General features: G+C 38.4%; 3 protein-coding genes and 1 long non-coding RNA gene across 4 annotated transcripts; 1 reads left to right on the top strand and 3 right to left on the bottom strand.

Moving 5' to 3' along the window:
• Positions 1 to 32,497: 32,497 nt before the first annotated feature.
• LOC135709534 (uncharacterized) lies at positions 32,498 to 37,995 on the bottom strand. The gene is made up of 2 exons (XR_010518353.1): positions 37,837 to 37,995; positions 32,498 to 33,221 (listed from the first exon to the last, which is right to left on the bottom strand). It is a non-coding gene; the product is annotated as an uncharacterized LOC135709534 (long non-coding RNA).
• A 19,656-nt stretch (positions 37,996 to 57,651) lies between these two features.
• Positions 57,652 to 58,701, top strand: LOC135709601 (trypsin-4-like). The gene is made up of 4 exons (XM_065232016.1): positions 57,652 to 57,710; positions 57,824 to 58,000; positions 58,083 to 58,479; positions 58,555 to 58,701. Exons 1-4 carry the CDS (start codon positions 57,652 to 57,654, stop codon positions 58,699 to 58,701), a joined length of 780 nt encoding a protein of 259 aa, XP_065088088.1.
• Positions 58,702 to 100,936: 42,235 nt separating this feature from the next.
• On the bottom strand, positions 100,937 to 220,907 carry LOC135712115 (somatomedin-B and thrombospondin type-1 domain-containing protein-like). Its single transcript, XM_065235118.1, has 5 exons — positions 220,191 to 220,907; positions 166,251 to 166,914; positions 115,722 to 115,916; positions 102,796 to 102,916; positions 100,937 to 102,311 (listed from the first exon to the last, which is right to left on the bottom strand). Exons 2-5 carry the CDS (start codon positions 166,519 to 166,521, stop codon positions 101,960 to 101,962), a joined length of 939 nt encoding a protein of 312 aa, XP_065091190.1. The 5' UTR covers positions 166,522 to 166,914; positions 220,191 to 220,907; the 3' UTR covers positions 100,937 to 101,959.
• Positions 220,908 to 221,974: 1,067 nt separating this feature from the next.
• On the bottom strand, positions 221,975 to 223,540 carry LOC135713033 (uncharacterized). The gene is made up of 2 exons (XM_065236145.1): positions 223,355 to 223,540; positions 221,975 to 222,316 (listed from the first exon to the last, which is right to left on the bottom strand). The coding sequence occupies exons 1-2, from the start codon at positions 223,538 to 223,540 to the stop codon at positions 221,975 to 221,977; spliced, it is 528 nt and encodes a 175-aa protein (XP_065092217.1).
• Between the last annotated feature and the right edge of the window lie 455 nt (positions 223,541 to 223,995).

Here is a 223,995-nt window from a genome sequence, read left to right on the forward strand (position 1 = left end):
AACAAGTCCGCCAAAACCCGTGCCAGGAAGTTGTACCTCAACATGCTGACGAAAGTTGAATGCTGCATCATGGACGACGAAACATATGTGAAGGCCGACTTCAAACAGATCCCCGGCAACCTGTTTTTCACGGCCAAGGATAAGTTCAGCGTTCCGGAGCATGTCCCCACTCAGAAGATGTCCAAATTTGCGAAGAAATTCCTGGTTTGGCAAGCCATCTGCACGTGCGGGAAGCGGAGTGCACCTTTCGTGACCCAGGACACGATGAACGGACAGGTGTACATAAAAGAGTGCCTCCAGAAGCGGCTGCTTCCTCTCCTGAAGGCCCACAACGTCCCAACAATCTTCTGGTCGGATTTGGCCTCATGCCACTACTCCAAGGACGTGCTGAAGTGGTATACGGACAATAAGGTCAATTTCGTGCCGAAAATGTTCAACCCTCCCAACACTCCGGAGCTCCGCCCTATCGAGAAGTACTGGGCGATTATGAAGCAGCACCTTCTTAAACGACCTAAGGTAGTGAAGACAGTCGAGGAACTGAAGAAAGTATGGGTTTACATGCAAAAAACAGTTGATTCACAGGTTGTGCAGAATATTATGGCCGGGGTTAAGGCCAAGGTGCGGGCATTTACGTATGGACTGTAAATAAAATACGAGTAAAATGGTAAAATGAAGTTTAATAGTTATTTCTCAATCCCTGAAAATTTTATGGCAATCGGATGAAAACTCGAATTTTGCGAATCAATTTTGTGTGTGGCAATTTCATCGTGGACACCCTTTAAGGTTCAATTTACTTTGATGCATTTTTTAAAAATTCTAAAGCAGTTTTTTTCGACGCATTATTTTAGATTGCAAAAAGCTCGCGTCATTTTGTGTAAAATATCAAAAGGAATCGAATAGTGCGAGCTTTTTGCAATCTGAAATAATGCGTCGGAAAAAACTGCTTTTGAAATTTTCCAAAAAGCATCAAAGTAAATTGAACCTTAAGAAGGGTAAAAACATTTAAAATTAAAAAAAATGTTCTCCTTAAGATGAAAACAAATAGCATAATATTCTTTTATATACTTTTATGATCTTAGATTTTGCTCCTCCAAAACGTATAAGACAGTGTGACAAAACATATTTTGGCACTTTTTGTACCCATCGTACAATATTGTGTTAAGTTCTTTAATGATCTTAACAGCCCTTAGCATCGATGGAAAAGGTTGTGGAGAAAAAAAAAATCAATTGTATTTGCCTAATTTGACATCCATTCTGTACGTTATTCTAGCTGAAAATGGAAGAAATTAGATATTTGAATTTTGAAACAACCCAATTCTATTTGTTCGAAACTACAACCTATTGAAAGCCGATTGCTGATGCTGAATTACAATTGTAAAGAGCATCTTTAAGAGGATATTAAGACTTCTCAAACCTTGATATAATCAAACATATACTGGAACGATGCGTTGAAAAAAAAACGAAAATGCACTCTCCGAAATTCTATAAGAGGAACTAAATCTAAGATGATACCAGTTCCTTAAAGAATATGGGCCTTATTACGGGTGTCACACGGTGATCAGGAAGTGATACTCAAAATAAGAGCCGTGATTGCCGTACAAATGAAATGGGAATCACTTCACCGTGACGACAAGTGACAAGTTTTCACCGTGAAGTGACATCCGTAATAAGCTCCGATGAGTAGGAAGAGGTAGAAAAGTGCGAACAAACACACACCCGTAATAAGGCCCAGATTCTTTCGGTTTTCGGCGAAAAGTTTCTCATCAAGTGGGTGATGACCATAGTCACTTCCCTGATCATAGGAGGTTGTGAACACGACATTGAAGAAGCGTAAGGTAGGAAAATCTTTTGCTTTTCCCTTATTTTACCCTTACTTTTTGGTATATTTTCAACGTTCGCGGTACACAAAAGCGAGAAAGTGGTACAGTAGGGTTGGTGGAACATGACGGCCGCTAGTAGCGGCGACCCGGGAGGGTCTGGAGAACAATGGCCAAGATTAGGAGACATGTCGTCAAACGATTTTGGAGCGCTGACGTACCTGCAATTGGTGAGCAAGGATATCGGATCCCTTCATTGTAAGAAAATCTGTGGAGAATGCTGCCAGGTCGGAAAGCTATTGAAGTTGTCATCTCTTAGCTACCCGAATCTGAACGTGAGTCGTTGCGTCATCTCATGTTTTGAGGCGATCCGTATGGAGTAGAAGGATGTCCTGCGTGGTCTTATCAACCAGGGGGTCATCCGGGTTCAGCGGATTACTCGCCAGGAGCACGGTTAACCGGTGAATACGTCTGCCCTAATTCTGACATTTAACAGGTGCAATTATCCGTCGCAAGTCAAAATTGGTGTTCTTCGCGTTGCTACTCGTCCATATTATCCGAAAATTTCTCGTACCCCGAAGCCCGCAAGCGTGTCGAAGCAGGATTGGAAAATTACGCCGCAGCCGCCGCCCAGACGACTGTAGACCGTAAGGATGAGAAGGATTCTCAAATCGCTCAACTCCTGGACGCGATGAAAAAGAAAGATGAGAAGATTAACAAGCTGGTGGCCCAAGTTAAGATGATGCAAACCCGACAAGTTCAGCAGTCCCAGCAAGCCAAGTTCAGCGTACCGATTCACCCATCCTCGCCTCAAAGGAGCCAGTCAGCCGGCCAGAAACCCGTAGACTCTCAGGTAGCCGGAACATCGATGCAGGTTAGAACCAGATCGCCAGTGACGGAATCACGAGACAACAACAAGATCAAGAATAAGAAAATACACATCAGGAGCAAAAATACATCGCGCGGACGATAAAGTCCATCGCTGAAGAAACCCGCCGAAGCAGAAGACACGTCTGGTCAGGAAGCCATAGAGATCGATGAATAGTTTGAGATCGATGAAACGTCCTATAGACAGCATCATCGTTAAAAACGATCCCTCAAAGCAGCCACCGACCAACAACGCCATCCTGACAAGTGAACCGGACAACGAGAACAATAGACTCGAAGGAAGGGAAAATGTAGTACCCCCTTCACACTCATAGGAGAGAGCGCAGCAGGCTGGAGGATCCGTCCGGGACGTCTTACCCTTATTAAAAAAATACCTTACCTGAACGATAACCCATATGATAGAACTATTCCACAAATGGTTTGCATGGTCGTCGTTAAGCAAAATAACCATACACTTTTTGTTAGGGTACCCCAACCCGTTCATGGTGAATCCCCATTTGTGGTCGATTTTGAAGCAGCAGAACGAAACACACCGTACACACAAAACTCATCTACCACAAGCACACCCATAGCCCAAAATTCATCGTCACACATCATCATCGCCACAGCAACGCACGATCGAATCGAACCGAACCGGTATCTCGTAATCGGCGTGGGGAGGGAGATCGTGGTGTAGGCTCCCTGCTTCCCAGAAGGGGAGTGGATGTCCAGGGGGATGAGAGTGGAACCAGTCACGAGTGTCTTGCACCCTCTATTTCCTCCTGGACATCAACGCACAGGTCGTCATCATCATCTTTGTCGTCAGAAGTCAGTAACAGTCCACCCACGAAATGTTTTGCCCTCCAGTGGAACATACGTGGTCTACAAGGCAACATCAGCGAGCTTCAAACCGGTAATCGTCGATACTGGCAGTAGGGAGTGGGCCTTGCTATCCGTGAAGAAGTTCCATTCGAGCCCACGTCATCGACTGTGACGTACAGGCCATCGCAGTGCGTATCCACCTTCCGTCCCCTATGACGGTGGTGTCGATATACATCTCTCCGAACTCCCAGCAACAATGCCAAACCGAACTGAATGACCTTTTCGAGCGACTGCCAGTGCCACTGCTGCTACTTGGCGACTTCAGTGCGCACCATCCCACCATCCCGATGTCAAATGCACTCGGCTGCTACATCGCAGAGAAAACGCTAACTAAGAAGCGACGGATCGCACACACGAATGGACCCAGTAACTGGTTCATCTTCAGCTATAGATATCTCGATCTGTTCGGAGGTGCTAGCTTCCAGATTTATCTGTCGAACTCTTCCGGACACCCACAGCAGCGACCAGTTTCACCTGAATGCTCACAGGTCACAACGAAGCGGAGAAGATGGCTCTACGACCAAGCGGATTGGGCATCGTTCGAACGGCTGACTTCCCGCAGAATCAAACCAGACGACGAGCTTGGCGTTGATAAGCTCGTCGATCGGGTATTATCAGCAGCATCCCTCGAACATCAGGACGAGTTGATCCCAAATCGGTACCATGGTGGTGCCTTGAAGTGAAAACGGCGATTAAGCGGCGAAAACTTCTGAGAGCACTGAAGCGCAGCAGAGAAGCGGGATTTGACACGGTGGATGTTTTGGATCACCTCTAGGAAGCAAAGACAGTGAAGAAAGCTAAGGAACATTCATGGGAGGACTTTGTCGCAAAAATATCTCCGAGCAGCACAACGGCAGAAATGTGGCGGACGATGAACACCCTGAGAGGTAAGCGGCAGCACAACAACGACCCGACCCGACGGTTACACGGATAAGGCAGAAGAAGTAGTAGAAGAACTGGCGAAACACTACTGCGAGAGATCGGCGACCTCTAGCTATCCCCCACTGTTCCAGGCAGCGAAGGAAAGAGCGGAACGGGATCGCGTGGACTCTCTTCCAAACATCAACGACATATATAATTCGATGGACGAAAACCAAAAATAAATTGTCGCGGTACAAAAACCATCATTTCCATACATCCTTCGTCATTGACGAAGAGAAGCCGACAGTAACCCCTTTGAACAAATCCTATCGCATCTTTTACCTTCACCTCTCTTTTTTGTATCATGCATGGACAAAAAAAAAGCAAATACCGTCGAACGTGCATGTGAGCAGACTAGTAACCACACTGTAAGCGCTTCTTGTTTTCCTTTAGCTTTTTCATTCTCGTAAGCGTTGATAGACCAGTTGTAAAGACACAAGTCTATTAATCTCAACGTTGGTGGTTCGAATCCGTTTTGTACCCATTTTAAGTTTTTTGTGTTGCTTCCAACGATCATCATTTTTTTGTCAAACAATACGGAACGGCTGACTGAAACGTGCAGTTTTTAATCCTCTCCGAGTAACCGACAGATCTAAGAGAGAGAGAAAGAGAGAGAACATACTGAGCTAGTTTTTTCACGACGTAAATGAAAGACGACTGTACAGAATTTGTCATGCGCTGCTTGGAGTGCGACGAAGATAGTAATACAATATTTTTCATCACTAACTTTGCTCTCTCTACGTTGATGCAAGACAGCCCTTCTCTAGAGATCCTGACTCGGTAGCGTATCCGATGCTCCGACGTCTGCCTGTATGCGTCAAGATAGCGTTACTGAAGTTTCTAAACAGAGTCTGGTGTAGTGGCGTGTACCCTTATCAGCTGGCGAACCGGAATAATAGCGCCGATTCCGAAGCCGCATTCATCTGAATCTGATCCTGCAGCTTTCCGGCCTATCACTCTGACCAACTGTATCGCGAAGGTGTTCGAGTGCATGGTGAATCGTAGATTGACGACGGAGTTGGAGTCAAAAGGAAAATTAGACAAAAAGCAGCACGCTTTTAGAGCTGGGTGCGGGGTTGAAACGTATTTGGCGGAGTTTGATAGGTCGCTGTCCAATCGTGATGAACACTGCTTGATAGCAAAACTCGACCTATCGAAGGCATATGATACCACCTGGAGGTATGGCATTTTACGCACTCTGCGGAAGTGGCATATAGGTGGGCGGATGTTTAATGTTTTGAACAGTTTCCTCGCCGTCAGAACATTCCGAGTGAACGTGGAAGAACATTTATCGGCTGAAATGCCATTGGAAAACGGAGTTCCCCAAGGGTCAGTGCGGTCGGTCACGTTGATCCTCGTCGCGATGCAGCCAATTTTCAGAGCGGTGCCACATGCTGTCACCGTGTTCTTATATGCGGACGATATTTTGCTTGTGGTACGCAGAAATAAGGAGCGACCGCTCTATCGCGATCTGCAAGCTGCGGTGAAAGCTGTCGATAAATGGACGAAGAGGGTTGGGTTCAAAATATCAGCTACGAAATCGAACAAATTCTACGGCAGTCTCAACGCCAGTCGAAAACCTAGCACCAATATCTGCATCGATCGTGACAAATGAACTAGCCTACGGCTAAAAATCACAAAAAAAAAGATCGTGACAAATCGTCATCGGTGTCACCCTCGACCGGCCACTGACTTTCAAGCAGCATTGTAAGACTGTGAAAACTACATGCGACTCAAGGCTGCGAATTCTTAAAATGATTGGGGCTAAACTTCCACGAGGGCAAGCGAGTCTATTCTGTGCATCGGATCGGCAATCGTTACATCACGTGTTCTTTACGGCATCGGACTTGTCAGCAGAGCGAAGGATTCGGTTGTGCAAACTCTCGCACCCATCTACAACTGCATGGGCCGGTCATGGCTGAAGCGGGTACATTACCGTTCGATCTCCTGGTTTTTCAAGCTACAGCTAATGTCGACCTTCCAGTCCAACGTGTATTCGATCGTCTGGCGGCGGTAGATATAAAGTTTTCGACCATCGCTGTACGAACACGTTTCGCCAATCGAGTTTGGGACGTGAAACGACAGGTGAAAGTGGGAGATCCCTCAGATACAGTGCGTCCTATCATTCAGGAGTTGCTGGCAAACCGGTTTCATTGTGCTACGGCTATCTATACCGACGGTTCTAGGTGTCAAGACAGAGTAGGAGCAGGAGTATTCAGCGGCAGCGTGCAGAGAGCAATAGGCCTTCCGTCACAATGTAGCATTTTTTTTTCGGCGGAGGCCTATGCGATCAAATCGGCTGTCAACGGGGTGAGTACAATAAATGACCTGATCATTTAGAATCAATAATAGAAGCTGATGAAGAAAGCAGAAGAAGATGGTTATGCAGAGGAAGAAGTAGAGCGCGTAGCAAAACAAAAAGGGGTGCAAGAATACGGAAAGGTAAATATAGGTGCAAACACGGATGAAGAAGATGGCGATAAAGAAGGTGAAACCGGGTATCAAAAGAAGATTGTAGCGGATGGAAATTAAAAAGCAGGAAATGAAAAGATGATGGAGGGAAAGCAGAAGCTGTCGGACAGCAAAAGAATATGGAAGCGGATGGGAATACAAGATGCAGGAAATATGAGATTACGAAGGGAATTAGCAGCAGGCGGAGATGAAGAATATTGAAGATAAAATGATGATGAAGAAATTAATGAAATAGAGAAGAAAACAAAAAGTGCAAAGAATTGAATGTGAAGTAATGAATATGTACTATGAATATGAAGCAAGGAAAAGAAGATATAGCAGTAGCAGAAGCGAGGAAATCTGGACCGCGGAGCAGTAAATAATAAACTTACCAATTAACACTAACATCACATCATAAAACATACTGTACATTAACATTTTTAAAGACACGAATACATCAGCAGATGTATAGTGTCGGTAATAAAAAAAAACAACAACAACAAATGAATAATAGAAGAACTTTTTGCGGATTTAGAGGCCATTTTTTTTAAATTTATTTTCGATATAGTCTTTACAGGGTAGGTGTGCATTGCTCCTTAGGGGCTGTTCATAAACTACGTAGACAGATTTTTGGGATTTTTGACCCCCCCCCCCTCCCCCTGCGTAGACAATTGTCTATACAATGTCAATTGGATTTAACGGAAGAATTCTATATTAAAAAGAAATGAAAACGTCCCAAAAGAGCGCTCCATCCCTGGTTTGTTTCAACGTGCTCTGATATAATAGATCATTGCACATTGACGACAGCAGCACAATAAACTGCCATTACATCGAACTTCTTGCCGCTGCTGTGTACAAGCACGCTTCTCGGAAACAGTATCAGAGCATCGACAAGCATTTGGAAGGTTCGTTATTATGACTGTTAACAGGTCACGGAGCTCACTTAAGACGAATCTTCACTTCTGAGGATGCATTTATTTACAAAAAAGATTTGCCACTCGTGCGAAGACATCCATACGGAATTAAATGATTAACAGAAAAGTTATCAGAAATGTTGTGAGTTTTTTTAATTCTTTTTTTTTAGTAGGCGTGTCTAGTTCACACCGGGCTTAATTTTGAATAAACCTTTAACTTGGATTGAAAATACTAAGCAGAACAATTTTGCCGAAGTCCGCAAACAGTTCTGTTTTAAAAAAGAAGTTATTTTACTTTTACTTTAGTTAGCCGTTAATGAAATTCTTTTTGTCTGACCCATGATTTTTTTTTTATGTAGGCTGGGGTGACAAAATGTCAATTAAAAATTTGTATCGGCCTAAATCAACATTCAGTGACTTTAAAGCGAATTTAAAAAGTCCCGAAAATTCGATTTACGAAGAAAAACAACAATTTCGAGTTAACATTAGATCTTGACATTTCATGCATTTTTAAGTAATTTAAGAAATTAACACAAGGATAGTACGTCATTTTCTCGGAAAACTATTTCCAGGGATGACATTTCCTGGAACGTACTTCCGGGAAAATAAATATTCTAATTTTTTTTACAAATCATAAATTGACATAATAAAAGTTGTGCTACACTGCCTATAATCGTATATCAGTCCCATGTGGACTTTCGTCAAATTTAAGATAACAACGCTATCCACTATAAATTGGCATCTACTTTCATATTACGTGATAACACTACGGGCTTTGATCATGAAAAATGTTAAAACAACATCAAGTCAGTTTGTCTCATTAAGCAAAGTAATCGCATTGTGTGGCAAGTCCAATCATACTCTATGCCCAGGGAAGTCGAGACATTTTCCAACCCGAAAAATTCCTAGACCGGACCGGGAATTGAACCCAGCCACCTCCAGCATGGTCTTGCTTTGTAGCTGCGCCTTAACCGACTGAGCTAAGGGAGGCCACAACGTCGACTCCCGACTACTCTTTTAAAAGACCGTGTGTGATTTTCTATGTACATTAACCTTTACGTGCCTAACGTCCAAATGTGCATAGATTTGAAAGATCAATTAGCTCTAAAAACATAATTTCTCATTCTTTTTCTGCAAATGCATTTTCTCTGGAAATTTTTCTGCAAATGCATTTTGTCTGGAGTTTTCGAGTCCGTCAGGGAAAATTGGGATCAGTACATGGTTCCTGAGTTGTTCCGGTTTCCGTTGGGGTCACTCTGGGTATTTGGCTTTACTGTTCTGTAATAGTTATGCACACGGTGAACATGGCATTTTCTCACTCAAACGATGCAATTTTGGACCATTTACGGCTATACCGATGAACCACAATCACATTGACGTGACCAATTCTCAACAAGAACCAAAACCTTCGTGCGACATATCAAACATCATGATTTATCAAAGCATGTCCGGTAATGGCCTTATTGACAGCCCACACTAGTCCTCCTGGGCATGTTCTGGTGCTCCTCGAGGATGTGGCCAATTTTCGACAAGAAGCAAGAACCATCGTATGACATATTAAACTCAACAATTTCACAAAGCTAGGCTTGTAATGACTTTATTGAGATGCCATGGTCACATTGCCAATCCCGTAAATGTTCTGGTATACTGGGGGAAGTGGCCAATTCTCAACAAAGACACATCAAACTTCACGATTTTGCAAACAACTCGAATGAAGTCAAATTTCATGTATATCGAAACATGCCCGGGAGGGCTAGTGTGATCGTGGACTGTCAATAAGGCCATGACCGGCCATGTTTTGTGAAATCATGAAGTTTGATATGTCGCACGACGAGTTTTAATACTAGTTGAGAATTGACCACCTCCCCGAGGGCACCGGTACATGTCCGGGAGGGTTGATCATGGACCCGAGAGGTGATCATGGATCATCGGTATAGCAGTGAATGGTCCAATTCTCGATTGCTTTTCCGAAGGGACGTGGCAGCTTTTGTAAACAATGCATTTGATCTTCGATTTGGCGTAACTGGTGACTCACCCACGCATTCTAACACCACTATCAGGTAGGGAAAAATGTACCCTATCCGATGGTAGTGTCAGCATGCGTGGGTGAGCTACCAGTGACGCCAAATCGACGATCAAATGTATTGTTTACAAAAGCTGATACGTCCCTTCGAAAAAGTAATCGAGAATTACATCATTTGAGTGAGAGGATGATATGTTCGCCGTGTGCGTGATTGTTGCAGAACATTAAAGCCGAATGCTGACCCAGAGTGACCCCAGAGGAAGCCGAAATAGCTCCGAAACCATGTATTGATACAGATTTTTCCTGACGGATTCAAAAACTTCTACGTAGTTTATGGACAGCCCCTTGGGTCATTTATGACTTGTGCGGGGATGAGATTTGAACTCGTGAGCTTGGCGTACGAGATATGGACGATAACCAGTACACCGGGGCAAAGTGGGGCAGTGAACCGCTAGCATGGCCAAAACCTCTAGTGCCGTGGGCAGTGATGGATAGCTCTTGTTGGAACTTTTTCATTGCTTTTTTTATAGAGTGCTAACGTGGAATCCAGTCGAATTTTCGGTTTACCCATTGTAAAATAGATGGTTTGATGCTATTAATCTCCCTATCAAAATGCAAAGTTTCTGCCTCGTAAAGCCACACTCTGTGTTTTCATGAGAACACATGTGGTTATTTGTACTACGCTTAATACTTGTATTAAATAAAAAAAAATATTAAAAATGTATGGTTAGATCGCTTGTTTATCGTGTATTTCGTAAAACTTTTCGTTGTCGTCGGTGCCCGGTCTGAATAGTCATAAAAACTTGAGTAACGCTATAATGTGATATGAGGGGCTCGGTGGCCTTAGAGCAACCGGTTTTGCTTACTGAGCAGAACATCATGAGTCTAATCTCAAGCCCATCCACATTCAAGATTCGTCAATCGTTTTATATGTTAACATTACTACATGGTAACAACAGCAACTCGATGATAAAAAAGGAGCTCGTCTGCCTAGTGGCAAACGTTTTTGCTTACTGAGCAGAAGACCGTGGGTTCAATCCCAAGCTCCTTCGCGTTATATGATTGTTAGGACATCAATTCAGCTTATCGTTTACCAAAACGAACCCTGCTGCAAACCCAACCCTATTACCCAATATCCCAGTGATTCCTCGTGGAAGTGCAGAGGTGTTCTCGGCTCCCATCAAAGCGAGTGTCACGTCAACACATTCCTACCCCTTCCTTTCTTGACCTGTGTTCGGGCGCGGCCGGCGCTGGTATTGCCTAGTTTGAGATCACCAGTTTTTACACATTGAGGATGATTGCTAGTCCCAAGCATCGTCTATTGGTTCTCTGTGTAATTACAGCTGGTCTGGCAATAACAGAGTAGCAACCGTGGGCGGTCAATCATGCTCATGCTCATGCTCATGCTTAAGCAAAGTAATCGCATATAAGTCCCATCCTTTAATTCAATCGTCCAGAGGTCAAGTTACAGTTCTGCTTTTTGGATCGCTATATTTGTCTCTGATAAAACAAAACAAGCTATCTTCATTATAACTGATTTCAATTTGAAAAAAAAAATCAATTAATTTACTATGATTTTTCAAACATTTACATGGGAATTGTACTTCGTAACTTCAACTGCCATTTTCTCAATGCCTCCTTTTTGCATATGGAACTGATATGGGATTATATGCAGTACATTACCCCGAATGCCACTTCACCGAACGTGCGTCGAATGATATTCTGCCTTCTTTTGATTACTGCTCGTTCTTTTAACATTGTAGGTAGCGACGTTCGAGGATATGGCAGTCGGGCAATGTAGCTCAATTTAAAATGACTCTGTGACATTACCCTGTAATTAAAACAGGCATGTGAAAACAACAGCACGTGATCTAAAGAAGGAGATATTTTAGAAGATGAAAACTTCTTAATAGATCAATGGATTGTACAAAACCAAGGGGTTTACATTGTTGGGGGGAGAGTCGTTGTATGATGGTGGACTGTATGGTTTGGTATCGTTTCACTCCCCAACACGAGCCGGCTGGTTGAGATTTAGATGAGTCGCCCCCCTCGGTTTTAAGAGGGTTCTGTAGAACATGATTTAGGCTTGTAGAATGCTATAAACCCTCTATAAAGCTTGCATTGCTCATTGGCCGACACCCGTTTGGAGCAGAGACGTGACTCCTGCTACTACTGCTATCTAATATAGTTGCCTCCTGCATCATTACTCAACTTACACGAAATTCCCTAACTTCGGTTTCTACCGACATATTGAGAGTGAGAGTGGATCTACAATCGGCGAATTACAATCTCTTTTTATTGTTGAAAACCGTGGATCCAAGTATAGGAGATAGTGATCTAAACCTTACTGGTGGTAATAGGAGTGATTGGTGTTATTACACAGTTCGAAAAAATAGTGTAAATTTCTGTTAAATATGATGCACATAAATGGAGCGTCACATATCATGTAAGTTTACATTATAAGTCGTGTAATGTTCTGAGACATTTCATGAAATGATGCAATAATTGTATACACATGCCCATCTTTGTAAACAACATTGCTTACAAGTTGCTCGTTTGCATGAAATGAAATACAAGTTTACGTGAACGTATCTTTATATCACAATTAAAATTCAGAATTTTTTGCTGTGTACCTACGGTACCTGTGATGGTGATGCTGGGGTAATACAATATTTCTTCTTACTGCCAGGGTTGTAGCTCTAGGTGTGCTGCTACTTTCGAACAACCATTGTGTGGTCTGTACCATTTCGTTATATTCATCCATATTCTTGTTTTAGTTAATCTTGAATCTTGACTTTAAACGATCTTTATTTCTTGTATTTGTGTGGTAGGGGAAATGGCTCTAATGTTGGCCTATGGATCTAACATTCGGCCCATCGCTAAAAATCTGCTATTTATCAATCGTATATAGATGAACGCGTCATTTGGGACGGTACTACGGGATATTTTTGGTCGTTATTGAAAATTTAGTCAATTGCTGAATTTATGTATGGGCCCTATTTCAATTTCAAGTGACACAGATCCTACGTATCGAGCCATCAACTTGTGAACCGGGGACCAACGGCTTTTCCATAGAGGTAACTCTAAGACCAGAAGGTCCCGAAGAAACGTGCTCAAATTTTTGGCTCAGCTCTGGTACTCTCTTCGGTCTCAAGCTAATCGATGCACCCCTCGAAACATAGGAAAATCCACGTACCCCTCATTTTATCTGTCAAACTTTCATAGCGAATCAAAACAAACATAGTGTAATACTAGAATTTTGACTAGAATGGGGTACGTTAATCAATTTGCTTGGGACCAATAGGCTAGTCAAGTAGTGAGCCAATTTTAAATCGTTAGTTTACAACCGGTGGCTTTACCTTCCCTCCCGAAGGAAGGCGTGATCAGAGATTGTATGCCTCGGAAAATCCCGGCGTCGCCGACTGGGATTGAACTTAGGCCTTTTGAGGTGAAAAGCAATCACGCTTACCACTACACCACCGGCGCCGCTGTTCTGAAAAGTTGTTAAAATGCACATTTTTGCTCAACGAAACAAATCGTTATCTCTTCGTTTTAAGGTTTACGTTAATTTTTATAATTTTTAACACTATCTTTAAGGGGTGTGTCTTGCAGGTTAGCTGGTATTAGCTAATCTCAACGTTATTTTGTTCAGCAACTTATACCCTACTGTTACATATACAATTCATAGGGGGATCCAAGGGGATGCCTAATGATTTTTTTTTTAAATTATGTACCTCAAAATATGAAAAAATGAAACTATAATGTGTAGAATTGGAACCTACCTAACTAATAATAACCAAAGATTTAAGTAAAGTAAATGAGAAAAATCTATTCATATCTCTAATAAGGAAAAATTCCCAAAAGCTTGGTACACACTTAGAAAAAATCACCGACTTCGGTAATTCATTAACCGAATTCTCAACAGCTGAACGATCGGTAATGTTTTCGGTAATCGAGAACATTACCGAAAAATCTGTAAACTGGATCAGCAAAATTAGCTGTCAAATTTACTGAACGATCGGTAACGTTTACCGATCTGCATTGCTTGATTTGTAGTCAACTTTACCGGAGAACTGTAATTTTGAGGACGATATGCAAATCGAAAATTACCGAGAGATCTGTAATTTTTTTAAACGGTAACTGACTCAACTGTAATTTGCTTTAATATTGTTTCAAGGTGGCAGTCACTGCAACCCATGCAGAAATTTGGCTGCAGGCGTGATCAATATGTTAGTGTTGCAAATTGCTCCACCAATGAACAAAAACAAGTTTTTGTCGGAAGGATTTTGGCGCTACACTGAAAACAGGGAAGCATTGGATGAATGTTGTTGTTTTCAGATCGTCGCCAACGGGAATGGAACTTGGACCGACAGAAAAAAAAACAAGCAACAACATCGGCCATCTGTACAAGGTGATTCAGAATAACTGTCACCGATTCACAGAACAGATAGGTAACTCAGAGCAAACGGTTTCATCTGAAACTGAGCTCATGCTTTTCATGTAATTTTTGCTATTCCTTTCTATTTTCATTTCGCAGTGCACATGATGATTTCAAATCTTGTATAAATTGGTATAATTACCGTTAAAACATTTTGCTTACAGTACGCTCCTAATTGTTTGAACATGCAAAAATTAAATTTTCTTTTTTTCAATGCTTGGCAAAAATAATCATTATGGACGCAATTCTAGCGGTTTTGTTGGAATACGTGAATAGGGTATTACATTCCTTTGCATAAAATTACTATTTGTATCACAATTTGTTTGAACCAATTAAAAACATATTGGATGGGATGTTGGTGAAATGTCTCGTTTTTAATTAAGGTGATTGCAAATGTGTTTGTGTAACAACTATGTATGCATGTACAACTATGCTACTTACTGTTCAGACTCTGTATGATAATAATAATAAGGTTCGGTCAAGGTATGGTCAAGCAATTGGTGTATTATTTGTTCAATTCAACTACACAACAACGAAAACGCAACGTAAAAGTTTAAAGTCTGTGCGCGGACAAAATGATATTGTTCAAAAGATCTGTTTGCAGGTTTGTGCCAAAGAGGAGTCTCAGATTTTTTTTTTTTAGAAACTTTGCCCACAAGTTTACGGATTTTTACATTCGTCACTTGCTTTGCAATTTTGCATTGTTTATATTCAAATTTTCAATTAGTTAGATTTTTGATCTTAACACAAAAAAATAAGAGAATCCATCCTGAAGTTTTCACCAGTGAAAGATAAGAAATCTTCGAGTAGGGTAAGTGTGTCAGTTTTAAAACTAATGCTCCAGTTTTGTGCTCTAACATTGTAGCTAAATAAATAATATAATGAATGAAAAAATCTGAAATTCAAAATAGGGCCAGTTAGATGACAACTAGGGTTAAAAACTGTCACACTTATCCTTCGAAAAAATATTGAAAAAAATTGATTACTTAGAAAATGGTTCTTTCGGTTTTTCTTTGCAACTTTTCTCAATTTTCATGGAAAATATTTTTCAAATTATATTTTTATGAATTTCTGAGATAATTTTCACCCCTAGATTTTGACCATAACACATTCCCATTACAAGTGCAAAATAGTACATTTTACTATGTTTTATTAATTCGGTATGTTCTTTGTTCAAGTTACAGATTATAAAACTATAAAACATAAAAGAAACTGCACAATATTTTGAATTACATCTCATTCACCTGCAAAAATAGGTAAGACCCAAATCAAAAGCATCAATGATCCACTAATTTTCTTGCAACCGCTGATTTTATATATTAGACCGGTAGAATTTTACTGAATTTTTGAACATCTAAATAAGTCGATAAAATATTCAAATTTCCGTTACAGGTGAGTAATCAGTCAAATTGACAAATTTTATTTTTATTTTTTATTATTAAATGGGGTTAACTAAACGAAGTCTGTATATATGTATATGTTCCGTATAAGTTTATTATTTTTTGAATTTTTCACTGATTTTTAAACTTTTATTAAACAAACCATAGTTCAAAAATTTACCGAACAGCGGAGGCCTGGAATAGTGTGCACATTTTTTTCTGAGAGAAGTGTGTTCACTCCATTGTAATTTGATATAAAACCTTCTAGATCGTCAAAAAATTGCAATATGTACACAATAATCTTCTCTGAAAACGATGATTAAAAAGTTACAACTGTTATTGTGTGTGCACTTTTTTCGGAAACAATTCTAAACGGTTCATTTTGCTTCAACCACAAACTCAAAAAATTAAATAACTTTCTTATTTTGCAACCAAAATTTCTGAAAGTTTCATAGCACATTAAAAAAATGCAATATTTGTCTAAGAAATAAGCAAAGCTCCACGAATCAATAGCAACAAAACTAAACCAATTTCCTAACATAACCACTGATTTCAATGTTAAAAGTGTAAAGATTTGTTTAGAGAGCCGTTGTTCTGTTGCGTGTAATAAGGGTGCGTTCCATTAATTTCGCATGAAAAAAATGTTTTATGTCCACTAATAAGCTAAAGCTATACAAATATGCTAATAAAGATCATGTGTCAAATAAGCTGTCCATGCATAATATAATTATAATCCGTTGCGTTTGACTTTTCAATACTAGCAATCTTTAGTAAAAAAATAATTAAACGTACTTTAATAAAACGGTACAGTTTTCATTTGATTCACACGATCAAAATATTAGGATAGTACTGTACGATTCTTGTTGTCCATTATACCAGTACCAGCAATGCCAGATTGAAAGAAAAATATTAAATCCTAGTACACAACTAACCTTGGATTAAAAAATGCTAAAGCCACTATGAACTGATGAGCATTCAAGTGTTACATGTAAAAGAAACATGACAACATTTATTTAATTATTTCATTGAATTATTCGATCAAAACATCAAAGGCGTTAAAGGAATGCAAAAAATATTATTACACACGCAACGAATCGAAAAGTCTGGGAAAACTAGCAACAAGGCGCCACTGAGTTGCCTATATCGAGTGTAGTGTCCCACTAACTGCTGCCAGGAGGACTGAAAGAACAAAAGAGACGGCATGTTACTATATGCTACATGACGACTGATAAGCTCGTATTCGCTTTCCCTCTCATAAATCGTAAACAATGGGTCATCCGTCGTGAATGGAACGATTTTTTTCTACGACGAAATGCATTATGATTTCACTTTTTCTGGACGACGGTTTTTACGCATAAAAAGTGAAAGACGGAAGATGTTTTGCTTTTTAACACAAACACACACGGCCATGAGAAATGCCATTGGAGTAAAGAGAGTTTCCCTGCCATTCCTTCGACATATCCTCTCACAACCCAAGATATTTTCTAATCCTATAGGTAGAGCGATCTGCATGTGTATTGAATATAGTTTTGAGAATTCAGGATGAATGAAAGATTGGATATTTTTTAATTAGGGGGAATGTCGGCTTCGGCACTTCTTTCCTTTTTATCGCAACGGGGGTAAATGAAGTCTTAGAGTGTTAATTGTTTGCAGAACAATATATTGGAACATGATGCAAATAAATACCCGCTGATGATAATATTTCCTATCGTTAAACTTTGGATATGTCTTATTCTAATTGTGTTTTTGAATATCAAAGTGTACGGAATTATGATAATCGTACTAGAATTAGCAAAACAATCATAAATACAGTTTTTCTTTTATGTGATCGTCTCACTCCACAATTAGCATTTTACTTACCCTTTGCTTTTGCAGGAAGAATTGATGAAATCTGTGGGTAGGAAGTGATCTGAGCTGTCAAAGACTCGTGCTTATTCCTGCTTACACTACACCAGTGCTACACCGCAAAAACGAAAACGACATAAGCTCAGAGCATGCAATAAGCTTATATGCAATAAGCAATAAGTTTAAATTCAAAGAAGAAGAAGAAAAAGAAGAAGAATTCAAAACAAGCATATAATCTAAAAAATAAATAAGATTTTCTCATCTTTCCTAAAGACACTCTATACATAAGCACCAACAGAAGTGTACACACCTTTCAATATATGAATCTTGGGTATGTTTGGTATAAATGGTAAAAGGTGGTATAAGTGTAAATAAATTTTGAGTGTAAAAAGCGTTCTCTCCACCGCTAGGTGTCACTACCAATTGAAATTTAAATGGCTCCGTTTCTGATTCCCATGTTACCTATCTGTTCTGTGACCGATTTCACAAATATGCAATTCTCAATGGGTATAATGGGTATATGTTCAAGTATTTTTGTTTTAAGTGTGTACAAATAAGCTTGTATTGATAGTAGGATTTGAAATTTCATTCGTTTGTGATTTCAAGCAGCCATTGACGTCAAAATGGAGAATGGCATAAATCTTTAAAAAAATCGTGTGTTATCTTTTAGAAACTGAAATCTTCGAAAGAATGTAACATTTATTTTTGCATCATTATAGAGGTACAAAGGAACCAAAGGAAAATCCGTTCAATATCAGAGCTTAAACGCATCACCAGGACACAAAAAGTGCTGGAACTAAAGCGTGCGTGCCAGCTGTGGTTAATTTTCATGACAAATATGGCTGATAATTAAGGTAAAGGGAGAGAGATTTGAAATAAACTATCCTTAGTTGAAGATTATATATGTAGAATATCTGGAATATAATGATATCAAAAATTCATGCAAGCGTTCAATCGTTATGACCATTTTAAAAAGGGACAGTTATTCCGAATCACCCTGTAATCGGAATTTATTTAGATAACAAAAATTAATTACTTACGGAAAATATCAACGATTCGCTCATCTTGGTGTTGCATAACAGCCTCCACAATTTCACTTTTTTATTTTTCACAAACACGAACGTTTTCAAAGTCGATCGAAAATCACAATATGGTGGATTTGACGTTTAGCAAGACCGTTACCGAACTCAGTAATGGAACGCTTTGTTTACCGAAACTAAGACGGTATTTTTTTTACCGAACTCAGGGTCTCTGTTTAAGTGTGTACACACTACACACTAACTTTAGATTACTGGAGTCAGTAAAATTTTACTGGATTTTTGAATTGCGGATCGCCCAGTAGTCATCACAGAAATAATTTGCATTACCGAACTGTCCGTAAAGTCAATCTGTCAAAAATAACTGTTCATTCAGTAATTGGTTCGAGTTGCGTATACTGGAAAACCCAGTATTTTCTTTTTGTTTATTTTGCTGCAATTTAACTGAAAAGACAGTTATTTGGTTCATTATTATACCGTGTTACCCAGTTATATTAAAAGTAGTGAATTTGCAGTCATAAAAGCATGAATCCTGGTGCAATTCACCGTTTATAATATGCCAATTAATATGACGACTTAATCCCTTGACGTACCCCGGAATAGCGCGTCGACAGTGAAAGCAAACAATGCAAACATCCATTTTGTTAATCAAAATTTGTTGGAGATCAAGGAACTGCAAAAAGAGTAAATAATAATTGTTTGTACTAACGAAATAGTACTTCAATTTCGCTGTCGAGCTTTCTCAGTTCCGTCATGATGTAATTGAAATTTTAACAAAACCGCGCGATTAAACACTTGCTCCCGGATTTTACTGAAGCTAAAATGGCGGCGGGAATAAAATTGACAGGTTAGAGTTTTACAATTCGTGGTCGGTAAAACAAGGTGGCTATTTTGCTGACCAGACGGTAAAAAAATAAAGACTACTTTGGGTACAGTAATTATTTTTGCTGACTTTTCGTGAAATCATGAAAATTTGGAAATTAACGACTTTCTCAGTAAATAAATATTCTGTATTCAGTATTTTGCATCAAACGATACCGAAGTTCAGTTTGTGTTTTGCAGAACGTCGGTTATTCACCTGATTTAAACTGAATGTTCATTAAATCTTTCGTTTTACCAACAATCAATACGAAACTAACGATTTTAAATTGGCTCACCACTTTAGTAGCCTATTGGTCCCAAGCAAACGATTAACGTACTCTATTCTAGTTGAAATTCTATTACTACACTATATTTGTTTTGATTCGCTATGAAAGTTTGACAGATAACATCAGGGGTGTGTGGATTCATGCAGAACATGCAGGGGTGAGTGAAATAGCTTGGGACTGCTTGGGACCGTTGTTCTGGTACTGAGTGAGCCAAAAATAATAATGATTTTCTTCGGGACCCAGTGGTCTTAGAGTTACCTCTATGGTTTTACCAACAATCAATACGAAACTAACGATTTTAAATTGACTCACTACTTGATTAGCCTATTGGTCCCAAGCAAATCAATTAACGTACCCCATTCTAGTGAAAATTCTATTACTACACAATGTTTATTTGATTCGCTATGAAAGTTTGACAGATTAAATGAGGGGTTAGTGGATTTTCCTATGTTTCGAGGGGTGAATCGATTAGCTTGGGACCGAAGAGAGTACCAGAGCTGAGCCAAAAAGTTGAGCACGTTTCTTCGGGACCTACTAGTCTTAGAGTTACCTCTATGGTTTAACCGTGTAAGCCCAGTACAAAAAAAAAACCGAACAACTAAATGCTGGATTAGTGTGTAAGATTTTGTTTCCGTGTTCGGTAAATTTTACCGAAATCAGAACAGCTGAACGTTCGGTAAAACCATAGAAGTAACTCTAAGACCACTGGGTCACGAAGAAAATCATTTTTTTTGGCTCACTCAGTACCAGAACAACGGTCCCAAGCAGTCCCAAGCTATTTCACTCACCCCTGCATGTTCTGCATGAATCCACACACCCCTGATGTTATCTGTCAAACTTTCATAGCGAATCAAAACAAACATAGTGTAGTAATAGAATTTCAACTAGAATAGGGTACGTTAATCGTTTGCTTGGGACCAATAGGCTACTAAAGTGGTGAGCCAATTTAAAATCGTTAGTTTCGTATTGATTGTTGGTAAAACTTTGACCTTCATTTTAAAGGCTATTGAACTTGAAAATAATATCAAAACATTTTCAACCTTAGTTAAATGATCAAATATTGTCATTTTTAGTGAAGATTTTGTTTCAAAGTAGCTGAAAAGCAATTGAATTGAATTGCATAAATTTTACCGAAAAGTTCAGCTCTTCAGATTTCGGTAAAAATTACCGAAGTCGGCGATAATTTCTAAGTGTGAAGTCATCATATTGAAGCAATGAAATTATGTTGTTAGCGGAATGCTTAAATACTTGTGATCTTGACATTTTTACCTAGGGGATGAGTACTTAAGGGGGTTAGGTTTTAATAAGTCTTTAGTGGGTATGACAATGCATTGTAGTCGAAATACATATCTGTAATAGATACCAAAATTATTGAAGTGGAATTAAATGGAAGATAACCTTTTTTTGCTGTTTTATTTAAGCATTCCGTTAGCAACCCAATTTAATTACTTCATTATTTTCTTAGTTTTTTCAATGTCTTGAGGTCAATATAACCCGAAATGATCTTCCATAACGGCGAGCATCTACATATTTGAACAATGGATGATTCTATGACACGTGTTAGCAATATTGCTCAAGGAATTGACATGAGATCATTCTCAAGACAATTCCTTGAGCAATGTTGCTAAAACGTGTAATCTTTAAAAAAAACAAGTTAATTTTTAACAGCTCGATCAATTTAACCCGATGATAAATTTTCCCCCGGTTGACGGTAAATACATTGTCGCTGCTTCGTTTTTTTTTTGCGAACCATGCTTATTTTCTCATAACCTTTACCGCGTGAAAGATCAAGGGCAATTCTTCATTTACTGGCTTTAGGAACGTCGTCAGCGTAAAAACTTCAATACTATAACGAGCCGCCTAGGTTAGCATCACAGTTGCATAAAAATAAATATAGTAAACAAACTTTTCAACGTGCTCTTAACCACGGTGCACAGTGGGACGACTGTTGTTTTAAATCTTTTCCAACATAGTGATTTGAGGCACCTTATTATGTGTTCAAAATATTGTTTAAAAAAAATTCATGTGCTTGGATGAACCAAACATTTTTATTAAGAAATGTTTATTGCAAATACTATCATGTAGAGTTCAAAACAATAATAGCATCATTTACTGGGTCGTTGTCTAGGTTTGTTTCAATATCCATAATCTGTTTCAGCGCTCTAGATCAAGCAAAAATCGATAGACCGATGGGCTGCTTAATATAACAAAAAAAAGGTTTTCCGTTCAAAATAATCAGAAAATAAACAGAAGCACAAACTTGAGCAAAGAGTGGTCCAAATATTTTAGAAGTCATTTAATAATATAGCATTAACAATGAATACTTGCCACGGGTTTTGAGTATAAAGTGTTAGTTGTCATCGTTAAGATGAGAAACAATGTTTGAATTGAAATTATCTATTCAATTACAGTTTTTCCTCAAATTTTCATCTTTACCGCTATGCACATAATTGTATGCTTGTCGGATTAAATATTGTATTCGAAAAAATGCACTTTTGTGTAAACTTTTTATTAATTTAGCGTGTAATGTTTACATGTGCACAATCTCGTCTCAATCTGTCAAGTGAGGGATTCCATCCAGAATGAGCTGAAAAAACCTGAAATCGTGCTCGACCATCTTCGATTTGGATGATACTTTGCCCATATTGTCAGTATGATAGACCAAGTATTTTCCGCAGGAGAGGAGACCCTTTTGACTCAAGGGTAATTTTTGAAAAGGGCCTATGTGTTTTTGCACACATACTTTTAAAAAAAATGTAGTTCAAAAACAGTTGGTTGTAGAAAAAATTTTACTAAGAAGGAGTTGTAGGAAACTAATAAGGTTTTATAAAAAAAATATTGGGCTACAAAATGGTGAGTTGACAACCTGGAAGGAGCGGAATACCTAGCCCTGGTCCTCACAAGTTCCTACTTCACGCCTCCTCGAGTCATATGATAACAAAAGACTACCAGCTGAAACATGGACACAGCTGGTTGGCGTAGCCTGGGCAATGTTGCCAGTCCGGCAATAGCAAAGTGAAGAGGTGCGACGCGAACAGTGGCGCGGTAACCATAGTACGGTGATAGAGGAAATGCTTCACCAAACCTGAGCGTCTGCTCACCATGGAGGTGCGGCTCAAAACGGCGTCTGTTCTCCATGTTAGGAGCGGCTGATCACCGTCCTAGTGCCAGCGTGGGACTCTAAACAGAGCTGTGCACGATGGTCCCCGGCGAGACAAAGGGTTGGGGCAGGCCCAACAAGCCGCCCTGAAAAAAAAAAACAAAGTTGCAAATACCGAAGAAAGAAATACGGATCGGAACAATCGGCACAGACCTACGCGACGAAATAAGGACTACGATTGGAAACTCGGAACATGGAACTGCAAATCGCTCGGCATCCCGGGTTGCGATAGGTTAATCTATGACGAACTTCAACCACGCAACTTCGAAGTCGTAACACTGCAGGAACTTTGCTGGACGGGACAAAAGGTATGGAAAAGCGGGCATCGAGCGGCTACTTTCTACCAGAGCTGTGGCACCACCAACGAGCTGGGAACCGGCTTTGTAGTGCTGGTAAGATGCGCCAACGCGTGATTGGTTGGCAGCCGATCAACGCGAGGATGTGCAAGTTGAGGATTAAGGGCCGTTTCTTCAACTACAGCATCATCAACGTGCACTGCCCACACGAAGGGAGACCCGACGACGAGAAAGAAGCGTTTTATGCGCAGCTGGAGCAGGTGTACGACGGCTGTTCGCAACGGGACGTCAAAATCGTCATCGGCGACATGAACGCTCAGGTAGGACGGGAGGCAATGTATAGACCGGCAATCGGGCCAAACAGCCTGCATGCCGTATCGAACGACAACGGCCAACGATGCGTGAACTTTGCAGCCTCCCGGGGTATGGTAGTTCGAAGTACCTTTTTCCCCCGCAAGGATATCCACAAAGCCACCTGGAGATCATCTGACCAACACACAGAAAACCAAATCGATTACGTTCTAATCGACGGGAAATTCTTCTCCGACATTATCAACGTCCGCACGTACCGCAGTGCGAACATAGATTCGGACCACTACCTAGTTGCAGTATGCATGCGCTCAAAACTCTCGACGGTGCATAACACACGTCGAAGTCGAACGCCACGACCCAACATTGAGCAACTACGGGACACCGGAGTTGCCCAGGACTACGCGCAGCAGCTGGAAGTTGCACTACCCACGGAAGAGCAGCTTGGTGCAGCTTCTCTTGAAGATGGCTGGAGGGACATCCGTTCAGCCATAGGTAGTACTGCTGCAGCGGCACTAGGTACTGCAATCCCGGACCGAAGAAATGACTGGTTTGACGGCGAATGCAAACTGTTAGTAGAGGAGAAGAATGCAGCACGGGCGAGAATGCTGCAACACCGCACGAGATTGAATGTGGAGCGATACAGACAAGCGCGGAACAGACAAAACTCGGTTTTCCGAAGGAAGAAGCGTCAGCAGGAAGACCGAGATCGCGAGGCGATGGAAAATCTGTACCGCGTAAACGACACACGGAAGTTCTACGAGAAGCTAAATAGTTCGCGCAAAGGCTACGTGCCGCAAGCCGATACGTGCAAGGACTTGGACGGTAACCTTCTCACGAACGAGTGTGAGGTGATTGAGAGGTGGAAGCAGTACTATGACGAGCACCTCAACGGTGAAGCAGCAGAAAACGAAGGTGGCACGGCAACAGACCTTGGAGCACGCACAGAAGACGACAGGCTACCGGCCCCTGATCTTCAAGAAGTTGAGGAGGAGATCGGTCGGCTGAAGAACAACAAAGCAACTGGTGTAGATCAACTACCAAGTGAGCTATTGAAATACGGTGGTGAAGCACTGGCTAGAGCGCTGCACTGGGTAATTGCCAAGATTTGGGAGGAGGAGATATTACCGGAGGAGTGGATGGAAGGTGTCGTATGCCCAATCTACAAAAAGGGCGACAAATTGGATTGCTGCAACTACCGCGCGATCACACTGCTGAGCGCCGCCTACAAGGTACTCTCCCAAATTCTATGCCGCCGTCTGTCACCATATGCAAGAGAGTTCGTGGGGCAATACCAGGCGGGATTCATGGGTGCCCGCGCTACCACGGACCAAATTTTCGCGATTCGGCAGGTTCTGCAGAAATGCCGCGAATACAACGTGCCCACACATCATTTGTTCATCGATTTCAAATCCGCATACGACACAATCGATCGAAATCAGCTATGGCAGATTATGCACGAGTACGGATTTCCGGATAAACTGACGCGATTGGTCAAGGCGACGATGGATCGAGTGATGTGCGTTGTTCGAGTATCGGGGACACTCTCGAGTCCCTTTGAATCTCGAAGGGGGTTACGGCAGGGTGATGGACTTTCGTGTCTGTTGTTCAACATCGCGTTAGAAGGTGTGATCAGACGAGCTGGGATAGACACAAGTGGCACGATATTCAGGAAGTCCATCCAGCTCCTTGGTTTCGCCGATGACATTGACATTATGGCACGGAACTTTGAGATGATGGCGGAAACGTACATCAGACTGAAGGCTGAAGCTAGACGGATTGGACTTGCCATCAACGCATCAAAGACAAAATACATGAAAGCAAGAGGTTCTAGGGAAGACAATGTTAGCCTCCCACCCCGAGTTCAGATTGACGGTGACGAAATCGAGGTGGTCGATGAGTTCGTGTATTTGGGCTCACTGGTGACCGCCGAAAATGATACCAGCAGAGAAATTCAAAGACGCATTATGGCAGGGAATCGTGCCTACTTTGGACTCCGGAGGACGCTCCGGTCGAATAAAATTCGCCGCCGCACGAAGATGACTGTCTACAAGACGCTGATTAGACCGGTGGTCCTTTACGGCCACGAGACCTGGACTATGCTCGTGGAGGACCAACGCGCCCTTGGTGTTTTCGAACGGAAGGTGTTGCGTAGCATCTACGGTGGAGTGCAGATGGATGACGGAACGTGGAGGAGGCGAATGAACCACGAATTGCACCAGCTGCTGGGAGAACCATCCATCGTCCACATTGCAAAAATTGACTGGGCACGTCGTAAGAATGCCGCACGACGACCCAGTGAAAATGGTTCTAGAAAGCGACCCAACAGGAACAAGAAGAAGAGGCGCGCAGCGGCAAGGTGGATCGACCAAGTAGAAGGTGACCTGCGGACCCTTCGCAGACTACAAGGCTGGCGAACTGTGGCCATGGATCGAGTAGAGTGGAGACGACTTCTTCGGACAGCAGAGGACAACAAGGCCTTAGCCTGATTGGTAGTAAGGTAAGTAAAAAAAATATACACGGATTTTTTTTTCGTTTTTTAACAAAAAAAAAATTAAAAATAAACCTCAAAATTTAAATAACAAAAAAAAACGTATTTTTGATTTTTTTTTATATTTTTTTTATAAAAACTTGAATAGAAAGCAGAAGTTTTGAAAACAACTCCAGGATGGACAAACTTTCAATAAAAAAGTTTTTCTAATAGCAACTTTTGAGGCATTTTTGAAAATTTCCTTAATTAACTGCAAAATTTTCAATTTGATGTTAGTATATGATTATAAAAATCATTTCAAACGATAGTGCTCATATCAATAAACTTTCTAAATATAACCGTTTTCGAGATATTTCAAATTTACTTTCATCAAAATCATTTTTTTGTAGAAAATAAGCCATTTTCATAAGTTAATCGTGATTCTCCATCAGCATTGATAAGTTTAGCAAGATACACATATATTTAGCTTCAATTTGTCTTGTGACGATTGAACGATCAGACAACCCGTTTAGAATTTACAGGGGAAATGAAAACACTATTATTTTAAATATAGAAACCAACACAAGTTAAGTTGCACTTATTTTCATTATCAAGCGTAGTTTCATCCTATTTAAGTTGTTAATATTGATGTACCTATCCATCTTATTATTTTAGGTACATTATAATGTCTTCCATGGTATTTTTCATGAAAAAAAGAGCTTCTCTGTTAGAGTAGCTTCAATACCAAAACAATATTTATACCTGAATATCCAAATGGTACCTACGTTTGTATATAAGCATGACCATCCTTTTGAAAACAGATCTTTTTGAGTGAACAAGTATAATTTGAATATGGAATTCAAGAAGGTCGAGTGTTGCAAGCCGTTTCCTAATAAATGAATGGTGTTCGTCAAAGCTTCGTAAATTATCCGAAAATTTGATTGAAAAACATAAGTTCCTAGAGTGGAAATTTAATCTCTATCAATCTGTGATACGTGTCGCTTGAATTTAAATAGAATCGAACCATGTGCTGAAAATCTGGAACTAGAAGTGTAACCGTCAGTCATGGACATCGCGGAGCCGCAGCCATCTACATCTCGACATGGCCTCGAAGAAATACCATCAACTACGTCAATAACAACAGCATCATCTCAGGATAGTGGAGAGCAACAATTTTCCAGGACGCATAATATTGAGCTATTCAACAAGGGCATAGCTGGTATCAACGTATCGCCAATATCGACAAAAAAAATTCCAGAATGTTTACTATCCCCGGAGAAAGTATATGGACATTACCAATGGCATTAAGAAACGCATCTTCGGTTTTCAAGCGGAAGAAGATGACCTGGAGCAACTAAAATTTAAAGCTGCGGAACACAATGAGATGATCGGACAACTGAAGGAGAGATTTGCTGATCCAGGTTCATCGAGAGACGATCAAATAAGGATTCTGACGATTTTGCCGAAATCTTGGGATTGCAAACGGTAATGGATGAGTTTGAAACAAATAAATACATTGTATTGCAAGCTCGATGCTTGGCAAACGGGAAAGGAGTATTGGCCACCCCCCAAGGAAAGGTTAGGACACGGTTTGGATCCCGACATTAAAAACGAGGTATTGCAGTTCTTCGAAAGCGACCAGATAAGCAGAGCCACGCCAGGACTAAACGATTTCGTTTCAGTGAAGAAGGAAGGTAAGAAGATTCCTATTCAAAAGCGACTTTTAGTTTGTCCATTGCGAGAAGCTTTTATTAAATTTCAAGAAGTTAGTAAAAATAGCTTTGGATTTAGTTCATTTGCAGCACTAAAACCAAAGCATTGCAAATTACTTGGTAGTTGAGGTTCTCACAATATTTGTGTTTGTACCATCCATGAAAATATTAATTTGTCTTAGAAAATATTCATTCGAAAAAGATTTCAACCATTATTTTGAAGAAATATTATGCAGCTCATCATCCAGAACTAAACATTGTTATCTCCGCGAATGCGAACGTTGTCCAGGTCTCTCAGATTTTAAAAGAAGTTTTTCAGAAAAATTCGAGGAACAGAAATATGTTTTGAACAATGGGTTTCAACTGATCGATGTAGTTAAGAGAAATTTGTAAAACCAGTAGATGGATTTGTTCCTTATTTTTGCGAAAAGTTGGAAAAACTGGTATCCCATGATTATATTAAAACTCAGCAGTCTAGTTTCTTGAGAAATACAAAAAATACTCTTAAAAATGGAGAAGTTGTCATAATTTGTGATTTTTCCGAAAATTATGCATTTGTTCTTCAAGATGCTGCCCAAAGTAGTTACTGGAATAATCAACAAGCTACTATTCATACTTTTTGCATTTATTATTCAGAATCAGGTATAATTAAAAATTTAAGTTTGATCGTAATCTCTGAAGTTTTAAAACACGATACAATTGCGGTGCAAGTATTTATTTCAAAATTACTGACCTTTTTGCAAACAAAAATACAAGTAAAAAAAGCGATGTTTATGTCTGATGGAGCTGCATCCCAATATAAAAATTGCAAAAATTTTGCAAGTCTTTGTAAATTTAAAACGAAGTACAATATTGATGTTGAATGGCACTTTTTTGCAACTTCGCATGGCAAGGGACCATGTGACGCGATGGGTGGCACATTAAAACGAATGGCAAGGAACGCAAGTGTGGCTGTAGAACACGAACATCCAATCACAAGTGCAGCAGAGTTATACGCATGGGCTAACCAGAAGAGTAATGATTATTTAGCAAAAATGTCATTTTGTTTTGTGTCACAAAAGGAATACCGTTCCGATTCAAATTTCGGACGATTCAAATTTCGGACACTTTCATTTTTAATTAAATATTACATCCAGTTAGAAACAAAGTAATAATGTTAGATGATCGTGGAGGGCACTAGTCAAAAAAATTTAAAATTTACAAGACATGTGGATCATATTCGACCGAGATAATCAACTTTTAAAAGTGTCCGAAATTCGAGTTTAAGTGTCCGAAATTTGAATCGGCACGGTACGAACAGGGGGCTGCAGAATGGAAAAGCAGTTTTGAAAAGGCCAAAACGATCCCAGGTACAAGAAAATATCACTGTATTGTTCCGATTATATCAGCGAAAATATCAGCGAAACTATTTTCGAATGACGAAGAACGCACCATTCATAACATATAAAAACCCGAATTTATCCACCTATGGTGTGATCAGACCCTTCTTACTTATTCAAGTTTATTTATTTTATTGTCATTATCAGTGACCAAGCCCCCCACCCCCGTGTCATCCAGTGACGCTACGCCACTGCCTGGGGGTACCCGGAATATATCCGGGTGTAGTCTATTTGGTGAGGCTACCAATCAGCTTATCATCGTATTTTAATGTGATTTAATGGGTTTTAATTCAATTCATATTCAAGCAACTTCCCCGGGGTACCCGGAACATGTCCAAGTGTGTCCAATGTGGTCTGGAACACTTAACACGACTTGCATTGATCTTATTTTTGAATTCTGTAGTAATTTGATGCGTCGCATGATGGTTTTGATACGTTTTCCGTTAAATCCAGCGTGAAGGCCCATATTCACCGGATCTTATTCCGGCCATATCTCCGGAACCGGTTCAGCGATTCCAAAACCGTTCAATAGCGTTCAATGGGACTCCAAGACCTATCATTTGGCGCCGAGTTTGTCCAAATTGGTTGAGCGGTTGCTGAGAAACGTGAGCGCATTCATTTCGTTACATACACACACACATACACACATACACACATACACACACACACACACACACACACACACAGACATGTTCCGATCTCGTCGAATCCGATCTGAGTCGAATGGTATATGACACTCGGCCCTCCGGGCCTCGGATCGATAGTCGGTTTTTCAAGTGATATCTATACCGTTCTTTGTAAGAAGGGTAAAACATGCCAATCAAAAGTTCATCAAATAAAAATATATCCAACGAAAAGGTTTATGTACATATTATTAAAGACGATCGAAAGTAAAAAATGTAAGATGCAAATAAAAACGCATGGGTATTTAATTTATTTATCTTATTTATCTTATAAGTTTAATACCAATTTTCCAATAGTCTATTGGTTGAACGGTAAGTTGAAGGTAAGTACATGCATATCTTGCAAAACTTATCATATTTGATGGACAATTACGTATAACTTACGAAAGGGCATATTTTCTACAAAAAAATGATTATGATGAAAGTAAATTTGAAATATCTCGAAAACGGTTACATTTAGGAAGTTTATCGATCTATCGACTATCGTTTGAAATGATTTTTATAATCATATACTGACATCAAACTGAACATTTTGCCGTAAATAATGAAAGTTTCAAAAATGCCTTAAAAGTTGCTCTTAGAAAAACTTTTTTATTAAAAGTTTGTCCATCCTGGAGTTGTTTTCAAAACTTCTGCTTTCTATTCAAGTTTTTATAAAAAAAAATATAAAAATAAATCAAAAATACGTTGTTTTGTTATTTGAATTTTGAGGTTTATTTGTTTTTTTTTTTTTTTTATAAAGCCCTATTAGTTTCCTACAACTCCATGTTAGTAATTTTTTTTCTACAACCAACTGTTTTCGAACTACTTTTTTTTTAAAGTATGTGTGCAAAAACACATAGGCCCTTTTCAAAAATTACCCTTGAGTCAAAAGGGTCTCCTCTCCTGCGGAAAATACTTGGTCTATCATACTGAAAATATGTGCCAAGTATCATCCAGATCGAAGATAGTCAAGTTTGGTGACTGACCGATTTGGCGTGGAATTGGTCAAGTGGTTATCGAGATGACTTCCAAGCAAGAAGTGCTTCGACAAAAAATTATGGGAGCGGAGACAATTTGACCATAGACTAGCAGGTCCCGAAGAAACGTGCTCAACTTTTTGGCTCAGCTCTGGTACTTTCTTCAGTCCCAAGCTAATCGATTCACCCCTCGAAACATAGGAAAATCCACTAACCCCTCATTTTATCTGTCAAACTTTCATAGCGAATCTAAACAAACCTTGTAGTACTAGAATTTTGTCTAGAATGGGGTACGTTAATCGATTGCTTGGGACCAATAGGCTAGTCAAGTAGAGAGCCAATTTGAAATCGTTAGTTTCGTATTTATTGTTGATTCGCCCGTGCCCCGTGTGGTAAAATCGTTCAAGGAGACCCAGACGACCCATCGACGATCTGGCAGCGGAAGAAAAGCGAAGAAGACCGACCCCGTGAACGCAAGGAAGGGCAGGGATTACTTCAAGCATAATCTAAACCTTTCGATTCGGGACATGGCCAAGAAGGTAAAGGTTCTTGGTTTGTCCAGCACACAATGAAGCAGGCCGGACTTCATGTCTTCAAGGTAAAGAAGGTGCCTAACCGATCCGATAAACAGAATACGGTGGCCAAATCCCGCGCCAGGAAGCTGTACCGCGAGTGGTTGGTGCAGCCGAAATGCATCGTAATGGACGACGAGACGTACATTAAAGCGGACACCAAGCAGACCCCCGGCTTGGAGTTTTTCGTCGGCAAGTTCCGGAGAATTTCTTTAGAAAAAGGTCGACACATTTGCCAAGAAGTACTTAGTATGGCAGGTGATCTGTGGGTGTGGCAATTTCAGCAAGCCGTACATAACAACTGGCACTATCAACGGCAAAATATATAAAGAAGAATGCCTCCAGATGCGTTTGCTGCCCTTTTCTCCGGTCCCACGTAGGTGACACTCTGTTTTGGCCGGATCTGGCATCGTGCTATTAAGCAAAACCGGTGATGGAGTGGTACGAAGCCAACGATGTTGTTTTTGTGCCGAACGAGGCAAATCCGCCAAACTAGCCTGAACTTCGCCCAATAGAAAAATTCAAGGGATTATGAAGGGCAAGCTCTGGAAAACATGAAAGGTCTTCAAAAACGACAAGGATTTGAAGAAAGAGTGGATGAAAGTGTGTAAGAACGATAGCGGAAGTGTTGCACAGGATTTGATGGGTAGCGTTAAGCCCAAGGTGCGGGCATTTAGAGGAGGTTGAATAAACCAACTTTGCAAAAACATAGCTCATATGTGTTTATTTATTCCCTGAGAGTTTCATAAATATCCAACTTAAAATGAATTTTTGATGATCATTTTTGGATTTTTTCGAGTACAGTTTTTATCCTGATTTTTTTGCAGTTGAGGCTAAAATCTATCTGAACATCTGAAAGAAAAATGATATAAATAGTATTTTTGTTTTCCTTGATTTGTTTTCCGTCGATCTAGTTTTCCGTGCTGAGCACCAATGCTACCGACGCCAGGGAGGCAGCTCCCACACCTGGACCCTACCTATTGAACCGGGGACCAACGGCTTTACTTCCCTTCTGAAGGAAGGCGTGATCAGAGATGTTATGCCTCAGAACATCCCGGCGGCGCCGACTGGGATTGAACCCAGGCCTGCTGGGGTGAGAGGTAATCACGCTTACCACTACACCACCGGCGCCGCTTATAAAAATAGTAATTCATGAAAAAAAAAATCAATTGCGACCGGCTTCGCCCCACTGTGTGGAGTGCTTGTGGGTGCAAAAGAAGAATTGCAAACAACAGTTTGATACATGGGGTTCAATAAATTTATTCACAAGGTACTTAAAAATGCGATGTTACACAGTATTGATCATTCGCACTTGCAGTACTTTTTTCGCATGTAACAATCATAAAGCATTTACAATTGTTATGAGTACGGCTATGATTGCATCCGAGTAGTGCTCTGTTGGCTAGACGATATAGTAAGTCAGTAGTTACAATTTATTGTTTTACAGTTCACGAGCAGCAAATCGGAATAGATGAATCCTACTCAATAAGCTTCATCCAGAAAATCTATTCAAACCGAAAACCAGTTCACGATTTTTTTTTCCGTTAACAACCATCTCCGAGAGATTTTTACACCAGCACTATCGAACACTACATAAAAGGGTTTCTATTTCACTAACAAAATATCAGCTCACACGCTGTTCACTCATTCATGGATTTTTTGGTTTGCTTAGCTAACGCGCCGGTCTCGACTCGACCGCCGACCTTCGCTTCCTGCACGTGGATGTGCAGCGATGCTATGAAGCTGCTGCAGAGGGTCCGGTTTTCGGTTAAATATTTAAATTGTACGAGATGTGGATCGTTTCTTCATCGCCGTCTGCCACCGGGCGCCCTCCTCGCCTACGAAACAGAGGCGGAATATTGTGTAAAACAGCTTACAGCAAAAGCTGGCTGACAGTGATTCTTCGCCGGTGATGAAATTCACCAGAAAATCACAGTCTTCGTTGGTCGGTGTAGGATTCTGCGAATAAAGGAAGGTGTAATTAGTGCTGGAATTTTATGTTAGGTTTTTGGATTAATGCTTCAGTTCTGAAGCTAGAAGAGTGGAAAGCACAAAGGTTAGTACAGTAAAAAGTCGAGAATTTAATAGGCGTAGGCACCCAAAGAACCTATTCCAAACAGGTCGCTAAACAATAACTCTCAACACTCGTTTTGTGGACCACATGTTAGAGCATATATTGGTTGGGTTAATTTTCCGGAGAAAATCCCATGCGTGGAATATAGGTCGGTAATGGAGTCCGTGAGCTCCCGGAATCGAAGCAAATCGGATTCAATTGCGATATTTCACTTTATTTATTCAGTTTAAATCACATTTTGATGCTTAAGACTTTTTAAATTGCCAGTACCGAAAGGTTCAACTCTTAAAAAAATTTCATTCAAGCGTACATCGAGCACTTCGGGAACCGTCCGGAAGAAGGGGATATTTTTAGGGAACGATTGAGCGTCCAGCTGATCGAAATGCGGAATGCTGTAAAACAGTATCGCACACTTTCTGAGTAACTGCTTCGAATCCATCGGGAGAAAATCGCCTGGAAGAACGCTGGATCGCACAGCGCAACTTTTGAATGCTAAACAAACTTTGACGTTTAACTTTTTGCAGGAAAATTTGTCCCCATAAATGCTGCCATAAATCTGAACGGGTTAGGATTAAGCAATTCAGTCTGCAAGTTTTCTTCATAAAAGCCATTTTAAAACCTTATGAATTTGTTAGGGATTTCTTGAAAGCAAAACAACTTTTTAACAAATGGCCCATGAAAAACAACTTTTATGCTTCCACCATATTACAATCATTTTTTTAGTTTTTTTTTTACTATAGTCCATTTTCAATCTATGTTTCCTTGGATATAACTTTATTTTGGTCAATTTAGCTCTGAACAAATATTTCAAATGCGAAAATCATAACTTAACAAAACTTAACATAACATAACATAACATAACTTAAAACTAGGCCACTTTATGAAAACTACTTTGGAAATTCAACAGGAATTTTATACGATTAGTTTTCATTTTAATTGTTTTGAGGTCGGATGGTATTTATGAATCATTTTCTATCTTGATTGATGCTTTTCTAGTGGATTTAGCAAGCGGCTAGGGAAAATGACTCAAGGCTTTTATTGTAGCCAAATAGCCTTTATTGTAGCTTAGATTCGGTTTTCAAATGGTTCTCAATGCGTTCGTCATACAACTTTTTTGCAGTCAATCAATCTTGAAGAGATTTGAGAAAACATCATTCAGAACGTTCTTCAGGGTGGGCCAACTCGACAGATTCTACACACTTAGAAAAAATCATGTAAATTTAGTTGCTCTGAGAGTGACATATACGAGTGTCAATTTTGACATAATGTTGAGTCATAAAAGACGCAAAATATAGCTCAATCAAACGTACTCTTCGTCGAGCAACGAATTTTTCAGTCTCGGAGCACTTAATATTACATGACATGTTTGTTTACGTCTCATCTTTTATGTCAAAGATGGATTCCGTCCCGTGTAAAATTAGCTATTTCTAAGTGTGTAGTCCTAATGAGGTTTTGGTGGATGCATCAATGGCAAAGCAGCCTTGACCAGGATTTTATGAATGTTGTTTTATAGTAGCTTTGTAGTACTTCATAAAACTTAAAATGCTACTTGGAAGACAATTATGGAGGGCACTCCGTTAGCTACGCCAATGCTTATCATTGATTTTTTTTTCTTTGATTTCTTTTCCATCGATCTTGTTTTCCGTACTGAGTACCAATGCTACCGGCGCCAGGGAGGCAGCTCCCATACCTGGACTCTACCTATCGACCCATCAACTCATAGACCGGGAACCAACGGCTTTACTTTCCTTCCGAAGGAAGACGTGATCAGAGATTTTGTGCCTCAGAAAATCCCGGCGGCGCCGACTGGGATTGAACCCAGTCCTTTTGGGATGAGAGGCAATCACGCTTACCTCTACACCACCAGCGCTGCTACTTATCATTGATGTACATCTATATATATATATATATATAGATGTATATATATATATATATATAAATGAATGTCTGTATGTCTGTCTGTGTGACCCTTATAGACTCAACAACAACTGAACCGATCGGCGTGAAAATTTGTATGCAGGAGTTTTTGGGACCAGGAAAGGTTCTTATGATGGTTTGAGACCCCACCCCTCTCTGTAAGGGGTGGGGGGTCTCGCATAAAAATGAAACAGAAAAATATAGCATGCTTTTTTGAATCGGCGCATAAACTCAAGCTAATATTGAATCCCGAACAAGGCCGTGCGCACTCAGCTAGTATTAAATAAAAGAAACCCTAATACACTTCCCTGAAGTATACCAAAGTTATTCCATGCGGGTTGAGGAATAAAAACACTAAAAACCGACCTTTGAGTTTTCCCACTCAAATAGCTCTCAAACCAGTTCTATGTAACATTCGAAATTTCAAAGCGCTTTATTGGCAAATCAAAGTTGGCACTAGTTGAGAATAGAAGAACTATGAGAGTGATGATTTCAAAATTTTCCTCCGGGAGGCAAACGAGTGCAATCTTAAAATGCTTTTAATTTGCTATTGGAGCATTTTGTTTAAATCTGGTTGCTGCTACAGTTGTAGAAAAGCTAAAATCTATGTATACATCTAAAAATCTGAAAATAATTTTTTTTTCTATATTTTATGTCTATTGAGTAGTCCTTAACGTACTAACGTAGCATTAACCAGATTTAAATAAAATGCTCCATTTGCAAAATAAAAGCATTTTAAGATTGCACTCGTATACCTCACCGTGTAAAATTTTAAAAACCATCATCACTCTCATAGCTTTTCTATTCTCCACTAGTGCCAACTTTGATTTGCCAATTGTGTTTAATACCAATTAATGATCCTGAATTTTCGCTAAAAAAATGTATTGGTAATATATTTTTTTAATTTCCATATGTGGTTTGAAAAATCAATGATAAATATATGTTTTCATTTTAATGATTTTGAAGGCGAACCAGCCTAAGGCTGAAAGCCTCCTAAATAAAGCTAAATTAATTAATTTTAATGATTCAATTCTGAAAAAAAAAACGTGATAATATATATGCGAAACACTTTTTTTTTTCGATAAAACCGAGAGTGATACAAACGGAATGTGAAAAACCATGATAAAACCGAAACGCAACTGCATTTGTACTAATGGCCAAAACATGTCTCGATGTTCTAGATTAAAAAAATCAAACTGCGAGTGACAGTAAATGAAATTTTAAACTGATTGACAGAGTGGTTCATTGATCAAAAAACCACAACGTGAACGGTTTCATAATGTCGCATATTCAAAGCACTGTAGTTTATCATAGATTTGTTCAAAAACAAGGAGTGCAATTAACATTTCCTTTTTCCTTTTCCTTTTTCACATCACTTTTTGGTACGCGCTACTTCCCAAAATGACACATGCATTGTTTTGTCAATTTGACATCGAAAAATATTAATGATATAATGATAATGATGATAGAATAGCTAAAATCAGACTCAATAAACTTCATCATCATAAAAAAAAACATTGCCTTGTATGTTGCTTCAAGAAAAGAGTTATTTATTTACTTTTGTAATTTTCAACAAATGTCGCGGCATTTCGCGGCCAAAGCCGGCCATTGTTCCTAAATATCTCTCATGTTTTCATATATTTTACTTCAAGTTGTGTCCTTTCAAATGCTAACTTGAAAATGTGTGTGTATTTGCCCCGTGCTGAGTAATTAACATTTGAAAAGGGCTGATTTTATGGAAAATTCGTTGATATTGCGTGATATTTAGAAGATATTGATTTACATTAATCGGTAAAAGAGACCATAAAAAGAATCAAAAGAGCATTGGGGAGCAGGGAGTTTTAAAATTGACGCACCCAATTAAAGAAAAACATTTTCCAACCGCTTTGGCAATATAAATGGGACAATGTGGGTTCTTCATTAAACCATTAATCAAAACGATCAACACATATTGGCAGCTAGGTTGATAGCTCTTAGGTTTTTTAGATCGTTCCAATTGTCTTCTAGCGTTCAAGGATTCCGTCTGCTTCACAGAATAGCACAAAATCCGGTGACACACTCATTTATTTTGAATATCTTTTTTTTGCCATATGAATATTCATTCAAACCACCATTCACAATACAGAAACACACGACCAGGAAGCCGGAAACAACCAAACAGAACCGAACGCAAGTTTATACCACGAGTTGATTTTCAAGTTCATTCGAAAGGGTATTTTCCATTCTGCCATGGATTATGACGCACATCAAACATGCACATACAAATATTAACCAACAGCAATTCACACGTTACCGATACTTCATAGCACGAAACCACTAGGTTGACAGTTGCAAGTGATGTGAAATCTTAATCAAGATATCCTTCAAAATGATCATGAGCTTGCGAAAATGCATCGCTTCTACATCGCAAACGGCTCATCAGTTCGATTTAATTTCAGCTTCTCGATCACGTTTTTCTGCTTTCAGTAAGTAAACTACGATATAATGTCTCGTTCAATTAGGTACAGGCATGGTATAAATCCAGTGTGCAAATGGATAAAACAATCGATCCAGAACAATTTGACAAACACGAGATATTCGAACCTTTTCCTCCTGGATATCTTCGACACCACTTTCGATACTGATGATGAAACTTGTGTCGGTAATATTCCTCTTCAGCAGCGGCATGCTGAGGCTTCTCTCTCTACACTGGACCGCTCCAAGGTGCTAACAGAGACTGAAACCATCAGCTGCGGCTTAAGCCTCACCGAACGTGTGTTGACTCTTGGGCTGTTATTATTATTATTTTTTTTATTATAGAGGTTTTAAAAACTCTTGGGCTGTGTTTTGGAGCTTTTCGAGCGGCTCCCAATATGATGGCAATGTAGTTGAAGGTTCAGCTCGCTCTCGCCTAAGATCCGCTCTCAGAAAATGTGGCTTGACTCTAAGTAAAGATCGCAATGATTTTACTGTATGTATAGTTGGGTAGTTATGTATAGACAAGTGCGGAAAGGTAGAGTGCTGCGCGTATACCCCACAATGCAATGCAAACGCCAAGACTAGGTACGTACCTTGCTGGCTTATTTGGTTTCAATTATACGACTATTGCACAATCTCGCGGGTTGATGCATTGGCCCTGCGCGAGAGACTGCAACCTCAGTTATAAGCGAGCTGCACACTCACCTTCTAGGTCTTTTGCTATGCAGCGTACAATAAGCTCAAGGGTATAGTACCCTACTGTTGATCACTAATGGGGTGGACACAACGTGCAAGTTCCTGTAGTACAATTAAGGATTTTTTATACCGGATATAAGTACGACGGTATTCATTTATTTATGCCGGCAATTATTGGGCATTTACCTTGCTAGTCGCTACCAACTAGTTTCCACTCATTATTTCTTCGTCGTTCTTCAAGGTCGCTCTCTCGTGTAGAGTTGACGCGCACAAGCTCTAGCTAGCATCAATGGGATGTAAAGTGGTAAGAATAAAGGCTCGGTCATGGATGAAGTAACAGCACCGTTAGCATTTCAGTTGTTTTTTATTTTGAATATATTTTTAATTATAATGCTGAGTTCTACAAGTGTAATGTTTCAACAACAAATAAGCCTATCATGGGCACGGGAATAACGACACATTTAAAGCAGTTAGATTAATGTTGGTTCCCATTCTAGGCTTATATGTTTAGAGATGCTAAAGGGTGTCCACGATGAAATTGCCACACACAAAATTGATTCGCAAAATTCGAGTTTTCATCCGATTGCCATCAAATTTTCAGGGATTGAGAAATAACGATTAAACTTCATTTTACCATTTTACTCGTATTTTATTTACAGTCCATACGCAAATGCCCGCACCTTGGCCTTAACCCCGGCCATAAGATTGTGCACAACCTGTGAATCAACCGTTTTTTGCATGTAAACCCATACTTTCTTCAGTTCCTCGACTGTCTTCACTACCTTAGGTCGTTTAAGAAGGTGCTGCTTCATAATCGCCCAGTACTTCTCGATAGGGCGGAGCTCCGGAGTGTTGGGAGGGTTGAACATTTTCGGCACGAAATTGACCTTATTGTCCGTATACCACTTCAGCACGTCCTTGGAGTAGTGGCATGAGGCCAAATCCGGCCAGAAGATTGTTGGGACGTTGTGGGCCTTCAGGAGAGGAAGCAGCCGCTTCTGGAGGCACTCTTTTATGTACACCTGTCCGTTCATCGTGTCCTGGGTCACGAAAGGTGCACTCCGCTTCCCGCACGTGCAGATGGCTTGCCAAACCAGGAATTTCTTCGCAAATTTGGACATCTTCTGAGTGCGGACATGCTCCGGAACGCTGAACTTATCCTTGGCCGTGAAAAACAGGTTGCCGGGGATCTGTTTGAAGTCGGCCTTCACATATGTTTCGTCGTCCATGATGCAGTATTCAACTTTCGTCAGCATGTTGAGGTACAACTTCCTGGCACGGGTTTTGGCGGACTTGTTCTGCTTCTCGTCGCGATTAGGGGCCTTTTGTACCTTGAACGTTCGAAGCCCAGCCTTAGTTTTGGCCTTTTGGACAAAACTTCGGCTTAGGTGCAGCTTTTTAGCCACATCCCTAACGGAGGCGTTCGGATTTCGGTTGAAGGCCCCAACTACGCGGTTGTGATTTTTGGTGTTGTACGGAATACTTTTTCCTTCACTTCTGGGCTTCCGATCGGTGGTCAACCGTTCCTCGAACCGCTTAATCACTCGCGACACCGTGGAATTCGCGATTCCCAACGTTTTAGCGATGGAACGATGCGAGAGATCCTTGTTCTCGTGATGAATGCGCAAAATTTTATCACGCACGAGCTGTTCTTTCGACTCCATTTCCGCGAGTTTTGATCACAGGACTTTAAATAATGCTCTATGAACTAAATCCACCCAAATTTTCATTAAATTCTACCCAACGGTTAAAAAGTTAGAGCAATTTCATAGTGTGGCAATTTCATCGTGGACACCCTTTAGAGCAACCCTTTGGTGTGTAAGGTGGTGTATGTGCAACATATAGACAGAATAAGCGGAAAATGTGTAAATACATACATAGGAGGATTAATTGTTAATGCCTTGTAAAAAAAAGTCATAACTAAATTCAAAAGGTAAATCTATCAGGTGAACAGTATAACGGTATAACCATATCTGGATACCTAGAACCAGTTTCGAAAAATGTTTAAGAATTTCGATTGAGATACATTACATTTTTTTTTGATTTTTTTTTTTTATTTGTTCTCCGTCGATCTTGTTTTCCGTACTGAGTACCAATGCTACCGACGCCAGGGAGCCAGCTCCCACACCTGGACCCTACCCCTATCGACCCATCAACTCATGGACCGGGGACCAATGGTTTCCGAAGGAAGGCATGATCAAAGGTTGTATGTATCAGAAAATCCCGGTGGCACCGACTGGGACTGAACCCAGGCCTTTTGGGGTGAGATGTTATCACGCTTACCACTACACCACTGGCACCGCTACAGAAACATGCGTTGAATTCAAACCTATGATTGCGACTACATCTTTTATGGCAGCGATTACACTAGTTTACAAAAAAAGTAAACATAAAATTGAACTTAAATCTTTTACCCGTGATTCTCATGTAAAATCATGCACTGAATCCAAAAATGTAGTCAAAATCAGTAGAATAGTTTTCGAGATACAGCTAAAAATGAAAATTCACTTTAAAAAAGTGTGTATACTAGAATACAAATATCTCCGCTTTTAATGAAACTACATCAATTATCTTAACGCAAAAATTAATGGTAAGAAATTTTTTTTTTGATCAATTGTCAAAGAGATTGATGGTATTGTTGTTAATTAATAGTTTGTTTATTTTTTTATATATTGTATTTTTCTAAGAAAATTGAATTTCTTTTTAAACAGTGTAAATAAAAATGTTTGTTGTGGTTTTACCATTAATCTTACTGAAAAATGGGTTTAAACGATCGAAAGCGAATTTTATCATCTTTAATTTGGCGTTAAAATAAATAATACAACTTCATTACATTTGCAGGGCTGTTACAACAGGTGCGGATTTTGCGAATTTCGCGGATTTCGCGATTGTTGCGGATTTGAACTTTCAGTCGCGAAAATCGCGGAAACATTAAAAGATGTCGCGAAAATCGCAAATGGACTGATGTGCTGTCACAAAAATTGTGGAATTCAATGTAATCTTTCCATCCCAGATTGTTTTGTTGTTCATTTGGCTCTTAAATTTTTACCGGTTCAAACCAAACACTGCAAATAATCGAGAAATGATCTCAATTCCATAAGTCACACCGGATTTACACGGAAATTCCTATCAAATTTGAGACATTATCCTTTTTTCCAATATGAACATTTTTTTTTCGTTGTCATAAACGAATCGTTTCTATGCGAGTAATTGCCATGTATACCGGATATTTAGGTTACCCGTTAAAATTAATCATCTGAACTGCAGGACGATTTGGATTACCTAGATCATCTGGTATACGTGGAAATAATTAAACATGATCCACATAGACACTGTGCATCTGTCTGGAAATATTTCGATACTAAAGACATTGTCCCAATCTCGGTTGATCTAGTAAATCAAATTATCTGAACTCCTGGACGATTTGAAGAACCTTGAACATCTGGATTACTCGGAAATAGATCATGCATGATCAATATAGACACTTTGAATCTGATTGGACATTTTTCGATACTACAGACATTATTGCAGTCTTGGTTGATCTAGTAAAACAAATCAACAGATGTCCTGGTCGATTTGGAAAACCTATAATTTCCGGTATACATAGTAATAAGTCGTGCATGATCCACAAAGTAACATATATACGATTCGGTTATGATTTGACAACGAAAAGTGCTAGGTTCATATTTAAGATAAAAAAAAAATATCATGAAAATGTTTCACCATTGGACAGAACCCAAGGAATATCCGTGTAAATTCACAACCGCGACGTGACCAACAAGTATGACCTATGAAACTCTGGTAATTTCTCGATTATAGAGCTAAATTAACTGCAACATTTAGGACAGAAAAATACGTCAGAGACGCAAAGGTTAATTTTCAAGAAAATTTGCATTCAAATGAAAATGCATTAATTTTATTATAATAATGTTTCATCAAATGTAGGCCGGTATTATTCAATAGAATCTCATAATGGGTGATTTATTATGTTCACTATTTACTCAGAAGTTATACTATACATAAATAGCTGAAGATGATACTTTAGCTCAGTCGGTAAAGATGCAGCTACAAAGCAAGTCCATGCTGGAGGCGACTGAGTTCGATTCCCGTCCGGTCTATTAATTTTTCGGGTTGGAAAATTTCTCTACTTCCTTGGGCATAGGATGGTACAGGCATATAAAGCTCTCAATTAAAATGTGAAAGTACTTCAAAGGACACTAAGTTGGGAGCAGGCAAAATCTAATATGCTATAAGCAATAAGCTTGAAATGCCATGTAGTAGTATACAAATGCCCTGCATTTGGAGATATTTGTATTTTAATAAACAAATTTTTTTGAAATTTCATTTCATTTTTTAGCTATATTTCAAAAACTATTCTACTGAGATTTTTTAGACTACATGTTTGGATTCAGCGCACGATTTTACATGGAAAATGACCATCAGCGTACAAAGTTCAAATAGATTGTAAACTAGTGTTATCAAAGGCCACGTTTCATTTTGGCCAAACAACTTAATAGTATGGGCTCTATTATACATACAAAATTATGAAATGTTTTATTTGTCACTCGATCGGTTTCTAACGCAAAAGGAAGTTGACCATTTCCAACGCCCGTTCCAGATCATCAAAAACCAGAGACCGTTCTGTTGTTTCCGGATGACTAGTGTCAAACTCGAAGATTAAGTCTATTTACTTCAGGATGACATGAGGATTAGGAAGTTTCCCTTTTGGGCTCTTCCAGAACCGGTTCCGGCTATCCGGATGCGCCCAGATCCACCTTTTGGTCCATGGTGTGATGTCTATTTACTTCTGGATGAAAAATCATCAATGTTGAGCCGTTGGACGGTACCAGTACATGAGGTTTAGAAAGTATACTTTTTGAGCCCTACCGGAACCGGTGGTTCCGGGTATTGGGATGTGGCCAGCTTCACATTACGATCCATGACATGATGTCTATTTACTTCTGGGTGAAAAATCATAAATTTTGAGCCGTCGGACGGTACCAGTACATGAGACTTTGGGAGTGTCCTTCTATGCCCTATCGAAACCGTTGCCAGTTAGCCTAAATAGCCAAATTGGAGAGTTCATGGGCAGGGTGCCATTCTAGGAACCTTCATCTTTCATTTTAAGCCAATAGATCAACAATCGGTTCAAAAAAGGATTTTTGGGAGCGAGTTACAGTTTGGGTCTTTTTTGACCCGGTAATGCAGCACAGTGTGAAACGTTTTCCTAATGCATTAAGATGGCTAAGGTCGAACCCCCTTGGAGCTTTTGATCAATGGAAAATTTCGTGTAATTCAAGTTCATTTTAGAACTGATATCATGTTTGCGTGTACTACTCAAAAAAGCTGACGCATTTCGCGCCAAATCGTATTCGGAGCTGGCAGCACCCTCTCACATTTCAATGAAACTTTCTGGATGTGTGGACCTTGACTAAATAAGCCCTTTTTGCATATACTTAGTTTTTCCAAAATTTATCTAGACTAACCTTTGAGAAGGGCCAAACTTTTTTTGCCGATTTTTTTCAAAAAAATATTATGAAAAAATGAAAACTCCTACAGAAATGTGTTGCATGGATAACTTTTAGGAAATTGTCCAAATTATAAAAAAAAAACTGAAAAAAATTCCATTAGAGATCTACATTGAAAAAAATATCGATTTTTTTAAATTTGAAGTCGATTAAAAAAAAAAATGGCCATGTTTGATTTTGATGAAACTTTGTCTCAAGATAGGTAATTATGTTTAATACCAACCGTCCATACATCGCGAGATGGGCACTTTTAAGGAAAAAAACTTTTCTAGAAAAAGCTTTTTCATGTCTGAATTTTTTTTTTTAATTTGCCATTTTCACACAAAACTAAACCAGTGATGTTCAAAATCATTTCAGAATCTAATCAAGCTCAATGTTGTCTAATCAACACTTAAGTTCACTTTGATTAATCGAGAATTTCATATGAAAAGGGCGCATGATGAATTTCTCGCCAAATCGTATTCGGAATTCGCAGCACTCTCTCAGAGTTCAATAAAACTTTCTGGACATGTAGACCTTATCAAAAAAAAAAATATCATTCCCTAATTCTGTTGTCTACTAGTGAAGTAAAATCTGATAATATGTGAGAGAAAAACGACAAGATTTCTCATATATCATTTATTTGTATATTTTCAATGTTTTAAACCTATTTTCATACATGCTATTTTTTCCTTTTTCCAATCAAGTTATATTTTTTTTGGTTCATCTTCTAAATTAGAATACTTTTTTGCCGCTACTTTGTCACCAGTTATAGGCACAAAACTGTGGAATTTCTGTGTGCCAGATATTGTCTTTGTGCTGTTATATAGTTCTTCGAGTTCTTCTGACATTTCGATGTACTGTTCAGTGGATATGTACTCGAAACGTAGTTTTGTGATATTTTTATCTGTTTGTTCAACTGCCCAGTTATATAATTCTCGTGGAGTTGTTATGGTGTTTCCATAATCTCGAGCAAGACTAGCTCTCTTTGCCATTCGCTTGAGAACGCCACCAATGGCATCACAGGGACCTTTCCCATGAGACGTTGCAAAAAAAAATGCCATTCTGCTTCTAATCCATGCTTTGACTGAAATCTACACATCTACTACAATATCAACAATAATAAATACGACAGAAGTCAACTTAAGATCAACAAAACTTTTTCTTTATTAGAATAAAGAAACATTAGAACATTAAAAACTCCCTAGAACACTCCAAAGCATTAAAAAACGTCAATTGCTTGTGCTGAGATGGTTCCTATCTTGTGCTGTGGAAATAGAAGGATTTTTTTTGGAAAACTCGTGCGTCCTACTTTCCCCTGCACTTGCTCTACTTCGGCTTTGGCTTACTGGTGCACATCGGCTTGAAATCCGGCAACATTATCTCGTAAATCTTTCCAGGGGTGACACATTAGGATGGGGGCCCTCAAAGCTTTAAATGAACCGTACTGGAATATGATTGCCTGGAACGATCACAGAGCATTCAAAAACAGGACAAGCGAATTCTGTCAAATATCGTATACGAATAAATTTTAACGAAAAATATTCTTCCAGTTTTTTGGATTAAATGTTGCACTTCCGCACTTCTCGCTTCTGCGCTTTTGAAAATGGCGTAACTTTTGCATTGAATCACTAATGATTATTTCTAACCTATTTTAACTACAAGAAGCCAATTTTAAAAATGAATCAAAATTAACCGCTTTCCATTTTTTGAAAATACCCTTTTTTGACAGTTTGGAATGAAGTCAAGAAATGAGTACAAAATACTCATTTAATGGGTACTCTCAAGTTAGCGTGCACTTCTTTTGTTGGGTGTGCTTAGAATACCCTGCTCATTAACAAGGCACTTCACTTGCCTCACCATGTACGTTGGTGCGTTGAATTCTGCTACAACTTTATTCACGGACCAAGACTTTGGCAATACTGATAATACTCGATTTAGGTTAGCGACTGAAAGTCAATTTTTATTTGTTATATGCGACAGTTAGAAGATACTGAGAGGTTAGCACATATCATCGGCAAGAGACGTGCGTGTGAGAAAATTTGCGAAAAAATCTAAGGGCACCGGTGGGATTCGAACCCACAATTCCCATTTGCGAGAGCATTAGGCAAAAATGTGCGTCGATCTTAAAACTGTCGCATTAATGGCCCTTCGCTCATTTTCAACTTCTATTCAATTTTCATACTGCCGTACTCTAAAGGAACTATCCACCTACCCTCTTCTAAAAATCATTCTGTAGCTAATAAATCATCACACTAAAGCTTCATGTTACCATTTCCAACCAACTCTGAAAATCGTTAACTTCGCGTATGAAGTAACATAAAAACACTTTGAATGGGGTATCTTTGATAATGCGTGTAACTTTGATAGTATAATATAAAGAATAAATGTACTCGCTGTGCTTTTTCCATATAAGAAACATTGGTTCCATATTGTAGCTTAGGGTATTTCCGTTGATATGGTATATAGTTTTATAAAGTCTGTGTTACATATTTTACAAAAATAGTAAAAAACCATTTTCGAGTTTTTCGTTTTGAAAAAGCACTCAAACTATCACTTTTGAAATGTATTTCCGATACCGCCATCACAAATTCAATGTTGTATTCTTATTGCTTATGAAGTTTTCTGATTATATACTGATTCAAAGTTTCATATTTAAAGAACTAAATTGTTTGAGTTTCACTATTTTTTTTCTACATGCATCGAGCATTATCAAAGTAACCCCAAATCAAAATACCGAAGTTCGGTTACAAAACTTAAAAAAATAGAGCAAATGCTTTAATTTTCGTTCAACATATTACTTGCGAATTAACGCTTGAATCCTCAGTACTTGTTTTAAAAATATAAAATTTTGAAAAACAGTCATTGCTGCATTGGCCATTGACCACTCATTGATGGACCTGGATCATCACTATGCTGCTGCCCACTAGTTGACGATTGGATATTTACTTCATTTCCTACCGATCGGCGTTTTTTCATAACTGGACTTCTATTATGAGATATCACGCTACGGCATAACTCACAAATGCTCATCGTTTCATCAATTTCGTGGTTATATCCCATAGAATGTATTTTTTCTATCATCGTTGACGATATGGCCCGCAACTTATTTCGGTTGCATCTCGGATTATTTATATTTGCACAACATGTCAATCCTTTGAGCCTTAATTTACTACTTTGGTCCATGATAATAATTTTACTACAACTTGTCTTCACAACTTATCAGATTGACTGCTGCTTGTATGAAATCAACCTTTGTTTTATAGTGCTCATAGGTAGAATGAAGTGGTAGGTATATAATGTTAATGGTTTAGGTATAAATAACAGAAGGGCATATAGAATTATGATGCGATACGTTGACTTCCCAAATCGTTGTTGATTCGAAAGAAGATCTCAATTTAAATTTTATTCATGCCTAATTCTTTATGGATAATTTGAGCTAAGAATTCTAAGTTGCTATAGGAGTATCGGATTTTGCCTCAGTAGTAGACAATATAATCAATTATATTATTTTCTAATGATATAAACTCGATTAATCCATGTGATTAGTTGCTGATTAGATAAAATTGAATCAAAAATTAAGCTTCATTGGGTTCTGAGATTATTTTGAGCTTCACTGGTTTAGTTTTGTGTAAAAATAGCAAATTAAAAAAAAATCAATTCAGACATGAAAAAGTTTTTGCTAGAAATATTTTTTTTCCTTTAAAGTGCCCATCGCGCGATGTATGGACTGTTGGTAGTAAACATAATTACCTATCTTGAGACAAAGTTTCATCCAAATCAAACATGGCCATTTTTTTTAAATCGACTTCAAATTTTAAAAATTGATATTTTTTTTCAATGTTGGTCTCTAGTGGAAATTTTTTTCAGTATTTTTTTTTTCGATTATTTGGACAATCTCCTAAAAGTTATCCATGCAACACATTTCTGTAGGAGTTGTCATTTTTCCATAATATTTTTTTTTTTTAAATCGGTATAAAAAGTTTGGCCCTTCTCAAAGGTTAGTCTAGATAAATTTTGGAAAAACTAAGTATATGCAAAGTGGCTTGTTTAGTTAAGGTACACACATCCAGAAAGTTTCATTGAAATGTGAGAGGGTGCTGCCAGATTCGATTCGATTTGGCGCGAAATGAGTCATATCAAAAGCGATCGTGTCCGTGGTTGCCTCCGAATCATGGGGCAACTGTCCAGAAAAGGCTTTAGAAAACCGCCAAACGTGATACCATTTGGAGTCGAGGGAGAGTTGCCAGCACCGCTGATTCGGTGGATTGGGCTAAGTGATTTTGTTATTTTGCAAAATTAATACCGTTCCCTTTGTATCAATAGGAATCACCTTTGGCGTTAGCTGTCCAATTGGGGAAATATGTAGCGTACGCGGTTCAGCATGATGCGCAGGGGTCTCCCCACATTAACCAGGCAAACTTCTTCATGATTTTTATTCAGGGCCATATTATTTCTTTGGGTACTAGCTCAGTCAAAGTTATACCAACAATCAATACGAAACTAACGATTTTAAATTGACTCACTACTTGACTAGCCTATTGGTCCCAAGCAAACGATTAACGTACCCTATTTTAGTCGAAATTCTAGTACTACGCAATGTTTGTTTTGATTCGCTATGAATGTTTGACAGATAAAATGAGGGGTTATTGGTTTTCCCTATGTTTCGAGGGGTGAATCGATTAGCTTGGGACCGAAGAGAGTACCAGAGCTGAGCCAAAAAGTTGAGCACGTTATTTCGGGACCTTCTGGTCTTAGAGTTACCTCTATGGTTGTACACGGCAACCAGCGTAAACACATTAAGGAGTGAAAAAAAAAATACAAATTTCTATGCAGCTGTCAAAAAATTTTGAGATCTTAAAATGTGTACCAATTTTAAGAATGTATTTTAAGAAGAAACCTTGCTGCATCCTGCTTTGTTGACGCACGCCATTTGTATAGCCAAGCGTAAAATTTTCAGTGATTAATAGCAGAAAAAATGAGGAACTACGGTCCACTGGACAGTTCAACCATAGAAGTAACTCTAAGACCAGAAGGTCCCGAAGAAACGAGCTCAACTTTTTGGCTCAGCTCTGGTACTATCTTCGGTCCCAAGCTAATCAATTCACCCCTCGAAACATAGGAAAATCCACTAACCCCTAATTTTATCTGTCAAACTTTCATAGTGAATCAAAACAAACATAGTGTATTACTAGAATTTTGACTAGAATGGGGTTCGTTAATCGATTTGCTTGGGACCAATAGGCTAGTCAAGTAGTGAGCCAATTTAAAATCGTTAGTTTCGAATTGATTGTTGGTTCAACGATGGACAATCTAAAGGGTAAGTGATTTAAAATATTTTCATAGTTAAGTTCTAGAAAAAAAAAATCATAATTAAGATTTTCCGGTGTGCGGTGCCTGGCTGTAGAATCACGCAACTGCACTTGCAGAGCATCTTGTTCAAATGGTTGAGCCTCACATAATCACTAACAATGAAAATTACTACTTGTATCTAAACGGCGAAAGAGAACGACCCAAATTTGAGTTTAGTTAACTTATGCATCACATAAAGTGCAGGAACTCAGCGATGAGTAAATTTGCCAGGCCAGTGACAAGGCCTATACCAACAGCAGCGTTTGACAGTAGGCAGCATGTCCCGGGCTCAAATCGTTTATTTTGCTGTGCTGGGCCCGCTGTCACTGTATAACATGTTGCCTACGCGCCTGCCACTGGGCTGAAATTTGCGGATTAGTAAAAATCCAACATGGCTGAATCATGAATTTGACACATTAGAACACCTATATGTAGTCACCTTGGTTTAAAGTATTTTCGGTTTTTGGATTGAAAGTTCCTTCTTCTTTGAAGAAGTTGATTGATTTTTTTTTTAAATCCTTTTGTATAGAACAAAGTCCAACAGCACTGCAGTGTGACAGCAATTCATTGTTGCGGTGCTTGCTAGAAAGCAAACAACTAGTGGAAATGTCGGTAGAAGTAAAACTGACTATGAGATTCAGCTTCCCACATGGATCAGGGAAACCATCAATGAAAAACATTGCGAATTTTGTGAAATCGTTGGATGCGGATTCCACTCAGATGATCGCTACATACCGCATAGCGGAGGAAAAATCTGTGTTCATCAAGTTCAAGTCAGAGGATTGGATGCTTTATTGTTTACTAAATAACGTTGAACAATTAATTTTCCATTATGCCAATGGGAAGTCAGTCGAGGTACGCATGCCGCCTGCTGGGGGTACCGTTCAGTACGTGAGAGTGTTCGACCTCGCACCAGAAGTCCCGGATAGCGATCTAGCATTGGTGCTATAGGGAAATACGGTGATGTAAAGCGTGTAGTACGGGAGAAATTTCCAACTATCTTGCTTGCAGGTGTGCGACATCGATATATGGATGCAAAAAAAAAGAAGATTCCTAGTTCACTGCATTTTCTCAATCGGAAAAGGAACATATTCTCCCAAGGGAACAATTTTTTTTTATTCGTTTGTAAGGCGGAGGGGCATCGGATGAATTCCTGCCCCAAGCAGCCAGTACAACAACGAACGGAAGAAGAAAACCAACAATGGAATGAGGAAGAGACTAGTATGTACACTGGTGTACTGACAGGAGGTGCACACATCTATGACACAAACGTCATTCCCATATACTTTGCGTGAAGCCGAAAAATCCTGGTTCTCTGGTTCGATCGAACCAGAGAACCAGGATTTTTCGGCTTCACGCAAAGTATATGGGAATGACGTTTGTGTCATAGATGTGGAGGTGCATCGCCAAACGAGGAAGCGGTTGAGATCCTGGAAGAAGAGCTGGTGGTGACGAATGTGACGTGTTTGGACGCCGAGAAGAACAATGGCGAGGAAGCAAGCGCTGCTGAGAAACAGCAGCCGCCTGTTTTGATGTACAAAATCGATGCGTATTACTACTGCAAATTCGGGATAGTGGACTATACCGAGAATAAAGGGATAAAGGATGAAGAGGAGGTCAAGCGGCTGCCGATGCTGAAGAGAAACAAAATGGCAGAAGCAAGGGAGTAGACGCACGGATGAAAGCGGAACTAAACTCAAATTGCCTCCGAGGAAGAGTAAGAAGAACTCATAAACTATGTCCCTCTTAATACTTTAATGTAATTATTAAATTATTTAATTGATCTGGACTCCGTGAAGTCTTTTTGGACATTTGAACCTAACAAATAAACTATTGAAAAAATAGCACTGCAGTGGGTGTGAACAAAGTTGCGGCGGAATCACTCATTGCAGAACAGAGTGACTCAGACAGTAATCTTTAATTTTTCATTTATTATGATAATTCGCTTGATTCATAACTGATTCTTGTTGATGGCATTTCCTTTAATAAAAATTGTATTGCATCCGAGCAATCATTGGCACAAATAAGAAAACTCAAAAATGAACAATAAAAAGTAGAATGGTCTGTGCCTAGGGGCACGAACGGAAGCTTGACGTAGGACCGCTAGTGGACGGAACAAATATGTTGATCATTTAGTTCTTAACTCTTTCCGTTTTTGAATTGGTGGCCCTGAAAAGGGCCGGTTGTTTTACAAATGGGGGCCACACCAGTGCAAGTCGATGCCGACCGGATGACGGCGGCCTTGTTATGCTGCCTATTGCGGGAAGTCTTTCCTCCGGTCGATGTGGGTGCTTTCGTCGTAGTCCGTCGTCTTCGCATTGGTGCGATGCGTGCGTTGCGCGAAAGCAAATGACGAAGAAAACGATTTGGCAAGCGTTTTTATTATCGCTGCTTTTCTCCTCCCTTCCTTTCATTGGTGAAATGGTGAGCGGTCAACCGAGCATTGAGCTCACTCATGTGAGCATGCGCAATGTGTCGTTTGTTCGATTTGCGCTCTATCGTTGCGTCCGTGTTTAGGATTTTTCGTTACATGTCTGAATTCAGATTTTTTTTTTCAATGTGAACCCCAGTATAGAAATTAAAGACATAGTCCTACGTCAAAAAACCATGTGTCTCCATTATATTGAAGTTCTAGAAATGGTTACTTTTTACACATTTTGCAGTAAAAACCGTACTTGAAAAATGAGTAAAAAAATCCCTTTCTATTGACGTTTGCTGGGTTTACACAAATTTTACTCATTAATGTGTTTACGCTGGTACATTTGTTAAATTTTCCAGTGTACCTATTTAATTGTAAGGTGCCAGCTTCACTGATAAAGCTGACTGGATTAATAGAAATACTTAGTTATAAAGTGAAAAAGAGCAGTTCACGACTCTCAATTAACATACTTTGTTGCCAAATGCGAGAGCCGATTGCTATAAATAACGTTCATACAAGATTTATTACATTTAAATAAATAAATAAATATTGCTGTTCAACTTTTTGTGTTCTTTTATCCAATGTTTGAAACGAAATTTAAATAGAAAACAAAAAAATATTTTGATAGTTGGTATAATTTCTTCGCATCGACTTTTTTGTAAGGGGTAAACACTATACTTTTTTTTATACAATGTACCATTGACGACTTCGTAAGAGTTTCATATTTTTGACTGATGAACAACTTTGTCCAAGACACCAAACCAATTAAAAAGATACATTTTGAATAGCGGTTTAGTACAAGTTTAGTTTATATAAAAAAAAAAACATTTCCGATGACTAAAAGTCACTAAGATGACTGATTTCGAAGTTATTAATTTTGTTCCGCTAGATTAAATTCCTAGACCACTGTGCAATGGCTACTTGATAAAACTGATATTGTACATATTTTCGAATTCTCATGGGATTTGAGGTTTTTTTTAGACTTTATTTTTAAGATTTTTAGCCATAGGCTAGTGGTGATTTGAGGTGTCGCATGACGAGTTGTGGTTCAAGATAGAGGCTGGTCATTTCCCCTGGGGTACCATTAACATGTCTTGGTGTAGCAAATGTAGTCATTGTGACCAGAATCGATCTTATTTCAGAATTCTCATGACACATTCTAACAAGATATATGCACGCTTAAGCCTGTTTTTGTGATGTGTGTGTGATGTTACAACGTTTTGTACTAGTTAGCTACAACTGCTAACCAAAAGGTTGTTAGCTACTTAAATCCGAAATTTTTTATTAATTCTTGTGGTAATTTCATCACATTTTCCAAATCTTCAATCATATTTAGGGGAACAGGAATGTACATTAATTTTTTTTGAGTTACAGAGCATAGACTGTGTCTGATATGTTTGTAACCGTCCGTTGAATGCGCTAAGAGAGACTATCGCAAACGCAGTGGTTTATGCGCCACTCTCGAGATCGAGAGACCACTGGTCGTGTTATTTTTTGTTTGCCCGATTAAGCTGAATAACATGAGCGAGAACCTCAAGAGGATTTTCGGAATGGTTCTTCAATACCAAAGGCAAAGCAATCGTATAGAAATGACCGTATAGTCATAAACTCGGGAGTGAATAACGGACAGGTGGACTCGCCAATTTCATGCTAATAACGATCTTAAAAAAGTGGAAATAAACGCAAAGGTATCGATTCGATAGTAAAAACGTAACGGATAACGTAACCCGGAGCGAACTTTGGTGCAAAATAATAACGGAAACGTAATTGAATTTAAATTCATTTAGGTATGCGTATTCATTATCTTTTTCGTAATTCTTCGGGATGGTCAGTGTGTTTGTAGTGCTGAATAAAGCCCTCTAGTTAAAGTATAGACGACTGTCACTACAAAACTGGAAAAAGCTGTTCCAATCGAGCATAGCGGTGCATTTTGATGGTTCGATTGGAACAACTTTTGACAGACGTCCATACTTTTACTGTAGGGCTTTAGTGCTAAACTGTTGACGACAGCGAGACGGTAGCTGAGGGGCGCAAGGACGTCGTGAGATTTTCGGCGGCCGCGGTGGTAACAACGGATTCCACCAACCTTCTCGAGGGACCCCGACGATGGATGGTGGTAGCGTCTGTGGCGACTGCTCTACCCAAAAGTACACTACTGGTCATTTAAGAGTAGGTCAACGGGAAATCCTTTTCAACCTCGTTTTACTACCGAAATCGGTGGGCCTACAGGAGTACTTGCACACCGAAAGAACAGCACGTGAGTGCCAGAAAGTTGGCCGATGTATGGAACCTGTAGCTTTTCAGCCCGTGTGAACATTCATATAATCAATTAGGATTATCTTAAATAAAAGAATTCAGTAATTAAATTAAATGTTTGCCCTTCGCAAACATCACAAAACGGAAACTATAATTCAACACACTTAGAAATTATTAGCGTATGCGGTTGCAGTTTTTATTTAGTAGATAAATTATATTATAATAGTAAGGGTACATATATTACTCACTAAAGTGTCCTTATGGCAGGTGGCTGCTTTCGTGGTGTTAGAACCACTACACCACGGGGGCCGGCAAAATACAATTATAAACGTCTATCGATTTGACAGTCTGGAATAATTTACAGAAGTTCGGTAATCGTTTTAACAATTTGCAGTTTGTTCGGCGTTTTTTTGCGAATTCGGCGATTGCCTTGTTTTACAGATCGTACTGTAATATTTTTTACGGACTTCGTCAACATTACCGAATGTTGGTAAATCAAATTTTCTTTACCGAAAAATCTGTAAAATTCTTAATTTACCGATTTTTTTGTCGGTAGCAAGTTTGTTTTTCCTTGGATTTGTTTTCCGTCGATCTTGTTTTCCGTGCTGAGCACCAATGCTACCGACGCCAGGAAGGCAGAATCCACACCTGGACCCTATCTATCGACACAGACACAACTCATTGAACATTGGATCCTGACTAACCTCTCAAAATTTTGAACCCATTTGGTGAGAAACTGAGATGGCACAAACCATTTGAAGTTTGTATGGGAATTACTATGGTAAAACCAAGATTTTTGTTCATGTCTATCTAATAATTCACCATATCGGTCTGCGTTAAAAGCTTTCAATTGTACTTGTAGGAAATTTTCCCAGCTACAACTTTGCTCAATACCTCTTTTTCATTAAATGCAAGGATCGAAAGTTATCAATGGTTCAATGCGCTGATGTATTATGATCATGCTCAATCAACTGCTCAGCAGGCAACATTATTGGTGTTTCTGGAGCGTTGAATAGGACAGCATGCCTACTATGTCACACTGCAAAATACAGTGTTGCCTACAGATCAGCTACTTGATCATGTCATAAGTTTACCAAGCTCTTAAATAATTAATAACTTTTTCCTGTCTCGTTTTACATAGAAACGATCTTGAGTAAAGTTGTAGCTGAGAAAATTTTCGAACTGTTTCGCAGCTCAATATGGAAAAAGACTAAAAGTCAATGAACAAAAAGTTGAGATTTCCCATAGTAATTTACACGTAAACTTCAAATGGCTTGTGCGAAGTCTGTTTCTAACCAAATGAGTTGTAACTGTGGGAGGCTAATCAGGACCCGATTTGAAACCATTTAAGCACTGTGGAGCGAAAAAGTCAAATTTTGCATCAGTTTAGTGAGCATACCTTCACTATCGCAACTTCGGGTACTCCGCGAAAGTACTTGCATTTTTCTCAGGCACTTTTGATCTAAATGCAATCACTCCTCATACTTGAAATGCGTCACGACCAAATTGGCATAACGACGCCCTATACGCTCTCTGACCGAAGCGCAAGGCAAAGCATTTGATTTGAAGTGTACCAAAAGTATTCAGAAAATGTCAAAAACAACGGAGCACATTACATGTTTTGATGTGTCGCAGGGTGTGTTTGGCAGCCTCTTCTAGTTTTGAGGCCCGTATTCAGCGGAACATGTTCCGGTCATTCAGTCAACCGATTCCAGAAATATTGAATAGCGTTCCATGGAACTATGATACCTTTCATTTGACGGATGTTACACATAATTTGGTCCAGTGGTTGCTGAGAAATATGAGTTACTTTTTTTCGTTACACACATACACATAAAACAAAAATACACACTTACACACAAACAGATAGTAGGATGAAAAAAAACGACCAGGTCTATTCTGACGTAGTTGTTAGTTTCCATGTCCTTCTTACTGAAGGTCACGAGTTCAAATATCATCTCGGGACAAGTCTGAATGAGCTAAAACGTGTTGTTCAATGACTATAATTATAGGGGGTTGTTCATAAACTACGTAGACGTTTTTGAGGTTAGGCTAGTGTATATGGTCCATACACATTTTTCAAAAAAATGTATGGGCCTTTGTCTACGCAAAGGGAGGGGAGTTTAAAACCTCTCAAAAATCTCATCTCAAGGACTGCTTTCGATAGAACAAATTTACATCCATTTATAGGCGACTGTGGGCTGATACAACTTTCATTTTCCGGGAAATTTTGTACGTAATAATGATATGTCGTGCTCAATTGTCAAAAAAATAGTATGCATATATCAGGCATAACATTTGATAACGGCACAAACGCATTTGTAAACAAACTTTCTAAAGCCCTTTACACGCGAACCAAAGGACGCCCATGCAAACCAATACCACTTTCGGAAAGGTGATAGTTGCCCCTATCACCTATGTTGTTGGTTTGCGTGGGCGTACTTTGGTTCGCGTGTAAAGGGCCTTAGAATGTTTGTTTACAAATGCTTTTGTGCCGTTATCAAATGCTATGCCTGATATTACCACATATGACGGTAGTGACATTTCGCCTGCAGGTAAATTAATTGTTGAGATATGATTAAAACCGAAATTGGTTGCTAAGTTTAGGAAATACACTGAAGTCTTTTTTTACACGGTTTTTTTTACGCGGTTTTTTTTTACACGGTTTTTTTACACGGTTTTCCACGATTTACACGGTACGTTTTTAACGATTTCTCGACAACGATACAACCTATCGACTTGATTCCAATCACATTATCCGTTTCAAGCTATAGGTAATCAAATGGCATACTTAAAAAAAAAAAATCACAATTTTTGGTGTAAATACAGAAATTTTTAAAATATGTCTATATGGACCATATCATGCTTTAATTACAAATGGCATCAAAATCCGATTTTTTAAAAACATTTAAGCATGCGAAAAATCAAAATCTCGTAGGTTTTTTTTTACACGGTTTTTTTTACACGGTACGTATCCCCCGTGTAAAAAAAGACCTGAGTGTATACCCTCTCAGTTATTGGGTGATTAAATAAAGTTTTCGTGATTTTTTTCCTTGTTTTGTTTTCCGTCGATCTTTCCGTACTAAGTACCAATGCTACCGACGCCAGGAGGCAGCTCTCACACCCTATTAACTCATGCACCGGGGACCAACGGCTTAACTTCCCTTTCGAAGGAAGGTGTGATAAGAGTTTTTATGCTTCAGAAAATCCAAACGAGACCGACTGAGATTGAACCCAGGCCCTTAGGAGTGAGAGACAGTCACGCTTACCACTGCATCACCGGAGCCGCATTTTTTTTCATAAACTTGGTGTTCCAAGATTTTCTTTTCTCCTTCAGAAGCAAAGTGTATCATTTACCACATTTTGCATTGAAAAAAAAACGGTACATCTGATGTTCTGCTGATTGAGTATAATGAGTTAGTGAATTTGTATAATTTTTGTGAACTTCATTTGGTCAAATGGTGCAATAATTCTGACCACTCTTGAACGTTTTCATCTATTATCCATCGGGAAATCGGTGTGGTCATTAGTGGTAAACGATTCACATCGTCATTGAACGCTTCGACCTAGGAAAGTACCATTCAACTCGAGCAAATCATTTGCGTCCGAACGGACACCATTGAAACAAAATTGGTGGAAGTTCAGTAATCCGTTCACATTTCAACGTACTTCTCGTTCCATTCGATCACACTTGCGCTAGACTCCTGTTCAATGAGTAGATTTAAATTTAATTATCAGCATTTGATGTTGTACATAATATCGGGGCTTCTGTCTGTAGGTAACAGTTAGCTCAGCATACAGGTTATCGACTATTCTAATGCAAACGTTACACGTATATATTTATGCGTGAAATCTATTGAAAAGTTTAGCGCCTTCAAACCAGCCATCAGCAGACGAATAATGGTGGATCGTACCGCATTATCAATGGCATAAATGCAGCTATAACGCAGTTTCCGTACTTGATTTCGATTCAGCGCAAGAGCGGCAGCATCAAGAGGCATATTTGCGGTGGAGCTTTCATTAGTGAAAAATGGATCCTGACAGCAGCTCATTGCCTACAGTATGGAAAATACTTGCCTTGTATTAATATTGAAATAATTTTGTTTTTCATCTGATGGCATGTTTCACGTGTACAATTCCAGAGGCGAGACAGCGACAGGTTTAGTTATTCGAGCCGAATCATCATTTCACGAGCAAGGAGGAGTATTGTTACGAGTTTCAGAAATTATTCAACATAACAAGTTCGATGTATACCTCACCAGAGATTATGATTACGGGCTAATTCGGTTGAGCCATCCTTTTGGAAGAGCCGTTCCGGCAATCTTGAAAAATGGTTCGAAGCGATTTCTACCGGGTCATCTTTGTCAGGTGATGGGTTGGGGTAGAACGACCTACTCTGAAACTAGCAAACGAGTGATGACGGTGTCAGTGCCAATTGTTAGCCAAAGCACCTGTCGATCAGCGTATGAACCGTCTGAAACCATTACCCCACGAATGATATGTGCCGGATATACTACAGGTGAGAAGGATGCATGTGAGGTACGTATGGGTGATGTTTATTCAAGCTATTATTAAGAACACTCCGCATTCGTACTTGATATTTTCCTTTTCAAGGGTGATTCCGGAGGACCTCTGATGTGTAATGGATTGTTGACGGGCATAATTTCCTGGGCAGAAGGATGCGCCATGAAAGACTATTACGGAGTGTACAGTTATGTTACCCCTGTTCGTAGTTGGATTCGAAATATAACAGGAGTTTAGTGCATTGTTAGTAGTGTTGTTATGACATACAGTTCGAATTTATAATTTTGACGAACACAAAATGTGAACAACATAACATGTGAAATAAAACATAACTCACAATTTCGATAGTGTGATTCGTTTTTTACAATGTGATGGAGCATAAAAAGCACATCGTCAATTCTGGGTGGATTTCACATTTCATAAAAAATAAGCTATGTATTTCATCCAAACTTCTCTCCACTGAGCATTCATAAGAGCACAGACAAACAGACGTAACACTTCATTGTGTATCTTCGTTCACGCATTTAATGGTTGATTTGAATATTATCAGTTCCGCGAACTACTCGCCGCAGCGCTGGCATCGGATCACTTTGACGTTTCTATACATTATATAGAGCTTTTATGCAATATTGTTTGCGAGTTAGTGAGCAAGCTTGTTTTCCGCGAGAAGCCCGAGAGATGTCATTACTGAGGTTCTATGTTTTGAGAAACTATGTTTTCAAGAAAAACTTTTCAAAGAGTTACGTCTGTTTGTCTGCGATAAGAGTCTAAAACGCTGTCCAGACTGGAGAGTTATAACATGTTATAACGGTTGTCAACTAATTGCAACACAGAAACCACCATCAAGATAGCGCTATAACATGTTATAACTCTGTAGTCTGAACGTAATATAATAGTACGTTCAGACTACAAGAGTTATAACATGTTATAGCGGTGTCTTGATGGTGGTCTCTGTGTTGCAATTATTTGACAACCGTTATAACATGTTATAACTCTCCAGCCTGAACAAGGCATGAGTCACAAACGCAAACAGGGGCTTCTTTCACAAATTTAGATAAAGGGACTTCTACAAAATTATCCTGATGGTTTACTTGGAAGAGTTTACTTAGGCTTTTATGAAAGCTCAGTGGAGATTTATTCTTCACTCATCTTTTAAAGTGCACGCATAATATGGATGAATTATTTTCAAAAACAAAAGAAGTGTTCCTAGTGAATCTATTTTTTCCCCTTCATCCATTTACCGAAATGAACTCAATGACATTTCAATGTGCTGGGACGGAATTGAAACTCGTATGACGGAATTGGAATCGAGAAGCAGTATTAGATTTTTTAACAATAACTCAACAATTTGTGACTGTGTGTCAAATCTAATGGTACGCGTGGAAATGTAAATAAATGTAGAACGCATCTTTGAAAAAATATATTACAGTTTATGTTCAAACACCTTTAGAAAAGAAGATGTAAATTACGGGTTTAGCTTAGAATATAGGAAATTAGATCCTTACCCTATGCGAAGGATTTATGCAGTTTTAATACCAATGACAATTGACACCGTGTTCAACCAAAGGTTCTTCTACTTTCTCCGCATTTCAAGCCTATTGATTTATCGCATATTAGCTTATTGCGTGCTCTCAACTAGGTGTTCTAGATGTACTTCCACAGTTATTAATTGAGAGTTTTCGATGCCTGTACCATTTATTTTTGCATTAGTATTGTTGTGTGGCAAGTATAATCTATGCCCAGGGAAGTCGAAACATTTTCCAGCGCAAAAAATTCCTAGACCGGACCGGAAATCGAACACAGCCACCTCCAGCATGGTCTTGCTTTGTAGCTGCACCTTTACCGACTGAGCTAAGGGAGGCCCCTCAACCAGAGGTTACTGAACACTTAATACTATACCAGCGTTTCTCAATCTATGGGTTGACTCACCGGTTTATATTTGTTGGCAATTCAAGGCCACTTTGACATTTTAAAGTCAGTTTGGAAAGCCCAGGCCTTTTTCACTTATTTGCGTCATTTTTGGCCTTTAGGACACAAAACTCGGTCACTACAGGATCATTTTGACGTTTTAACATAATTATGAAAGTTGTCGTTTTTAAGATTGTTGTAAGTTTCGTCAGGCCGTTTTATATATTTTAAGGTTATTTTGGTAATGCTATACACTTATAAAATTATCTCCGACTTTGCAAAAAATTTCTGTAAAAACTAGTGTAAAGATTTCTATTCAACCAAAGACAACATATCAAGAAGACTGGCAACTCTTCCATTTTCTCATACACCGCTATGAGACAGGTACAATCGCGTCATCTGTCGCTCAAAGGTAAATGCTTCGAACGAATTTGATAGCAAAGATTACATCCTCAGAAGATAGGTTTGTGTATTTGCTCATTTCTCTATGCGTTGGTTCCACCTTCGCTCAAGCGCAGCGCTACTCTATTTGTCGCTTGGATTCCGGCAAAGTTGCCAGTCTTCTTGATATGTTGTCTTTGATTCAACTTAAGCGCAACCAACGCCGACTTAACAACACTTAAACAAACCTCTTTGACAACATGATGGCACTGGCGTTGCACAACTTACACTATACACTAAGTGCCGGTAGCGCCTAGCGGCAATTTTCAACAGAAAATTTATCGACACTAGCGCCACTACTAGGGAAGTAAAGCCATTGGTCCCCGGTTCATGAGTTTATGGGGCGATAGGTAGGGTCCAGGTGTGGGAGCTGCCTCCCTGGCGTCGGTAGCATTGGTGCTCAGCACGGAAAACAAGATCGACGGTAAACAAATCAAGGAAAAAAACCTTATCAACTACAGTAAACAAAAATACATTCAAGCATGGTCATAACATAAACAACATAAAAAAATATTTATCTTATAGTCAGATACTTTTGGGTAATCAAAATGCAATCGTACTTCACGTCCACAAAAAAAAAAATGTGTGGATGTGTGACAAATGTGCTGAGTTATTCGAGTTATTCCAAGCGATCTTGTGTCAGGCCGATGATAAATCTTCTTTTTGCACGCTACCGACTGCGATTACTGAACTGCGGTCCTGAATAAAGCAAATGAACTCAAAGCCGAGGGGCACGCAATACAAATAACCGGTGCGTTGAAGTTAAAATGCAATCAAAAGTACTTAAAGTAATTAATGCGTTTTGAAGTAGTACTGACGGATATTAACATTATCTTTCCGTAATTAATGTAATTAAAAGTATTGAAAATGTAATAAATGTACTTTGATTACGAAATTTCAACTGTAATTATTGGAGTTAAAAAGTATTTAATGTTCTATAGTATTTTCTCTCTCGATGTCAGATTAAAGAAGCTGTAGAACCGCTCTCTATTCTTGATGCAAATCATCCCGCTTTTGAAGTAATTATTAGTCTCTCACTGCCTACTGAATTTGGGAGCTTCCCGGATGAACCTGGACTTGACTTTCACCACACTGATTTTGAAGAATTACTTGAAGCGCTTCGCCACACTGACGGCACATCCTTGAATCCGCTGAAGATATTGACATTGCTGTAGAGTACTTAACCATTGTGTTGAAGGGTTACTTGCTTGATTTTGTTACACTGCGCAGGCCATCTTCGAAACCTCCTTGGGGAAATACACATTTACAACGACTCAAACGTCTAAGATCCAAAGCACTCTGAACCCACTGCCAGTCTCGTTGTCCTTTTGCCAAGCAACATTTAACATAGTAACAATTATCGCACGTATAACCGTTATGTGATCGTCACCGCATTAACTGATTTGAAATCAGCTTTCGATAGAGTTGACGGCGGAATATTACTGAAACGTCTAGGAAGGAATTTGGTGTCTCTGCGGATCATTAGCTGGTTTGAATAATACCCTACACGGTGCTCCTCTGACCGTTATTATAAAAAAAATTAGTTCCATCAAAAGTGAGTATACCAATCGATTCGTTAGATCATTCTGCATCTCTGAAACAAATTTAAAAAAAAATGTAAGGCGCATTTTCGAGTTACGCCCTTTTGATGGCGTAACTGCATAAATCTCACTAAAAACAGGGAAATTCCATCACGTATTCTTATTTTACATGCACAAATCGCAACACTCGCTGTTTTTTTTAGAGAACACAAGTAGGCATTGACAAACGTTATTGACAAACGTGCCTTTAGTGAGTTGCAGCGCGCTTTGTTTTGCTTGAAATTTTATCATGGATTATCACGCAATCATTAAAAAAAAGTGTGCATTTTATGCCTTTCAAATCAAAAAAACGTTAGACCGATCTCCAGTGCAATACGTCAAGTGATTAGGGATCATTACTTAAGCGATATTGATGTTCGCGAGTGGTATTATCTGTCCTCAATATGTGCCAAGTGTCGGATTTATTGCAGCCCTGTAAATGGAAATAGCAGAAAAGTGGTCCTACATAAATACAAGTTTAACTATTCTAAGAGTACGAGAACAAATTCAAAGTGCACTTGTGAAGTTTGTGAGGCTGCCCAACTAAAGTATGGTAAAAATCTACCGGGAACAGTTCCTAGAAAGGAAAACCAACGTAATTCAAAACCGTGCAATTTAAACACTACTAAAGTCATACGCATGTGTAATACTTGTCTAACGGAAATCGGACGAGGGAAGAATCACGTTTGTACTGTCACTGAGCGTTCAGAAAGTTTAGCAAGACTTCTGAAAGAAAATAATTCTCCACCAAAGGTATCAGAAGCAGCTGTGTCAAAGTTTCTAGCCGAAAAAGTCTCAACTTCAACAGCAACTGATGTATTTCAGAATGTAGTTTTAACGTTTTATTTGATTCATACAGGTTCTGAAAACATTCGCTTATCAAATCGTCGAGGAAAACCATCCGTATTTCGAAAAGCTAATTCTACTGCATCTTTGAAAGAACGGAAACGCATGCGGACGGAAGATATGTTCAAAGTGAAGACGGAGAATAACTTGAGCATGCGGAAGGCTCTTGGTAATATTTTATTTAGGATTTGCCGAAGCTTTTGATTTGCTTATTGGTTAGTTGATATACAGGCATCATGAAAGGTTTAAAACGAGGTGGAGTGAGCTTTGAAACTAGCTTAAAAGGAAAACTTTCCAAACTGAACTCACAGCTTGGAGATTTGTTTAGTATTGTAGAGCTAGGAGAAGTAGCCAAAGGTAAAACTCAAAAAGGTACATATTTTAAAGAAATCTAAATTAAAATGCTCTTTTCTAGCTGAAAACGTCCATCTTGGTCAATGCGCTGATGTTCCAGTTATATTTTGTAATAATATACCTGAGTTGCTTCATCGAATCAAGAAAAGTAGACACGCCAGTGAGGAAGAATTTTTCATAAAGCTTGGTATCGACGGTGGAGGAGGATTTTTTAAGATCACTCTCTCTGTTGTATCCAAAACCCAAAATAATTCCGCAGATTATTTTAAAGACAGCGGCGTGAAACGCCTCCATATTTTGGCATTGGCTCCAAATCTTTCCGAAAAATAAGACCCATAAATATAGACCCATGTTCCAAATAAAGACCCATGTTCCAAAAATCGTAAAAAAATATGCTAGCTGCATTAAACCTCCGCTGGTTTTCGGCCAAGACAGCACTCCTGTTTTGCTGGTAGCCCTCCGCCTCACATCATTTCACTGTTTTGAGTGAGATTTATGCAGTTACGCCTTTAAAAGGGCGTAACTTGAAAATGTGCCCCACCATTTTGTTTTAAAAATTTGTTTCAGAGATGCAGAATGATCTAACGAATCGATTGGTATACACACTTTTGATGGAACAATTTTTTTTAATAACGGTCAGAGGAGCACCGTGCCCTACGGATCGGAACCTCACCGTTAGTATCGGATTTGAATCGTAGGAACAATTTTCAAGCTTATCTGGCGTTCCACAAGGTAGCAACCTAATCTCTTTAATAAAAAAGAAAAAAAAAAAAAAAGGGAGCAACCAGGGTCCTTTGTTATTCTCACTCTTCATCAACGAGCTTTCCCTCGTACTACCATCTGAATGCCGTGTGTTGACGTCAAAATATACATGATCATTAAAGGTATCGAGGACTGCTACGCTCTACAACTGCTGCTGAATAGTTTTGCTTATTGGTGCACCCGGAACATGCTGAAGTTGAGCATCCATGTATGTAACATTATATTGTTTCATCGCAAGCTCAACCCGATTACGTACGATTATTCAATTAATGGTCAGTCCCTAGAGCGTGTTCTTCAAGTTCGTGATCTTGGTGTCATCCTAGATTCACCGCTGACCTTCCGATCACACAATAACTTTATTATCTGTAGAGCCAACCGGCAGCTGGGATTTATGTTCAAAATATCCTGTGAATTTACCGATCTTCTCTGCCTCCGATCTCTGTACTGCCCTCTGGTGTGGTCGATTCTAGAATCCAACTCTGTAGTATGGTGCCCGTACCAGTCAACCAGGACTGATAGGATCGAAGCAATTCAGAGAAAATTTGTGAGATATGCCCTACGCCGCCTTCCGTGGCGAGATCCGTTGAACTTATCACAATATGGAAATCGATCCAGATTATTGGGACTGCAGACGCTTGAGCAGAGACGGATGATGCCCAAGCGGTGTTTGTTGCTAAAATTCTCACAGGAGAAATTGACGCACCGGAGATACTAGGTCAATTTAACCTTTACGTTCCTGAACGATTGCTTCGCCAACGAAACTTTTTGCTGCTTGAGCCTCGGAACTCCTTGTACGGCCTTTCCTGTCAGCTTTATGTCGGCTAGGTTCAACGAAGTCTACATCCTGTTCGACTTCAACTCTACTATAGCAACATTTAAGCGTAAACTGACTGAATTGCATTAATGGATCGTTACTGTGAAAGTTGAGTAATATTCCATTGCTCCTAAATTGTAATGATTATGTTACCTGTATCTTTTTTTCCTCGATTCACCACTGCCGATGAGGATTGCTTCGGATTAAGGATGTCCAATGGAGCTGACTGAATTATAAGTTTTTATGTTTTGACTAAAGTTGATATTTGAAGCCATGATTACTTTATGTTATGTGCTTGTTTTGTAATGTTTGTACTGTATTGTAAAAAGATGTGGGGTTTTTACGCCAGTTAAATAGGCTTTTCCCCACCACATTCATTAAGACGACAAAAAGTCAGATGTATAAATAAATGAATAAATAAGTAAACAAATAAATAAATAAATAAATAAATGAATGAATAAGTAGGATTTTTCGAAGGATTTTTACTTAGGTCAACATCAAACATTCACATGTTCTGTATTCTTCATGATTTCGTAAGGTATTTCTGAGATTCGCTTTTCAGGAGAAGGGGTTTACGACTCATGACATAACATTTATGTTGATATATGTCTTTTTTACACGAGAGATATGTACCGTGTAAAATAATCGCGTTACTTGAAAAATCGTCGAAAAACACCACGTTTTAAAAAAATCTTTGTTAACGAAAATTTGAATTTTATTGCCAATCAACTGCAATGTATTGACTGCCTGATCAACTGTACCGTAGAGAGTTACCTGTGTTTAGACTTCCACAGTTAACGGCGCCGGTGGTGTAGTGGTAAGCGTGATTACCTCTCACCCCAGCAGGCCTGGGTTCAATCCTAGTTGGCGCCGCCAGGATGTTTTGAGGCATAACATCTCTGATCACGCCTTCCTTCGGATGGGAGTAAAGCCGTTGGTCCCCGGTTCATGAGTTGATGGGTCGATAGGTAGGGTCCAGGTGTGGGAGCTGCCTTCCTGGCACGTCGGTAGCATTGGTGCTCAGCACGGAAAACAAGATCGACGGAAAAAACCAACAAAAGGAAAAAAAATAGACTTCCACAGTTATTAATTGAGAACTTTCGATGCCAACACAAATGCATAAATTTTTATATTGTGTGGCGATTGTGTTGTATACGGTAACCCCTCCATATATGCAGTGGGTGTCTTTAATGGCTTTGAAATCAATTAATAACTAATTATCTTGAAGTCTAATAAAAAAGTGGTCTTGAGCAAAGTTGTAGCTGATAACATTTCCCACACACTAAGATTTTTTTACAGGAGTCAGTATTTTTTTTACTGGGTTTTGGAATTGCTGAAAAAGTCGGTAAAAATTCAAATGACCGTTATCCGTAAGGAATCAATGCAATCGACCAATTTTATTTTCTATCATTAAATGGGGTTAACAGAACTAAGTATGTACAAGTTCAGAACAAATGTTCTCATTAATAAATTTTCCACAGATTTTTAAACTTTTACCGAACAGTTCCGCAATTCAAAAACTCGGTAAAACCGTACTGACTCGATTAGTGTGCAGCTAGCCAGCTTTTTCGTAAATCATTATGGTGAAGTGCTAGGACCGTTGAGAATAAAAAGTTCACTTTCCCAATAGTAATTCCCATATAAATTTCGAATAATCAGTTAAATTGACTGCAACAGTATAAGTTCGCATCCAAATAAACTAAAATTTTAGGAGAATGATCAGGGCCAGACTTAGAATTGATTGAGCCTGGTGGAGCTAATCGATGTTTTGAACAACCCTATTGAATACATTCTGGTAGAATGTGTCATTTAAATAACAAAATCTTCATAATGACAATACTCAATTCATTGTGTTCAGAGACTTTATCTTTTAATTGGTCAATAACCGTAAGAAAATTATGTGTACAACAAAAAGAGAATCAAATTTAGAAATTCTAGCAAATTCAACCGCACCGATAAATCAATATAATATTATACTGCCGTTATGCGCATAAGAGTCCCACGAAGGATTGCATAGAACACGGGACAGTTATGCGTATAACGGCAGGATATTATTGTCTAAGTATTAAAAACATAATCACCGAAGAAAAAGCGACTTATTGTAGACTCGATATTATTATTATAATACTCGATACCACGATATAGAAGGCAGCGATAAGTTATTTAGTAAGCTATGCATTCAAAATACATAATTTTACTTTTGTCTCTCTGATTCCTATTCGTTTTGTACTATCGAAGAGATTACACCGGCTCCTATTCGCAAAAAGATCTCATGGAAGTAATAATAAGCCTTGGCTTAAATTTGCAGTTGCTATCTTCCCATCAGTTGCAGGACCACTGCAATCGGCTTAAAATCGTAATTACAATTCACAATTCTCCGTATACTTTTCACACACTTGTTCCAGTTCAGCTGCAGTCACATCATTCACACCCCGGTTAAGGAGGAGCAGAGTTACTGGAGTCCTTTTTGATTGGGTCGTATGTAACAAATGTAAACAAATTGACATTTTAATGCTTCCAGACACTACTCTGCTTACTCTTACTGTTACTGTAGGCAAAATTTGCACCCACTACCTCATTTCTGTTACATTTTATCGTCAAAAAACTATTCGTCGTATGTGCCAACTGACCAAAACATAGCTCAATTTCACATACGACACCTAACTTCTATGGGGGTGTCAATCGTCGTATGTAACAAATTTGACAGAAGCTTAAAAACTGTACATAAGACCTGTTGTTTTTTTCCTAATAAAAGTGCAAATTTTGCAAATATTCAATGTTAGGCGGTTGTGGGTGGTCTATAAAATGATAACTACGTTTTTTGTGAATAATTACTCATAATAATACATTTTTAAACCGCTAAAAAGCGCATGGTCGAATGTAAAACAGGGCTTGCAAAAGGTCGTATAATATTGATTGGATAAAAAACGTTAGATTTTCAACAGAAACGCTATCAATACCTTACTGAGTTGATAGCAACACTCCTGAGATGTTAGTTAATGGGAATTTTGAAAGAATTATCCTTCTCATTGAAAATAGAAACAACACCTCGTCTCTCTAATTGACATAAATGACATACGACCCAATCAAAAAGGACTCCAGAGTTCTCCTACTAAAGCTATCGTTGCTTTCCCCACTGGTTCCACCATAACCAACCAAAGTAAGTAAAGAGCGAGCGATATAGAGCAGACGTCTGAGCCGGTTCAACGAGTGGGCACTTGTTCGCTCGAATAGCACTTTTTGCTCACGTCAAGCTACGCCTTTCATCACACTTTCAAGCGTGGTTGCTTCGGTTGATGGTGGGCTTTTACACTTTGCTCAACAGTTTCTCTCCTCCTGGTAGAAAAACCAAGAGATGGAATTAAAAAAATATTCGTCTAACAAGGTTTGGTGAGCTTTTTTTCTCGTTTCCATGAAAGGACGGAGAACCCCTACTCTTATGTTACAGGGAAGCGTTCGACCGAAGCATAATGTTTGGCTCTAGTGAAACTGCGATGGCGTGAAAAATGCGTAATGTGCAAAGTTTGAAGCTGAATGTTTTTACCTTTAACGATTGAAGATAAATAATAATTAGCTAAATATTGGATTTGATTTTTTATGCGTGCTTTTTTAGATTGGAAATTAAAGAATCAAGAAAGTATATTCAGTTCATACTCGAATGAGGCCTATTTTTATTATTGAGTTTTGGCACTTCTTAGCAAAATTGCAGAGAAACTTTACCTAACCCGAGCTGTCTTTATGCCAAGGGAGTTAGCCTCTGTGGATCTCATTTGCCGAATTATTTGCTCTGGTTAGTTCATAAAATATTGCAGGGTGAAGGTTCCAAGAATCACTGCTTTCTGAATTTATTATTATTTTTATTATTATAAAGTTTAAGTACTTCTCAGAAGAAAAAATTGGTGGGGTTGTGTACAAGACACGACCGCAGGGTTGACGTAGACTACGTTAAGCTGTGTAGTGAAATTCTCGTGCATTTTTTCGAGATATTGATTTAAAATACAGTAGAAGTAACCTATGATTTCGGTCCTATGTACATATTTTGGATTTCCTACTCAGTACAACCAACAATCAATACGAAACTAACGATTTTAAATTGGCTCACTACTTTAGTAGCCTATTGGCCCCAAGCAAACGATTAACGTACCCTATTCTAGTTGAAATTCTATTATTACACTATGTTTGTTTTGATTCGCTATGACAGATAACATCAGGGGTGTGTGGATTCATGCAGAACATGCAGGGGTGAGTGAAATAGCTTGGGACTGCTTGGGACCGTTGTTCTGGTACTGAGTGAGCCAAAAATAATAATGATTTTCTTCGGGACCCAGTGGTCTTAGAGTTACCTCTATGGTACAACCATAGAGGTAACTCTAAGACTAGAAGGTCCCGAAATAACGTGCTCAACTTTTTGGCTCAGCTCTGGTACTCTCTTCGGTCCCAAGCTAATCGATTCACCCCTCGAAACATAGGAAAAACCAATAACCCCTCATTTTATCTGTCAAACTTTCATAGCGAATCAAAACAAACATTGCGTAGTACTAGAATTTCGACTAGAATAAGGTACGTTAATCGTTTGCTTGGGACCAATAGGCTACTAAAGTGGTGAGCCAATTTAAAATCGTTAGTTTCATATTGATTGTTGGTTAAATTCAGGACCTCAGAAAAATGCGAATACATATTCTATTACATTTGGTTCCTAAATTACAATCAGATATGAGTTTGGCTTTCTTCAGGTAATTCATTGAAGCGTTCAACAATGACCGTCATGATGGCTGATATTCCTTATCACTTCAAGATTTTTAGGACACAAATCTTGGACGGTTGTGATATCACTCATGAAATTGAAACTCCTTGTGTACTGGACTGCAACAAACGTGAAGTTCCAGTTTCTTTGTTATAAGTTTTGTGAGACCTGATATCTGTACTCTTGCAATGTTTATATGGTAATGAGATTGATCCGCAGCGATTCAACTTCAATACTCTAAAAATAAATGCACACACAAAATCGGAGTGCACAATTTTGCATAAATGTTATGCAATATTTCATAGTTGATCGAGATGATATCAATTAGCCATGAATCCCTCCAATAAGTTCTCGGTACATCTTTTATCTACCGGTTGAACAAATAAAAAAAAATACTGAGGCTGTGTTCCATTTGGAAAATTTTCACTTAGATTTGACACTTCGAAAATAAATTAAGATGTTCGAAAATCCCTCTGTTGTACATCGGACGATTTTCGAGAAAGCGTCTGTCAAATTGATTCCTCGTCTGTCAGAAATAAGTCTGTTGGAATAGCAGGTTTATTTGAAAATTTTCCATCTGTCAAATTTAAGTAAAAATTCACCAAATGGAACACAGCCTTAATAACTTGAGCACAGAATCGTTTCTTGTTGTGTTTGTCGTATTAGATGCTAGATAAAAACTTCTTTTATCGATATGTGTGCTGAAAATACCTGGGCCGAGTGGATTCATGGAGAAAATTGACGAAGAGAATCTTGTCAGTGTTACTTAGGACCTAATGCAATGTTCAACTTGAATTAATCATTTCTTCCGACCACTTTCCACAGAGATGGCCTGTTCCGCTGGTAGGAAGTGATAATAATCCCCATATAGAGAGAAGTGGGAATAATTCGCTTTCGGTGCATATTCAGTTCAAAAAAAGTGAACGACAATTTAAAGAAATCATTGTTAAACAAGCTACAACTAAAAAAAAACGATTTTTCCCCATACAGTTTTACTTGCGTTACTACCAGTCCCCAGAGAGCCAACAAATTAAAATTTGAAAGAGAAAATTTGCTCTCACGACCTCAATATCTCAACATGCCATGTATTTTGATGACACTCAATTTGTCATTTTCCTTTCACAGATTACAAAATAGAGTACCTGACACTACAAAGCATGTCTGGTACCTCTATATACGCATTTACTTTAACATTTGAAGTCCCTCCTTTTTTACATATTCTCCGCAAAAGATACTTTCTGCCCCGCCCCATTCATAACAATTGGCAGGAAATTCGTGAGGAGTGAGTTATTTTGAGTGCAGAATGTGTAAAAAAGGAGGGACTTCGAATATTAATCTAAATGGATATATAGAGGTGCTCATCCGCAGAGAAGAGATCGGGATTGGCGTTTTGTGCTGGTGGTTGTCTCCAGAATCCAGGGGGGATGGAGAGCTTTGTCCAGCTGAGGCAGCAGATGTTTCTTGGCGGGGGCCGGATTTCACCCGTGGTTTTGCTTGACCGTGTTGCGTAGCAGGAAGCGGCGGGAAAACCTCCAGTCTGAATGCCGGCGTATTGTCCTTCTTTCGTCCTGGTTGATTTCTTGTGGACGCCTGCTTTCGGATCCGTTTGAAATCTTCGCGTTTGGGGCACTGTTTGTCGGACCCTTGATGAGCGCCATTACAGTTGGCGCATTTGGCCGTTTCCGACTCGTCCACAACACACTCGGAGAAGATATGGTTTTGGGCGCATTTGCCACAGCGCGGCTTGACGAAGCAGTTTCGGGTGCCGTGCCCGAAATTCAGGCAACGTTGACACTGGGTGACGCCGTGACGGCCACCACGGTATGGCTCCCATCGGACAATGATGGAATTGATGGAGCGGATAGCCTTCAACGCATTGAGCGTCACCGTTCCCTTCTGGAAATGCACCAGGAAAAGACAATCCGGATACCTCTTGACGTTCTCGTCTCTCCTTGTCATTCGGAAGACGGCAGTTGGGGCCAGCTTGTAGCGGTTCTTGATTTCCGCTTCAATCAACTTCGGGTCAAAATTCGGTAGACCCCTGATGACGACCTTGAATGGTTTCTCGCCGGGAATGTCGTGGGTGAAAAATTCCACCTTGGTAGTCCTCAGGTGGGCAACGACCAAGTCATACTCCGCTTTCGTACGGAGCATAACCTTGGTGCCGACTCTGCCCAACTTGAATTCGGCTTTAACGCCCAGCGACGCCAGATCTGCGATGAGATCGTTATGATGGGAATTTTTTACTACCAACGGAGGTAGTTTTACTTTTGCCGTGCTTGTGTCGGCAACGTCACCGAAATCTCCGACATCACTGCCGTTTGTCGCAGTGGCATCGTCGCGAGAAATCGTGCAACCGGACTGGCTCCGATTCTTCTTCCTCTTCTTGCTGCGCTTTCCTTTTGCAGCTGGCTGGGTATGCCCATCAATGGGAAGAACAGCAAACCTGTTCAATGTGGGCACACCGGAGCTTCCTTCACCGGGGTTCTGGTCCTTCACCGGGCTTCGCGAGCGATGCTTCCCCATTTCGGGGCACACACACACGCACAACAGACCACGAACGAGAGAGCGCGAACATTAACTTAAAAACTTTCCGAACAACTCAAGAGAGTGAGATCTAACCGAACTAAACTGCTTCACGTTCAAGCAGAGAATTATGACACTACAAAACATGTCTGGTACCTCTATATACGCATTTACTTTAACATTTGAAGTCCCTCCTTTTTTACATATTCTCCGCAAAAGATACTTTCTGCCCCGCCCCATTCATAAAAATTACCTGGAAATTCTGTGAGGGGTGAGCTATTTGTGTGCAGAATGTGTCAAAAATGAGGGACTTCGAATATTAATCTAAATGGATATATAGAGGTGCCAGACATGTTTTGCACTGCAGTGTCCTCTGTGAACAATTAACGGAAAACAGATTGTGTGCAGTTTCCGATACATGTCACTGCAAATAACAACAGTGACAACTGATGTAACATGAATGCAGAAGCTTGACAAAATGATTAATTTTTTTACTTAGCTGTAAACAGAAAATCGATGAAGAGAATCGAACATTGCAAGTAGGCCCTTTTGAACGCTCACTGTCGAATTTCAGAACCTAGCACTGAAAAAAAATTCGACGGTACCTCTATATATGCTAAGAGATAAGCATTGCAAGTCCCTCCTTCTTGAAGAATTATGCAAAAAAAAACTGAGGTTGTATAAACCGTTCTATAGCATAATTTTCCAAGTAGGAGGGACTTTCATAGCTAATCTAAAAGCATAAATAGAGGTACCGTCTGATAATTTCAGTGCTTGGTACAGAAAACTGTAATATGTGTAGGAAAATCCTTTTTATCACCACAGAAACACCCCGTTCCCGTTTTCTTATGCAAAATAATGAATGTGCATTCACAAAACGCACGAAATCTTAAAAAAACATATTAAGATTTTTTTTTATTCAATCAATAGATTAAAGATGTACCGAGAAATCGCAAAATATTGACTATCAATACCGAAATTTCGCATAAATGTCCAACCCATTTGGTGTGGTGTGTGCTGCTGTCTTTCAGTGTTGCCCAATGATTAGGAAACTTTCATAAATAACGTAGTAGTTGAAGGAGGAGAGGGGTTTCAGAAGTTGGGACCGGCCATGAATTAGGTGTATTGCAAAACACGCTCCGAGGGGGAAGGGGGGTGGGTTTATTGGTCAAAAATATACGTAATTTATCGATGGCCCTAATTTTACTTCCACGGCTGTGTTGCAATGGGTGAGTTTAATTTAACTCGTGGTTAAAAGTGACAGATGAGTTATCGAATAGCCCTGCTATACGAGCGTGGTTATTTCGGACCGACTAGAAGTTAAATTTTGGTAACCGTGGCTGAGTTCTGTTTGAAAACTTTCTCCCCGCGTTGTTTGTACACCGTGCACGGCGAGAGACCATGAGGAGTTCCCTTACAGAACACGCATTTTGGTGCAGTGACTGTGCAGGCGCATTTGGAACAGCGTGCCTTGCTGCCACAGTGGGAGGCCGTATGTCCCAACTGCTTACAGTTTTTGCAGTTCATGACCCGGGGAACGAACAAGCGCACAGGTAGTCGAAGTTTTCCCAACTCGATGTAGTGAGGAAGGGCTGAACCAGAAAAGGTCACACGAAACGAGTATGTGGGGGTAAAACTCTTTTTACCCTCGCTGACAGATACTGAGCCCAGTTTTTGGACATCCAGTATCTTCACCGGGGGAAGCAAACGGTTCTTGAAACGGCCAACCGCCTGCTTCTCCAAGATGTCGGGGGTCAGACTCGCTTCGGTGACCACACCTTCGATCTCCACATCACGAGCTGGGATGTAAACTCTATACTCGAGCGTAAAGAGTTGGGAGACAGCAATCTCATTAGCTTGCTTCAGGTTAGAGACGGACACACGAAGTTTATTGTGCCGTGATCGGGGGTTTATCTGAGCCTGACCTTTGCGAGACTGAGACGACGAACCAGGGATGGCATCATCTTTCTTTTGAGATGACGTACGTTTTCGACCCTTCTTGCCATCGCGTGGCAAAGAAGTGTCATCTTCCGACAAAACTTCCATTTCGTCTTGTGACAAAATGTCCATTTTGCTGTACTAGTGGGGGCGAAAACCGCTCTACCACTGAAACGATAATCACTCGGACACAATACACGAGAAAAAAAAACTGCAAACACAGAAACACAAACTTAAAATTTAACTGATGGGCGAAAGAAAGAAACAAGAACAAAAACTTATCTGATAATTCTATACTACTACCACCGAGCGTTTACACAGCAGCAGCGGAGCGACCTTCCTTTTTTCCTTTCTCGCTTATAATGTGCCCTAAATACGTGAGCTTCCTAACAAAAAATTGCATTTTTCTAAATTAACTTTAATGTTAGCATTTGTTAATATTTCCAAAATTAACAAAAGTTTTTCATTGCATTCTTTCAGGGTTTTCCCAGTAATCAAAACATCATCTAACTAACAAGACACATTTTCAATTCCCTCCCACACCTTGTCCATTACTTGTTGAAAAAAAGATGCGCTTGATGAAGCTCCTTGCGGAAGTCTATTATAAGTATATAAACCATTGATGGTAATAATGACAACGAATCTCTTGGATCTTTCCATCAATTCCAGCTGAGTATAAGCACCTTCTAAATCAAGGGCACAAAAACCCATAAATCCTGCCAAATTAGCAAAATATCCTGTGCTGTTGGGCAGAGGATAAGTGTTGGGCACTATTGATTTATTTATCGAAACCTTGCAATCAATGACTAGTCTTATATCGTTATTTGTTTTTTACTTCAATTATAACAGGAGAGGTCAATTCGCTAGTATCTGTGTGATGACTTTTTCGTTTTCCAGTTTGTATGGAATACCTATTATAGGCTTTTAAAAAAAAAACGGATTCTCGTCCTTAAGCACCATTTCTGCTTTAAAATCTTTGATAGGACGACAAAAGTCTTTAAAAGGACTGTTGAAAATCTTTTTCTTAGATTTGTAACAGTGTCCTCGGTCTGTCCATGATTCATGTTGTTGATTAAAGATTCTGTAAAAAGAGCTCTAGTTGGGGAAAAATTCATCTAGACAAGTTCGGTCTAACAAAAGGGGTGGGGGATGGTGGGGTGCCAATAAAAGTCAGATTCCAAGCTGAAATAACTGCGGAGTTCAGATAAACTATTCAAAAACATTTTACTCAATCCCATATGGATAGTTCTAAAGGGGGGGGGCATACTGTATCCGCTCCGCCCCCTAACTTACTAAAATATCTTAGAAATTTCAAATCTTTTCGAGTTGGTCTGTACGGATGAGCTATTTAAACATTTGGTCAATTTTATAGCCTCAAGTCGTGCCCTCCTCTCTATCCATCTGGTGAACCATCACCCAAAGAAATATAATTACATATGCTAATTTCCGGGAGTGTATCGTATACAGGTTTTCAGTTAAGAAATAGTTTTAAAAATCTGTTAAATACAGAATAGTCTTATGTGACAACCCTGTTTGCATTCGCTGATGTACACTCACATGTTTGCCAAAGTAGTCATGAAAATGATACAATTCGTTTTAAATTCAAGCAAGAATATGTGAAATTAAATTTAATAAAATGTATTTTTCCTCGGGTTAAATACATTATGTCTCGGAGCACTTAATTTTATATTTCATCCTTAATGTTGAAGATGAATTCTGTTTCTCTAAGTTTGTACCTTTTGTAAACTCTTGAACGAAGATGACAGCAGCTAATTAATGTTTAAGTAATGACTGCAGCCGTACTCTATAGCAGCGGATTATGATATTGCTTATCTCACATTTCAAATCCATTGTGCTTTTGGCATAAAGTTTCATCGAACATGCCAATTTATACAACCCATTTCCTATCGGGTTGGATATCATGCTATTTCCAGCAAAAGTTTAAAATTGCTTCACCATTTTTCATTTCTTTCTCAGTCTCAGTCCCCTCATCACAACTGCAGGAAATATCCATCAACAATTCCATTTGAGATTGTCCCGCAACCAATTTCCCAGACGAGAATTTATTATAAAAGATAGAGAGTGGCTCAAGTGTAAGAAATAAACGAGAAGGATACGCTTCCACTAGACAGACGAAAAACTGCCAGCCGCGTTGGGTTGGAAAGTGTATAACAGCGCTCTTGTTTCACTAATAAGAAAGGGAAAAGTCATTTGCTGAAACAAAATGCTATGATGATGTATGGGAGATCCAGCAACTTTGGAGTTTCCGTTCCACCAACAGTCCTTAGTTGGTTGCTGGTAGGTTGCATGGGTGGGCAACTGCAAAGCAACTTATGAAAATAGTAGGGTTTTCTTGCATCGCTCGCCAACCCACTGTCTTGATGGATTCTTTTCTTCGGTCATCATTAGACCTATTTAAATAGTTTTTTTTCTTTGATTTGTCTTCCGTGCTGAGCACCAATGCTACCGACGCCAGGGAGGCAGCTCCTAAACCTGAACCCTACCTATGGACCCATCAACTCATGAACCGGGGACCAACGGCTTTACTTCCCTTGACCAAAGATGTTATGACTCAGAACATCCCGGCGGCGCCGACTGGGATTGAAACCCAGGCCTGCTGGGGTGAGAGGTAATCACGCTTACCACTACACGCCGCTTTATCTGTATAGTTATGTGGAGTAGTTTTTACTTTATACGGTACGATAATAACGTACAAACGAAAAAAAAAAAGTATTGACAAAATCATCGACCGGTCTAATCTCAGGTTATCCTCTTTTCTTGCTTTGGTTGATACTGGATATACATTGTTTGTGCCAAGTGATTTTTGCGTTTTCCTCTTCAACCACACCAGAATGAGTTCTTGTTCGCACCGGGAAAACCACTAGCTATGAAAGTGCCAACACTCTGCCTGTGCATGCCACCAAGGCCACCAAGGCCACCGCAAGGCCGGTGGGGGTGGGCGGGTGAAAATTAAATTTCATCTTGAGAAAAATTTGCCGCACCAACACTCCATAAAGCATGGTTCGCTGTTATTTCGCCTGTTCTTTTCTTTTGCTGTTGTTCTGTCGTGGGCTTGTTTTGATAAAACGTTGTTATTATTAAATGCTCTACTTATTTCTTAACCGTCGGTGACGAAGATGTACTTGCTTTTGTGCCAGCCAAGATGTTTTTTTTTTGCTAATTTACATAATCTCAACAGTAATTAATGAAATCTGAAAGTTTATGGTGTAGTTTTCAGAGAATGTTTTCACATTTTTATTGTTCCAGCTCATATTCTCCTCGTGATTTGCTATGAGAAACTATGCTGTAAGGTAGGAAAGTTTAACTTAATTTCCTGTTGGTGAGTTCATTTTTTTAAATCAATGTTAAAGAAAACTTTCGAAGGTAAACTGCTTCTATAATTATATTAACTCTATGCAACCATTAAAAGCGTTATAAGTTTATGCATTATTACTATTTGATCAAATTGTTATTGAATGACTTGGTACGGGTTAGTTTTAATTTGCGTCATACTAAGCACGATCCGCATGTTACCTATCTTGTTTATTGGATTTGAACAAAAAATGGAAGATGGCTTCTAAATAATATACCGTTCCATTAACTTGCCTTAAATGGAACAAATTGATAAAGAAATAAGAAATTTAGTTTTATTCAGTTAAAAACATATCATTGATACTTTGTCTTTTGGGGTCCATTTAAAAAAAAAAAGTTCACTTTTATGGGGATGTGCTTCAACTTTGCTGAATATGTCCAATCCACGTTTTTATGGTGCTCAGGGGTTGAAACAGTTGACGTTTTTTACTACACTCGCTTCGTTGTCGTGCGCGACAGTCTGTTTGTATTCGAACACTCATGCTCTACCGTCGACTCTCTCACACAACACGAGTGGTAATATAACATTCGAGCTAAAAGAAAATTATCAAAATAGCTATCATATGACATGTGTGATTTCGTTGTAATTCCTCAATTTGGTGTAAATCAAACCATTTCTGATCAGAAATATTATTACTAGGACATCATTGCTTGCTATTTTCAGAATTCACACAAGCACACCATCAGCCACTCTTATTATGAGAAAAACTAAAATACATACATTCGTGACGGTCTTCGGCGACAGTTTCGTATGACAGAGCCTGTCATACGACATTTTAGTTTGGTACTGTACTATGATAGCTTGTTTTGCAAGTGTCGGAGGCAAAGGCAGTCAATTATCACAGAAAATGTGTCGACTACCGTGACCGCTTACAAGACTGATGGTGCTATTAATTAAGAGCGTGAAAATAGATGTTTAAACCAGAGTGGTCGGAGGAGTACCAAATCAGATGGCGTCGGTGGTTGAGTAGTAAACGTGACTGTTTTCTCACCCCAGTGTGCCTGGGTTCAATCCTCAGCTGTGGGGTGGAAATCGCCTCGATTGCCACCAGTGATTAATCGCATGGTTGGCACTCGATTCCGGAACAGAAAGAAACCGACTTTAAATAATGGAAATCAAGTACATTATAAATAAGTTGAAAATATATTTCAATGACTAACGTGAAGAATTCATACTTTAATATAGATTATTTCATACATTTATGCAACCTAAAAAGCACTAGAAGCGGAACTAATAAAACTAAACACAGGTCTTATAACATGTTTTGGAAACATCATAATAATCAGCTAAAAAATAAACATTCGAGCATGAGATTCAAACGCGAACACTGACTGGCATACAGCGGCTGAGTAACAAATGCTCTTCGCCGGAAGCTACACCTAAGATGGCAGCCCCATCACGGCGGATAGGAGACCTTAGGCTAACCACCTACTGTCTCTGAAACCTTTATAATAGTTCAAGAAACCAACAGAGAAAGACATCGAACTGATTTAACGGCAACTACTTTTAGCGCAAAACAACGGTCACGAATTGGATCATGACATGTATTGACGTTAGCCCAGCAGGGTAAACTGGCACAACTCTCCAAACTTTGGAGAACACAAACTGCCGTCGGGACAGATACTACTATACTCTGGTCTTCGAGGTGAAAACGCTCCCCGCCATCGTGGAGTTGGTCTCCTACTTAGCGTCCAGGCAACTGCTGCGCTCATCAAGTGGGAGCCTAGTAATGAGAGGATAATCGTTGCCAGATTTAGAACACGGGTTCGTAACCTTAGCATAATCCATATGTTATGAGCCAACCGATGATGCCGAGCTACAGGACAAGAAGATTTTTTACAGTCAACTGAATGCCCTTTGTGGATAAGGTTCCAAAGGGTGACATCAAGATATACACTGGCGACTTCAATGCAAATATCGGCTCCGACAACACTGAGCTGTTTGCAGAATTTTGTGGCAATAACGACATGGTGATCGGGGATTCACTCGCCCCCCATCGGCCAGTGCACAAAGTCAGATGGGTTTCCCGTGATGGACATACCGAAAATCATATCGACCACATCTGCATCAGCCGAAAATGGAGACGGAGCCTTCTTGATGTCCGGACGCAGCGTCGACATCGGGTCGACGCAAAGTAAACAAACATTTCGATACTATGAAAGGTTCACGATAGGCATTGGAATAAAATATTAAATATGATCGAAAAAATGATCACAAACGCGCAGTGAGCATTAAATTGTCATGGGATACGTTTAATAATGATCAGTTATGAGAATTTTTACAATTTTATGTTCAAATATTTTGACAAAATCACTGATAATGATTTACTACAGCCGCTATTTTTTTTTCTCTCGCTAAAAGTCATTTTAAGTTGATGCAGAAGTCCTCTGTTGCCAAGTGAAAAGAAAGGGAATCTTTCGAAAACCGTGATGCGAGTTCAACTATATTTTAAGATATGTTAACCACATTTATGTTTTGGCCCAACATCACCCCCATATGGTTTAACATTGGTCTATTTTTTTATTTTTTTTTCCTTGATTTGTTTTCCGTCGATCTTGTTTTCCGTGCTGAGCACCAATGCTACCGACGCCAGGGAGGCAGCTCCCACACCTGGAGACTACCTATCGACCCATCAACTCATGAACCGGGGACCAACGGCTTTACTTCCCTTCCGTGATCAGAGATGTTATGCCTCAAAACATCCCGGCGGCGTCGACTAGGATTGAACCCAGGCCTGCTGGGGTGAGAAGTAATTACGCTTACCACTACACCACCGGCGCTGCTATTTTGTATTTAATTTTAGTAAAATGAGACATCAATCAACCATTTCCATGATAATCGTAAATATCATTGATGAATAAATTTGGTGAAATGTGGATGATGTAAGTTAGGGAACGATTTTTTTTTTGATTTTGTGGTCAAAGTCACTTCCGTGAAGAGCAAACTATTCACTGGGTACACACTTAGAAATTATCACCGACTTCGGTAATATTCTACCGAACTTTCAACAGCTGAACGTTCGGTAATATATTGACAACCATTTTAAAAGCTGTTCCAGTAAATCTTAATTTCAAAGCAATGTCAGCCTTGTTTAAATGATCGAGTCTTGCCATTGTGATGAAGTTTTTCTTGTTTTGAAGCTTTAAAACTAATAAACTGAAGTGTCTGATTTTTACCGAACAGTTCCACTGTTGAAAGTTCGGTAAAAATGACCCAAGTCGGTAATCATTTCTTAGTGTGTAAGTCTCAAGAGTAAAAGTGAGTAGTTTACATTACCATGTATATTTTGACAAATACATCAGTCTCTACTGTATACTCGACCGTACCATACGTGTTTATTTTGTTCTCTCGTTGCGTATCACAATCCCTAGTTCCACTTATAGGTTATGGGCCCAGCATAGCCCGAACCCCGTTCAAAGAAGTTCGACGCACGTCGCGAAACGTTTTTGGTACGATTCAGAAGAAAAAACAAAAAAAAAAATTGAAGGGTTTTGTCCTAGACACGACCGCAGTATGACGTAGAACCTATCTATCTATCTCTATCTATGATGCATGATTTATGCATTTAGGTTAACATCCGACGACCCTCCTTTTTTACATATTTTGCAGAAAAATTACATCCGAAGTCCCTCCTTTTTTACATATTCTACACAAAACATACTTTCTAAGCCCCAGGATTTCTGACAGGATTTCCCGCCATTTTATTATGAATAGGGGGCGGAGCAGAACGTTTCTTTTGTTTAGAACATGGAAAAAAGGATGTTATTATAATTTCATATATAGAGGTACCAGATATGTTTTACAGTCAGTTGTGTGTTATTCACCAACATAATATCATCGAATATGTCTTTCAAGCAATTTTGCTTTCTCAAATTTGAAAGTTTTGGTGCGGGAAGAAACTAAGGGAAAAAATTCTGTTTTTACTAATAATTGTGCTTTGTTTACAGTTTATTTCCCGGAAAAAAGTGATCGTCAAAGTCCATGTCTTTTTCGGGTAATTGTTGAGGGGGGAAGAGGTTGTTGTGAAGGGGGGAGGGGGTTTACATACATTGCTTTTCCTCATTCTACATTGTGACGCATTCCTCATTGTGGTCACGCCATGATCCACCTTTAGCCGCTGACTTGGTCCTGCTTGCTGCAGGACCAAGTGCCACGCCGTCCGAAGCAAAATGAGCAAAAGCACGACAGCAGCGCTGTTTTATATCTTTTCAGGTTCAAGCAGAACGATGTGCAACCAAACCTGATAAATCCTCATTTCTCATTGTGTTGGACACGCCGTTATCCACCTTTAGCCGCTGACTTAGTCCTGCTTGCTGCAGGACCTAGTTCCACGCCGTCCGAAGCGGTAATGAGCAGAGGCAGGAGAGCAGCGCTGATTTATATCTTTTCAGGTTCAAGCAGAATGATGTGCAACCAAGTGGTATTCGTTAATGATGACTGGGTTTGGGAAAAAGGCTTATTTCATGAAAACAGTGATAAAATTTTTATTTGTACATTTTCAATAGTTTAATTACAGAAAAATTGGAAAAATATTTATTTCAGCAGGTTTGTAATGTTATATCCTATCGATTGGCGTATTTGGATTTTAATTTCATCTATAAATGACAAAGTTACAAGTGTTCAAAACCTAACACTCCTTCACCACACATATTTTTTGATTTGCACCCCAGTATAGTCGACAAAGACGTAGTTCTACGTCAAAAAAAAAATGTTTTTCCTGTAGTCCATGTGGTAGTTCAGTTGTGATTCGGTCAAGTGATTCTCCGTTGGCTGCTTCCTTTGTGATTGTTTTGGTGTTGAAATGGAGGAAGAAATGAAAAGGTATCTTTTCGAAGGTACCAATTTCAATAATTGGTCCTTCCGGATGGAAGTTCATCTAGAGGAACTGGACCTCGTCGATTGTATTCGTTTGGAGGCCGAGGAGGTGGTCGAATTCCAGTTACTGGCGACCGACAGTGCTGTTGTTAAGATTGAGAAGGAAAATAAACTGCGAGAATGGAAGAAGAATGACGTAAAATGCAAGTCGGTGCTAGTCCGGAGCGTATCGGACTTGCAACTTGAATATATCAAGGGTAAGCGAACCCCGCGGGAAATCTGGACGACGCTTGAGAATACATTCGCTCACAAGGGCATCTCCGGGGAGTTTTATTTGACGAATAAGCTATTTTTCATCTTCTCCAAGCGATGCCCAAATCATATCTAGATAAACATTTCAAAAGGTCCTATCTGCATTGATCGATTCTCTTCATTGACTTTCTCTTCCAATAATAACTCAGCTGTAAAACCTTTCCATATTGTGTTTGACGTATAGAGCTTTTTGACGTTTAATCGGCGCACACTACTGCACCATTTATATCGAACAAGTGCGAGCAAGAGGGAAACAGATTAGTGGGAAAACAAACCGTCCATTCATTCATGTGTGCTGGATAGAGAAAGACTATTAAACCTCAAAAAGGTCTATTGGATGCTAGATAAGAATCTCCTTTATCAAACTATGTTGTAAAATAAGCCCGAAATCTGTTTGCATATCAGTGGTTATCAAAGAGAAAGTCGATGAAGAGAATCGATCAAAGCAGATAGGACCATTGAAATGTTCATCGAGATATAGGCAGAGGGTCACCGTGTTGAAAACACTGTCATCCGAGCAGTGTACCCTTGACTTCATCAAAGCTCATCTAGGTACTTAGTGGAAGTGTTAAACGGAAGCACAGTGACGATGCCGAGGGCGCTATAGGTGGAAAAGATTCGACGGAAAATGTGCCAAATCAAAAATGAAGGTTTTTCGCGTGCGGGAACAAGTGGTCGAAGTGTTACCATCGGCGCGAGTTTGATGTGGTGAAGCCAAAGAAGAAGGAAAATAAGAATGAGAAAAAGGAAAAAGCGCTCGTCAGTGAAATGGAGGTCACGTCCAAGTAACCAAAAGTTCCGCATTCAACGATTCAACGTCTTCACTTCCAAGTTCCGTAAAGTTCCGACCGAACCTTCAAGTTCCATAAAGTTCAAATAATGTTCTGACAGAACTTTCAAGTTTCATATAGTTCAAATAAAGCTCCGACAGAACTATCAAGTTCCATAAAGTTCAAATAAAAATCCGACAGAACTTTCAAGCCACATGAAGCAATCCGCACAAGTCTTTATTAGTAACAAAATTTTATACGTAAATATGAAATGATCAGTGACCCGAATAAATTAAAGTTCTTATATTTATGCAGTGCATCAACATTCTATCCAAACATAAAAAAATAAAAAGTAATTTCCTGGATTCGAACCCGTGTATTCGGCATGCGATCTACGAACGTTAACCACTACGCCACAAGTGTGTTGGAATACCAAGCGGGCAAACACCAATTTAAAATTCATCAAGGTGTTGTGTTTTGTATTCAAGTCAGTCAGCTGGCACTGAAAACTCCAACAGTAGGCGAGACAACAGCTCATTTTAATATATCTCAGATGACGTAGTGGTTCGTGGTGGGGCTCTCACGCAGAAGGATTGGATTTAATTCTTCAAACAACTCCAATTCTACTACTAATGTTGATAAACCAATACACATTAATTAATACCTGCCTTTAGAAATAACTTTCATATAGAATTTTGGTGTAGAGGACAAAACCATTTTTTTTAAATATTTTCTAAAAGTTCCGTTCAAGTTCCACCAGAAGCTGCTTAGAATGCTCTTCAATAATGATACCGGAACTTTCAAGTTCTTATTTATAACGACTTAAAAATGAGGCTGCTTAGAATTCTATAGACCACCTTCAACCACGCTGCTTAAGCCACAAATAGCCTTTTATCAGAACTTTTGGTTACTTGGGCGTTCGTCAGTAGCTAAGCGGAAGAGGAGACAACTGGCTTTTTTGTCTGTGTCGTGTTCTTATTTTCTCGTGGAAACGACCGTGCAAAAGCTATTTCATTATGAGCGACGCAGTCGACTTTCAAAATACAAGAAAATAGATTCCCTTTTGTGAAAATTGTCGCGTTTCTATACGTTCGCTCGACCAATCAGGCGTTGGTTGGCGTTTGACAGAAATTGGTTCAAAAATGTCCCCCTATTGTCTCCTCTTCCTCTTAGGTCAGTAGATGCGTTGACAAAAACGAAAAGTGCGATGACAGTGAATTTCGATGGATCTTGGATTTGGGCACGTCAGATCATATGATCTGTTCAAGTGAGTACCTTCGCGACGTGCAGAAGTTGGACACGCCAGTGTTGATCAGTATTGCGTCTGCTGAAGTTGTTCGAAGCCTCCACAAAGGAAAGGTGGACATCGTGGCGCGAATCGGGAAACGTCGGTTGAAGCATAGATGTAACTCTAAGACTAGAAGGTCCCTAAGAAACGTACTCAACTTTTTGGCTCAGAATCCTGGCTGTGAGCTGGTGGTTGCGGTCGATTCTGTTCCGAGTACGAGCCAAGGTGAACTGGTTGGACCATTTTTTTCGAGAAACGTTGCTGATCGTGTGGATTTTGAGCGATGTTCGTGAAATTCGGTGGGCGGTGCCACAGATGTTGAAGATTCGGATGACGAAGCATTCGTTTACGGAAGATGGTGATAAAGCTGAAGAGAGGAACAGCGGCAATGTGGGTCCGCGTCGTAGCGAACGAGTTCGGAAGCCTCCAGCGACAATTACTTGTCTATTGCCTATGCGCTCAACGCGCAAATCTACGTCGATAATGTTCCGAAAACCATCGAAGATTTGCGGAAATCGGACGATTGGTCGAAGTGGAAGCAAGCTATTGAGCTTCGGTCGCTGGATGAAAAAAACACCTGGCAGCTGGTATACTTGCCGCCTGGGTGGAAGTCCACTGACAGAAAGTGGGTTATTCGGCTTAAACACGGTCCGGTTGGATCCGTTCAAAAGCGGAAAGCGCATTTGGTCGCTAAAGGCTTTACGCAGCGCTATGGGTTCGACTTTTCGGAGACGTATGCGCCAGTTGTTAAAACGCCGACTGTTCGATCGATGCTCGCTCTTGCCAAACAATTCGATCTTGTTGACCACCAAATGGACGTGACATCCGCCATGCGTCAAACCACTAGGGGGGGATAATGTATGCAGACTCAACAAATCCATTTACGGGTTGCGACAGGCGTCCAAGGCGTGTGTTAACGCAAACCCTAGCAATGCATTCTCCTTAGTATATTAGACCTATATTGATCTCACTCGATCACTTGCGATCAATACCAAGAATGTACCCTTCCTTATCATTAGCCTTCGGATAACGAGAGAAGAGAATTTTGAATAGGCCTTTTGCTCTCTTTTCAAGCCACTAAATTCACATATATTGCTATACAGGAAAAATAATTGGATCAGTCGAAAATAAACCTACAAAACGTACACGTCGATCAAACTATCTTGCGATAATTTTTTTTTTTTTTTTGTTAATTACTTTATTTGTACAGGCTCATTCGAATAAACTTTACAGAGCCAAGTTATCATTTTCTTTATACATTATAAATGTCTTAAATCTAAAATTAAAGGATTGGAACCGATTACTCGCGGTCTTCTCGAGGTTAGTGGATGACAATTGTTTGGATCGGGAGAGGGAAAAGGAGATTTGGAATATGATTTATGATTCAAAAATTTCACTATTTCTAAAACAAATACTTAATCCTATCGACGTTATATCAACTCTGTAATTATACAATTATTACAGAAACAAATCTACAAAAAAAAAAATACACACACACATACAAAACACAAACTAAACACAAGGTTAATCAAACTTACAATCTATGGTTAATATTCTTCAAGAAAACATATATGAGTTGCATAAACTCCAGATCGCGTCTAGCCAAAATATCCCGAACTGGAACATTAGGTTGTCTACCTCGAGCCCGAAGGGAATCGTACAACTCGGATCTGACTCCACGGTGCTCAGCACATGACCAAATAATGTGATCTGCGTCCTGGTAACCTTGTCCACATTCACAGAGATTACTGTCCCCCAGCCCAACACGGAACAAGTGAGCGCTTAGTGAATAGTGATTGGACATGAGGCGAGACATCACACGAATGAAGTCTCGACCCACCTCCAAACCTTTGAACCAAGGAAACTTCGACACCTTAGGGATAATTGAATACAACCATCGTCCCAAACTCCCTTCACTCCATTTATTTTGCCAGCTGGCGAGTGACTGTTGACGATAAATGAAGAAAAATTCGTCGTAGGCGATTTGTCGATCGTAAATATCGCCTTCCATAGCGCCCACCTTTGCAAGCGAGTCCGCCTTCTCATTGCCCGGAATCGAGCAATGAGATGGGACCCATGCAAAGGTGATGACAAAAGATCTTAAAGATAAAGCACTTAGAAGCTCTCGTATTTTCATGAGAAAATACGAGGAGTGCTTTACCGGCCTCATGGAGCGAATAGCCTCGACAGAACTGAGACTATCCGTAAAAATAAAATAATGATCTGGTGCAAGTGAGGCGATCGTTTCTATCGTATAATGTATTGCCGCCAGTTCAGCAACATATACGGAACAAGGAGCATGAAGCATTCGAGAGGCGCTATGAAATTCGTTATAAATACCAAAACCAGCGGACGCCTCTATTAGTGATCCATCTGTGAAGAACGATCTTGCGGAATCAACTTGGCCAAACTTTGCAGCGAAAATTGACGGAGCAATCATGGAACGATGATGCTCTGGGATTCCGCGAATCTCTTGCGTCATTGATAAATCAAAATGAACAGAACTGTCGAAGTCGGAGAAGCAAACACGATAGGGATTATGCTGCGAAGGGCTGACATCCTGTGTTATGTACACGTAGTACAATGACATAAAACGAGTTTGAGGGTGTAGCTCAAGAAGCTTCTCAAAGTTTGCAATCACCAGTGGGTTCATAATTTCACAACGGGTGAGGAGCCTGAGGGATAATTCCGAAAACCGATCAGAGAGTGGCAACATGCCCGCTAACACTTCGAGACTCATCGTATGAGTCGAGTGCATGCATCCTAACGCGATACGAAGACAGCGATACTGGATCCGTTCCAGTTTGATGATGTGAGTTTTAGCCGCCGACTGGAAACAAAAACTACCGTATTCTAAAACCGATAAAATCGTTGTCCGGTACAACGTTAGAAGATCTTGCGGATGGGCTCCCCACCACGTTCCGGTAATTGTTCGGAGAAAATTGATCCTTTGTTGGCATTTCCGCTTCAGATACTCAATGTGGGATCTCCAGGTGCATTTTGAATCGAACCAGACCCCAAGATATTTGAAGGACATAGAATGAGTGATCGGTTTACCCAAAAGTTGAAGCTTTGGTTGTGCTGGGCTATGCTTCCTAGAAAAAACGACCAACTCAGTTTTCTCCGTGGAGAATTCGATACCTAGCTGGATAGCCCAAGTAGACAAATTGTCTAAGGTATCCTGTAAGGGTCCTTGCAGGTCGGCCTCTCTGGGTCCTGTCATAGACACTACGCCGTCATCTGCAAGTTGTCTCAACGTGCAGTTGTCCCTTAGACAATTGTCAATTTCTCTGACGTAGAAATTATACAGAAGGGGGCTTAAACATGAGCCCTGGGGGAGACCCATGTAGCTAAATCGTGAAGCTGTAGAGTTTCCATGAGAAAAGCTCATATGTTTCTCTGACAGCAAATTGTACAAAAAGTTATTAATTAATGGAGAAAGGCCACAAGCGTGGAGTTTGTCTGAAAGGACTTCAACCGATACTGAATCAAACGCCCCCTTAATATCCAAGAAGACAGAAGCCATTTGCTCTTTATTAGCAAAAGCCAACTGAATTTCAGTGGAAAGCAACGCGAGACAGTCGTTCGTTCCCTTGCCCCTACGGAAACCAAATTGAGTATCTGAGAGTAGGTGGTTCAACTCAACCCATTTGTCCAGGCGAAAAAGGATCATTTTCTCCAACAATTTTCGAATACACGATAGCATCGCAATGGGACGATACGAGTTGTGATCTGACGCGGGTTTTCCAGGCTTTTTAATGGCTATAACTCTCACCCGCCTCCAATCATCCGGAACAATATTAAGCTCCAGGAACTGACCAAACAAGTTCAACATGCGCCTCTTAGCGACGTCTGGGAGGTTCTTCAACAAGTTGAACTTGATTCTATCAGCCCCCGGAGCCGAATTGCCACACGAAAGGAGCGCGAGTGAGAGCTCCAGCATTGAAAAAGGCTGGCTGATCTCGTCTACCGAATTCGTCGTTTCGCGAGGAATCATCTGTGCCGGCACAGAATCAGGACATACTTTTCGCGCGAACTTGAGAATCCAACTATCGGAGTACTCCTCGCTCTCGTTGTTTGAAGACCGGTTACGCATCCTTCGCGCCGCATTCCAAAGCGTATTCATCGACGTTTCGCGCGATAATCCGTCCACGAATTGCCGCCAGTATCCGCGTTTCTTGGCTTTGATGAGGCTCTTGAGTTCGCGTTCAAGAGCCGAGTACGCTTCGAAATGTACGGGTGTTCCACGTTTCCGGAAAAGCTTAAACGCATCGGACTTTTTACGATAAACCTCAGTGCATTGCTGGTCCCACCAAGGGGAAGGAGGTTTCCTACGGAAAGACGTTCCTGGAACCGGCCGAGTTTGAGCTTGAAGCGCGCTGTCCAAGATCAGATTGGAGAGGAAGTTATATTCCTCCAACGGTGGAAGCCCTTCTACCGACGTTAGGGCATCTTCTATCACATTCTTGAAGTTTGTCCAATCGATATTACGGGTAAGATCGTACGCGACGTTAACGGGTTCCGACGGATTGAACCCACTGGCAACTGAAACTTTGATCGGCAAGTGATCACTACCGTGGGGATCTTGGATCACATTCCACGTGCAATCCAACGATAATGAGTTAGAGCAAAGTGTGAGGTCTAATCTACTTCCATTCGAGGATGGGCCAGCCAAACGTGTTACTTCTCCATTGTTAAGAATTGTCATATTAAAGCTGTCGCAGAGGTCATATATCAAAGTAGAACGGTTGTCATCATGCAGTTCCCCCCAGCCTGTACCGTGGGAATTCAAATCTCCCATAATCAACCGTGGAGCAGGAAGTACCGAACATATATCTGAAAGTTGTTTGCGATTAACAACGGCTCTAGGAGGAATATAAACAGAAGCAATACAAAGGCTCTTACCTTTAATAATAGCCTGACATGCAACAACTTCAATACCTGGAAATTGTGGAAGATTCACTCTATAGAAGGAATGGCACTTTTTGATCCCCAAAAGTACCCCTCCTCCACGCGAATCCTCACGATCCAATCGAATAATGTTAAAATCATAAAAAGGAAGATCGATATCTGAAGAGAGCCAAGTTTCACAAACAGCAAATGCATCACAATCATTATTGTGAATTAAAAACTTAAAAGAATCTAATTTAGGAATGAGACTTCGACAATTCCACTGTAGAACAGTGATCAAATCCCCGACCTCGTTTGGAAAATTATCCATCGAAGGAAATGATTGCTGCAATGAGGGGCCACTTCAATGTCAATTGCTTCAAGAGGGTCTTCACAGAAGGAAGCATTGCCAGAACAATGCTTTTGAGAGGATCAGAAATATTGAGGTACTTGAGAATATCGTCCACAATTTTATCAAATGAGAACAACCCGGATGAAGAAGGGGCTTCTGTTCTTAAAAATGGGCCATCAGGGGTTTTTGATGTCCCCGGGAGAGATGGAAAGTTCTGGTTATAGTCAGTTCTGCGGAAACCAGGAGGAGTTGAAACTTCCTTTTTTCCATCACTCCTTGATTTTGGCAAGCTGATTTGGGGTTCCTTATCTGCAACTTTCCGCGAACGGATGCGTTTTCGTTTCCGTGCAGAACCTTCCGGAAAACTGAAAGAAACTCCCTCCTCAGCCAAGTCAGAGTCAGACTCGTCATCAGACAAAACAGCAAAGGGATTTTTGTCGTTGGTTGATGGTGTGGCTGTTTTTAGCATTGCTGCAAAAGACTGCCTGGAACGCTCCTTAAGAGAGCGTTCTAGTTTCTCCCCGCGTTGTTTGTACGCCGGGCACGATGAGAGACCATGAGGAGTTCCCTTACAGTACACGCATTTTGGTGCAGTGACTGTGCAGGCGCCATCCTCGTGCTTCTCCCCGCATTTAGAACAGCGTGCCTTGCTGCCACAGTGAGAGGCCGTATGTCCCAACTGTTTGCAGTTTTGGCAGTTCATGACCCGAGGAACAAACAAACGCACAGGTAGCCGAAGTTTTCCCAACTCGATGTAGTGAGGAAGGGCTGAACCAGAAAAGGTCACTCGAAACGAGTCTGTGGGGGTAAAGCTCTTTTTACCCTCGCTGAAAGATACTGAGTTCAGCTTCTGGACTTCCAGTATCTCAACCGTGGGAAGCAAGGGGTTTTTGAAACGGCCAACCGCTTGCTTCGCCAAGATCTCGGGGGTCAGACTCGCTTCGGTGACCACACCTTCGATCTCCACATTACGAGCTGGGATGTACACTCTATACTCGAGTGTAAAGAGCTGGGAGGCAGCAATCTCGTTAGCTTGTTTCAGGTTAGAGACGACAACGCGAAGTTTATTGTACCTCACCTTCGAGATTTCGGTCACGGCCGAGAACCGCTTCGTCAGATCATTAGTAATTTGCATTACATTCAAAGGTTTCTTTTTGGGCTGAAAGTAAACAACCCATGGGCCAGTCGAGTCTTCTGGGTAGGCTCGCGATCGGGGGCTTATCTGTCCCTGCCCATTACCAGACTGAGATGACGAACCAGGGATGACATCATCTGATTTCTGGGATGACAGACGTTTTCGACCCTTCTTGCTATCGCGTGGCAAAGTGGTGTCATCTTCCGACAAAACGTCCATTTCGTCTTCCGACAAAATGTCCATTTTGCCGTACTAGTGGGAGCGAAAAACGCTCTACCACTGCAACGATAATCAAAATTACTCGGACACAATACACGAGAAAAAAAAATACAAACACAGAAACACAAACTTAAAATTTAACTGATGGGAGAGAGAAAGAAACAAGAACAAAAACTTATCTGATAATCCTATACTACTACCACCGAGCGTTTACACAGCAGCAGCGGAGCGACGCGCAGCTTTGATGATCTTCGATCCGCGTGTGCGGGCGGTCTTCGTTGGTGTGTGCTTGTATGAAGCTCGGCACTCAGCTGAACACACGAGATGGATGAGCGGTTTGAATGTGGAGGCAGATGCTGACACTCGATGACGATGATCCGTGTGCACAGGTATGCGTGACCACGCACCGATGGTGCGCAAAATGGTTGGCGAATTGGTAATCGCAAAAACAATTTTCCTTCCGATGATGCCGAAAACACACTTTCTTCTCAGAAAAAAACTCACTTTTTGATAAATTTATCGGGAATTATGCCAGGAATCACTAAGCGAGAAAAAACTGATTATTTACGTCAGATAATAGCGAGAAAACTTCCAAATTAACGGAGCGCGAAACAAGTCGACCGTTCTTCTTGCTAGGACGCAGTGAGATGATGTTTGCGATAATTAGAGGAGTGTAATAAATAGAAGTGAAGTTAAAATAAAGTGATCTTTCTTTACACGCTAATTCAATCGTGATTATTTAGTGCCTAATCCGAGCGTCTCATAAGTGCCCGCGCCAACAGCGTGGAACGATCGTTTCCAAGAATTTATTACACGATGCGGTTTCCGTCGATGCGAGAGGATAGGTGTCTGTATGTCAGAGTAGGCACATCTGGTCTAGTATATTATTGGCAAGAATAATAATATATTATATTATATAACTATATTATAGTCTTAGCCTTTATTCATTTTATATTGTGCATGTTCACTCGTAGCACCTCATTTGGCGGTACAGGCATTCTTGTTGGAATATCATATACCTAGAAGTAGAAGACAAGTCAAAAGAATGCGTATGCAATTTCCAACAAAACAACTTACAACAGCTTAAACTCCTTTACCCATCTTTCTGTACTGGGAAGTGATACCATACACACATGCTCTATCATAGCGATTACTCACAAGTTGATGAGGAAATTAGTAACGATAATTAATTCCTGAGAAGGATCTCGTTACTAACAGAATTCATGCCCCGACGCATACCGAAGCTCCTCACAGTTTAATCAAAAAAGTTTTGACTATCCAATTTGCACACGCTCCTCCGTCAGTTTAAATTACGAGATAATTGCATTCTTCTGTACAGAATTAGAAGCAGTGTGAGGAGGAACCCACCAAGCGGTCTCACTTAAAATCCTTTCTCGTGGATGGGAAAGCTACCAGCAAATGGTGTAAACTAACAGCCAGACGCTCTGCTGGCATCTAGCAGCACAATGGTGTCCTCGGAAGACACTGGTTCAGTGTTCTGTCAATTGTTTATGCAGTTGATTGCCGGGAATTAAGCATGATAGCTCAACCGGGATAACGCTTTCACCCCTTGTTGAGCAACGGAAACTGTACTTTCATGCTAGTGTGTGGCCTGAGCTCTTGAAAGCTACGCGCGTTTTCAGTTAAATGTTATTGAAAGGGATGTACGAACGCTCGCAATAAAATTCCAATTTACTATAAAGTTTGCAATTTCACCGAAAACTGTCAGCTGAATAATTGGTTTTGCTTTCGACTCACATATAATCATACACACAGTTTCGCGCCATTTACGCTATTGTGGGCGGTAGGTTGGTGGATGTCTCTGGCATCGAAAAGGGTGGACAATTATTCTCGGTTTTTATAGTACTCTTACCGCAGAAAATGGAAACAATAAGCAGATGAGAGTTTCCAGCATCGCATTCAAATGGCTCTATTGTAGTGATAGTACTTACAAACAGATGGCATTTGGTGAGAGTTGGAATTATTTAGCTCACTGTTCGATGTGGTCGGCGATCAAAACATTATGTATGCTTCTGGAATACGAAAAACAATGTTATCATTTATTTAAACTATCCACATACAATATCGGATATATGGCATCGTGTTTTCGCCTCCCTAAAAAAATGCAACTTTTCTGGATGTGCCCAAATTACATACATACAAAATAGTATGCAGATGCATAATACCATATTAGCGATATTTTAGGTATTGTTTTTGGGCTGACGTGTATAAGAAGTTTAATATTTTATTGAAAGTACTGATGGGTTCAATATCTATTCTCCAGGAGTTAAGTCACCTCCCTAGGGTCGTTGATTGGCAGAGACCAGTAGGAAATTAACAAAGATAACAAATAAATAAGCAGGCATTTTGTTCATTGCATTGGTTGATTTTTCATGTTTATTAAGGTGATACTCTAGCCTTAACGTAAAACTTCAAAAGCACAAAAATGTCAGTTTCCACAAAACATACAATTATGAAATTTCAACTCTTTGTTTGTTGTAACGCAGCAGCCAAGGAGTAGTAATCAAGGTTACAACTACTCATTTCAGCTAAAACAATGTTTTTTTTTTTTTTTTAATTATGAAATAATTAGATACTATGATCATATTTTGAATTAGTAAGATACAAGAAGAGGTTGCAAAGAATGTGTTTGACCTATTAAACCTGTTTATTTCACTTCATGAGAGTCACAATCAGCGATTTTTCACACATTCACTCACTCACTCACTCAGCGATCAGCAAATCGCTGATTGTGACTCATAGAAAGCAAAATTTACAGGTGTTATGTTTCAAACGCATACTTTGTAACCTCTTCTTGTAAGTTACAAGTAAAACATGTCATCATATTCTGAAAAACATTATTTTAGCTGAAATGAGTATTTGCAACCTTGGTAGTAATATTTGTATATTTAGTGAAAGCTGACATACGTTCTTTTGGCTTCCTATCACTTTAAATTGAACTAAAATCGGAAACAGGGTAAATTTGGTGACATATTCAGTATCAGAAATATTGTGATAAGTCGAGTACACAATTACATTTTATCTGTTTTTGTTTTAACATCCCCGAAATTTAAACTTTTTGTTAAAAAAAACGGTTTTCGGTAAGTGAACGCATACTATCATGAGTAGCTTAATCATTTTTCAACCGATTTTCATTTTCAAACGGTTTTGGAAAGCAAAATAATGACTAAAACATGACTTCCCAAGTAACATTGCAAGTTTTATCGAGGTTTTAAAGCATGCTACAAGTCTAAATCATGGTCTCTAGAACCCTCATAAAACCAAAATTGTTACTTGGGTTTCCCCCCTCTCCATAATACCACTTGTACTATATGCAATCTTGGGTCTTCGTTCAAAATTTGAGCCAAATCGGTCAACATTTATTTATTTGTAGTTATTTTTTCTGAGTTGAAGTTTAAAATGAATAAAAAAACACAAACACACCTAATAGGAGGAAATTATAAGCCCAACCATTTTGTCTAAGACTGAAAGACGATCCGAGTTGGTTTTGAAAAGTTATTAGCATTTTATGGAAGAAATTACTGACTATATTGTTTTATATTATATTATATTGTGTTGTTGAAATTTTAAGACTTGAAAAAAAAAATATTTATAAGAAAATATGTATATTTTTCTTTCCGTTCGGCTTAAATTCAGTACTTCAGCTTGAGAAACGTAAATACCATCTTGATGAAAATGTTCTTTCAGCTATGCTGGTTGTCATGAAAAAAAAAGTCATACCATCATACCATACTTAATTATTGTACGTAGTAGTGTAGCACCATTTGAAGGTGTTGAGTTTTAAATAGTTTGACGCCATAGAACTACTTCGATTACTAAGCCAAATGACTCCACGTCATACAATTTTGAATGATTTGTAATCGGTTTTAGCGCAAAAATTTCAAGTGCCTGGATGGAACCAGCGTCAAGTAATGAAAGAAACATTTTACTTCGATAATACTCCTCACATGATGCAAACATAACATTTAGCTACTTCTCTTCGAAAATTCTTGAGGCTTCAAAAAGTGCTGAGGAGTTTAAAATTCAGTCTTGAAATCGATCAAGATTTTGTCTAGCCTGAAGAAAATCAAGATTTGAACTCCAGAACGATTTGGAGAATCATAGATATTTCCATAACACAACTATATATCTCACATGGGGCTCCATGAAGCGATTAGTGTTAAACAGTTCAGACTGTTCTTCATATAAAACTGCGTTGAGCCTGCAAGCCTTCAAAATCTCAACTGCAGGATGATGTATAGAGATATTTGTTACCACAACTTTATTTGTCTCACATAATGATATTGACCTTCATGAAGCTCTACGGACTTGAAGGTTCAATATCTAAGGCTCTTCTGGTCAGATTTCCTGTATTTATATGTTGATGAATACTTTTTTTTAAACATCTGGATCGTCATTTGTAGAACAAGCTTAGAAGTATCGCTCGTGCAAATAGTCGATCCGATCGGTTGCATTTTTATTTTAGACCCAGTCCCAGTTTTAGTCCATTCAATTGAATTATTTGTTTTGCATTGCTGTTCAAAACTATCACTCGCGATGCCTCAAATTTCCGTTCCGAGAGCACAAGCGAAGAAACAAATAAAAAACAAACAACATATCTTCTGAACGGCGCCGGTGGTGTAGTGGTAAGCGTGATTACCTCTCACCCCAGCAGGCCTGGGTTCAATCCCAGTCGGCGCCGCCGGGATGTTCTGAGGCATAACATCTCTGATCACGCCTTCCTTTGGATGGGAAGTAAAGCCGTTGGTCCCCGGTTCATGAGTTGATGGGTCGATAGGTAGGGTCCAGGTGTGGGAACTGCCTTCCTGGCACGTCGGTAGCATTGGTGCTCAGCACGGAAAACAAGATCGACGGAAAAAACAAACCAAAGAATTAAAAAAAAACATATCTTCTGATGCTGTTGAATCATGTTTTCTTTCTCGATTCTAAAACTTCCCAGAAAGCGAGAAAACCACCATTGACACACGTACAACCGTCCGGGAGGCAGAGTGCCAGCGCTGATCAGGCATGAAGTGCATCCACTTTGATGTTATATCAACATTATTTTTTGCTGTGTGTGGGAGTTAAAGTATTCTCGTCAATCTAAGTAGCGTCTGCACTTCTATTAACAATTTCTCAGCTTCACGCGCACATATGACGTGTTTGTTTGTTTACATTTATCTGCTGCTCACCATTCTATATATTCCAATCGACAGAATCATCGAAAACGGATTGAAAACGTATTGAAAACGCACCAAACATCTCAGGTGAGTACGACTATTGCACAGCAAAAAAATAATTTTGATATCACGTCAAAGTGGATGCACTACAATCATGTCGAAAATATGGTGTAATATTACTTGCTAAAAAGGACACAATTATCATTAATACAATGCATGAACTGACATTACGCTGCTTTTACTGCATTTGTTTATTTATGTGGTCATAAAAATTACATGAAATTTTCGACATGATTGTAGTGCATCCACTTTGATGTGATATCAAAATTATTTTTTTGCTGTGTGGCGGCAGTCTCTTTTTCTTCGGCAACCTATCCATTTGAACTGCGTGTTAACCAACTGTTCTATTATCGGCAACTCGAAATCAGCCGCATTTTGCAGTGGTTATGTTTCATTTGAAGAAAAACCTGTCATAACAGGTATACTCAGGCGTAAAAATGTAATTAGATTGAAGCTTAGAGACTAAGAAATTTTTTAAAACATTCGGCGAAGTGTTTTGGTGAGAAAATACAGCGAAATTAACGTTTAAATATTGGTTGCCGAAAACAGTCAATGGGCGCCGAAGCCACAATTTACCCTACCTCATGTTAGACAAAAATTATTCATAAGTTATAAAATTCATGTATCGTTCATAAGTCAAGCCTTATGAAATTCTTAAGTTTACTTGCCTCAGTGCATGGTTAATAGTCACCATTGTAATGTATGGTTAATTTTCTGGATCTACTGAACTACCTAAATATAGCCTTGCCGACCGAGAGTTTGAAAAATTGTGACAGTCATATTTAATAAACTACTTGATCGGATAGTTTTGATCACACGCATGGACGTTGATATGCAGTTACCCTTGAAACTGCGTTTTATACAGATATAAACAATTAAAACACAAAGGGATTATTTTTTATCAAAATTAAAAAAAAAATGTGTATGCAACCACCTCGCAAATCGTCATTTTGCAACTTTTTGCGTAAATAACTATTCCACTTTTGATTGCGGAAATGTAACTTCAAGCCGTTACTTTACAGCGTGTTAAAAAATTGGTATTATTAAGCGGAATTGCAAAAATATTATTTTATACATAAGTATCTATGTTTAAGGAAAAAACTACTCTAATATATTTGATTCAATTTACCCCACTTGTATATAACGTTTCTTCGTTAATTATAATTCAATATTGTTACATGATAGATAACGCTTTCACGAAACTTTTGATGCTAAAACATCGGGTTTATGTTAATTTATTATTGTTTCAGATAGTCTCAGCCATTATACTAAAAATTTCGCTAATTATTAATTTAAAAAAAAAATAGAAGGGTCTGTGCCTAGGGGCACGAACGGAAGCTTGGCGTAGGACCGCTAGTGGACGGAATAAATGTAAAGATCATTTATTTCTTTTAATTGATCAATTATCTATTATCTCAACTCTTTCCGTTTTTGAATTGTAGGCGTACTAAATTTGTAATATTTTTTTTTCAAAGAGAAAAATGATTAAGAGAATCAATCAAAATCACTTGCACCCCTGCTTCCAAGTTTTGTTACAAGATTACAACTCTGGAGAGCATTTTGTGGGGTCGTTGGGGGCTTGTGGTTCTGAATATGGACAAACAAGCACAGATAAATTCTATTCCAACTCTTTACTGATGTATGCTTGATGGCCCTGAAAAGGGCCGTTTTACTGAAGAGGACATCCATGGCCACTTACGCTTGGCGTGTTTAGTGTAGGTGACAGCATCACGGACCTCATTTTTCAGAAACACCTTCAGCACACCTCGTAGATCAGATCGGAGATACGTTTGACACCACCACGGCGAGTTCCTGCACTTTATTTCTTATTTCTGAGATAACTAAACTCAAATTTGGGTCGATCTCATTCGCCGTGATATCACCTTGAAAGATATCGGCGCCGGTGGTTAACGTGATTAACTCTCACCCTAGCAGGCCTGGGTCCAATCTCAGTCGGCGCCACCGGCATGTTCTAAGGCATAACATCTCTGATCACGCCGAAGTAAAGCCGTTGGTCCCCGGTTGAGTTGATGGGTCGATTGGTAAGGTCCAGGTGTGGGAGCTGCCTCCCTGGCGTCGGTAGCATTGGAACTCAGTACGGAAAAAAAATCTCGCGTCACTTTTCAATAGGTCCTATCTACATTGATAGATTCTCTTCATCGACACTCTCTTTCGTAAATAACTCGGCTTAACAAATGTTTCCTGCCGTCTTCGTCGAATTAAATGCTAGATTGTTGCGATTCAGTTGATCAAGGTTGATCAAAATAATGTGTACCCCTGCTTCCAGTTTGATTACATGAGCATTTTGTGTGATCGTTGGTTCTGAATATGGACAAACAGGCAGATGAATTCTATTCCTACTCTTTACTGTAATAAGCTTGGTGGCCCTGAAAAGAGCCGTTTTGTTGCCAAAGTTGGTGATGATTTAACCTCCGAAACCAAACACTTCAAAACGTAGATGACATCCATGGCCGCTTACGCTTGGCGTGTTTAGTGTAGATGACAGAGCATCACGGTTCTCATTTTTCAGGAACACCTTCAGCACGCCTCGTAAATCAGACCGGAGATACGTCAGACACCGCCACGGCGAGCCAGACGACGGATGGTGGTTATCTCGAAGAATTTGCGTTTGGTTCTGAATATGGCGATGAGTGTTCAAAATATTACGCAATTCCATCCTCCCTATTCGCACGCGCCCGAGGATCGGAGGCGAATGCCACTTCGACTTGTTTCGTCTACTTACTACTCTCTGACGACTGTGCTGGGGAAGCAGCATATACATGTAGGTAATTAGTGGATTTGTTAGTTAATTCGAGGCTTTTGGACAATGTTTCTTGTTGAAAATCAACATTCGGAAGCATTGTTATCGATGCGTAGCCATATTTCTGATCGATTGGTGATAAAATTATTGAAATTGGACCGGGGACAGCTGAGTTATTAACGTTCAAAATCTTTCTTAATTTGTTACATGTCCCATTTTCGGTTTTCACAAAGAGTACCTCCATATAGAAATCAAAGACGTAGTCCTACGTCAAAGGTAGTCTCAAAGTTCATCTTTAAAAAAAACCTGTTTCAACTTGCCCCGGTGTACCTTATTCAATCAAGAATAGGACAAATCTAAACATTTATTCTTGAGGTAAAAATTGAAATGAAAGCATCAAATAATCCAATTAAACGAATTCAATAGAAATAAAATCTTCACGTACATTTACTCAATTCTGTCAAAACAAAACATTCCTCTATAAGGGCACTCTACCGGATTCGTTCGGTCAACAGCTTGATCCCGCGGCACTGAAATCTTCACCGATATTTGGCGCTGAAAACTTGAGCCAGAAACTCTCGACTACTCCACTACTCCTCCTGAGAAGATACTTTAATGTATCATAATTTACTCAAAAGCACGTCAGCAGCTGATTTCTCAGTGAATGTGTAGCCATTGGACATTGGCTACTAGCCAAGCACTCGGCTGTGCAAATCTCAGCTAAATGTTTCCCAGGTGGAAATAAAACTGAGTGTGTAGTAGCTGTAAAATGAAATTCAAGGGATTCAAAATTATTACATTCTAATTTGAAGTTCATCTTTGAAAAAAGGTTTATTACCCTTCTAAACGAAAGAAGATTCTAAAAGAATTATAAGTATCCTAAAGAAGATTCCAAAATAAGTTGATAGATCGATAGGGTAGGGTCTAGGTGTGGGAGCTGCCTCCCTGGCGTCGGTAGCATTGGTACTCAGTACGGAAAACAAGATTGAGTAGCAACGCAGTAAAGGAGTATTTTCCTAAAGTTCATGAAGCATTTCATTGTTTTAATTTTGCGTTTCCATAGCTGCCATCCAAAACCCTATGTAATAATAATGTAATATAATTCGTGACTGGTGGCCTTACAACTGGAACTCAAATGCTGAAATCCATAGTCGATGACATTCGAAGTTGATATCAACAGAAGATCTGCAGCTATTAAGAAAGAAATCCGCCAGGACACCACAGCAGTGGCAAACGCAGAAGTCTCAACAACAAAATCAAGCAGTCAGCAGACAGAAATCTGACCTGTCAAGCAGTCGTCAAGGATTATCTTTAGTGTTGGCATTGGATGTGTTCAGAATACTTTTGTGAGTGAAGGCATTTCGGAATGTAGTAGGTTTTAATGAAGGTCACAAAGAACTGGTTTTGAATTATATATTTAACATTATTTTACACTGTTTTATAACTGAATCGGAAAATTAAGCTTATTGATACGAACTGGATTTCCTTAGCGGTAATTGGTTTTATGATTCATTTTTACATGACTGAAGTGATTGTTTTATTTTCTCTGTGACCGACTGTTGGTTGAAAACAAGTGAGTATAATACGACCGATATGGCACTGTTAATGTTTTCTTATTCATGGAAATTTATTGGTAGAAAGAAATGATGTACCTATGATGAACATTTCGCATTCATTGTGAGGGATTGCACGAAATAAATCGTATGCTCGTGTAAGAAAAAAAAAATAGATAAAACTATAAAAGGATGTCGGTAAAACCTGTGAAAAAGCATGTAAACCTTATACTTAATGTATCATCTCTTGCTTTTAGTTTTCCGAGTGATTTACCACGTTTGATCTTGACCAAGTTCAAGTGACGAATAAATAGTGGTTGATATCATTTCTGACAACTAAATTAGGTTCGATTAAAGTTTTTCTGTCCTCCTGTTTCCTAGATTTAGCTACTTATCTATCTTAAAATATAGAATCTCTCGATAAATTTTGCATTTTCAATTTTCTTCTCTATCGAGAATAGATTTAAAAACTTGTGACAGTAAATGTCACTGTCACCTGCTCTAAAACTAACAAGTTCTTTAACTTCTTCCATCTCGTCTCCTTTTCATGCGACATTTTACTGTTACGTGCATTTACTCTCCATATCAAGCTTTCTTTTCCATCGTTAGTCTTCTTGTTCTTTCTTATTATTCTCGAGAATTTTCATTATACAAAGTGACTTTATTTCGTCTCACGACTTTCCACTCGCTCTCTTCCTCCGATAGTTGAATATTGTCAATGATACACACATTTACGGTGTCACTTTCACGTGGCGTCGCGTTTTTACTCTACTCATATGCCGAAAGGATTCTCCACCGGGTCAAACCGACCGTATATTATCTCAAAGTATGTTCCACCCCGTTCCAAGGTGGCGGTTGTGCGCGCTCTCTCTTTCTAAACGAAAATAAACTGTGCCTCGATGGTGGAGCATTTTTTCAGCTGCTTCGTCGTCACGCGCATCCACTTGCCTCGGCAGGAGGGTAATGCTAAGCTGGAGAACCGAGTGCTGCGTCCGGTCAATCCTTCCCCGCGACAACGGAATTTGGGCTTTCGCTCCTGCTGGCGTTCATCCTCTTCGTCCTGAATTGAGTTGTTCGAAATCTCTGTATCCACCGCCGATTTGTCTTCGTGCAGGGCCTCGAGGTCACATCGTACAATTACACGGTCTCCCTCGGCCAGGGCGTTATAGGTTTTGTCCCGGTGGCAAGCCTTGGTTGCTTTAATGACTTCAAACTCTATGCAGTACCTGAGTGAATGCGAAAGGGGGAAAAGCAGCACAGAATTAAAATGGAGTATAACATAGTTCCGTAAACTCGCATCCGGAAGTAAGTTAATTAAAACAGTCCCGGGATAAAATAAGCAAGTAGGACTGAGGGAAAAACGAACGTGAGGCTTTAGTGGAATTCATCCCGGCTGGTGCAGGATGAATTTATGTAGCTGCAGAATCTCTGGAAGTGCGCTCTTTTTTTTTTTTTTTATTATTGCAATGGTGAGCGGTTAGACTACAGAAATTAATAAGTATAATGAATTATGCAGCGGTGAGTGAGCGGTTTTCTTTGTGGATGAAAAAGCTTGGCATAGTTTGTTGGGGGTGAGAGGAACAGAATAAAAAAAATGGCAAAAGATGGATATAACGCGATTAAGTTTAATAAAGAAAATTGTTTAATGACTAAATAGTTTAGACGATGGAGAAAACTTGGCTGCATGCTTAATTAGAGCATCGTACTTACTCGTTTCCTCGGTTATGTTTGAATGCGTTCTTGTATCGAAGTCTCAAGTTCCGGCGAATGTCACTGGTGTCGTTTTCATGTCTACTCTTCGATAAATCCGCCGGCAGAAGAAGCGCTGTTTCTGGAAGAGAAAAAGACAAAACGGAATTGAATGGAAAATATACTTGTATACAGTAATGATCCGATTTTGTCAGCCCTTTGCGCATCAGACTTTTATCTTTCAATAATTTCACAGAACCAAATCCAAATCTTTCTCATTCATCTTCAAATAGATGTTTAAGGAATACTTTGGTGCAATAAGGCCACTGAAAAAGCGTATGGAAAAAAAGCTCAGTAAGTAAAAACGGCCGCTATAAGGTCACCGAGCGCCTCATATCACATCACATCACCTATGATCGAGCTGTTGTCGTAACCATTCAATCCCGGCACCGACAATGACGACGACTTTTTACACAGCTCACGATAGACAAGATGATCATTAAAACCCGGAGAGATGATTTTTGAAACAAATTGCACTAAATTTAGTCACAATTAGAGATTTAAGGATCAAACATATGGGAAGAAAAATGACAAAAAAAAAAAACTTGACACAATTACTATAGTCAAATTTTCCAAACCCAACAAAAAAAAAATAGTCATGAGCCTGCTTATCCGATCGCGATCGTAGTTCGTTATTTTTCTATCCAAAAACTAATTTCGTTTAAACGTGAATAAAAGTCATAGCCTATCGCACACACGGTCGAGGTCATCTCACCAAGTGGCACATTAGAATCAATAACAATGATAATAAATGTATTAGAACTGGAACAAACTGACCAAATCAATCCATGATAGATGTGATGGATTAAATAAATTGACTGGCTCTAAGCTACTGTAAATTTTATCAAACATGTTCAAACACATGTATCACTTTTCTCGACTAGTTAATTCAGCTTTGTAAAGAATCAGAGCAAAAGCTGTAAAACTGCACACGTCTAAAAATAAACCTAGTTGACTGTAGAATAGCTTCCAAAGTAGCGCTAACACAGCTTATTAGTTGAGTACAGGTTGTTTAGTTGTTGAAAAATCACTTTTGATGTTTATGTTATTCAACAAGAGTGGTTGGTTGTGTAGAAGCCATCTTCCATTTAATTCCACTTAATTAATTTTGGTATCCATGACAGGTACGTATTTCGACTACAATGTGCAGTCTTCATCAGTGTCATTTCCACTAAAGAACTTATCAAAATCTAACCCCCTTAAGTACTCATCCCCTAGGTAAAAAAAAGTCCTGTTTTACTTTACAGCACTACGCTGGAAAAGTTGGCATAAAAAGCTGAAAATGCTAGTTGGGTTAGGCAGACAGTTCTAAGCTAATCCCCATAAATGGCGCTAAACTCAAACTTCAAACGGCTTAGACAAAGGGTAATTTTTCGAAAATAAACATCTTTTCCGAACGTGTCAAAATCCCACAGCCTACAGTTTCCTACACAGCAAAACATAATTTTAATATCACAACAAAGTGGATGCACTTGAATCGTGTTGAAAATTTGATGTAATATTACTTGCCAAAAAGGAAAAAAATATATTATTAATACAGAACTGACATCACGCTGTTTATTGTTGTGGCCATATACATGAGATTTTCGACATAATTGAAGTGCATCCTCTTGGATGTAATATTAGATTTTTTTTGTGCTGTGTAGTTACAAAAAAAAAAAAACAGAAAAGAATTGTTGAAGAAACTATTTTTAAATTCTGACTCGATAGTCTTATCAACAACCATTTCAATTTATATATTTTCCTGATCTTTCGCTAAGATATAACTGGTTTTGACCTCGCAGTTTTACAGTGGTGTGCACGTTTTTGCTAATTCGCTAATCAATAATTAGCAATGCTTAGCGATTCAGATATTTTTTAGACTATTAGCAAACCAGTTAGCTTCGCTGACTTTGTGTGTGCTTATACCGCTAATTTGATAATCGATCATTTTTTAGTACCTACACTGAATGTTTATCAAGTGAAAGTTTGCAGTTGAGGAAAAAAAAGCTAAAATATGTTATAGCTTTGAAAGAAATGATTCTAGCGACTTCCGGTCTTCAAAAATGTGTGTCTTTAATGGTCTGATAAATCTTTAGAATATTGTTTCCCTTAGCTCAGTCGGTAAAGGCGTAACTATAAAGCAAGAACATGCTGGAGGCGGCTGGGGTTGATTTTTGATGAAAATGAGAAAAGCAGCTATTCGCTATCAAAAATATTTTGAGCTTTTGAGGATCGTTTTCGATTTTGACAATTTGGGTTGGAAATTCAAGCGTTGATGAATATCAACAAACGCGTATTCATCGATGAGCAACGAAGTCATTTGTTCATTTCACTCGTACGTTGACAGCGAAGATTTTCAAAACAACAGCAATTCATCTACACTGGGTTAGTACGTGTGAGGGCAAATGAGAAAAACAGACACTGCTGGCAATTCCATTCCACAAGACTAAAGAGCCTGAATTTATAAAGAGACGGCATCTTATCCATTTGACAGGTCTTCTGCTCGATTGGAATGACTTTTCCTATGACTTTGACAGACAATCGATTGTTCCAATTTTGACATGTCGCCTCTTTATAAATTTAGGCTCTTTACACTAGACTAACTTTGGATTCAATTCCTGTTTTAATTCCTGTTTGCGTTCCTTTAATGATGTTTGTAGCGAATCTGATTTTGCTATGTCCAAATAGTAATAGAATAAGAGGTTTAGATTAAACAAGTTTTAGTTTTGAGTAATCAATCTGTACGACGTAGTCGAAGACGATGTGCAATAAATAAATAAAGCCAAACAAGATGAAGATGTTTTTTTTTTTTTTATTACTTTATTTGTACATGCTCAATCGAATAAACTTTACAGAGCCAAGTTATCATTTTCTTTATACATTATAAATGTCTTAAATCTAAAATTAAAGGATTGGAACCGATTACTCGCGGTCTGCTCGAGGTTAGTGGATGACAATTGTTTGGATCGGGAGAGGGAAAAGGAGATTTGGAATATGATTTATGATTCAAAAATTTCACTATTTCTAAAACATATACTTAATCCTATCGACGTTATATCAACTCTGTAATTATACAATTATTACAGAAACAAATCTACAAAAAAACATACACACACACATACAAAACACAAACATAACACAAGGTTAATCAAGCTTACAATCTATGTTTAATATTCTTCAAGAAAACATATATCAGTTGCATAAACTCCAGATCGCGTCTAGCCAAAATATCCCGAACTGGAACATTAGGTTGTCTACCTCGAGCCCGAAGGGAATCGTACAACTCGGATCTGACTCCACGGTTCTCAGCACATGACCAAATAATGTGATCTGCGTCCTGGTAACCTTGTCCACATTCACAGAGATTACTGTCCCCCAGCTCAACACGGAACAAGTGAGCGTTTAACGAGTAGTGATTGGACATGAGGCGAGACATCATACGAATGAAGTCTCGACCCACATCCAACCCCTTGAACCAAGGACACTTCGACACCTTAGGGATGATTGAATATAACCATCGTCCCAAACTCCCTTCACTCCATTTATTTTGCCAGCTGGCGAGTGACTGTTGACGATAAATGAAGAAAAATTCGTCGTAGGCGATTTGTCGATCGTAAATATCGCCTTCCATAGCGCCCACCTTTGCAAGCGAGTCCGCCTTCTCATTGCCCGGAATCGAGCAATGAGATGGGACCCATGCAAAGGTGATGACAAAAGATCTTAAAGATAAAGCACTTAGAAGCTCTCGTATTTTCATGAGAAAATACGAGTGCTTTACCGGCCTCATGGAGCGAATAGCCTCGACAGAACTGAGACTATCCGTAAAAATAAAATAATGATCTGGTGCAAGTGAGGCGATCGTTTCTAGCGTATAATGTATTGCCGCTAGTTCCGCAACATATACGGAATAAGGAGCTTGAAGCATTCGAGAGGCGCTATGAAATTCGTTATAAATACCAAAACCAGCGGACGCCTCTATTAGTGATCCATCTGTGAAGAACGATCTTGCGGAATCAACTTGGCCAAACTTTGCAGCGAAAATTGACGGAGCAAACATGGAACGATGATGCTCTGGGATTCCGCGAATCTCTTGCGTCATGGATAAATCAAAATGAACAGAACTGTCGAAGTCGGAGAAGCAAACACGATAGGGATTATGCTGCGAAGGGCTGACATCCTGTGTTATGTACACGTAGTACAATGACATAAAACGAGTTTGAGGGTTTAGCTCAAGAAGCTTCTCAAAATTTTCGATCACCAGTGGGTTCATAATTTCACAACGGGTGAGGAGCCTGAGGGATAATTCCGAAAACCGATCAGAGAGTGGCAACATGCCCGCTAACACTTCGAGACTCATCGTATGAGTCGAGTGCATGCATCCTAACGCGATACGAAGACAGCGATACTGGATCCGTTCCAGTTTGATGATGTGCGTTTTAGCCGCCGACTGGAAGCAAAAACTACCGTACTCTAAAATCAGTCCGCATCGTGCTCTCTTGCCGTGCGGATCTATTTGCTTTTTGCTGAAGGAAGTGTTACTACTACCTAAAGCTACAACAAATTTTAACAGCACTTTTCAGTGCTCAACCTGTAAAAATTTTCTACCTTGTTCAACTCTTATTCCTCTTCGATCCTTGTTTGGACCCTACCCGAGGTAATCCTTCTTGGATATCGATTTGGAAAATTCCTCTTCGATCCTTCAGATTCTTATAGTAATCTGCTTGGAAGTCGATTTGGATAAAAATTTACTGCCGCCATGGCGCCTAAACGCAAAAGAAAGGGGCAAACTCTTGACCCCCCTTCTGATGAAATTAATTTGAGTAATCAATTTGATTTGCTCACGGATGATGAGAATGATCCATCATCCAAGAAAAATTCTAGTAAACTTTCCCGGCTTAATGCCAAGAAGGAAAAGATTCCCCCTATTGTGATAACCACTACCGATTTCCATGCTCTTCGCATGGAACTTTTGAATTTCGTGAAAGTTAAGTTTTCACTACAAATTGGACGTCGGGGTGAATGCCGTGTATTGGCTGAAACCTTGGACGGATTTAAATGTCTTCTCAAGTATCTTACTGAGAAGAAGCACAAATTTTTTACTTACGACACCAAAACTGAACGTGTGTTCAAGGTTGTCATGAAAGGACTGCCCAGTGGTGAATCCCTGGATCAGATCAAAGATGAACTGGCAAAATTACTTGGAGTTGTGCCACTCCAAGTAATCAAAATGAAAATGAAATCCCGTCCTGGCGATTCGCGCAACGGGATTTCTAATGATTTTTATTTAGTTCACTTCAAGTCTAGTGAACTAAACAACCTTAAGGCCTTAGAAAAAGCTAGCCTTATGCTCCATGTCCGAGTGAAGTGGGAACACTTCAGGAAGACTGGAGGAAATTTCCAAAACCTCACCCAGTGCCGTAAGTGCCAGGGATGGGGTCACGGAACTAAAAATTGCTACATGCCAGCTAAATGCATGAATTGTGGTGATTCCTCTCACGCAAAGGACGACTGTCCTGTGAAGGAAGATCCTAAGAAATTTAAATGTTCAAATTGTGGTGAAAACCACAAATCCAATTTTTGGGAATGTAAGACTCGCAAAGCGATCCTACAATCTCGTTCTAACCGTCAGGTAGGAAACGCTCCACGTTTCCGACCAGGTAAAAATTCCTCTGCTGTTAACAACGGTCAGCGAGGAACAAATTCTACATTCGTACCCGTAGGTACAAATATCTCCCCTGCTTCAAATGTTTCATCTGTACCTACTCCCCTCGCTGCTAACAATGTTCAGCGAGTTAATGGAGCTACCTATGCTGCTATTGCAGCGGGTAGAAATCAAAATACTAACCAACGTTCTAATGGAAATTTTGACAATTTTGACTTAGGAAGCATTACTGCCCCCAAAATGGAATTTTTACAGAATTCATTAATTGACATGATTTCTGATATGCTTAAATCTAACTCCATGTTTGATGCTATTCAAACTGGAGTAAAATTTGCAAATAATATTGTCATGACTTTAAAATTCAGTAATGGATTTTAAAGCATTAAATATTGTAAATTGGAATGCTCGATCTCTTAAAGATAATGAAGACGAGCTATTTAACTTTTTAAGAGTTCATAACGTGCATATTGCCGTTATAACTGAAACGTTCCTTAAACCTGCCCATAAGGTTAAGAAGGACGCAAACTACTTGATTTATAGAAATGATCGTCTTGATGGACCCTGTGGTGGCGTTGCCATCATTATTCATAGACGAATCAAGCATAAAATTCTTTCTTCATTTGAAACCAAAGTTTTTGAAACTTTGGGGGTTTCTGTTGAAACAAAATTTGGACAACTTACGTTTATAGCTGCCTATTTGCCATTCCAATGCGTAGGCCAGCAAAAGAATTTTCTCAAGGGTGACCTCCAGAAACTTACCCGTCATAGGTCTAAATTCTTCATTATTGGTGATTTTAATGCAAAACACCGCTCATGGAATAATGCTCAAAGCAATTCCAATGGTAATATTCTGTTTGATGATTGTTCTGCAGGTTATTACACTATTCAATATCCAAACAGCCCAACATGCTTTTCTTCTGCAAGAAATCCCTCCACTATTGATTTGGTCTTAACTGATTCATGTCAACTTTGTAGCCAATTGGTTACCCATGCTGACTTCGGTTCTGATCACCTTCCAGTAACTTTTGAAATATCCCAAGAAATAATTTGTAATCCCAACAGCTCTACTTTCAATTACCATATAGCTGATTGGGAGCAGTATCGAACATTTATGGAATATAACTTCGATTCAAACATTCCTTTGCAAACCAAAGATGAAATTAATTATGCTCTTGAATCTCTGACTACTTCTATAGTTGAAGCAAGAGCTGCCTCAGTACCAAAATGCGAGGTTAAATTCGATTCAATTATAATAGACGATGATCTTCAGCTCTTGATCCGTCTTAAAAATGTCCGTAGGAGACAATATCAAAGAACACGCGATCCTGCCATGAAAGTTATCTGGCGGGATTTGCAAAAACAAATTAAAAAGCGATTCTCTGCCCTGAGGAACAAAACTTTTGAAAATAATATTTCTAAATTAGACCCGAGTTCCAAACCCTTTTGGAAACTCACAAAAATTTTGAAAAAACCTCAAAAGCCTATTCCAGCGCTTAAAGAAGGTGGTAAAATTTTGATCACAAATTTGGAAAAAGCTCAGAAACTTGCTAAGCAATTCGAGAGTTCCCATAATTTCAGTTTGGGTCTTACTAGTCCTATTGAGAATCAGGTTGCTCGGGATTTTCTGAATATTTTCTCTCGGGAAAATATTTTTGATGATTCCTGGGGGACTGATTTGGACGAAGTAAGGTCTATAACTAAAAATTTTCAAAATATGAAAGCTCCAGGTGATGATGGAATTTTCTATATCCTCATCAAAAAACTCCCAGAGAGTACCTTGTCTTTCCTGGTAAAATTATTTAACAGATGTTTCCATTTGGCATACTTTCCTGATAAATGGAAAAATGCAAAAGTTGTTCCAATTTTGAAGCCGGATAAAAATCCAGCTGAAGCTTCTAGCTACCGTCCAATAAGTTTGCTTTCTTCAATAAGTAAACTTTTTGAAAAGATAATTTTGAATAGAATGATGCTTCACATCAATACGAACTCAATTTTTGCAGATGAGCAGTTTGGATTTCGCCATGGGCATTCAACTACTCATCAACTCTTAAGAGTTACCAATTTAATTCGTTCAAACAAATCTGAAGGCCACTCAACTGGAGTTGCTCTTCTAGACATAGAAAAAGCATTCGACAGTGTTTGGCATGAAGGTTTGATTGCTAAATTGAAAAAGTTTAATTTTCCACTTTATATTATGAAATTAGTTCAAAATTATTTAACTGACAGAACTCTTCAAGTAAATTATCAAAATTCCAAATCTAATCGACTACCTGTTAGGGCAGGAGTTCCTCAGGGTAGCATTCTTGGGCCTATATTGTATAACATTTTCACTTCGGACCTCCCTGATTTGCCTCAGGGTTGCCACAAATCTTTGTTCGCTGATGACACAGGCATTTCCGCTAAAGGAAGAAGTCTTCGTGTTATTTGCAGCAGACTTCAGAAAAGTTTAGATATTTTCTCTTCTTATTTACAAAAATGGAAGATTTCTCCCAACGCTTCCAAAACTCAACTTATAATATTTCCACATAAGCCTAGAGCTTCGTTTTTGAAACCTAGTAGTAGTCACATAGTCACTATGAACGGAGTTCCAATTTCCTGGTCAAACCAAGTGAAATATCTTGGATTAATACTTGACCAAAAATTAACTTTTAAAGATCACATTGAGGGCATTCAAGCCAAATGTAACAAATATATAAAATGTTTGTATCCTCTTATAAACAGGAAATCCAAACTTTGCCTGACGAATAAACTTCTAATATTTAAACAAGTTTTTAGACCGGCCATGCTTTACGCTGTACCAATATGGTCTAGTTGCTGCACTACCAGGAAAAAAGCACTTCAAAGGATTCAGAACAAAATTCTGAAAATGATTTTGAAGTTGCCTCCCTGGTACAGTACAACCGAAGTACATAGAATTTCGAATGTTGAGACTTTAGCACAAATGTCCAACAAAATAATGAATAATTTCAGGCAAAAATCGTTGCAATCCTCAATTGCAACGATTAATTCCCTTTATACTTAGATAAGATTTAGTTTTAGTTTTTAGTTTTAAGATATCAATTGTTATACTGACATGCAGGTTAAAAAACCTGTTTAAAATACTGAATTGCCAAGACATGAACAATGTAAAAACACTTAGATATATATCATAACAATTAAGGCTGGTACGTTACTGCAGTAACTGGAGCACCTAGGTTAAAATGAAATGTAATTTATTTTGAATTTGGAACAAATAAAGAGTTAAAAAAAAAAAAAAAAAAAAAAAAAACCGTACTCTAAAACCGATAAAATCGTTGTCCGGTACAACGTTAGAAGATCTTGCGGATGGGCTCCCCACCACGTTCCGGTAATTGTTCGGAGAAAATTGATCCTTTGTTGGCATTTCCGCTTCAGATACTCAATGTGGGATCTCCAGGTGCATTTGGAATCGAACCAGACCCCAAGATATTTGAAAGACATGGAATGAGTGATCGGCTTACCCAAAAGTTGAAGCTTCGGTTGTGCTGGGCTATGCTTCCTAGAAAAAACGACCAACTCAGTTTTCTCCGTGGAGAATTCGATACCTAGCTGGATAGCCCAAGTAGACAAATTGTCTAAGGTATCCTGTAAGGGTCCTTGCAGGTTGGCCTCTCTGGGTCCTGTCATAGACACTACGCCATCATCTGCAAGTTTTCTCAACGTGCAGTTGTCCCTTAGACAATTGTCAATTTCTCTGAGGATGAAGATGTTGAATGAATATAATTAAGTTAAAACTCATGCAGTGTGTCCTCAAAACATTTCAATAAATTGGTCATTGGCGATAGAAAAGATGAGCAGAAATTATAAAAAAAAACATTAAATTGAACTATTAACACTATAACATCGACCTATCCTATTAAAGTTAACTATTATATAAACCAATCTTAAAGGATCTTTTCTTATCCAGCCTAGCGAACTTTAGTAGTACACACTTAAATTTTTTCGTCGAGATTCCAACAGCCGAGCAGTTCTGCAATTTATTTTGCTGAGATTCAGTCAAACAATTGCCGAGACTCAGCTAACAAATAACATCTTCCTGAGATATCAGCTAACAAACAGATATTTTGCAGAGATATCAGCAAAAGTAAATGCCGAGGTAATCGGCTGTTGTAGATTTTTCCGAGCTAGTTTAGGTGTTTAGGCCATAAGTATTAAAATGTGTAAATAACTTTAATTTGAATTTTCAAATTTTCAAAATGTTTTCTCCAGCATCAAATAACATAGTTTGATTGACACGAAGATTGTTGAATGAAGAAGTGAGAAATCTCAAATCGCTTACAAATATCTGCTCAACATCCTTGAAATGACGAATGCAATGTTTATTTATTTTGCACTTTTAAATAAATACCGAGAGCCACACCGGAATTTGCTTATGAGCCTTATTCGGATAAACCGACTATAATGATGGCGGCATGCGTGCTATGCCAGCCACCATCGGAAGAATCATCATTCATCCTTTTCTTTTCAGTGTACCTATTTTTATCCATTCGTCATTCATAGCTCCCACAAGGTCCCAGTTATTCATTTTATAATCTACAATCTTCTCATAACAATCAGAACAGGTTTATGAATCATCAACATTCCTTTCTCCCATGCCATGTCTTACATTTTTATGTTGATTTCCGAGGCATCGTGCTCGGTTCTTGGGTAAAGAAAAGGATTATGCATTTTTAACATTCCTTTTTTTTTATCACGCTCCTTCACTTGAATGATATTCATATTTATTGCTCATTTTTTCACTAAAAAAGTATAAAGGATTGGGTACGCAAGGGAAGAGGAGTCTAAAATATTTCAAAACTGTAGTTTATGATCAGCTTCTTACAGCCAATCATGATCATTAACGCGAGCTTCACAGAATCAAAATACAATGAACCAAAACTACACGAAATTTCCATGGATGAATATTTTTAAAGTAAATTGGATATCCAATAGAGATGTTGCTTTGGAAAATGTCAATGATTTTCATTTAACCATCACTTAGTATCGTGCTCTCCTGCCATGCAGATTTTGTTTTCCGTTTTTGAAAGAAGTGTTATTCCTACACAGCAAAATATAAATTTAAATATTACTTCCAGGAGGATGCACTTCAATCATGTCGAAAATCTCATGTAATTTTTATGGTGGTAAGCTCCCATCTAGAGTTATGTACTTTAACTTATCATGTTTTTATTACTTCATGCGTGAAGTTACCGATTACAAAGTTGGAGATACTTATGTGGTGATTACATGTGGTGCTTTTTTGCTAGCGCTAGTGTATTTGCACTGTGCTAAAAAGTAGCCAGTATAATGTAAGCAGGGCGTCAGCAATTACCAGCATGAGATTTCCGGAACAACTGAAATTCGTGTTAGTTGGTTGTGCTGGCTGAGCTAGTGAACTGGCATAAGTGTAAACGGCCCATTTACGTCAAACATCAGACATAAAGTGCACATTTTATACGATAGACGAGAAGATGAAAGTATAGTGGTGAAAGTTCCGTTAGACACCCAATTTTGTATTTGGTTTTTTATGCGACGTACGATAGCAATCACTGTATAATCTAATTTTATTCGATTATTTTACCTACAAAGTAAAAATATTTGAAAATTGAAGATGACGTAATCTGTAAATATTCACGTTATGCTGAATCTGATAAAATGTTGCCTTTACATAAACGTAAATAATAATCTTATTTCTAATAACTTAAACTCCATACCTTATCATTTAATTATACTGTTGCAGTTAATTATTAATTATTCATTAACTTTTAAGTTACACAAACTATATATTTACATGCATTCAACGTAAAACAGCATCATCGTGCTGCGCTTGGCGTTATCTGAAAAGTATCGCGGCAGTCATTATCATTGGTGCGTGTTGAGCGTAAATGTCGAGAAACATTATATGGAAAGTGAAAATGCGGTGTTTTTTTTTGCAATGATCTGTGTGAGAACATTTCGAGCTTCTTGGAACACATTCGGGGACACCGGAATTTAAAACTGTGCCCGGTCGAAAATTGAGAAATAGTGTTTAAGTGTTATAAACCTTTCCGAAAACATCTGAGACCGCGACATTAAGAAAACAGCAAAAAAATAATTTTGATATCACGTCAAAGTGGATGCACTACAATCATGTCGAAAATATGGTGTAATATTACTTGCTAAAAAGGACAAAATTATCATTAATACAATGCATGAACTGACATTACGCTGCTTTTACTGCATTTGTTTATTTATGTGGGCATAAAAATTACATGAAATTTTCGACATGATTGTAGTGCATCCACTTTGATGTGATATCAAAATTATTTTTTTGCTGTGAAGCAACTCACGGCCATTATGCCTGACATGCACTTTTGAAGAGACAAAGCTGCAAAAATGTATTCTAACAGATTGCTGAAGGGTTCGATAGGAAATATTTGAAATATTAGAAAATTATTAAAATATTCAATAATTGTCTGGTAAAAATGTTTTACCAGCTTTGCATAGTCGTAAATTAAACTGCAGTTGTATCTAGGATACAACCCCATGGTTTCACCATCCTGGGTAGCGAATTATTGCAAGCATAATTTGATCATACACATCCAAGGTATGGATTAATATGTACACTCTCAAAAATTACTATTTTCACACGTGACTAAATTCATATTTGACGTATCATGGAACGTAAACAAACTTGTTATGTAAAATTAAGTGTACCGAAACCAAAACATACGCAACTCGACAAAAAGTGCGTTTGATTGAACTGATTATCTCGTCTCTTGCAACTTATTCTTATGTCATAAGGGCTGCTTGAATGTGTCGGTCTCAGGGTAACGAAATTTACATGACTTTTTCGTAGAGTGTATTTTACCAAGAGTAACCTTAAAAATTATTTCGTTTTTAAGTGTGTCGTAGATTGCTTGTGCTCATTATCAAGTGAACAACAACAGAATCTGGCTGGCAAAAAAAAACAATCGTTAAAATTATGTCCCGGACGGAAGTTTATCGAATCATCAATGCGGTTGCTAAATTTGGGAAAAACATTCTCGTACACATCATGTACAACCCATTTTCGCATAACAGTCCAATTTGAGTAGAAAATCAAGCAAAGATGTGGCTGTTATGCTTTTATGGGCAGTGTACCGGGGTGTTAAATTTAATTTCTCCCGTCGTACCAAAAATGCGTGTTTTGGCCCACAAAAAAGACAATGGTGCGTCCGGAATAAATCTGTATGTCCCCAGTTCCTGTTCCCAACACCACACTCACCTCTTAGCACCTTCCGATCGTGATGGTTGTGACATTTGAGTCCTTGGCAGCCCCGTTTTTGCACCAGTGATGGACAGTGCTTGCCACCGTTTTGCGGTTTCTGATCAATTATCCTGGTCCGTGACATCATACCGGTTCCGCAGGCGGTGTCACATTCACTCCACGGTCCCCACTCACTGACGATGCAATCGATCACTGAAAAAAAGTAGGAGAATGAGAAAAATAAAAAAATATTATTTATTCGGTTGAATGGCGCAAACATGCTGTGAATGGTTGAATGGATTATTGAAACATTTGCATTGGGGAGGTGGAGTAAGGACATACTTTCTGGACATCGAAGCGGTGGGAGTTTAATGTAGCAAGCGGCTGTTGTTTCAAGCGTTTTATGTTTGCTTGTTTGGTAGCATTGCAATAACAACTTTAGACGATATTGTGTTTAAATTGGTTTTTGCCTACACAGTTCAAAAAAGTAGTGTAAATTTCTATTTAATATGATGCACATAAATTGAGCGTCATATAAGTATACATTATAAATCGTGTAAAATTTTGAGACATTTCATGAACAGTTGTAAATCTTTGTAAACAATATTGCTCCTTTGCGTGAAATGAAATACAAGTTTACTTGAATGAATGTTTATATCACAATAAAAATTGAGAAGTTTTTGGTGTGTTCAGTATAACGAAGCAACGTAGAGAAGTTTTTAATGATACTTTTTTATCATCTCTAATTTAGCATTAGATAAAATTGAATTTAACTTTGTACCACTATATTAAACTTTCGAAAATGGTTTTCAAGTGAAACTTAAACTTTTAATTTAAAAATAAGATCTTTGAAACATTGAAACTACTAATCGATATTTAAAAAAATGTTAGCACTTTGAAGAGCTCTGAACATTTATAAAATTGCTCTAATGCATAAAATACACGTAATTTTAAATTAACGATACGTAGTGTGTCCCTGATACAATCCACAAATTCCAGGCAGTGAAAATTTAATTATTATTAGTGACTAGTGTATTCCGGAAACTGTTTCCATACTATGAAACAGTTAGTTCGAAATAGATAGAAAACTTTAGGACGATAAAAACCAACAGTTCAGCTTCCAACATCATGCCCATGTCAGTATCTAAACTACAGACTGAAAATAGACCGTTGACCAGTAACCGTCCTTCGCTTGCCATGATTGCTCAATCAATAGCATATAAGAGGTGTGGATACACACTTGTGATTACATTTATTTTACGTACTAGCTTTGAAGTATACGATGGGAGGAAGCTGCAGATATTGTTTACGCTACACTTCATGAGCCAATCACATGAAAAGCGTAAATATGCGTTAGAGTTCCATTCAGACAAGTTCACGGTGGTAGGCATAAATACTTAAAGTTTAGTTTTTATTCTTGTTCGATAAAGTTTTTGACGAAAAGCCCGTCGTACCATAACTCGTTGCCTATCTCTTACGGATTTGAACCTCAAAATTAATTGAATGCTTTTTTTTATATAATTACTTTATTTGTACAGGCGCAACCAAATAAACTTTATAGAGCCAAATCATTATTTCCATTATTCCATCATTATTAATGTCAGATATGAAAACTTATATTAGGGTAGCATTCTTGTACCTATATTGTATAACATTTTCACATCGGACCTCCATGATTTGCCTCAGGGTTGAATGTTCGCTCTGTTCGCTGATGATACAGGCTAAAGGAAGAAGTCTTCGTGTTATTTGTAGCAGACTACAGAAAAGTTTAGATATTGTCTCTTCTTATTTATAAAAATGGAAGATTTCTCCAAACGCTTCCAAAACTTAACTTATAATATTCCCGCATAAACATCTAGCTTCATTTTTGAAACCTAGTCACTATGAACGGAGTTACAATTTATTGGTCAAGTCAAGTACTTGTACTGCGTGACAGTCATATAGTCACTATGAACGGAGTTTCAATTTATTGGTCAAGTCAAGTACTAGTACTAGCCGTCATAAAAAAGTTTGATTGTCACACGCTTAGCTGTAATTTGGAGAACACCCCCAGGCTTCCTGACAAATTGAAGTTTTAGGCCATCCTAGTAACCATTCTGCCTAATGACCTTCAGCCTCATGGCAGGACACCCTTCTAGACACTTGCTCGCCGTTACGTTCCTCTAATTAGACACTACACGACCAGGGCAGCAAGCCCGACTTGCCACGCACTAATTGAGCATTGTGAGTAAGCTCTCTGGATAAAAGTTAGGTTTAACCTATCCGTAGGTACCCGATATTTTTATTTTTTAAATTCATTATTGAGATTTTTTTTTGTTCATTAATTTACTTGATAAGACTCAACCGAATTAACTTTACAGAGCCGATAATTCTTGTTCACTAGGGTGTCCCAAAATTGCACTATGTCTGGAAATCTGGGGGCTCAACCTCCAAATGATAGCTAAGGGTGTTACAAACAAACTGTTGTATGTTGTTTAGAGGTCGCCCGATGATATTTTCGAAAAAAGTCCATTTTCATAGCTATTATCCAATAAATATGTTTAGTTCTTTAAATTTCAGTGAAACCTCACCCTTTTATATTTTTCGCAGATTCCCAAGGGTCAAAACTATAAGAGAAAAAATTGCTACGGCACGTTCTGTGTCCAATTTGTTAGTTACAAATTTTCAAATTCTCTAAAATTATGTTTTTTGTTGTACATCACTGCATTCAATAATCAAAAGTGGGTATCAAATATAGCACTATTATCAATCAAATGCAGTAGCCCCAACTTGAATGCTTGGTCCGATTGAAAATTGTTGGGTTTCATGCTTGAATCGAAAGTATCTGATGATGTCCAACTCCGACGACAAATGGTTTCTGGGCAAATGCTTACTCGCAATACCGGTGATGAGATCCGACTTGAGCTTGGTTTTTGGTGACATGATTTTCTTTTTTGGTGCTGCTTGCTACGGCAATCAAATGGAAACTAATAAATTGGGTGATCACTCTCCGGTCATATATCCTCCTATTGAATTCTAGAAACTTCGAAACAAATGTTATGAAATGATTTGCAACAAAGAAGGCGATTTGTATTTATCGATTTCAATGATAGTTTGATTTGCTGGTGGACATACTGCAAGTATTGAAATTCTGAACTTTTCTATCCACAGTAAATCACGAATAACTTTTTAACGATTAAAAATGAGGTTAAAGTGTCTTGAGCAAAGTTTTTGCTTATGAAATTTCCCATATATCTGCTGCATTCGATTGATAATAGCGCTATGTTTGATACCCACTTTTGATGATTGAATGCAGTGATGCACAACAAAAAACATCATTTTAGAGTATTTGAAAAATTGCAACTAATAATTTTGACGCAGAACATGCCGTAGCAATTTTTTCTCTTATTGTTTTGATCCTTGGAAATCTTCGTAAAATATAAAAGGGTGAGATTTAACCGAAAATTAAAGAACTAAAAATATTTATTGGAAAATAGCTATGAAAAATGGACTTTTTTCAAAAATCTCATTGGGGCGACCTCTAAACAACATTTCCCAGAGTTGCCGCCTTACAAAAGTTTGTTTGTAACACCCTTAGCTATCATTTGGAGGGTGAGCCTCAAGATTTCCAGACATAGTGCAATTTTGGGACACCCTATTGTTCACTATACAATACATCTTAAAACTATAGTCAAAAGGTACAACAAATAAACATTTTATCTTCCGCTATCCAATAAGCCTCATCCACCAGAACGGGAGTCACTTCCAGTGGTTTCATTGTATGACAGATTCGCGAACGGGGGTCAGAGCGCTTCCATTGCAGCAATGGACGCAAAACGTGGTCAGCACTCACACATTCATCACGAAACGGTTGCTTTCCAAAGTCGACGACGCATCGACTGAAAGAACTGCTGATGAAGAACAACGAGGTGGACCAAACGACGCCGGTGGTGTAGTGATAAGCGTGATTACCTCTCACCCCAGCAGGCCTGGGTTCAATCCCAGTCGGCGCCGCCGGGATGTTCTGAGGCATAACATCTCTGATCACGCCTTCCTTCGGATGGGAAGTAAAGCCGTTGGTCCCCGGTTCATGAGTTGATGGGTCGATAGGTAGGGTCCAGGTGTGGGAGCTGCCTTCCTGGCACGTCGGTAGCATTGGTGCTCAGCACGGAAAACAAGATCGACGGAAAAAACAACCCAGTAAACAGACGATCGCGTGACACACATTGAGAGTGGTTTGCTTCTGTCGACAGCCGAGGTTTTAACATTTGCGGTCATTTGTGTCATAAAACTTTATTCGATCTGATCATACAGATTTACTGATTTTAAGAATTTTACCACTTTTTCTTCACTCATTTGGATGTTCTCAAGAACTCAGAACTTGTTCTACAGGATGTGATAATATTTGATTTTTCATCAAGTCTTCGTACTTCCTGCATTAACGTAACTGCTACTTTCGACTTCCATCACCGATTTCTCGCGAACGATCATTCAAACAAGCAAAGTAATAACACCATCGGACAGATGAGATAATTTCCCATCTGTTTGTAATATTAAAGTGTATGATTCAATTGTAATTAGCGAGATATTAAGGATGGAAGTCAAAAGTGACTGGTATAACTCGATATAACCTGTATATATGCATATATGCTCCTTTGTTAACTTTTCGTAGCATGTGCTACACATTTTGAATTCTCCTTCTCTATCAGATGACCCTGTCTGCCTGTGGTAAGTATTCGCTGATCAGCTCTACAGTTCATGTCCTTCCAGGCCTGTGAACCTGTATATTTATTTTATCGAAGAACGCTGTTTCTGCTTTGCCACCATTCTGATTCGAATGATTGATTTAGTCTTCTCGTGATAGGGTATTTCTATCACTGGTTGTCCGCAATTCCCGAATTTCCTGGTATCCAACAAAAAGTAAACATTTTTTCTTAGTGTGTTTCTCGATGGCCTGTATGTACGGCTGTTTGGAGTTCTAGGTCTTGCAAACAGCTTGCTGAGTCACTACCAGCATAAATAATAACCATAAGAAGCGCCTAACCACCAATTCGGGATATTCTCCCAACTTTATGTGGTATGGTCGTACCATATACGGCATCGTTAGTCTATGGTCCCGTTTATTAAGGTAAACACTACAGTTTGTGTGCTGCTTTCACCAGCTTCGCGAGAAACATCATAGAGCATACATCAATAGGACAAAATTGCACGAAACTAGATTGCCTTTAATACACGCTGAAGATAAATTGCAAATTTTCGTAAAAAATGGGAAAAAAACTGCTAACAATCGCAAAAAAGTGCTTTTTTTATAATTTAAAAAGCTTACGTTTACTCGAAAGCTCCTAACTTTTCATAAATTGATTAAACTGAACTAACTAGCTGAACTTTTCTGATATTGGACTCAATAGTCACTTCAAAGTTGACCAAAATTGAAAAAATTAAACCTTTAGTAAATATTTTGAACTTTTTTTTATAAAGTTACAAGTAAGCATAACTTTAAAAATCATAAAAATGTACTTTTTAGTTTTCAAAATTATTAAAGTTTTTTTTATTTTTGAAAAAATAAATCAGTGTTAATTTTGTTCGGAAAAGACAATCAAATTTCCTTGAACTTTATTTCAGACGTCATTTCGATTGGATTAGCCATTGTCGTGCTATAATCTATGATTTATTGAAAAAATATCAAATACGTAAAATGGAAAAAATAGGCGTGAGTAAAAATGGCCGAATTCCGGTGCAAACTTGGATCATTACCCGCCTCCTCCCCACCTATTGAACGATAAAACGAAGTTTCATGAACTCGGAGAGCGAAAACTAAAATCGATTGGTCAGTAGGCGTGAAACTGCTCTACACTCGGAAAAAGTTCGTTCCCATATTCGTGAACGGCAGCCGTTCATGGTCTACGCGTAGAGGGAAATGTACACTCCAGATCATTCGTTTAAGGTCACATGAAAAAAAAAATAAATTACATTTAATTTTATCCTAGGTGCTCGAGCTATTACAGTAACTTCCTAGACTTAATTGTTATGATATATATCTATAAGAGTGGCAGGAGCAATGCCTTGGAAATTCAGTATTTTAAAAAGGTTACCTGTACCTGCATGATAGCATAACAATTTTCATCTTAAAACATAAAACTAAAACTAAATCTTATCTTAATATAAAAAGAATTAATCGTCGCAATAGAGGATTGCAACGATTTTTGCTTGAAATTATTCATTATTTAGTTCTAAAGTCTCATCATTCGAAATTCTTTGTATCTTGGTAGTACTTTAATAGGAATCATCTTTTCAAAAAGTTTGCTTATTTAACGGTAACTAGAAGCTTGAGCGGGATTTTTATCCGGCTTCAAAATTGGAATAACTTTTGCATTTTTCCATTTATCAGGAAAGTATGCCAAATGGAAACATCTGTTAAATAATTTTACCAAGCTTCCATGTTTTGAGAATTTAGTTATTAGTTATTAGTTATTAAGTTATAGATCTTACTTCGCGAAAATCAGGCCCACAGGAATCATCAACAAGATTTTTTTTCGAAAGAAAATATTCATATAACCTGATTCTTTAGCAAGTTTTTGAGCTTTTCCGAATTTGTGAGCAAAATTTTACCACCTTCTTAAGCGCTGGAATAGGCTTTTGATGTTTTTTTCTTCAAAAACTTTGTGAGCTTCCAGAAGGGTTTGAAACTTGGGTCAAATTTTGGAACATTATTTTCAAAAGTGTTGTTCCTCAGGGCAGAGAATCACTTTTTAATTTGTTTTTGCAAACCCCGCAAGATTACTTTCATACCAATATCGCGTGTTCTTTGATATTGCCGCCTACGGTCATTTTTCAAACGGAGAGTTGAAGATCGTCGTCTTTTATAATTGAATCCAATTTAACCTCGCATTTTGGTACTGAGGCAGCTCTTGCTTCAGGTATAGAAGTAGTCAGAGATTCAAGAGCATAATTAACATGTCCAAATTTGGTTTCGACAGAAATTCCCAAAGCGTAAAAAACTTTGGTTTCAAATGAAGAAAGAATTTGCTGTTCGATACGTCTATGAACAATGATGGCAATGCCACGACCGGCTTCCTCTAACTTCAAAGCATATTCGAAAACTTTCACAAACTTATCTTGATGGGTATAGAGTAAGGGTTTTACTACCACTTTCATTTCGATATTTGGTAGAATTTTAGGCAATACCATATTCAAATGGCCTATAAAGATCGAACATCGGTCGTAAATTTAGTAAAAACATTTACATGTTCCTTAAAGGGTGACCCCAAACTTATGATCGGGAGTGTACACCGTGAGCTGGCTCTCGTTCGCATTCACACTTTCTCTCAGGGAGGCTTCTCTTCACATTCACACTTTTTCCTACTACTTCAAAGCCCACTTTATCTTTTACGAAGGAACCATCAGTGAAGTTTGATCGTATTCTCTGTATTTATTGTTCACTACTTCACGGAATGCACACTGCACTTTTATCGGAGCATCTCCTGCTTTACAAATCGGTAATAGTCATCTGGCAAACGTGTGTTACCCCTCGGTCAGATTTAAGACGAAAGTACACGTTTCAAGTTGATGGCAGGCATATGTTTCGTTAGCAGCGCATAAAGTCAACTGGAAGTGCAGTGGCTGACTTCAATATTCCCTCATGCACAGGATAATACCAAAGAGGGACACTGCAATCTCCGGAGCAGCTTTGTATGCATGTGTTTATCCTTAGATCACAACCAAACCGCGCAAAGATGCTATACCTCCGACGGAAGCACAATCGATGCTTGTTTTATTGCTCAATCGCGTTCTAGATTTATTCCGGTAGATAACAAATTACACGTTGCAAATCTGAGCAACGGAAGGATTATTTATATGTACGTAGGTACGACACGCTACATCACAAGGGGTGTGTTCACGTTGTTGTTCTGGTGTTGGAAGGCGTGCGAGCAATTTTACGAAAACTTCCGAAATGATTATTTACCGCAGAGCTTATTAATGGGTTGGACGTGTTGTTCGCAGTTGGTAGACCGGCCGTGGCGTGAGTGAGCTGGGATTGGCTTACGTTCCGAGTACCTACCAACGGAAGAGAATAAACGGTCGGCAGGAAGAGGATGGCTTCCGATAATCACCTTTTTATCGGTGTTGTGATTAATGTTTTCGATAATACACAGTGACTTTCAGTCGGTTCGGTTAGCAACTATGTATTTTGTGTCGCATCAACATGCACAAAACAGAGTTCTAAACAATGACGCATCATATTAAAAATAGTGGGTGAGACGATAAGCACTCAGTGCAATGTTGTACACGAAAATCGAAAATATTTACTGCTTCCATTAACGATTAAAATGAGAGTTCAAAATTTACAGAGCTTGTTTGGAGTTTGAACCTGAATGGAATCCATCCATCCGTGAAATACATAATTCTTATATGTGTTAAATCACAACAAAACAATGGCTTTCTTTCATATATTTAGAAGTGGTTTTCTGTAAAATTATTATAAAAAATAAAGAAGAATATTCGTAATTGTAAATTAAATCTCACGGTCATTAACATACATTATATCATCAATAAAGTGTGAATGGGAACGAATTAGTTTCGTAATAATTGGTTTATTTATCAACATGGAGGCAGTAATTAAGTAACCATAGATTATAGACCATTAGCAGCTTCATGATAGAGCATTACCCCGCCTAAGACACTCACTAATATCTGTGTACAAACTTGCGGAAAATAACAAATCTATCAAAATTATAGCCCCATATCCTTCTCGGTGCCGATGAGCTTGAGAACCTGTTACAAGATTGATTGAATAATCAGCATTATAGTATGGCGCCTGTAGGGAAGAGGACCCACAGATACGACTCTGTAGTAAGTTCCCACCCATGTCATATAGCTTTGAGTTCGTAACACACCACCAGTCATAGTCATCATGCTGCAAGCCACAAACAAGCTCATCCGGAGGTGGTGGTATGGAAGGAATAATAAATAAGCCATAAAATGATGGCAATATACGGTTCGCTACATACCATCCCTTTTGTTCCCGGAAACCTTACTTCGGCCCAAAAAGCAGCTAGAATTGAGTGCAAAGCCTGTTTAAGTGCTAAGCCTGCCGTAACTTCTAACGGACGATCATGACAACGGCGGTGTTGGTGTCGATAAACCATAAATGAGGCATGAAATACTGTTATTGCACAGGATTTTTTCTTCCCATAGATTCAACCAGGATATAGGGTTGATGTGTATAATTTTGGCTAAGTGCCCTTATGATGGGTCCAAGGATTGAATCCAATGTATAGAATTTTATCTTAATTTATCACTAGCATCCAGAAATAGTCATTTCTACTGTCAACATTGAGAAAGGCCAACGTTAGATCCATTTTCCCTATTTGGAATTCACGGTTGGCTCATATGAACCATTTATGTCGCTTCGGAAATATGTGTATGCTCAGCAAGGATATTCTTATAATTTTATTTCCCTGTTTGGGCACGGTTCACCGCTTGATTATGATTTCATGGAGCGCTTTTAATTTAGCTTAAAGGAGGGCTTAATTCAAAATATATGTTTTTTTTTCAGTCGTTATTTTGGCTAAAAATCTCCGTAATAAAGTTTTTAAATAAAATCGTTATTTTTTATTGGCCACAGAAACCGTAATATTTTTTTTAAGGCTTTATTAAAGAGATTTTTAGCCTTAGGCTAGTTCATCTCTAAGCCGTAATAAAAGTGCTGGGGTAACCATCTAAAAAACTACCTAAAATGGTTCATATTAACACTCAAGCATCTTTTTAATACAATTTTGTTGGAATATATTTCTCTGGGTTAGTGTTATCCTATATTACTTTCGTTGCTCTGACAGATGTACTTTTTTGTGAATCAATGGGCCAGGTATCTCACTGTTATTTTGTTAAATCATAGATAATTTGACGGCGCCGGTTGTGTAGTGGTAAGCATGGCAGTTTGTTCACCCCAGTGTCACCCTAGTCCCCCCTAAGGAAAGTAAAGCCGTTGGTTCCGGCCCATGTGTTGATGGGTGCGATATCTACCTAGGTATGGAAGCCGCCTGCCTGGCATTCGATTGCCGTCAATGGATGGCATTCGATGTCCACCGGTGATTGGTGTTCGATTGCGGAATAGAGACCGACGTCAATCAATCATCGATATCTGGGCAGTAAATGCTGGCGTCTATAATAGCTGATCATGCAAATCTTTTTTTTAAGACTTTCAGGCTTTGAATGGTTCATCTCTTCAATAGTTGTTCACAAAAAAGAGAAGGACTAGAAATTTACATTAAACTCCACTATCCTAATTGCTAATCTTTGGCAAACACGCGTATTTCATCTAAAATGTGCAGAGATACTGAGGAGTCTACATGTTGTAGATGAAATACGCGTCTCTGACAAGGATAAGAAATGGTAGCATAATTGAATGGAATTTACTATTCATTCTCTCGTTCTATGAACATTTGTCTGTGGTTAAAAAAAACTTTCACATTTAGTTGGGTTGATTTGATTTTTTTTTTCGAGGATTTTTACGCTTCTGTAGCGAGTGCTTTGCCGTTTCTAAACTTAGTTTCTAGATACAGTTCCACAGTTATGCCAACCAATGCATGTATTTGTATGTTCTGTGGAAAGTACCAAGGCCAATGAAGCCTACCCTATCGGTTCTCTTTCATGGTGAGTACTACCTAAGCTCACTGGGCGAAATTGATTTCTAACGTCCTGTGACCTAAAAATATCAGAACTTGCTCACCAGGCGGCGCTAGTGTGCTATATAATTTATAATTATTTGCTTTTCCTTAGAATTTTGACTAGATTATAGGTTGCTGTTTTCGGAAAATTTGTTTGGGTTAACAAGACTTATTGAATGGTGTACAGAAAAGTTCATAATTCACACACCAGTGTGCCATGTATTTTCAAACTGCTTTTATTTAAATGCTCGCTTGAATAAAAGGTTCTTGTTTTCGGCAAAGTTTTTCAGATGAATTATACCAGTTCTGTGGTAAAAAACTTAGTTTTCACTCACTAGTGCACTAGTCCAAGACAGATCTCAGCTGTGTAAAAGATCGCAAGAGGTGTAAGTAGCTTCCTTGGTGCATGCAGATCAGAGGACAGAAACTACAACATTACGGGTGGCTTAAAGAGCATTCCAATCAGCGATGGTGGTCTGAAGACAATGGAGGTGACCCAAATAAACCCCAATCATTGCGACACAGTACAGCACCTATTGTGGAAATCCACAACAGAAACAAAGTGTGACGTTGCAATCATTGTAACGGCGAAAATAGCCGGATGCAAAATAGCCAACGAAGGCACCATCAGCATTTTCCACCGAGACGGTCGAGAATCCATCATAGACGTTACCTTCTGCGCTCGTCGCTGGCGATAAATATGAACTGGAGACTGTGCGAGGGATATACCCATAGCGACCATCAGACGATCCGGTAAAAGACACCTGGAGCAATGAGAGTGTCGAGAACAGGCCAGTGCAAGTTAAAGACAAAGCATTTCGAAAAGGAACTCATTGTCGAAACCCTCCGTGTAGATAGTAGTTCTCCGGACCTGAACGCAAACGAGTTGTACGTTAGCAAGGGCATGTGACACAACCAACAGGGATGAAGAAGCGTTCAGAGCTGCACTTAAACGGCAGGTCAAGCTGATTTGTAAAGATTTTACTCCTTTAGTTTACTTTAATCTTTGTTTTTTTTTTGTTAGGTAGGTTCCGATTCTACACATTGTAGTTTCATTTTTATACCTGTGATCTTGACATTTTTACCTAGGAGATAAGTACTTAAGGGGGTTAACAGCTTTGCCGAATACATTAACTTTCTAGCTGGTCGAGATATTTAATATGCCATAATTGCACGTGCTCTACGTAGTGAGAAATATCTGAACTATGTGTACCAAGCAATAGGCTTTGACCACCTGAACAACTTTGTCAAACTCAGTAGCTATCTATCTGGTCAGAATCTCGAGATACATCACATGCAAGAATTTCACATATATGCTAGCGCTACGCAGTAAAATTTTTTTTTTCGCCTTTTGCCAGTACTACAAGTTCATAGCATAGTGTATCCGACGTCATGTACCAACACATTAGAGACCGGACAGTTAAAGTTAGACAAAACATAAGACAAAAAACGAAAAAAATACTATTTTCCCCCTGAAGAAGACACAATCCCCGTGTCGAAACGTCGGGTAAATAAAAACTCGTTCAATTTAACAAAGACTGCGTAGCCGTTCAATAAAATTTGTAAAAAAAATCTGCACTACTGTCCACCAGTGAAAATATCTTGACTTCCTGAACAACTTTGCCGGACACTTTTTAGGATCTAGGGATATTTTATATGGGAGAATTTAACATGTATGCTAGCTTCACAAAGTGAGAAAACGTGTATACTAGCGCTGCGTAGTGATAAAATTTTGAGATATTGTGCACCAAGCAATAGGATTTGACCCCCTGAGCAACTTTGTCGAAGACAGTAACTTTCTATCCAGTCAGGATCTCGAGATATATCACTTGCGATAATTTCACATGCATGCTAGCGCTACGTAGTGAGACAATTCTTAACTACTGTCCACCGGTGAAAAGGTTATGATATCCTGAACAGCTTTTATCGAAACAGTAACTTTCTATCTGGTAGTATCTCGAGATATTCCATGTTGTAACCAATTAAGTCAAATACCACGTAGTATGGACACCGTTTACGCGATTTCCATTTGCATTTTCCCTACTATCTGCATTTTTTGGGGGTTTACTGTAATCAAAGTTTAGTTTGTTTAGTTCAATACAAGTTTTTTGAGTTTTTTTCTCTGTTCGGGACCTAAGACCACTGCGACCAGTAATTTGATCTACTGTAGTATATCCCGTGTCCTTAGTTTAGTGCATGTCGTATTACTCCATCACTATTGAGAAATGATGAAGTATTCGATTTTTTTACAGTTGTCATTCTTGCATTTATCGCAAGGATCCGACTCTAATTGAAAGGTTCCGCTATTTATAACCTTCGGAGTGTTGACACACCCGACGAAGGCGCGCCCCTTTGTAAGTCAAAATTGGATTCCTTAGCAACAAAATTAAGGAATGACACCAATAATGACCATGCATCAGAACCCTAGTCTTAACCACTTCAAACTAAATAGAGAACAACGAATAGATGATTAGGAATCACATATATGAAGACTAACTAACTCATTTTTTCCTTGTTTCAAGATCATCCTCGGTGGACAAAGGCGAGTCCTGTCACTATCAACAAGGCATAAAAAGTAACAAGGACAAAGATGTGTTCCTTTGATTACTGAAAAATCCTGTACCCCTATTTTGAAGTAGTCGGGACTAGAAATCGGTGGTAGATTTTACATCCCGTACCGTACCACGAAAAGGTGATCTACTCACGTTACGGGGCTTTTTAAGGATTACTCGTTTGTTTCAGATCGATTGGTAGCCCACCGGAAAAATAGCTATGGTAAACTAACACTGTTGTACAAAGTACAACGCCCGAGTATTCGTGTTACAAAAGTTGGCGCGTGTAACGAAAGGTTAAGGAATTTATTTTTCATCAATGAGTCGACACCCTGAGTATAGGTGTTCCACAAGGCTCCATCCTTGGTCCAACGATCTGATACCAGACGAAACGTAAGAAGTCAAAATACTAGCAACCGAGATGTTCAAAACGGTCGAAAACTGGATGCAAGGAGCGAATCTAGCGCATCACAAAACGGAACTGACTGCAGAGCGGTGCAACAAGCAGAAATCATCGTCATCGCCGATGACAGGTGACCGGCTTAATTTCAATAGCCACGTCGACTATGCCTCCGAGTACTTACTGAAGGCCATCACGACCTTAGCTAAAATCATGCCGAACAACTCACGACCAAGCTGTAGCAACAGGCATCTTCTAGCTAGTGTATCTTCGTGTATATCTAGGTACGGAGGACCAGCCTGGGTTGCAGTACTGGAATCAAGCGAAGTTGAACAGAACGTTCAGGCTCATGACCAGTGTTGGAAAAGTTCGCGATATTTCACGAAGTTCTCCAAGGGAAACGTTCGCGAGTCATAGTGATTTTTTGCGAACTTTTCCATCACTGCTCATGACCATACAAGTTCTGAGTGCACACAGTATTCGTTATCGCCGGAATGATCCATATCGGCATCACCTTAGTGGAGGTCATCGAGCGCTACAAGCGGAAGCAAATCAGAGGAATACGAAAAATTATGAGAGCGGATTCCATGACCGGCGGAGAACGGTAGATGGACTCATAGGCTAATAGCGAAGTTCTCTACCTGGGTGAACATAAATCATGGAGAGGTAAACGTAATTTCTATAAGTTGCTTCAGGAAGTACCTACATAAATCGGTTCGTACACGCAAGTCCACCCCTCTGTTCAGAGTGTGGCAATGTGGACGAAACACTGGAGCACGGGGTCTTCGAGTGTCTTAGATTTGATGAATGCAAAGGGACATGTCTGGAGAATGTCGTCAGCTACAGCGAAAGTGGAGATACGATCAGCGAACTAGGAACGCCGGCTAGCTGAGCTAAAGAGAGGTGCATGACCCCAGCCCTCTAACCCTCTGAAGGAATACTGTACGGTCGTTCCGGGGGGATCCAGGTTAGAGTGACTTAGTGGTTAAGAATCTCACACCGTATTAGCGTACACGTGGGTATTAACTGGTACACTGAAACCTCCGTTTACGAAGTCTTTTTTTTACGCAGTATTCAATTTACGTCCCTCTTTTTACGAAGTATATCCCAAATCAGGCGTAACATTTGAAAACGGCACAAAAGCATTTGTAAACAAACTTTCTAAGGCCCTTTACACGCTAACCAAAGTACGCCCACGCAAACCAATACCACTTTCGGAAAGGTGAGAGTTGCCCCTATCCGATGATGTTGTTGATTTACGTGAATGTACTTCAGTTCACGTGTAAAGGGCTTTAAAAAGTTTGTTTACAAAAGCTTTTGTGCCGTTATTAAATGTTACGCCTGAAATAACGAGGTTTTTTTTTAAGGAAGTAAATCCCATTTTCTTTTTACGAAGTAATTTACGAAGTAAATTCCAAATAACGAGTTTTTTTTTGCGATTTTGGGAATCTGTGAAATACCCCACAATATGGGTATCTTTGGAATCGGAATGACGTGTAGGGACCGGAAATCGATGTTTTACGCCATTTTGAAATCCAAGATGGCGGTATCCGGTTCATGAAAACTGAAAAATACTGTCAATACCCCACAATATGCATATTTTTGGAACCGGAAATCCATGCCTGTAGCCATTTTGAATGGCGGTATCCGGGTACAGAAAACGAAAATTACCCATATTGTGGGGTATTGATGGTATTTCCAGTTTTTCATGAACAGGATACCGCCATATTGGATTTCCAAATGGTGTCAGGCATGGCTTTTCGGTTCGTACGTAACCCTGATTCCAAAAAGACCCATATGGTGGGTATTTGACATTATTTTCCAGGTTTTCTGGAACCGGATGTCGCCATTTTGGCTTTCAAAATGGGGTCAAACATTGATTTCCAGTTCCTACACGTCACCCTGAATCCAAAAATACCAATATTGTTGGATATTTGACAACATTTTCAAAAACCTCTTTTTACGAAGTAAATCCCAAATAACGAGTTTTCTTTTTACGAAGTTTTTTTTACGAATTAATTCGATTTACGAACCCCCGGTTTGGTTCGTAAATGGAGGTTCCAGTGTAAACAGGTTAACAGATCAACATAACAGGCCAGGTTTATGAAGGTTTTTCTCCTTACTATAAAAAACACATACATTTTCCGATCTCATCGAGCTGAGTCGATTGGTATGCAAAACTCGGCCGACCGCATGTCAAAATTACTTTTTGGCGTTTAAAATACCTTAGGATCTGTTAAGTAACCTTGCTAGTTCAATATCTAAACTAGCTATGCATGCACAAAAAATATTTTGAAAATGTATTCAAAATTTTCAAAAAGTCATCTTACGCCGGGAGTGCATCTTACCCCATTTTACGAACTGTATGCGGAATTCCAAACTCCACAAAAACAACGTGTTTTTGCTGTACCTACTAGTGTGCTCAGTGCAACATCGGTTTAAATATTTGTATGCAAACTATTCCAAACATACCATGTAAAATCAACAATGCATAACCGTTTCCGTAAATCCAGTCGAAACCACTTCATCTCTAACCTCGCTTCAACATACGAGGGGAGGAAAAAGCAAAAGAAAACTATCCTAAGCGCGGGGAGTCAGTTGGCGAACATTATCAGATTATCCTTGAGGAATAGAGTCGCTCCTATTGCCAAACAGCAAGTAAGGTAGATTCGTTCAGCATGTACCTACAGCTACCGAAGTGAATCTATTTTAAGACAACAATGTTGCGCAAACATGGGCAAATATTTTCGAAAAGTTGTTTACATGGTTTTCACCTCCTGCCAGCCGAATTGCCAGAGTGCAGGTACAGTGCAGGAAGTATGCGAAAGGTGTGAAGCTGTTTCATACACTGGCGTTCGGCATACAAAGTGTTGACTGCTGCAACTATAATAAATTAATCCGCACCATTTACAAAGATTAATTTTACAGATCCAACCTATCGGCACTGCTTGCTTTCGCCAGATTCCAAGCGGGAGATTGACTGAAAAGTTGTTGCTTTGGTTTTTTGCCTTGACCATTTTAAATCAATTTTGTATACTAAGTGATCTACATCGAGGAAAGATTTTAGATTCTCAGTCGGTCATAATCCGCGGAGCCGGTTTCTACGCGGTGGATCGTGCTGCTTAAAAAAAAACGCGTAAAATAAAATCCGCGTGAATCCTGAAAACCGCGTAAAAAACAGCGTAATTTCCGAAATCCGTGTAAAAGGAAAATAATTGTTAAATGCGATTCTGATCAAATATACGCGAATAATGACACTTGCTTAAACTTAGTAAACCGTGTAAAAAAGATTGTGTAATTCCAAAAACATCCTAAATTCCGAAATCCTCGTAAAAATCGCGTTAAAATCTATTCCAGTGTATTTAAATTATACAGTTTATCTCATTGTTTGAAATTAGTGACATTTCTCTATAAAGATGGATTTATACAATTTTGATTTATAAGTTTCAGAATTTCTACCTCTTTTATATTCCAACTGGAACTATGCGCTTCCACACTTGTTAATTGTCAATTTTCTATGCATATGCCTATCGTGGTAAATATTTCGTTTAAAAGCAAGAAATTCAAATTTATATATTTTCTTTCATTATAACAAAATTTCCTCCATACAAGACATTATATCAACGCATATCAATCCAAGCAGCACGACATCAAAGAAATCTAACCAAGCTCAAAACCTTACACTGCTGAACAAAACCATAAAGATCCATCCGCTTCACTTCATATATATATAGGTAGGTAACCGCAGTAACAGATTCGATATAAACTTTCGCTTGTTAACAGCTTCGGAATCCTGTCACCGATAAATGTGTGCCAGAGTCGTAGGTATTAGTATGTCAATTGTTGATCGCTAATTTCCTGTTTTCCCAGTAAACAATGCTAATCAAAATGTTTGTCACATCACGTAAGTCTACAGCCAGCAACAGCTACGCAGTCACATTATTCACGTGGTGCAGACGATTATTCTGTGCGGTGTAGGAAAATGGTTCGTTTGTGAGAGTGTTTATTGTTTGTTGCTAAACACCTTCTCCCTTATGCTAACATGGGGCTGTTTTCAATTTCGAATCCGATTGTACTATGTGCATGGGTTTCTATGTATGTACACCCAAACTTAGTGGTGTGATCTATTCTATATGTAGAAAAAGGGAACTAAACTCTCCATTATATGGACGGTAACACCTTGTTATATCCATGCGATTCATTCATTCCTTTATTTAACGTCGGTCTCTGTTCCGCAATCTAGTGCCAATCACCGATTGCCATTCATTGACGGCAATCGAATGTGCAGGAAGGCAGCTTCCATACTTACGTAGGATATCGCACCCATTCACAACACACATAGGCCGGGACCAACGGCTTTACTTCCCTTCCGAAGGAAGACGTGACAACAGATTTTTATGCCTCAGAAAAATCCCACCGACCTCGGCTGGGATTGAACCCAGACCCATTGGGGTGTTAGAAAGCTGTCACGCTTACCACTACACCACCGGCGCCGGCAAATATTAATGCGATGGAACCATTACTTTTTGCGACAAGTTTGAGCCATTTTGGAGCGGAATGTTATGCATGAGAAAAGCGCATCTTCAATTTTGGGTGTAAGCTGGCATGGTATTCTAAACATGCTTGCTTCTCTTTTGTTGAACTTGCTAACTGCTTGCTTCTGGGACTGAGTTATATATATATAGGATTTGTAATTTAATACCAGGTGCAATAAATAGCAATTGTTAGAGAGAACTGTAGCTTGAATATATTGTTCTTATACTTAATGAATCGTGGCAGAGAATAATGTGATTCGAGCTTTTGGTTATAATTTTCTACATGGTAAATTTTGTGAAGTGAATACGGTACGTGTACCAGTTATGGCTATATGTTCCTATTATGGTGTGTTCCAATTATGGCCTATGGGTATCCCCCAGGGGTAACACACCACGAACATACACCTACCCTAGTAATAGTAGGACAAAACGTTTTGTTTTACGATATGAAGGATTTGGATGGTTGTTTGGTATTTTGGATATCGTGCGGCACGATTCTTGCCAGTATGGTAATATGAGGAGATTTTGTTTGGAAGCATTAATGGCGGTAAGCTTCAACTCGGATTAACTTTTAATTCCGACTCTGATTGGAGGATCTACCAAATGCTTTTCAAGAATCGTATTGATTAACATCGACAACGGCAACAAAAGAGTCCGTCATTCATGATCGGCATTTAATCCGAGGATAATACCGGTTGAAGAGAAATGCTTTTTGGAAGGTGAAACTTGCAGCAGCACCATATTTATTTGTTTATTTATTTAATCATGTGCTCAAGGTTTTTATTGGCAATACAAAGTGTGACGTTTAATATGTTTCTATTCTAAGTAATATAAATATCTATTCATATGTATACAATATAAAATGCCCCACACAAATGCTTGAAAATTTACCGCAGAAGTAATAGATTATATTTCATAATGAAATTATTATGTAATGTGATATTCTACGCCTGAAAATGGAAATCTTTCGATTACGCTGCATTATTAATAGTTTCATAATTTTTTACAATACATTGTTTAACTTGCCCAAGACCCATGAGCTGAAACTTGTATGCACAATCCAACTCCCACTGTCTGACAGTGGCATTATGTATACAATCTACCTGCATAGATGCTGATAATGTACTGAAACTTTCAATCAAACAGTAGTGCCAGATTTGATTGAGGCGTATATAATGTTTTTTATTACAATTACAATAAAATTAAAGGAACGAACTCACCAAATGAGTTTATAGAAAACCACGATACGGCTTGACCAATGGGACCATTTCTTTCCAAGCTGATTTCACAGTCTTAATCACTATCATTGTCACATCATGGTTACTGAAAACGTAAAAAACTGAACCGGGGTATAATTTTAGAAATAATTTAAACAAGTAGCGCTACCAGCAAAATTGCTGACAGAAGAGGGTCACGAAGAATTCCGACAATATAAAACAAGCACGTCTAATCGCGAATTCAATTTTATGCAAATGAGCATTTTGAATTTCGTCATGGGCATTCAACTACTCATCAACTCTTAAGAGCTACCAATTTAATTCGTTCAAACAAATCAGAAAGCTGCTCTTCTAGACATAGAAAAAGCATTCAACAGTGTTTGGCATACATGTTTGCTTATGAAATCAAATTAAAGTTATTTAACTGACAGAACTCTGCAGGTAAATTATCAAAATTCCAAATCTGAATGACTACCTGGTAGAGCTGGAGTTCTTCAGCGTAGCATTCTTGGGCCTATATTGTATAACATTTTCACTTCGAACCGCCCTGATTTGCCTTAGGGTTACCACAAACATTTGTTCGCCGATGACACAGGCATTTCTGCTAAAGGAAGAAGCCTTCGTGTTATTAGCAGCAGACTGCAGAAAAGTTTAGATATTTTTTCTTCTTATTTAAAAAAATAAATATTTCTCCCTACGCTTCCTTAACTCAACTAATAATATTTCTACATAAGCCTAGAGCTTCCTTTTTAAAACCTTGTAGTAGTCACATACAGTGGGGGAAATTCGTTTAAACGCAATGTCATTTTTGCGTTTATTTTCAACACAAAAGATCGAGACAAAAAATCAAATATAGTTTGTCATAGCCCATCAGAAGTCTCGTATTTGAGAACACAATTTGAACGGAAGTTCATTGTGGTCTCTGAAAAAATCCAATAAAGGTGATTTTAGAGGGGAAATTCGTTTAAACGCACACTAACGTAAAGCCGCATTGAGCGTACCTATGCTCCTGTTATCTTGCGCATCTGTCATATTTACACTGTATAGCCCTCGTTCGCCATTAACACGAGTTTAAATTTGCGTTGCGCGGTAGTTGTTGCTTGTTTTCGGCAAAATGGGTAAAGGAAAGTATTTAAGCCAGTCGGAGCAAATACTGGTTCGAGAACTCAAAAGTCGCGGTGAGAGCAATCGCAAAATTGCACGTGTGATCCACAGATCGGAAGCAGCAATCAGGAACCTGCTGAAAAAAGGCAAGACGTATGGCGTAAAAAAGAAAACAAAGGGAAATTCGAAGATCACCAACCGTGTCCGAAACCAAATCATACAAATGGGAGACTCTGGAAACTTCTCTGCTGCGCAAATCAAGCAAGAAATGGGGCTTTCCATTTCTAAGAGGCGTGTACGGCAGATTCTACATGGAAGTGGCCACTTAAAGTACACCAAAAAAGCAAAAAAACCCAATCTTCAACCGGCCCACATTAGCGCCAGATTGAATTTCGCTAAAAAATACATGTCTTGGACTACGGAATGGGACAATGTTATTTTTTCTGACGAGAAGAAATTCAATTTGGACGGCCCAGACTGCACCGCATATTATTGGCACGATTTGAGGAAATCTCCGCAGGAACTTTGGAGGTGGTACTCTAATGTGTTGGGCCGCTTTTTCGATCCATGGAAAGACCCCTATTGCCACCATTTCAACCAGGATGAATTCGGGAAAGTACTTGGAGCTTCTGGAAGATGTTTTGATCCCGTTTACTGAAGACGTTATGCCGGAAAATTTCGTATTTCAACAGGATAATGCAGCAATTCATGTCAGCAAGCAATCTTTGAAATGGTTTTCTGAACGAGACATCAGTCTTTTGGATTGGCCAGCTCGTAGTCCGGATCTAAATCCTATCGAGAACTTGTGGGGCATCCTGGCACGACAGGTTTACAAAGGCGGAAGGCAGTTTAAAACAGTTCGTGAACTTGAGTCAGCCGTAAGAGAAGCCTGGAGGTTGATACCTGATACAACTCTGCAGAAGCTGGTGAAATCAATGCCGAACAGAATTTTCGAAACTATTCAGAAAAACGGAAAGCAAACGAAGTATTAACTATTGTTTATTGTTGATTTTTGAACTGTGAACTCGATTTGATTAATAAAACTAAAAGTGCGTTTAAACGAATTTCCCCCCCAAAATCACCTTTTTTGGGATTTTTTCAAAAGTCATTATGAACTTCCAATCAAATTGTGTTCTCAAATACGAGACTTCTGATGGGCTATGACAAACTATATTTGATTTTTTGTCTCGATCTTTTGTGTTGAAAATAAACGCAAAAATGACATTGCGTTTAAACGAATTTCCCCCACTGTAGTCGTTATGAATGGAGTTCCAATTTCTTGGTCAAGTCCAGTGAAATTTCTTGGATTAATACTTGTCAAAAAATTAACTTTTAAAGATTGGCATTCAAGCCAAATGTAACAAATAAAGGGAATGTACATAGTTGAAGATGTTAATTTCAAATAACAGACTAGAGTGGTAATTTTTATAAGATAGATGAGGAGATGAAAGTAGCTGATAGTTCCGTTAGAGTACGGCAGCGTAAAATTGTATATAGATATATATTTATATGTATATATAGAGAGAAGAAAGTGAGCAAGGACAACTTTTATGAATGAAGGTACAAATCTCTTTACCAAACTCCCCATTCGAGAGGGATGGTGATGGGTATTCCCCCTGCCACCACTGGCAAAAAGAGATGATCACCGACACGTTTATGTACCGAGGATGTGTTTGAAACAATTCTATCGATTTTTACCGCACTAAAGTTGTTATCTGAAGGAAGGCATCCAGTCGTAGGTTTGGAAATTGCAGCTATTGTTACCTCCACGGTATGTGCTCCTGTCACGAACCACGTCGGATTTTCCACGTGGGTGTCCAAAATTAATTTTCGGTTTGCGGCTTCCATCAAGTATAACTTCTTTGAAACAAAATTAATCGTGACGAATCTTTCAGTACTGAAAGAGGAAATATTTCAAAACAAACTGCTGTCAAAACATTCCAGCTCCAACCGCTAGGAACACTCCAGTAAAATAAACAGTTCGTCTAGATATTAAATGACTCAAGCTTTATAATGGTTTGGAAAACATAATAATAGGCAATCAATTTTAGTGGTAGGTTTGTAGCTTACAAAATAGACTAACTCTGATGGATAATAATCCTCTTCTTAGTATATATTATATTCTCGAAAATAGCATAAACATCATATTCTCGATGGAGAAACTTTCAATCGTTGTGTGAAGATTGATGGTGCCGTCAACGCCAATTTGGAAAGTACAGACTCCCATCAAGATCTTTATAAATTCAAGATTTATTTTGCATTCGACATGTTTAGTAGAGGTAAAGGTAGGTGCACTGTTGTAGAATTTTCAAAGATAAAAACCAAAAAAAATATATTTGAGTAAATGAAAGTCTGGGAAGTATCAAGAACTCATTTACATAGCTCTTATAAAACGTTGGATGTTTATACAACAAGCTTTTCATATTCTTATCTAAAAATATGTTGTGTGTGTTACTTGGAATGCCACAATATTGCAAATGTTCAAAACTGTGAATAATATCTCCATTCATGAAGAGGGCAGAACCTAAACAACGTTACATGTTAGAGCCACATTTTAGAGTTGAACTCAAGAGCTCATAATATAGTCAAATATGGTTAGATTTTTCTGTCCTAGTTAAAAGATCAAGTTTGTCGCACAGTGTAATTGTTTTTTTATATAGTTAATTATGAGCTTTGTCACCTATTGGTGACCATTTTTGATTACTGAGTAGAAAATCATTGGCTCAATCCCAGGGTCCTTCGTAGCATAGACTTGTTAGTGACACTCATGTCTATTCCATTATTCCATTCGTAATCATCATCATCATCATCATCATCACCATCATCATCATCAAGATAGCCAAAGCTAGGAATAAGAAGATTGTTTGATATGAATAAAGATACTCTAGCCCAGGTAAGTCAAAACATATGCCAGTCCGAAACTATCTCCTCGACTACGATGGATATCGAATCCATCTTGTGTATATCCAAAGAGCTGAAGCAGTCGATGATGTAATTATAAGTTACCAGATCGAGATGGAAAAAAAATATATTTTTTCGTATTCACTTTAGACGCTAGAAAAATTTAACAAAGATACAACATACCTACAACGGAACAGGATGCGCTCGTTTTAACGCAGCGAATTTAAATCAACTTAAATATGCGTGTTTGTGTTTGCATCTTTTTATTTGATTTCATACATTTTCAGCAAATCTGCTACTCAAACATGAAATTGGAGAGAATGCAACGGAGTTAGATTTTTTTTATTTATTAAACACGCTGCAAATATGTCTCCAGTTATGCTGATTCCCAAGGGATAGACAACTCGTCATCATCAATGCTAAATTTTCGTCGTGCCACTAATTGTGTAAATTCGTCAAAAACGCATTGCTTACTCGCATCGAGCGGACTGCAAACAGAAAATAAAACTAAATAAATAATTTTATGGTATCTTTCACGACCTCGGATCTGCTCTGCGATATGAGTATGAGTGCCGGTTGAGGCCATTCATACCATGTGAGGGCATTTGTACGATGCGTGGGCTTTTAGCACATGGAAAAGCTTAACTCTGGTGAATCCTCTTCCGCTGTAACATACATTGCATTGGTGGAATTTCCAATGTGCAGAAGCACCGAGACGTACAAAACAGCGTATTGCTCTCAAGAGCCACTCGTGCCTCTAATGGGAATATTTGAACAGCCAGCGAATGTGTGGAGAGAATTATCCTCTAGAAAAGTAATAAAATATTCATGTTTTCACGCCATATTATTGCGAACATGTTCGGCTGAAAATAGCACTTTGCAGAATGTGTTGCAAATGTAGCATGAATTGAAATATCGCCTACCCTTTTGGAACGTAATTCATTGACCGTTTTAGTAGCAACGTGAATTTTTACCGCGACTTCACCGGGATGCCAATGAAAGACCACTCATGCGAATAAGCTCTAAGTAAAATCGATTTAGCTATTTTCACTGTAAATCAACCAATGATGCTCTTCACGCCTGTTGAATCACGATCCGTTATACCCACGCACCTGTCCGGCCGTCAGAACAATTTGTCATCCTTTTGGAAGATGGATAATTCAATTTGTCAACAGTTCGGATAATTGCTGCCAAAAGGACCATTACAACAGGCGGACCCAACAGCTTGATAAAGGTGCATTTTAGATGCCATTTCAGGAAAAGGATTCGAGATAGTCTACCTACGTACCTACGTTCCAAGATTATCAACCTCTTTTATTTATAACGACATGGTATGTACAACAGATGGAAGTTTTCTTGTAAACTTGAAGCATCCGAGAGCAACGATGGGTAACAATGGTACCCGGTATACAGTCATCGGTCTCATCAGCGTCGTCGCGCGAAATTTTACACAGCATATTTGTTTATGCTGATGGAATGGTGGCAGACAAACTTTAAATTGTCGATTCGTGGGAGAAGGATTTTCCGAGGTGTAATATGTTCTAAAATAGAAACTTAGGAAAATTCCTATGTACATATTGCTATCATCGAAAACGGTCTTTTGAGACAAATTACATTGTTTCAACAGGCGGGTGCCCTTTTGTAGAATTTTCGCTATGAACATAGAAAACGGTTTTGTTTAAGGAATGTTGAAATTTCCGCGGACAGAATATTAGGGTCTCCACTTTAAAGAAAATAATGAAAACTAATAATACATAAACATTATTCACAAAGAGCATGAAAAACGTATAAACCCTAGTAAATGCGTAATCTTCCATTTGCACTCCAATGTACCATGGTATTTTTACAATAGTGTATATGTCTACGATGTGCAAAGTGAATAGGTACCTCTAATTATTCTAATTAGTGTCCATCTCACTATAAAAGCTTAAATGGAACCTACGAGCATGCTTGGCATACACAACACACTTTTGGTCACGAATATAACTTGTCGAACTCATTTGCACTCAGTTTCGGTGTAGTGGTTATCATCCATGCATCTCACGCTAAAGGTTACGAGTTCAAATCTCATCTCCGGGCAAGTCACGAAAGACCTAAAATGTGTTAAAAAGATTGAAGTTATCATTCACTCGTTGGGATGCTTTTTAGTGGGAGTTCACTAATTGGGTAACGTCCAATCTAAAATGCAGTTAATCCGTCAGAAAACTGTGTCAAACTAGCCTTGACATTTCATTATTGACTTGGAAATGATCTTGTTATCTCTTTTAAAATTAACAAATTGGATGAGGTTGCAGGACAACCAGTGAATGGTGACAGAATAACATATCTTGATCTCCAAGCAGTGGATGGAAAAGAACTTAAGCTTATAATAAATTGGGTAAATAAGCCCTGCGCTTTGGTCAGAGAGCGTATAGGGGCGTCGTTGTGCCTATTTGGTAGTGACATATTTCGAGCATTAGAGAAGGATTGTGCAGTTAGATCAAAAGTGCCTGAGAAAAATGCAAGTACTTTCGCAGATTACCCAAAGTTGTGATAGTGAAGATATGACCACAGACAAGCAGTCATAACACTCTCAAAATGTTCATCGAAATCGCTTTTAACGGCAAATTTAAATGTTCTTAGTTGATGGTACCGCCACTTGTGGCACGCATTGCGTTTGACTTTTGCACACTACAGCCATCTGTTGAGTTTACTGGCCATCATACGACAGAGAAAGTATCACAACACAGGTAATTGCTATTAGATATTTTTGCAGACAGTGAATGATGGTGGACATATAGATCCAGTGGAGAGGCCTAGTATAGGTGTTATATACTAGACAAATGGTAAGTTCCAAGTTCGCTGTTGTCGTCTTCGTAGTCGTAGTCATCGTTGGCAGTACCATTCGTATATTTAAACAACAACCACAGAAACTATTTGAATTATCGCGTATCCATGTTGTTCATTACATACGAAGCGGAAACTTAATCATATTTTGTTGTGGAGGAATCGTTTTTGCTTAATGAACAGAAAATCATAGTATTATATTGTTATATTCTACATATTTTCATATTATCAAATAAATTCATTGGGCAGGGATGGGACCACCCTGATCGAAGCCTGTTATTAACATTTCGTGGTGGGCTCTTCTCCCTTCTAATTGGGACATCCCCTCGTATGATGGTTTGTTCTGTATCGGGTTGGAACTTTTTCATCAATGGAAGAAGATTATTCTTGCTCCCGTGGATCACGCGCAAGTGTCTCTGCTTACGGGTCCACCATCCGTTTTTGGCCCATCCCACCCATCCAATGGTAAATTGAATGCAACCAAGTACCGTACTTGATCAAGTCATACGAGGTGGACAGTCCACTGTCTAATGGCTGTGCCCAGCCCAGTCATAGCTACATACATATAGGGTAGAGAACTACTTCGGCCTAATCACCCATTTTGAGCATATCGAGCAGAAAACCATAAATCCATGATTTCAGAGTTAACAAGTCAATTATGCGTTTGGTACGATACTTTAGTTAATAAGCTACCGAACGAAGTCAATAAGAACGCGTGATATGAAGGTTTGCACCAATTATTCCCAAAAACAAAAGAAGCGCTCCGACCGAATCAATTTTTATCTTCATCTGATAGGCTGAAGTGAATTCATTGGCGTTTCAATGGCGTTTCAATGCGTTAGGCCGAGTTTAGAATCCGTAAGCCGACTTTGGCGTCAAGAAGTAGTGTTAGACTTTTGACAATATCTCAACGATTGGTTTCTCTTTATCAAATATTACGAAACATACGGAAAGGTAAATAAATTTGGAAGCCATCCACCATATGCTGCGCTAGATTAAGAAAGATTAAGTGTGGGTTGTGCTTAATAGGCAGCCCTACTTTTGTTCAATAAAACAGATGAAATTATCCTTAATAAGTAAAAAAATCTCCTTAAAATAGATCGGGTTGCTCCTTAAATGATTGATCAAAATACGTTAAAAATCTTAAAATGCTCAGTAAATATTTAAAGTACGCTCCCTATTGTAGAGAAAACTGTACATTAAGCATTTGAAAATGCTCCTTAGTATGCACCGCTTTGCACCATTTTGAAGTGTAATTGTACCATATATCATCGGAAAAGCTGCTGTAGAAAGGTTAATAAGTACCATGAAATCAGCTGAAATGTTCAGTAAAAATGCACAAATGCACACAATGATTTACTGAACATTTCAGCTGATTTCATGGTACTTATTAACCTTTCTACAGCAGCTTTTATATTATATATATTATATTTATTACAATCGTTTCAAAAAGTTTGGCATCCTTCAAAAGGTTTAATTCATCGAAGAGTATTTTTTTCGTTTTATAATAAACTTTCGACTAGAAGTGAAAAATAAAGTGGGAGTATAAATTAGTAATTACATTTTGAAACCAAAACTAGCAAATAGAGTTTATTTAAAAATAAACTCCTATCTTAAAGAATCTTATTTAATAAATTTTGTTGCTTGCTTGTACTTGAAAATTCATCTCTTTAATCGAACTACCCAAGTATACAACAATATCACTTATTATCAGAAGTCATATATTAGCCATAATATAGAATGAATTTTAATGTTATATACATTTCATATTTTGAAATATCGTTTTTGCTGTTGGGGCCTCATAGCCTAGTCAGTAAAGGCACGGTATTACCAAGCCGGTGGTGGCGGGTTCGATTCCCGGTCCGGTCGAGGGAATCTTTCGGGTTGGAAATTTTCTCGACTTTCCTGGGCATAGAGTATCATTGTGCTTGCCACACAATATACAAATTCATGCATTGGTATTGGCATCGAAAGCTCTCAATTAATAACTGTGGAAGTGCATTTAAAACATTAAATTGAGAGCACGCAATAAGCTAATATGCTCTAAGCAACAAGCTTGAAATGCGAATAAGAAGAAGAAGATATATCGGAAATACCGGAACGTCCAGGGTGGATTTAATCCGTGTCCCTTTTTTCCTTCCATCATAATTAAAAAGGATCTGGTAGGAGTTGTCTTGCTTTCGTAGATTTGATAACTGTTTCTTACTCCTGTTTGATAAGTTAATAACAGATGTTCGTTCTGATGAATCTGATGCACGTACATTTATATGAATTTCGTTGCAAAAAAAATGAAAGCGATATCATGTTTGACAACTCTGAAAAATTAATTTCAATTTCGCAGAAACTCGGAGCACTGCGTTGAAAAAAGGTGTGCGCCCAAATAACCATAGGCACGTTATTTCACATGTTTGGCTATATTCAGCTGAACAACGGCTATTCCAGTGTTTGTAAGTTCTGATGAGCATGCTTGGCATACACAGTTGTACACACCAACTGCTCATTTGTTAATAACTTTTCATTCAGTTGTTGATATTTATTTTTCTTTCAAGTAATTGATAGATTAGGATCATAGTTTACTATAGATATGCAAAGAGTAGGTAAATCTTAACATTTGAATCAACGCCAATGATTTTTTACACGTAAAGTACGAGATGTGTAGCGAGCATTTTTCACTTCATTTTTACAACGCAAAAACAAATACAGTTTATTACTAGAATTAAAATCTACTTTTTTTTACGTATCTAAAACAACACACTTAGAAATACCGAATTTTACACGTGACGGAATCCATCTTTGACAGAAAGGACGAGACGTAAATAAAGATGTCATGTAAAATTAAGTGCTCCGAGACTGAAAAGTTCATTACTCGACGAAAAGTACGTTTGATTCATTGACATAAAATTGAGTCATAATAGAGGTGAAATTCAGCTGATTCAGCTGAATTTCACGTCTATTATGACTCAATTTTATGTCAAAATTGACGCTCGTATATGTCAGTCTCAGAGCACCTAAATTTACATGAATTTTTCTAAGTGTGAAGCTTGAACTCTATTCTATCTATTGCTTCAAAAAGAGCTATGTTACGTCAACTGTGTGCGAAGTTATTAGCAAATGAGCAGTTGGTGAGTACAACTGTGTATGCCAAGCATGCTGATGAGATGAGGCGAAATAACGTGCCTGTGATTACTTGGGAGGTGTATTTTCACAACGTGTGATGATGATATACTACAATTTAAAAATAATGAACGTGAACAAGCTGGAAAAAGAAGCAAATAATTCTTAGAATCAATTACATTTTCAAATTAATACCCCGTTCACATTACAGCCTATATCACGTAATATAGGCTGTCTTGCAATGATCACTCATACATAGGATTTCCAGTGAAAACTAGACAGCGTATATCACGCTGTAATGTGAACGGGGTATAAAACAATTTTGAATTTCTCATAGAGGTATACATTTTCAATACTACTTTGTCAACCCACGAAAAAGAAACGAATCAAATTTAATTTCTATTTGAAAAGTAATTTTGAATAGTGCGCAGTGGTTTCGTTCATAGTGTGCCGCCAGGAATCAATGTGAAATGCAATCAATCTCTGATTTACCCATTGGCAAACTTTTATTTGTTTTCATGCCATCACGGATCCGTAGAAATACAGAATTTAATTCGAAGATAATTAAATTAGCTCTCGCGACTGAATACATTTTCATGTACTGCAAAAATTGGCACGGTTTGCCGCAAAAAAACAAATAAAAAATAGGGGAAAAGGTGATCGTACGTAGGCCTTCGTATTTGTGGCATATACTGGGGTGCAAATCTAAAAGATTGTGTTGTGAAATAGTGTCAGCTTTTGAACGCTTAAAACATGTTAAAGAAATTCAACTTTAACTACACCATTTTTTTTCAGATTTTAAGTATGATTTGTTTGATATAAAGATGATAGTTGTTTATCTATGGTTAACTATTGTAAGTTGATCAAAGTTTTTAACCGTAATCAAACAATCACGTGTTCTCTCGCTATGACTAACACAATCTTTCTCGAAAGAAAAGAGGACAAAGAATAATGTGTTATGAAATCTATCACTATAACTAGAACTATATCTATTTATTTATTTATTTGTCATCAATCAAATGTAGACCAGTTTAAGTTAGAAAAACCACTTAACATCTATTTTAATTTTAAATTTCTGACTAACCTCTAAAACAACCGTTTTTTTAAGAGTATTGTTGTTTCATAATGTTCATTATAACAAGACATCATTCTATTTAAAGGCGCGTTCCTGGCAAAGTTTGTTCTTTGGATGCTAATATAAAACATATTTATGTTTCTGAAGTAACGAGTGGGAGCATTAACATTTAGATTTTCTAAAATCTCTGTGGCATTCACTCTTTGTGCTACAACATCATTTATAAAAGCTATCATTGCAAACTGCCTTCGGCTTTCAAGTGCATCCAAATTAATCAACATATATCGAGACTGATGAGATGGTAAGGGTAAACCGGGTAAACTCATCCAGCATAACTTTCTTAGAGCAAATAATAGAAATTGTTTTTGAACTGATTCAATGCGGTTTACATGAGTATCTTGATATGGAGCCCAGACTATACTAAGGGAGGAGGGGCCTAAAATATGCTACGTATAATGTTTTGATTGTGTGTGGTTCATTGAAATGAAAACTAAACCTTTTAATAAACCCTAGCACGTTGCTTGCCTTATGGATAATGTTATTATAATGTTCAACAAAGCTTAATTTAGAATCTAGTATAACACCTAAATCTCTAACTTGATTGTACCTTTCAACTCTGTTTTGACGTAGAACTACATCTTTGTCGACTATACTGGGGTGCAAATCAAAAAATAGGTGTGGTGAAATAGTGTTAGGTTTTGAACGCTTGTAACTTTGTCATTTATAGATGAAAATAAAACCCAAATACGCCAATCGTAGGATATTACATTAAGAATCTGCTGAAATAAGTGAGACCCATCTAAAGTCCGGCGACAGCTTCTGGTTGCCTGACCACAACATTATTCGGCTTGATCGCACCAGCTCCAGGGGGGGGGGCTGTTGCGGTCGTCGTCAAGAAAGGAATAAAATACCACACTCTGTCCCATATCCGCACCTCTATCATCGAGGTCCTTGGTGTGGAGGTGGAGTCGTCGACTGGATACGTCCAGTTCATCGCCGTCTACTGCCCTCGACAGTGTGCCGCCAGTAGTGGACTAGCGGCTAAATTCAAGAAGGACTTGTCCACCATTACCCGTACCGGTTCCCGCTTCGTAGTTGGAGGAGATCTAAATGCTCGCCATGAGGCCTGGCGGAACTACCAGCAGAACCAGAACGGTCGTCTGGTCTCCACCAAGCCATAACCGTGGCTGACGAGGCGTGCGTCCGACGGGTTCCTGTGAGGGGTAAGTTTATTTCCATTTATTCCCACACCCAACTCTTGATTCGCCTGAAAAATGTTCGTAGACGCCAGTTTCAGAGGACTAGATCTCCACTAGGCAACTAACGTGAAATGGCCGATCTCAACAGGCAGATTGCTTCCAGAATGGACTCACTCCGAAATGAAAGTTTCGGGCGTTTTATCCAGAATCTAGACGACCGCTCCAGACCATTCTGGAACGTAACCAAGGTCCTGAAAACTCATCCCAAACCAGTTCCACCTCTCAGAGTCGAAAATGATGACGATCGGCTTTTATTCACAAAATGGTTTCGATAGCATCACTTCTTCTGTTTTCGAGAAGAATGGATGTGAATACTCATATTCTGCGTTTTGTAGTTTTTGAACTAAACTATCGTACCAACCTTATGATTGATTCGTTCACGTCGAATTCGATTCCAAGTCCGGTCTTGGAATTTTTCGGGTTGAAACATTTCTCAACTTCTTTGATCATAGAGTATGATTGTACTTGTCACACAATAATACTAATGCGAAATTGGTCAAAGAACACTTAGTAGAGAGCCGTCATAATGTCCCAGTTGAGACGTAATAAAGCCGTAGAAGGAGTTGTTTGTTTTTTTTTTTATCTACAAAGACATATTGATTCTGTGCAACTTCTTTTCAGAAACAATTTCATTAAAATCAGCGGTTATTAAAAATTTCATCCAAATCGGAGAGGGTTGTGCAAGATTTTGGATTTTTTTTTTGAAAATTTGGCAGAGAAATACTATATTGTTCATATATTTTAATATGTTGCTTCAACATAGAGCTTTATACTTGCCGAAGAAAGCATTAAGTTAAGTAGACGAACATACATAATTTGACATGCCTTGGAGGCGAACCAGCCTAAGGCTGAAAGCCTCTCTAATAAAGATAAATTAATTAATTAATTTGACATGAACATTTATAACATAACAGTCCTTATTTGTAAGAAGGGTATACATTTATAGCAATAGTTGTTAAAAATTCTCGGCTACAACTTTGCTAAATGCCACTTTTCCAGGAAGGAAATTTGTTACTAATAATTCAATAAGCTGACAATCACCATTCATGCTCAATCAACTCCTGGTTGCTCTGCGAGCACTTCGCCAGTTCTTAATTGAAAGCTTCCTAAGCCTGTACAATATTTGCATTTGTATATTGTTTGGCAAGCACGATAATGGTCAGGAAAGACGAATTGAAAAAAAAAAAATTCCTTGAATTGAACCCTCCGCCTCCATGCTATTCTACATCTACTGAATTTCAAACAAGTCTGATACATCATTAAGGACCGTATAACACTCACCATTTCAGTTTGGAAGGAATTCTACTAAGCCTAAACATTGCTCTTACAAGATGCAAATGACTTTCTGCTACCTTCAAGGAATTCCAATTTGCCTTATCACAGGAAAACGCAGCCCATCTTTGGATCGAGACCCAAAAACTTGACCATCTGTTTGTGCTCCTCAATGCACATTAAACTGTATGTTGGCAAAATCTCTTTTAGATGAATTTATCTCTCAGATTCAGGGCTCATCCAAATCTGCCCCACCATTTGCCAGGCAGCAGTGACGAAATAATTCGTTTCCGTTTGCCTTTTGTTTGTTTCTCCGATGAGCACCCTTTGATGATGGGCCTCCGGATGGATGCCCAGTAAAGGGAAGCCGTTTTCCCTGAGGTAGGGATACTTTCTTCTGAATCACGTGCAAAAGTGGTTACAGGATGAGCCAGAAGAAAAACGGAATGCCGTTGGGTTGATTAATGTATTTCCTGCAAATGGATTGAAATGTGTATCATCGGAATGGCCGCTCTGGGTTGTGAAAGTGGCTTTCTTTGTCAGAAATCGGGTTCGAGGGCTGAAAAAGCGGAAACAATTGGGGTTAGAATTTTTCATGTGACAATCGGGAAAAAGCTTCCCAAATCTGTTCGAAGCACCAAACGAACGGGTGGAATGTCAAGGAAAGCAAGAAAGGTAAGGAAAAGTTTGTGGCCTATATTTCAATTAGGATCATCCTAGTGTTTTTGGGATCATTATGAATGTGGTGAACACATTTTGGGGTATCAGCTATGAATTTCAACATTCATTGCTGCTTACTTCCACTTAATGCGTATGATGTTTGTATTAAAACCCTGAACATCAAGAAAAGGGGTTTTCTGTGGGAAGTCATAAAATCATCAAATATTCATGAAGAGAGTATTAGCACTAATTGTTCGGAGTAAGACACAGAAACCTTAAAACAAATCCTTTGAATGCAAAGGTTGAATCCATGAGCGCGATTATGGATTGCCCATTTATGAAAACAATAATGTTCAAACATGGCAGAATAATGTCACCAAACTAAGTAATCGTGATTCTAGAATGTTCAAGAGGCACCCGAACCACTAGTTAAACGTTGTAGACACCATTCACATCTGCAGTTATCATTATACTTATATCAGGCTTGCACTTTTCGGGTTACCGTGGACAGCGTATCATATGACTACCGTAGGACTGACTTCGCGGGAATGGCAACCTTTTTCGAAAACATCAGCTGGGACAATGAGCTCCGAGATCATTACGCGAATGCTGCCTCTTCTATTTTCTCGAATATTGTCGTGTATGCGATCGACCAGTTTGTACCCATGACAACTCCACCCATAATATTATATAGTAACCCTCCCTGGAACAAACACCGACTCAAACGTCTGAAGTCATCCAAACGAGCTGTCTTGAAGACATTTTGTAAATTTCGAACGGATGCATCGAAGAGGAAGTACAACCTCGTTAATAAACAGTATAAGCGGCTCAACAAACAGCTTTATCAAGCCCATCAGCGCTATCTACAAACTAAACTCAAAGCAAATCCCAAGAGCTTCTGGAATCATGTGAACGATAACGGAAGGAATCGGGCTTACCTTCTACAATGTACAATGCGGATCAAGAAGAATCAGATATGGAGGGAATCGCTGACCTGTTCATGTCACAATTCAGCAGTGTCTTCGTCAGAGGAAATTTACCTAACGAGCACATCGTAGCCGCCGTAAGTGATGTTCCCGTACTTTCTGCTGTTGGGCCGCATCAGCCTATTTCGTCTAATGATGTTCGTTTGAAAAATTCTTTTAGCATTGGTGCTGACGAAATCCCTTTCGCGGTTATTAAAAACTGTATTGGAGTGCTGGCCGCACCTTTAGCATCCATCTTCAACCTCTCTTTGGATTCTGGGATCTTTCCGGACTGCTGGAAGGATTCTTTTGTTTTCCCTGTCTTCAAAAAAGGCAATAAGAAGTCGGTGTCCAACTGCTGTGGTGTCGCTGCATTATGTGCAGTCTTACAACTTTTTGAACTATTGGTGCTAGATTATTTAAAACACACATGCTCTAGTTACATCGCGACTGAACAACACGGATTTATGCCGAAGAGGTTGACCGCTATCATCAATCATACGCGAGATGGAAAGAGGTCATCAAGTGGATGCTATCTACACCCATCTTTCTGCTGCTTTTGATAAAATCAATCACGAGATTGCAGCGGCCAAACTAGAGCGACTTGGTTTTCACGGTTCCCTTCTTGATTGGCTTCGCTCATACCTCACCGGTCGACATATGTCAGTGAAGATTTTTCTCAACCGTTCGCTGTTTCTTCTGGTGTACCTCAAGGCAGTCATCTGGGACCGTTCATATTTATATTGTATCTGAATGACGTTCACTTTTCGATTCGTTGCCTGAAGCTGTCTTATGCTGACGATTTCAAACTATACTTTGTCATCAAAGATCGAAGTGATGCATTGTTTCTTCAGCAGCAGCTGGACGTTTTTACTGTTTGGTGTGACAAGAACAGAATGGTATTAAATGCTTCTAAATGTGCCATTATAACGTTTTCGAGGAAAAAATCACCGATCTGTTATGCTTACAGCCTGCATGATCAAACATTAAGCCGTGAATCTACCATTAAAGACTTAGGCGTCCTACTTGATTCACAACTCACCTTCAAGGACCATGTGGCTTATGTTTCCGCTAAGGCGTCTTCTCAACCTGGTTTCATTTTGCGTTTCGCCAAAGACTTTAGGGACATTTTCTGTTTAAAAACACTCTATTGTTCGCTAGTCCGCTCCACATTAGAGTACTGTTCCGTAGTATGGGCTCATTTTTACAGCAACGGGGTGATTGTGGCCATTCAGCGAAGATTTGTACGTTCGCCCCTCGTTGGCTACCTTGAGTGATCCTTTCAATCTCCCTAGTTATGAAAGTCGTTGTAATTTGATGTCCCTACAATTACTTAGTGTTCGCCGAGGTGTCTCTAAGGCTACCTTCATCGCTGATCTCCTACGATCGGACATTAATTGCGGTTCACTTCTGCAGCAGTTGAATGTCAATATCAGACGCGTAAATTTACATTCTTATTATTTTTTTCAATATCCCGGCTTCTCGCACAAACTACGGCGCTAATGAGCCGTTAACTAGCATGTGCAAGATTTTCAACAAATGTTATAACTGCTTTTATTTTAATACCTCTCGTGTTAGGCTTAAGAATCTGTTTTATAATGCACTTTTAACTTCCTGACCGATTCTGTTTTCTGTATTTAAATTAAGTTAATTGGTTATCATTAATATCTTTTTATATGTTTAGGACTTAGTTCAAGCAAATGTATCTGTAGGATTCCATGTTATCTGTTGATACTGAAATGATGAGGTTTTGCGCCCACTAGTGTGGGTTTTTCCCTTATAAATAAATAAATAAATGTTTACCAAATGTCCTGAAAATCATTTTCCACCTTTACTGCCCATAAAAGCATAACTGTTCTAAATAAATAGGAAATAAAGCAAGTATGGAACAGCTATACTTTTATGGGCAGTTTAGGTTTATAGAGTTTTTGGATTTTAGTTTTATAATAATAATATAATTCAATCAAAAGACAAAGTTTTTCTGATTAGAGTGAAAATCGATAACTCCGTGGCACTCACAATACGTAGATACGTTTAATCGTGCTATGGAGTTCATTTGTTTTGTAATTGATGTCTACTTCACTATCTCTGTTCACAATTAAAAATCGGGAAGTAAAAATAATGATAATATTCGCTGCATTAAAGAGGAACAAGCAATAAACACCACTAATTTACGACGCCGCTAATTTCAATCTCAAAAAGATGCAAGCAGACAAAGTAGCTTGAAACGTGACTGTAATTTGCTACAGTCAGATATTAAAAGTAAAACAAAGACCTTTGGGCTGCAATTATCCAGATGTTCATAGAACTACCCTGAAGACCCCTGAAATTTCCTGAAATTTTTGGAACAGCCATTCACGTTCTCGAAACTTTTTTTTTTGTAATTTACCTAACATTAATGGAACTTGAACTGTGAGGTTCTCTGATCTTCCCTGAAGTTATTGTAACTTCTTTTAAGTTTTTGCAGTTCTTCTGAAGCTCTTGGTACTGCCCTGAACATATTGAACTGCTCTAAAAATGCCTGATTGACCTTGAAGCTTTCAGAACTTCTGTGAACTTCGTTGAAGATATCGGTTGCAGTTCTTGAAACTGCCATGAAAATCACCAAATTCCCTTGATTTGTTTTCCGGCGATCTTGTTTTCCGTACTGAGTACCAATGCTACCTTTTTTTTCCTTTATTTGAGAGATTTTTAGCCATAGGCTAGTTCATCTCTTAAAACCAATGCTACCGACGCCATGGAGGCAGCTCCCACAAGGAAATTCCCTTGAAATTTTCTCCCAATTTCATAATGTAATTTCATATCATTCATTACTAGAATAGCATACATTTATATAGGAGATTTTTTATCATTTTTTTCAATGGACTAACCCCCAGATTTGTGCCATTAGTTGAGAAAACCACTATCTGAAAATTTCAGCTCATTCGGTCGTAACACGAGCTGGTGCTTTTGGATATACTTTAAGCGGGATTTTTTACGAAATGTAAGGAGAAATAACATCACTTCACTCTTTCGTACATAAAACTGGTTCAGCAAACTCGTTTAAGCTCAGAATTTCAGCACATGTGGCTTAATCTATAAGAAACAACTTTGCTGAAGACAGCATCATGATTCAAGTTAGTGTTATGGAGATATTCATTCTTGAATTTATATGTGAATTTTGTTCGTACATTGGAACAAAATACAGGCAGTCTATGCTACGTATCAACTAGATTACCTGTATTTGACGTAAGGACTGGTGCTTTTGGTTTAATGTTCGTACAGGGGATTTGGTTAAAATTTTCATATACAAAATGCTCATTCAAAAGCGAATATCTCAATAAAACTAACCGGAGTATCAGCATATCCTTCAAGAAACAATTTTAGCTCACTTGAGGAACAGTTTAAGGTTTATTCCCGGAACGGCCATTGCGGAGCAGCTTCCCGTAGAGCATCTATTGGCCATAGAAGTGCTTGAGAAGAAACCCCTACAATATGAGTATCAAAATTCATGAAAATTCTTTATTAAATTCGCTTTGATCTCTTGATTCTAAACAAACATAGAAAAAATCGCAAGGTTCTAGGACAATTTTTATAATGTGACCACTTTATCGGTGAATCCAGATTATCTGGAGAACCAGAGTATGGTCACTATACCCCAAAATACAGTTTCCATATTAAATACGCTTTGATCTCTTGATTCTGAACAACATGGAAAAAATCAAAAGGTTCTAGGACATTATTTATAATGTGGCCACTTTATCGATCGTTCCGGATCCTCCTTTAGGCTAGTAAAGTTTCCCTGAGGGCGTTTATGGTGTCTTTACACCATATATACTTAGTACTATCAATTTCCAGTAATAAACGTTAAGTAAAGTGTAAAATTATGTCGATAGATAGTGGCATTTCCTACTTTACCGAGAACTTGGGTTGATCCCAGCCCTCTATCTCGGTACACAAAAGTCTTCGGCCAATGAGACCACCACCAATCGATTCAGAAGAGTTTTTTTTATTTAAGAATATGTATAAAATGTTGACTGAAACCGTTTGGCAGCCGAGATATTCAATTTAGTCGCGGTTTTGTCCATTTTAGTACGTAGTTACTAAATGTTCAGTTTAAGAAAAATGTCATGATTTCTCAAATAACTATCCATAAGAAATTGTGGCCAAATAGTCAAGGAAGGGACTCAATTTGATGTTATGGTAAAAAGATACATGCATTTTAAAACAATGAGCGTACTCTTGCCGCACTTTACTCTACAGTATATTCAGGTACATATTAGGGGTAGGAATACATGCTCGTGAATCATTGATTCTTTGATGTTTTAGGCGATGCTTGACGTCCACCAATTAAAAAAAATATATTGTTGAAAATCAAACGTTTTACCTTTTGGAAATAATACGTGGAAAAAACTCAGATCGACTGATGCGAACATATTGAAAATGTATCATGAAATAGCCGCTACCCCCCTGTCCAAGGATGAGGGGCTTGTTGATGATTAATGATGTGTTGCTATGATTTTTTTTTTGAAATTTGTTAAAATTTTAGTTTTTCTCCAGTTCATTGATTTGAAAGGTTCAAGCGAGTTAATTTCACGGAGCCGTAAATTGTAGTTTTATCATAATTTTAATATTAGCATAAAATAAAATAGTAATTTTAAATTCGCTTTTGTAATGATAAGGTAAATAGTTTGCTTTGAGTGTAAAGTTAATTTATAAGAAAGTTCTAACAATTTTTTTGCACTTCGAATGTTGACGGGTCATACCTCTAACATAGTAGCAGTGACAGTGTCGCATGTCCTAACAACAACTGCCTGCGACTGTCGACAGGGCTGAATACGGATCAATACTAACAAAACTCTAACACTAACATGACCCCGAAACTAACGTTTATCATTGCACTAATAGTTATAATGTAGTTTCCTAATAACCCATCTATCACAGACAAACAGACATAAAACTCGCAGGTTGTTCATCGAACACGCATATGATGGTCAATTTGAGTGTTTGTGGTTGGTGGTGCCGCCACCAATGGCACGCACGGTCGGTTCATCCGATTGCCATCAAATTTTCAGGGATTGAGAAATAACTATTAAACTTCATTTTACCATTTTACTCGTATTTTATTTACAGTCCATACGCCAATGCCCACACCTTGGCCTTAACCCCTGCCATAAGATTCTGCACAACCTGTGAATCAACCGTTTTTTGCATGTAAACCCATACTTTCTTCAGTTCCTCGACTGTCTTCACTACCTTAGGTCGTTTAAGAAGGTGCTGCTTCATAATCGCCCAGTACTTCTCGATGGGGCGATTATGAAGCAGCGATTCGGCACGAAATTGACCTTATTGTCCGCATACCACTTCAGCACGTCCTTGGAGTAGTGGCATGAGGCCAAATCCAGCCAGAAGATTGTTGGGACGTTGTGGGCCTCCAGGAGAGGAAGCAGCCGCTTCTGGAGGCACTCTTTTATGTACACCTGTCCGTTCATCGTGTCCTGGGTCACGAAAGGTGCACTCCGCTTCCCGCACGTGCAGATGGCTTGCCAAACCAGGAATTTATTCGTAAATTTGGACATCTTCTGAGTGCGGACATGCTCCGGAACGCTGAACTTATCCTTGGCCGTGAAAAACAGGTTGCCGGGGATCTGTTTGAAGTCGGCCTTCACATATGTTTCGTCGTCCATGATGCAGCATTCAAATTTCGTTGAGTTACAGTTGAGGTACAACTTCCTGGCACGGGTTTTGGCGGACTTGTTCTGCTTCTCGTCGCGATTAGGGGCCTTTTGTACCTTGAACGTTCGAAGCCCAGCCTTAGTTTTGGCCTTCTGGACAAAACTTCGGCTTAGGTGCAGCTTCTTAGCCACATCCCTAACGGAGGCGTTCGGATTTCGGTTGAAGGCCCCAACTACGCGGTTGTGATTTTTGGTGTTTTACGGAATACTTTTTCCTTCACTTCTGGGCTTCCGATCGGTGGTCAACCGTTCCTCGAACCGCTTAATCACTCGCGACACCGTGGAATTCGCGATTCCCAACGTTTTAGCGATGGAACGATGTGAGAGATCCTTGTTCTCGTGACGAATGCGCAAGATTTTATCACGTACGAGCTGTTCTTTCGACTCCATTTCCGCGAGTTTTGATCACAGGACTTTAAAACTTGCAGGATGTAAATAATGCACTATGAACTAAATCCACCCAAATTTTCATTAAATTCTACCCAACGGTTAAAAAATTAGAGCAATTTCATAGTGTGGCAATTTCATCGTGGACACCCTTTACTCAACAGATGGCGGTAGTGTTTTAGTGACTATGTTTTGTGGAGAGAAATATTAAATGTGTTATTTCTGTTTGTCTGTGCATCTATGTTTCTTTCTCGTTGTGTGTGTGTGTGTGTGTGTGTGTGTGGGGGGGGGGGGTTAATGTAATGTTAATGTTAATGTAACCAATACTAATACCTTTCTCTCTGTTCTTTTATTCGTTTTCTATATCCCTTCACCATTACCCCATATCCCATCATCTTGACGAGAGATGTGTTACTTGCATGGTGCACGCCCAAGTCGTACTACAGTGTAATATGCCGAGCGTGGTTATATCACAAAAACCACGCAGGAACGGAAATCTATGGAGCTGAGGAATAATGAGGTAAATTCTACACAGTATTTTAAGGGGTTACGCCTACCTGCAAACTTTCAAAAAATCGATTTTTTTATTGTCCTAATCGAAAGTATATGAAGTAAATAATATTTCTTAAAAAGATCAAGTTGATCCGATGAAAATTGTAAAAGTTATGCGACGTACAAAAATATTCACTTATAGTGGACTAAACCCAACTTGAAACTTTAAACGCGATTATCTCGGAATCATATTTTCAAAACCGGTGCCAAAAATTTCTCGAAATGCATACATTCGATTCGTCCGATTCGTTTTGATTTCTATTCAGTACTATTTTGTGCAGTCCACGGTCGTTCGGATTTCGTCTATCATTTAATTTCGATTTTTTACAGCCGATCAAAGATAAATTTTAAGGATCAAAAATCGGCACTTCAACTTTGCAAGGCCGCCATTTTGTCAAAAAAATAAAAAAAAAACGAACGATCAAGGACTAGTTTAACACATGCTTAACGATTTGGCATGGTTTTTTTTTTTTATTTCAGATGATTACATCACAAACCGCAGTTGGTACCGCAAAAAGCGTTTTTAGAACATCGTCCACGGGGAGCAGCCGTTTGGGGCACCTCGTTTTTACAGCATCGACTGATAAATGTACCATTTAATGTGTGTTCAATAAACGGCAGAAAACCGATTTTCAATATGTTGCGTCGTTTTCGAGAAAAAAAATCTAAACTTTCGCTTTTTTTCGGTCTTGCAGGTAGGCGTAGCAATTAATAATCAAACAACCATAAAAAGGTAAGCATGAATTTATTTATTTTAAATACAGTAATGACCCGATTTTGTCAGCCCCTCCGCGCTTCAGATTTTTTTCTTTCAATAATTTCACATACCCATAAATCTAAATTTTCTTCATTCAGCGTTAAGAGGGATATTTAAAGTATACTTTGGTGCAATAGGTTCAAGAAGATTACTGAAAAAAGGCATGGGTTTTGTTGAACATTGGAAAACATTTTCAAAAAAGGGGGCTGGCAAAATCGGGACATTATTGTATTCCATTTACAATTACATGATTTATCACATATTTCCGGAGAGCTTCGAGGTTGGGGCGTAGTTGCTTTTGTAGATAGGCACGTCATTTGCCGGTTTCTCGTGAATTGGAACTCAATCTGGAAAAACTAATAACACAAACAGGTAGATGAATAGTTCCTCTATGATTTGGTATAGTTTGTTTGCAAGATTGTTCTTTTGTTCGTGGGAGACCAACGATTGACGTGTTTGTTTGCAGGGGCGATTGCGCCCAGATTTCAGGGTTCTCCGGATTTATGGTCGTAATCTAATGCACACATTTGATCACAATACGAGCCTGAAAGCTGCAGTAACCTAGTGAGCACCATAGCTCAAGTCGTCTGTTAGTATTGTGTATCGCATGGAGAGCCCAACCGAGATGCTAGCCTATTAGAACTGCAGTTGGTTAACTATCGAAAAAAAAGCCGCTTCCATTTTTCGTTACATGTAAATTTTTCGTACTCGCAAAATATACCCATACATAGAAAACACATACGTAGTCCTACAGAGCTGAGCATCTTACTCTACTTTCTATCTTCTGTTCCACAAAAGTCTGAATGTAATAACTGAATCTTTTTTTTTTTTCGTTAGTACTGATCTTCATCTGCGGAAAAAAGCGATTAAATATTCCACACTCATTCCGGCGCTAGCGCGTCTTTTGTATGTGAACACTTTTAACGTCATCGTCGTCGCTTTTCTCTCGGGAGGAACATTACCTTACCTATCTAGCTACCTTCTCCAACACATTTTTCTTACCCGCGGGCGAACCATTATTTTACTGCTCCTCCGTTGTAAGACGGGTGCAACAAAGTATGAAGCGGGAAATTTTCCCATCAATTTCCATTTCCGGCTCCCCACGACACGAGACGGTCGTCTATTGAAAAACGAAATGTGATCCTTAGGTCTGGGAAGATGTGATGCCTCGAAACGCCCACCACGCCAGTGCCAGTGCGCTCACGAAAACGCCGTTAGAGTTTTATGGTTTTATGTCGCAACATTTCAGGTGAACGTAATACCTGATGCATCAGGCATCACTCATCCACCCAGTTTCCTCTACTCAGTGTTGCATTGGAACTTGCCTTTTCTGTTTACGAGTTACTCGGTTTATTTCAATGTTGCACCGAGTGAGTTCCATAGTTTGCATATTTCCAAACATGCGACTAATTCTATTCATAGAACTGTTTTTGTCATTTGAATTTGAATTTAAAATTTTCAATTTTGTTGAACACTATAGCCATGTTTCAGCAGACTCAGTGTAGTGTGGACATTGTTTTTATCGCCAACATTGCACGATGTACGGCTCTCTACGTGTTTGACGAAACCGTACAACGCATAGTAGCGTGTAAGTTTTGCACATAAAATATAATTGGAATATAGTGCGCTTATGCAAATCAGGCGCATCAAAGCAGCGTTTGCGTGGACGTGCTTGCAATGATAACAAATCTCGTCTGAGGTCTGTTCTACCGACCGATGCTGGCTATTCTTTGGATAAAGGGAAATGTTGGTACTTGAGGTAGTTGAATAGCGTTGCAGACTATGGTTTTGTGCTTTTGTGTCCATTCGCAACTGTTTGCTTAGATAACATATCAATAAAGTCACTTAACGCACTATAAGTTGGAGACATATACACAGATTAACACCCCAACTCATGAAACAACTCCTCGACAATGCACCATACCAGGAACGGTAGCTCAGACGTGATGGACCAATTACTCATAGTCCTGAAAAAGCTAATTTGTTTGGCTTACTTTTCGTAGGAAGGATGGGATACGATTCATGTTAATCGAGGTGTTTGGTCGCTTAAGGCACTTCTACATTTGAATATTCAGACCGGCTACACTAAATACCCCCCTTCAGCCCTTGCACGATGGTAGCGGAGCTATGGGCAGTACTAAAACATTGATTCTGTTTTAATTTCAAGAAGAATTTGAGATTGGATTTTACCTCAGTTTTGCGTACTCACTTAGAATGGCTGTAAAAAAAAGTACAACTTGTGCTGGAAAAAGGAATCCAACGATCAAAATCAACACCAAAGCTCCATTTCGTTCGAAAGATAAGATATTTTAATAAACACTCATATTACATCTAATTAAATGTTCCTGTTTAGTTAAATTGTAAAATAATAATACAAATGTAATTTAGAGCCTGGACAAATTTATTCATACAATTGAAAATAGTAGTTTAATTAATTGCAACACTAAAGGTTGTAAATATTCTCTGCAAAGTAAATTAAACCACCCAAGTACACGGATCTGATGAAAAGTTAACCATTTTTTTTTCTAGTTCCGAACTTTACTAAACGTTGGTCCAATCAAGCAATTGTAAAGTAATAATGAGAAAGTCAAGAACGAGTTTTCGATTTTGCTCTGGAAATTAGGTGCCAATTGGGTTGTTGAGGTAAATACAAATTCGTAATCTGCATTAAAAATGGAACTGAAGTCCAACATTTCATCAATTTTTTGTGCAATGGAACTATTATAAATAAGTGCGACTACTTTCGCAGAAATCACCCCTCGGGGCGACTTTGTATGGGAGCGAGCTGTCATCTAAAAGATTTATCGTCAGTTAAAAAGTCAGATGAATGTCTATAAGATCGATAAAAATATCGTTGTATACATGTATGTAAGAAGCCACCATCCTAGCTTGGGTCTTGCCCTGCATGCGACTCCACTTAACAGCAAGATCAAATGTCGTAATCATTCTGAATTCAACATACTGCTGTATGAAGGGCCAAAAAGGAGCCCGCGGGAATAAGATAATCTCTTTCCAACAATATGATCCAACAAAACAAATAACGAAATTTGCAATACATCCCGTGGAAAGATCGATACAAATATCGTTGTGCTTAGAAAACGAAGCTCTTTCGGATCATGTATAAAACCGGTATTTTTTTAATTAAGCTACCCAATTTGAGAGTGGATGTAAATAAAGGCATAAAAATGTATATTTTCAAGGAAAATAACTTGAATCAACTACACACCGCTCAGGTTTTACCTGAAAATAGCTTTTGTTGGCTTGTGTGTGGGTGTGTATATGTGACTCAAAATAAAGTAATTCATGTTCCTCAGCAATCACTGCTCCAAATAATACAAGCTCAATGCCAAATCATTAATTTTTTTTAATGTCGGTCTCTGTTCTAAAGGGTGATACGGTAAAAATTTGGTCAAGGGAAAACGCGTGTAAATCGGTGAAATCGTTTATTTAAAAAATCAAATTAAATTTCTTTTTCAAGTTCAATTAGTATAAAATTCAGGAAAAATATTCAGTTAGGCTTCCGCTTTTCCAAATCCGAATTGCTGGGCCTTACGCTTGACCCCTGCCATCAGATTTTGTACAGCCACCTTGTCCACCTTCTTCACCGCAGAAAGCCAGTTTGCCTTGAACTGCTGCTCGCCCTTAGCAGTTTTTTGGTCTTCTTTAGGTTCCGCTTGACAATAGCCCAGTATTTCTCAATTGGGCGGAGCTCTGGCGTGTTGGGAGGGTTCTTGTCCTTGGGAACCACCTGCACGTTGTTGGCGGCGTACCACTCCATGGCCTTTTTACCGTAATGGCAAGATGCCAAATCCGGCCAAAACAGTACGGAACAACCGTGTTTCTTCAGGAAAGGCAGCAGACGTTTATTCAAACACTCTTTCACGTAAATTTCTTGGTTGACAGTCCCAGAAGCTATGAAAATGCTGCTTTTCAAGCCACAGGTACAGATGGCTTGCCAAACCAGATATTTCTTTGCGAACTTTGACAGTTTCATGTGCTTGAAAACATCTGCTACCTTTCCCCTTCCTTTTGCCGTATAAAACTCCTGTCCCGGAAGCTGCTTGTAGTCGGCTTTGACGTAGGTTTCGTCGTCCATTACCACGCAGTCAAACTTCGTCAGCATCGTCGTGTACAGCCTCCGGGATCGCGCTTTGGCCGTCGTATTTTGTTTATCATCGCGATTTGGAGTCACTACCTTCTTGTAAGTCGATAGTCCGGCTCGTTTTTTGGCTCGATGCACGGTTGTAGACGATACACCCAGCTTATTTGCGGCATCTCGGAGAGAGAGGTTAGGGTTTCGCTTGAAACTACCGGCAACTCTCTTTGTCGTCTCCGCGGCTTCCGGTTTTCGATTTCCCCCCGATCCAGACTTCCTGGCTGTCGACAAACGTTCCCCAAACACTTTAATTACATTTGTAACGGTTGATTTGGCAACTTTTAGCGATTTTGCCAACTTTGCGTGCGAGTAGCTCGGATTTTCGCGATGCGCGAGCAAAATTTTGATACGCTGCTCTTCTTGCTTGGACGGCATTTTGACAACTGAAGAGTGAATTCCAAAATCAAAATAGGAGCAACATTCTACATACACACACCTTCAAAATGAGGGGTGTTCAGGTTTTTTAAATGCAAAATTGAAAGAAATACGTCAAGTTGATATTGACCAAATTTTGACCGTATCACCCTTTAGTGCCAATTACGGACGGACATCGGTTGGCATCCAATGACGGCAATCGAATGTGCAGGGAGGCAGCTTCCACACCTGCGCACCCATTCAAACACACATACATGGGCCGAGACCAACGGCTTTACTTCCCTTCCGAAGGAAGACGTGACCAGAGATTTTTATGCCTCAAGTGCTCAAGACCATATTGGATACAACCGGGTTCTGGGTGCCCTCGGGGATGTTGCCAGTTTTTGATTTGGGCCAAACCCATCATGTGACACCTTGGGGTGAGAGCAATCACGCTTACCACTAGACCACCGGTACCGCTATGTGACACCTTATATCACATGAGAATTCGAAGTCAAGGACAATAGTAGTCATTTCCGGGTGGCCCCTGGGGAGTGACAAGCCTCGGGGGGTTATTCCGAGAGTCGAAATGACTTTTGTCACTAGTAAAGTGAGAAAAGTCACGTCGTGGTGATGTGACTTTTCATTTGATTTGCACAGAGAGTCACGACACCATGATGTGACTTTTCTCATTTCACTAGTGACAAAAGTCACTTCGACTCTCGGAATAACCCCCTCTGATTTGAGCCAAATTCTATCTTGCGTCACCTAAACTTTCAATGGTAGCGATATCGAGTGCCCAAGACCACAATGACTACACCCGGTTATGTTCCCGGGTGTCCTCAGTGACTAGGCCCAAAGCCATTGTGCACCTCAAATCACATGCGAATTCGAATGTAAGTTCAGTGATTGCCACACCGTGTGCCCAAGACCACATCCTAACCAACCATTCGAGAAACTTCTTCAACGTTCTTCATTAGAATGTTCTTAAGATGTATTTCAGGAAGCTTTACGGCTAATTAGACTGACAAAAAATTGTGGATTTTCTCAAAAGTGAGAAGAATTTTCCGGGTTTTTTTCCGAGATTCTTGAATATGAGCAAAAATAGAAAAATCGATAGGTATTGAGACTGCCAATGAATGTGAATGGTCAAAAAAAAAAAAAATATCAATATGATCCATATTTTATGTAAAATTTAGCAACACAATTGTAAAAATGTACCGCTAAATTTAGAAAGAATGAGCATTGAAATTATACGAATTACCCATAAAGATATTGCAATTGATCCATAACACATGCAGCAGTGAACCTTAAACTAAAGAAAGTGATCCATAGAGAATCAAGTTTGCGCACTTAAGAATATAGCCATGTTCGGATTAATGAAAGCAACTTCCTCAGAGCAGTCTCGTTTTGGACAGCTTGAAGCTCACAGTTCGAAAAAGTAGTGTAAATTTCTGTTCAATATGATGTACATAAATGGAGCGTCACATATCATATAAGTTTACATTATGAATCATGTTAAGTTCTGAGACATTTCATGCAATGTAGCAAATGTTGTATACAAAAGCCCATCTTTGTAAACAACATTGTTTACAAGTTGCTCGGTTGTGTGAAATGAAGTACAAGTTTACGTGGATGAATGTTTACATCACAATTAAAATTCAGAATTTTTATCGGTGTTGAAATAGGTTTTATTAAACTAATATAAAATCTAAACCAATATTAATGCTTATAATAAAACCTATTTCAGCTTCAAGCTGTCCAAAACGAGACTGCTCTGAGGAAGTTGCTTTCATAAATCCGAACATTCTTGAAGAACAACATCGGATATAACCTCAAAATGTCAGAGGGATTAACACCACCGTTGAGTTAAGAACAGAACAGCGATTAAAACTGTACAATTTGTGAAGACCATGACCACGTAAATAATATGGTCCAGTGTGATATCTGCGATTTATGGACCCATTATAAAAACCATCTAGCAGAAAGAATATTGCGAGGAGTGATGCCGGATCCGAATCTGGAAAAGGAAGTACCAATGAGGTCAGCCTGGAGGAATCCCTAGACCTGTTGCAGCAGGAGAAAAGCGCTGGAGGAAGAGAATCCTCCAGGGATTCAATTATTATTTTAGTTAGGCACGCAAACGATGTAGAATGAGCTACTTACAAGTTACTTAGGGTAAATCAAGTATAAATATAGTGTTTAGGAACTGGAAATTGTAGGTTACCAGATTTTAGGATCAAATTGTAGTATCTAGATTAAGCAAATATAGGGTTATTAAATTCAATATTTTCACGAATTCCCCCTCCAACTAACCTACTTCAGTAGCTAGTTTTTTTTTAAATTTGATCCATAAACCTTGCACGCAAACCAAAAATCTATTACAATGAATGTTAGTTCCATTTCCTATCATCCTCTGTTCATGAACATCGCAGCGAATGTTAGAAGTTGACCTTACAGGCGATGTAATGGTTTTTTGCCTTTTTTATTTCGTGTTCTGTCTGTGCTTTCACCTACACAAGCAAGCATTTGCCTTGATTTTTATGTATAACATGGTAGAACGACGCACACCCTTGCCACGAATCTCTCCAGAAGAAAAAGCATACGAAGTCGAGTGTGAGAGGAAAGGAACGCTTCTTGTTTGCTTTTAAGCTATCCATATTCAGAAGTATGGAGAGAGCAGTGGAGAAAGAACAGGTCTGATATTCGCAACGTTCGTGGTTCGAGTCCAGTCGGCAATCTTTTTCCTATTTTTTTTTCGACATAATAAATTTACCTCACTAATACACTCTACATTTTTCGGTCTCCAATTTTCTTGCATTGGACCGCAGCTAGGTATATCGCATCCTCGGTTCATGCGGTCTCCACTTACATCCTCTGATGATGAATCCCACATAATTGTAAGCGAATCTTACATTCACCGGTTGGGTGTGGAAAATTGCTACATAGCTGCGTAGCTACTCAGGTTTACTGTTCTGCCTGTGTTTTTTTTGTCAGAAGAGCGCAACGATGGACGAGCGTCTAGAATAAGCTTCTTAAAGAAGTTTCTAAATGAAGCTTCCATAGGAAGCTTCTTTAGAATATTATTATAGAATCTGCTTTTGGAAGTTAATTCTAGATGCTTGCGCGTCGCTTCGCACCTCTACCTAAAATACACGGGCAGGACAGTAAATCTAAGTAGATATACAGTGGAGCAATTTTTCAAGGTTTATGGATCAAAATTTTAAAAAATAGTATCCTAAACATGAATAATATACGTCTAATTTATGGATCATGCCTATATTTTTAAGTGCGCAAACTTGATTTTTCTTGATTTTTTATGGATCACTTTCTTTAGTTTAAGGTTTATTGTTGAATGTTTTATGGATCAATTGCAATACGTTTATGGGTAATGCGTACAATTCCAATGCACATTCTTTAGCACATTTTTACAATTGTATTGCTATTTTACATAAAATATTGATAATATTAATATTGTTTATGGATCATCCACACTTTTTTGGGGATTTTCTCCGATGTTTTATAGATCATTTGGATGTCTTTAATGGAACGTTTTTCAATATTGTATGGATCGTTTATCAATTATATAGGTGCATACTTAGGGCTGCCATTTTTCTGATTCGTCATTTTGCGTGGAATGGCTATTTCTTATTGGTACATAGCACACTTTTTTATGGGAGCGTTTTCGTTTTTTATGGTACATTAAATAAGCTGCCGTATAGATTCAATCAAAAATCCTTACTCAAATTCATTTTGAAAACCGGCTCAATATAACCCGTTAACAACTTATTCGATACAAAAAGGAGGAGGTTAACAACGTTATCCCTGTATCGACGGCAGTTTAAAATTGACGGCCACGTAAAATATTTTAACTCAAGCAATAAATAAGGCTTTTGTGGCAAAAGCCATGTTCATGAAAGCTTCAGTTTTAAATAGAAGAAAGGATAACCCCAGTTGGCAGGAAATGTGAATTAAACCTCTATTCCAGGATAATAACTATTCATGCATGCAGCCTGTTTTCGTAATCTGTATGTGAAAGCATTAAACAATATACATTTATAGAAGAGTGGCTGTGTACATAGCCGGAAGCAGTATACTTACCACCACAGTGGGATTTGAAATCCTCACAGCAATCGCCGAGCCGCAAACAGGCGTGATCACAGTAACAAGGCTTATCATTTAAATCCTCGATAATCGCATTCAGCGGAGCTTTTTGCACCACACAGGATGAATCGCGCCCGTTGCAGCACAAGGACGATTCCCGGCATGATCCACCGTAGGCCCCAACCGCAAACACCGATACCATGAGGATTGCCACAAAACCCCAATAATGTGCACACATTTTGGGGGAGTTCACTTTTGTATTACACATTTTCACGGAATACACGTTCACGGTTTTTTTTTTCTATGGAAAAGCTTTTCGCACACTTTTTTTCAGAGCTAGGATGGTTCAAAACAAAATCAAACTAGGCAATTTAAACATCAAGGTAACAAGGAGTGTTTTTGTTTTGACCCCTGCCTGAATTGGAACAGCACGGTGCTGAAATAAACTGAAACATTCACTGAAAGACGCAATCAACACACTTGCGATTATTTGGCTGGAATTCTTGAAAAGTTATTTCATGTTTTCATGCTTCGCGTTCCTATTTCGAATGTCGTTATCCAGTGGTAGAAATTCTGTTTGCATGAATCATGAAATTTTCTTCCTTCGCGAATGGGTTGTGCAGCACACCACACCGCAGCTGCGCGCCGATTTCGTTTTAATCTGAAATGAAAAGTAATAAAAAGAAACGAACAAATGAAATTCAACGTATTTTATTATATCGTAGAAATGAAATATGTGACATGTTTTTATATTCTCGCTCTTGGTCACTGTATGGGGCTCCTTCGATGGCACCACCGACCCGACCGGCGCGGCGTAAGAACGCGATACCAGCTGCCAGGGATCGCGAGGTTTGCCGACGACAACGACAACGTGGCTTGTGGCACCTTGTATCCTGCCATGCAGGTAGGTATCGTTCGTCCCGAGAGCAAATGAGATAGAAGAAACGATCTGAGATACGTACGACTGTTGCTTACAGGGCAATTGCAAGAAAGAAAGAAAACTGTTGTTGTTGCAAAAAGTAACATTCCAATTTACGAGCTGGTGATTAATTGTCTGCTGGGTTGGCCGAACGGGGCGTTACATTTGCGAATCACTGACTGGTACTGAACACGTGCGGCATTTGGGTGTTTGAGAAGATAACGCATTTTGTCTTCGTCCCATGTACAGAAAACCACATCGTATTCTTGGTTTCAAACATATTTTCGACAAATGTTACTTCTTCGCTTCTGTAGCGAGCGTTTTGCCGGCTCTTAATTTAGTGTTCTAGATGCACTTCCACAGTTATTAATTGAAATATTTCTATGCTAATCAATGCGTGGTAGACACAATTATACTCCATGCCCAGGGAAGTCGAGAAAATTTTCAACGATCTCCTCGACCGACTTTGTAATACGTGCCTTTACCGACTAGGCTATTTGAGGTCCCAATTAATCAAGGCAACACAAAGAGAGGCTTGTGAACACACTTTCATATTCAAACCTAAAGAACGTTATTTTGATTTATTATTAAACAAAAATCACTGGAAAAAATAACTTTTGTCCCTAACATGTTTGCCGATGAATTCCAGAAAATCGACACCATTCTACTTGTGCTTCGCTACGTATCATATTAGTCATCTCAATGTAAATAGAAATAATTCAAATTCAATGTCCTAATTCCTATTGTTCGTTTACTGCTCGGAGCATAACTAATCACACTTTGCAGTTATTTGCGTACCATGCAGCTAGATCGGTGGTGTGGGAACCGGATTGTGGAATTTCCAGCTACATACATATACCTACATTTGCATAACTTGCGTGCAAAGTTTTCCGAGCAATGTGCTGCTCTGGGTAGGACAAATTTATAATTATGTACTCATTAGTGCCGATTCCCTGCTCGAACCACATGGAATTGATGGATTTTAAATTGCGCGAGGCAGCGACATGGGAGCTATTTCTGTCGCAACATAGCACCTAGGCAACCAAGGTACTACAAATTGGAATCGAATGGATATTTACTTGTGATTGCTTCTCTGTTGTAATTTGCTGGTGAAGTGATAGTATGTCTCTAGACAACTGTTTAGCGAGTTTCATCAGTTTAAATTACGTCTACTGTATCATAGCCAAATGCTTTCTAAAATATTACGCTGAAGTACGTTATCCTTGCATATAACTGCCAAAAATACGTTATTACAGAGACGTAGTGAGGGTTAATTGAATTTGAAAAAAAACTCCTCTCTCCAAATTAATTTTGAGTTTATTCAATAGATAATGAAACAAAAGCGAAAATTGATTGGAGGAATTTCTTGCTAAAATTTTCCAATATATTTAGATATTCGCGATCAATTATATAAAAATTGGAGTGTTTTGCTTTTTTCAAGCGTCCTGAAGAAAACCCTATCTTAATTCGAAGTTTTTCTGGTTAATTGACAAGGTCATGCGGTATACGGTCATCGCGAGAATGTGTAAGTACCACTTCAATACTGTTACGCATTTGACCACAAACGTTTGGTTGCTGGGTACATTATCAAAGAGCTTGTGGCTGGCAGCAAGGCGAGCGAAAGTTCACTGAAAATTAACTTGAACAACAAAAATGTATGGTGGTCTTGAAAAGAACCGTTTTGTGGTGATGGTTGAGTAATGCTGAGCTATTAGGGTGTTCAACACGGATTAGGCTAGAGAGCTGTATGTTATTTGCAACGACGATGACGCGCTTGGCATAGATGGTCCACAGTGACTCACGAAGAGCTACTGAATCCGATCAGTAGCGGTGCGGCTTCTTCCTCCTTCTTCGGTGAATGGACGCTCATGTGGGCTATACCTCGTTGCTTGTGGGCAGCCTTTCGTTGTGTACTGGGGAACAATGTTCCTCTATGATTAAGCATGGTACATGTCGCGCCGCGTTGCGGAAAATAGATAGAGTTTTCTAGATAATGTTATAGCAAAGAATGATTCACGCAAATTGTGCTCGTCAATTCGTCAAAATTAATGTTACATGGTTAGAGCTTAAATATGTGGTGGATCACCAGCGCTGCTGATGTTTTTGATAGTTTGTAGAACTAGATCGCATTGCAGGGGGTTGATAAGCACCATGTGGCGAGACCGGATGGAATTCGATTTTGAAATCTGTGTTAGGGAAAACGCTTTTTGACAATCATCATTTCAACAGTTGTATATTTGTGTAATTTTCAATAGTGACCTATTGAAAATTGATAAGGTATTCAATTTAGTAGATTTGTAGAAGAATTTCCAACCGATTGGCTTTTTTAGAATTAGAATCCATCGGCTATTGAAGGAGTTATAAGTGGTCAAAACCTGACCACTTTTCGTAACGCTGTCGATTTTGTTTTTTTGAAATTGCACGCCAATATGTAATCCTACGTCAAAAATCAAGTGCCAGGTTAACACGGCGCTTGTTGTTGAGTGATAAACATGAGTCCATGCCCACCACTTCATGGGTGCATGGACTCGATTTGTAAGGTTTAGGTCAAGTCGCCTCCCTGGCGTTGGTAATTGGCGTTTACGTTGCGGTACAGATACCGTCCGAAAATAAATAAAGAAACATAGAAGGGGCAATAAATCCACAATGTATCGTCTTGAATTTTAAATTTAAGCTAATTCCCGAACATCATTTTATCTAATTCTGATTCCATGCACAAACAAAATAAACGTCTCAGAGTGTAAATTGCCTTATATCCCAAGGATTCTGATAGTAAACATTTTTTCGAAAGCAATAGATTTCTTAAATGTTAAAAATCAAAAACATTATTTTTTTAATTTCACTATCCCTAATATTTTTTTTTTAAATCGCTTCGATAAATGTTACAACTTCCGAGTATTTTCATGTGCCACAGAATCACGCCTATTTCTCCTAATTATTGTTACTTGTTGATTGTTTTAATCTATTTTCTGCGTATCGAATTCTTCACAGTAAATTTTTCTCTGCATCTCCCGTGGAATTCTCTGAGTCATTATCTACCACAGAATTCTATCCATAACTACTATTGGATTTTTTATTCTTGATTTTGTCATTCTTGACCATTGCTACCGACGCCAGGAAGGCAGCTCCCACACCTGGACCCTACCTATCGACCCATCATCACATGGACCGAGAACCAACGAACTTACTTCCCTACTTCGTGATCAACTACTATTGTATTTTGCATTTGAAACTCGACTCCTCAGAAATGTGAAATCGCTAATAAAAGTGCACCAATTCTGTGCACTTATTCCTCATGATCCAAGAAATATGTGCGCCAAAAACAACGATACTTCTATTGTTATTCCTTTGTAATTCTCCTTAGTATTCCCTTATTACTGTACCTAGGTATATTCTCAAAAAAATAATGGAACTGTTTTCATATTCAGATTTTCTTATGAATATATTATCGGAATTCTCTTAGAAATAATGCCAGGAGTTTTTGGAGCTCCTGGTAGAATTCACTTGGAATTATGGTCCCCTAGAAATTGTTATTTGAATTGTCTTCAGAGTTACTTTTAACCTTCTTTGCGTGTTAACATTTTGTGACAAATAAGGTGTTAACGGGTCATATTGGCCACTTATCAAATATCGTAAATATTTTAGGAAATGGAACCTAGATGCATCAACATAGCACAATCAACACCTTACTGAGGACAATTGATGGTTTCTAGCTTTATGTGACTTAACCCGGATGTTCTGAATACCGGATTCGGTGGCCACAATCAACTTTTTCATGAATGCGATTGATATGTCAATAAAATTGATGCGTATGAAACAATTGAAATTGATAGCTCATTTTACTAAATTTAAATAAAAAATAAACCTGAGGGGGGGTGTCATTGGGCCAAAATATAAAATTGGTTAAACTATCTTAATATATGTAAATGTAAAGTAGCTACACACTTAGAAAAAATCATGTAAATGTAAGTGCTCTGAGACTGACATATACGAGCGTCAATTTTGACATAAAATTGGGTCATAATAGACTCGAAACGTACTCAATCAAACGTACTTTTCGTCGAGCAACGAACATTTCAGTCTCGGAGCACTTAATATTATATGTTATATATATGTTTGTTTACGTCTCATCTTTTATGTCAAAGACGGAATACGTCACGTGTAATATTAGTTATTTCTAAGTGTGTACCTATAAGAAGTACACTTTCATATGATCACAATGTACTTTGTATGTAAAGCTTAAGACGATGCTTAGTCTATCCACATACAAGTGTGTTTAAACTTTTGTTTGCCAGTGGACATTTTCAAAAACGTGTTTTTGTTATTATTTATGTCATTCAGCTTTACAGCACTAATAAACTAAAACAGTTTGTTCATTTTATCTACACTTTACTCCAGGTGTTCTAGAATTATATTTTTGTCATCATTTTCTGTATATTCAAGATATTTGAATCAATAAAAAAAAAACAATTTTGGCCCAATGTTACCCCTTCTTACGGTATCAATGAAATACCCAACAAACGAAATCCTTTTTCATTGAAAATTTGAAGCAGATATCAAAATGATCGATTCATACATTTTGTAGGCTCTATAAATAAATTTTGGACGTGATTTACATTAAAATTTACGGCCACCATCCCCTCCCCCCCTCCTAGAACATTCACGGTATCACGACTCTTGTGTGGTGAGATTTGGGCCCCTACAAGTCGGAAGTGATGAAACATATGACACTTTGTTCTTTAAAAACTGCATGCACAATGCGGAGTTCAAGCTGAGGTTTTACTTATTAACTCCAGTCATAGCTCTGTTATGACAATGGCATCATAGCAACAATCATTGACTGCTCTGTTCTCTGAAAGGTATGGTCTGATGAATTTTAAATGATATTGATTCTATATTTGAAAAAAAAAATTCGATGACTAAATTGCTTATAAATCACCGATATTAATCATTTATAACATTAGCAGCATCCATGTGAAAAACTAAAAATAAGTTAAAATAAATCAATAAACCAAACCATTTCCACCGCAAACAATTTTCCCACAAATATTTAAATTAATCATGATTGGAAACGTTTTTGTCACTGTAGCCTCATTTCCACCGCCCACAAGTTTTCCGTTCCATTGGTTGTGTTGTTGCATATATTTACATAACGACAAAAAAAATCGGATCGATATAGAGTCAGGTGAAGCGTCAGCGAGCGCTTTCACTTCGTGGCCATAGCCGTGGATGCTGGTGTAGCAGATGCTGTCCGTGCTGCCTGGGTAGGCAGTCCACGTGGAATGCACAAATTTCATGGGATGTTGCAGTGAAAGCCATCGGAGGGGCTCTAATGAAGTAGGGTTTCTGAACAGTTGTCACACCAACAAGGCAGACTGGCTTGCAAGCCCCACAGAGGAGCTGCTACACTATGCAGCAAATGATGACGGTGACAATAAGGCACCGTCGGGGCGTGAACGGTTGAAACCACAAATGGACCTTCCTTAGCACGTGCAACTGGGCCAGTTAAAGTGACCAAATTCCAATTAATTGTGTCATCAGATGAAACATGAAGCGACTTGAACTGCAGGAGTAAGCAGATTATAGTTTATATGCTTTTATTAATGATATCCGTCCTTGCTGTTATACAAGTAGCCTACATGTTTAATCGGAACTAAGTTTGCAGAAGCCCGAGACCAAGAGCTTCTGGCGGCTCTCCAAACAAAATTTGATAAGTTTGTTGGTAATGGGAAAGTTTCCGAAACCACTTTTTAGTGACTTATTTAGTCACTTTTTTTTTAAGGTGGACAAAAAGTCACTAAAGTATAATTTTTCAACATTCCTGCTTGAATTGCAAAGAAACATTCGTTCAAACAATAAATAAAAGTTATTGCAGTGCTACAGTATGCTTAGTTCCTAGTTCGAAATTTAGTAAACTAACGTTTTCCGTTCGTTAGTTAGTACGCAGAAGAAACCAAGACGATACATCATCAAAGCATTCTTTTATTTGCTATTCCACACTGTTGAGGAGTTCAGTTTCAACAATAATCAGAGTGACCAATAAACCGGGAAATCGGGAAACCCGGAAAATGCCAGAACTCGATGTTACCGGAAAAAAACTGGGATAAGCCCGTGAACCTCGATGACAAATTGGGAAGCAAATGTGCATCTGCATCTCTTTAAAAAATGTCATTATACCTGGACTGGACTAGATTTTCAGGATACAGTCAGTTTGAAGAACTATTCAGATATTTTTCGCATTTTTTGAAAGCAATATTGAGGAGTTCAGTTTCATTATACCTGGACTGGACTAGATTTTCAAGATACAGTCACTTTGAAGAACTATTCAGATATTTTTTGATTTTTTTGAAAGCAATATTGAACAGATTTAGAATGGATTTGAGAGATACACTCCCGATTAAAAGTTTTGGGTCACCCCAAATATAAAATATGGAAATGTTTATGTTTATATCTCTGTCATTTTTCGCCCAATTTTAATTATTTAAAGTCATTTGGAACGTACTGAATGAAACTTATTTTGTAGGTTTTCATATAAATATGATTATCAAATTTTGTATACTAAAACGTTACCTTAGCTTAAAGCATATTCCAAAACTCACACTGTATAATTATGGCTGAATTTCTCTGAATTTGGGTGGCCAAATTTTGAAATGAATGTGGTAGTATAACCAGGGCTAAACATTGTCTTGCCATTGAATGATTTTTATGCGACATTTTGAAATTGTTAATTTTGAAATTGTCACTGGAAGATCCGACTCTGTCTGTCAGAGGTTTTTTTTTTCTTACAAAAGCAAGTTTCACTCGAGCCATAACAACAATTCAATTTTATAAAATAACGAACGTTTTGGATGGCTCGAGTGACACTTGCCTTTGATAAAAAAAACACGTCTACTGAGGATTCATATTTCTAAAAAAATCATCTATCAATGAAATAATCATCGGTCGTCATTGCAAAAGCAATGCAACTACACGGAAACCACAAAATACGCAAAAATGACAAATTTGACCATATAATGTATACATATTCGGCTAAAACGGGACTACACCTAAAATGTGTGTATTTTTTACACCATAAATTTTATTCATTTTTGTACTAGCAATCACTCATAAATGTGTTAAATTTTAGTCAATTTATGGGTAGTCCCGTTTTCTTTCAAAAATGCGTACTAAGCACGAGAGAATCATTAACGGTCAATACTAAATAATGCTATCACATTATGCTCTGTATCACATCTTTTCCCCATATATTTATCTTTATTAATTAAAATATTTAAATATATAATATATACATATATTTAATAAATATTAAATATTTATTAAAATATTATGAATCTACACGAAAACTATGTTTTTTAACGAAATTTCTAGAACAGTACAAGGAACATTATGCCGTAGACTACACATTTTTATATCATATGGGTGGAAAATTCGTAGAACAAATGCTTTTAAATTCTTCACTTTCTAAGATATCTTCGAGCATGATATTATGTCAAACTTCAATAAAATCACTTTGAATAGCCAACCTTTGGTCACAAAGTTGGTAGACAACACATTAAGCTTTGCTATGAAAGTTATTTCAGCAGTTTTCGTCGTTTCAGTCTCGAGATACAAATATTATAAGCCGTAAATTACCTTAAAAACATAAAATTAACTTGAAGCACCTCTAAATCATGACAGATTTTGCTGAAAATTTACACAGAAGCTCAAATTAACATGACGAACAGTGATCACGGTTGACCCGGTGCATCCTAAATATTTCTGTTAAAATGAACAAGTCACATAATGAATGAAGTAATGAAATTGGGTTGTTAGCGGAATGCTTAAATAAAACAGCAAAAAAGGTTATCTTCCATTTAATTCCACTTAATTAATTTTGGTATCTATGACAGATACGTATTTCGACTACAATGTGCAGTCTTCATCAGTGTCATTCTCACTAAAGAACTCATCAAAATCTAGTCCCCTTAAGTACTCATCCCCTAGGTAAAAAAAGTCAAGATCATAGGTATAAAAATAAAACTACAACGTGTTGAATCGGAACCTACCTAACTAATAAAAACCAAAGATTTAAGTAAGCTAAAGGAGAAAAAACTATACAACTCTCTAATAAGGAAAATCCCCAAAGGCTTGGTAGCCATCATAATGAAGTAATGAAATTGGGTTGTTAGCGGAATGCTAAATAAAACAGCAAAAAATGTTATCTTCCATTTAATTCCACTTAATTAATTTTGGTATCCATGACCGATACGTATTTCGACTACAATGTGCAGTCTTCATCAGTGTCATTCCCACTAAAGAACTTATCAAAATCTAGCCCCCTTAAGTACTCATTTACTTATAATGAAGTTTAAGAAATATCATACTTAAAACAAATTATATATTTCGTCTGTGTAAAGGTCCAGCGCAATCAGCAAAGTGACAGCCATTTTGTGAAAGTGATGTATAAATAAAATTAATTGTTTTCAAACCCGGATCGAGCATTGTCAAAAGAACAAACTAAAAACCGACTAGCACATAATAGAAATAATGCATATCATGTAAATAAAACATTGAAACCATTGTAGATTGTCTGCTTTTGCTTGACGAAATAAATAAATAAATTAATTAACCTTACATAACAATATTTCCGAACCGGTAAGGCTTCTATAATAAAAACAAGCCTGGCAATTTTTTCTGCTCAGTAAGAAAAAACGGTCGCCACTAAGCCACCGAGCTCCTTAAACTTAAAGTAATAATGTACATTTACCAACTCTGCTTAAGAGTGAAGGGGGGTTTGCTGAAGTTGTGCCGGCCATGTATTGGGTATAGGAAAATATGGTACGCAGGAAAACGGGGTCTAAATTAGTCCACAATTTGCTACGTCATTTATACATGGAGTAAACGTCCCAAACATGGAGGAAAATGGTTAGCGGTTGTCGATTGATGAATTTCGCGTTAAGCAAATTAGCGTTTTGTCGAATAGCTAAATCAATGGGTAGCGATGCTCACCACTGTTTACAATGTTATTTTGATATAGATACCAGTTTATACTACATAATGAAATCTCAATTTTTTACACTATGTTTTGTGGCATAACATTAAATAAAAGTCATCTCTACTTAACTCGAATTCAGAGGTACCATGTAGTTAGGGTGGAAATCGAATTACTTATGGAAAAATAATCATTATTAAATTAAAATAATTCTTTAAGATTAACCAATGTTTCTTCTTGTTTTGCTGCATTCTACCAGTAATTGTTGGAAGGAAACTGAATATTAAATATTGTTTTATAATCAACGTAAAATTGGTACATCGGAGCAACCTGCTGATATATAAAAGCAATAAAAATGGATTCATAGCCACAATTTCAAATTCAATAATACCAAAACGCCAATATCGCCAACATGTTGGGGGCATCCAGTGAGTTCGTGACGTGAAATTCAGGAAAAGTTAACCCCCATCCCTCCCTCCCGCAACGTTTTGCCCATACCTTATACATTGCTTGTAAGAGATTTCTAGCTTCCCGTCCCCCTTATGCCTTGTTCAGACTACAGAGTTATAACATGTTATAGCGGTATCTTGATGGTGCTTTCTGTGTTGCAATTATTTGACAACCGTTATAACATGTTATAACTGCTCAGTCTGGACAGCACTTTAGAGTGTGACGTACTTAATTTAAGCGTTTCATATTGCCGCGCTTATGTTAAATTCTGATTTGGTGACGGTCGAAGCGCGCCGCTCATAAGCGCGCTCCAACCCCGCCCATAAGCAGGGTTGCTTCCACTCACTTGCTATAAAAACATGTTTTTCGGAATTATAAAATCGATACATTTTTTTATGATATTTTGTACTTGTAAGTTAAAAGGGGAGGTTGAAAAGTATGTATTTGACACGTGAAACCTGTCAATTTCGCTTTCAGAGTGTCACAATCAGCGAATTTATGGTTCGTGAGCGTTCACTCAGAGTGAGCGCTCGTGAGTCGTAAAATCGCTGATTGTGACTATCTGAAAGCGAATTTGACAGGTTTTATGTATCAAACACTTGCCTTCCAACCTCTTCCTGTATCTAACAAGTACAAAATATAATTACAAGCCAAGTGGAAGCAAGCCTGCCCATAAGGATTATACACAGGTGTGTAATTTAGATAGTATTTTATGGCAGCGCAGCGGCTTAAGGAGCGAATCCTGGATAAAGAGTCACCGTGTGTTAAATCAATGGGCGCAGTTGTACGGCCTTAAACAGAAAACAGATGGTACACGGCGAATGAGAACGACTCAAATTTGAGTTTAGTTCACTCATAATCGCCAAAAATGCAGGAACTCAGCGATGAGTAAAATTTGTCTCATGGTTTCCTGTGGGAAACCTAAAAAATCTGCCGGAAAATGAGGAAATTGACGAAAATTTTATTCAGTCTCGGAGTAGTACCAATAGACTGAGTGAATCCAATCTTTACTTTTCTCAAATTCAGGAATTTTTCCCTGGAAAATCCTGGAAAAACCTGGAAAAACATGAGGCAAATTAACTCATCGCTGAGTTCCTGCACTTTTGGCGATTATGAGTGAACTAAACTTAAATTTGAGTCGTTCTCATTCGCCGTGTATAATCTTATTTTGAGATATTATCTTGCCACACACAATAGCTATTGTCATAATATTGCCGGCGCCGGTGGTGTAGTCGTAAGTGTGACTGCTTTCTCACCCCAATGGGTCTGGGTTCAATCCCAGCCGAGATTGGTGGGATTTTTCTGAGGCATAAAAATCCCTGGTCACGTCTTCCTTCGGAAGGGAAGTAAAGCCGTTGGTCCCGGCCCATGTGTGCGATATCCTACGCAGGTGTGGAAGCTGCCTTCCTGCACATTCGATTGCCGTCAATGGATGGCAATCGATGTCCGTCGGTGATTGGCACTAGATTGCGGAACAAACACCGACTTTAAATAAAGGAAAAAGAAGAAGAAGTTGTAATAATAGTGAGGGGCCTCTAGAATGTGGAACGATCACAGTTCTCCATATACATAATAGAGGGTAAGGCTTCCCAACAACTTAAGTTTTTTTTACAAAAAGTTGTCATCTCGTTGCTTATGTAACAATTCACAGATTTCTAATGGGTTTGGGAGGTCACTCCCAAGATATTCACTTAGTCAGAAAAAAAAACCCGTCAATGATAGCAAATAAGTTTGAGTTATTTTGATAAATGGAAACCTATTATGTCGAAAATATTGACAAGTCGTTATTTTATTTTGCGCTTCAACGAAAATTCTTATCTTCACCTAAGCCAGCAGCCAGAGAGATCAAAATATATCGATAGCCATGCCAAATTGACAGCACGCACTAATCTGTTCAGGTGTGCTCGTTGGTAGCAAAATAATAGGGTTGTTGGAACGAATTAGAAACAATTTGTCTTGAAAACGCGTGCTTCTGTTCGCTTGCTTCCACGTCAATCGTAGTTGGCGATGCGATAAAACGCTGCTGTTATTCATGTCAAAATATGGAATGGATTCGAGGAAAATCGTGAAGCCTACCACGTCGTGGGTGAGTGGTGGAATTCGATGGCACTCTCCTTGCCAGTCGTAGCAACCAAGTAAATTCGATACCATCGGGAATGGATTTGTGGAACTGAATTTTCCACGCTCGGAAGAGGATACGATATTGGGATTCCATTCCATTTCCGCAGCATTGAGCTAAGCGGGACAAATATCGAGGTTAGAAGTGGCACAAAATGGTGCTGAAGCCCATACAGCTGTGATTGGCACCGGAAAAGAAGATGGATTGACATGTTTGAAAGGTCTACACACATGCAATTGGATGGTTGGGAGGGAGGTATAGACACAAACTTGGATGAACAGTTTCGATTTACGGTTGGAATCCATTCTGGTCGATTGATATTTATGTCACAGGCTTCAGTTCGGATTACGATTCTGACGGAATGTCCTTTGGTAGAATCGGTTCCGGATGGAGAGAAGAAATCGAATCATCGATTTGCGATTACGAATTGACAACGGCAAGAGGCAGGAAATGATGTGGACAACGATTGTTAGCATCTTCAAAAGAATGCTTCATCACAAACGTTTTGGAAGACTTGAAATATTTGATTTCAACGGTCAAGCACGAACCCAAACGCTTACCTTGTATGCACAGAAATCATCGACCAGAACCAAGGTCGCACGGATGGTTCTTAAGAAGCACTGTGCTGAATTTCTGGCCCATTATCAGTTTTGCAGCACTACCGTACACTAGCTTCATTTATAAGCCTGTCTAACAGGTTAATCCATTATTGGTCCATCCATCCTGTTTGTTCAATCAATCTTCAAGTGGGCGGTCATTTAAGGTAAACTATAATTAGCGCCGTTTTCAGAGCGAATGTTCCCAAAACGAAATCTTCAGTCAAAGCAAAACCAGGTCCAGTGAGGAACATAAATCATATGTAAGCAGACGAAGGAAACGAGGCGATGAGGAGTGAAGAGTGATTTGTGGAGAGAGAAGAAGAGAAACAAATCTACAGATCATCAAATAACGAACCTAAAAAAATAACATTTAGTACGATTGTATGCCCTTTTAGGAGCGAAAGATTTAATGCTCAAACAGTCAGCTCGCTTCCAAGCTTAGTGTGAGGAAACCCCGAGAAGAAGAATGTGGATATATAGAAGATGAATGGAGAGTGCTTTAATATCTTTTCCGTAAAAAATCTATGCTACTTCCCCTTTTTGTTTTGAGTAGCTATTTTTAGCGCGTTGGTTGGAATTATTCAATTTTTGATTGTATTTTTCTATTATATTGATAACTTGTATTTGGATTACATTGTTTCACATTTTTACTACGATTTCTTCAATTGTGGTCTCCATCAAATCTGCATAAAGGACTTTTACCTAAATCCTTAATACCATTTTTAAAACAGTTCTTGGTCATTAGGGTGGGTCAACTTAACAACCCACTGCTCCCCACTGCTCTATCGATCTTTATTGATGTCCCCAACAACTGCGCCAATTTTGAACGTATTTGGTTATGATCTAGATTAGCGGGAGAAATATAAAGTTTGTATGTGAAATGTATGGGATACGGAACGAAACTATTAATTTGATTTCCAAAAAATTAAAATATGTTCAATTTTGATCAAACCTTCCATAGTTTTCCCAATGTTTGTGTTAGTTCAAAATTGAGCAAAATTTAAATGTTTGGCAAGCAACTGAATAGTTTCGTTCCGTATCACATACATTTTCCTAAACATAAAAGCAAATTTGGTACAGTTGTTGGGATCTTCAATACAGATAGAAAGAACAGTGGGGAGCAAGGGGTTGTCATCCGTTATATAAAACTTAACTCACTCTATTGTAGAAAAATCTAAACCGTCATTAGAATTGTCAAAAGCCATAAGGCACACACACTTAATTCAGATCACCGAAGTCGGTAGGAATTTACCGGGTTTTTGAACAGCAGAACAAGTCGGTAAAATTTTCAAATGACCGTTACACGTGAAAAATCAAGAAAATTTATAAATTTTATTTTTCATCAATAAATGGGGTAAGCCGAACAAATTCTGTACAAGTTCAGAATAAATATACTAATAATTGGATTTTTCACTGATTTTTAAACTTTTACCGAACAGTTCTGTAGTTGAAAATTTACCGAACGATGGAGGCCTGGATTAGTGTGCACACTTAGAAATTATTACCGACTTCGGTAATTTTTTACCAAATTTTCAACAGCTGAACGGTAGAAAAACACTGTCAGCCTTGTTTAAATAATCGAGTCTTGCTATTGCGGTGTGTTTTCCTTGTTTTGAAGTTTTAATTCTAATGAATAAAAATGCCTGATTCTTACCGAACTGCTCAGCTGTTGAAAGATCGGTTAAAACTACCGAAGTCGGTAATAATTTCTAATTGTGCAGCAACTAAACAGATTTTAAGCCACCAAGAATTCATAAAGAAACCGTTAGAGTTAGCTAATTTTAATTTATACTTTGCTATTTGGGAGGTTGTTAGTGCCACTAGATCGCGTTTTTTTAAGCAAACATTTCCACAGAAAAAATTTGACTTTTTTGTGCTTGGGACCGACTCAAAATGTCTACTCAGGTCCAATCCAGTTCAGGAATGAAGAAGATAGATGAAATTTTCATTTGCATCCAGTTTTATCAAAATAAGAAAAGAATTGATCTTTTTTCAGCCAAAACAAAACAGGTGCCCATTGTCAGGAGGGTTATCATAGTCTCTGCACATCGTACTAGTTACGACTAGTACGATGTGCAGTAGACTGCCAATGAATGTATGGGAAAAATTTAACCATCAAATTTCGCTAACAAACCATTTACAAAATGTTTATTGCCTCGAAAAATGACCCAATGCAAAATTTGAGCTCAATCGGACATTATTTAGGGGTGGCGCAAACGCGTCAAAGTTTGACTTTTCTCACTCTCGAAAATCTCCCAAGGGGGGGGGGGGGTGTATAGGAACATGAAATTTCGGAAATAAAAAAAAATTTGATGCCAAATGTCTTAAAAATGTGAAGCGTCGAGATTTGGTGTTATCTTGAAATTTTTTTTTTCAAAAATCGGCTTTCTGGGACTTGGAATTTTTTTCATGAGTTTTATATGGAATATAGAAGATTGATGAGTCGGCTTCTAAAACTGTTCACAATTGTCTCCAACCTGCTTATATATCGAATTAAACCACCATTTAGGATCTAATACGAAATAATTCACTAGGGTGGTCCAATTATTCTTCATTAGGGTGGTCCAAAAATTAAAATAGGTATGTAAAAACCATTACTTTTTTACCAAACGCATGTATCTGAAAATATCATCATGTTGTGTTTTGGAATTTTTAGAATCCAAACTTCAAAATATTTGATGATATTACTTTTTAGTATCTGAGACCACGTAAAATAGAAGCATAGACAGACATAAATCGTAGAATAATTCCAAAAATTGTACAGGACAACCGTTAGTGCTGTTAGTTGACAGTACAATCTGACGAAAGTACAATGACTTTTTAACATATCCACCCAATACGGGACAACCCTTTATATGTGTTTCTTTTAAATTCCTACCCTATAGAGGACCAAAAAAGTACCCGCATAAAGCATATTGTTTATCTGGCTTCCTTTTGGGTATTAATTAAAAAACACACACTAAAAGTGTTCTCCTACAGGCAAGCAACGGTCTCAAGTACTTATGTCTACGTAAACTTTTCTACCTATGCTTTAGTATAAAAAAGGATGCGATCTGAGCATGTATGATCAATCAGTAGTGCGTTTGAAGAAGACAACAAGCAGAGAACTGATAGAGAATAGTACGACAGTTTGTTAAAAATGGTTGACATTTGGCTAGTTGGAGAATATCTGCCGTCGTTCGGCCATTCTGTTAACTTGCCGACGTATAGTGAAGTTTTCGTAAATATATGTTTCATTTGCGTGCTGAAAAAAAAGTTGTAAGCTTAGTGCCTTCCTAACAATAAACGAATTAAAGGATGCTTGGAAGAAAAAAAAACTGAACACATTTGGTAAATGACATAAGCATAAAGAAAAAACTGTTGCTATTTTTCAATACCTGGAAAGCCTTTTAAAAATGCAAACTTAGAATGGCTAAGAAAGCCGTCGAAAAATGGAATACATTTCATGGATCATTGCGGAGTTTGTTTGATATCGGGAAAAATTTTAAGGCAAAAACCCGTGAAGAAAAGCAGGTGATGCAATATTTGCAAAAACAGCGGGAACAAGCTCATCTTGAAGAAGAAACTGAGGTTCTTTCTATCAATGAAACCATTTCGTGTAGCGATTTTGAGGAAGAAGGGTCAAGCCAAAGACCGGATCAAATTTGTAGTGCAACCTCAATTGAAACATCATCACAAAACGACAGCCAGGCTGGGTCAGTGTACTCGCCTAGTACATCCGAAAGAGCTTCTCCAAAAACAGGTACGTTGTGATGTTTTACTAATGTTTTTTGTTTCTTTTAGATTATACACCTATTACCATCCATATGAATATATTTTGAACGTTCTAGGTTCTCCAAAACCAGCTTTGACACGTAAATCGCAACTGATACGAGTTGTTACTGTTGAGGTAGCTGCTGCATTGGACCGCTGTAAAGTGAGTGATCAAAATGCTGTGTTTCTAATATCATCGATCGCTATTTAGCGATTGGCTTTAAAGCTTTAGGGCACGATGTTTCATCATTATTGATGAACAAGGAATCTGTCAGAATCGCCAGAGCAGGAATTCGCTTACAAATGCAACATGATTTAAAAGCGTCGTTTAAGCCAGATATAAATTTAACAGTACATTGGGATTCTAAGCTGCAACCTAACATATTACCATCCAAAGCTCTACCAAAAACCAAGCGCTTGGCCATAGTTGTATCAGGCGAAGGCATTAGCAAATTATTGGCTGTTCCACCCATCGAAAACTCTACGGGGGCACAACAAGCAGAAGCGGTGTACAATGCAGTCGTCGAATGGGGGCTTGCGGACATGTATGATCTTAAATCTTGTATGTTCACCTCAGAATTCTGACTATTTTATCGTTTGTTTTCAGAATTATGTTTACATCTTTTGATACTACTGCATCAAACACCGGTAAAAAACTGCTACTTGGCAAAGCTTTTAAAATTCTGAAATTTGAAACGTCAAAGTCTCCAAATAATGAGATTGTTAAGGAATTCCAATCAAAATGGCACAAAGAATGCCTGATATGAATGTTTGCACTTTCAAAGCGTTGAAAGTTGAAATGAAAGTTATTAATATTATTTTGCCGCACTTAATGTAATCAAAAATACTCAACATATAATTAATGGTACTGAAAAATGTAGTCCACGTACTTTAACTACGAAAGTACGACTGTAGTTAATGGACTTAAAAAGTGCTTAGTTCGTTGGGAATGTAATTAAAGTAGTTAAAGCTGTAATTAATGAAATTAATGTAATTATAGCTTTTGCTTGCGTTGAATTTAAACTCGGCCTAACGCTTTGAAAGTGCAAACATTCATATCAGGCATTCTTATTGACTTCGTTCGGTAGCTTTGAACTAAAGTATCGCACCAAACGCATAATTCACTTGTTAACGCCGCGCATTTATTTGATGTTATAGTCCCAAAATGGACGATTAGGCCGAAGTAGTTCTCTACCCTATTTCTATAAAAACTTTTCCAAACGTACAATGTCATTAAAAACATTGCATTTTATGAAAAAAAAAACATCGTCTTCCAAAAGAAACAGAAAGCAACATACAGCATTCATTGAACTAAAAATAGTGAAACTAAAAATCATGATCATTTGTATGATGGCCATCCGCGAAATGACACAGACATGGTGACAAGCTTCAGAAAAATCGTTGGCAGTGTAATGACCCACCCCCGCTTAGTTTTGTATCGGTTTGATTTTGGCACGATCCGGTTTTGGCAACAAAAAGGGTTGTTTATCACAGTACTAAGTAGAATGCATATTAAACCCATCATGCGACGTATTAAATCACATGTTAAGGATCATGTTAGTGCTCCTGAAGAGATACCGATTTTAAGGCCATAATTACAAAAAAATCTCAATATTTGATTAACTCCTACGCAGTAATTGACAACTAATCCCTTCACTTTGTTATATGAAAATGATGATTTAAATATGTAGAACTTCATCACTATACATATTAGTTTTTGAAATATATTTTTCCCATTTTGAGACGTAAAATACCATGTTTTAAAGATATAAACCCACGTAAACCCACGTAAACTTAGATTACTAGATAGCGCATTGCTGTTTACAGCTAAAAAAACGATTTTAAGGAAGTCTCCATCTAAAATGCTCCTTATATCAATAAAAAAAGACAACTTAGCAAATTTGTGTTTGTGTGTTGTATATGAAAATGATGAGTTCTGCAACTTTGTGGAATGTTTTTACGAAAGTTAGAAGATACTGAGAGGTAAGCACATATCATCGGTAAGAGACGTGTGTGTGAGAAAATTTGCGAAAAAATCTAAGGGCACCGGTGGGATTCGAACCCACAATTCTCATTCAGTACACGGGTGCACTGCCAATTATACAACGGTGGACCTATGTTCTATGTCTCTTACCGATGATATGTGCTTACCTCTCAGTATCTATCTTTGTACACTATTCTAGTTTTCTTTTTCCTGAAAATCGCCCGTCTGGACCACTGTGTAATGGTGAAAAGCTCCATCCAGTATTATAAACCATCAATAGGAAACTAAAATTGGCTTGTCACTTAAATTATGGATATCCCTATTGGTTCAGTGTTTACCAGGTGAAGAGGAGTTTAATATATTTTAAAAACTGCCTAAATCAGATGATAATTATGCCACCAGGCACCGCTAGGGTACATGTACACTTTGATTTTATGCTTTATCTTAGCCATCTAGATAGTTATGTCTTCGAGAAAGTTTCTTACTATCGTTGTCGTCTTTGGCCTAGTTGTTAAGGTGACCAATGCTTTCTGGATGATATTAATATTAATTCGAGAATATGCTTACCATCTAGAAAGTTGTGTTCTTGGGCAAAATTCTTCAAGAGTTCTATATGCTTATTTTCGAAACAGAGCCTACGTTGATAAATAGACAAACAATGTCTGATACCATGAATGATGAGGCCGGTTTACGAAAAAAAAAGTGTTGCATCACCTGTAATATTGTTATCTGGTATTGAAGCCACATATGGAGCCTAGACATCGATGTTTGACACTATTTTGAAATCGAAGACGGATATTTTTGGTTTACATAAAAACATAAGATACGGGTAGTTTTGAACGGGAGGTAGAGGCCAAAAATGAATGTCCAACACCAATCCGGTATGCGAAAAACTTTTGGTACCATACAATATTGGTATGTTCGCAAAGGGGACAACGTGTAGAGGCTGTAAATCGATGCCTAACAGCATTTTAGAATGCAATATTTTGTTCGCCTTTCGGGAAAAATAAAAATACCTTATAATATCGGTATTCCCAAACGAAACAACGTGTAAAGACTAAAAATCTACACCTGACTCCATTTTGAAATTCAAGATAGCGGCATTCAACTTGTGGAATAGTTTTAATAGCTTATAACGTGGACATTTTATTTATTTTATTTCGTCAAGCAAAAGGTATGATAGGAATTAAAAACAACATGCGATGTCATTGGAAAATAAAAGATGACTGCTAACAATTCTCATCCTCTACACGTAGACTCAATTCTTTCAGATATCTGACACTAATCCAAAATCTGAAGATCAACATTTTGGAACACTGTACCAATATGAGTGGTTCGCGAAAATGGCCTCCATCAAGGTCGACAAGCCAAAGGGGCGAATTCGAAGAATTTATACTTGAGTAACTTGGCCATGAAACTTATTCTATTGACGTGTAATCCGTATGTGATAGTGGTGGGTAGAATTTCAGGCCTCCTCATTCTTTAGCAAAAAAAAAAACTATAACAATAAAAAAATACTAGTGAGTCAAGGAATGTTTTATTTTTGAAAATTTTAAATCTAAGAATCTTAAAAAAATGATCTCAAATTGCAACAAACTTTTCTATGGGATTTTATCCTGGATAATAGGGGAAATGTAGGTAATGTCGGCCTACATGTCCCTAATTTGGGCTCATACATAAATTCAGCAATCGAATGAATTTTCAATAGCGACCAAAAATATCCATTAGTACCGTTATAATGACGCGTTCATCTAGATAAAATTGATAAATAGCAGACTTTTAGCGATGGACCCAATCTTAGATCCATAGGCCAACATTATACCCCGTTCACATTACAGCCTATATAACGTAATATGGGCTGTCTTACAATGAGCACTCATACATAGGATTTCCAGTGAAAACTAGATGTATGAGTGCTCATTGCAAGACAGCGTATATCACGTGATATACGCTGTAATGTGAACGGGGTATTAGAGCCATTTCCCCTATATATGTTTTTATAGTTAGGGAATTCTGAGCATAGTTCACTTAAAATTTACAGGAGAAATATGAGGAGAATTTCGATGGTTGTTCGTCTAATCTGCGCCATCTAATCGAACGACCCAAGTACTTATGTCCGGTAATGTCCAGTAATCCATATAGTCACTTTAACAGTCTTGGGTCATTCGTGATTTGTCCCGGGATGAGATTCGAGCTCGTGGCTATGAAGTAGAGGTGCGGATATTAACCAGTACCATTGCGACGGGGCCATCCTCAGGAGTAGACTATTTAATAGGATTTCACTGACTGGAACGGGAGTACAATTTGTTGTAGGCCAAGTGCTCCACGCATACCTTTTATATATGCCTAAAAAAAAGCTTCTTCCCCCACCTGTGGGAACGGGTCAGTTAAAACTGTTTTGATGTCTCTATGGGGCTTTTCATAAACCACGTTTACACTTTAGCAGCGTGGAGAAGGGGAGTGGGTTGGCAGTTGTCTACAGTTCATGCAAATTAAAAAAATGAATGGATGATTATCTACGCACGTATTTTTTGAACAGCCCCTATGGTTGATGAACGATAATCGTGGATTATTTTGAGTGTATCGTGGCAGCATACTGTATATAAATCTGATTGTTTCTTATTTCTAGTACGATTTGCATTTCTCCCCAAGAGTTAAAGCAAACACACGAGACGAGTCGGGATGGGAAATAAACGTTTAAAGCGAGATTAAATCGAATTTATGGCGATGTTGTAATTTTGATACCTTTCGTTTCGGTTCGATTCTTTCTGTTTCGTTTTGCGTCTGTCCCCCCAAATTGTGTAGGCACCTTCTCATCTCGCGGGTCTTTTTTCGTCTTTCACAATTTTATTCGGCTGATTTACCATAAGCTCCCGGTGTGTCTGGCCAGCATCGTCGTTCCGTTGGGAGGATTATTCGAAATCAGTGAGGTGTAATGCACTCGGATTTCAGAGGATCTCTTGCTTGCTCGTTTAGATCCATTCTTCCATCCCCGGTCCAGATCTGCGTGTCAAACGGATGATACATTTTCCTTTTTTAGCCTTTTTGTTTAATTTTTTGCTCTTCCTCGTGCTGGAGTTATTTTTATTTCCCAGAATCGAAGAAACGGACAGACAAGCATGCAAAATGAGTTTCCAAGGTTTAATGGGCGTTCTTGAGATTCTTCGATGGTTTATTTCTCCGTCGAATGAAATTTCGGAATCTGGGCATCGAAAGCATTTTACCGACGGAGTTGGTTTAGGTTTCTTGTTTGCATTTCGCCCAACTGCTGTCAGTGTAAATGATGAGCATTCAACGAACTCGCGGGGTCAAATATGCTTCGAGTGTTTGGGTTTGGGAACCGTTGACTCCAACGAAGGGTCGTTATTGTCTTTTCGTCACGTGGGGTTCGGGTGATGATGCTTTAATTATCAAACGGCTCAAGTGGAATTTCCATTCTGTACATTTAATTGGCGTTATTAAATGAAATGAGGTAAGGCTGCTTCAAGAGAATCATTTACTGATTTTGAATAGTTGTAGCGTAAAAAAAACTAGTAGAGCTTAAACGTTAACTAATGTCAATCCAGCTTTTATAAAACACAATGGTAAGTTTTCCTGAAATTTTAAAGTATTACAGGAGCTGTTACAGCGTGACTTGTATTGGTAAAATGATCTCTTTTGGATGGGATTTATTGTACCTCAAGGTTGGAATTGAATGCAGCAAATAAATATATCTCGTTTCTGAATTTCATCAGGTTATTTAAAAAACACTTGTAGATCGGTTAACACAATGAATTCAGAGTTTTAACCAGAATATGGACCCTGGAGGGCACGGGAAGTCCTCTTGAAGATTGGTAAAAGTGGCCAACTTATGAAATTAGATTTAGGTTAGCGACTGAAAGTCAATTTTTATTTGTTATATGCGACAGTTAGAAGATACTGAGAGGTTAGCACATATCATCGGCAAGAGACGTGCGTGTGAGAAAATTTGCGAAAAAATCTAAGGGCACCGGTGGGATTCGAACCCACAATTCCCATTCAGTACACGGGTGCATTGCCAATTATACAACGGTGGACCTATGGTCTACGGATGTATTTGGCTAATGACATATGAGTTTCGAATCCGTTTCCCTCCCTTAGTCTTTTTGCGCAAGCGTTCTCAATACACAACAATCGTCTATTACCGACGATATGTGCTTGTACCGCAACCACTCAGTATCGGTCGATGTGAACAAACACAACTCGTCTCTGTTCTACATCACACATGTTGGATACGGGATGTCCAATGCAGTATGAATAGAGCAATGAGCTGCTGGCCTCACCTCCGACCACCGGGCCATTATGAAATTAGATTTTGATCATCTACGAAGTTTATGTCTTCGACTAAGTTGTTTAGATAATAAAGGTAATCCGGATAGTGTTTGAGATTCTCTCATAACGTGGAGCTAGTGAACATGTGTACTTTATGTATCGTAAAACGGGGTAAAGTTGGTCATTGAGGTTAAGTTGATCTCAACAATTAATTTTCATGATATTGATTTATGAAAATTTGTTCAGTATTTTATTAAGTAGTTTTAAACAGTACTGTTGAAACGTTTTCCCTAACAATCGATGAGATTTACCACTCTAAATGTTGAATTTGTTGATTTGATCAAATATGCAACTTTTAACTGTTTCTCAAAATCCGGCGAATTTACATGTTTTACATAATGGTGGGTTTCTGATTTAGTATCATGAAAATGAGTTTATGTAACCAACTGATGTTAAAAGCCTACATTTGGGCGTATTTTTAACTATACAATTGTGATAAAATATTCAGTTTTTTTTTTACGAACAACACCAGATTCGTCTTCAGCGAAAACAAATCAGATATACAAATAAGATATGCTAACTAACTAATCCTACATAATCATTCCAGAGTTGAACATTTGCAATTTTAATTAAAAAAAATGAACTAAACAAGCCATTTAATAACTAAATTCGTACATTAGGAAAGCATTTTCTAGTTTACTGGTTTGAGAGATATTTGTTTGTGTGCCAACATATGGTTGGAAAAAATATTCAGGTTTATCAATAAAAAGTGATCAACTTCCTCCCGTTGTGCTATGTCTTATTATCCTGACCATCTCGGAAGTTGCAAAACAAATTTATCTTACATCCAATGTAAGGTTAGATTTACTACATCCTCTGCATTATGTTTCATACAACAAATGTAATGGCAGTTCATGCAATGGTCTGCAGCGTACAAGCAAGGTTTTCCAGAATGTATATGAAATGAATTTCTAAACGCAATGCATTTGGGGAAACAGACTTTGTTGGAAGAATATGCTAACATATGAATTACAAAATTATAAAAAAAAAATCGGCGAACATATTACAGAATCTATTCATGTCACGAAGCATTGCCAATTCTGCATATGTTCCTTGCAAATCTGCAATAGAATATTACATTTCCCGGGTGTAATATTATAATTCATAAAGAAGGCGGTCGCTAAGAAACTTGACGTATGTCCTAACACTAACTAACATGTATATACAAGACTTAAACTCAAGCGACCACAACAAAGGCAAATGCGGAAAGAATGTTCTACCCTAGAATAAATAAAAACTCACGCACTGATTTTGTACACAAAACTTGTAACGCTCATTTTGCGCTAATCGAAGCTCGCCTATGTAAACCATAACACTATCGGGAAGGGGACCATTCCATTGCTTGTTAATGTTTATCAACTGTATGTACTGTTTTTGTTATGTTACAACAAATAAACATTTACAGTTCGTATGCCTCCGCCATTACAGGATGGTCAGAAAATCAGACTCTTAATATTTAATTAATAAACACGAGGTAGGAAAAAAATCTGCTCTGCGATCAGTATGTTCTATGATCAGTAAAAATTGGTTTCACATTCCCAAAGATAGATGTTGAGCTTATTAACATAGTTAGTTTTGCATTAAATACTAAACGTGTATAAATAGCCTAGTGTATTGTGTAATAGTATGAGGCCTCCTTTAGCACAGTTGGTAAAGGCACAACTATAAAGCAAGACCATGCTGAAGGCGGGTCGGTTCGATTCCTGGTCGGGTATAGGAATATTTCGCATTGAAAAATTTCTCGACTTCACTGGGCATAGAGTATGGGTATGTAGCGTTTTTGATATATTTTCCGATCTACTAAGCACAGTCCGAAATGTTTCCATTAAATAATTTACCGGAAAGTTTCCACTAAAGATGACTTCTAACTTTATTTCCTTTTCCATACGCACGTTACGTGCGAAACCGAACTTTTTGTCAGTGCTAACCTCAACCTGAGCTAGGTTTTAAAAACAAACAAACTGACGTTTGACAGAAAACAAGCAGACCCAATCTTGATACCCGATCAAGGTTGGAACTGAATAATAAACGAATTCGCTATAAAGTAGCCGACACAAGTAAGGGAAATGTATTTTATGTCGGCCTAAGTGTCCCTAATTTGGGCCTAATCAATAAGCAATCGTCTAAATTTTCAATAGCAACCAAAAATATCCATTAGTACCGTCCCAATCGTTCATCTAGATACAATTGATATTTAGTTTCTAATATCTGAAGCTGCTGGTTTATAAAATATTTAAAATTTATCTTGAGCTTAATTTGAGTATGTACGAGTTTTGAGAAATTTTACTACAACGCTGTTTTTATGTACCCTTATTATTGAGCATTTTGCACCAAAGTAGAGCTCTGCGCTACTGAATGAGAGGTAGAAAACGTCATCGACGACTTCCTGACAATCGTCGTCGTAAACGAATGGATGAAACTCTAATAAACATTATTAATTTTTAAGCTTACCCTCGCAAAAAAGTGGTCTGTTGAAAAGTTGTTGAATTATTCCTCCCGACAACGTCTTATAATCGGTGAATCAGTGAGTTTAGTTGAGATTTGAGATAACCTTTTTCCAGTCAATGGAAGAAGAAGAGAGTTAAAGATAAGGAGTGAATTTGAACTGTATTAACTAAACGAGAATTTCAATGAAGACATCTTGATCGTCTGGGTGTTCGAATGCAAGAACAATTAGGTAACATGAAATGGAAAGAACCCGTTGAACATTATACATTATAATACTAATTTATATATATAAAGATACAATAAATATCGTTGAGTCTTATTTCAAGCCCCCAAACAGTGGTTTAAAATAGCTAAAACGTGCGTTCAATTATTTATACAAAAATGGATTATTTTAGACATTGGGTTTAGATCTAGTTTCCGTCATACTAAGCACAACCCATATAAAAAATTAAATGTTTTATCAAAAATTACTCTTTAATGTATGTTACTTTCCATACGCACAGTTGGATTCGATAAAGAGTCACAAATTGTTGAGATATTGATAAACATCTAACACTGCTTGTTGATTCCAATTCCGTCATACGAGTTTCAATTCCGTTCAAACACATTAAAACGTCATTAGATCACTTCAGCATACTGATGAAGGCAAAACAATGGATTCTTTAGGAGTGCTTCTTTTGTTTGCGTTCTTATAGACTTTGAATTGTAGCTTTCGAACTAAACTATTGTACCAAACGTGTGATTGATTCTTTCACACCGAAATCATTGATCTTTTCAATCGAAATCATCATGCTGTAGTAGTGCTGTACCCTACAGTTTCTTGTTAGAAGTTTGTGTACGTGATTAGCTCGTTCTTTTGTACTTAGCTTTTCATGATTAATCCACCTAGCAAGAGATGGAAATAGTTATTTATATGCAACAACTGCAGCACTTCCAGCACATTTATTCAAAGAGGCCTGCCGACTAGCAATTTTCAGTGCAGTGTGCCGAAAATTAGCACATTTCGGAACAGATATTTTAGTAGCAAAAGTGTGTCGAAAAGTAGCAGTTTCCGTAGGCAAAAACCATTTTTTTTAAGTCGAGATAGCAAAATGGTTGGGTTTAGATAATATTAAAACATGCATTTTTGCAGAAGACATCAACTCTCAATTTCTGACCATTTTTGCGATATGTAAGATTTTTTTATAAAATCTTCTAAATATCAAAGATTTATAATGAGAGAGAGAGAGAAGGATTAGTAATTTCAATTTAATTCCACTACCTTATTTGCTTATCCTTGACAGATACGCGTGTTTCGTCTACTCGACAGTCGAGTATTAGTACAAGACACTGAAGAAGTCTGCACATTGTAGACGAAATACGCGTATCTGTCAAGGATACGCAAATAAGGTAGTGGAATTAAATGGAAATTACTAATCCTTCTTTCTCTCATTATACACTTATTCCACTAAGACGCCCACATTCATCAAGATTCATCAAAGATTTGTCAATAACTTGTCTGGTAGCAATTTCTCTTTATCAATACAAGCTTTTTTGTGTAATAAAGACATGCCAATTTGCCTTAGGGGCTTAGCGCTTTTAACCGTTTAAGTCCCAATTTTTACTAAGGCTCATGTTAAGGAACTTTTAATGCTTTAGCTATAATAGTACAAAAATGATAGGGGAAACGGATGTAATGGCGGCCTAAATGCTCCTAATTTGGGCCCATACATAAATTCAGCAATCGACTAAATTTTCAATAGCGAAATGCCATCAATAATAAATAACTGCTCTACAGGCTCATTGAGCAGTGTGAGAACTTATTAGTTTAAAACGGGTAACCTTGGAGCAAAATTTGGCATTTAAAACACATGTTTTAAACGTTTACCTCTTTTTCGATGATCTAAAGGGTGATACGGTCAAAATTTGGTCAAGGGAAAACGCGTGTAAATCAGTGAAATCGTTTATTTAAAAAATCAAATTAAATTTCTTTTTAAGTTCAATTAGTATAAAATTCAGGAAAAATATTCAGTTAGGCTTCCGCTTTTCCAAATCCGAATTGCCGGGCCTTACGCTTGACCCCTGCCATCAGATTTTATACAGCCACCTTGTCCACCTTCTTCGCCGCAGAAAGCCAGTTTGCCTTGAACTGCTGCTCGCCCTTAGCAGTTTTTTTGGTCTTCTTTAGGTTCCGCTTGACAATAGCCCAGTATTTCTCAATTGGGCGGAGCTCTGGCGTGTTGGGAGGGTTCTTGTCCTTGGGAACCACCTGCACGTTGTTGGCGGCGTACCACTCCATGGCCTTTTTACCGTAATGGCAAGATGCCAAATCCGGCCAAAACAGTACGGAACAACCGTGTTTCTTCAGGAAAGGCAGCAGACGTTTATTCAAACACTCTTTCACGTAAATTTCTTGGTTGACAGTCCCGGAAGCTATGAAAATGCTGCTTTTCAAGCCACAGGTACAGATGGCTTGCCAAACCAGATATTTCTTTGCGAACTTTGACAGTTTCATGTGCTTGAAAACATCTGCTACCTTTCCCCTTCCTTTTGCCGTATAAAACTCCTGTCCCGGAAGCTGCTTGTAGTCGGCTTTGACGTAGGTTTCGTCGTCCATTACCACGCAGTCAAACTTCGTCAGCATCGTCGTGTACAGCCTCCGGGATCGCGCTTTGGCCGTCGTATTTTGTTTATCATCGCGATTTGGAGTCACTACCTTCTTGTAAGTCGATAGTCCGGCTCGTTTTTTGGCTCGATGCACGGTTGTAGACGATACACCCAGCTTATTTGCGGCATCTCGGAGAGAGAGGTTAGGGTTTCGCTTGAAACTACCGGCAACTCTCTTTGTCGTCTCAGCGGCTTCCGGTTTTCGATTTCCCCCCGATCCAGACTTCCTGACTGTCGACAAACGTTCTCCAAACACTTTAATTACATTTGTAACGGTTGATTTGGCAACTTTTAGCGATTTTGCCAACTTTGCGTGCGAGTAGCTCGGATTTTCGCGATGCGCGAGCAAAATTTTGATAACCTGCTCTTCTTGCTTGGACGGCATTTTGACAACTGAAGAGTGAATTCCAAAATCAAAATAGGAGCAACATTCTACACAGACACATCTTCAAAATGAGGGGTGTTCAGGTTTTCTAAATGCAAAATTGAAAGAAATACGTCAAGTTGATATTGACCAAATTTTGACCGTATCACCCTTTATGAATGTATCATGCAACATTGCTTGTTCATACATTGAACAAGCAATGCTGCCTGATACATTCAAGAAAATATATTGAAAATGTATTCAAAATTTGCCCCGGAGATGCATTTTACCCTGCATCATATTGTTGTCTAGACAGACTAGCATTCGAAGAGTTCTCTAAAGCTTCAAAATATTAATTATCAAGACCCAATGCTCAATAGAACTTGGAGACCCCAACATATTTTGTCATCACAACTACGTATTCAGCATGATGTAATGGGGCTTCCCGAAGCTTTTTGTTTTCACAAATTTATTCGAGACATCGTAAAATACCTCGTTGGATCTAAGGAACACTAAGATCTGAACTCTATGACAATTTTGGGAATGGAACATATTTTGTGAGTGAATGCAACTTATAATCTCCCTTGATGTGATGAACTCCCACGGAGCTTCGTGGATTCGTATAATATATGTGGACATCGTACAATTATTTGGTGAGCCTGTAGAACATGAAGACCCAATCATCAGGATAACTTGGAGACTCCAAAATATTTTACATACAACTTTTTATCTCTCTTGATGTGATGAAGTCCCGCGGAACTTTATTGGTTCGTATGATGCATCTGGACGTATTACAACATTTTGTTGAGTCTTTAGAACATCAAGACCCAAGCCTCAGCATAATTTGGAGACCCCAAAATACGTTGTCATTATAATTACATATTCCGCATGATGTGATGGGGGTCCACAAAGCGTTTTTTTTTGTGTTCATAAATTTAATCGAGACATCGCTCAATACCTCGTAAAACGTTGAGATCTAAACTCTAAGGCAATTCGGAGAACGGAACATATCTTGTTAACACCGTTATATGCGGGCTGGGTTGAAACAATCTGATGGTACATCGTACAAATCACTGTTAAACCTTATCTTCAGGGTGATGGGTTAAACCTTATCTTCAGGGGAACCAGAGATATTTTGTCAACTGTCTCCAGTATTGAGATATTTTTTTCAATCATGCTGTTGCAACATATAGGATTGTTACTTGAAGCATATTTTGCAAATGTATTCAGCTTTGGAGCTTATTTTATTTATTTTTTTCTCAATGCTGAAGTATGTTTTACATTATTGCTGAAGAAACTATATGAATATCATTAAACATTGATTGTTGACTTCCAATTTGGTGTAGGGGTCATAATCACCCCGTGGATTTGAATTGATTAAACCACTGTACACCCGAGTGATGGTTTCGTGTCCGATAAACATGCGTTACATTTGCTACACTTGTGATTTTACATGTTACCGAAACCCGGTGTTGTCTAACACATCTGTATAGGACTTGCCAATGAGCACTTCCGCTGGTTCAAGAATTTTCAATTTGCTTCTGGAACCTGAAACAGCTAATGATAAAATTATTGACCTCCTATTCTCTATTCCGTTCAAAATAAGGGTGACTAGTCTTGTGACTTGATGTGTCTCGAGACAGATTTTAGCTACAAGTTTGGTCCTAAATACTCTTTCCTGGAGCCTCTAGAACACATTCGGTTGTTAGCAATGTGTCAAGTTCATATTCAAAATGCTTTATAACAGATCGAGTTATGGTATCAATATCGAAATATAGGAAATATCGAAAGTATTGAGTAGCTTTTGAGTAGCTGCGGAAAGTTGACTGTATTTTCGAGCTGGACAAAACGTTCGAAAATTGACATAGCAACTCGAGTGCAGTATGTCTTGCTATTCTTAAACAGTTGTTTGAGCACTTCCAAATATGTTGAATTTCGTTTTGGAGGACTACAAGTATATAATTATCAGACACTAAGTTAATTTCAATTTTTTTTATGGTTTTTGGAATAAACCATGAGAAAAAATATCAAACTTTTACAAGAAAATAATACTTTTCTTCCTAAAGAAACATTACAGCAATTGAACATTACCATTTCTTGCATCTTATTATCTTGAAGCCGGATGCATTTATAAATAATGCAGTTGCTGCTGGCATGTTAACTTTGCTGACATAAAATGCATTACTATATTTGCACAAGGGAGATACTTTCGAGCCGTCATCGCTTCTTTCTTCTTTTTATTTGAATTATTCCGCTCCTACTGGGACTTTACACCGGCTCCCATTTAGTGTTTTAGATGCACTTGCACAGGTGATAATTGAGAGTTTTATAAGCTTGTATCATTTTTACATTAGTATAATTCTGTGACAACTACAATCATACCGTAAACCCAGAAGACTGGTGCAAATTTAGAAATGTTCACTCCTCCAGTCCTCCAAATCGCGTCTTGATTAGCCTCGCAAAATTTGAACTCGTTTGGTAAGAAAATGACTTGACACAAACCATTTGAAGTTTATATGGAAATTTTTATGGGAAATCAACTTTTTTTGTTCATTGCCTTCTAGACGTTTCCATATTGCACTGTTAAAAAGTTCAATTGCGATTCTTATAGGAAATTCCCTCAACTTTGAAGAAACTCGTTTTTCAGCCAAACGTCAATTTAAATAGCTTTTAAATCATTAAGAGATTTATAATCTTATGGCATGGTCAAGTAGCTGATTAATGGGCAACATTGTATTCATCAAAGTTGTAGCTGAGAAGCATAGCTATCACTCTTTAAAGCAGAACGATATGGTGAATTGTTCGATAGATTTGAACAAAAGATGTGCTCTTTGCCAAGTCAGTTTCTTATTAAATGAGTTGAACATTTTGGAGGCTAATCAGGAACAAATTTGGAAACGTTTGCCCATTGAAGAGTGGAAATTTTAAATTTTGCTTCAGTCCAATGCCCAAGGAAGTCGAGAAATTTTTCAAACCGAAAAATTACTACAGAGCAAAAAAAAAATTTTTAATGTTACATCCAAGAGGATGAGTGCACTTCAATCATGTCGTGAATCTCATGTAGTTTTTATGGCCACAAAATAAACAAATGTTACTGCAACAAAACAGCGTAATGTCAGTTCATGCACTGTATTAATGATAATTTTGTCCTTTTTGGCAAGTAATATTACACCATTTTTTTGACACTTTGATGCGATATGAAAAAAAAATTGTTTTGCTTTGTAGAGTCCTCTCGTAACCTCGTTTCCTATCCTAGTTCAATAGCGATACAATATCTACTGCGATGTGATTTGTTAGTCAAATACCAATCCCACGCATTCATGAACGCTTCTGAGGCAGTAATCTAATGAGTATGTAGCTGAAAATGACTGAACATACATTCTAGGAGCCACAACCATATCGTTCTTCGAAGAGTTGCAAGGCAGCTGCAGCAGCATCCGAACGCAAAATGTCAGTTAAGAAGAATAGGTACATGTCCATCAACCGCAGAGCGCAGCCATCAGCCCACACTATGGTAGCTTGATTAATGTTCTACTATCAGCCGCACATTAAGTGCACTCTCTCTTGGTAAAGCAAATCAGGTTTTCTTTCATTAATTTCCTTTCGCATTCAGATCCACACTTTCCTATGCATGCACAATGGAAATGTGTGCTCACCGGAAGGTGGGATGAGCCATCTCTCCTCCGCTGTTCAAGATCCATCCGCTCGTCATTGACGGTAGGTACCCATGGTCAGCTGCCTGGTGTGTGGTAGTTGGCATACGATGGTCGGCATTTCGGTAAATGAAGCTCATCTTTTATTTATTCAGTTTCCAGATACCTACGTATCCATCCACCTACGCCATCACACTGACCATCATTGAGACCCGCCGTTCGTTGGTAGGTCTCGTCTGTTCCAACATGGTGGTCATTCATTACACACTGTATACCTTTTCCTCTGACCGACCGGCAGTAGAGCAACGATACCGGAGATTTAGATGTGTTCAAGATATCATATTCTATGTGTTGTACAACATTCAGCGCTCAGGAATGTAGGTACATATGCGAATGCAGCAAAAAGGGTGCACAAATGCTCGTTGGCTGAATTCTGTCACATACCATTTTTATGCAGGCCATCAGATTAGTAGGAAAGGAATCACTCAAGTTGACATAACAAGAATCACACGGGTTGGATGGGTTTATCTGTTGAACACAATCTAAGGATTGAATTTCACTCAAATCAGATCGGAAAAGGGTACCTCCATATAATGTATCAGTTTCCCAACAAATAACCCTTGTTTGTTTTTTTGCTCGTAATTTGATTGAATGTTACGAGGAGGCGTGCTCGGACTTGTTTGCACTGATTGGTACCGATTTGCATAGGAGACGAGATGGCTTTTATGATCAATCAGGGAATTGAAATTGTTGCATTCATATAGATGAATATCCATTTCATAAGGAGCTAGAACAAACCGATCTAATAAAGTTTTAATTGAAATAGAAGTACGGCTGATTGGAGTGTCAAAATTGACGATATGAAGCACACTTCTGCAATTGACATGAGCCGGCTTGACTGTGCAACACAGTTTTGATTTATTTGCTGCTTTGTGGTTTGGAAGCTTGTTTTGTTTTATTTGACGTGTGAAATCGGTTTTGGATCCATTCCTAATATTTTAGTTCATATGGTTTGAACACCAAACCATTTGCACTTTGTTTGAAAATTGCTATGGGAAAACCAAATTAGTTTTTCACCAAACATGTGGTGAACCAATATTTTCGTTTTCGTTAGAACCGTAAACTTTATAATTGTATTCATTAGTTTTATGACATAATTTATAATAGTTTTAAAATAAGCTTAACGATTTCTAAAACATGACATTTATAAAACTGTGGGCAATCAATGGTTGTTGCTGTAATAAAAATTTAATTACATTTATATAGATCCAAATGGTATTGGTGTCCATGGATGTTTGGGTGCGGTCAATCAGGGGAGGGGGATGGATTTGAGGAGAACCCCAGCCATGGAGGCTAAGCAAATTTTTACTGTATTTTTTAATTTACCATATTTGTACTGCTAGAGCGAATAATTTTCATTATACGTTCAATCATACAATTTAGTTCAGCGGCACCGGTGGTATACTGGTAAGCGTGATTAACTCTCACCCCAGCAGGCTTGGGTTCAATTCCAGTTGGTGCCGCCAGGATGTTCTGAGGCATAACATCTCTGATCACGCCTTCCGTCGGAAGTGAAGTAAAGCCGTTGGTCCCCGGTTCATGAGTTGATGGGTCGATAGATAGGGTTCAAGTGTGAGAGTTGCCTCCTTGGCGTCGGTAGCATTGGTGCTCAGCACGGAAAGCAATATCGACGGAAAACAAATCAAGGAAAAAAATAAATAAATTAAGTTCCTCCAATATATCTGAGCCTATTGGAGACCAATTTTCGAGTTGAGGTAGATCTTTCAGCAAATTAGCATCTATTACTGATGAATGCCTGAGTTATTTTTGTTTGTTGAAAATAGAAAATAATTTTCTTAAAAAGATTGATTTTGAAACATTTCGCCTACATTGATGCCACACGACATTGACATGCTGTTTTGACATGTTGTATGATGTGACATCGCCGCCACTGGCTACAGGGCGTTTACTCAAGTAATATTGCAAGTTTTATGGAGGTTTTAAAGCATGCTACTAGTCTAAAGAATGGTCAACAGAACCCTTTTTAAATCGAAATTATTACTTGGGTAACCTAAATCTCCACGTGGTTGTAGCACAGCCTCTGATGGCGTCTGAAATAGCATTCCCAACTCAAATTATCTGTTGAATATGAAAATCAAGAAGAGTGAAAATTCCATAGAAAGGCCTAAATCGCTTCAAAAGTTATTACATGACATAATGAAATTTGCATACTTTTCATAAGGCGAAAATCACAACATAATATGTATGACAAGATTACGCCTCGCATGTAAAGCTAATAATTACATTCAGAATCCTCCCAGAAGCTGGTTGCCTCTTCCAAACAACGAATAGCATATAAGTGAGCATCAGAGCAGAAACTTTTATGTTATTCAATTTCATGTCATACTCTGTCACTCTTGGGGCCGGGAGCGTAAATATTTCACGTCATACAAAAAAAATAATTCACTTCCCGTGTCATCAATCAACGTTTCCGTACTCCAGCCGGTTTGACTTTGGATGGCTTTTTCATAATCCCTTCTTCCTACCTCCATTGAGCGGATTCAGACCACGGCATAAGCCGGATTATATACATTATCCTGGAAAATCATCGCAATCCAACATCTCGCCAAAAAACCACCTCTCAACCCGTGCCCATGCCCATGCCCATCCATCGCATCGTAAGCAAACAAAACCTCGAAAAATGGAGGCGACAGATCTCTTTTAATTAATTTCGACACGTTCTGCGGTTCAGAAGTAATGATTTTTAACTGCCATCTTTATCTTTAATGGCGTCTCCTCAGAGTGATTTAGATAGAGTCATTCATCGTCGCCGCAGCCAATGCCACTGCCGACCGCCGCTGCGTGGTTTGTCTTGGGTTGCGGGTTGGTGTGGCTTGTCTGCTTTTTTTGGTTAGCTTAGTTCCGCTGAGCCGTCGTTCTACCGCACACGTTCTGTCTTCGCGGTGAATCATTCATTATGCTGTCCGTGCTCTGCTGCCGGAGGTGCGGCAGCCGAGAGCGGTATCGGATCTCGGATCCATTGGCTGCCTACGGTCGTTACGGAAATTTTCGCCTGTGATCATAGAGACTAAGCTTTGCACGATGCGCCGGGCATGCATTTGATTTGGAAATCATGAATAAATCAAAAGGCAATAAATATTTATCTCCGGAACATGGGTGAGGTTTAATAAACATTATCCAATAAACTTTCACAAATTAACACGACAGTTTGATGCAGTGATTAGTTGGTTGTGTAAGTTGTTCAAGCAAATCATTATACATTATCATATATAATGCAGCGTCCCCGTATTGTAGTGTGGTAAGACAAAGTTAGCTTATAGATTTTTTCAAAATGGCTCACTTCAAATTTAAAATATAAGAAAAAAGTCTATTCTATGGAGTTTTTGAGATTGGTTCATCACTTAAATTATTCTATTTTATAACATCATATCAAGCTGAACATTGCATTAGGTCCTAGGTAACATTAACATATTCTCTTCGTCGACTTTCTCTTTGTATACCCATGGCCATGTAAAAACATTCCCAGGTATTTTAAGCACACAGATCGATAAAAGATGCTTTTATCTAGCATCTAATACGACAAACACAACAAGAAACGGCTAAGTGCTCACGTTATTAACGAAAGGGAAAGTCGACGAACAGAATCGATCAATGTTACTTAGGACCTAATGTAATGTTCAGCTGGATATGTAAGCTACACCAAAGTAAAATCGTTTTTAGAGATTTAGCTGATCGAATATGATTCCAGCTCACTATCAAAGAAAGATATAATAGTCTGCAATTTGCATTTAGGCTGACGCAAATATTAATTTCATGTTATGTCCGACATCCCTCAACTAGATTGCGGGGAGGGCAAAACAAAACAGCTTGGGGCGAAGCAAAAAAATGTCGAATCAAGATATTTAATAATAAATTAATGAATTAATAATCAAAAATATGGGAAGTTTTCGAATAAAGCGTAGAGCAAATGACGATTTGGAATAATGCTGAATTTTTCTGCTCCTTCAATATTTTGAAATTGTTGAAGGAGGGAAGAAGGATCGACATAAAAAAATTGCATCAGCCTTATGTCCACTAGAAAAAAAACACCTGAAGCAACTTTGCTAAAAACAATTTTATTTTATTTATTGGTTCACGATTTTTTTATATGTTTTAATATGTATTGTGGGGTGATTTATATAAAAACGGTTTTTCAAGCACTACTTTTTATGTATTGATTTCTCGTAAACATTACACTGTGGACACTTTTTCAAAATTTTATAGTGCACATTTCTGCCGAAGCCTTAGTGATATCTCCTTTTGCTGGTAATGTCTGGACACTTTTCCGAAAAAAAATACGCCCTTTTCAAAAGTTAAAGTTAAGCATAAATGACCTCATGATCTCTCCAAAGCAACTAGTAACATAAAAAATCACTTGAAAATAAGTTTTTTTTTTTTTAATTCGTTTGTAACGTCTCAAAAAATGCGATATCAACTAAGCTATCAGAAATGTGCGCCGTACATATTGAAAAAAGTGTATGGAAAATATATTTTAAGAAAAATCAATGTATAAACAATTACTGATGAAAACCGATTTTCTAGGGGCCACCCTAAGTTGCTTAAAAAAATCAGTATAAATCGTGAACCATTAGAGTTATAAAATTGCTTCCTTGATTAAAGTTGTTTCAAATAACTTGTTCTACAACTGTGTCCAACTGGTATATCTCAAATAACTAAAAAAATATATTCGGATCTCATCAACTGTATGGACCACCCTAATGTCTTGCACATAAAAATACTGTCTAATATTAATGAAAAATCTGTCGCAAAGACACTAAATTCCTAAAACTAATGATTAAGGCACAAACAGTTTATTCCTAAATACGGTATGTTGACCACTGTGCATTGTTTTCAAAAGTATCGTAATCCTGGAGCAAATTGATCACTTAATAATAAAAACATGAACATAAATTTAAACATAAAACAAAATCGAAAAACTAATGGTATTAAAATCAGTGGCTATGAGGTCTCCATCGTTGCATGAATACTTATCATACTGAGTGTTTTATATATATTTAGGACAATTTTGAAATCTCATGTTCGAAAATATCTATATGAGTTGATCCGCAAATTTCATGCAATTGTTCTAATTAAACTTAAGCTCCCTTAGTCCGAATCAGGTTCTGCTACACTTTGTGCAAAGTGTAGAAGAAATTACAAAAAGGTTTTCTAAAAATACAAAGGCAATCAAAAAAACTGTGGATTTATCAGAAAACCATTAATTTCTCAATATTGAAAACATTTTACACTTTTTACCCTTCTTACAAAGAAGGGTATAGATATCACTTGAAAAACCGACCATCGATCCGAGGCCCGGAGGGCCGAGTGTCATATACCATTCGACTCAGCTCGACAAGATCGGAACATGTCTGTGTGTATGTGTGTATGTGTGTGTGTATGTAACGAAATGAATGCGCTCACGTTTCTCAGCAACCGCTCAACCGATTTGGACAAACTCGGCGCCAAATGATAGGTCTTGGGGTCTTGGAATCGGTGAACCGGTTCCGGAGATATGGCCGGAATAAGATCCGGTGAATATGGGCCTTCACGCTGGATTTAACGGAAAACGTATCAAAACCATCATGCGACACATCAAATTACTACAGAATTCAAAAATAAGATCAATGCAAGTCGTGTTAAGTGTTCCAGACCACATTGGATACACTTGGACATGTTCCGGGTACCCCGGGGAAGTTGCTTGAATATGAATTGAATTAAAACCCATTAAATCACATAAAAATACGATGATAAGGTGATTGGTAGCCTCACCAAATAGACTACACCCGGATATATTCCGGGTACCCCCAGGCAGTGGCGTAGCGTCACTGGATGACACGGGGGTGGGGGGCTTGGTCACTGATAATGACAATAAAATAAATAAACTTGAATAAGTAAGAAGGGTCTGATCACACCATAGGTGGATAAATTCGGGTTTTTTTATATTAGGTTTATTGACACTTAGTTTAATTAGAAATAACAACATTCAAGGCAAGGACATCAATCGTTGCAACCCTATGATCGTATTTTTAATGCTTTTGATCGTCAGTTATTGTGCTTTGCATGATCGTTTAGACTTCTGTGGTAATGGTGAAGAGCGTTGATCATAATTTCGCTGCGACATTTGCTCAACAAGGTAATTGTTAAAATATGAACCTACCATCTGTGGAATGCACCTTGTACCCAGTATACATTTGACATAGCGAAATTTGACTGTGATAAACATGATTTCGGGAGAGTCTAAACAGGTGAACATGTCGCAGTGAATAAAATTGAAATTTAAAACGTAAAATTTGCTTTTATGTTCTGAGAAACTCCTCAACGCAATTATTGGAGTCTTATGATGATATGCTATCAAGATTTCTTTTAATATCTATCACCGAAAATTGTCTACGTAACAACTAAAAACGGATCAATTTGCCCTCGGATTACGATACTTTCGAAGATTTCAATACTTCCTCGATAAATACTTGACTACTAGTCGTCATAAACTAAGTAGAAGGTTTGGGGATATCGGAGTAATTAGCAAGTATCTACGGTCCATACAAATTGTTGATACATTTGTTTGAAAAACTGTCTACGTAGGGGGAGTGAGGGCTAAACTCAGGGTGCATCTTTTTGAAAACATACATGCGATCTAATAGGCCACCCTCTGATTCTTAATACTCAAATATAATTCTTAACCAAAAATGGTAGATTGATTAATGCTAAGAGATCGCGCAAATGGTTTGAATTTTGTACGGTATGTACAGTTAAAAATTCTCATAAATATGTCACTTTATATTTGATTCAATTTGTCCAAACACGGTATAAGTTTAATATGTGTCTGCTTTATCAAGCCTGTTTTTGTTACGGTCAGTTTGATAGCAGTTCAATTATTATAAAATTGTGAAATATTGACAACATAAGGTAAATTGAGACTTGAATATACGCCAATTTCATCACAACAACGACATATTTTTATCGTTGTCATGGTAACCACGTATTAAAATTAACCTCACAGTCACAAATTGTTAATATTTTTTATAACTACAACACTGTTTCTTGATTAAAAATTCGGCTCAAAGGGTTTCAATTTTGTACAAACACATTGTAACTCGACATTTTCCCGGATTTCCAAATACCGGGTATATAAGCATATAACTTATTTTTAATTTGTGACACTTTTACTCCTTTAAATTTGTATTGGATTTGAATCCGGAATTTTCACAATTTATGAAATATATATCTTCCTTTTGTTTGGTATTTACTCTGATTTATTGAAAGTATTTCACATAGACACACTTTTTGTAAATGATCAACAAGAAGAAATCGTGAAAAATACGACCTAGCAGGGAAACAAACCGTGAACATTTTCATCAAATTTTATAATCACGTATCTAGGTGGTACATAAAATCCATCGTGTCCATCATTCATAAGTTGATCATGAAAAATCATTGAAATACATTGTTCAGACGGTTAGAAGTACTTTATTATAGAACTTAAAGGAACTTCATGGATCTTCAGGATGCTTCGTAGAATATAAGACAACTTCGTAGAAGTTTGGGGAACTACGTTGAAATTATGGTAATTTTTTAGAAGTGCTGCAAAAAGTCGTTTAGTTAATTTTGAGAAAGCTCAGTGAACTTTTTACAACTTCAGTGAACTTTGTACAAATTAAGTGAACTTCGTAGAAGTGCAGAGAAGTTTGTTGAAGGTAAGCAAAATTGCTTCTCACACAAAGGACCTGGGTTCAAACCCAGTCAGCGCCGTCGGAATATACTGAGGCATAACATTTTTGATCACGCCTTCTTTCAGAAGGGAAGTAATGCCGTTGGTCCCCAGTTCATGAGTTTGATGTGTTAATAAGTAGGGTCCAGGTGTGAGAGATGGTTCCCTTTCGTTGATTGCATTGGTACTCAGTACGGAAAACATGATCGACGGGAAACAAATCAAGGAAAAAAAAAGTTTCTTGAACTTCAGCAAATTTTATAGCCGGAGACGAACAAGCCCAGGGCTGAAAATCTCCTTAATAAAGATATATTTATTTATAGAAATTTAGAGGAATTTCGAGAATCTTGTAGAAACTAGGGGAACTTCATTGAAGTTCAGGATTTTTTCTTTAATTCCATCGACTTTGTAAAATGTCAGCAACTTCATCGATGTTCAGGAGACAGCGTAGTCATTCAGAAAGTTTAAGAGAAATTCGGAGATCTTAATAGAGCTTCCGAGAATATCGCAAAAACTCAGACACCTTTGTTAAAATTCTGTAAAACTTCATAAAAGCGGGAACTTCTGTTTGGGGAACTTTGTTGATGTGAAGCACTCGTTTCATTTTAACAAACATCATAAAAGTGTTCCAGGACCTTCTCTTAATTACAGGGCACTTAGTTAATGATTTTTGTTAGTTTAGGAATTCCTAAAAAAATCAGGAAACTTTGCAGAAAATCATCGAAACTCCTAAACGTGAAGTGAACTTCGTAGAAGGGAATTTTGTTAGAAATCAAGGATCTTCGAAAAATTTCGGAAAATTTTGTAATAGTTCAGGAAATTTCCTAGAAGCTCAGGTAATTGCTTAGATGCCCAGGAAATAACGTAGAAATTCATCAATCTTCTTAAAATTTTAAGGATCTTCGGATCAGTTTATGAAACTGTGTAACTTTGGGAGCTTTGTTTCACCAATATGTTCAAGAAAGTTCCTAGAAAGGATCAGGATCTTTCCGGAAGTATGCTATGAGATCTTAAGAAGTTAATATTTTTTTAGAAGTTCAGGGAACTTGTTAGATCACAGAACATTGTATGTATTCTAAAAATTTCGTACAAGTTCAGCAAGCTTCGCAGAAATTAAGTTGTAGCTATCGAAAAATGTAAAGTTGTAAGATATGGAAAAATCTTTGAAATTCTGGGAACTTCGTAGAAGTTAACGAAAAATCTCAGGAGGTTGTACATTCCACATATTCAAGGAATCTCATAGTGGCTTTGAGTTCATGGAACTGAGTTTTAGTTCAAGAAACTTCTGATCGAACCTGACGTTTGTTTTTTTCCGTGGAGTTTTTTTTATCTATAATCTGTTGCTGATCTGGCCAAAACCAGGCCCAGGAGACAATTTCTAGTTCCTCAGTCCCTATTATTTGCCGCTGAGAAGCAGTTCCGAAGACAAGTAGAACCTCCACGAGGCGTCCCATCATTCGTTTCGTCCCATCATTAGTTCCATCATTCGTTGAGTCGCAGCGTTGAACCTAACTATTGGCCACGAAAAGGGTTGCCAATGCACATCAAAAATCGACTACATACATCCGAATATTTGTATTCTCAAATCGACGGAAGACATTCCGCGCAACTACCATAAACCGGACTAGTTCATATTGATCTTCGTCAAGCTTCGTCTACAATTTGGACTTCTACATCAACACATGTCACAGCCTTCAGTTCAATTGGCTAAACTTGGTGAGTTCGTTCCATTTTGTAAATTTTTATCTTTTTAACCCAATAACGTTAGCAAATCACCTTTTTATGGTGTGTTACTGATATAAGATCTACCACCGAATCCTAGTCGTGACAACTTCAAACTAGAGAAGCAGGATTTTTCAGTAATGAAAGGATTACATTTTAGTGCTTGTTACTTTTTATGACTTGATATTAGTGACAAGACTCGGGTAGTGACCACCGCTGATATGCAAGTCTCTATTTATTTATTTATTTATATGACTGATCATCAACCGGCGTTATTTGCCCCAATGATGTATTAAATTAAAATATTGATTATGTTCATAGAGTTTACATAATCCTTTTCCCTTTGTCCTTCTCCTTTTCCTTTCCCTCTTCTCTTTTCAGAAAGCGAGTAATAACGCTATAGCTATAAGCCATAAAAGGCTAGGACAAGAGTTAGTGCTCATGTCACAACCGTCAGAAGAAAATGGAGCATGAACTGACATTAAGCTGCTTTTACTGCATTTGTTTATTTATGTGGTCATAAAAATTACATGAAATTTTCGACATGATTGTAGTGCATCCACTTTGATGTGATATCAAAATTTTTTTTTTTGCTGTGTACGAGAGGTCCACGTTTCATCCCTTTATTGGATTCTGAAGCATCGTGTTTAAATCTTCGATTTAAACAGGCCCGATGTTTTCTGAATCATCTTGCCCTTTAAATGCTGCACAGTAGGCCTGGCCATTTTGATATGTGTGACGCATCTTCGATGTGAAACATATATCAAATAGACAAGAAAAATTATGGAGGTATATCCATTATTTTCCAGGATGCTTTCAAGAACTGGCTGTGTTGGTGTTAGATTAGATTAGATTAGATTAGAGTTTTAGTTCAAGAAACTTCTTGAAAGTACAGTAATCTTCGTAGATGTTCAGGAAGCGTCGTAGAATGTATGATTTTCACGGATTTTCGATGAGATATCAAAAAAGTTCTCTGGATATTATTCAAGACTTTTCAAGTTGATCAAGTAATGTTCTGAAGATCTCCAACTGTTTAAAAATTCAAATGACGTCTTTCAGATATCCTTCCAAGACTGAAGTTTAACTAGAGAGTATTTAATGGATATACAGCTGTTCAGAGATTTAAGACCCTTTGGTTATTTTTCAAGCCCTCAGATTGATCAATTATTAATCTTAAGATATTGAACTGTTCATAACATTAAAAAGACGTCTCCAGATAGTCTCTCAATATTGCTGGTTGATCAGATATTAGTGAATTCAGGTTGTTTAGGAAGATCGAAAGATCTTGAACTGGCCAAAAATTTAATTGGCTCCCTCAAGATGGCAGGTCGGTCAGGAAGTATTTAAAAGATCTCCAGCTGATCGAAGATTTCAATAAAGCCCTTTAGATATTTTTCAGGGCTTCAGGTTGATCAAGTAATAATGTGAATATATTCTTCCAAAATGGCACGTTGATCAAGAAGTATTCAAAAGATCTCCAGCTAATCGAAGATTTAAGTGAAGTCCTGTGAATATTCAAGTGAATCAAGTTTTATTCTGAAATAACCGAGTTTTGTTACATTATTCACATTAGACATTTTCAGAAAGGAGCTTAAAATATGAAGTCAAAATCTTCATTTATTGATCAAAAATCTATATATGCCAGCTTAAAATTTATTCCTCCATAATCATCCTAAATCCATCGGAAGTCATCTTCAGATTCAGCATGTCTTCAAGCAACTTCACAAATCATGAAAAGTCTTCAAAATGAATGCATATAAAAAAACCCTCAAAATGGAATTTAAATTTCTGCTAAATGAAACCATATCCTCAAATCTGGTGTCGCTTGTATTGAAGAAATATTTTTTTTTATTCTTCGAAGAAGTGACAAAAAATTAAAATGCATTTCAGAATTTCACGGTGAAGGTTTGAACAAAAATACATTCTGGAAAAACTTGCTTGTATGCTGCAGTCTAAAGCAAGAACAGCCATTACATTTGTTGTGTTATGTTTCATGTAATAATGTAATAATGTAATAATGTAATAATAGGATGTAATAAACCCAACCTTACATTGGATATAAGAGAAATTTGATTTGCGTTTACCTTGAATGATTGAATGATTGAATCGTTAACGCCGAACTCATAGATATGTATGACGATTTCTGCTCAATAGGGTCAAAATGGGCGATCAGGCCGAATTATATTTTAGCCCACGTACGCTGATGTTTAGACCACCTCATCAAAAGACACCAACTATAATGACAAAGAGAATCCGGAAGAAGACCATACGGAGAAGCAGTGGATAGCGTACGAAGAGGAGACCAAGTTGACGGTGGTGATAAAGAAAAATATTAAATAAAAAATAATTTAAGAAAATTTAAGTCAGTCGGTAAAGAGGCGATATTTTCTCAACACTGCTTGAGAGCAGTCTAAGCCTGTACCATTTTTGCGTAAGTATTATTGATAATTTTAACAATAAATCCAGTCGTAGGTATCAACTCTATGCTTTCATCTACTCCATCTATCGTATAAAAATTACCACTACAGTCTGTTATTTGAAATTAGCATCTTCAACTAAATAAATCCAGTTTTATTTATTTTTTCCATGATTTGTTTTTCGTCGATCTTGTTTTCCGTGCTGAGTACCAAGGCTACCGACGCCAGGGAGGCAGCTCCCACACCTGGACCCTACCTATCGACCCATCAACTCATGAACCGGGGATCAACGGCTTTACTTCCCTTCCGAAGGAAGGCGTGATCAGAGATGTTATGCCTCAGAACATCCCCGCGGCGCCGACTGAGATTGAACCCAGGCCTACTGAGGTGAGAGGTTATCACGCTTGCCAATACACCACCGGTGCAGCTATAATCCAGTTTGACTTTTAAAATAATTTTAAAGAAGGCATTAATGATTTATTTATTAATTTTATATTTTAAAATGAAAGTTTAATCTTCGCTAAAATTTTTGTAAGTCTTATTATTTTTCAGTTTTCTTTTATTTTAAAAGAAAAATCAAAACTAAATTTATTAACTCTTTTCAAATGGTAATGAAAGAGAAAAGAATTTGAATCCTATTTTCAATTTGCTACATAAGATTGTGAAGGCCGGTCTTGGCTTTTAAATGAAACTGGTTTTGTAAAAATCGATTTGCATTTCACATAGTGATCAACCATAACACAATTTTAAGCACTAACAAATAGGTTAAACATCCTTGTTTTGCCCCAAACTGCCTCTTTTTATTACTTAGTTGTAAATTTTAGTAAATAAAAAAAATATATAATAAAGTTGAATCCTTTTCAAAAAAAGTCTAGATTATTTTTAATGAATTCAAGCGTGTAAAGTGGATACACTGGATAAGTGAGCCGACAAAGCTTTATTGGATTCTGAGAAGGCACTGAGGATTCCTAGTGCCATAGCTACATTACCCCATAATTCATAAATTGGACATTTTTATTAAACGGTGGAGACAAAATCATACTGTTATCCCATATTTCTTCGTTTTTAAGCAAACTCAAAAGTTTTTTTTACTATAAATGAGCCAGAAATCAATAAATTTTGATCATTTTCTTAAACAAATAGCTTAAAAGAGTACACAGCGAAAAATTAATTTTAATATTACATGCAAGAGGATGCACTTTAAAAATGTCGAAAATCTCATGTAATTTGTATGACCACAAAAATAAACAAATGCAGTAAAAGCAGCGTAATGTCAGTTCATGCACTGTATTAATGATAATTTGATCCTTTTTGGCATGTAGTACCACCATATTTTCAACACGATTGAAGTGCATGTATTTTGATGTGATATCAATATTAATGTTTTACTTAATGTGTACTCATACAAGCAGCGTTTATTCAAATTGCTTAAACTTCATAAAGACTCAGTATGTCAAGATTGAAAACATACCGACAAATAATCAATATTTGATACACTAGTAGCCAAGATTTCAGACACTGAATAGTTACTTTTAAGTTTAGTGATGTTGAAAAAATATCACAATAATTATTTCTTATGTCGGGTACAATATGAAAGAGCTTGAAATTTCCTTCTAACTCCAGAAATAAATCTAAGTTTGAATAAACATTGATTAAAAATCATTTCTGAAAAAAAAACTGATAATTGTCATTTGATCTCGCCTTATAAAAATTAAATTAGTTAGGTGAATATTATTCCACGATTATTCGGGTAAAATAAACACGCACACCGCAACTCTATGAACACCAACAACACTATTACTGGATCACTTTCCCATTCTTAATTAAACATACGTGGCCACAGGAAAATCGCGTTAGAACCAATCCGGAAATGTCATAATTCACCTTAAACATACACTGTTTTTTATTTACCGTTTACCAGCACCGCACAGCATATGAAACGAAACAGAAGATAGCAAGATCCTTGTGAACGCAAAGCTTGGTCGCCTCGTAATGGCAAAATGACTACCTTTTTGCTTTTGCGGCGAAATAAAATATGTATCGCAGTTTGTCGTCAAAGAACAGATTTGAGGGTGAGATAATTGTATAAATTTGTGTACTGTAATTATTTATGAAGTTTTCTTTTGCGTTTTACGTTGCTCACGTCAGTCGTCATCATTTCCCAGTCAACATGAAAGGAGACATAAACCTTAAGCTCGTTGCCGGATAATCCTACCCAAACTGGTGCTCGGAATGAGATTTTAATGTGTTTTGTTCTCTAATTGAATTGCCCTTGACTTGAAATGGCTGACGAAGCCTGCGGTGATTAACTTCATTTATCCTGTCCCTAAGATTCGTTGTTCAACTGGTGGATCAATCCATTGTCAATAACGGATGCAAATGTCTCAACAAACAAGCTTACGCAGCATCCTCTTGGATTTGTTTTTTCTCTGTATTGAAGCACATATGTTACAATCTCTTCAATTTCATGAGTATCCCGATCACGTTGGAAACAAACAACAACTGGGTAGTAGCAGGATGACGCCTTCCAATGAAGAAAAACAATGGACATTGGTGGTTGCAGTGTGGGAGGTATGGAATCAGCTTGGCTTAGGTTGTATACATTAGTGCTGGCTGGAGTGTAGGACAAAATAGAAGAAATAAAATAAAAGAAAGATAGTGGAAAAAATCCTTAGGCGACACAGGTACACGAAAAGAATAGCAAAACAGCAGTGATCCTCATATGCTACAAGCACCGGCATTGTGGTTGTATAAAGCTTTGTATTCCTTTGAAGAGGCTAATATATGTTTGAGGAATCCAACCGAAAAAGGTTGGACAGGCTTTTATGTTCCTGTGCCCTTGTTTTTCTCGTTTATGCTCGCTTTTTCATATGCACAAAACAAAGAAATATATTTTGTACAATATGACACGCGCTTCTTTTGTCGACTTCTTAAAACTAGAGAAATTAATCCATCTCCGTCATCTCATCAGAAGACTAACATTTACAATCGAATTGCATTACACTGGAGTCGCTTTTTACGCGGGTGATACGTCCCGCGTAAAAAAAAACCGCGTAAATTCCGGGATCCGCGTAAAAAAAACCGCGTAAATTCCGAAATCCGCGTAAAAAAAACCGCGTAAAAAAAGACCGTGTAAGAAAAAACCGCGTAAAAAGCGATATACCGCGTCAATTCTGAAATCCGCGTAAAAAAAAAACCAAAATCCGCGTAAAAAACAACCGCGTAAATTCCGGAATCCGCGTAAAAAAACCGCGTAAATTCCGAAATCCGTGTAAAAAAAAACCATGTAAAAAAAAACCGTGTAAAAAAAACCGCGTAAAAAGCGACTCCAGTGTATCCCTAAAGGATTTGTTTAGAAAGGAACTGATATCGCATAATGCCTGTTTGTTTGACCACTCCCAGAGAGGTATCCGAAACATGTGCGGTGTTGCCAATGCAGTCCTGTCCTACAATATAATGTCACTATAGAAACTGTGATCTATAGAAACATCCCAACATCAAGACTGTACGTTTTAACCCTTCAAGGGGTGTAGTGAGGGTTTGCTGTACTCTTTGACGATATTTGGAAATGACGCCCCTTTCCTTAGTTAGTTAGATACTTTTCATTGTGATATACTTTTAAAATCAAACTCGTGTTCCCCCCCAATTTTTAAAGCGAATCTAACGTGAAAAATAATATCAATGTATTTTGAAACAAATGTCATAGATAGACTGAATCAATAACGAATGTAACATTACATCCAAAGGAAATAAAATTTAATTTATGTCAAAAAAGTGATACACTCTTTACGAATTAATTCAAAGTTAATTTTAGTATCTTTTAATTAAAAGGTTCCGAACACGATTTAGAATAAGGTACGATTAAATAATTTACCATTGGTAAAAAGATCTGGTCATCTGAACTAAATTTTCGTGAACGATCACGCATCTCAATTAATCATATTGTCGATCAGTTTTGATACGACCAGTGATTTTAAGACAATGTATCATCAAATTCATGATTATTCTAGGCGAGGTTCTAGAAGATTTTTTTTTAGTGTTAGGAAACATCACTTTTCACTGCAGTGAAAACGAAACTAACTCAGAGAGTGAGTCACTTTTACTCATTCGTATGGAGAAATTTCTAAAAGCGTTCCGCCTGAGCCTGCTTGATCGATTTGAAATCTACCATTTTACGAAAAACATAATTTAAGAAGAATGGTAAAAAACACCCATTTATTGACAGACCTCCCATTTACCCATTAATGAGTAAACCATAGTTTACCCAATAAATAAGGAGGGGCACTTATAGCGGAAATGTGTGTTTTTATACCTATTAATGGGTTTTCGCGAAACACCGTGTATGGCAGATTTCAAATCGATCAAGCAGGTTCAGACGGACAATCATTTTCATCGACTGTTTAGCGAGTTTAAGAATTTTATTTGGCTGGTACTATCAAAATATCTTATTGCAAACATTTTTTTTTTTTCAATATTTCAGGACCAAATTTACAAAAAGGCTTGAATTTTTGCTCAAAATAATTCAAAATATTTTTAAACTATGTTACAGTTAGCATAAATAATATGAAGTTCGCTGTTTGATGACAGTAGTAGCTACCTGTACATATTTTTATGTAAGTACCTGCGTTATGACGAATATGATACATAGGGGAAATGGATCTAATGTTGGCCTATGGATCTCTAAGATTGGGCCCATCGCTAAAAATCTGCTATTTACCAATTGTCATTGGGACGGTACTAATTGATATTTTTGGTTGCTATTGAAAATTTCGTCGATTGCTGAATTTATGTATGGGCCCAAATTAGGGACACTTAGGCCGACATAACATACATTTCCCCTACTTAAGCATGGGATTAATTCATACCTAAGCTTGTATTTCGATTTTTTTGAGAAATAAAAATCTCTGGTCACGTCTTCCTTCGTAAGGAACGTAAAGCCGTTGGTCCCGGCCCATGTGTGGGTGCGATATCCTACGCAGTTGTGGAAGCTGCCTTCCTGCACATTCGATTGCCGTCAATGGATGTTAACACATAAATTAACACATAGTGAACATGTTCAAAGAATCATTGAATAAAATTGTGAAAATTATAACATCGCAACGGAAACACGAAAACGTTTCGATGACAAGATCCATAAAATCGTCACTAAATACAATAACAAGTAGCATGAAGCAAATCGCACGACAGAGCGATTTGAGTCATCTTTTCAGAAGGGCTTACTGGAGAATTTGACACCGAGGAATTTATTGAACAGAAGCAATATGTTGCCTCAACCTCTGACGCCAGAACAAAACGTGGACGACCTTCAAAACTTTTCTCGGACTTGAGCGAAAGAGGATAACGTCCCATCATAGATAATTAATCAGTTGATCCCAAAGTTGACATCATCAAAAAAGCTTCATTATTAGCAAGACGGACCACTTATAATCGAAAGGATCTGAATTTAGTGAAAGTTATTGGGCATGTATTAAAAAATCAAACTAAAAACCTAAAATAATACTGACTCAATTAACTGATCAACGGGGAATGACGTCAGCAGCAGATCCTTTAGTGTACTTATTGATGCTGAATTAAGTAGATTTCAATATGAAGTAATACATAGCGACACCTTCAAGATTTCCACCTTACGATGTGATATGTGCCCATCCTAGTGAATTCATCGAAGGAAGTGCATCGAAAATAAGAGTGAAGCTGCAGGCGCTGTTAGAACAGATAGAATCGTTAAAATATTTGAAGCAGAACTCAACGAGTATATGGATTGCAACGATCTTGATTCTACAGAACTGGTTCTTCTATGGACGGATCAACTGGATGTTCGCAATATCATCAAAAACTATCAGAAGGATGTCAGGATGATTCAGACATATTTTCGTCAACTTTAACACCGATTCAGTTGTTCATGCACAACGATCGAAAGGAAATTATATGGTTTAATCCTATGCCTCAAAATATTCGATTTTGTAGGCCATTCATACTTGAAATTGTGAAAGAGAGTAAAGAAGTAATTCTTGCTTCAAAACAAGATGTAGAAGAAAAAATGAGTGAATTAACGCCAGTGAAAGTTGAATTCTCAAACGACAAGTTTATACTTGGTGATTTCAATGTTGTCCTCAGTATGTTCATTCAGTTTTCATTCGTGCCAGAATTAATCGGACCCATGATCATTTCCATTTGGATGGCAAAAAGACGACAGAAAAAGGTGTTTCTGGATTATCCTGACATCATGAAGAATTTCATGATATTTTGTAAGCTGTTCAATAACTGATACTAATAACTGCAATGCATTTGAGGAACTTATGAAAGTTGGCGATGAAATTGAATAAGATTTTGTTCATGATGATATTGTAACAGAATAGAGAAATTCGTCAAAAATATATTATTTCATTGTAATTGTTACACTATACCTTATTGTATTTCTTATGTACAACATATCTATTCAAATAAATAACCATATTTCCAGAATCAAATGTAAATGTATGTTTTTACTTTTTAACGGTGTACTTTGTATAAATCCAAGTCAAGAGGAACATGTGAAAATGGCCTATCAGATTTTCATAAACAAACCTTTGTATGACCCTCTCGTGCCAACCGAAGGTCGCCCACGCAAACCAACAAAGTTATCGGATAGAAGAAACATTCCCCTTCCTTTAACTGATAGACCCTTTTCCCATGTTATGCATGAATTGTAGGTTGTCTTTCTTTTATAGATTTTATTTTCTGAAATTTAATATTGAATTTAAAACAATAAAAAGTTAACCTCTTTCAAAAGGATCTTGTTTTTGAATTCTGATGTTATTTAATGTGTCCCATAATAGGTTTTTTGTCCAGGCCACTTCCTCGGGGGTTCCCGGAACATAACCGGATGCAGCCAATGTGGTTCAAGGCACTTGGTTTGGCTGTCGTTGATCCTAGCCAGAAACTGGACACTTTTTTGGAGGTAGCCGGAACATGGCGGGATGTGGCCAAGGTGTTCCTAGGAACTCGGTTTTGCTGTCATCAGGGCTCTGCATTTACGAAGCTCTAAAATGAACTCGAGTTTTGTTTCTCTCATATGCTTTGCTTTAAATATATATTTTAATTTTCCGTCATAAACGTCATGAAACCTCTGTTGATATGTTTCATCAAAGACGAAAATATGAAAGTCGAGTGCTCTTTCGCTCGTCCGTTTCAGCGAAGCTTGAAAGAAAGACCAATGGAGCAACGGGAGAAAGAGAGACAAGCGATTGAACATTTGTTTGTGCACGCCGACTGAGGTTTTAGAATGCTGCGAAGATGCTTGACTCTAACAGAAAAAGAAAGCCAGCAGGCTGCAGAGGCTCTTTGTCGCGTCGATTTGGTCTATTGAAGCTGATATTGTGACGCCCTGGCTGTCATTGATCTTGTTTTTGAATACTAATGTGATTTGATGTGTCGCATGATAGATTTTGGTCCTAGTCAGAAACTGTCCACGTCCTCAGAAGTACTTGGAATATGGCTGAATGTGGCCAATATGGTCCTGGACTGCCAATTTGGCTGGTTTGTTTTTGAACTCTCATATAATTTTTATGTCACATGATTGGTTTTGGTTCTAATCGGGAACTGATCACTTCCCTGGAAATACCCGGAACATATCCAGATGTGGTCCTGGGAACTATATTTGGCTATCAATGAACTTATTTTTGTATTCTTATGTAATTTGAAGTTTCGCATGATGGGGTTGCCATCTGAAGGACATTAAGCGTTTAGAATCAGGTTGTAAGTTGCTGTTGTTAAAATAATAATCATTACTATTCATAGAGCATTTCCTGGTCAAATAGCAAAAACAAATTGAATTTCAAACTCGAACTTCTCAGATTTTGATGAATCTTTGCATGATTGGTTGCTACGGTAAATCTTTACCATTTGGACTAAAATTCAAAGCATAACTCCAAAACGTCACATCCAGTTTGGTTAAAAATCGAAAGAAACCATTGCTGGCCTTTTACAAGACCTTTCAGAATTTTGTTCGGGTTTTGTTAGGTAAACATACTTTTGAATATAAAAAGCAATAAATGATCCATAGCAAATTTTAATACGATCCTTAAAAAACACCCAAATGATCCATAAAATCCCACTGAAAATCCCTAAATAAGTGTGAATGAACCACAAAAATATCAATATGATCCATATTTTATGTAAAATTTAGCAACACAATTGTAAAAATGTACCGCTAAATTACTAAAGAATGAGCATTGAAATTATATGAATTACCCATAAATATATTGAAAATGATCCTTAAAACATTCAGCAATGAACCTTAAACTAATGAAAGTGATCCATAGAAAATTAAGTTTGCGCACTTAAAAATATATTCATGATCCATAAATTAGACACATATTGTTCATGTTTTGGACACAAACTTTTTAACCCTTTAAAAACTGCACCATTACTACGTAGCTACTTAGATTTACTGACATACCACTGTTTTTTTAGTTAGAAGTGCGAAGCGACGGGTAAGCGTCTAGAATTACCTTAAAGAAAGCTTCTATAATAATCTTCTTTACACTCCGAACATGATGCCTCTGGTAAAATGGGTGACGGCAAACTTTTTTATTTATTAACGAATTTGAAATCAATGGGCCCCACTTGAAATTACAGACTTTAAAGATTTATTCGACATCAATAGGTTTAAAATCTATTGCTAAATTGCTGAGTAATAATTTTTAAAACATTACCAATTTTCCGTTACACATGGAGGCATCGCGTTCGGAGTGTTAAGAAGCTTCCTATGGATATTTTTTAGAAGATTCTTTTAGATGCTTATTCTAGATGCTCGCCCTTCGCTCCGCTCTTCTAAAAAAACACGGGCAGAACAGTAAACCTGAGTAGCTCCGCAGTAATAGGTTTATTGCTGAATGGCAATATGTTTATGGGTAATTCGTGCAATTAAAATGCTCATTCATTGGAAAATTTAGGGGCACATTTTTACAATTATGTTGCTAAATTTTACATAATATATGGATCATTTTGATATTTTTAAAGAACGTTTTTCAATATTTTATGGATCGTTTTATCATTTCTAAAGGTACATACTTAGGGCTACCTTTTGTTAGGAGTCGTCCCACTATGCAGTAATCCAGGGTGGGAATTTATGAGGTAATCAGTCTTAGAATATTTGTGTTTTTCGTGAAGTTTTTGTGTTTAAAAATTTCTTTTGGTGGTTGTAAGCATTAGGGTGATCTACACATTTAGATTAAAAAATTAACTTTTTTATTTTTGGAAATAAAGGCATATTTTTTTTTTCCTTTGGTTTGTTTTTTCCGTCGGTCGTGTTTTCCGTGCTGAGCACCAATGCTACCGACGTGCCAGGAAGGCAGCTCCCTAATGCTTCATCCTAAGTAGTGCACAGCTGTCTCGCCATCTTCATCACAAATCAAACTCCCAGTACGTGCCAAGGATAAATCCTGCACTGTTGCGATCATCGATTTTATCGCAAACAATTGCAAGCAAATTCATATGCACGTATTTCTCACGGCAAACAGCTCAAGATTTTAACGCATGTTTGCACTCATCTAACCAACCAAGTGTAAAGCATGTAACGCTCGAACTCATCATCTACCGCTCCATAGCATCAGAAATCATTTTGTCAATAGTACGTGCTCGATGCATTATGCAAATGTATTTCACCTGTAAACGAGTAATCTTGCCTCTTTCTTTCTTTCCTTCTAAGCTAATCCCCAAGGCGACCACCCATTCCATAAAACCCAACCATTGATGTAAGCTTAGAAGATAGCTCTTCTCACTGTTGACACATACCGGAAAAAGTGAAACGAGGCCAATCTCCTACTGCAGTACGGTGGCGGCCCTTTCTCCAAGTGTGGCAGCACGGCGTGAAGTATTCAAAATATTATTTGTTTGTATTTTCTCCAAGTGCAAATAACATGGTAATAAAACTCGGTTATTCACTATGTTTTATCCACACGCTCTTCAGTGTAGACAGCCAGGACCGAATATACGATGAGACCGGGCAAGGAAAGTACACTTTTCACCGTTTTTAACACACCGTGTGTTTTAATTTTCCGGCTTTGCTTATTTCTCCTGTTTTACACTTGTTGGTTGCACACCTTTTCACCATTCACAAAAAAAATAATGGAACTGTAGCACGTTATGGTTCCGCGAATGGAAGAAAAAATGATTTATCCTGAAAATCCACCACCAACGAAAAAGCTTTCGGGGATGTGTCGTGATTTAATCCTTGCTAAAGGAAAAAATATCCTCTACTCTTCTCTGTTTTCCACTTCAGCGAGGGATTCTATTGAATTCTTAGTCCTAAGCACCCCCACAGGCTTGCAACACTGAGAAACGATGAACTTTTGCGCGTGTCGAAAGTCTCGCCTTCGAAGGAGATAGAAAAAAAAAACTTCCTCCCAAGAGAATTATGAACTTCTGAAAACTCGCACCATTCGGAAGTTCCTCAACAAGTGCGTATAGACCGGATGAAGTTGGAAAGTTTTACCCGACAAGAGCAAAAACAAAATCACACACTGCATTCGCCAGAACACGTACCTCTACATAGAACACACACGGCAAGCAAAGATCGCTAATAAAAAGACACAACCGTACGCCACCCCGCACCGATGAACAATGAATCGAGCCTTTGAATCGCTGCAGCATAGAAATCACGTTGACCCGAAGGTTCTGCATCTCCAAAGCTCACTTCTCACCTCATGGCTACACGGGAACAGTCTCCTGCCCGAGCATAGGGGTTCTCTTTTGACTCCATGCTCTCGCGAGATGGAGAGAGTAACCTGAACACCATGAGGGATCGGATCCTACACCGTCGTCAGTTATGCCGTGTACGGTTATGTTGTTGGAGCATAGCATACATGAGTGAAGTAAACAGAGAGTATATTGTCGATGGTTTTCGCGAGCTATCACGGGAGCACTGTGCAAGCATGTTAGACTTATCTTTAATTTGTTTATTATGTTGCGAGCTTCTTAGGACATAGCCTGTCCTTTTGTAGATTATGATAGTTGAGATAAAATTTGCATTGTGTGATTAACATATTGATCTCATATTATTTTCTTCAGGTTGAAACTTTGGTTGCCAATACTCATCTCAGATGGAAAAAAATGATCATCGGGTTTATGAAATTATCAAAACATCTATATTATAATTTATTATGATCATATTTGTTTTAGTAATATGCAAGAGGAAGTTGTATGGTATGTATTTGACACATAAAATCTATTAATTTCACTTCCTGAGAGTCGTAACCAGAAATTTTATTAAGTTTCATTCATTCATTCAATTAGCGATCCTATACTCCAACAACATAAACGTGACCTTTTTGTAAATTACTAGTAAAACAGAATCTATGACAAAAGGTCGAAGGATAAAAAGGTCGAATGTACAAAACGTTCGATTAGACCTTAGAGGGACAAGGGAGCTTTTTTAACTTTTTTTCTAAAAGTTCCGTTCAAATTCCGTTAGAAGCTACTTAGAATGATTTTTCTACCGGAAATTAAAAATGAGGCTGCTTAGAATTCTATAGACCAAGCTGCATAAGCCACAAATAGCCTTTTATCAGAACTTTTTGTTACTTGGGTCGCCTCCTCCATGTTCCGTCATCCATCTGCACTCCATCGTAGATGGTACGCAACACCTTCCGTTCGAAATCACCAATGGCGCGTTGGTCCTCCACGACCATAGTCCAGCTCTCATGGCCGTAGAGGACCACCGGTCTAATCAGCGTCTTGTAGACAGTCAACTTCGTGCGGTGGCGAATTTTATTCGACAGGAGCGTCCTTCGGAGTCCAAAGTAGGCACGATTCCCTGCCATAATGCGTCTTTGAATTTCTCTGCTGGTATCATTTTCGGCGGTTACCAGTGATTCCAAATACACGAACTCATCGACCACCTCGATTTCGTCACCGTCAATCTGAACTCGGGGTGGGAGGCTAACATTGTCTTCCCTAGAACCTCTTCCTTAAATGTATTTTATCTTTGATGCGTTGATGGCAAGTCCAATCCGCCTAGCTTAAGCCTTCAGTCTGGTGTAAGGATCCGCCATCGTCTCAAAGTTCCGTGCCATGATGTCAATGTCATCGGCGAAGCGAACTCTCTTGCAAATGGTGACAGGCGGCGGCTCAGCAGTGTGATCGCGCGGTAGTTGCAGCAATCCAACTTGTCGCTCTTTTTGTAGATTGGGCATACGACACCTTCCATCCACTCCTCCGGTAATATCTCCTCCTCCCAAATCCTGGCAATTACCCAGTGCAGCGCTTAAGCCAGTGCTTCACCACCGTATTTTAATAGCTCACTTGGTAGTTGATCTACACCACCCAGATAACCAGAAGTCGTATAACAATGTACAGACAGTATCTTTAATTGCTACAGTTTATGTCAAAATTGCATATAAAAATGGCATACCTCGCATTATGTTTAAGTTAAATCGTATAGAATGCGAATTTCAGACTAACATGCAATGACTCATTTTTCCGTCGTACTGTATCACAAATTAAATCGGATTACATCGTAAGACTATTTTAAATGAATTTGTTATTACAGATTAAATGGTATTTGATGTTAAATAAAAAAAAATAATTAATATATGCACGTATATGACCTCCACTTTTGTACGTATAAGCCATTTTTTTGCATGCTATACGAATTGTTTGTTTGTATATATGTTTGTATATCAAGAAACCAATTTTGAATACACGTGCATTCTGGTTGTCTGGTCAGTTGCTTTGTTGTTCTTCAGCCGACCGATCTTCTCCTCAATTTCTTGAAGATCAGGGGCCGGTAGCCTGTCGTCTACTGCGCGTGCTCCAAGGTCTGTTGCCGTGCCACCTTCATTTTCTGCTGCTTCACCGTTGAGGTGCTCGTCATAGTACTGCTTCCATCTCTCTATCACCTCACACTCGTTCGTGAGAAGCTTGCCGTCCAAGTCCTAGCAAATATCGGCTTTCGGCACGTAGCCTTTGCGCGAACTATTTAGCTTCTCGTAGAACTTCCGTGTGTCGTTTACACGGTACAGATTGTCCATCGCCTCGCTATCTTGGTCTTCCTGCTGACGCTTCTTCCTTCGGCAAACCGAGTTTTGACTGTTCCACGCTTGTCTGTATCGCTCCACATTCAATATCGTGCGGTGTTGCAGCATTCTCGCCCGTGCTGCATTCTTCTCCCCTACTAACAGTTTGCATTCGCCGTCAAACCAGTCATTTCTTCGGTCCGGGATTGCATTACCTAGTGCCGCTGCAGCAGTACTACCTATGGCGCAACGGATGTCCCTCCAGCCATCTTCAAGAGAAGCTCTTCCGTGGGCAGTGCAACTTCCAGTTGCTGCGCATAGTCCTGGACAAATCCGGTGTTCCGTAGTTGCTCAATGTTGGGTCACGACGTTCGACTTCGACGGGTGTTATACACCGTCGAGAGTTTTGAGCGCATGCATACTGCAACTAGGTAGTGGTTCGAATCTCGCACCTCGCACCTCTTCACTTTGCTATTGCCGGACTGGCAACATTGCCCAGGCTACGCCACCCAGCTGTGTCCATGTTTCAGCTGGTAGTCTTTTGTTATCATATGACTCGGGGAGGCGTGAAGTAGGAACTTGTG

This window comes from Ochlerotatus camptorhynchus, unplaced genomic scaffold (genome assembly GCF_037179485.1).
Source record: "Ochlerotatus camptorhynchus isolate MF236.1 unplaced genomic scaffold, CSIRO-AGI_Acam_v1.1 ptg000003l, whole genome shotgun sequence".
Classification (NCBI taxonomy): Eukaryota; Metazoa; Arthropoda; class Insecta; order Diptera; family Culicidae; genus Ochlerotatus; species Ochlerotatus camptorhynchus.

What these genes read in the sequence shown, in the direction of transcription:
- LOC135709601 (XM_065232016.1), top strand. Translation starts at nt 57,652, where the DNA reads ATGAGTAGATTTAAATTTAATTATCAGCATTTGATGTTGTACATAATA. An exon ending in ACAGCAGCTCATTGCCTACA is followed by an intron (nt 58,001 to 58,082) that starts GTATGGAAAATA and finishes GTACAATTCCAG; the next exon opens with AGGCGAGACAGCGACAGGTT. An exon ending in GTGAGAAGGATGCATGTGAG is followed by an intron (nt 58,480 to 58,554) that starts GTACGTATGGGT and finishes TTCCTTTTCAAG; the next exon opens with GGTGATTCCGGAGGACCTCT.
- LOC135712115 (XM_065235118.1), bottom strand. Translation starts at nt 166,521, where the DNA reads ATGTGTAATACAAAAGTGAACTCCCCCAAAATGTGTGCACATTATTGG. An exon ending in CGATCGGAAGGTGCTAAGAG is followed by an intron (nt 102,917 to 115,721) that starts GTGAGTGTGGTG and finishes TTTCTCTTCCAG; the next exon opens with AAACAGCGCTTCTTCTGCCG. An exon ending in AAACATAACCGAGGAAACGA is followed by an intron (nt 102,312 to 102,795) that starts GTAAGTACGATG and finishes GCATTCACTCAG; the next exon opens with GTACTGCATAGAGTTTGAAG.
- LOC135713033 (XM_065236145.1), bottom strand. Translation starts at nt 223,540, where the DNA reads ATGCTGCAACACCGCACGATATTGAATGTGGAGCGATACAGACAAGCG. An exon ending in ATAGTTCGCGCAAAGGCTAC is followed by an intron (nt 222,317 to 223,354) that starts GTGCCGAAAGCC and finishes CCCCGAGTTCAG; the next exon opens with ATTGACGGTGACGAAATCGA.